The 281,293-nt window shown below is 46.7% G+C and overlaps 10 protein-coding genes across 22 annotated transcripts in view; 4 read left to right on the forward strand and 6 right to left on the reverse strand.

Annotated features, from left to right (window-relative positions):
* Positions 1–794: 794 nt before the first annotated feature.
* Positions 795–28,400, forward strand: LOC130150660 (ovostatin-like). 2 transcript variants are annotated; one of them, XM_056341811.1, is made up of 36 exons: positions 795–1,004; positions 1,515–1,698; positions 2,010–2,166; positions 3,667–3,719; positions 4,592–4,612; positions 5,664–5,832; positions 6,379–6,463; positions 7,260–7,371; positions 7,744–7,858; positions 8,073–8,182; positions 9,940–10,098; positions 10,450–10,677; positions 11,207–11,264; positions 11,768–11,913; positions 13,002–13,151; positions 13,715–13,885; positions 14,190–14,322; positions 14,910–15,006; positions 15,501–15,729; positions 17,005–17,128; positions 17,476–17,594; positions 18,042–18,093; positions 18,889–18,972; positions 19,857–20,033; positions 20,557–20,638; positions 21,204–21,360; positions 21,850–21,924; positions 22,959–23,124; positions 23,392–23,612; positions 24,210–24,425; positions 24,830–24,954; positions 25,303–25,393; positions 25,970–26,038; positions 26,953–27,058; positions 27,386–27,484; positions 28,186–28,400. In XM_056341811.1, the coding sequence occupies exons 1-35, from the start codon at positions 883–885 to the stop codon at positions 27,445–27,447; spliced, it is 4,425 nt and encodes a 1,474-aa protein (XP_056197786.1). In that variant the 5' UTR covers positions 795–882; the 3' UTR covers positions 27,448–27,484; positions 28,186–28,400. The 2 variants fall into 2 exon arrangements, with proteins under 2 accessions (XP_056197786.1, XP_056197785.1); XM_056341810.1 differs by having other exon boundaries at positions 27,386–28,400.
* Positions 28,401–38,916: 10,516 nt separating this feature from the next.
* Positions 38,917–78,865, forward strand: LOC130150658 (alpha-2-macroglobulin-like). Of its 3 annotated transcripts, none has more exons than XM_056341805.1 (36): positions 38,917–39,191; positions 44,306–44,489; positions 45,342–45,501; positions 46,045–46,097; positions 46,807–46,827; positions 49,675–49,843; positions 51,772–51,856; positions 52,568–52,691; positions 53,422–53,536; positions 53,661–53,770; positions 54,640–54,801; positions 55,078–55,305; positions 56,974–57,037; positions 58,271–58,413; positions 58,765–58,914; positions 59,129–59,299; positions 60,012–60,111; positions 61,530–61,656; positions 61,940–62,168; positions 63,242–63,368; positions 63,961–64,082; positions 66,676–66,727; positions 67,268–67,351; positions 67,480–67,656; positions 68,528–68,612; positions 69,121–69,277; positions 69,566–69,640; positions 70,651–70,816; positions 71,789–72,012; positions 72,587–72,805; positions 73,105–73,232; positions 73,598–73,688; positions 74,470–74,538; positions 74,932–75,034; positions 75,790–75,831; positions 77,589–78,865. In XM_056341805.1, exons 1-36 carry the CDS (start codon positions 38,932–38,934, stop codon positions 77,612–77,614), a joined length of 4,602 nt encoding a protein of 1,533 aa, XP_056197780.1. In that variant the 5' UTR covers positions 38,917–38,931; the 3' UTR covers positions 77,615–78,865. The 3 variants fall into 3 exon arrangements, with proteins under 3 accessions (XP_056197780.1, XP_056197781.1, XP_056197782.1); XM_056341806.1 differs by having other exon boundaries at positions 60,012–60,105; XM_056341807.1 differs by having other exon boundaries at positions 60,012–60,102.
* Positions 78,866–81,747: 2,882 nt separating this feature from the next.
* A2M (alpha-2-macroglobulin) lies at positions 81,748–112,589 on the reverse strand. Of its 2 annotated transcripts, none has more exons than XM_056341803.1 (36): positions 112,424–112,527; positions 110,560–110,743; positions 109,334–109,493; positions 108,404–108,456; positions 107,866–107,886; positions 107,342–107,510; positions 106,389–106,473; positions 105,420–105,543; positions 104,039–104,153; positions 103,690–103,799; positions 103,014–103,172; positions 101,457–101,684; positions 101,055–101,118; positions 100,413–100,555; positions 98,408–98,557; positions 97,580–97,750; positions 96,811–96,952; positions 95,124–95,232; positions 94,548–94,776; positions 94,151–94,277; positions 93,296–93,417; positions 91,885–91,936; positions 91,302–91,385; positions 90,738–90,914; positions 90,145–90,229; positions 88,866–89,022; positions 88,449–88,523; positions 87,995–88,160; positions 86,799–87,022; positions 86,006–86,224; positions 85,579–85,706; positions 85,127–85,217; positions 84,277–84,345; positions 83,781–83,883; positions 82,993–83,034; positions 81,748–81,983 (listed from the first exon to the last, which is right to left on the reverse strand). In XM_056341803.1, exons 1-36 carry the CDS (start codon positions 112,510–112,512, stop codon positions 81,970–81,972), a joined length of 4,440 nt encoding a protein of 1,479 aa, XP_056197778.1. In that variant the 5' UTR covers positions 112,513–112,527; the 3' UTR covers positions 81,748–81,969. The 2 variants fall into 2 exon arrangements, with proteins under 2 accessions (XP_056197778.1, XP_056197779.1); XM_056341804.1 differs by lacking the exon at positions 81,748–81,983 and adding an exon at positions 82,038–82,220 and having other exon boundaries at positions 112,424–112,589.
* A 6,353-nt stretch (positions 112,590–118,942) lies between these two features.
* LOC130150666 (killer cell lectin-like receptor subfamily G member 1) lies at positions 118,943–128,442 on the reverse strand. The gene is made up of 5 exons (XM_056341825.1): positions 128,264–128,442; positions 123,562–123,654; positions 122,639–122,790; positions 120,643–120,746; positions 118,943–119,635 (listed from the first exon to the last, which is right to left on the reverse strand). The coding sequence occupies exons 1-5, from the start codon at positions 128,379–128,381 to the stop codon at positions 119,524–119,526; spliced, it is 579 nt and encodes a 192-aa protein (XP_056197800.1). The 5' UTR covers positions 128,382–128,442; the 3' UTR covers positions 118,943–119,523.
* A 3,637-nt stretch (positions 128,443–132,079) lies between these two features.
* Positions 132,080–138,207, forward strand: M6PR (mannose-6-phosphate receptor, cation dependent). Of its 3 annotated transcripts, XM_056341823.1 has the most exons (8): positions 132,496–132,782; positions 133,195–133,316; positions 134,105–134,278; positions 134,483–134,655; positions 134,745–134,854; positions 135,061–135,191; positions 135,751–135,877; positions 136,463–138,207. In XM_056341823.1, exons 2-8 carry the CDS (start codon positions 133,225–133,227, stop codon positions 136,583–136,585), a joined length of 930 nt encoding a protein of 309 aa, XP_056197798.1. In that variant the 5' UTR covers positions 132,496–132,782; positions 133,195–133,224; the 3' UTR covers positions 136,586–138,207. The 3 variants fall into 3 exon arrangements, with proteins under 3 accessions (XP_056197797.1, XP_056197798.1, XP_056197799.1); XM_056341822.1 differs by lacking the exon at positions 133,195–133,316 and having other exon boundaries at positions 132,080–132,782; XM_056341824.1 differs by lacking the exon at positions 132,496–132,782 and having other exon boundaries at positions 133,183–133,316.
* Positions 138,208–138,561: 354 nt separating this feature from the next.
* PHC1 (polyhomeotic homolog 1) lies at positions 138,562–157,917 on the reverse strand. 3 transcript variants are annotated; one of them, XM_056341820.1, is made up of 16 exons: positions 157,689–157,916; positions 156,839–156,962; positions 153,687–153,843; positions 152,965–153,075; positions 151,542–151,619; positions 150,647–150,796; positions 149,517–149,672; positions 147,909–148,407; positions 146,853–147,604; positions 144,496–144,643; positions 144,179–144,387; positions 143,462–143,576; positions 142,774–142,882; positions 141,939–142,089; positions 141,087–141,318; positions 138,562–140,763 (listed from the first exon to the last, which is right to left on the reverse strand). In XM_056341820.1, exons 3-16 carry the CDS (start codon positions 153,798–153,800, stop codon positions 140,609–140,611), a joined length of 2,979 nt encoding a protein of 992 aa, XP_056197795.1. In that variant the 5' UTR covers positions 153,801–153,843; positions 156,839–156,962; positions 157,689–157,916; the 3' UTR covers positions 138,562–140,608. The 3 variants fall into 3 exon arrangements, with proteins under 3 accessions (XP_056197795.1, XP_056197794.1, XP_056197796.1); XM_056341819.1 differs by lacking the exon at positions 156,839–156,962; XM_056341821.1 differs by lacking the exons at positions 138,562–140,763; positions 141,087–141,318; positions 141,939–142,089; positions 156,839–156,962 and adding an exon at positions 142,186–142,313 and having other exon boundaries at positions 157,689–157,917.
* A 10,642-nt stretch (positions 157,918–168,559) lies between these two features.
* Positions 168,560–199,232, reverse strand: LOC130150662 (alpha-2-macroglobulin-like protein 1). The gene is given in 38 exon segments (XM_056341816.1): positions 168,560–169,183; positions 169,614–169,655; positions 170,831–170,933; positions 171,188–171,256; positions 171,485–171,575; positions 172,307–172,428; positions 173,688–173,903; positions 174,310–174,494; positions 176,790–176,943; positions 177,729–177,803; positions 179,213–179,369; positions 179,467–179,548; positions 180,798–180,974; positions 181,572–181,655; positions 181,963–182,014; positions 182,191–182,312; positions 182,453–182,579; positions 182,785–183,010; positions 183,099–183,219; positions 183,773–183,878; positions 185,443–185,616; positions 186,813–186,959; positions 187,503–187,648; positions 188,110–188,173; positions 189,074–189,307; positions 190,110–190,274; positions 191,011–191,120; positions 192,229–192,337; positions 193,585–193,699; positions 194,076–194,160; positions 194,745–194,904; positions 195,424–195,444; positions 195,756–195,808; positions 196,500–196,535; positions 196,538–196,640; positions 196,983–197,027; positions 198,270–198,453; positions 199,075–199,232. Coding segments are annotated over 38 exon segments (4,353 nt in total). The 5' UTR covers positions 199,143–199,232; the 3' UTR covers positions 168,560–169,160.
* A 1,913-nt stretch (positions 199,233–201,145) lies between these two features.
* On the forward strand, positions 201,146–228,898 carry LOC130150661 (alpha-2-macroglobulin-like protein 1). Of its 5 annotated transcripts, none has more exons than XM_056341812.1 (36): positions 201,149–201,403; positions 203,648–203,834; positions 204,184–204,346; positions 205,104–205,156; positions 205,448–205,468; positions 206,796–206,949; positions 207,381–207,465; positions 208,019–208,139; positions 208,968–209,085; positions 210,164–210,273; positions 210,634–210,804; positions 212,145–212,369; positions 212,500–212,563; positions 213,096–213,241; positions 213,397–213,546; positions 214,425–214,622; positions 215,313–215,400; positions 216,019–216,184; positions 218,024–218,252; positions 218,601–218,724; positions 218,905–219,026; positions 219,376–219,427; positions 219,813–219,896; positions 220,292–220,468; positions 220,794–220,875; positions 221,491–221,647; positions 222,586–222,660; positions 222,860–223,031; positions 223,464–223,678; positions 223,994–224,209; positions 224,581–224,696; positions 225,374–225,464; positions 225,752–225,820; positions 227,064–227,166; positions 227,858–227,899; positions 228,723–228,898. In XM_056341812.1, exons 1-35 carry the CDS (start codon positions 201,333–201,335, stop codon positions 227,896–227,898), a joined length of 4,416 nt encoding a protein of 1,471 aa, XP_056197787.1. In that variant the 5' UTR covers positions 201,149–201,332; the 3' UTR covers position 227,899; positions 228,723–228,898. The 5 variants fall into 5 exon arrangements, 4 of the variants coding, with proteins under 4 accessions (XP_056197790.1, XP_056197787.1, XP_056197788.1 ...); XM_056341813.1 differs by having other exon boundaries at positions 216,022–216,184; XR_008822320.1 differs by lacking the exons at positions 225,374–225,464; positions 227,858–227,899; positions 228,723–228,898 and having other exon boundaries at positions 201,148–201,403.
* Positions 228,899–230,559: 1,661 nt separating this feature from the next.
* Positions 230,560–254,714, reverse strand: LOC130150663 (alpha-2-macroglobulin-like protein 1). Its single transcript, XM_056341818.1, has 34 exons — positions 254,656–254,714; positions 253,706–253,889; positions 252,616–252,775; positions 252,039–252,091; positions 249,967–249,987; positions 249,295–249,454; positions 248,755–248,839; positions 247,338–247,449; positions 246,192–246,306; positions 245,665–245,774; positions 245,001–245,168; positions 243,763–243,868; positions 243,279–243,424; positions 242,840–242,989; positions 242,450–242,602; positions 241,387–241,471; positions 240,465–240,579; positions 239,542–239,767; positions 239,300–239,426; positions 238,595–238,716; positions 238,056–238,110; positions 237,392–237,475; positions 236,180–236,356; positions 235,964–236,045; positions 235,017–235,173; positions 234,702–234,776; positions 234,153–234,315; positions 232,952–233,166; positions 232,598–232,813; positions 232,361–232,485; positions 231,954–232,044; positions 231,143–231,211; positions 230,729–230,831; positions 230,560–230,600 (listed from the first exon to the last, which is right to left on the reverse strand). Exons 1-34 carry the CDS (start codon positions 254,712–254,714, stop codon positions 230,560–230,562), a joined length of 4,110 nt encoding a protein of 1,369 aa, XP_056197793.1.
* Positions 254,715–258,800: 4,086 nt separating this feature from the next.
* The window catches only part of LOC130150166 (alpha-2-macroglobulin-like protein 1), a 31,007-nt gene continuing 8,514 nt past the window's right edge, over positions 258,801–281,293 (reverse strand). Inside the window, 32 exon segments of the mRNA XM_056340819.1 lie at positions 258,801–259,716; positions 259,809–259,911; positions 260,117–260,188; positions 260,620–260,710; positions 261,095–261,219; positions 261,723–261,938; positions 262,108–262,325; positions 262,987–263,149; positions 266,517–266,591; positions 266,809–266,965; positions 267,317–267,398; positions 267,566–267,742; positions 268,116–268,199; positions 268,886–268,940; positions 269,422–269,543; positions 269,829–269,955; positions 270,069–270,294; positions 271,565–271,682; positions 272,140–272,287; positions 272,827–272,943; positions 273,316–273,465; positions 274,436–274,581; positions 275,310–275,373; positions 275,772–276,002; positions 276,378–276,545; positions 277,025–277,134; positions 277,514–277,628; positions 277,964–278,078; positions 278,890–278,974; positions 279,573–279,732; positions 280,284–280,301; positions 281,192–281,244. Coding sequence (XP_056196794.1) covers positions 259,676–259,716; positions 259,809–259,911; positions 260,117–260,188; positions 260,620–260,710; positions 261,095–261,219; positions 261,723–261,938; positions 262,108–262,325; positions 262,987–263,149; positions 266,517–266,591; positions 266,809–266,965; positions 267,317–267,398; positions 267,566–267,742; positions 268,116–268,199; positions 268,886–268,940; positions 269,422–269,543; positions 269,829–269,955; positions 270,069–270,294; positions 271,565–271,682; positions 272,140–272,287; positions 272,827–272,943; positions 273,316–273,465; positions 274,436–274,581; positions 275,310–275,373; positions 275,772–276,002; positions 276,378–276,545; positions 277,025–277,134; positions 277,514–277,628; positions 277,964–278,078; positions 278,890–278,974; positions 279,573–279,732; positions 280,284–280,301; positions 281,192–281,244 — 3,932 coding nt within the window. The 3' untranslated portion in view covers positions 258,801–259,675.

Raw genomic sequence — 281,293 nt, forward strand, 5'->3', positions numbered from 1 at the left:
AAAACAAATCAGAGTTATCAAACAACTGCTTCCCAGCATTGCTTTTCTTGTGGGGAGCAGAAAACAGAATGCTTTATTTTCTCTTGAGAGTACAAGAGAACAAAAGGAGGAGGTAATCCTTCATCTTAAACTAAGGTCTTTGGATGAAAACAGATTATTTTTTTTTCTTCCCTAAAAGAAAACAATTAGCTTCCACACAGGTGTGAAAACTAGAAACCTGGGGCACTAACAAATTTACATGGACCCATCAACAGGATAATTTCAAGCTGAAATGAATCAAACTTCAACAACACTAAAAAGTGCTCAATGGCTAAGGCAGAAATAATTAACACCTCTTTCTGTTTGTGGCCTCTATTATTCCCTTTCATCAATATTCAAAATATCTATGAAGTAAGGGAAAAAAGAGGCCAATACATTATTTTAAGGAAAATCAGATGTCAAAGTATTGAAAGTTAGTCTACTTCACCCAGACTAACTCAAACAGTAAATTCCAACAATAATAGGGAAAACCCTTAAAAGTTAATCTGGCTTGACAGGATTATTCTGGTTTAGGTAATTTTGTGCTTTTCTGTGTTGTGCCAAGCCTCAGTGTAAAACGCAAAGACCCTCACCTTGAAAGCAAGACCACTAAAGGCGTTCTGCACAGACATTCAGAGAACTGCAGTGAAGTGTCACAGTCTGCAGACAGCGGGTTGGTTTAGGTTGCAGTAGGGCTGGGGGAGGTTCTTGCAAGCAGTAGGACAGACTGGGATCTCCACCCCTTGCTGCAATTATAAAGGCACTAACATCTAAGGAAGAAGCCAGGGAGGAGTTGAAGGGCTGACTCCCTTTCCTCTGGAGCACTCTGTGAGGAATGTGGCAGAGCTGTTAAACTCGTAGGCAATGAGTTGTTTATGGGGAAGAGAGTTTATCTCTTTCTTCTGTCACCCAGTGAGAAAAATGTGGCTGAAGTTTCTTTTGACTATTCTTCTCCAGCATGTAACAGCTGCAAAGGAACCTGAGCTGTAAGAACTATCATATTATTACTAATAGTATTTGTGATAAGGCTTTAAAGACAGTGCTAATTAGTGCCACTAATTTTAACTTAACTATTAAATACTGCCATGACTTATCTTTTATATCAGAAGAGCTAAGTTAAACTGGAATGTGGAAGACAAGAGAAAGTTTCTCATTTAATATGAAGCAGAACTTCTGCCTATTGCAGAACTGTCATAGAAGTTGACGTGTGTTCAGAAAAGACTGTAGCAGCAGTAACATTTGTGTGCTTTGCTAAAAGCAGGGGGGTCCAGGACTCAGATAAAGGGCAAAAGGGCAAGAGCTGGGGGCACTGGCAGAGCTGTGTGGGGAACCCTGGGCTGGGAGCTGCAGAGCAGGAGTGAGGGGCACTGGCAGAGTGTCCTGTATTTGATCTAATCAGTGGGTACTGAAAAATAACACTTCGTACTTGTTTCATCCTGTTGAGGTTGTTTCTTCTTTATCTATGATGTGATCACTCTGATGTTTGGATCTCACAGGCAGTATGTCCTGATGGTGCCTGCTGTCCTCCAAACTGACTCTCCAGGTCAAGTTTGCCTGCAGTTCCTTAACCTTAACGAGACAATATCTGTCAGAGTCATCCTAGAATATGGTGCTGTTAACGCCACTATTTTTGAGAAAACCATGACAGCAAGCAATAGTCTACAGTGCTTCAACTTCACGGTAATTTTCTTTTTTTTATTTATGTCCCAACGGAAAAGAAGTGTAAGGAGGAACAAGAAAATCAGAGCAGAGAGCACTGGAGGGGAATAATTAATGGAAGCAATAAGACTTGTTGAAGGAAAAAAAGAAGTGGAGGAGAAATATATAGTAACAGACAAGGAGGTGTTTTTAATAGACGTAAGAAATAAGAAAGGTCCAAGAAAGTTGATGAGATGGGTGTCTCTTTGTAGGACCCCATGCCACAGGTACAGGTTCTGGAGCAAATGACTTCAAGACTGGCAACCTCCCCTTGTTTTTCTGTTTCCTTACAGATTCCTCCTCTCCATTCTGCCCCACTGGCTTTCATTTCTTTCTCTGCCAAGGGCACCACGGTCAGCCTAGCAGAGCGGCGGTCAGTGATGATCTGGAACACGGACAGCATCATCTTCGTGCAGACAGACAAACCCATCTACAAACCAGGACAGAGCGGTGAATATCTACTTAGTTTATAACATGTCCCTTAGGAAGCAATTTATTCGGATAGAATTTCTCTGCCAGGTACTTTTCAGATTAAGCTAGAGTCTAGGCAGCTTCTTCAGAGTTTCTGTTAAAACCATTGCAAGTATTTGCTGTGACGTTCAGAGTCATCTTCAGGATGGCAGGCAACAGTTATCCCATGGTCTCTATTATTTTCTTTGTCCCTTCCTCCTAGCTGACCGAAGAGGGGAGATTTTATTGCTGCTGTTTCATTCCTGGTGACAGGTTAAGGTAGTAATCTAATCACTTCTTTCCACTATTTAAGTGCCTGACATAAAACAATGCTCCCCCAGCCTTCTGCCTGTGGTGCTGGTCAGTGTCAAAGACAGTCTAAAGATAATGAGTGAAATATATTACTTTAAAATTAACTACAAGTTTTTAAAGACAAAATCATGCTATTTACCTACTGGATTCTGACAGTTTGGGACTTTATATTTTCATGTTGGTTTCTTTCCTGCACTTATGTTATTCCCCTATCTATACTTCTCATCTGGCCATCAAACAGAGCACCATGTATACAAAAAAACATTCATCTAGATCCACTCCTTAATTCATTGCTAGTCTTTAAGGCTTCTAGCACACAGCTAGAACACTAGGAAACACTGTGAGAATACTTCTTTCCACAGGTCAGCCAAATACAGCCATTAGACTGGATCAGCTACACTTTAATTAGGGATAAGTTTTATCTACGTAGATACATAGCATGAAGGAAAGCTTGCCAACCAGAATTTGGTGCCACCAAGGTGTCCACCAAACATGGCTTGATTTTGAGGCAGGGGAAGCAGTAGCCTAATTTCGGTGATGAAAACTTAATGCTTTTTAAGGACATTTTTGACACACGTTTTTATTTTCGCCTTGCACAGTAATTCATCATTCTCCTTTCAGGTTTTGGGTGTTTTGTTTTAGTTGTTTTTTTGTTGTTTGTTTTTTTTTAAAAAAAAAAAAGAAGTAAAGAAAGTAAGGGAAAAAATTGTACAAGATGAGAACAAAGTGGACTAAGAGGAATTACAGTGCATTAGGAAAACCTGACACTTCACCTAGTTCAAATAATATCTGGAACTTTCATATGTTCAAAGCAACAAACCCTGTTTTAGAGATGGGGAAATGAAGAGGAACAAATCTGCCTACATCATGCAGACGGCCGCTGAAAGAGTTATGGCTATCACCTGAGACTGCCTGACCTGCACAGTGGCTATTCGTTCGGTCATCCCCTTTCTCTGAGGTTAAGCAAACTTTCATGAAAGACTGTGAGAACTCGATGTTGGGGAAAAGTCCCCTTGGCAAAGTCTGTGTAGGATTATTTTACCTTCAAAGGTGTTTTATTATCTGCATCTTGTGCAAATTGAACTGTTTGGAGATCTAGTGAAACCGGGAGTAGTAATGAATGCAAAACATCAAGCTCAGCCAAATAAACTACAGTTAATGCTAACACCCTACTCCTTGTCTTTCCAGTAATGTTTCGTGTTGTTGCCCTGGATTTCAATTTTAAACCTGTTCAGGAGATGGTGAGTGACCAGTAACATTCCCCTGTATTTAAAATTGCTGGGAGACAACCTTTTCTCAAATTTTAAATAAACAGTTCTGTGGATAAAATGAGATATTAGAGAGACTAAATGCCAAAGAATTAGCATGATTTCCTAAGCAATGCTATAACCCACCCTTATGTTAGGGTCACAGGGAAGATTGCAAGTGTGTAGCAGGTTGGATTCCTGACTCCTGCTACAGCTGGGAAAGAGGCTCAAGAGCCCCTCGACTTTGTTGATGCAGACATTATTTTAGCTCTGACCAGAAAGTCCATGGTTTAGTCTCTTGCTATCACTATTCAGCAATTGTTGCTTGCAAAAATTGGTGTGTCACCCACCAGTACTTTGTTCATTTTAGAAATGGGGAAATGAAAATGAAAAGTTGCTACCACAATTGTTTATCTCATCAGAGGCACTCCTCACTGCCAGCAAGCTGCCTTCATGCTCAGAGTACATAAATCAAGAGATAGGTCTTTACTGGCCTCCTCTTATGTGGTTATAACCAGAATACAGCACTGTGTTACTGCAAGAGCTGGTGCTAATGAGCAGAGTGAGGATGTAAGATCAAAACCCAGATCACCGTTTCATGCGTCTCTAGAACTCAGCTGCTCTGGGATTGCACTAAATCCAGTATGATCAGAACCTGCCCCACCATTCTCATTTCATCTCTTTCCTTTATGTGGTCTTATTGAAGTAAAACTGCTATTAAACTGATCAAAATAAGAGATGAGGATCTCTGATTACTGGTATTATACTGATTATAGGTTATACATTTCTCACAGTCCTGGGGGAAAATAATCTGTGTTTGTTCAGCCATCTAATCTCTTCTCCTATTTTGTTTTTTCCTCTTTCAGTACCCCTTGATTGCAATTCAGGTAAGGATTTTTTCTCTTTGCACTGTATTATGTATCTAAAGATAAAACCTAGGGCACATGTGCTTACACTGGTTTGTATGTGTCCACACACAGCCAAATCTTGCCTGTGAGAGCACTTGCAAAAATTAACAGAAATTTCATAAAATCCCAGGATGTTGTTTGAACCTTACTCACATGGGAAGCGTACCTATATTCATTCCAGCAGTCAAAAGCTGTACCGTTCTTTTGCCTGCCTTTCACTCCCCTCCACCTCTTCCAGTTTGCCCAACTTATTTTGGAGTATATCTTTTCATAACTCAAGTGCTGCTCAGAACTATGAACAAGGGTAGGCTGTGGATACGATTACTAGCTATGTTAACACTTCCATGTCATTTTGTGGTGATTTTTAAAATAGCAATCGCAGTCCACATCTAGATATAATTCTTACAAGTTTTCATGTTACACCTTGAAGTCACTTGACTATTTTGTTTGCAGTGAAACCTACATATTTTGAGCTTTACATGTGTTTTTCTGCAGCCAGAAGACTTCAAAGTCTTTAAAGACTTCAAGTAAATGGTGTGAGCAAGTTTTCTTTAGTCTAACTAGCATACCATAGACTAAGAGGCAAATGACACCCCAGTGAATACAGAAGAAATACTTACTTACTTACTTACTTCTTCTGGTAGCTGAAAAAAACAGCTGGGGTTGCTAAAGGCCAAGATGCGCGTGGAACAAATGTGAAGGTTTTCTTTCTCTCCCCTCTTGACACAAAACTAGAGCAACATATACTAAAGAGCAGGGGAAAGCAGTATTGTGCAACTTCTCTTGATGACTGAGGCTAATACCTAGGCTGGCACAGGATGCCTAAATCAGATATCAGAAGATGAGAATCTAACAACGTTAATAATCAGAGTACAAAGGCATAATTTGTCTTAGTGCACATGCATTAAGCAACTTCTCCAACGAGTTAAAGAACTTGCCCTATTTTCTTCTTAATTTCTGGTTTTGTTTGCGCGTAGCAAAATATTTCCAAGGCAAACAAACTGTGAGTCTGTGTTCTTTTTTTCTTCAGGATCCACGGGGCAACAGGATCTTTCAGTGGCAAAATGTGACATCGGAGATGAACATTATCCAGATTGAATTCCCACTAACTGAAGAGCCTGTCCTGGGGAGCTACAAAATTATCATAACAAAGAAGTCAGGAGATAAAACGAATCACTCATTCCTTGTGGAGGAATATGGTAAATGCCACAGTATGTTTTTATTCAGAGTAGAAAACGTTATTAGAGATGAACTCCTATCAGTCAATTCTTTTGACCGCTAAAACTTCAAACACCTCCCTGGCAAATGCCACTTCAATTCGTTGTCATTAAGAAGGGAGAAGGGGGAAAGAAGAGCAGTAAAAAGACAAAGGGAAATTAACCATTTTTCACAGATTCAGCCAGAAAATAATCTACATTACAAATCAATACGTTGGCTGCAAATTTCACTGTGACAAACTAACCTTCATCCAGCCACATCCATGAGCTTTCTTGGCCAAAGCTCTGCAAGGCATCTAGACATGACAGGATTCACCTCAGTCCTGACTGCTCCTCAAGTCATTGTAGAAATACTTTAGTGAGCCTTCGCAGGTCAGGCCACTTCTTGACCATTTTGGCACCCCAGTTCGGGGGTCCCATTCCATCTGTGACTAACACTGATGATACAGCCTCATTTTCTCTCTTCTTAGGAGGGCCTGCAAGTTTGCAATATGCCAGTATCTTTTTTCTCTTCATTCTTTGTCCTAGTGTTGCCAAGATTTGATGTCACAGTCAGTGCACCAGAAAGACTGACAGTCTTGGATTCAGAGTTCACAGTGAAAGTCTGTGGAGTGTAAGTATCAGGTGCAGAGTGGTTAGGAAATATGCTGAAGAGAAAGAACTTCCCAAGGACCGGGGAATAAAACAAGGTTTAGAGAAGAGACCAAAATAAATAGGTCCTCAGAAGAGGCTGGTCAGAGTGGACTTGGTGGTTGGAGCTTTCATTTACTTGTGTATTAATTTCATTTTATTGTATGAATATTGTCTTCCAACTAGTGTTTAGTGGGTTGAATAAATCTTTTGAGAAATCCCCTGTTAAAGCAGGATGTGTTCACTCCCAATAACCTACTTCAGAGGGAGACCTTCATACAGCTGAGCAGCATCTTTAAATTCTAGCAGGCATCCTAGGGTTCCAGCTGTCTTTAACTCCTCCTCCAAGCTGAATCCTCAGCCTGACTTACTCACCAGGATCTTGTAATTTAGAATCCAGGTGAGATCCTGATCTCTTTGCAGATATAAGGAGTTTTGCTTTGATTTCAGTAAGTCTAGAATTCCAGCTTAAGCTGAAGAGTGGAGACAACAGTCATAATTTGGTAGGTAGCCATGTCTGTTCATCATGCTTATAGAGGTATTTATTTTTATGTTTAAGATATGGATTTGGTTCAGGGGTGAAATAGAACTCATTAAGATTTCACTTCCTGAGTGGTATTATCTTTCTGTAACAGCAGGAGAGTTAAGGAAAAAGCCTGTGAAATGATTCCATTCTCTGGCTTCCCAGCTCACTGCTTATCCTGGATCTATTCCTGCATATGTGATCTTAAGTCAATTATTCAAGCATCAGCTCACGGACTTGTTTCCTCTTCCCCTAGGTACACCTATGGCCAGCCTGTTGAAGGGAAAGTCCAGCTCAGTGTGTGCAGGGATTTTGATTTATACGGGAGGTGCAAGAAAAGCCCAGTTTGTCAATCATTTACCAAAGACGTATGATACATGATTATTATTCCTCTTTGTGCTTGTCTTCTCCTATGTTCTTGCTTCTCTGCCTTCATGACTCTGTCTTGGATGCTTCACTTCACTCTACTCATCTGTTTGCTTGGATCACTAGCTAGGGAATCAGGGCACCTCATTTCTCTTTTTGGTTTCCTACAGGCCTGAAGAAGAACTGGCATGTTCCTTCTTCGTGACTCAGTTTCCCATCTGAAAAGCTAGACAGTGATGTCTCCATCAGCCCTGTATAAATCACATTAAAAGCAGAGGAAAAAGACTTCACTCACTAAAGAAGGGTCCCATGTATTGCAAGCAGCCTTTGAAAGCTGTGATCCTTGGTAACTGGGTTTATTTTCTTCTTTCCAGCTGGAGTCAGAGGGCTGCCTCTCCCAGGTTTTCAGCTCCAACATCTTTGAGCTAAACCGCATTGGTTACGTGAGGAATCTTGACGTGAAAGCCATTGTCACAGAGAAAGGAACAGGTAATGCCTTCTAGACAGTCAGAAACAGCAACAGTGATGTGGTCAAAAAGGAGAGCAGGAGATAGTCAGCCTCTGCCTGCTGAGTACAGGGATGTCTTCCTGAAGAAGTTCCATTTTTATAAGCACAGTGATAGTCTCCAGGCAAATGCTAACTCTGATGAAGCTATTTGCAAGACAAAGTACATCTTCTCTTGACTCTGGACATTTCTTACAGGCCTGCAACTTACAGCTACTCAGTCTATTTCCATAACCCGGGTGATGAGCAATATACACTTTGAGAACATGGATCGCCACTACAAAAGAGGAATTCCTTACTTTGGACAGGTAAGCAAGGGCATAGAGATCTTGTATTGAAGATGACTGACAGGCAATCACATGACAATGGTAATGGGAACATTTAGGGTACTGTTTGGAGTGGGGGGGCGTTCTCCCCAATCTTCTTTCTCTACATACAGTGCCCTATTGGTAATTCTGAATATTGAAGACTATTAGTTATATTCTGAGTTTGATTCTACTAGAAATACTTCGAAACAAAACAATACATTAACTAGCATTTTTCTAACTTTTATTTTAAGCTTGATATAAATCACTGCCTCTCCCTTCAGAACTGACCATTGTATGCCAACCAGAGATGAATAAAAACACTGGGGGATGAGGGAAGAAACAGTGAAAGGCGTTTAAGAAAAAATCAAGTTTCTGTCTCAAAAAGCTTTTTCATTATTCTGTGTTTCATGACAAATCCCATATAAGTCTGTCAGTGGTATAAATGGTAGGGATGAATCTCTCTCTTTCCTTCACTTCAGCTTTTTTTCAATGATAGGACATCTTACCAGTAGCTGGAAGGAGAGAAGAGATTGTCTTTCTAGGATTTTTTTCCTCTCTGGAAGATGTCTGTATAACTTTCTCATGTTCCCCACTCCTGGTCCATTCTTCAGATTGCTGTGCACCTTAACAGCCCTTTCTGGAGGATGGGAGTGAACAGGCTCCCCGAGGTGATGTGCCACAGTGTAATTCCTCAAACACACACATTCACACACACGTTAGAGGTTAAACATGCTAAAAGACATATGGTAGGAAGCTGGGATGTCACGTCTCAGAGACAAAGCTGCTGACTGGCCTCAGGCTGCTTTTATGAAAAAAAAAAACAAAAACCCCAAACAAAAAAACCCCAAACAAAACCTCAAAAAAACCCAAGCAAAAAAACCCCACCCTTGAGGGTCATATCAGATGAACTATTGTCTGGAAGCCACTGATGCTTGTACTTTCTCAAAATGCAGCAGGTCCCAGTTCCTGTCCTGGTGTCATCACATGGCATTCATGGTCCTTTCCTGCGCTATGAAACATCTGTTGCTGGCCATATGTTGTCTGCCTTCAGTTTTGCTGCCTTCAGTTCCACTGAAGTTAACATCCATCTGAATACTTTTAGTTCTCTATTGTTATTTTTGTTTCAGAGGTCATTTTTCTCCATGCTGTTTCTGAACAGTAAGGATAGTCACTGTCTTAAGCTTGCACTTAATATATTATTACTTTTCCAATCTTTTTCTGAAAAAAAAACCAACCCAAGCCTCTAAATGAATGTCAGTTCTAGCAACCTAGAATTTACCTAATGGTGTCTGTTATTTTGTTGTTTGCTTAACACATAAACAGCAGAGTCAGTGGGGACAGAATCAGAAAAATGTTCAAAACAAAGATCTGGAGAGAAGGCTTTCAGACACTGAAAGTATCAGCAGCAAACTCTTGAGACTAAGAAAGGGGAAAATGGAAGAAAGGAAGTACATCTTTAAACTGGAAATGTGTACTCAGAAGGGTCTGACCGGGAAAGAGACGAGATGTAAGAAGTTCTTGCTCCACAAGAGGACTTTATCAATGATGTAGCAGATGCTGAGGAAGCTTCTGCTCCAAACCTCATAAGATAGCTGAGATAGCTCCCAGAAAGTGGAGAGACATTTCAGTTCTTAAGTATTGCTTTGAAGGGAGAAGAAAATGTAATTATGCTGTGTGGAGAGCAAAGGAGTGCAAAACTTTGGTATCTACATACAGAAAGATAAGATGCTGATCCTGTTTTGCATTCTTTTCTACAGATCAAGCTGGTAGGCAAAGACAACTCTCCTATTTCCAATGAGGTTGTTCATCTGTTTGTCAATAACAAGAACACAGACAACTTCACCACTGATGATAATGGCATTGCAGAGTTTAGTATTGATACGTCCAAAATGTTTGATCCTGAGATCAGTCTGAAAGTGAGTACAAAACTAGGCTGAATAGAGACATAAAGAGAGATGGCTGCTCTCAGACTGAACCCCAAAAAGATGGGATGAAATTTGAATTCTGGTAATATGTGCTTTATCTGGCTTATTTCATGTTCTAGACCTCTCAAAGATTACTATAGAAGTGAGGAACACCTGAGTTGTAGCAATGCAATGGCTTGCTGCAAGGCTGCAAGACCATTTTGCTGCTTTTTCCTCACCAGTTTGGCTTTAGATGAAATTCTTAAATGTATGCATTGCGTGAATTAATCATTCTGATGTCTGTATGTGATAATAATTTCTCTAGTGACATATTTGTTTTCCTTTTCTTCCCCATTCCCTCAGGCAACTTACAAAACCAGTGACCAGTGCCACTCTGAAGGTTGGATAGAGCCGTCCTACCCTGATGCATTTCTCTCCATCCAGCGCTTCTACTCTTGGACTAGCAGTTTTGTGAGGATTGAGCCTTTGTGGAAAGACCTGAGCTGTGGGCAGAAGAGGATGATCACTGTGCACTACGTTTTGAACACAGAAGGATACGAGAACATCAGTACCATGAGCTTCTACTATGTGGTGAGTGTGTGGTTTTTGCATGGCTTGCTGAAAAGGCTGGACTGGGCAGCTATCTGGCAGTCCATCCACAGCAATTACGGCAGTGAGTGCTCTTCCAGCTTTTGTATCAACAGCCAGCACAATGGCCAGCAACTCAAGGACAGAAGCAGCACTGAGATGGTTTGGGAAAATCTACTCACTCAGGAAAAATGACCTCCATTTCTGGCTACGTTACTCTGTTTCATAGCAAGGGACCACCTTCAAATGTCTCAGGCCAGGGTTCTTGTCTCTTCCTTCCAAGGAACTCTTTATGGTATTCTCTGCCTCTCTCTTTCCTTCCTTTTTCTTCTGTTTCCTGATCAGTGACAAGGGCCCCAGCCACAGCAGCAGCAGTGGCAGCATCCACCGTGCCCTAAAGTTGATATTTAAGCATTTGGAGCAATCTCACTGTACACAGCTTGATGGTCCTGTTGGTGTACATTGAACTTGATTGCCACTTTCTTCCTCCAGCCACTACCAACCCATAAATACATTGCTCTTCTCTGCACAGGGCATGGCAAAAGGCAAGATTGTCCTTACAGGGGAAATTAAAGTTAATATCCAAGCTGGTAAGTTAAGTTGCCAATCCATGTTTCTGCATTAAATTTATTTGTTTAAAAAAGAATGGAATGGTTGAACTGAGGACCAAGGCAAGACTTTCTGGATGTATACATCAGCTAATGGGAGGGCTGCATCTCGCCCCATTCATGCACGTGTAGTAGTGCTGCCACTAAGATCACTATAAATTCAGATTTAGTCCAGCAATTAGTTCATTTGGTATGGGTCAAGAAGTAGTGTCCTGTAAAGATCTTCCCAAAGGACAATGTAGGGAATGCAGAGTGTGTGGCTTAGGGGGCTCTCTGAATCTGGCCACATGTTCAAACCCACAATAAATCTGAATTCATCTGGATCTAAACCCAGGCCTATCTAGCAAATCCAGGATTTTTCAGTTTATCATCTAAGTGCAGATTGCTCCACTGACTGGTACAGCCATATACCAGCGGAGGACAGCTACTACTACAGCAGACCTTTGCACTTGTCTCTTTACGGGTCCATTTCTTTCTTTGAACAGAGCAAAACGGCACTTTCACCATCCCACTTGTGATCAACGAGAACATGGCTCCAGCCCTCCGGTTGCTGGTATATACCTTACACCCTGCCAAGGAGCTGGTGGCAGACAGTGTCCGATTTCCAGTTGAGAAGTGTTTCAAAAACAAGGTGAGAAGCACTAAGATACAGAAGTCTTTCCTGCTGTCAGATAAATACAAATTCTTTGTGCACACGTTCACATCAGATTTCCAGGATTTTTTCTTGTTTCCACCCACTTTACTCTCTTCCACAACATTACTCTCTTCACTTCTGCTCTTTCTTGATGGCCTTATACCTCTCCTCTACCACCACCTCCTGGCCTTATTATAAAAAAGTAAATCTTAAACACCAAAACCTACTTTTCAGGAAACCCACTCAACTCCCAGATAGTTCCTCCCTCTCTTGAACTATACTGGTGTCCTATTTAGTTTAGACCATCTGTTCTTGAGCATAGCGAGCACACTTTAGCCTTACCCCACTTCACTATTCAATCTAAATTTTTACACTTTTTTTGTGAAAAAGGCAATTTGAGTTTACCAGAACTAAATACAAATGGAAAAGAAAGGAAAAATAGCAATCTGGTGTTTAAGTTTTCCTTCCATGTTTTTTTCTACTGGTACATTTTGTCATTTTGAAATCAGATTTCACTGTTAAGATTTTTCTAATCTTCAGTTCCTAAAAGTTAAACCCCATAAAACTTTAGGAGAAAACAAAACAAGTGAGATTAAACAAAATGTTTCCAGTTACCTGAGAAGGTCCTCCACTCCTTTTTTTTATTTTCCCTCTTATCAAACAAAAATGTGAAATAGATTTTGCTCTGAATAGTTTCAAAACAGAATCGGTTTTCAATATTTGCTAAAGTGGGCTATGGACCTAGTAAAAATATGATTTGCTTACTGTAACACTCATTACACGTAGCCTGTGTCATAATAAGATCTGAGACGACAACAGCGGCAACAGAATCCACCTTTATTTTAAATCACTTGAGGTGGGGTCCATTTAAGCTGTCACAGGAGTTTCAGTGTGGTTGTACCTGAGCCCCCGTTACAGTGGAGGCCCGGTCAATAGAGGCAGTGGAGACCAGACATCTCTCTTCCAAGCAATCTGTGCTCTAACAGAAGAGCCTTCTGCTCTCCTCGCCCTCCATTCACACGCACCCCTAGAGCAATGCTGGGCATAGGGATGAGCCATACCAACATCGGTTTGATAAATTGCAGGTCTGGTTGCAATTCTCTGAAAAGCAGATGCGCTCAGCTTCCAACGTCAGTTTAGTCATCGAAGCTGCTGCCAACTCCTTCTGTGCCGTGAGGGCAGTGGACCAGAGCGTGCTGCTCCTGAAGTCTGAGACGGAGCTGTCTGCAGACACGGTGAGCTGCCCAAACAAACGCATTGTACCCTTCCACTGCTTCCTTCGCCTCCATTACAGTGTCTTTCCACTTAAGATTGTTAGACTGTGTTAGCCTTCTACCATTTTTTGCATGCGCTAGTCAAAAAGCATCTATAATAGGCAATACAAAGCTTTTGTTTATCAGCAGTTGGAAGTCCTCTTTTCATGTGGGATTTAGTTTAACCAGTGACTGGTCTCTGGCAGCACATCCCTCTGACGTATCAACCACTCCTCCCAGTCTTGTTTCATCAGCAAACTTGCTGAGGGTACCCTCTGCCTCATCATCCAGACCACTAATGAAAATGTTGAACAGGATTGGACCCAGTATTGACCCCTGAGGTACACCACCAGTTACTGGCCTTCAACTAGACTTTGTGCCACCGACCACCACTCTCTGGGTCCAGCTGTTCAGCCAGGTTTCAATCCAGGAAACAGCTCATTGTGTCAAACAGGCCAACATGTCAGCTCTGGCAATCTGCAGCACATGATGATGTGATCAGAACTGATCTTTCCACACACACAGGTTTTGTGTTTCTTCCCCAGATATACAGCCTGCATCCCCTCCAAGACTTTCAAGGCTACATCTTTGATGGGCTCAATCTAGAAGATGACCCCCAAGACCCCTGTGTCTCATCTGACAACATCTTTCACAAAGGCTTGTATTACACACCTGTAATGCCTGGATTAGGCCCAGATGTATATCAGTTCCTCAGGGTAAATGTCCTGTACATTACTTAAATCTGTTGAAGTGAGTTTTTACTTATGTAGCTTTAGTTATTTCTGCAAATGACACTGTTAGTAAAACTTATACATTGACAAACCCTCCTCATGGACATTTATTGTCTCAATTGACGTGCCGGCTGTGATTTTTCCAGCATGCACAAAGCTCCCACAAGTCTCTGCAGAGATGTCTCTGAGCATCTCTGTGGTGGAAAGGCGATAATGGGAAAGAAGGAGGAATGGAATAAACCCCAGCTACAGTATGGTTATGGCTAAAACTGAAATGTGTGTTTTACAGGATATGGGCATGAAATTTTTTACTAATTCCAAGGTTCATCAGCCAGTTGTGTGTACTAGTGAGACTGCAAGACCTTCCCCATATTTCTTGAATGCAGGATTCATGGCTTCCACACACCATGTCAAATCATCAGGTAATAAAGGGGACAGGAAAGAGATTTTAATATTTTCCTTAAATGAAGTGGTATTCATGTGACATGGACAGTACTGATGAATCACATTGGTACTGATATTGAATATTGGTCTGGCACAGACTGAGACGGCTTAGGATAATGGCCAATGCCCAAAAAAGCTTTTCAGGTCTATGTTTCTGATTCATGTCTAGCTTCATGCCAGGCAATCAGTAGAGTGTCAGACAAAACTGACGCTGTTGACACTGATTCCTTTCTGACCAGAGCTTGTTTGAAGAGTGCAACAGTGTGGACAGCAAACAGATCTGAAAGCCAAGTGACCTGAGTTCTTGCCCTAGGTCTCATGCTCATAAACAAGGAACCAAAGCACTTCAAGTAATGTTTTCTTTCTCTGTGATACCAGGTTATACCTAACTCAGAGATACATTGGTGATACTAGTTAATGTTTGTGTGGCATTACCAACAGTATCAGAAATAAATGGGTAAACACTGATCTTCCTTCATACGCCCATGCATATTAAGACATGTTCTTTCTGGGAGTCTTCATTATTTGCATCAGTTCTGACTAAATTGCCATTATCTCTTATCAGCCGAAATTGCTAGAGAGGAACGTGGGAAGAGACTCATCCTTGAGACTATTCGGGAATTCTTCCCTGAAACTTGGATTTGGGATATAGTTCTAATTAAGTGAGTACTGCTTCTTCCATCTCTTTGCCTTACTTTTAAGAGTTACTCAATATGTCCCCTGATGTCTTGCAAGGCGGCAATTCCTTGTCACCTCTTCTTACCTTTTGGCCTGCAAAGACTTAGCTTTTTCAGTCGTCACCTGGCCACCTACCCTCCTCTTCCCCATGATAAAATTACTCTGTCTATTCTCACAACATGTGTACCACGAAACATATTCCTTTCCTAAGAAGAGGGGCACCTTTATTTAAAATATGGGTCCATGTAACAAAAATTCTGAGTTTTCCTTCCAAACTCAGGAAAATTATGGGCAGAAGAACTTACAGATAGGTTTTTCCTCAGCAGATTTGGGTAATAAATTCTGTGGGGACTTGGATATTGAATTTCTGCGGACAGAATAAGGGTAGTGCTGATTTTCAAGACCCATTGCCTGGACTGAGAAGCAAGGTATATGAAACTCATCCTTTCTAAACTCATCCTTATTCCATTCTCATCAGCTCTACTGGAAAAGCCAGCATCTCATACACCATCCCTGACACCATCACCGAATGGAAGGCCAGCGCCTTCTGTGTGGAAGAGTTGGTGGGATTTGGTCTGTCTGTGCCTGCCACCCTGACAGCCTTCCAGCCTTTCTTTGTGGACTTGACCTTGCCGTACTCTATCATCCAAGGGGAAGATTTCCTGCTTAGAACGAATGTCTTCAACTACCTTGACCGCTGCATTAAGGTGTGTACTTCTGACTCCATTCTTAGACCTTACCCCATCTTCAAAGAAGCTGCAGCAAAATGACTGGTGTAGATGACTGGATCTGTCCCTGCTCTTGAATGGTGTACACTGGTCATTCTACCTGATGACAGACTATCCTGACTGGATTTGTCCTCCTAAATCACTACAAAGCAGAGGGAGCTCTGTGTGAGCTGTGACTAGGATGGGTATGTAAGCAACTGTCTCAAGATCCATAGAGGAAGTAAGCAAATGCTTTGCCGAGTATCATTCACTATCCACAGCCATGTGAGCCACTGACAGTTTTATTGAGGTCTTTTCTTTCAGGATATATTTGCAAATGTGAAGAAGTGAAGGGCTTGTGCTTACCAGACAGAAGGAAGTGGGAAAAGCAAGAAGTGGAGAGCAGACAAGCCCTTCTCAGGGGCCAAAGTTCCCAAAACAGGGAGCACAGAAGTCCAGTACTTGCACCACAGAGTATCTGTCCAGCTAGAGGCTCTATTGCTCCCAGGCACTGGGGGACTGTACTCTCAATATTAAGCACTTTCCAGGCAAGATGGCTCCAAACCACAGGTGCACTGCACCTCTGCATGGAGGGAGCTTACACACAGATTAAAGGATACCTGAAGAAAAATATAACGGGGATCTTCTGTCTGGCTTCTTATTTATGTTGTATTTTGGAATTCTGGAAAAAAAAAGAGGCAAAGGTAGTCTAGATTTCCTCTGCTTGATTTGAATGCTAAATGTTAGCTCTCCAATCTCACAAGGAGTTCATCATCAAAGGAGGAAAAATCAAGACACAATTTAGGAGGTTTTTTTTCCCCAAGCTCTGTTAAGTTTGACCTAACAAAACAAAAAGGCCTAGGATTGTAAACATCCTAGAAAAACAATATCTCAGTTATTGAGGCTTTCATCTCTTAACCGTGTTTTCCAAGTGTTGATACAACAATAGAAGAACAAACATTAATAACTGGTTTCCTTTGCAAGTTAGTTCAAACCCATTAGCACCAGGACAACTGAATATAAATATCCTGATCGGGAATCAGAGGTATGCACAGGATATTTAATGTCTCAATGGAAAATGTCACGAGAAGCAAAAGGGAATACTGTTAAGGTTACATCTGATGGATGATTCATCTAACACCATCATCGCAGGCTTTAAATCTGCTCTACGCTGTTAACACCAGATGCAGACACTATCTCACCCCCCTCTAACAATAAAGCACTATTTGCCTATGGTACAAAATCATCCCATCACACTCCTCTTTCTGTTCTCAGATTAATGTTTCGCTGTCAGATTCCCTTGATTATCAGGCCAAAATCATCTCCCCAGAGGATGATGGATGTATATGTGCCAAGCAAAGAAAGACCTATGTCTGGAATATTTTCCCCAAAGAAATTGGTAAGTGCCTTTGAATCCACCTGATTTTCTGTCCTGAGATTGATACTAATCAATTTATACCTCACTTGAAAAAACCTAATCCTCTTAAAATGTGGAGAACCTGGCCTACCACTGGTCTTTCTAGCTGTCTGGACTAAAGAGCTCCTTCAGAACTGCAGTGTGTTTATCATTCCTGTTTTCAGAGATCATTTCTCTTCCCATTTGTCTCACATGCAGTGACTGACGATTCATTATGTTGCACTACTTGATATCTGTAGATATTCATTATCAGATAAGTTTTCTTACTTTAGCCATCATTCTGCAAGATAAAGGTCTATATTTTTTCTCCTTTTCTGCTACTATTTAAGGTAGTGTAGTATTCAGGATTACTGCAGAGACCAAGGATGATGAAGCTTGTGGAGACAAAGCACCTAGGAACATCAGTATTGACTACAGGGACACCCAGATCAGAACGCTGCTGGTTGAGGTACTGCTGACGGCTCTTACTCTTTGCCCTGTACTTCCCATGAGGAAAGGAAAATGTAGCAAAAGTACCAAAAGCAAGTAAAAGTTTTTCAGGTTCCCTAAAGAACTCCTGGTTTGGCTCTACCTTCATCTGGCTGGGACAGGGTCTGGCTATTCAATCTAAGAACAAGTCCACTCCCATCTGATGTCCTCTTCTATGAGGATCAGTGGGTGTTGGTAAGTGCATGTCTCCCTCATTCAGAGGAGAAACTGGAAGTGGGGGACTCCATCTGATGGGAGCTCCCTTTTAGTAGCAGCCACATCAAGTACGAACCTGTAAACTTGCTTCAGTCCAATTGTCTTATGATGCAGGAGGACTGAGCAGGGGCTGCGTCTTCTGTCACTGCATTTCTTCTGCGTGCTTTGTTCTCATCCACTGCCTGTGTCTCTTCTTCCCATTGCCATGCAGCCTGAAGGCATCAGAAGGGAAAAGACCCAAAACTCCCTAATCTGTACAAAAGGTAAGGGTCTTACGTACTGCTGTCCTGAGAGGAACTGTAAGGAAGGCTGGAGGTCGCACTCTCCCACAGCACTCACTGATGCTGTCCCTCCCCTTTTCCCCAGAGCTGCCCAAATGGCAGCTAATGTGAGTGTTACAGTTCAGTTCCCCGCTACAAAATTCCTGTGTGAGCAGGTGCCCGTCACTTAGACAGTGCCTGCGCTGCACTCAGCAGTGCTGAGATGTTGAAAGAAGGCTGCTGTGAAACTATCAAAGTGAGATGCCCTTTTCATGAAAATCTGTCCTGCATTTCACCACTCATGTTGACTGCTGTCCTCTGTTCCAAGGCTAACTGTAGCTTGCAGCTTTCCACTTCCAATGGGAATAGGAGAGGGAATGTAACATTCTCTTCCACACTATCTTGGTGCTGACAGTAGTTTCCAAGGTTTCCTGAAGCTCTGCCTAAAAAAGGCACAAAAGCAGCCCTGACCCTCACCAACCAGCTGTCCCCACTATTATGCTGAAGAAATCCTCAAGGTTCACAGACACTACAGCCTGTGAGCACCACCAGCCTTACCCTGTTCAACTCATTTCTGTTGATCAATGACAGTTACTGCACCAATTGGTCTGTTTTTCTCCACTTTGGTTTTGCTGTGCCTCCTTCTGCCTTGAGGTTCTTCATGACAGCTGTGAGTTTCTGCCTATTGCTGTCTCTTGTGCGTAATTTTGCACTGTGCAGTTCCTACCAGGAGCATTTCACTGCTATGATGAACGTTCCCATACAAATGACCACAACACACAATATTTTTCTCCACAGATGCCGTGGTTATTCAAGATGTTGCTCTAGATCTACCTACAAATGTGGTGAAAGGATCAGCCAGAGCTTCCTTTTCTGTTGTTGGTAAATATATAATTAATAAAATATAAAAAGAAAGAAAATGTAAAAATATAAAATGAAAGCTTTTTTAGGATCCAAAATGTGAGTTTCCACTCCTTGTGTGGGAAACTTTTGAGCAAAGAGACTGATTCTTATCTTGTCCAGCAATGCTCTTTGCTGTGTCAGAGGAATGAAGTTTAAATATTGGTTGCATTCTTCACTTTTCTGTTTAAATTTATTGCATTTGAATGTTTTGCTCTGAAGTAGCACAGTTCTGAGTTATGACCTCAGCCAGACTCATGCCAGTATGACTTTTTTCTACTCGCCCACCTGCAAATCAGAGATGCTAGTGAAATCTTTTCCTGAAAGGGACCTGAACTTGGTTATGTGACTCACTAGTCACAAAATCTTTGCTTTGTAATGTTGGTGATTTCAGCTCATTCTAGAAATCCCTTGCTGGGTTTGTGTCATCTTTCCTAAAAATAACAATTTAGAGGTGGTCTGTGATATATCTGCATAACCAGTGCCCCTTTTCAGCATTAGTTGTCAATTCTGCAATATATGGTTCACTGTAGCATCTCTGGGCTGTTCTGCTTCCCTCCTCTGGAAACAGAAGTTTCCTGGAACAACTTTTTTTAATTTCTAATAAGAAGTATCTGCTTGAAAGTGGCACTGAAATAGGTAGTGTTTCTGGTGTGGGTGATTTAGGCTAAGGAAAGGTGAACAAGGGTTTTTTTGACTGCGAAGCAGAACAGAACAAATCACTCGGTACTGAGAGCTTTGTGTTTGTTGGAAAGGCTTGCAACCCTAGCTAGACTTTCCACGACTCTGACTACGGAACAAAAACTACTGCTTAATTCAGTGCCTATGAGTTGTGCTAATCCCCCCTGGCACCTCCTCTTCCCCAGGTGACATCATGGGCACTGCCATGCAGAACGTGCACCAGCTCCTGCAGATGCCGTTTGGCTGTGGGGAGCAGAACATGGTCCTGTTTGCACCCAACATCTACGTCCTGGACTACCTGAACAAGACAGGGCAGCTGAGTGAGGAGGTCAAATCCAAGGCCATCGGATACTTAGTGAGCGGTGAGAGCCTTGCGCTTCCCTTACAATGTATGCTGAAATTCCCATTGAGGCCCAGTGAGCAGAAGCAGCAGAGTGGCTATCCGAGCAGTATGGCACAGCTGCTGTAGCACAGCTCAGCGACCCAAGAGTCTGCCCTGATCAAGACATTTATTACCTTTCTTTTATCTTCTGTTTTTCCTTATCCTATTTTGCTGAGACTCAACTGTCATGCTTCCTTTGAGATTCCGCCTTTCAGACCCTTTCTTCTTTTCCACCCAGGCACAGTGTGTATCCTAATCCTGTTAGTTTAGTCGGAGCACAGAGCTGAGACAGCTCTGCCTGTTCTGTTTCTGTCTGTTCCATGTTTCTGCTGGACAAGATGTTCCATCCTTCCATCTAAGCTCCTTCAGGGATCCCCTGCTGCTTGGTAGATATACATTGCCTTTCCACTCTTTCCCATGGTGGTTTCAGATAAATCTGCCAGCAAACAGAACAGAATTTTGTTTTTAAATTAGGGAACACTTCCTCTTCCATGTTTTTTCAGGCTACCAGAAGCAGCTGTCATACAAACATCCCGACGGGTCCTACAGCATCTTTGGCACCAGAGATAAAGAAGGGAACACCTGGTGAGTACTGGGAGCAGAAGTGGCTCAGAGATTAAATTGCACTGAATTCACATGATGCACTTTTACTAGCTAAATCAGATGTACAGAGCTGTCTAAGATCGGGGCTCTGTAAGCACTAAGAAAAATGGCTCTCTGCCCCGTGCCAGGCAGGGTGCGCAGAGAGGCTGCGATCCCTACAGACCCAACTAACTTTTTGATTCACACTCCTGCTGTCTCCCATGGAACCCAATGCACCGCACTGCTCTGTAGAATCACAGAATCAATTAGGTTGGAAAAGAGTTCTAAGAGCATTGAGTCCAACTGCAAACCCAACACTGCTAAGTCCACCACTAAACCGTGTCCCTAAGTACCACATAACCAGGATTAACCACAGAGTGTGTTGGACACCCTTCCTATGTCCCATCTAGCTACTGTTCCTTTAACTAACCTCTCCTAGAGGAGCACACCAAGAGAAAGCAAGCCATCAGCATGTTGGCTGTAACTCTTCATGTTTATGCATAGCATGAATGGGAGGGCTGAGTTTTTCTGTTCCTACTTCCAATGCTTCTTCATCTCTCCCTTGCAGGCTCACTGCCTTTGTGTACAAATCATTTGCACAAGCTAGTCACTTCATCTATGTTGATGACAATGTCCAGGCTCAAACCCTGATGTGGCTGGCAAGCAAACAGAAGCCAGATGGCTGTTTCCAAAGCGTTGGAACACTCTTCAACAACGCCTTGAAGGTGGTAGAGAATTACTTCTTGGTCAAATTTACAGTCTTTTCATTAAGAATATGCTCTCCCACTACTGTCAAAAGCTATACTTTACTCCAAACGCCTGACCTCTGCCAAGGGCTAGCTCTCCACACCTTACAATGACTATTTTCAGCTCAGCTAGCTTCCCCACACTGTACCTTACACCTTACAAGCACCTGGGATAGGGTTACAGAACTGTAAGCTTGAGGGAAGGGGTTTTTTTGTGGGTTTTTTGTTTGTTTGTTTTGTTTTGTTTTGGTGTTTTGTGGGGTTTTTTGTTTGTTTGTTTGTTTTTTGAGATGGTAGCAATGGGTTTCTCTTGATTTAAGAGCCATTTAAGAGCTCTGTGTATGCTTTCCTTCCTCTTGGCCTGCTTCCAGAACTGACTGCACTCCCAGCTGGGATATGGCAGTTCGTTTTTAAAGACTTCTCACTCATGGCATTCGCTAATTATTCCTCTCTCTGTGTCCTTTTCAGGGAGGAGTAGATGATGAGCTGTCGCTTTCTGCCTACATCACCATTGCCATGCTAGAAGCTGGGCACTCCAGCTCGGTAAGGAGACCTTCAGTTGCTGGTATTCAGCTGGAATTGGTTTGCAGTTGTTGGCTTGGCTCCAGCATCTGCTACAAACTGTAGTAAAGAGAAAAAGGAGAGAGTACTCCCAAGGAACGTGACCCCGCTCTGTATCTGCACTAGTTGCTGTGGTAGAGAAGTTCCCCATCTCTATATCTTTTAAGCCATCACTGTTCAAGCAGAAATTGTACAGGTCTCAGTGAGGTTAGGTCTTCTATTTGAGATACCCAAGACCTTTAGCGACATCTCTTAGTTTCTGATAAAGAAACTTGAAAAGTAGTAACCCACACGCTATAGTTTAGCCTCAGACATGGTTCAGTCAAGAAAGTAAGTTATTGCAGGTAAATCCATAAAGTCTACAAGGGGGACTAAAAGCTGTGTTGGAAAAATGAAGGTCCATCACAGTGAAAAGCTGTTCTATCCTTTTTAAAAAGTGGCTAGTACAAAGAAGACCACAGAGGAGATGTTAAACTTCAATATATGAGTTTCTCTGCCTCCAATTTGTCATATCTTTTCTGAGGGCCTTCCTGGTTAGTGCATTGGCAAGGGCAAGAGTCAATCTGTAAACATTTTTTATTTGTTGTAAACCTAGTACAACTTCACAGAATTAAATTAAAATTACACCAGAGTCACTGAGGAGAGACTGCTAGGTTGGATTTGTTTAAAACAACAGACTCCCGTCTATAAAAGTGCAGAGTGAATTATTGTCATGGAGGTAAGCAGGAATTAGCTGTGAAAGAAACGGTCTTCTCTTTATAGACTGACATCTTCAAAAACACACTGAAAAGCCACTTGATTTGTCTGATGTTTTCTCTGAAATCTCTCCTTAAATAATCCTGTATTGTCTCTCCTGAAATCACTATACAAACTGAGGTCCCATTCTCATTGCTGTGATAGTGACGGGAGGAAGAACAGGTTTAAAGAAAATAAATATTTGTCCAGGTGAAGACTACTGTCCAGAAGTAAACCCATATGTTTTGTTTTGCTTTGGTTTGTTGTGTTTTTTTTTAAAGTACCCTGTAGTCCGAAATGCCTTTTTTTGCCTGGAGACTGCATCTGAGAAGAATATCAGTGATGTTTACACTCAGGCACTCATGGCCTACGCTTTCTGCTTAACTGGCAAGGCAGAAAAATGTGATTCATTCCTCAGAGAGTTACAGAAATCAGCAAAAGAAGTTGGTGAGTTTCAACCATTTGCGGAATTTGGGAAGTGGGTAGAGGGAACAGATCTTACTGATGGTTCATGGTCTAGCCTTAACAATACTGAGAGTATAGGTACACGCACCGACCTCTGCAAATAATACATGGAGTTAATTTACAGCACACCTGTTGCTCCATAGAGATTACTTGTGAGAAAGAGGCCAGGACACAGCACACCTCCGAGGCAGCATGCAGCAGTGACACCCATAACCCATTTTGGTTGCTCCTCACCCTCTGTTTATTCAGATGGCTCGCAGCACTGGGAGCAGGAGGAGAGGTCTCCATCAGAAAAATCTCCCTCCTTCCTTGACCATGCCCCATCAGCTGAAGTCGAGATCACCAGTTACGCGCTGTTGGCACTGCTCTACAAACCCAGCCAGAATCAAGAAGATCTCACAAAGGCCTCAGGGATTGTGCAGTGGATCATCAGGCAGCAGAATCCCTACGGAGGTTTTTCTTCCACCCAGGTGCCAAAACTCCCTTCCACTCCCCAGCCAGTCCTAGGACATGGGGCACTGCTTCAGGGTGCCAGCAGGGCTTTGACTACCTAGTCTTATTTCTCTTTTGTACCTCATGTCTGAAACACACAGAGACCAAGCATTTCTCTTAAAGAGACCAAAATACCCCTTTTTCTTTTTTTTCCCTCTTCACTATGAAAAAGTTAAAGCCATACAAGATTAATCTGACTAGCAACAAATACAGATACTTGTGTTGGGGATGAGCATAGAAAACACCAAGTTCCAGCTGTTACATGACCAAGAAGTGTTTTGTAGTAGTTCTCCAGAAAATACATGCTTCACCACCATGAAAAACTCTAGAAGTATGCTCTAGTGCTCAGATTTTATGTCCTGAGACCTTTATATGAGTACAGAGATTTCTTCCACCCTAAAACATACATGTCAGAATGGAACGGCTCCGTATATACGGGAACCCTGGAATTATGCGCAAATTCAGGGTTTCTTTAGCCAGGATGAAATAACTATGTTTCATACTGGAACCATAACTTTGACCTCCTTTGCACGGACCACACTGTGTAGCTAATTGCTTTTTATTATTTTCTTCAGGACACAGTCATTGCTCTTCAAGCCCTTGCTGCTTATGGTGAGGCTACCTACAATTCTGTTACACAAAATGTAGTCAAGATCACTTCCAAAAAGGCTTTTGAGAAGACATTTATTGTCAACAATGCAAACAGGCTCCTGCTGCAACAGATTCCCCTTCCTGAGGTCCCTGGGAAATACAGCCTAACAGTGAATGGCAGTGGATGTGTACTTACGCAAGTAAGCGTCTGCTCTCCTCTTCATTGTGTCTCACATTCTGCACACAACACAGTGATCTTTTTGATGATTGTCTAGCAGACTTCTCTTTATTTTCCCTAATTATTTTATTTCCCTAAACTATTTAAACTTTTCCCTCCATCCCACATTGTGACTCACAGCATGGGGAAAAAAAGAGTCCTTTCTGATCAGGAGCTGGTTTGCCTCAGGGAGGTAACTCTGGGTACAAGCACCTTCACTGTTAAAGAGCATTAGTCTTTTGTGTCTGTCATTGATGTAAGCAAGGATCTTCCTCACAAAACCAAGAGCAACGTTGTCAGGAAACTTGACTAAGTCTGATACTTGTTGTCTGGAATGCAAGGAAAACTCTTGTCATGCCTGAACAAAAGGGTTTTTTCCTCTTCCAGACAGCACTGAGATACAACATTCACCTTCCAGAGGGGACCTTTGGATTTTCACTCTCTGTACAGACATCAAATGCTTCCTGCCCACTGGATCAACCAGCGAAATTTAATATTGTCCTCATAAGCAGGTAATGTGCCATCAACAAACCAGTTGCACAGTTGACAAGGCACGCAGAGAAGGTTACCCTGTGTATTCAGTTCTGCTTACGAAGTCAAGAACCATGAGCTGATCAATGTGTTGATGATACCAGCCTGTGAAACACAGTATCCCAAAAGACCTTGTAGCGGTAACTGATGGTGGTAGCACATACTTGGCCCCTTCATACCAGGGGCCTCCCCAGTGTCTTCATTTGAGCCAGTCAGCAAGTGCATGTGCCTCATGCCAGCCTCCCTGTGCTGTATGAGACCAGGAGCAGAGAGCTGAGGTTTGCTTCCCCAGGCACGGTCCCCACTGACGAGGGCTTCTGTTGTTTCAGTTACACAGGGAAGCGTAGCAGCTCCAACATGGTCATTATCGATGTGAAGATGCTGTCTGGCTTTGTTCCTGTTAAGTCTTCCCTGGACAAGGTAAACTTATAGGAGCAAGACTAAATGAGTCATCCCAGGGACAGAGGAGAAGACTGGTCATGATGAAAGCAAAGGCCTCGTTAAGGATCATTTGTTGACCCACAAGCCCTGCGAGGTGTTTGCATGGCTGCACTGTCTTCATTACCAGGTAGAGGGAATGTCCTGCAGCGAGCTGTGAGCACACAGACATTCGCACCTTTAAAACTAGGAAGGGTTCCAGCTAGAACCTGACCAGCTGGCAGGTACAACTGGGAGCTGGCAGTGCCTAGGTAGGGAAAGTGTAGGAAATCTGCCAGACTGATTCTGAAAACTCTACACTAGAGTCAGGCAGTATTCCCTAAATGAACTGCAGTGCCTCCCATGCACTTGGGAAGTGCTCGTACCCCCCACTAAGCAGCAGGTTTTGCTCAGTCTACTCATCTGTTCAGCAACGTATCAACTAAAAATCAGCTGCCAGCCCTTGATACCTGGCTAGGACCAGAATGAATCCCATAAACACGCAATGGTAGGATCTGGGGTAGCACTTGTTTTTTCATTGTTTATAAATACATTTATCTCCATTTCATTGTTTTAAAGCTCATTGCCAGTCATACAGTGATGCAAGTAGAAAACAAGAAAAGCCATGTCCTTCTTTATCTGGAAAATGTAAGTTCTGATCACTGTGCATCTAATTTTCACAAAGGATGCAAACAGCATGTAATAGATGCATCTACAGCATGGATGCGCTCTGTGAAGTGCATTTATCATGTTCCTTCCTCAACAGTTTTCCCCTGTAATCACTAAGCTACTTAGTCCTCAAACTGCATGTAACATCCCAACCTCCCAAACGGCTTCACAATGATGCCCGCCCCATTAGCACCTAGAAATAAATTAAACAACAAAAGCACATAGAAATTAATCAAAAATCTTTCTCTTTTCAGTCAATATCAGATAAACACCACAAAAGATGTTCCTTTGTGTGTTATGTCCCCTTGGTAGTTTTCTCGTAAACTTCAGTTCTTCCAACAGGACATGAAACACTGCCCTAAACTCCTCTGGAAAGATTTCCATTCCTTCTCTTACACTAGTTCGTTCCCAAATGTAACCGGTAATCTAATCCCTGGCTCAGCATTTACATAGTAAAAGTAACTTTGCTTGGGGCCCTGCAGAACTAACAACAGAAGCCAATATGCCCATGATGCACATTGATTCCCAGTTTCTTGGTGGCACATAATGTTCCTGTCTGAAATGGGAGGGGCTGGGATACCAGATTTTATCGTCCTGACCATTGGTAGACCCTTGAGAATTAAGCCCAGTTTTTTGGGACATTTTTCCCCTCTCTGGTAATAGGATGTGTAATAACTACAGAATCAGGTAATATAAGCAGGATAGGAAACCTACAACTTTTCAGTTTCAATTTGGACTCTCCAAACATATTTCAGATAATGGATGTCCCACATCTGTATGTGTGGCATCAATGAGATTTGGAACATACAGTCTATCAGTTACCACCCTGGTCTGCTCCAGATGTTGTTTTACAAATAAAAAGATTTATGTGATCCCTGTCCATCCATTCCCAGATCTCGCAGAAGAAAAGGAAAGAAATCTCTTTCACAGCTGAGCAGGACTTTGTAGTGACCCATCCCAAGCCAGCTCCTGTGCAGATCTATGATTACTATGAAACAGGTTGGTCTTTGATTTTGACTAGTATGAAGTTTGGGGGATGGGCTGAGACAGCAGAAACACTGCATGCGTTGTGGAAGACCCAGAACCAGCCCTCCTGGAACTCGCAGGATCTGGATCTACTGTCAAGACTCATTTCACTTTAGTGAGCTGGGTCTCATGCCCAAGGTACAAGTGGGCATGACTAGAAAGTTACAAAAATGCAGGTGCCAAAACTAAGGACATTTCAAGGATCTCCAGCTTAAGCATGTGTAGGGTACACCCACCTCCAGGGAAAGGCAATGAAGGTGGTGTCCAGGCTAAAGGGACATTTCTTTCCTTCTTCTCCAGAAGAGTATGCTGTCACCCAGTATACGTCACCGTGCAAAGAGGCTGTTGCAGAAATGGACTAATAAGGAAAGTAAAAGCCAGGAAAAAAAAACCAGGCAGGTAAGAAGGTGAAGTATAAAACAACGTGAGCAGAGAAGTTGTCGGGGTGAGTACAGCAATAACTATCCTCGCAGAAACAGATTCCTCAGACTCCACCAGGCTTCTCAGGGAGCAGCCAGACAGGGGCCAGGTCCTGTCCCATGACACATGTTTAGTGGACTCAAGGGGAGACCACATTGCTGTTCACGGGAAGAGCTCAGCCTCTAGGGGGGAAAGCCAAATTGCAGAATAATGGAGAGACTGGGGAATACTTTCAGGTTTTCCTCAAAAGCATTGGCACTTAGCAAGGAATAATCTACCTACAGCAGTCCTTGAAAGCCTCCCCCCTGAAGCCTAGGCCTCATGGGCACAGACAAGGTGTTTCACGTGGAGTTACAGAAACCCTTTCCTGGACAGTTAAAACATTACTTGAGGAGAATACTTGAGGTGACATGAATCATGGAGGCGGTGTGTTGACTAGTCAGAGGTACAATCCTGTCTTGCTGTAGGTCTGCATCCTGCTCAGCACGGCGGTTATGCTGGTTATTACTTGCTGAGCAATGCCCAAGTGGTACAGGCACACCCTGCTGCCAGACCTGGGCCCAGCCTCTGTTTTGCACAGAAGGGGACGACTACCCTGTATCCTGAAGCCGTATGTTATATCTTGCAGCTGTTGGTTTGTTCCCATTGAGGTTATTTTGTTCTGGATTTTTCCCCTGCAGGATCAACATCAATGTTGAGCAAGAGGTCAAGCATCCTATTTTCTTCTGTCATTAAGTCCTGGAAAGGGCCATTTCACCTTACTAATCACAGTGGGAGTTTGCGACGTCGTTTGAGCTAGTGTCTGATTCTCTGCTTCCTTTCACAGCACACATCTTTAGATCTGTATCATAATAATGTATAACTTTCCATAAATAAACCTCCCTTTTACATTGGGCGCTGGCTTTTTTTCAGTGTCATGGAACAGACATTTCAATGACAATTCACATGTTATGGTTGCTGGCTGGGGAAGGATGAAGGGAGAAACATATCTGTCTTGCTGGCAGCGCACAGCCTCCTCTCCCAGCTACAGCTGATAACCACTGGTAACTGCTGCAATACACAACGTGTTCAGTCCCTCCCACCTCTGGAGTTTAGGACACATTTCCCATGGCTGCCGAACAGCCCCTCACCTTTCCCCAGCCCTGCCAGGGTGCTGCCTCTGCCCCTGTGGCATAAAAGTAGGGGTTTATGTATGGACATGATGGAGTGACTATGCACCATGCTTAGTAGAGGAGAGGGTGAAGAAAGGGGCAGGTTTCAGTCCAGGCCTGGTGAGTGTCTGGTCCCACGTCCTGGATAACCCCCTGCCAGGCCCTCCAGTCCACAAGACTGGCCAGAGTTTGTCCAAAAGAGATGACGAGCCTGGATCATGATGCCCTGTCCTAGCCAGCAGGAACAAGCCTCTCCATTTTCCTGCACCTTTTGTCATCCCCCACTTTGTAACACTTGGAGTCACGGTGGTTTCAGCAAACACAAATGCTCTTGGGCTGCAGCATGCCAGAGTTGGTGGAAGGGTGGGAGGAGCATGATCCAAGCACTAGCGGAGCACTGGCAAAGGGGACAAAGAGACAGGCAGGGATGGCTGGGGAGGAGGGAACAGAGCAGCATCAGGAGGGCTCCACAAAGAAATATGGATGATGTTTCTCTTACCCAGGAGTAACAACAGCACCAACAGCCCTCGCCCACCCCAGCCAGGGAGAGCGATGGGGCAGGAGCTGGGCTGGGTGGGTGTGAGCCTGCAGGTGGTGGGATCCAGCCCCACACCCACTCATTTGCAATGTATGAGGAGCTGACCATCAGCCACGAAGGAGTGGGGAGAAAAGGATGGATCATTATGGAGTGGGGAGGAAAAGGACCTGCCATGCAAAGGTGTGAACAGGAATGTAAGCGAAGGTGCAAACTGTTCAAGTGCTGAGGACTAGTATGTGTTTTGAAAGGATCCATTTCACTGGGCAATTTGCTAAAGTTGTGTGCAGACATGCATATTTTTATTGAAAAATATTAATCATCATGTCAACACAGAATATCCTTACTCCCAAATAATTTATTTTTTTTTCACAAAAGGTACTAAATAATTTGAGTCACTGGGATTTGTGCTTCTGAATTACTCTGGCCTGACTCCTCACCAAAGCAGATGTCTGAGTCTCTACAGGCAGCAGGGTACCCAAATAGTCACAGTATCCATCAGCCATGTGTGAGTTTTAGAATTGCACAGAGCTGGCCATCTAGGATGTGCATGATATTGATGTTATAAAAAGCCATTTCATTAAGTTTCACAGACAAGGAATTTGTGGGGCATGAAATTGCTTTGGGTAGAGTGCAGATTTCCATGCCAAGTTCCAAAATCAAAACTTCACTGGCAGTAGGAGGGAAGCAAGAACGGCTGTCAGTTTTGTTTTACTGACACACCCTGAACTGTAGCAAACAACTGATTCGATTTACATGAGCATTAGACAGGACTGAAGCAAGATAAATCAATAGTTACAGCGAAAAGGAGAAAAGGAGAGCAGGCTGAGTGGCTGTGGACACAGGATGTGCAACTTTCTGGGGGATTTGAAGCCAGTGAAGCCAAGGCTGCAGCATCCCACATGGAACTCATAAAAATCCCCCTCAGGTCTGGCCAAATGTTATTCTGTTCAGCCAAACATTGTTTTCTGGGAAGAGCCAACGTCCTGGGGAAAAAAAAATGTTGCATTTTTATCATTCTTTTGGAACCTTCTTTTCCTTTTAGGCCAAACCTGTACTATTAAAACATCAAGAACATATTTCCTACTGCAGACTCTTCTTCTGCATGCTGAAAATGTAATGTTTATTACCCAATTTTATCCTGTGACTGAAACAGCTAATTGCCAGTTGCAGTCAGATCTAACAAACATCCCATGCTAATACTCTTCCTGCAGATCGTTACATATACACCAAATTTTCCCTGGCTCCTGCTCTCACAGGGATTAGCAGTATTCATTAAATATTCCTTAAATTCCTTAAAAAGCATTCCAACACCTCCCAGATTTCTGGAACCTAAGTGTCTTGTTTCAGCTATACATTTTATGCCACACACCTGAAACTGAAGCCAGTATTTTAATTGTTGACTAAGCAAGACAGGGGCACCCACTAGACTGAATGTCATTTCTTCCTCTGTGATCCAATAATCCTGAGATATCATATCATTCAATCTCAGAGATTTAAAGAGTGTTCTAAGTATCATAAGGTTAGAACTGCTTTAATTTTGGCAAGATGTACAGGCTAAGCAAACTCTGTTTCCCCAAGTGCTCACTGTCCCCCAGGGTGCTCTGCACTGCCGTACTGCTGCCCCAAAGGCACAGGCACTGGGTTATTGTGCTCTGTTTTTTACATATCAGTTTAAAAAAGCTACCAGAGAATGGAGACAGATATAAGTATCAACTGAAACTGTTGTTCAGGTCCTGGGCCTGAATCAAGAACACTGTAAGAAATGGGAAATGCACAACATACACTAGGGTTGTATGCCCTTGTGCCGGCTCTGCAGCTTCTGGATCTCCTACGGGTCTGTGCATGAAGCTGTTAGAAGTACATTAAAATGCAAGTTCTTATGAATAAAAAAGTGATAACAAAGAGTATAATCATATGGGATTGTCTTTGACTATAATACTCTGTGAAGCTCACTTTGTGTGAAATCCTTCTGGGCAGAGTTTACTCGTGGCATTGGAATTTCTTTGCTGCTCATGTGGAGTTCACACTGAAAGATCTGGTAAAGGCTGATGTCATGGCCCAGTTACGAACAGGACTTATGATGATCACACTTGTTCTGGAAACTGAACATAAGCTTTTTTACTGTAAATTATGACTTTCATCCACAACGTGGTCAGCAGGATGCAAAATCTAGATAAGAACAAATGAATGTCCCCAGAAAGATGAGCCCCAGTGTGTAGCAGCCCCTCAACTGCTTAGCCAGCACTCTCACTAGACAAAGGAATCTTTGATCCAGGGAATTTGTTTGCTCCATCTTTTGGCTCAGCATCTCTGTGATCCCTGCAGTGTCACAGGTAGTAGTGTCAAGCTGTTAAACAAAGGCACAGCAAGACCTCAGCTGTATGATTTATTTTATTTTCCAGATCTTGTTACCTACTTGTTGATGTTCAGATCTTCTCCTCACCACCCTCTGTCTGTCAGATATGAAGCGTGAGTGATGACCAACCAATTCACTGATCAGAGGCAACCAGAAATGTGCCAAAGGAACCTTCGATCAAGAAATGATGATGTATCAAAATGCTCTGTGGAAACAACTCAACCTTGCTCTCGGATCATTTCTTTCTTGAGTTCATTTGCAACTTACCTGCTGGATGGCCAATTAGGGAGGTAGGGGCCTGTCTGCAGTCAAATAATGCCCACCATCTGATTCATCAGACTGGTGACACAGAACTATGAACACATCTCTGGCACCAATGGCTGTGAAATGCATAGCATCAAAGAAGGACTTCCTGAGGAACATCACTCATGTACATTTTAATTTTTTATTCAGGGTAACAATGAAAAGTTTTCTTGAAAAATTTTCAAGTAAAGAAGCAACATTATGTCAGCTAGTCCTGTAGGTCAACAGCAAGAGAAAGCTTCTTTCTGCTTGACCTCCGAAATTGTCACCTTTTGAGGGTCAAGAAAATCCTAGAAGCAAGACATTACATTGAGTACAGGACCTAAAAGCCTCCTTCAAGGAAACTTCTCTCTCTTCCCCTTTCTGATCCTCTTGCAAGCTCAGCACACTGATCTCCTGATGCCTTTTGATCCTGCCCTGGAGCCCCCTGCTCCCTCTTCCTGCCACACCAGCGTTCCTGCTGGGCAAACTGGGACCTCCCTTAAGAACATGAATTCAGCAGGGCTCCTGGACCCCATGTTGTCCATAGATTGCATATAGAACCTGACAGCTGGGGCATTTAAAAAAGCTTATTTGAGAGTGAAGGGAGGGTAAATATGAATGAAGCAGGCAGACGTGGAGGGAATAAAACTCACCATACTGTGTATTGACAGGGCTCTGTGTGCATGCTACTAAAGTGCTAACCTCGCACATTTTTTTCAGCCTCCCACTCTTTGGCTCAGTACCCACAGGGAGGTGAAGGCTGGGTTAGCACTGGAGGCAATTGCATAACTATGCCACATGTTTTCTACTTTGCTTTACTAGAAGTGACTGGCTCTAGGCCCCACTGGCTCCCCTTGCTGTCCCTCCTGTCCAGGTAAGGGGTGTCCACACTTACTCAGTGACTCGAGGTCTGCGCCATGGTAAATAAAGCTCATGTGGGAAGTCCTGAGCCCCGAGTGTGGGACGTGCAGCTGGGTCTCCCCTCATGTCCCCTGGTTGCTTAGGCGAGGTCTTGTCCTGTCCCCTTCCAACCACTTGTGTCCAGCGCAGGGTATCCCAAACCAGGAGGGAAGTGCACCGGTGTAATGCACCCAGGGCAGGCTCTGTAACTGCGTTACAGCATCATGGCTCATACCCCTTTCCCTGACCTGAAGGGCCACACACGACCAGCTCTGCCCTGCCTAACAGGGTGCAACAGAACAAAGCAGAGATGCAGGGGAAAAGGTTAAACATGAGAATATCTGATATCCTTGCCCTGTACTCCATTAGGACTTCTTGTCTTGCTTTCCTGCAGCAGTCTCCATCTCAAAACTCTGGACAAACACGTATCAGCTGAATCCCAGCTCCTCTCTGCTCTGGGGCGGGCACCAAATGACATCTGGCTTAGCTGTGGCACGGAGAGAGGCCTGGGCTTGCCCCACGTTACCCAGCAAGGCAGTAACTGAGCTAAGCAAAAAGCTCTTCCCTCCTGCTTCAGGTCAGCCAGCAGGCTCTGGGCAGGAGGCCCCTGTGGTGCACGACCAGGTGCCCCCCGGCACAGCTGGAGGAGCCCCCCCCCTTGCCCAGCCACCTCAGCAAGGGGGTCCTGCACTGCGCAAATACAGCGTGGTCTGTCCGGCAGGAGGTCCCAGCGCAGCCTTCTGCTCTCTTATTCTAGCGAAGCCATTCAGAGGGAGGCAGTGATCTGGGGTTTCGGTTTTTTGTAGCGAAACAAACATCAAGTCTAAATGGCAAAAATCTTTGAAACACCTACATCATGTAAGTACGACCTTTTTCTCTACTGGCACTCTTGCTCATGGCCTTGTGCCATGAAGTTTGGATGGTCTCTGGGAATGACTATCTCATGGCAACTCTGGGCACCAGTTCTGTTGTTGAATAACTCTTGGGAGATGCCTTTTTTCCTTCTGTCTGCTCAGTGTTTCTCTGTATGCAGCTTGGCCCATTGCCTCTGCTCCTGCCACTGAGCACCTCTGAGAAGAGCCTGACTTCAGCTTCATTCCACCTGTCTTGAACATCAACCTCGGGGCCAGCAGAGGGACCTTCATAAGATGCTTGTGCCTCATCTGAGGAGAGGGGAAGCCCTTGCAGTAACACCACAGCTAAAGAAAAACACAAAGTCTATATTCATTATGTATGTCTTCTAACGTGGTAAATTTTTATCTGAAAAAAAGGAGTCATATGACTCAAAAAAAGTATAGTTAATTGGCCAAGTGCTGTTTTCAGATACTTTTTTAAATATTTCGGCTTTTCCTCTCCCCTTCTTTGCAATAGTCTGAGTAATACAAATGTATAAATGAAAACAGCTTTTCATTCTTTACTACATCAGGGATTATCTTATATACACAAAATACCTGTAAATATGCAAACAGCTACTTTCTTGTCTATATATTTTAAAATTATTAGATATAATTCATTAATTACTTGTAATGGCTTTAATACTGGGATTTCAACAACTGATCCTACTCTGTCTACTGTGCACTGTAAGTATCAGACAGACACACCGCACATTTCTCATGCCAGAGGGTTAACAACATTGCTTGAAGCCTTTTTGGCAACATACAGTACAGGTTTCTTTTAAGGCAAGACAAAGTTTATACACAGAAGAGATGTTTCTTATAATATAGCTGGGAAAGTTGGATAAACCATACTTTGTAGAGAGCTTACCCTACAAATGGGCTAGTCTTACATCATACAAAATATAGTCAGAGGACTATTTATAAAACCCAGCTACTGATTGAGTTTTCAATTTAATCTACAAAGTGCGTTAAAATGAGAGTAATTAATCGATGCCTGTGCCATGCCTGAATTTACTCATTTGTTCATATGACACCACAGAAATATATTTGGCAGCCCAGCTGTCTGCACCTGGGAAAGGCAGCTAATCTGCCACCAGGCTCTTCTCTCAGGTTAAGATATTTAACAGGACATTAAAGTGGATAATCTTTATTAAGTCTGATATTTTCAGTTTAACTTGAAGTTTAGCTGATGAAGGATTACTATGGCATTGCATTTCATTGCATATCTTCCTGTATCTGCATGTTGCTACTTGTGTAGTGTTCATATTGTCTGAGGTTTTCTGATAGAGGAACTTCTTTTCACTATGGCCTGTGAAATATTTTGTCTCCCACACAAAAACAAGCCCTTTTTTATCTCTCTGGGTATTGCTGTTACTCCTATTAATTTATATAAGTAATTTTCCTTGTAAAGCTTTTTTGCCATTTGAAATAAATTGCTTTGGGTTTCTTTGCTTTAGATATATAGGCTGGAGGCTGGGGAAACTAGTATCATTATTTGGATTTCCTTTAAAATAAAAATACTGAAATCTTTTCTCATTTTTTTTCTCCTGAAGGATCTTTTTTTCAGCCTTTAGCTGAACAGCTAACACAATTTTGCCAGCCAGAGCTGTAAATGTAAGTCTCGGGTTTTACAGTGACTGTTTCCTCACCCATCCCCAGGCAAAGCTGATGTACGTACCAAAGAGAGACTTTGCTTTGCTAGAGTTCCTGGTTTCTACCAGGGATCTTAGGTGAAAGTGCATGGACCACCTTAGGCATGATACCAGTATCACCAAGAACTGTTTCCTCAGCTTTTTCTTTTAACGTATGTCTTATTGAAAGACAAACGTGAAGTTCGGTTTTTATCGTTTACTTTTGGCTTTGAGGGCTGAGCATTGTGCTACAGTCCTTGAGGAGGCAGACCAGGAACATAGCAGAGAAGCAGGTGCCTTTCTTGGGGTTATTTACATTTTGTGACTGTGGTTCCAAGCTTGCTTAAGACTGCTGGGACAGACAAGGATTCCTGCTCGTAGCAGTGCTGTGGTAGTACTAAGGGTATTTACACCCACCCACAGACACCTTTTCTTCCTGCAATTGCAGTGACTGGTAAGCCACCCTCTTATTAAGGGACAACGGATAGTCATCCAGAAAGCTGAATAATAGAAACTGGAAAGAAGTCAGAGGAAAATATACCATACATAATATATGGTAATAATATAGTATTAATTGGATTAAGATGATTAAAATTGCACAGCTCAATATCTTATTTTGTTTTCATCAAGAAGTATGTTTTCTATAGTGGTCATAAACTTGGAGGTGTAGGACATCATGTTTTTCTTTTGTCTTTGCTAGGCAATGCAGTTAAGACTGTATGACATAGGAAACTGCAGAATAAGGTTTGCTGTGACTGGAATTTATGTTTATGATGGCCTGTCTTAACTTATTAATTGCACCTTTTGTGTCAGTCAGTCCAACTCAAAATAATGCATTTTAAAGTGCTGGTGGAAAGGAACCTGTGAAGGAAATATTGTGGAGAATGAAATGCTCCAGAAAATTATAAAATAAAAGAGTCATAATGATATATTCAGGCAAAGTAGAAGCGCTCCTATGGCATCTGTTTCTTATTGACCTGGTGTCTTGCTCCATTTAAGTATGATAATACCTGGAAAGGAAATCCAATGCATCAGCACATGTAACTTACCAGTATATCACTGTAACCTTTCCGAGAATCATTTGGAATTAAGCTAATTTTCCCCAAGTGTTCTTTAGAACAAAATAAAATTTTAGAATAATGTTATAGTTTTAATTTAGCATTGGAAATAACTTTCAAAAACCCTCTATGGAACAACCAAAAGATGTGCTACCTTTAAAAGTGAGAGTGCACATATATAATCATTCATTTTCAAGCAGGATGAACCAAAATTAATTGCTGTCATTTAGTACAGAAATCCACTCTGCTTGGAGGGTTATAAAAAATCAGAATTAGGCATTTTGGCTATATGAACCATTTACTGTGATGTGGCCAAATTTAAATTCTTTGCGATCAACAGTTAGGTACAACAATTCACTTAGGTTTTGTATCAGCTCAATATGGAGACTAGTCACTGAAGATATTAGATACGTACAGATTGCCTCTTGATCTGCCAAGTGTGCAGTGACCTCAGACACGTGTGAAGTGTTATCATAAAGGTAACATCTTTCCTGTGGTTAAGATCATGACTGCCAGTTCCCTGGAACCATCGCCATCTATGGCAAGGATGTTGCATGCCTTTTTCAGCAGTGTTATCTTTGATTAGACCAGCTAGCCTTGTTGGAAAAAGTACCCAGTCTTTCAGACACACAATCTCTCTCTCCTTCAGTCTGAAAAAGCACCTAAGAGCTTTCAAGCTAAGTAGAAGTTCAGACCACTTGTTCTGATTATGGTGAGAGGGGAACCAGCTGAAGCACCAACTGCCGGAGCTAAAGGGTGGTTAGTGCTTGTGGAGCGAGTTGGACATCAGGGTGCCAGAGAGCTGGTTCCTGGGGTACTGAGAAGCAGGTATTTTATACCTTGTGGGTGGTAAATTAGTAGAATGAAGAAGACAATGGTGAATAGGACATCCATCAAATCACTGGTTTTGATGGTCCTGTAGATCTATGAATTTTTGGTTTACATGCTCATCCTTACGGTGTACTTTGCATGTGACCATTCAGATTTCTTTTTGGGTTCAGTTTACAGCAGCCTGAATGACAACAGGCAACTTGGGATGAGTCATGTATTCCAGCAAATGGCCAGGACACTATTGCTTTATTTACTAAAGGAGTTGAAGATGGGAGTGAGAGGACAGATGATAGGGGGCACTTCTGGAGAAAGATCTGTATGGTTTTTATTACTTGGTAGTTACACAACCACTTTTTCATCAGTGTTTCCATCCTTAACTGATAATCTGCTAAATCATTTGGTTTGAGTATGTGTTCATTCCTTCTCCATATGACATTTATGTAACACTTCCCCCCCCCAGAAGACACTGGCTGCCTCCCAACTGTTTTCCTAACTTTTGTGGTTTATAAAAGGTGTTAAATTTTATTCCACAAGAGACTGTGCCTGAGTTTTGAATACCATTCTTAATCTTCCTTTCATCCTCAGACATGTCTCCTAGTCCTTTGCACTACTCTTCCCTGCAGTTTTCTGGCTACAGTGCCAGAGTCAAGGCACGCTGTACAGCTGACAATCAGTCTTAACATCCACTCTTTTTCAAAGCTTAATCTACAGGCAAAGAGCAAATAGGGCTGCCTGTGCTGTTGTGATCTAACAAGCTCCCTTGCACAGAACAGAGAACCTCTGCCATGATGGTGGCTTCACACATTCAAGGTGGTTTGTGCTGAAGCATGTTCTCTGCTAGTTTATTCTTGCACAATAGAAATCTTCACAGGGATCATGAATCTCTAGGAAGAGCTTTACTGAATCCTTTCACTGCACAGGCACAGGAGGGCATGCTGGCAGCCCTATAGCTCCAGTTTTGTACTTTTCTGTGGGCTAGTGCAAACACCCCACTTAATTAGGATTCTCAGGGAGTGCATGTAGTTTGGACTGAGTATTTCTGTTCCATGACCTGCTGGAATTTAGTAAACGCTTTTTCTTACTTCAAATTCTGGTTAAGCTGCTACAGCCAGAGGTTTACAGAACACCAAGACAAGTGAGCATCACTATTTCTGAGTGACTTTGTTTACAAACATGACTCACAGCAGCACAGAGCTGAATCTGGCAAAGAGAAGGAGGAGCCACCTGGAACACCTGGAACATCTGCACTCCAGGTGACACTGACTGACAGAAGATGATCACCATGCCAGGGAAGCAAGGATGTCTCCCAATGGCATTGTGCAATATTTGCATACTCATGGTGGAAACGGAACTTATTTCCATGTCTAAACCAGTACCCCACCTTTTGGATTGTATTCCTGACAGATTGTCTAACACATAGTAGCTCTGTTAGCAACTGTGTCAGCAAACTACTGCAGTAGTATGTCAACAGAAATGTTTCTGTCAGGGGGTTTCCTCTTGCTCTTAAAATACCTATAAACCTGGCTTTCGGCTTCAACAGTACCCCACATCAGAGTGCTGTGATTGCACGCTGCCCACAGGGAATGTTACCCTGTGTTGAACATAGTTCATCTCCCCAATACGGTGGATCTCTGGTGGGTTAAAGAAAGCAGGGTATGAATTATTCAAAGATTTCTAATATAAGCACTATCCAATAAATGCCCTTCCCCCACTTGGAAAGTCTCTGGCCAAATACTGTCCCTCTGTTCCAGCTCCTCCTTATGCCTCTCCCTGTTTCCGGATGGGCCCTGGCCCCCAGCCCTTATCTCCTCCAGCCCCTGGGCTGTTTGCAGAGAGCAGTTATAAAGAGGCTGACGGAGCAGAGAGTGGAGGGGAATTACAAGGTGCAGGAAAACTGCAGCACCGGACCAGACTGGGTGTCTGCCTGACCCGTCACAACCTGCTCTGCACCATGAGGAAGGACAGTCTGCACAGCAAACCAAACATCTTCCTCCTTCTCCTCTTCCTCCTTCCTGGAAACACCTCTCCCACCACAGAACCGTAAGCTACACAGGCAGAGGGGGGAGGGTGGTCTTACTGCTCCTTTTTTCCTTCAGTTTTCTTCTTTCCTGTCAAACAGCTGTGAGTTTCTTCCATTCCTGCCCCATGTCCCACTACTAGCCAAGCCCTGAGCTTCCAGCACAGCTCTGCCAGTGCTCCCCACTCCCACCCTGCAACCCCCTGGGTGTGCAGCCCTGGGACCCCACCCCCCCAGTTCTGCCAGTGCCCACACTCCTGCCCTGCAGCTGCCTGCTAGTCCAGACCTGGATCCTTGCAGCACCTTTGCCTAAGTATATTCCTGCCTAGAAACCTTCAGGTGCCTGGAGTTTTGTGGGCATGATGCCAGAATCCATGTACTTACCTCTCCTGTAGTATCCTTGTTTTAATCACTGAGTTATTTCTCCCCGTTCTCCTGTTGCTTTCAAGCCAGTTTGCTCCCCTTTCTCCTGATTCTTTCAAGCCAGTTTGTTTCCCTTGGCAGCATGAGATGTACTTGTTCCCAAAGAGGATCTATGACCTAGATTCTCTTCCTCTGGCATGGAGCCTGGTGCTGGCACCCTCCCCTGGGGCATCTACCCCAGTGTTCTGCAGACCAGCAGCCTGGCTACAGTGCCCACTCTGCCGAGGGCCCCCAGGAGAGGAACAGCCTGGGATGGCACAGGAGGACTGGAGTCTGGCATCCCCACCCAGCCTCTCCTACCAGAGAGAGGTGCTCTGCAGCCTCTAGTCTGGACGGGAACAGCTTCTCTCTTCAGACCCTGGCTGCTGTCACATGCTGTGCCCCTTGCTGTGCTGGCAGAAGCGCAGTTCTCACCAACGTGGATCCCATAATGATGGCTACAGGGAGAGTTCATGCCCACAAGCACCGCAGTAGTGGTAGCAGCTGTAGCAGAAGGTGCAGCGTTACCGCTGGTGCTTGCTGTGTGGTCAGGGGTGAAGTGGTGACTGGCTCGGACTGAAGGACCTTTGACTCACACTGTTCCATCAACCCCTCATTCACCTGTCCTGTTTGGGTGCTTCTCGGGTAGATCTGCCAGCCAAGTTTGCTTTGAGGTCACGCAGAGCCCTCTGGTCTCCCTACAGTAATTTGATATAATTAAGTAATTAAGATTAAGTAATCTTAATTCACCTCTGCCCAAGATCAGGGAGAAAGGGAATGAATTCCATACTGCTCAGACCTCCTATGAGCAACATGCTGCTCTTTGTCCCTGACCTGAGCACCATCTGGGGAGGGGAGAATGAGGAAGGACTGAGGGGGTGAGGGAGAAAGGGGTGTAGTTGGGACCCCCAGGATGGAGATAGGAGGCCGGTGTGTGGGCAGTGGTGTCTCAGCAGTGAATTGCTAGGTAGTAGGAGGGTAGTAGTTTTGTTTTAAGTGCTGTAGGGTAGATGGGGTGCTGTGAACACAGAAGGGAAGCTGCCCTTGAACTGAAGACAAAATGAAGCTTCCAACCAAGACTTGCTTACTGTGCTCTGCACAAGTAGGGAAATCGCTTCTTCGAGCAGCAGCAGTTGCTGCTATTTCTGTTTCAGATGTGACTGGCTGCACAAGGGACGCAACTGAGGTTCAGATTACATATTAGAAAAAAAAAAAAGAACTTATTCACCAAGTTAGAGCAGCACTGGAACAAGTGACCCAGAGAGATGGTGGAAACTCCATCTGTGGAGTCCTTTGCAATAGTCCTGTTCCAGGAGAGAAGTTGGGCTTGAGATATCCAGTGGTCGCTTACAATTAAAAATTTTATGAGTCTGTAAAATACTGACAGCAAGATTATTTTTTTCTTGCTCTGGGTCTGTTCTGGAAGAATTCAACAGGAGGTTTTGTTCTCCTGTTCTGGTATGTGGTTGTGCATGCAAGCTGTTTTACAATGCAGTGTACATGCTTGGAATACACTGCATATGGTCAGAAATGCAAGGTCATGATGGCACTTGAATTGACAGGTGTGGATTTGGACCGATGGAGCTGATGAAATTCACTGCCTTCTTTGGTTGGGTGTTTGTTCTAGGAAGTAGCTGAGAGTCAATACAGACATCAGTCCATCTTAAGCTAGAGTATTACCTTCTCTATATACACAAACATCATTTTTGCCTCAGCCACTTTCTCTAGGGTCTCCTGCCACTCCTTGATTCCTGTTTCTGACAGAGTCACTGCCTCTGCTGTCAGAACAGTTCACTGCATGCAGGGAGGCTTCTGAGGTCTCTTGGGCAGCCCAAGTGCTTTTTGTCCTGGAATGGACTTTGTCACCCAAGTTGTTTAAAGCTCCCATAGTACTTTAAATCACCCAACTCTTTTCACCAACGCATCCCAAAACAGCTAAAGGGAGTTCTATGAACAACATATTTCACACCCTTGTTTCAAAGACAGGGAAGCTGGTGTAGGGGGAACTTCTGTGCATTGGCCAAAATTTCAGCAGAACAGTGAACAGGAAGAGGAATGAGGCCAAAATCCCCATGAACTAGGTCACGCTGTCCCTTCAGGAGGCTGGATGTTACAGTCAGATTGCCAGTGCCGCTGACAGGGGGCAGGGGAAGCAAAATCAGGGGAAGCAGGCACAGGGTGAAGCTGTGGTGAGAAGTCTATGGAAGAAGGGGAGCACTGGAGCAAGCAGATAGTCACAAGCTGTAAGTCACTGCCTGGGTGGCTGGAGCTCCCTCCTTTCACTGCTTCTGCAGCAGCACGTACTGACTGGAGTTGCTGGCTGGCTCCTCACCGTGCTTTATCCCGTTGCCTGGTGGTGAGGGAAATGGAATTACTGCCTGGGTCCCACTGCCTCCACAGTAGTTTTAGGAATTCCCGAAAGCTCAGAGCCCAGGCAATAATGTAGCTCTGGATGGTCCCAGCTATCTCTTTCCCCAGGGCTGGCACCACCTGGCAAGGTGCCCATTAGCCTTCCACAGTGGAGAGCCCATGGAAAAGCGGTATGAGCCATCCTGACCACAGGTTTCATCCTATGCATATACCCTTCAGACTGAATTACCACCAGAACCTTCCAGTGCTGCATCTGGATAGCTCGAATGTGCACAGGGAAAAAGGAGTACCAGGCCCGTAAAAGTGGTCTGGCATCAGACCAGAGGACTACATTGGCTCTGTAATCTCTCTGTCGTGGAAGCCAGTCATAGGTAATGAGGGACAGAGTAGAGGAGCAAGGCAAGTACTGTGGAAATTAATTTTCTGTCTGCTGTAGCTTTATGAAGCTTTTATCAGAGGTTCAAGGTCTTATTGTGGCAGGGATTACACCTGTGCTGATATGTTTTCTAGCCATTTCTGGGCAATGAAGTTACACAGGACATTTTTAGTATCCTGCATATCAGGTGTAGCTGATCTTCTTGCCCTCGTGAGCCTCATACCAAATTTTATGAAGGCGGTGCCACAGGGCAGATACCATACGTCGTGGAGAGTTACTAGCAGGTGAGGAGTGTCAGCTTCTTTTAGGAGCCTGCACTTGGCTGGACTCGAAGGTAAGGCTCTAACAACTGTTCAACTTAGTGGCACCTGCTGGCTCCTTTTGTCCCTCACCCGAGGGAGGACAGCCAGCTGTGGTCTGTCACTTGATGCAACCTGGAGCCACAGCCTGGCCATACCAGAATTGTACATTTGGATTGTACAGCACACAGGAGTATTAAGTTCCTCGGTAATTGTGTATGTCAGTGAAAAAAAAGGTTTCTGTTCCCTTCTATTTTTAAGCCAGCTGCTTAATATTTCACCTGGTGGTGCTTACTACTCCTGTTGTCACAAGTGATGAACAAACCATGCTTTCTTTTGTGCACGTAATGTCTTTATAGCTTTCTGTCATACCTTTTTCCACACTGAAAAGTCTTAATCTATGTAGTGTCTCCTCCTATGGAAATCATTCCAGATTCCAGATCATCGCTGCCATCTTTCACTGAATCTTTTCTGCTAAGTCCATTTTATAAATGTATGTCATGTGAGGTGTGGGAGTACCTTGCAGTTATACAATGGCAAAAAGATACATTCTGATGTGTCCCCTGTTCCTTTCTGAACGCTTCCCTACAGTCCATTTGTTACTTATCACTGAACGAGAATTTTTCAAGAGTGATCAACAGTGGTCATGTCTGAGTGGTAATAGCCTGCTTATCAATACAGCATATATACAGCATATATACAGCAGTATATATGCTGTTGGGGTAACTTTTTCCTTCCTCTATGGATTATTTTCCCTTTATGTGAAGTTCATTTGCCATTTTTGCTACACAGTCCCACCACACAGTCCCACCATATGACAAAAGTTTTCCACAAATATGTAAGTCAGTTTTAGGTTTTTTCTTACCCTGCACAATTATCAGAAAATTATACTTCCCAGATCATTTAGAAGTGTACTGAACAACAGGGGTCCCAATACAGGCTCTGGAAATTTTCCCTTGTTCCTACCCTTTGTGTCCTATCTTTTGACCAATTATTCCATGTCAGAATTAATAATTTGATTTATTAATAAAAAAAAATAAAATGATCCCTTTTATTGGACGGCAGCTTAGCTTAAGGATCTTTTGTGAGGGACCTTTGTCAAAAACTCATTGAAGGCCCAAGTACACTTGTGTTGCGATAAAACACTACTCTCTGAAATCCTTTGTGTGCTTATCTTAATAAGGTCCCAATCTGCAAGCACTCACATTTTTGCTCAGCATGAGAAGGATTTGGAAACCTGGATAGGCAAAGCCAGAAGCAGCCAGACAAGTGGGTGTTTTTTTTCAGCCCTAAACCTGCTGAATTTTCAACCTTTTTCAGCTAATTCCTTTGAGTCTCAATAGGAGATTGTGGAATATACAAAAATCAATTAACAGTCTGGAACCTTTCACACCCATCCTTACTCCCTGCTGTGAAACCGAACAAAACATCCTTTGTAAGGGACTCTCTATTAGCATAGAAATTGTTCCTTCCACTGTAAGCACTTTCCTGCTTTTAGGCTAATTAGTTAGGCAGTTTGATATGTATAAACCCAAAATAAAATGGATGCTTATCTGTATATGCACTGCAATCACCGGGACAGTAATGGATTAGGCATGCTGATTTGTTAACTTCCTTTCACTTAATACTGTTTCCTTAAAACTGTTTCACATTTCTGAACCTTCTGATTCTTGTTTTCCTCGCTTCCTAGGCAGTATATGGTGCTACTGCCCTTTCTGATACACACTGATTCTCCTGAGAAAGTCTGTGTTCAGCTGACCCACCTGAACGAGTCCGTGACGCTGAGTGCCACACTCGAGTATCAAGGGGAAAACAGGAGCCTGATTGATGATGTGGTGTCAGAGCAGGATGTGTTCACCTGCATCCCTTTCTCTGTGAGTATGTCATCCTTGGGGGATGATCCCTTGTGTTTATTGATGTGGCACAGTGGATCTAAACAGTCCAGAGATGAGAAATAAGACACGCTGCAACCAGAGACTTCTAAGCTAAGACAAACAAAACATGGATTTGGTGTGGAAAACTGACGGTGGTAGCCTTATGAGGAATAATTTTCCACCATTATCAAATTCTGTGCACCACATGATATTTCTGTACATGCAAGGTTTAAAGAACTCTCTTGGGATCCTTCATCCTGGAGCATTGACTTACAGAACATATCCCATGTTTCTTTGATCTGTGTAAGCCTTAGAGGAAAAATAGCCAAGTGGAATGAGAATTGTAGGAGCTGAGGAGTGGTTAAAGGCAGTGAGGTTCATGAGGTCATTTGTCTCCTGGCACTTATTCATGATTGTTTCCTGCAGAAGGCTGGTTGGCGAGTAATGTACGCACACCCCCTAAACAATGAATCTGGGTTGATTTCCATTTTGATAAATCACAGGATGGAACAAGATCAGATTCAATATTTCTCTAAGGAAAGCATATAAATGAAGGAAGGGATACGGCTTCCAGTACTGGAAGCAGCGAAAGAAGAAGCATGGAGGAAACTCAAGGAAATGGAGAAGATCTATCATTGCAATAATTCCCTGAAGGAAAAAGATGGTTTTCTTGAGACAGAGGAGACAAGCTGTCCAAGCTCATATCAGAAAATCATCTTTTTTTCTTGCTTCCAGCACTGAGTCTCTGGTGTCCCTTTAGGCAACTTTCAGACCTAGCTAATACTGAGTCCTTCAAAGGCTTAGTGCAATGGGATGAATCAGTAGAGGAGTTATTCTCTTCACTTTCTTTAGCTTCCGAAGTTCAATAGCAGCACATCAGTGGCATTTCTCACTGTGTCGGTGAAGGGGGCGACACTGCAGTTCAGGAGCCGCAAGTCGGTGCTGGTCAAGGATTCTGAGAGCTTGATCTTCGTCCAGACAGACAAACCCATCTACAAGCCTGGACAGACAGGTAAGGGGAATTGGGTTGGTGCTGACTTTGAGGGCAGAAAATCTTACGGGCTTCATTCCCCAGTGGCTCCATACTTTTATTTAAGTGGGGGAGTTAAAACATCCAGTAAATCTTATTTCTGTCAGCTGAGATCTAGGGCATGTGGTATCTTCATCATTCCTATTCTCCATCCTCCCGGCACCGCATCTCAGCCAGATGTAGGCACAGGCTCAGATTAATTCTACTCAACTAGAGGCACGAATCTGGGATGACTTCAAAGCATAGTCTCCCTTGGCTGCACCTGAACCAACAAAGCAGGACAGACACTCCCAAGGGACAATTCTGTTCAGCCAAGACCTGATTATCCTTCTAAATTTATCTGTCTCTCACCATCTGCAAGAGAAAGAGCCTGAAGTAATTGCTTCCATAACTTAGAGAGCTCAATTCAAAGCCTGTTGGTCCATGGAATGAATATGACTTATAAATTATTGAAACACTGACATTTCCTGTTAATGGCTACAAATTTAACAGTGGAATTTCCTTCTTTTCCATTACACTCTTCAGTTCTGTTTCGGATCGTCTCTCTGGACAAAGACTTCTACCCGCTGAATGAGAAGGTAGAGCCATAATTCCTTGTTGTTAACCAGGAGGCCTAATTCCCAGTTAACACCATTATTGTCAGCACCCAGAACCACTGAAGACAACTTTTGAAGCTTATGATCTTTTCCTACTCACAACTTCCTTGACCCATTCCATATGCTGTCCTGGGACACACTCCACCTGTCTCTGTTGACTGAGAAACATCTCCCCTTTTTCAAAGGGATATAGGTGTTTAAAACCAGATTTGCAAAGTAATGGATGTGGCCAAGCATGTAGGCAGGGATCTCATTACTGAAAAATTGGGTGGGACAAGTTTCCATTGAAAGTGACAGATGGGCAGTTGTTTCTGGCAGTGGGTGCAACCACATGCTTGGACGCAGAGAGGGCAGCATGACAAGGACTTGGTTTTAAGGAACTGCTCGGATGTGTAAGTCCACCTTCTAGCTTATTTGTTCATCAGTTCCTCATGCAGACAAATGCTTTGAAAACTCTTATCATCGCACTTTCATACCTCAGTAAGACAAGAAGTTGGGGGTCTAAAATATTATAGAAGAGATTCTTGTAACCATCAAGAACTAAGGAAACAGAGGAAGTACAGAAAAGGAAAAACCCAAAGGACTTCTTAGAAGGTTGTTCTTCTGCCCTTCAGTCCAAATTTGGAAATTACTTCCATTCATATGTGACTAATATTTCTAACGGTGATTTTCCTTTTTTCTTTTCCTACAGTTTCCATTTGTCTATGTTCAGGTGAGTGGATAACTGCATGTCTATTCTTTCAGCTGAATGTGCAGGCACAGAGCTAGTAGTCTCCAGCAGTGGTGTTTTCAGGCTGAGGTACAAGGGAAAAAACATGGGTGCATGACTTTTTTCCTTTGTGTAAAGGAAGGCTGAGTAGCTGGGCATCAAAGTAAGTTCTGACAATGGTTCTTTTATTGAGGAATGTGCTGCAGAAACAAAAATAGTTAATCAGTGCAAACCATGCTGTGAACAGATATGCTTACCTAGAGGTTGTATCAGAAGGGTTTATTCCTCTTCCCAAGCAGAACTAAGATTTTCTGTCTGCTAAGTGTGAAACCAGAGAACTGCATTAAACAAACTAGCAAAACTAAAGAACGAAAATTCTGTAAGCAGATGTCCCCTATCTTTTCTCATGGTTTGTTTTTTTTTTAAACGGTTGAACTTCAGTGACAGACAAAAGTTAACAGGATGGATGCTTCTGTCAGTAATTCAAGTACAATGAAAACGTTTCAGCAGAGAAAACAGAATTTTACAATTAATACCTGGGACATCTTTTAGTGGAAAATTTATGGGAAGAACCCAGCAATGGACCTTGAAGCCATGACAGCAGCCCAAACAATGCACAAATCTGATGTTGGTTTGTGTGATTATGGGTCCTGTGTAGTCAGTCCTACCATTGCTCCTTGCTGCTTGGGGTTGCTGCACCATCTCTCTCTAGAGCTGGGGATGTTGTCACAACAGGGGAGGCAGAAGGTAAGCCAGAAACAGTCTATGCTCCTCTTCTTTTCTACCCTCCTGTCAGAGTGCTGTCACTCTCTTTTGCCCTCAGCAAACTTCCAGAACAGAGCTGCAGAGCTGGCAGGCCACTGACAGTCTGGGATTATTTGGAGAAAGAAGAGTAAGAGAGCGTGTGGTGTGGGATAGCAGATGGAAGAGAGCATCTCAGAACTACCTTCTGCTGAGGTTCTCCCATGGGGTTGTAGAACAGGTCCCTTTCCTTTCAATGAGACGATACTTGATTGAGTGCAGGAGTTTCATCAGAGGAGCAAAAAATAAATCTTATCCACTGCCTCCAGAAATGCCATATGCCTTTGCCTAATAAGCTAAATAATTTCATGACATTTGTGTGTGTGTATGTGTGTGTCAGTACCATGAAAGGCTTCAATTTTAACCCACTGGGAAGGCCATCCTGTGTTTTCAGCTCCAGCCTGTGAGGCATGGTGTTGGTTCATGCTCTTTAAGCCCGCTCTTGTAGGCCTTGTCCTTCATCCCCACCATCACCTCTCCCTTCCTCACTGCTCCTTCTCAGTCCAGCACTGCCCTCAATTGGCTTTCACAGATGTCTACGAGCAGTCTTGTAGAGTGAGAAGCTCATCTGGCAGCAGATTCACTGTTTTCCTTAGGGTATATTTTTCAGCCAGATCACAACTGCCAGTGCAGTTTACCACCTGCTTGCACGAAATTTGGACTGGCCCAAAGGAAAGGGTGGCAGGAGTGAAGAAAGGTGACAGCTTAAAATCAACAGTGCTAAGGAAATAAATGTTCATCCATCCATACCCTTAATGTCACTAATCGATCATACTCAGGCACAAAGGAAGAAGTTAGTATGAGCCTATTATTTCTGAACTATTGTCCTGGCCTATTGTTTCTGTCATTTAAAAAAATACCTTTCTGAGGAAAAACAAACTCACTTTCAGGCCTTCCCTATAAATATATCACAGAAAGGACAAGTTCACAAGCCCAGATGTAAACATTTTCTTCAGTTCCTCTTCCAAAGAAGCCAGGTGATGTCCCTCACAACAGGCGATCAGCTTTTCAGCAGGGCAAACCATGATGAAGAGGATTTGGTGAGAGCTGTGGGATGTTTTACTGACTGTGCCCTCCTTCCCTGCGTATTTCTTGGAAAGAAGGCCCCCTCTTCTGCCCCGTGACTGGTGGCCTCCAACTGGGGGATGTCATTCACATCCCCTTTTCCCTGAGCCCTGAGCTAAAATCTCAGTGAAGTAAATGCACACAGCTGCATACCTTGAGTTGCATACCTATCTAGAGTAAATAGGCTTTTGGTGACAGCCAAGGTACAATGCAAAGAGCAGGCAGAAAATAGAAGACTGTGAACATTAACCATCCTGCTGAGGAGCCTGGAAAGGGTGCTGCAAACTACGCAGCACCACTGTGCTTGTTCAGTGACTTCTACAAGAAATTTGGGCCTAAGCTGATGAATTTAGAGCACAGCCTATTGACACTCAATTTATAATGAGCAATACTCATCTGTACTAGTGATGAGAATTCATCTTCAACACTGGGAGCAGGGAGAGGTCTCACCTGCATGCACATGTGGGATATACTTTGTTCCTGTCCCCACTCCCCCTCCCCACCACATGCTTTGGACTCTTACAGATGCGTTTTTCTCAGTCCCATAGACAGATCAGCTGTCTGGTTCCTCAGCACATTGCACACTGGTACTCAGACAGTCTCTATTCTGGGCATGGAAAAAAAAAAACTCTTAGTGGGCTGTATAGGAAGTGAAGGAGACTGAAACTTCCCTTCTTTCTCCATGTGCTCCTGCTATCTATCCTTGTCTTGTTATCTTACCAGTCTGTCTTTCCCAGCTTCCTGGCCCATCCTTTGTAAGCATGCAGGTAGAGCTGAGGGGGAGACAACACAGGACCTGCAGGGTTAAAAAGCTCTCTTGCATGCTAATCTTGAAGAATTACAGGTGAGTGCTCACAGGTCCTCACAGATAACTGAATAATTACAGCTAGGCATTTCTCAGCCAGGATGGGCTGGGAACTTCACTGCTCCATCCCTGGGAGCCTTCTGTACTGTCTTGTGACCTTGAGTTATCTTCAACTGCAGGATCCCCAGAGGAACCGTGTGTACCAGTGGCAAGGGGTGGAACTAGAGACTGGCCTTAAACAGCTCTCTTTCCCCCTCACCTCAGACCCCATCCAAGGCTCCTACAAAATAGTCGTGCAGAAAAGCTTCTCATCCCATGTGGAGCACTCCTTCAGTGTGGAGGAATACGGTAAGGAGAGGAGGTATGGGCTGCCAGGGGGGCTGACAGCAATGCCTTTCACTTTGACCTCTCAGTTTGGGATTTCCTGGGAACTGCATGGAGAAGGGAGGGACTGTATACATAGGCAATGGGGTTCAGAGGGGCTGATCCAGAAGGTGCTGAGTATCAGAGGTGGTTGCTCATTTTAGGGCATCTCTGCAACCTGCCTGAGTTTGTGTTTGCTCATAGTGGTCTTGGGAGTACAGGGTCTGACAGGCTTCATGGCATGGCATGTGGCACCAACCAGCTGGCACTGGTTTAGCCACTTTTCAGTCCAGCAGCTTGTTGCAAGTAACACTAGATATGGAGTAAGAGATGACAATATTTTGGTGACCCTGTTTTGCTTCTCTCATCATCTGCATCGGTTCTGTTTCTCCGTTTGTCCTCTCTCTTTTTCCTCTTCCTTGTTTCTGCGAAAGCTTAGAAAACGTGTTTGGTAGAATAGTTCTAGAATTTGAAGAACACTCCACAGATGTTACAAGCACATGCAAACAGACTGGTAGTAGAGACTGAGTAAAGAGAAATGTGTTGCCCAATGGAGCATTCTAACCCCCAGTTATGTAATAAAACCTCTCAGGTGTTTGTAGACATGTACACTGGCTAGGCTGTGTGCATTTGAGGAGGCTGCTTGGCTCGTGGTCCACGCTCCCAGGCTCCCTCCAGCTGTACATGGAGCCCAAATGACCCAGCGCATTGCTCAGAATGTGCTGTTCCTGGAACACACAGAGTGTGACCCAAAGATTGTCACTGAACTCCATGGGCCCTGGCTTATTTGGTTCAAAGTCAGGCGTGGTGGCTAGTATGAACATGGTAAATAATTTGAACACAAACCAGGTTATAGGCTTTGACCTGCTGTGACAGATGGGCTGTCCCTCCACCCACAAAGATCATTCTGAACACCCCCAAAATCAAAGGTGTATACCCATTTCTTAGCCTCACTCTAAACTTGTTTTTCTTCTATTTGTTCTTTAGTTTTATTCCCTTTAATCTCACCTGTTGCTAATTCTTATACAGCTTTTTGAGGAAATGTGCCCTGGAGTTGAAACATTGAGCTTTGCCTCCATCCTAAAGGCAAATTCATTCTAAACTGCATAACCTGAGGTTGCTTTCCAGTTCCTGGGTCTGGGTGTGCACCCTCCCTGGTCTTTATTTCCTTGTGCTGTGAAAAAAACCTCAGGTGCACCGCCTGGAAGCAGGCCATTACATGCTTCAGTCCAGCCCCAGGCTTGGGTAGTTGGGGGCTTAGGGTTGCCTGATGCAATATGGGAAGAGTGATGTAGCTTCATACTCAGGAGAAAAATATGCCTTTTACTTGCCACCTATATTGGGCTTTATTGCTACCTAATTCACTTGAAAATGTAGACCTGAAAATCTATGGCTAGATTCGCTAGAACTGTCTGGGCACGTAGGACCGTTTCACATGCTGCCTTTTAGTGAGCCTAACAGCACCTTGGGATCTCCAGAACAGTAAGAAACAGCCAAGAGAGTCAGTGATTTAAGCTGTTTCTATGTGGTAAATTACAAAGGTGGTGAATGTGCTGCTCCAAGTCTCAGTCGCAAATGATGCGTTGTGAAACATGAACACAACACACAGGACCAGCGTGTCCTTCTGAATGAGCATATGCAAGGAATGTAAACAGGTGTCTGGTGCCAATGGAATCACATGAGCATGTGCTGCCCATGAGGCAAGGTAAAGGTTACAATCCTCCTTAATTCTCTTTAAACCCAATTAGTGGTGAAGGCTGAGAAAAATTAGGGAAGGGGTAGCAGAGCTGTACTGAAGACGACAGAGAGGTGATGGTTCATATTAAGATGATCCTGGCTCTGTGTTTGGGTTGCTGCATAGCACACAGCTCTCCTTCACTCTTCTCATATCAAACTTTCTCTCTTCTATCTAGTGCTGCCCAAGTACGAGGTCCTGGTGAAGCTGCCCAAGATGATCACTATTAAGGACAAGGAGCTTTCAGTGTCCGTCTGTGGTCTGTGAGTAAATCTCCCTCGCTTATCCTTCACTACTCCTTTCTGCTGAGGACTGAAAGAAGAGCTGGGAAGGCGTTTCTTAGTGTTCCCAGACATCTAATACAGGCTTGTTCCACCCTATCAATCCTGAGCCTGCTACTTGGCCTGAAAATTCAAAGTGAAGGTTCTTCTCTACGCTCCTTAAAAAATGATGCCAAACTAGTCTGCAGCTCTCCTCCCAGTTTGTTGTACATTTTCTCTTCCTATCTTTATGTTTCTTCAGCTGGAGCTTCTCTGCCAATCCTGAACCCTCAAATGCTCAGATATGTCAAATCAGACATCATTTAAACAGGTGGTGCAAACCCAGTGCTCTCATTTTTAACTCATAAATTGCTCCTCCTGAGCCTCTGGTTGCCTTTCTACTTTTTCACTAAACCCTCAGTAGTTCATGATACAAGGATACTCCTGGCTGAAATAATTTTCTACAGACAATCTTTTTCTGCATTCCTGCGGAGATCTCCCACCTCGAACAGATAATAATGGATGATGGAAGAGTCTCACCCGGGAAATCATGGAAATGTAATCACTAGAACCATTAAAATATCAGATTAGTCAGTGATAAAGAAGAAATATTAGGAAATCATTCACAGAGGTCTATAAGGAGATATATCTAAGTGTGACTCGGACTGATTTTTCTCATCATCTGAAATACTGTTTAACGCTTTGTGACTGTAGGTACACCTATGGGAAGCCTGTTCCTGGTTTGGTGAATGTGCAAGTGTGCCGGAAATTTTCCCATTCTGCTTCAAATTGTTATGGAAAAGAAGCAGAAGCTGTGTGTGAAGAATTCACTAGGCAGGTGAGCCCTAAAATTAAAATACAGGGATATTTTTTATGGGTAATGGGCAATGTTGTCTAAGGGAGGCTAAATCTGCAACTGTTGGGAGATAGCAAGACATCAGAGAGGGCAATCTGTCCAAGGAAAAGCAGATGTTCTCAGAGGAAGGTATTTTTAAGAAGTGGGTCATTAAACTGGAAACAGAACTAATGAAGAAACCCCACAGCTGAAATCCTGACCCCGCTGAAACTAGTGACAAATTTCCAGTTAGCAGCTGTGAGGTCCCTGCTATTGGTACCCAAACTGAGAAAAGAATCTGTGAAAGGATTTTGTAACTGTGGGAGGGACTGGCAGGGAGCAAGGAGCAAAGAAGATGAGGAGAAAACAAGATGGCAGTATTGCTTATGGGTCAAACACAAGAGAAAGGAGAAAGGGCAACAAGGAAAAGAGTGAAGACAACAGAAGAAACAGGAAGAAAAACAGAACTAGGGTAGGAGGGAGTTAATGAGGAAACCAGTGTGTGCCTTGAAGAACTGGATGCCAAGTACCTCAAAGAACACAGAAAATGTGTGGATGAAACACTAGAAAACAGGCTGTAAACAAGGTCTGGTCTTGGAGACAACCCTAGAACATAAGGCTTGGTTTTCATGAACAGAAGTTAAGCATGTTGGGTTTGGGGTATCTATTCCTGTCCCACAAGGCACCACATTTGTTCACAGAATTCCAATTTTCTCTCCCACCCCCTGCTTAGGCAGATGCTCGTGGGTGTGTTTCTGCTGTAGTAAGGACCAAGATATTTCAGCTCCAGCGCAGGGGATATGAGATGAACATTGAGGTACAAGGCAAGATCACAGAAGATGGCACAGGTATGTATCACCTGGAGATAGCAAAGTGATGGCAGGCCACAACAGAAGGGCAAAGTTGAAGAGGGTGAAGTAACAGTCTAGAAATTCTGCTATTCATTAACAATCCCTCTTTACTTTCTCTCAGGAATAGAGATGACTGGAACAGGCCTCTGTGAAATCACATCCATCATGAGCAAAATCAGCTTTGACTTGCTGGACTCTCAGTACAGACCAGGAATCCCACTCTTTGGGAGGGTAAGGAACTTCTGAGACCCTGGACAATTAATGGCATAGCAAACTCACAGGTGCACGATCCCATCAGAGGCAATAGCTGTGTGTGCAGATGACATGGTCCACCTTCCTCTGCCTGTGCACAGACAGATGAATTACTAATAGTTGAGGCACTCTGACAGACCCTGAACCTCCTGGAAGTCAGCCTAGTATAGACTAGAAGGCCCATTGTCCTGACACATAAGAATACCATCACTGAGCAGCAAGCGTAGGCTATTCCGCAAGGGAATGTCATCCACGTGCAAAGGGTAACCACAACACAGGTGGGCGTAGTGACACCAACAAGGGCACAGTCCCACAGTACTCAACCAGACTGAGCAGAGCAGGGGAGGTGACAATAACAGATACCACCAACAGTTCAGTGACCACCAGACAATGTGAAGTGATGAGTCAGGGCTGAGCTCAACCAAGGAAGTCCAGTTAACCCGATGGAAGAGCAGGAGAAAGAGCTGGGTGGAGTGGACCTCCAATGCAGCTTTAGTCAAGGACTGGAGCAAGGCACAAACCTGAACTTAAAGTTCCTGAACCAAGAGGCAGATGATATGTGGTGGAGGTCCAAAACGAGGCTGGCCAGGGTAAATAAGTTCTACTGAGGAACTTAGGGCCCTGACAGATGATTTCCCTGGGCCGATCAGATTGTTTTGCTGAGTATTTTCTCAGTTGCTGCCTTAGACATCTCAGGACTCACCTCACAATTTCTACATTCATGTCTTTTTCTTCTCCATAAAGAAATATACTTCCTGGCAGGGAGGAAAAGAGGGAAGAGGCTTTAGCAGTTGGAAATTGTTTTCTGTTTCTAGTCTAAAACCTGAGGTTTGTTTTTGCTCTGTTAGGTGAAGCTGGTAGATGGCACTGATGTTCCAATTGCCAATGAAACCATCATGATTTCTGTGGATGGAGACAGTTACAAAGGGAATTACACCACAGATGAACAGGGACAATCCTGGTTTTCCATAGACACTACCACCTTCACACAAGCCTCCCTGGAAATCCGAGTAAGTGGCAGAGACAGGGCAGGGGAACTGGGGTAAGCCTCTGTCTTTCTGATCAGCAGGGGAAATATCTATCCATGGGTTATCAGTCTTTCTGCCAACTGGAAGATAAAGCAATTTCTTGGCAGGTCACCTCTCTTCTCTGTGTCTTCTGTGTGTGTTCTCTACCTTCTCCTAAGAATGTGAAATATAGAATACACTCAGAGTTTTTCTGTGGACTTTCATGTGACTTGTTACCTGGTTTTGGTCAGGTATGAACTTTTTATTCTTCTTTATCAGGCTGATCATAAACCTGAACTGAACTGTTATGACAGCGACTGGATCACACCTTCATATGAGCATGCCATGCGTAGAATAAATCGATTTTACTCCCCTAGTAAAAGCTTCCTCAAAATTGAGCCAAAGCCTGAGACATTAAGTTGTGGCTCACCCACGGAGATCCAGGTGCACTATATCTTCACACCAGAGGCCGTAGGAGAGCAGAAGAAAATTGTCATTTACTATTTGGTAAGAATTATTTGTGGTTACTTTGATCTACAGCCACAGAGAGCACTGTGGCACATACAGCTGCATGCCATGATGAGCAAGCACGGCAATGCCATATGGTCAGTCCTTAGTAGTAATGTTAGAGAGAGTTTGAAACAGAAATTGTGGCCTGCAGCAGTGGGATTTAAACACATTTCAGTAATGTTTCTCATGTTCTCTTCTGTGTACAGAGATGGGTAGTGTGTACATGTTTTATTAAGTACAGAAGAGAGACAGAATGTTGATGGAGAGAGCATTGTCTTAGATGCAGCCATCCAAGACTCTCATCATACTCCACTCTGAGTTTCCCCCATTCCAAATTCTGGTTTGTATATGGTCACAGCTCAGAAGCCAGCACTCAACAACAAAAAGATTAAAGATAAGGAGGAAAGCTGCTGTCTCCTACTCAGTTTTGTCCTTTGTTAGTCATCTGACCACTGAAACTAAAGCAACACCCCTAACCACAGTACCAGAAAAGCCCAATAAGCTTAGAGTTTAGGTTGTATATCAGGCAATGATGGGAAGTTTGGGATACCACACTAATTGGAACAGACTATAACATGCTGGTATTGAGAACCATGAATCGAATCATTTTGGGGGACAGAGAAGAGAGACTAATTCAGCTGTGACTGAACAACGATCTACCAGTTTCACTTGGCAGCACGGGAAGAATCAGATGAATATTCAAACAGAAATTCTTTCCCCCTAAATTTGTTTTTCTGGTTATCCTTTGATGATACTAGCAGAAGAGACAAGAGTAGCCTTAGAGGGCTAGAAGAAATCAGTGGAACAGACACTCCTGTTCTGATGGATTCTACAGAACCTCATGGGGACAGACTGAGATTACAAAAAAAAAGAGAATAGAAACCTGTGGTAGAGATGTCCATGTGCTTATTTTTAAGACTTCTAACAATGAACTGGAGCACAAGATTTCTGTTTATCCTGGTAGCCTGAGAAAGCTGATCTTAAATATATACATAAAGCAACCAAACAGTGAGGGAGCTTACATTTTTATAGCTGTGGATCCCAGACCTTGAAATTAAAATGGTGCTATGGAACAGATATCCTACATGGAATGTAACTGTATAAAAGGCATTTTTGACTGTGAAAAAGGAAAATTTTGTAGAAATGAGGAAAATAGAGGCAGCATTCAGGCTGTTGCTTACTGCCTCGCTTCAGGTACCTTATTCAAACTTTTATTATTTACAACCTGTGCTCTTCTATTCCAACCCTGTGAGTTACAAAACTAATCCTGATTAAATTTTTCTCCAGGCTGTTTCGCAACGCAACTGAGAGTGGAGCTGAGGAGAACTGTTGATCCTTAGTCTGTTCCAAATTGTTAGAAATGTGCATATAACCCCCAAATTTTTGTGTGCTCAGAGGAAAAGTGCATTTGAACCTGATCTATACATGGAGTATGTACAAAAGGGAAGCCAGGTCTGACCAATGAGGAAACATTGGATCTCCTAGGAGTAAATGTTTCTGTCTCTAAAGACCCAGTAAATTCCAATCTGGCACTTGCTTCTTGGTTTTGCTTACCATTGGCAGTGCTACTCATACTCACACTATACAGTTAACCCAGTGAATGTTCATTCTCCTTCCCTTCAACACAACTTGCAACAATTACAGGAAGGTTTCTCTGTCACACAGGTGATGGCCAAGGGAGACATCATGTTAGCAAACACCCACAATCTGACTGTGAATCCTGGAGAAGGTGAGAGGACTATGAATTTTTAGCATTTCTGATGACAATTTGGAGGCAGGGGGGACCATAGAGAAATTATTTCTATTCAAACATTTAATGTTTGAACGAAATGCATTTTACAAATTACATCTTTTTAAATGAAGTGGCATGGGTTAGTTTTGTTTCCTCTGAGTTCTGTCAGGTGCTATTTTTTTGGTGAAAAAAAATTAGGAAATCCAACAAAAATTATGCATAATGTTTTGGTCATTTCCTCCTCAAACCAACACTTTCTGCTGACCACTCTACCGTATTCAGACTGTGGATGCATACTCACTAGTGTTGTGAGACTCACATGTACAGTGAGCAGGAAGAAAAGCATGTCTCCTTTTCTTTCTCTCTCTCACTTGCTTTCATTTTTATAAAATATATTTATATTTATAAAATATAAGGGTATTGTTTCTCCCTTGCAAACATGCAAACACACACATACCTGTATTCTAACCAATACATTTAATTTTATTCATCTAAGTGTCCAAGGGTTACACATTCCTGAGACTTATTACACATAACTGACACTGGCTGTGATGCACCTTTAGAAGTCTTTCAACAATGAGACCAGGGAGGCTTTTTGGAAGTCTATGAGAAGGTACATGGGAGTAGAAGATCTTGGGTGCTGCGTGTTCATAGGGAGTTCTGCATTCTCAGTAGTAGCAGTGACTAAAATAACACCCTGGATAATATCAAGAGGTGTTCTACAGCTTTGTCCAGGTTGTGACATCAAGCTCAGGCCCACTGTGGTTGGAGCAATGTTTGGTGTTCCAGCTAAATGCTTCCTTAGCAGAAACGTTGCAGTTATTCTTTGAGCCACTCTGCAACCCACACTGCTGCCACCCTCTACAACAGTCCCTTATTTCTGCATTTTTTCCCTCACCTTTTTTTTTTTGTGTGCAGTGCACAAGGTCATGGAGCTTGAGGTAAAAAGAAGTTGGTAACATCAATAAATTATGCCAGATGTTAACTGGGGAGAATCTAGAGGCTACGTTGAAGCCCACCAAACTCACCTCACTTGGCTATTACACGATCATGGTTTGAATGCAGGTGTCTTCAGCAACAACCATAGACTTCAGCCATGTATCTGTCTGTATTCCTGCCCCTGTAACTAAAAAATATTCAACATGAGTGAATTTGACTTTTTTGTCTGGGGAAGGTAAATGCATATCCTGGAACTTCTTGTATGTTGCTCAGCTTTTTTTTCTCTGTTAGCTTACGGAACATTCCAGTTGACCTTCCCTGTTGAGGCAGCAATTGCTCCCCTGGCACGGATGCTTGTGTATACCATTTCACCCAGTGGGGAAGTCATCGCCAGTTCAGCAGATTTCCAGACTGAAAGCTGCCTCCCCAATAAAGTGAGTCACAGTTTATGAAATCCATGTTTGTCTTGTGGCCAGCAGTTCAGTTATGTATTCCAGAATGGAGGCAGAATTCACAACAGGTTCATGAAATGGTCTGACCAGATGCTGACTGAGGGTTAGTGATGGAAACTCCAGAACAAGTTACAAAGCCACAGCTGTAAAAAGTGGAACAAGACAGAATGAAATTCACTGGTGATTATTAATTACATTGGCCAAGGCTGAATATGTATTAGGAGAACTGCAAGGCAATAGCAGAGCTCGGTTCACAAGGCTAGGTGTTTCAGTATAATAGCATGTAACATCATCAGGAAAAGTGACTGCTTTAATTTCCTTTTGGAATTGCAGGTCAAATTGAGTTTTGTACCCAAGGAAGGTCTTCCTGCCTCTAACACACGCCTGCAACTCCATGCCTCACCAAGGTCCCTGTGTGCCCTTCGTGCTGTGGATAAGAGTGTTCTCCTTATGAAGCCTGAAGATGAGCTCTCTCCCAGTTCTGTAAGTCTTGGCTGTTTCTGGTAATGAGCAAGTACAAGAAGCAACCAAGTACCTATTAACACCACTATAGACATGGAGCCGTATATTTTTATAGTTGCATTCACTACACCTGTTTTTTAGAAGCTGGCTTATATCAATGGACTGCTAGGTAGTGCCTGTGTCCCTGTAAGTGCTGACCTGCCACCTCTTTCCCTGGTTAATCGCATTTCCCCAGGTGTACGATCTTCTCCCACTGAAGGAAATCCGAGGTTATAGCTTCAAGGACCACTACTTGGAGGAAGACAACGTAAACCCTTGTGTGTCGCTTGACAATCTATTATTAAATGGATTTGTCTACATACCTATTTCTCCTGACGGTGAAGGTGATGCCTATGACATTCTGAAAGTAAGCACCAGCCTCTCATTTTTCTTTGTTATTCCTTTTTGGAATTCAGTCTCCTCTTTCCTCACCTGTTCTGAAGGGCTTTTTAATGAACTTTGCTGTAAGCTTGCTAACTTTTGTGCACAAAATAACCAGGCCCAGGCTCTGCATCTATGTAACCCATCATTGGTACCTAAGCGCTCCTCTGAACCATTAAAACTTTGAAAGCTCTCCTCATTGCTAATAGAGATAGCTGCAAATGAGGTCGGGTAAGGAAACAGTCCTGAGAAATGACCTAGTGACCTGTGGTGCCACAATATTAGAAATTCTTCCTCAGTCAGGCATGTTCTATCTGGTGTAGACAGGTCTTTAATAAAGTGCCAGTACTTTGGTAACCCACCTATGCCCATCTAAAGAGTCCTGCACAAGACCTTTTGGGTACCCTCAATCCAATGCTTTTCACACATGCTATTGCCACCCAGGCAGCTGTCCCCAGGGTAGATATGTGGCCTCAGCTTTCCATCCATCTGATCATGCCAGGACTTAGCCTTAGGATGTGTAACATGATAAAGCCTCAACATCTGGGTTGAACGAGTCTCTCTGGCATTTATATACAAGCCTTTGTTATTCTGATGGATACCAGACTTAAGTGCATCTATTCCTGACATAGTAAAAATAGTTCATTTTCAAAAATGTGTTTGCATATCTTTTGTTCTTCTTTCTCTTTGTTTACTAGGAATTGGGCTTAAAAGTCTTCACTAGCAGCAAGATCCATAAGCCTGAAATCTGCCAGCATTACCCAGGACACATGATGGAAAGGAGTTACAGTGGTTCTAGTACCTTCTTCATTTTACCTCCCACACAGCTACCTAAAATTTACCAATCTGCTTCATTCCTGCCCTCTACTTCTTTTAACATTAATTACACCAGGCAGATCATACTCTGTTCAGATATGCTGCCCTAATTCAGGATCACTCCCTTCTGGACTTAGTCCTGAAATATGAAACTGATCCACCTCTGCCCGCTCATCCCCAGCTGGACAGATGTGCCTGGCTGGAACTGTGAGCTCAGTGACTCCGGTGCCAGCCCCTACTGCAGCCATCCTGTAGGCACTGTAACAGTCCGCCAGCACAAAGTACTGGTTTTTTTCCATCAGATCTGAGTCCAGCTATGGAAACCTAAAAAAGGAGTCTCTACTTCTAGGTAGTCACATTGTAGCGATAACTAGAGGAACAACTAGGGAAAAAGTGGGCCAAGACAAATGAGAAGGTGGTACAATTCTGTGGGTAGAAGTTTTACCACTGAGGGCTGAGAAATTTGGTTCTGTTCCCAGCTTTCCCACTCACATAACTGTGAGAGGCTGGATAGGTCATTTCACTTCTCTGCAATTTCAGTGACTGTGAAGATAAAATAATTATATTTTTTTAAAAATTCTGAATAGTTCTGAGATTAGAAAGGCTAGATAGCACACCCTCACCTGTATCACTTCCAGACACTGACTTTCTGGTGCAGTATCCCAACTCCTATTAAAAAATTGATTTGTGAACTGGCGATAGGTTTTGATCTGGTGATAGCTTCTAGCCTTCTATTCATAACAGATAAGATCTTTGGTTTGAAATCCATGGTTTGTCTTCAGAGCATGTCCTGAGACAGCTGGCTGCTTTGAGAAGATGTAAAGTCTTCTAAGGCTGATGGAAAGCCTTTCGTAAGGCACAACACCATGCAACCCTCTGAGAAAGTATCTCCCTGTTTTGGAACAGTTTATTTGCCAATGGCCAGAGTTGTAATGATCCATATTCATCTCAAAAAATTCTTAGATAGAGGAGGGGAGGGCCAAGTGTGGCTACTGTTTCAGGTCATGTATAAACACAATCAATTCCTCAACCAAATTTAATAAACTATGTGCAACTGTAACATCTGAAGGCAGTAAATTCCACATTTGACTCTATTGCAACAGAAATGTACCCTCAATATGGCTCTTTTGGCACTGCTGCATTTGCTGGCAGTGGGGGAAGAATGCCCAACCCCGTCCGATCTCTGTAAGAAGAGCAGCAACATTAGGAAAAATGAAATGTCGAGATGACAACAGAGAAAAACATTTGTTTCCAGTGACCAAGGTTTCAATGCTGTTCTTTCAAGTTCAAAACTTTTTTAGCTAAGAATAACCACTACCTGGAAGGAAAGTATCCTCCTGATTTAGGATGGAGTCTGAAATATCTTTTTCTTTCTTCCTGTCCTTGAACAAATTTTCTAGTCACTGCATGGAATCTGCTTGAAGATGTGGACTATGAAATAACGGACCACATTGTTGCTGGCAATCCTGTGGAGACGGTCCGGAAGTACTTCCCTGAGACATGGATCTGGGACATAGTTTCAGTGAAGTAAGTGTTTATATGAATATAGAGTGTGGCCCCTGGGGCAAAACCTTGGAAGATATTTAAGCCTCAATGGAAGTATCGGTATTTCAGTGGCAGGTATTTCAGGTAGACAGAAGGATTTTTCAAGTTCACTAAGTATAGGATGCTTTGGGGGAACATGCAAAAGCCAGTGCCTATATCCCAGCTGGTCAGGAATTTGCTGTCAGCAGGTGTTGTTCAGCAGGCTGAGAAAAACATAGGTGATGACCAGAATATAACTGAAATCTTTTTCTTCGTCCCTCACTAGCTCTGAGGGAAATGCTGATCTAGATGTGACCATCCCTGACACCATCACCGAGTGGAAAGCCAATGCATTCTGCACTTCGGCAGACACAGGCTTTGGCTTGTCCCCAACAGTGTCCCTCAGAGCCTTCCAGCCCTTCTTTGTAGAGCTCACCATGCCCTACTCTGTAGTGCGTGGTGAGTCCTTCACACTGAAAGCCACCGTATTCAACTACCTGTCCGCCTGCATCAGGGTAAGAGACATTCACAATTTTGCTTAGTCTGACAGCTTAGGGAAGACTGCAATGGGCCACTTATAAATGGTTTCCCAAGCCATATAACTGATCTCTGACTATAATTCCATATAGGTGTATATATGTAGAAATTATTGTGTATTTAATGAAGAGGGAATATGGTTTTCTGACCAAGTTTTGAAAACTGCATTTGATTCAGAACCTAAAGCTCTGCTGCTGAGGCCCCCAGCCTTGTCATCACAGATTTATGTCATTGTCCTATAGAAATATAAAACTTGGGTTATCCACAGGCCACAGCATCATTGCATACTCACATGGAAACTCCAGGTTCAGCAGGGTGGATAGTTGCATTCAGCCTTTAGTCTCATCTCATCTAAATATCTCACAAAGTACCATGCCAGATTCGCTGGAATACCCAGACTTCCTGTGATTTGTTGCATCTCCCCCTAAGACACTGAGCAGAGCTCTACAGCTTCACTATTCTTATCTGCATTGCTTTACCAACAAAAAAAAAGACAAGAGAGAATCACCTTTGCTCAGTTTTTTATAAATACAGATTTTTATTCTAAAAGGAATGAAGCTGGAACAAGGCACTGATCCAGCCATTCCAACACACTCTCATTTATTTCCCTGTCTTTCCTGTTTTATTTGCTATTTTCAGGTTCTTTATTCCACTCTCCCTTGTTCCCTCATTAGCTTTCTCACTACTAGTGTTTTACCCCTTCACCTGACTAATCATGAGGGAGGTCTTCAATTCATGGCAAAGTTTGTAGTCACTGCTTTGTCTTTACTCACACAACTGGTCCATGCTGTTTTCCCAGAATCTATTTCCTTTCCAAAGATACACATACTGTTCTCTACACCTATCTCCCCAATCTCTTACAATTGAACACACCTCAGTCTTTTCCCATTTTATTGCCCAGTTTTTGCTCTTTTTGCTCTGCAATATCCATAAGGTCCTCAGTCCCACAGTCCCACCAGCTCCACTACCCAATCCCATGTACTGCACTGTATCCAGTAACCCCAGCTTCTCTGCAGTTCCCACCTTCACAACACCTCTGTACAACCGGCAGGTCACCGTGTCTCTGGCTGAATCTACTCATTTCCTGGCCACACCAGTAGAGAAGCAGGAAGAATCCTACTGTGTCTGCATGAATGGAAGGAAAACCGTGGCTTGGGCAGTAACACCAAGATCTCTAGGTAAGAGGCCAGACAAGGGAATACTGGGATCAGGTATCCGCAGATGATATTAGATCTTTGGTGTGAGGAGCTAGGTGACTCCAAACCTGTCTGGAAGGATCTTGTCTATGCCAGAAGTGAGAAGTCCAGCCCTGAGGTTGAGATGCTACACTGGGATGCAGTTTCCAGGTCCTAAACAAAATGTTATGGGCCATTGTATTCTTAACATTTGGACAGAAATCACAAATTCCCTCAATGCATGCCAAGCATCAGACATTCTTGTTGTGGAGCTGTGAATGTCTTAGCTTAATGTGGGTATCTGAAATATTTTAATCAAAGCTTGCTTTCTCTGAAGCCTCCCAGAACAAGACTGATTTACAAGACCTACCCCTTCACTACTCTTCTTGCTGATAGACTAACACCTGCTAGGGTGGCCAGCACAAAGGAGATGGCTTGGAAGGCTGCAGCTGGATCAAGATAAAACATTGTCCCAAGTTTAGTTCTCCTTTTGCAAAAGCTTCTCTGTAATGCACCAGAGAGTGCCCATCACAAACAGAAACCCACATTTCCCTGGTGCTGCTTGGCAGGGCTGGCTGACCCCTGTTCCCTCCAGGGCAGGTGGAGTTATCGGTGAGCACTGAGGCGCTGCAGAACCAGCAGCCCTGCGGGAACGCTGTGGTGGAGACCCCTGAGAAAGGGCGGAAGGACACAGTCATCAGACAGCTGCTGGTGGAGGTATGTGGGCTACTGAGTTTAGTGGCACAGAAAGTAGTAATAATTCCATGCTACGCAGCAACGGTTGCAGTATGACAAAGGTTTTCTGTTTTAGCCAAGATAGCAGTTTGCATGAGTCTTATTCTGCACATTTTCATAAAGAAGCATTGATAAATCTCACACGGGCCAATAGAGCCATCATTTGTAATGCTGCCAATTCAGAGTAAAAGCAGGGTGTTACATTACATAGTGGGACAGAAATAATAAGGCAGGCAATAATGACAGGTTTGTCCCAGACACATCATCTGGGAGATAAATGAAAATTCCTTCATTTTACCTATAATAAATCACAGGGATAGGCTGTAAATGGAAGACTTGCCAGAAACCTTATGCATCCCCTCCAGCACATGGGTAGTGCTCTGGAATATGAAACAGTCACCACAATCTACAAATATTTCCAAACAAAACTACCATCATTGTTTTGAATTTTTTTTATTACACTTCTAAGATTGTTCAAACAGTATGAACTAACTTCTTATTTTTGCATTCTTTTGTAGTTTTTTTCTTAAGCAGTGTTTTGCAATGATAAAACCACAGCTTTTCCCATGACAAATCGCCAGTCATAAAATTAATCCACAGCATAAGACTCCTTGTGATATTAATAGCAAACAAAGCACACAGCAAAACTAGCTTGTTGTATAGTGAAATCTGTATAATAGTACGTGTCATAATACTGTCAATCCTATGAACAGGATTGGAAGGAATAAGGACAGGAAGGAATAACCGTATTTTACAAAATTAAGTCAGGAGTAATGAATAACGTTGCAAATCCTCCCTACATTGCAGACATTCCAATTTTCAATAAGGCAGAGCTACAATTCATGTAATATGTAGCTTCAGAAAATGTTTTGCCAACCTGACTGCAATGATGGAGCAACAATCCTATCTCTTAGGCCTCTTTTTTTTTATTATTATTGTTTCACTTACTTAAAATTAATTAAAATGTATAGCACATGTTGTGTATCAGGGGATGAATAACTTTAATATTTCAGGAAAATTTCCTAATTTCCTATATGTCTGCAGGAAAAAGAGTGTTTATTTTGTTCTTTGAAGATACTGGAAGCTCAGAACTGTAAAGTCTTTTCTCCCAGGTGGCAGGGGAGTGAAAATAACTGAGTGAGCACTAAAATTACTTCTGTCGGGGTGTCTGAGAGATTACTGGTCTTATCCTGTTGTTGTAATGAGGTAATTAATCTACAGCAAGCCCTGACTGGATAGAGTGGGAGATTAGCATTCAAGGCTGAACAATTAATTAGCAGGGGGGGGATACAGTGTAACTTGCTTGGGGTGGATCTGCATTGTTCCAGGCACATGGATGTCAATATCCCTTGCAGCAGGCGGTGCATCCCGGAGAGAGAGAAGGGACCAGTGCCCCGGGGGCATCCCCTCACCCCTCGGGAAACCAAGCCTTGCTGAGAGCTAGTTAAGCAACGGGATGATTTTTCAGCCAGGAATTTCTCATCTGGAAAGGAAAAATCTTTCAAATAGTTACAATTTGTATGTTTTAATTTCCTGTTGAACTGTTCAAAATCAAATAAAACAATGGATTTCTCATTTAGTTGCATTTCAGAATAACATGCTGAAATGAACGAGAAGATGCCTTTTCAAACAGAAGCATTTAGCTCTGTCATGGTTTATCCTCAAAGCTTTTTTCCTTTTTCTTTTTTTTTTTTCCCTACTCTTTTAATCTTCCTCCGTCTTTCCATAGTGAAGAATGAGAGACAATATATTTTAACTGTGTGGGAAAGTGAAGTTTACATTGTTTACACGCTGAAAAAAAAAAATCAGCTGGCAAAAGCTGGGAGTCAGTAATGAAGCAAAGGGAACCCTCCTATACGGAAGTTAAAAAGTTGATGCAGAGATATCACTGAAAAAAAACCCGCTCTGACAATATATAGTGTCTAGTATTTATGCAGAATGTTTTCAACCAACTCAACAGAAAATAGGGCTTCTTTTCTGACTTCAAAAATTAGGCTTGAAGTTTTTGAAACAGAAGAATACAATCACCAGTCGACTGTGGCAGGTATTGAAATTTTGGGTGTTGTAACATGTCACTTGTTGGGTGCATTGGAGTTCTCTAGTTGCCACCTGTCAAAGCTCTTACATACATATCCTACTGGTGTCCCAGGCGCTCAGCTGTCATCACAGTTCAAATAATCCTGCTAGACTGGGCCAGGGTGGGCAGCATCTTGGAAGACAGAGCCCTGCGGCTCTATTAGCACTGTCGGTAACATCATCTTGTGTGTTATCTGCATCACAACCTGTAAAGCTGCAGAGCCTTTCTTGGTAGTAAGAAAGAAAATAACATGTATTACATTTCATACTTGTAATTAGCCAGAATGTTACAGTCCTCAATTACTCTCAGTTTAGCACATGGAAAAAAACTTTGTAAGCAATTTCTAAAGACTTTTCAGTATAATGAGGTTACTACCACAGGACAACTTATATGTATTCAATTTTCTTAGTCTCTTTTAGTTTCCCTCTTGACATTTCTTCCTTTTTTGTTGTTGTTGTGTCTCATTTTTTGCTTTTTTTCCTTGCCTTCTTCCCCAAGCCGGAAGGGATTGAGATGGAAACTACCTACAACTCTGTGCTCTGTGCACCTGGTAAGGGCCTTTTGCTTTCTAACACTTCCTTTGCTGAGGTAGAGACAAAAGGCCAAGGGAGAAGACAAGGTTTGTGAATGCTCCGCTCTGAAAAGAAACGTGTAGGGATCTGATAAAACTGGACAAACTAGATGTATGTCCAACTGATAGTTAAATCAATTCCTCCTAAAGGAGAAGAGCTGAGGCTGTAATACTTCTTGCAATTACAGGGGCAGAAGCATATCTCTTAGGAACTGAGGCTGATCAGGTCCCTGAGGGAAAGAATATCTGGGATTTAATGGAGTTGTCTCTAATATCTTTCGTTCAATGGGTGTAAAGTCATAAACTGGACTCTGCAGTAAGCCAGGTCCACCCACCAAAGCAGAGAAGCCCAGAAAAATAGGCTGGAAATCGTATTTGTCAGTCAAGGCCAGCTGATGAATGCATATGTTGAAGTCGGGAAACCCCTGTGTTAGGGATGGTGTCTCACCCTCCTAGCTGCTACCCATGCATGTAGATATATATGGAATTGTAACCAAAATGATCTGATTTTTATCCTAGAAAAGTCAGTATCAGAGCCAGTCTCCCTGGTTCTCCCAGAGACTGTGGTTGATGGCTCAGCCAGAGCATATTTCTCAGTACTAGGTAAGTGGAGCATTCTTAAAGTGTCACATGCTATTTTGAAACACTTCCGTGTTTCTTCAGGCTGTGCTCAGTCTGCTGGCAAGCCCTGAACTGTACTAATTCACACTGGAAATTTTCCCATTACCCAGGTGACATCATGGGCACTGCCATGCAGAACCTGCACCAGCTCCTGCAGATGCCGTTTGGCTGTGGGGAGCAGAACATGGTCCTGTTTGCACCCAACATCTACGTCCTGGACTACCTGAACAAGACAGGGCAGCTGAGTGAGGAGGTCAAATCCAAGGCCATCGGATACTTAGTGAGCGGTGAGCTGGGACATGGCTTTTGCTTCTCTGTTCATTCCTTCCCTTGGCAACTGGATAAGGATGCTACTGGCCACTGGCATGTATGATCTGGGAGAGGCTGTCCTAGTGCATTCTCTGGAAAGGAACATGATACTGTGGTAGGTCAGGTGTATATAATGCAGTATCTATATGCAGGGTGAAAGAGAACAGCATCCAAACAGGAACTTAGAAAAAGTCCAGGACTGGCAATAACTCAGGAGTTTTCCCTATAAGAAAAAGGGATATATGAAATCCATAAATCAGACTGTAACTATTAATCATGACAGCTGCTTATGTAGATCTGAGATCCTCCTTAGGATTAAGATTTAGAAAGTGTCACTTGCCTTTGTCTAGGCCAGAATTTTAACACACTAGTTAGGACATGTTGCAAACAGAACACTTGTACATATGGACACAGTGGGTATCTGCTGACTAACGGACTGGGTTTACTCTGTTATTTCACAGAAAAATTGCACTTCCCCCAGTGGAAGTTACCCTCTTTTCTAAATCCCTATCTACTGTGGGATCACTTTTGTAATTCAGCTCCCTGGGAACTGTTCTCCCATTTCTCTCAAGTCTGGGATACTTTTACCTCTCCTCATCAAGTCTAGGGCAGAGAGCAGCAATGACCACAGATAACCAGTTTCCAGGTGTTTTAGGAAAGAGGAAGAGCACAAGAATGGAGGTACTCAATGCTGTGAGTTTGCCTGAACTTCCACTGAAACACTGAGCAGTGTAGCTCCCACTTGTGCCATTGTAGGGGGGACCCTGCACCCCGTGTCTGCTACATTTCCTTTGCATGGCTCCTTGAAAAGTAGTGACAGCTAAAATATTCTTCCACTCTCCATTTCAGGGTATCAAAGGCAATTGAAGTACAAACACTGGGATGGTTCTTATAGCACCTTTGGGCCCCGTTATGGGCAAGTTGGAAATACCTGGTAAGATTTCAGTAACACTGGCTTCTCATTTCTGCTTGTCATGGTCTTCCTTTCCTCAGTGTTCTCTAGTTCTTGGTCATTGTGGAGGTTGAAATGGAGGTGAAGATGAAATTATAATCATGACATTATAGAATAATCATGTGGGATGATGGAGCAGGATGCTAAGGGAGATGCCATTTAGGTCCGCAACACTGCACTGATAGCTACTTACCTCCCCTGACACCCTTCTTCAGCAAAAGTGAGGGTGACTTGCACAGTGCTAGTTCTTGTTAGCAGAAGAAGCTGATGAATCCCGAGTGCCATTGCCCACCTCCTTGTAGCCCTCAGGGCTATGAATGGCAGGCTCCATTTAGCATTGTCCCTGTGTCACTGAGTCACTAAGCTAGATCACAGTTTCCAACCAGCCCACTGTGATCAAGTCCAGAACAGCGATGTCCGCATGAACCCAATGACCTCTCATGGATACAAGGCCTGCTCAGGATGTTTCAGTTCCCTCTGTCACTTTCAGGCTCACGGCCTTTGTCCTCAAGTCCTTTGCCCAGGCCCGGCCTCACATCTTCATAGATGAGAAGCACATCCAGGATGCTTTGGTCTGGCTCACCCAAAAGCAGAAAGAGAACGGCTGTTTCCGCAGTTCTGGGACACTCCTGAACAATGCCATGAAGGTAACATGTTTGCCTGGTTGGCTCCATTTGGGCTTTGTCGGGCTGGAACTCAACCATAAGTAACTCTGGAACCAGCACGGATATTTCAGACCTTGGGGTTGGGGAGGAAGGGGGAGTTATATATACGAGCTATCACAGAAGCAGGGAGAAGCAAACAGCATCTTCTGAAGCACTTACCATGAGAAGGAAGCTAGAAAGAATTTGTCCCTGCAGGACATAGATATGTAGCACAGGGAGAATCCAGTAGTGCTGTGTGGGATCAATGTCTACTTTTGTGATTCCCTGCAGGGTGGAGTGAATGATGAAATCACGCTGACAGCCTACATCATTATTGCATTGCTGGAGATTCCTCTGCCTGTAACTGTATGTGTCTGCACCCCAACCCAAGCCATAGATGGTACTAACTTGACCTAATAGTGCCAGGTCCCTTTACATTTAGAAAGAACAAATCCTGTCTGAATATCCTATCCATTCAAACCTAGACTGGAATAACACTTTTCCTCCATTTTTCTCCCCTGTCCAATCCTGTCTCCCATATACACATTTCACTTAATATTTTTCTGAGTTCTTTCATGGAGAATCATGCCTTTGCTTCTACAAAAGAGTACATCTTGAATCAACAATGAGTTAAGTAATAGTTGAATCTCTGAAATGAGCCAGATAGGTTTTTCTACACCCACAAAAATCTCCTTTTGTTTGTTGGAATAGTACATTCCTATTGAACCACTTCTATGGTCTTATTGAGTTGGCACAAGAGCACGGGTCTCTGAAAAAAGGTGGCACACTCAGGGATTTGTTCTCATTTTCTCTGCCTCTTCTACATTGTTTTATGCAAAATCCCCATCCTTAATGCTTGGGGGATAAGGTATAGGTATAGGGAATATCATAAATGGTAGTCTGTGAAAAGCCTGAGGCCACTTTAAAGCAATGTAGGTTTGGTCATTCTGACCCCTAAGACTGTGATCCCCTCCCTGTGAGACAAGCTTGTGGCACAGGTAGAACTGGGGTGTGAATTGCAGCAGAAGGACTGCTGAGCCAGGATGGTTGCCAAACTGCTGTAAACCCTCTGCTCCAAATGTGGTAGGCACTATTTTCTGTTGGAAGTTTTTACCTGTACAGTAAGAACCAGCAAAAGGAATTATTTTTTCAGTAGTGTGACATGGATGACATTAACTCTACCGGGAGAGTATGGATGCCCATTCTTTCCATGAGGTATTGGACCTGAAGGGAAAGAGATACAAAATGGTACAATCTTTTCCAGACAGGGGAGTCGCAATGTCAAAGGTCCATAGCCACCATCCAATTCCTGTTCTTCTAAGATGAACCACAATATGCGCTCTGTCTCCTCCAGCTCAGTCTGTCTCTCCTTCCAGCACTCAGTGGTGCGTAATGCTCTCTTCTGCCTGGAAACAGCAGCAGATGAGAAAGAAAACCACGTGTACACCAAGGCTCTGATGGCATATGCCTTCTCCCTGGCAGGCAAGGAGGACAAGCGGAAGGCATTGCTTGGCTCACTTGAAAAGGAAGCTGTGAAAAAGGGTGAGTGCTCCAGGCGGGACATCTCTTTCACTGGCATAAGATCTTCCCTTGAGAAAAAAATGCCTTTGGCTGGTGGGGCAATGGCTGTAGGAACTGGCTTGTGTGGGTAGGGAAAGGTGGAGGGAGAGGAAAGACTTGTGCAAAGGGGTTGCATTTTTGAGAGCTCCCTCTCAGTGCCCAGTCCTACTTCTGTGCTCCAAGGGAGTTCATCAGGAAGCACCAGGCACCATCCCCACCAGTGCTGCACTAAAGGATAGCTCTGCTAGCATCTCTCCTCAGTCAGCTCCTCTTGCCGCACCACGCACTGCTTAGCAAAGGCTTAGCCATGTTTATGGCCACTCCTTCCTCCAGTGCATGTGCTCAACAGAGAACAAAGCTGACCGTGCACGGCACAAGACATGATAGATCAGAGATGAGCTGGTTGTGTTGAGAGAGAAAACAAACATGCACCTCATTTTGGAGGCCTTAGCATAAGTACTAAGTCTTGCAGGAAATCACGTAATGACTCGGAAGCGCCCTGCCAGAGTCAGGCGGGACAGTGGGTTTGCCCGAGCATTGGGTAGCAGGGTTGTGAAGGAAGAATGGCCAGCACCTTTTGCCTTCTCTGCCTGCAGGTTGACTGTCAAGCCCTGGTCACATTCTTTGGGTCATTTTGCCTCACAGAGCTTGTCACTGCCCAATGCCGGCAGCTTGACTCAACAAGGGAAGCAGTGCCAGCCTGGTGCTCTGCTGGTGCTCAAGCCCATGAATGTCTGTGTGAATCTGGAGTCTAGGACAAAGCGGTCTCAGCGGTCTCAGACTAGTCGCAGCAAGCAGAGAGCTGTCTAACACTTCCCATTTCATCCCACATGACAGATGCGTCCTGGAGGCTCCGTCCTCCCAGCTGGCCTGGCAGCAGACTAAGGACTCCCTTGCAATAATTACTACTAACTGCTTGTTGTCTTGTCTCCATGCTCCCTGCCTCCTGGAAAGATGGGTCTGTTCATTGGCAGCGGCCTGGGAAAGAGCCAGAGGTTGATCTCCCGTACTATCGCCACCGAGCTCCCTCTGCCGAAGTGGAGATGACAGCCTACGTGCTGCTTGCTCACCTCACCACGCAGCCAGCACCTTCCCAGGAGGAGCTGTCATTCGCATCTCTCATTGCAAAGTGGATCAGCGGTCAACAGAACCCCAACGGAGGCTTCTCCTCCACCCAGGTGAGCCGCTTCCCTCCTGCGACCTCACACATCAACGTCAGAAGACGAGAAGTGCCGGAGACCCAGGTGGGAGCACAGTAAGGTTTGCCAGGGCAGGGGCTGTAGCCCTGCGGTATTTACCATGGTTGCCACGTCCCCAAGAGGCTAGAGGCCAGTATCTCAGGTAACGCTTCTGGAAATGACGGATGCTTTGATTAATGACCTGGTTTTCCTGACACAGTGGGGCAGGACAGTAGGGACACAAGGGACGTGTGTCTGTGCCACTGGAGAGGGCTCCCACTGCAGTGCGTCGGTGCCCGTGAAGTTGCTGCTTCACCCTGTGGCAAGGGAGTGAAGGCTCCGCAGTGCTCCGTGCCAGGGAGCTGGGGGAACATGCAGCTGCTGTGCAGAGGACACAGGAAGGGAACGGGAATGCCCCAAAGCTGCTCTTCTCCTCTGTCCTTTCTACTTAAAACTGGAGAAAGTGAAGAATGGAGGGGAGGGTGCCTGATGACAGCAAAGGGCAGGCTGTGGGAGGACAGGCTGTGGAAAGGCTGACTGCATCCCCCTGGGAGCTGGGACCCGTCTCTTTCAGGACACAGTGGTGGCTCTCCAAGCCTTGTCCCTGTACGGAGCCGTCACCTATGCCAAGAGCGGAGCGGCCTCCAAAGTGACCCTGCGATCTGGAGGGGACTTTCAACAGGACTTCCAAGTGGATCCCACAAACCGGCTGCTGCTCCAGCGTGTGCCCCTGCCCCAGGTGCCAGGGGAGTACAGCACCGAGGTGTCTGGCGAAGGATGCGTCTACCTGCAGGTGAGGGGGATGGGGGCAGGTGCCATCCTAGGAGGGGAGCGCCTCACCAGGCAGCAGCCAGGGAGAGGGCAGAGGGGCAAGAGAGAGGGGAGAAGTGGGAGGGAATGCTCTGGGAGAGGGAAGAGGGCAAGGAGAGTAGAGATGGAGAAATCGTGGGAGGGAAAGAGGGAAGGATCTGCACCGTGGAGGTGTTGTGAGAAAGGGTGAAGTGGGGAGCCTGGATGGGGAGAGGACGGTCTCTCTCACACGGTGAGCATGCAGGCACACACGCTCACACAGAGCCGCTGGCTTTCCTCTAGACAAGCCTGAGGTACAATGTGCAGCCCACGCAGGAGGATGCACCCTTCACGCTTCATGTGTACACAACCCCAGAGACATGTGCGGACTCCAAAGCTCACAAGGTCTTTGACATAGGCATAAATGTCAGGTGAGTCTGTGTTTGGGTCTGAGCCTTCCTGAGACGCCATGGCAGCTGAGTTCTGGTGAGCTGGTTTGGAAGGCCTGGAGAAGCAGTGCAACCCTTTGAAAAGTGGGCAGGGAGCAGCTGGGCTGGGAGGAGAGACTGTGGAGGAAGGACATGTCCTGCAGTGGTGGAGCTGTGTGGGCAGCCAGGGGCTGGGCAAGGGAGAGGCTGCGTAGGTGACTAGGAGACCCCGGCATAGCTGGAGAAGAAGGTGCTGGACCGCTAGGACGTGGTGGGTGCCGAGTGTTACAGAAAAGTTGGAAATGCCCCCAGCAGTGCCCCCCACTTTGGCTTGAGGTGCACTGAATCTTTGTTGCTTGGTTCCTCAGTTACACCGGGGAGCGCAATGGCTCCAACATGGTGATTGTTGATGTGAAGATGCTGTCAGGATTCATCCCTGTGAAGTCTTCCGTGAGGAAGGTAGGATGCTGTTTGTCAAACAAGCTACATCCAGCTGCTTATATTCAAGACACCTTCCAAGTGTCTATAGCAAACCAGAGGGCTTCAGGGTTGGAATGAGCTTGATCTCGCCACTGTCATCTGCCTATTTGCCTTGTACAGTGCTCTCTTTTCAGACCTGCCTTAAGGCCAGCACAAGGGGAGACAATATGATGAATCTAGGAAAAATAGATTAAGTAACTTTTTCTTTGGACTGATGGTGCGCCCTTTTATCACTGTGTTCCAGTAGCTCCCTAGAAGCACTGTTTGCATAGGACATTCAAAAGTAGTGCTGTTTTATTTTTCCCTCTGCTGATCTGACAACACCTTATAGCATTGTAACTGTTTAGGTCTTGGGTCACTATTTGACATGCTACACAGGTGCATGGTTGGGAAAATAAGGGCAATCATACGACACTGCAGAACTAGCAAGTCAGAAGGCATGGATTTTCATAGAATTGTTTCATCACTGCTTGAAGCAGTGCTCAGTCCCTGCTGAGTTAGGCTGTACTTTGTCAGCCAGGATGGTGAAGGGAAGGTCTGGGGACTGTGAAATCTAGCAGCACACCAAAGAGGCAGTTCCATGCTGCTCACTTAGTTCCCTGAGTACCCTGAGCAGCACACCAAAGAGAGAGTTCCATGCTGCTCACTTAGTTCCCTGAGTACCCTGGTGTCTCATCCACAGTACATCCCATCTGTAGGGCTGTGCAAGGGGCACAGGGACACCAAACTCAATGGTAAAATCTTGGTCTTCTTTCTCCAGCTGGAAAGCCACCGCATTATTGAACGCACAGAGCTGAGTACCAACCATGTCCTTGTATATCTGGAAAAGGTGAGTTTCCACCTAGGGTGAGGACGGGTCAGAAATACAGGCTTTGGGACATACGGTGACATGGGGGAAAAGACCGGGGACTCAAAACTACCACAGCTCTGCAAAGAATAGGACTGAATCTCATACTGACTCTTGCTGACCTTTCAGACTTACTGGTACTTTCCTCCCAGCCCTCAGCAGGCTTTCCTCCGACCCCACAGACAGATCATGCCCCGACCCCCCCACCAGCCAGAGCCTCCCCCAGCGTGGGGAAAGGCCCCAGGGTTCCCCCTTGCCCCTCAGCCAGGCCTGCAGCCCCCGCGCCCCCCAGGCCCAGCACGGGGGCAGGGGAGAGCGAGGGAGCCCGGGGCAGTGCGGGGCTGCCCCTCAGCCTCCACCGCTTCCCTTCCCCAGCTGGGCAGCGAGACCCTCAGCTTCTCCTTCGCGGTGGAGCGGGACATCCCCGTGCAGGGCCTGAAGCCAGCTCAGGTGAAGGTCTATGACTACTATGAGACAGGTGAGTGTGGGGCTGGGGGTGCCCGTGGGACCGAGGGTGGGCAGTGGGCTGCGTGAAGGGGCACGGGAGCTGTGGGGACCCGCAGCTGTCCCTGGCCCGGGCCATCTCCCGTCCCCCCCATGCGAACATGGAGATGGTGAGCAGGTCTGGGTGGTGGTGACTCTGCGGGGATCCCTGCGTGGCTGCTCCTCACAGCAGAGCTGCTGTGCAGCCGTCCATCCTCCCCGGGGAGAGGGTGGAGGAAGCCAAACCCCCAGCCCTCCCACCGTGGTGCCTCCAAGGCCGGCCCTGCCTCCACAGAGAGGAGCCATCCCATGGGGCAGAGCTGCAGGTGCCGGGGGTCCCGTGTTCAGGTCTGGCCCCAGAGCACAGCCGTGCCCTTGCTCCCAGCCAGTCCTGCTGCTCCTTGTGCCTCTGCTGTCCTGGATGCTGCTCCAGGGTGGCGGTGACCCAGTTGTCCCCACCCCACCCCAGGGTGTGCTGGGAGAAGGTGCCTGAGCAGCCCTTGGGCACGCTGGAGTGGAGACCTGATGGGGCTGCCAGCGCCGGGTGGCTCTGCCTTGCTGGGTGGCCTCTGGCCGTGGCAGTGGCTGGGGCTCCCTCCCACCCAGCTGGGATCTCTGGGGGCAAAGCTGGGGGTGGTGGCGGCAGCCTGCCGTGTGGCCTGGGAGGAGCATCTCTCTGGCACCCATCCCTCTACCAGGGCATCAAGGGGCTCTGACAGCCCGCTCTCTCCCTTCCATTCTGTTTTCCAGACGAATTTGCCACACAGGAGTACAGCGCTCCCTGCGCCACAGGTAGGGTGCTGAAAGTGCTTCCCTTTGCAGTTCTCTACACCTTTTTCATTGTATTTCTGTTCTTCCAGCCAGTGCTTCTGTCTTTCTGCTCAAGTTTGCATGAGTTTGGCACAACTCACAAGCACAGATTTTGTATACAAAACTGAGAGCACAAAAGGCACAATGTTGTTGTACCATTCAAAATCTACCATCCCTGAATTCTCACAGTGGTTTCCATAGTCCAGTTCTCCTGACCTGAATGAAATTTGTGTCCCGATTGTTCTGTTGCTGCCCCCTGGACTTTTTCTTTGATTTCAAGTTTCTTATATAATGCTTATTGTCTCAGATTTCAGGTAAACTCTGGTCCTTCCTGAGAGCTCCAGATAGTGTAGCTGTGGGATCATGCTGAGGGGACTTGGTTCTTTCAAAGCACCCAGGACATTCCTCCCCCAAAACACTCCATCTGAAGCAACAGAGCAAATTAAGACCATGAAAAGATAACCCATAAAGAAGCATGTCATGGTCTGACCTACCATGAGGCAGGTATTCCTCATGACACTAGGCAGCCAGCCCTCAGTCTTGGTTTGGAGTCTGAGCTGGAAGGACAGAGAGGTTATGATCTTTGGGGGATTCTCTGCAGTACAAGACCACATGTGCTTGGCTTTGTGTTTGGAGCACAGGTAATGTAGGAGCTTCTGTGGAAGGCCCTGACCAAGGATACTTCTTTTGTCCTGTGTGGAGTCTTCCAATATGAAGATTAGCATAAGTGACTTCCCATCAGCTGCCCTGTTTCAGGTGTTTGGAATATGGAGGCTTCTGGGAAGCACTGAGACCCTAGGAACTGTTTTTTCACAAGGCATGACTGTGGCATCTGAGAGCAGAGAAAAAGTGATTTGGACTTGGGAAAAGCAAAAGCTTTATCTCTTCCTGGTATTAAACAGTGAGATTTATGTCCTTTTGTTTTCTTATCTGATGTCTTGGAAAAGAGCCTGAACTCCCACACTTTCACTCCATACTCTTTGCTAACCTGGACTGTGTCCGTAGGTACAGGCTGTGTTCTGCTGATTCTGGGCCTACAGCCTCCCTTCCTGGAAAAACATGAGTTGTAAGACAGACACTGAGTGGATGGTAAAGCATTTCCAAAGTGTATATTGGTGTGGTCTGGTTATCCAGTCTGAGGCTAGTGGGGAGACTTTAGATTTTAGGCTATTCTTCCCCATGTCTGTTAAAAGGCAGAGTTTTTCTCTTCCTTGGAAAGGATGGTGGGAAGTTGCTAGTTAAGAGGTCCATCCACTGGTCTAGGTGTCCAAAGGTGGTCTGCACTGACTTAAAAGGATGATAGCAGTTGCAAAGCAGAAAGCTTCCATCCTTGCCCTGAATAGTACTGGTGCAGCAGATCCCTTCTACTCTCTGCAGAGAAATAAATACACTTTAAGAGCATCTCATTGCTGCAGTAAACATTCTTGTTGCCTGTTTGCACTGTGCTCCTGTGTCCATCCCAGCTGTGACAAATCCCACTCTGCTTATCTCTTCCAGTGGGTCAGAAAGAGTCTCAGCCCTCTCTCAATCTCACATAGCTTTGAAGGTGACATGAGTGTTGAGTGCTATGGATGACCCTCAGCTCTGGTCAAACAGCAGCTCACTCTCCTGTACTCTGCTTCACACACAACTTGGCTTCCCAAACTCACATTTTGCTCACTCTGTCTCTCAGCCTGAAAGAGGGAACTGGCATATCTCTCTTAACTCCTCTACCTTCTCATCTTCTTCCATTCTTGCAGAGGAAGTAGACCAGGACAATGCATGAAGAACACTCCCAGTTGCTGGAACTTCCCTGCCTAGCTACCATCACCACCATCTATGGACTGACAGATAAATAGTGCCTGCAAGGAATAGGAAATGAACTTTACAAATAAATTAACTGTACTCACGAATGGGTTTTGAACAGTTTATTCCCAATTCTGTTTTTTCCTGCTCAGCCTCCAGTCACAGCTTTAATCTCCCTGGATTCTTATGTCGAAGAACATCTCATCCAGACATGCCTTTGTGCAGGAATAAGGACGAAAAGTGAGGAATATTTTTTTAAAAAAGAAGACAGAATGATTTAAGTTGGGGTCAGCCTTTCTAATGTAGCCCTCTCAGTGTTATGTACTCTGGACTTGTGATCTGAGACCCTATCTAATCAACAAAGGACAGGTACTTCTTGAGAACAATTTCTCTCCCCTGGCTTAGAAACCATAACCTTGATTGAACTGGTCCCTGCAGGTGCCTGTCCATGTCTCCCACTGGTAAGCAGCCTAGATTGTTAGCTAATGTTACATGAAATTCAGCCTCTGTGATGTGCCCCTTAGACTTCCCTTCCAGGACTGTTTCTTGTTTGTAGAAGAGTGGAAGGAGATAGACGGTATGTCCTCTTCTAAGATTAGAGTGTGCATGGAGGGGTAGGAGGGATGTGTGCATGCATTATGCCTTCAGCTGCTAATTTATAATGGCCGGTTCTCCAGCTGAAGCTTGAGCCTTCTTATGGAAACTTCCATATCTTGTGCCTGCTGCTTCTGGACATTCCCAAGGAGAAGCTCATGACATTTGCCAGTAACTTAACTACCTAAGTCTAGTTTAAATGGCAAATGTATTTAAATCATAGACTTGCTTTGATCAAACTCTCTATAATCCTCTTACATATCTCTAGGAATGTTCTTTTCTTGGTTTTGTCCCATTAATTTCTGGTTTAAACTTTTGAATGACAGAAAGATCTCATGTGACTTTATTCTCATGAAATGCTTATTGTTAGGCATCATGGCTTATTGTTTATCCAAAGTATGCACAGCTATTTGTTCCATCCAGTTTTTTTAGTGTGCCTATCCCAACAGCATTACTGAGAACAAATAAAGTTCATCATCTTTTTTGCTAGATATTAATATTGTGACACCTTGTCTCCTGTGGTGTTTGGCATTTACTCACTCAAGACCTTCTTGACACTTCATATTCAGAGAAGTCTATGGAATGAACTGTCTTCAGTGAAAGCTGAGCAAAATTTCTAATAAACCATGAATACTAATTGCATTTTGTCTTGATTTAGAAATAGTAAAACCGCCTAATTTCCTGCTATAAGGGAATTACTTTTCCAAGGTCTCAAAGCAACATAGTTTTTAGTTGCTGAATTAAACTGTTTTGACTTTAGACCATTGTGATTTGCCTTTGAAGCATAACATGCATGCTCCTTGGGGATGGAAATTCAATATTCAGACATTCCTGTACTTCTTTAAGGTAGCCTTGTTGAAGTTTCTTATGTGGTATGCCCTGGAGGACCTGCAAGTACGTGATTGACGATTCACAGCCTAGTCAAGTAGAGAGATGTAGAAGCCAGCCAGGGAGCCCCAAAAGACAAGTGTTATGGCTGCCCATGGGCAACAGTTAGATGATGTCTAATTTATAAGGCAGCAGCAAAACATTAACTGTTTCCATGGTCGAAAGCCATTATCGAAATTTTGTGAATTGAACATACTCCAGTGATTTTACAGACTTCTGAATTATCATGATGATCACTTTGTTGCATTTGAGGCAGAAGAGATCCAACACCATAACCATGTACATAACATGTAGAGTACTCACCAGAAAGTAAATGAAAATGAAGGAGCTGTTAGCACCCACCTACAGCCCACTGTAAAGGAGGGTCTGTATTTGCAGACCTGGGTCTGTATGTACAAGTTTGCAGACCTGGCACTTTTGAACTGGTTGCCCCTAACTAACAGTGGGACCGTGTCTCTCTGGCACAGTCAGTCTCTCATGACCCCATAGCAGGGGAACAGCTATGAAAGGGGCCAGAGTAAACTGCTTTCCTCACACAGTGAGGAATTGTAGCTCATGAAGGGGAAAGAGGGTCTTGAGACACCTACATGGACAACGATGATGCAAAGAGCTTCAGTGTCACTGAAACAAATAAAAGTTCTTTGCTGCAGCAGTGAATTATTCTTTTGACAACCTGGGTCTGTGTACATGAAAGGAGCTGTGTGAGGGACTCCTATAGGTGTGTTTGCTTATGCTTACATTGGCAGGATCAAAGGCACCTCTGCACACAGAACCATGTAAATAAAATACGCAGGGTGCCATATGACCTACTGAGCTAAGGCTGATTGCCTCTCCATCCCTGGGAGAGATCTAGACTAGAGACAATATGATCATTTGGAAAACTGACATGTGAAAAGTTTAACCCAAACTACCCGATGGGAATCCAGGGCATCCCCTCTGAATTCTGCTGAAACACTGTAAGCCTAGTTGTGAAGGAGAAAAAAATCCAAACCACTTTAAAACATTACTAATAGAAAAACCCAAAAGAGACCTACAGGCCTCCACTGAGAGGGAGAGGATAAAGTTCTCATGAAAAACGCGAGTGGTTTGGCTCATAAGGTGGTTCTTGGTTGAAATTCTATGATTGTCCTGAGTGCCGTCACATGGCACATACAGGACAACCCAGTGGTGTTCAGGGTCAGTCAGCATGGGTTTATGAAAGGCAGGTCCTGCTTCGTTAACCTGATCTCCTTCTATGACAAGGTGACCTGCTTAGTGGACAAGGGAAAGGCTGTGAGTGTTGTTTACCTAGACTTTAGAAAGGCCTTTGACACTATCTCCCACAGCATTCTCCTGGAGAAACTGGCTGCTCATGGCTCAGATGGATGTACTGTTCGCTGGTTAAAAAACTGGCCGATGGCCAGGCCCAAAGAGTTGGGGTGGATGGAGTTACATCCAGTTGGTGACCGGTCACCAGTGGTGTTCCCCAGGGCTCAGTACTGGGGCCAGTTCTGTCTAACATCTTTATTAATGATCTGGACAAGGGGATCGAGTGCACCCGCAGGAAATTTCCAGACAATGCCAAGTTGGAGGGGGGAGTTCTGATCTGCTTGAGGGTAGGAAGGCTCTGCAGAGAGATCTGGACAGACTGGATCAATGGGCCAAGGCCAATTGTATGAGGTTCAACAAGGAGAAATGCCAGGTCCTGCACTTGGGTCACAACAACCCCATGAAACACTACAGGCTTGGGGAAGAGTGACTGGAAAGCTGCCTGGGGGAAAAGGACCTGGCGGTGTTGGTTAACAGCCAGCTGAACATGAGCCGGCAGTGTGCCCAGGTGGCCAAGAAGGCCAATAGTGTCCTGGCCTGTATCTGAGACAGTGTGGCCAGCAGGACCAGGGAGGTGATCTTCTCCCTGTACTCAGCACTGGTGAGGCCACACCTTGAATACCGTGTTCAGTTTTGGGCCCCTCACTACAAGAAAGACCTTGAGGTGCTGGAGCGTGTCCAGAGAAGGGCGACGAAGCTGGTGAAGGGTCTAGAGCACAAGTCTTATGAGAAGCGCTGAGGGAACTGGGGTTGTTTAGCCTGGAGAGAAGGAGGCTCAGGGGGGACCTTATTGCTCTCTACAATACCCAAAAGGAGGTTGTAGGCAGGTGAGTGTTGGTCTCTCCTCCCAAGTAACAAGCAATAGGACAAGAGGAAATGGCTTCAAGTTGTACCAGGGGAGGTTTAGATTGGGTGTTATGAAAAATTTCTTCATCAAAAGGGTTGCCAAGCACTGGAACAGGCTGCCTAGTGAGGTGGTGGAATCACCATCTTTGGAGATGTTTAAAGACATGTAGATGCAGTGCTTAGGGATATGGCTTAGTGGTAGACTCGGCAGTGCTAAGTGGATGGTTGGACTCTATGATCTTGAAGGTCTTTTCCAACCTAAACAATTCTACCATTCTATGAATGACACTGTTAAGTTCCCAGTCCCTCTCTGATTTCACTTCAACTGTTTAGAAACAAGCAATATCTTCACCAACAGAATGGGAAAGTTCACAGGTCTTCCCTTCACTTCTATCTGGCTTGCCATGAAAGATCAGATTGGACAGGCTCACACTGTCCTTCCAGCTCATGGCAGTGAGTTCACAGTGAGATCAAAGGCAATGTGCGATCAGAGGTTTATGTTCAAGGATTATCTTGCAGAAAACACTCGCTTTTAGAGGCAGGGAGCCAAGCTTCCAGCGTGTAATGGATCAGGTAGGATTTCCTCTCCTCCTGGAGACAAACCTCCTCACTGCCAAAAGCTGTCTGCTTTCTGGTATTCCTGAGGAGCTGCCAAACACCACCTTGCCATGGATGGCTCTGGATTTAAATCTCAGGCCATCACGGAGTCTGAGCTGTGGATGGAGGGAGACACAAGACACAGTACCAAAAATAAGGCCAGAGTCATCTGATGAGAATCAAGACTTAATTTATTTATAGTTTTACTTTCTTTTTGCTGTTGAGGTGTCCTTCTCTAACATTTCAGTAGCCCCCCCTCAACAAGAAGATCTTCTAGGGGCAGAGACACGCGAGCTGATCCAGCAAGGCCCAGACAAGATGTGCTCTTCAGACATTTCCCTGTTCAGCCTTGGCTGGAGGTGGGAAAAAGACAGAGAGAGGCAAGTGTCCTGGTGAAGCAGTGTCCAGAGCCCTGGACATCTTCTCTGTGTTCTGGTGGTTATGTGAGTTAAAGCCCTGTTAAAACTTGGGAAACTGCTTCACCTAAAAATACCCAGTTGCAGGCACATAACAGAATGGGAATGGCTGGACATGTTCAAGATATCCATGCTACAAAGAGGGGAAGGGAGGCAGATTCATACTGGAGATACATGAGCTACCCTAGTACACATTCTCTCTCAGCACCTGGACTTCCCAAAGAAAGGCAAAAAGCAGCCCAGGGCAGAATTTGAAAGGTCCCCACCTAAGACGTGAGTAACATCAAAACTTCACCAAGATGCATGTAGCCTTCTGTGGCTGCAGCATTGCAAATGTGGCCCTGAAAAGGGCAGAGACACGAAAGGCTGAGTGTGGTATTCAGTCCCAAGGGGATTTCAGTGTTGTTTGTACAATGTGACACACGGACAGAGGTAAAGACAAGTGTCTCTGTGTGAGTGAAGGCAGTGACGCTGGGATTGCCCTTCTCAGTGAACCAAAACGAAAGCTGCGTCCGATCGGACACAGGACATCAGGTGGCCTTGCCCTTCCCCGCTGCACCGAGGCGTGCCTACAGACTGCAACGGACCATGGAGATGAAAGCTGAGAAGATACACAGGCTGAGGAGACCCAAGGTCTGCAATGACTCTCATTGGAGACAACCTGCAATAGCCCATGCTGCAACATCTCAGTTATTCCTGTGCACCCTACCTGTGGCGCAGGGAGCGCTGTACTCCTGTGTGGCAAATTCGTCTGGAAAACAGAATGGAAGGGAGAGAGCGGGCTGTCAGAGCCCCTTGATGCCCTGGTAGAGGGATGGGTGCCAGAGAGATGCTCCTCCCAGGCCACACGGCAGGCTGCCGCCACCACCCCCAGCTTTGCCCCCAGAGATCCCAGCTGGGTGGGAGGGAGCCCCAGCCACTGCCACGGCCAGAGGCCACACAGCAAGGCAGAGCCACCCGGCGCTGGCAGCCCCATCAGGTCTCCACTCCAGCGTGCCCAAGGGCTGCTCAGGCACCTTCTCCCAGCACACCCTGGGGTGGGGTGGGGACAACTGGGTCACCGCCACCCTGGAGCAGCATCCAGGACAGCAGAGGCACAAGGAGCAGCAGGACTGGCTGGGAGCAAGGGCACGGCTGTGCTCTGGGGCCAGACCTGAACACGGGACCCCCCGGCACCTGCAGCTCTGCCCCATGGGATGGCTCCTCTCTGTGGCGAGGCAGGGCCGGCCTCGGAGGCACCACGGTGGGAGGGCTGGGGGTTTGGCTTCCCCGGGGAGGATGGACGGCTGCACAGCAGCTCTGCTGTGAGGAGCAGCCACGCAGGGATCCCCGCAGAGTCACCACCACCCAGACCTGCTCACCATCTCCATGTTCGCATGGGGGGGACGGGAGATGGCCCGGGCCAGGGACAGCTGCGGGTCCCCACAGCTCCCGTGCCCCTTCACGCAGCCCACTGCCCACCCTCGGTCCCACGGGCACCCCCAGCCCCACACTCACCTGTCTCATAGTAGTCATAGACCTTCACCTGAGCTGGCTTCAGGCCCTGCACGGGGATGTCCCGCTCCACCGTGAAGGAGAAGCTGAGGGTCTCGCTGCCCAGCTGGGGAAGGGAAGCGGTGGAGGCTGAGGGGCAGCCCCGCACTGCCCCGGGCTCCCTCGCTCTCCCCTGCCCCCGTGCTGGGCCTGGGGGGCGCGGGGGCTGCAGGCCTGGCTGAGGGGCAAGGGGGAACCCTGGGGCCTTTCCCCACGCTGGGGGAGGCTCTGGCTGGTGGGGGGGTCGGGGCATGATCTGTCTGTGGGGTCGGAGGAAAGCCTGCTGAGGGCTGGGAGGAAAGTACCAGTAAGTCTGAAAGGTCAGCAAGAGTCAGTATGAGATTCAGTCCTATTCTTTGCAGAGCTGTGGTAGTTTTGAGTCCCCGGTCTTTTCCCCCATGTCACCGTATGTCCCAAAGCCTGTATTTCTGACCCGTCCTCACCCTAGGTGGAAACTCACCTTTTCCAGATATACAAGGACATGGTTGGTACTCAGCTCTGTGCGTTCAATAATGCGGTGGCTTTCCAGCTGGAGAAAGAAGACCAAGATTTTACCATTGAGTTTGGTGTCCCTGTGCCCCTTGCACAGCCCTACAGATGGGATGTACTGTGGATGAGACACCAGGGTACTCAGGGAACTAAGTGAGCAGCATGGAACTCTCTCTTTGGTGTGCTGCTCAGGGTACTCAGGGAACTAAGTGAGCAGCATGGAACTGCCTCTTTGGTGTGCTGCTAGATATCACAGTCCCCAGACCTTCCCTTCACCATCCTGGCTGACAAAGTACAGCCTAACTCAGCAGGGACTGAGCACTGCTTCAAGCAGTGATGAAACAATTCTATGAAAATCCATGCCTTCTGACTTGCTAGTTCTGCAGTGTCGTATGATTGCCCTTATTTTCCCAACCATGCACCTGTGTAGCATGTCAAATAGTGACCCAAGACCTAAACAGTTACAATGCTATAAAGTGTTGTCAGATCAGCAGAGGGAAAAATAAAACAGCACTACTTTTGAATGTCCTATGCAAACAGTGCTTCTAGGGAGCTACTGGAACACAGTGATAAAAGGGCGCACCATCAGTCCAAAGAAAAAGTTACTTAATCTATTTTTCCTAGATTCATCATATTGTCTCCCCTTGTGCTGGCCTTAAGGCAGGTCTGAAAAGAGAACACTGTACAAGGCAAATAGGCAGATGACAGTGGCGAGATCAAGCTCATTCCAACCCTGAAGCCCTCTGGTTTGCTATAGACACTTGGAAGGTGTCTTGAATATAAGCAGCTGGATGTAGCTTGTTTGACAAACAGCATCCTACCTTCCTCACGGAAGACTTCACAGGGATGAATCCTGACAGCATCTTCACATCAACAATCACCATGTTGGAGCCATTGCGCTCCCCGGTGTAACTGAGGAACCAAGCAACAAAGATTCAGTGCACCTCAAGCCAAAGTGGGGGGCACTGCTGGGGGCATTTCCAACTTTTCTGTAACACTCGGCACCCACCACGTCCTAGCGGTCCAGCACCTTCTTCTCCAGCTATGCCGGGGTCTCCTAGTCACCTACGCAGCCTCTCCCTTGCCCAGCCCCTGGCTGCCCACACAGCTCCACCACTGCAGGACATGTCCTTCCTCCACAGTCTCTCCTCCCAGCCCAGCTGCTCCCTGCCCACTTTTCAAAGGGTTGCACTGCTTCTCCAGGCCTTCCAAACCAGCTCACCAGAACTCAGCTGCCATGGCGTCTCAGGAAGGCTCAGACCCACAGACTCACCTGACATTTATGCCTATGTCAAAGACCTTGTGAGCTTTGGAGTCCGCACATGTCTCTGGGGTTGTGTACACATGAAGCGTGAAGGGTGCATCCTCCTGCGTGGGCTGCACATTGTACCTCAGGCTTGTCTAGAGGAAAGCCAGCGGCTCTGTGTGAGCGTGTGTGCCTGCATGCTCACCGTGTGAGAGAGACCGTCCTCTCCCCATCCAGGCTCCCCACTTCACCCTTTCTCACAACACCTCCACGGTGCAGATCCTTCCCTCTTTCCCTCCCACGATTTCTCCATCTCTACTCTCCTTGCCCTCTTCCCTCTCCCAGAGCATTCCCTCCCACTTCTCCCCTCTCTCTTGCCCCTCTGCCCTCTCCCTGGCTGCTGCCTGGTGAGGCGCTCCCCTCCTAGGATGGCACCTGCCCCCATCCCCCTCACCTGCAGGTAGACGCATCCTTCGCCAGACACCTCGGTGCTGTACTCCCCTGGCACCTGGGGCAGGGGCACACGCTGGAGCAGCAGCCGGTTTGTGGGATCCACTTGGAAGTCCTGTTGAAAGTCCCCTCCAGATCGCAGGGTCACTTTGGAGGCCGCTCCGCTCTTGGCATAGGTGACGGCTCCGTACAGGGACAAGGCTTGGAGAGCCACCACTGTGTCCTGAAAGAGACGGGTCCCAGCTCCCAGGGGGATGCAGTCAGCCTTTCCACAGCCTGTCCTCCCACAGCCTGCCCTTTGCTGTCATCAGGCACCCTCCCCTCCATTCTTCACTTTCTCCAGTTTTAAGTAGAAAGGACAGAGGAGAAGAGCAGCTTTGGGGCATTCCCGTTCCCTTCCTGTGTCCTCTGCACAGCAGCTGCATGTTCCCCCAGCTCCCTGGCACGGAGCACTGCGGAGCCTTCACTCCCTTGCCACAGGGTGAAGCAGCAGCTTCACGGGCACCGACGCACTGCAGTGGGAGCCCTCTCCAGTGGCACAGACACACGTCCCTTGTGTCCCTACTGTCCTGCCCCACTGTGTCAGGAAAACCAGGTCATTAATCAAAGCATCCGTCATTTCCAGAAGCGTTACCTGAGATACTGGCCTCTAGCCTCTTGGGGACGTGGCAACCATGGTAAATACCGCAGGGCAACAGCCCCTGCCCTGGCAAACCTTACTGTGCTCCCACCTGGGTCTCCGGCACTTCTCGTCTTCTGACGTTGATGTGTGAGGTCGCAGGAGGGAAGCGGCTCACCTGGGTGGAGGAGAAGCCTCCGTTGGGGTTCTGTTGACCGCTGATCCACTTTGCAATGAGAGATGCGAATGACAGCTCCTCCTGGGAAGGTGCTGGCTGCGTGGTGAGGTGAGCAAGCAGCACGTAGGCTGTCATCTCCACTTCGGCAGAGGGAGCTCGGTGGCGATAGTATGGGAGATCAACCTCTGGCTCTTTCCCAGGCCGCTGCCAATGAACAGACCCATCTTTCCAGGAGGCAGGGAGCGTGGAGACAAGACAACAAGCAGTTAGTAGTAATTATTGCAAGGGAGTCCTTAGTCTGCTGCCAGGCCAGCTGGGAGGACGGAGCCTCCAGGACGCATCTGTCATGTGGGATGAAATGGGAAGTGTTAGACAGCTCTCTGCTTGCTGCGACTAGTCTGAGACCGCTGAGACCGCTTTGTCCTAGACTCCAGATTCACACAGACATTCATGGGCTTGAGCACCAGCAGAGCACCAGGCTGGCACTGCTTCCCTTGTTGAGTCAAGCTGCCGGCATTGGGCAGTGACAAGCTCTGTGAGGCAAAATGACCCAAAGAATGTGACCAGGGCTTGACAGTCAACCTGCAGGCAGAGAAGGCAAAAGGTGCTGGCCATTCTTCCTTCACAACCCTGCTACCCAATGCTCGGGCAAACCCACTGTCCGGCCTGACTCTGGCAGGGCGCTTCCGAGTCATTACGTGATTTCCTGCAAGACTTAGAACTTATGCTAAGGCCTCCAAAATGAGGTGCATGTTTGTTTTCTCTCTCAACACAACCAGCTCATCCCTGATCTATCATGTCTTGTGCTGTGCACGGTCAGCTTTGTTCTCTGTTGAGCACATGCACTGGAGGAAGGAGTGGCCATAAACATGGCTAAGCCTTTGCTAAGCAGTGCGTGGTGCGGCAAGAGGAGCTGACTGAGGAGAGATGCTAGCAGAGCTATCCTTTAGTGCAGCACTGGTGGGGATGGTGCCTGGTGCTTCCTGATGAACTCCCTTGGAGCACAGAAGTAGGACTGGGCACTGAGAGGGAGCTCTCAAAAATGCAACCCCTTTGCACAAGTCTTTCCTCTCCCTCCACCTTTCCCTACCTACACAAGCCAGTTCCTACAGCCATTGCCCCACCAGCCAAAGGCATTTTTTTCTCAAGGGAAGATCTTATGCCAGTGAAAGAGATGTCCCGCCTGGAGCACTCACCCTTTTTCACAGCTTCCTTTTCAAGTGAGCCAAGCAATGCCTTCCGCTTGTCCTCCTTGCCTGCCAGGGAGAAGGCATATGCCATCAGAGCCTTGGTGTACACGTGGTTTTCTTTCTCATCTGCTGCTGTTTCCAGGCAGAAGAGAGCATTACGCACCACTGAGTGCTGGGGAGAGATAACCTCTGATTAGAAGTCTGGGGAGAAATTAGGGTTTTGCCTTACTAATGGCACATCATTCCCATGAACTCTGAGGAGGCGTCTGCCAGAATGAGGTCTAGGAACATGTAGGGTACAATGTGTTCCAGAAATGCCAAAATTGACAGCTCATGATTCTTTTAACACAGGGCTCAACAACCCAGTCCTTTTTGCAATTTGGAGCAAATTCTAGGCTGTACTGTGTCGTCATAGACTGACACAACATAACTGACTGAAGAATAGGGTGCAGCCACGTACAGTTATAGGCAGAGGGATCTCCAGCAATGCGATAGTAATGTAGGCCGTCAGTGACACCTCGTTGTCCACGCCTCCCTGCAGGGAAACACAAAGGTAGATGGTGACCCCACCTAGCTTCTTACCTTCAGTCTTTTCTCCCACTCCAGTGGGAATACTTTATCCTGCATTGTAGACTCTTAGCTTGCCTCTTCCCCCTTGCAGCTGATGTGGAGGTATCAATACCACTTCCAAAGTGCAGGTTAGACTTTGTTCTCCTTCCTATCGTGGCAATCATACCGAATGCCGTCTGACTCCCTAGTGCTTGCCATTGACGTGGGAATTTCCCGTCTGCCTGTATGCTCTAGAAGCTCAGCTGGACCCATCTGACTTATGGTTGAGTTCTAGCCTCACAAAAAACCAACCAGGTGGACACGTTACCTTCATGGCATTGTTCAGGAGTGTCCCAGAACTGTGGAAACAGCCATTCTCCTTCTGTTTGTAAGACAGCCAGACCAAAGCATCCTGGATGTGCTTCTCATCTATGAAGATGTGAGGCCGGGCCTGGGCAAAGGACTTGAGGACAAAGGCCGTGAGCCTGAAAGGAAGAAAGAGCAATGTGGAAGCCTGAGCAGGCCTTGTGTTCATCTCAGGTGACAGGGCCCATGTGGACATCATTTTTCTGGAGAAAGGCAAGAAGGCCTGGGGAACTGTGGGCCAATTAGTCAGATCACATACATTTTATATCTTCACCTCAAAAAATCATTCAAAAACCTGCTTCCTACCTTGATCTCTTGTCCCTCTCTTGGACCACAAACTCTGTGATCCCTCTGTGTTGAGGCTACAGTTTGAAGGACAGTGATTGTTGAACTATATCTGAAAAAAATCTCTTGGGAAAAAGTAGAGAATTGCATGCCAGTTAGCTCAACACTTGAGTAACAATAGTACTCAAAATGACAATGTAGAATAATTAAATCCCTGTTAGCTCATGGATCTACTGACAGGACTCTTGCACTAGAAATCCATGCCTCATGGGTTTCCCAGAACTCCTCAGAGTTTAAAAGTAAAGAAGAACATGTCAAAAGAGTTTTTGCTAGAGTTGTTACAAACAATTATGGAGAAGCCAACATACCATCAGGAGCCAAGTACTGTTTCAGAAACTAAAAGCAAACCAAAGGTGATTAAATCATCCATTCTTATCCTTACCTAAAGTTGAAAATGTATGACAATGATATGCTGAAACAAAACTTTTCAGTAAGACGCATAGGCAACACATACAGTCCTCCAGGCTGCCTTTGCTTAGTAACACACAAACATTCTTGGAATAAAACATACAGTACTGCTGTTGGATTATCATCCTTTCCACTTATCTAGAAACACCTTTCCCAGCAGCCTTCTCAGCAGATGCTAGTCTAGAAGAGCTGCCACTGCAACTCTTCAGCCCTTCTCAGTCAGGATGTGAAATCCCTGCTATGCTTTTTCCCTGATTTATCTCCATTTCCTTCTTTTCTGCCATGGTCCTCATGCCTGCTGGTGGGAGGATGTGCTTCAGCTACATAACTGGCTGATGCAACCTATTTCATCAAATAGAAGGCAGTGCAGGGACCACTGGAAAGACTGCTGGTCTGCAACAGCATTACTGTCATGCAGCATTTATTATAAATGTGCAGGTGAGAAAGAAAAGCATATAGGGGAGGCATAGGCAACATTGAAATCTCACCAGGTGTTCCCCTGCTGTCCATAACGTGGTCCAAAGGTACTGTAAGAGCCATCTGGGTGCTTGTAGTTCAGCTGCCTCTGATAACCTGCATATGGAGAGTTAAAGCAAAATTCAGATGCCAAAGAAAGTCTGCTGAGGGAAGGGGAAACAGAAAAACAGCTGTATCAGTGAAGGCAAAAGAGAGAAGAGTAGGTCAGTCCTATCCTAGCTAATAAGAAGTACCGTTACATCCCCACCTCCACGCACTGCTTGCACTGCATGAGGACAAGCAACACCTGCTGTTCTTCAGAAAGAAGGCAGGACATGTTGATGACAACAGACAAGTCACTGTAGCAGGTCATCTGACAGCTCTGCACTGCATTGCAACCCAAGACGGAGCAGAGAAAAGTGGGTGCAATGATCAGGTACTCTAATGCTTAAGTAACAGAAAACTATAAAGGAAAAAGCAGTGAAGGGCCTTCTCAGGCACACAGCAGAGACATCTGTGTATGACAGAAGCTCTCTTTCCATGTCTGGCCAACATTTGACGGAACCATCCCAGGTAGGATCTGGAAAAAAGCCAAAGCAGAAGCAAAAGCCATGTCCCAGCTCACCGCTCACTAAGTATCCGATGGCCTTGGATTTGACCTCCTCACTCAGCTGCCCTGTCTTGTTCAGGTAGTCCAGGACGTAGATGTTGGGTGCAAACAGGACCATGTTCTGCTCCCCACAGCCAAACGGCATCTGCAGGAGCTGGTGCAGGTTCTGCATGGCAGTGCCCATGATGTCACCTGGGAAGCAGGAAATAGCAGAGGGATATTAATAATACTCAGAGCTGGCTATCAGAATCAGAGGGAGATACTGAATGAGAGAAGCAGAAGATGGCAGAGAAACACAAAAAAAATCTGGATCTATAAAGATCCTTGAATGAAACAGAACATCAAAGAAAATGGAAAAAGGTAAATGAGAGAAAATTTAGGAAACTAGAAGAGAACTCTGAATAAAAGGACATGCAGAAACGGGAAAAGGAAGAGCACAACTGGAAGGGAAGATGCTCAAGACAGAAGAGATGAGACAGGAGTGAGGTGTGCTGGAAACCAGAAGAAAAAGCTGTGAGGTAGGAGGCCAACACAGAGATAAAAACAGCATATGGTTCTTCTGCCAGGCTGCTCACTCACCCAGCACTGAGAAATATGCTCTGCCTGAGTCTTGTACCACATTTGAGGGTAGCAACAGGGAAAACTTCTCTTTCACAGGCGCTCCTGAGAGAGAAACAAGTCTTAAACAGCTTCAGTGCAGTCCCAAGGGGAGGGAGCCACAGTGAAACAACAGGAACGCTTCCTATTAGAAATGCCCTGACTTCAGTCACTTCGTTTTTCCCTGGCTATAAGGCAATCCCTGCATGAAACCAGCCCCAGCCACTGTTAGGCACTGGAGATTGCATGTCTACTTTTCCTGGGTGCACTAGAAAACAGGAGACAGCACTTGTAACTCCAGTGTTAGCATACAAGAAAGCAGGGATGCAGTCATGCTAAATCTGTCCTAACTCATACCCTGATGCTTAGCCAGGATGGTCCATTCTCTAGGGCTTTCTTCTCTCTTACATCTCAGGCTCCCAACTGATGGGGCATGTTTTGATTACCTAAAAAAACCAGCCTATCTGGAATATGATAAAGGCAGCACTATCTTCCTCCTCCAGGCACATCCCACCCATCAAACCACACAGGAGCAAATGGAAAGGGTGGAGAGAGCGGGCTTTACCTTTCACACAAAGCACAGAGTTCTGAACTGTTTCCTTCTCAACTCCTTCAGGCTTGGGTGGGATGAAGGAAAACAAGAGAGGTGACAAGTTAGTGAGACAGGAAATACAGACAGAGCAATCCTTAACAAGGGCAAAGGGATATGTGAAAAGTGAATGAACTGAAGAAGGAGAGGCAGTCATTAACAATCCCTGAAATAGAGAGCTCTGAAATAATAATTTAAGCAAATAAAAGAATATGATCCTAAGTGACGGGTGTTGTATGTGGAGGAAGAGCAGGAAGAGGAGAACACTGCAGGACTATCACATGGATGACCTGCAACTATTGTACACAGCGAGAGATAGTTAACATCCTTGTAACAAAAGGTACTGCAGCATTACAGCAAGTGCTTTTGTTAACAAAAGCTCACAGTAGCTCTGGAAGGCTGTCCTGAGGAGACGCCTGCAGTGCTATTTATCATAAAGCTGTGGATGTTTGTGGGGGGCAGAAATAGACATTATTCTAACAGTTTGCTAATATTATGTTAATAATAGAAAGGGAAGATGTACACTGTCATATCTGGTGACACTACTGATACCATAGAAAATAGTAGGCAAACATTAAGGGGTTTTATGATACAGAGAAAAGCTAAGAACATACAATCTACCTGCCAGATTACCACACCCAGTACAATAAATTAGCATTTTCCTGTAAAGGATGTGCAATGCTGCCCTATATAATTTCCTTCTGTACCACATCACATCAGTGACTCTTCTTGCCACAGGCAATGGATAAGCTGTAAAATTCTAACACGTTTTCATGGACTGTTATAATAACTGGAGTTTTGAGGGGACTTCTCTACAGGCATCAAACTCCCACAGGTGCTTGTGAATGCCTGACCTTCATCCTGGTGCCACGCTACGGTAGCATACCAGAACTGCACAACGCTCAGCGTAAGAGGCTGGCCACAGCTTGGCCACTCAACTGCTGAGAGGCGGCATGTGCTGACTGGCAAACTTACTAGGGGTGTCTCAAAAGGAGGAAAGAGGGTGTAAAGAGAGTGTATTGGAATAGGAGGTGACAGGTAGGAGATAAAGGGAAGGATGGACTGGAGTAGGAGTCCTGCTCCAGTAGGGGATAGGGAAAGTCTAGCATACTGGGAGAAACACTGCACGCCATTATTAACCTGTAGTCTTTATGCAGCTGTGCCAAAGTATAACAATGATGTAAGACCATCATAATGCCACACTGCATAATGATCCCATAGAATCATAGAGCAGCCCAAGTTACAAGGGACCTTGAAAGATCATCTGGTCCAGCCTTTCATGGGAAAGGGAGCCTAGACGACTTTTTCTAGCATCCTGTCCAATTCCATCACAGCATAGGCTCTAGCCCTAGGAAAGGTCAGTTCTCCCTTCCCACAGCCCACATACCTCCACCAGCAGCTGTCTGATGACCGTGTCCTTCCGCCCTTTCTCAGGGGTCTCCACAATGACATTCCCGCAGGGCTGCTGGTTCTGCAGCGCCTCAGTGCTCACCGATAACTCCACCTGCCCTGGAGGGAACAAGGGACACAGGAGTCAGCCAGCCCTGCCAGGCAACAACAGGCAACAGGAGTCACTGCCACGCTTCCAGGAGTTCCAACCTGCAGGCTCACAATGGGGATTTTCTATCACACCTGGGCCCTGCTTCTTTCACACAAGACCATAGCTATCTATATCAGAAGCTATCCTGGAGCAGACGAGCTGCACTGCCATGGAAAGGTGACTCTATTTTGATGACTCTTTTACATAACCTGGAACACCACAGTGGTGGACTCACCAGCCCCACTGCTGTTCAGCACACTGCTACCCTGCATGCACGCCACAGCTGCTACCACAGCACCCTGTTGTTAGCATGTGCTAACAGTTTTCACAAAGTGAAAACAAAGTATGAAGATCTCATGGGGCAATCGTCTAATCTCTGGGAGGAATGGAGCTGACAGAGCAGCCCTGCTGGCCAGCAATGTCTCTGGCTTCAGAAGATGCTGTCTAAGGGCTGTAAGGCTTGGTGGTACTGTGTGTGGTGCCAGACACAGTCTTGGTCACTATGAGTCCACCAGCCTTTGCCTCCAAAATAACCCCACATGAGACAGACACTCAGCTGCAGTGCTTCCCAGGAAACTATGTTGCTTTAACACCCATTTATGTTGGGTGCAAACAGGACCATGTTCTTCATTCATTCACACAAGAATGGGAGGAACAGCACAGAGAAACTCTCCCTGCAGTTTTCAGGGGAGAGACCTTTACCTAGAGATTTGGGAGTCACCAGCCAAGCCACAGTTTTCCTCCCATTCTCACAAAGACAATGAGACTCTTCCTCCTTTTCCACTGGAGTAGCCAGGAAATGGGTTGTCTGAGCCAGAGTCACACTGACCTGCCAGTTATAGAGAGAGGCGCAATGAGGAAAGCGTGATTGTAAGAGCTGGGGAGCTAGGAAGCCATAGCAATGGCTATTTCTTCAGTAGCAAAGGAGAAGGGAGCTGGAGTTGTAGGTTTTGCATTTGGACTATATAGGAAGAACAACATAAGAATTTCAGGGTTGAAGGATCTAAGGCTACTCAGAGATAAGATACGAAGGCTAGGTGAAGGCAAAAGGTGTACAAGAAGGTACACAAGTACAGAGAAGGATTTAAAATTTCCTTACCCTGATGCAGGCGGACAGGTAGTTGAATACCGTGGCTTTCAGTGTGAAGGACTCACCACGCACTACAGAGTAGGGCATGGTGAGCTCTACAAAGAAGGGCTGGAAGGCTCTGAGGGACACTGTTGGGGACAAGCCAAAGCCTGTCTCTGCCGAAGTGCAGAATGCATTGGCTTTCCACTCGGTGATGGTGTCAGGGATGGTCACATCTAGATCAGCATTTCCCTCAGAGCTGGTGAAGCACAGAGAGTAAGGACAGGAGGAGGATTTTTATGGCATTTTAGTGACTATCTGTACCCCTTTTGACCCACTGAACAGCACTGCCTGTGTGAATGTTGAGGCACAGTATGTCTGTTACTGAAGGACCACCCCACACCTTCTTCCAGACCCACAACCATTCCTTGGACACACCTAATCACGGCTGAAGGTAATTCCATCTCACAGGATGGCCAAGTAATCTCTGCAAACAGTGAAGGACTTTTTGGCATTGAAAAGTCTTGACAAACATGCGGGGATTCATGTTTTCACCTTATAAACCAGTTTTACTAAAAAAGAAACAACTGGCCCTAAGGTGCTCACCTTGTAGATACTAAACTCCAAATCCAAGTTTCTGGGAAATACTTTCGGACTGTCTCCGTCACTTCTTCACGAGTGCTTGACCTGGCATAAAATCTATCTGACTCAATGCCTGAATGTGATGAGACGGAAAAGAAATGAACTACTGATAATTCCAAACAAGCAAGATCTACATCAGCATCATGCTTCAGACCGAGAAAGCAGCAACCTATGTGGCAATCAGAAGCTGTGCTGGCAGCAGATGTTTGCTGTGGCTGTAGTGAGCCCTGGTACCAACATCAGTGAAGCTTCAGGGTCAGGGCTTATTAGCCAGAGGGGCTAGCCTTCCATTATTTCCATCCCATCAGGACAGCTAGCAATGGAGTATCCCTCTGTTGCACTGTTTTTTGTAGGGTCACTGTGTCGAAAACCACCTCCCTGCCAAAGTTATAGCCTCCTCAAGAACTAGGCTGAAGATGCTCAAACTAAAAAAACGTAGTTGGAATTTGGGAAGGTTAAAAAAAGACTTTTTGACTAAAACAAAATTTTCGTGTTGAAAAACTATTTCCAATAACATATTCTGAGTTTGGGATTAAATTTGGTAAAAAATAAGCCTTCAGCTGAATTTGGTTTTGAACAACTGGAAAACAAAGATGGGGTGAGTGGGACTTGTTTTGCTTGGCTTTTACAAACAGAAAGAGAAATACACCCAAACCCATAAAGAAGAAAAGTTATTATCTGAATTCTAGTTTTTATCATCTTTACTTTGGCTTAATTAATTTCTGTGTTTGGGTAACAATTGTGTAGCTAGCAAGTATCCATACTACCTGCACAACAGGCACCTCCAGAGTCTGAGAAGGAGTCTCAGGGCATGAGTGAAAGCTGCTATCAGAGCTGTATCACATAGCTGACAGGTGACTTGCTTATATTTACCTGTCACGGTATGTCAGCTTTCTTACTGCTGCTTATTTCAGTTTAAAATAATTTTTAAAAAATTTATCCTGCATCTTAGAAGTTCATGTAAGAAGTTGAAACGGTCTTCAAACTGGACATGTACAAAAGCACAGGTTCTCGTGCCAAGGAAAAACTCTGAATCAGTTACCCAGCTACACTAACACAGATTTTCTAGGATATTCCCCTTAACGTGAGACTCTGGAGGATGATACGACCAGTTCTGTTGCCCGAACAGCTACAGCGTAAGAGTTAAGATAGCCCTTAGAAATAGGGTGGGTCCATTTCAGACTGCAATGCATCTTACCATTCTAAGCCCCTAAAGTCTACCAACTTGCCACTGAAAATTTTGTCATCTGGTTTTAATCATACATAAAAACGGGTGAGTCAATGGGGACAAACTGAAAACTATATTGGAGACCCCTTAAGTGATAGCTGGGAGAACAAGTCTACTGTAAAAGCCTAGCGAACAGAGAATTTAGCAGCAGAATAATATCCTGCTCTGCCAGAGTCTTTGAAAACCACCCGGTTCTGCTGACTTCTAATACAGAGTTATCAAAGCTTGTCTGTAGACCTTCACAGTGCAGCAAAAGAGATAAGCCCTACACTCATGCAGAAGCTGAAATCTGTGAACCCACCAATTCAGTACTACTTCCAAGGGTTCAGTTCAAAACCCAAGCTCTTGTTGAAGTATTCAGACCAAAATACAGACAGGATATCTGTTCAGAACAGAGGTGACAACAAAACTCAGTTCCTTTACCGCTTGTCCTCATTTCATACATAGGTGGTCCAGACATGGCTGAAGGTGATGCAAGGCCAGCTGCTGCAGGTATGTAATTCTCAGTGCTGCAATACCAAGGTTTCCTCACCTTGGTATTTGTGAAAAACTTTAAACCCATTTCCTATGGGAGAGAAACCCAACATGGTTTTTTGTAACTGATTCCTATTAAGGTTTACACAGCAGACCTGACATTAGTATTATGCTGCCTTGAAAGGAGAAGCTGTTACTGTCTGTGGGCTGGACCTTGAGATGATCCCCCTCAGCCTTGGGTCTGGGTGCCTGAATGGCTCAGAGACACCAAAGGGTAGACCCGCTCTGTTTCTAGGGTACTGGTTCCAGTCCAATTCCAGCCCAGGGATCAGGATGAGCCAGAGAGTAAATAATAGAGTTTTCTCTCTGGAAGGAAACATCTGTGGCTACGATGCAGCTCAAGGACATATTGATTTATTTGAGGTCACTGTAATGGCACAGGATTATTTACCTCCCACAAGAACCTCATTCCAAATCAACCTCAAAGCTTTTCCTTTAAGAAGAAAACTTCGAGATTGATTCCTTTTCCACCAAGTATAGAGCAAAGCTGGCAAGACAGGTGAAGCTTATGACTCACCGAACTTGCCTCTGGATAGAAATTAGTGTTGGATTATTCCAATTCATAAACCCTTCCCTCGCTGCGTTGCATCATGCCACAAAAGGCTTAAGTATTCTCAGTCCTCCCTCTCCACTCCCTAACCATGCAAGAGGGCTGTACCTTTAGGATGCTATAAGTGTCCTCTTCATTTGTCTCCACTACGGGAGAATAGGTGATCCCATTCAGAACTATGTTCTTCAAGGGGATGCAATTCTCCAGGGGCTCCTCCAAGAGCATGTCTGGACCATGGTGATAGTTACGCAGTTCCTTCACTGGCAGCAAGTTATACACCTAGGCAGAAAGAGCCAGGGTATTTGGCATTTTCAGTGTCCACTGTCACAAAACACAACTGAGGGATTTGGATGCAAGCACCAGAACAGTCACATCACTGCACATACATCCATATTGCTGTGGTCCTCCTTGTGGTGGGAGCAATGGGAATTTGGGAGTCAGAGATACTTCCTCTTTTGTTACTGACAGCATGTTACTCTGGTTATTATGGCCTAAATATATAAAAAATGACACTGGCCAGCCCATCTGCAGTACTTTTTGTCCGTACGCAGGGATTGTTGTTTGCAGCTTGGCATGAAAGGAATAAAAACCTGGAAGTGTCAACTTCCAGATGTTACTCCAAGAAAGTTAATCCATGGCTGGAGAGAATAACTGAAAAATTATGATCAAGCACACAACAGTGTTTGGCTCTGGCCAAGAGAAGCAGTTCCCTTGAAAGAGTTTCCTAATTGCCATCCCTACAGTTGCACAAAACCCATAAGAAACAGCTGCTGCCCAGTTCTCATCTTTTTGCCCATTGGAGGAAGACGAGGAACAGTGCAGGGCAGCTTTCCTGTGTCAGCACTGACAAGAAGGTCTGTTCACTGTTTCCACCCCAGCACTGGGCTGCACTTGCTTTGACCAGCCTCTGACTTGCTCCACAGACTAAGCACTTACAGAGCTGGGTGACAGGTCAGCTTCTGGCTTCATGAGAAGAACACTCTTGTCCACAGCACGGACAGCGCAGAGGGAGTTTGGAGAGGCTCTGAACAGCAAGTGAGCATCAGAGGAAGGCAGGCCTTCAGAAGGAGAGAAGCTTAAATCCACCTGTAGCCACAGGAAAAGCTATGTCACAAGTGCCCTACCCTTGCAGGACTTTTCCCTCCAGTTGAGTGCATTGGTTCTAACCTTACACATAGATACACACACACCCTCCCCCCATGCCCTCTGTGCTGCTGCACAGCGGGGTTGCCTTCCTGCAATGCCAGGAGTCAGCACTAACCGTTCTTGGCAACTTCAAGCATCACAATTGTTCATAAATTTTTAAGGCAGTTTTGAGTTTCATGGCCACCGTGAATGTGATGAGATAATCCTACATTGTGGCTAGATCTTTTCAGGCAGCTGGGCATGGTCTTGAACGAGGCCCAGCCTCTGTACTGCACCCAGATATTGTATGTGGAGAAAAAACAGGGTTGCAAGGACCTTGCTTAGCAGATTTTTTTGGTAACATGAGAAGCAGTGATGCCCTGGAGCAATACTGCAGTATCTACTGGCTGGTAATGATTCTGAAGAACCAGCCTGTTGGCTGAGACCTGCCAGACTTGTGTGACTTCTCCAAAACTTAACTCACAACTCTAATGATCCTGTACCAACCTCTGCCCTGGAAGCTCTTGCTAGCAGAAGTTGTTGTCATAACCATCCCACATGATTTTGTCATACTATGGCTGACCTGCATAAATCTTCCCTTTCCTCACAGTGCAAACCCTCCCCTAACATGCAACGATCAAAGCATCCTCAGAGTAAACATGTTGCCTGACAAAGCAGCATCAGCTGCCAGTCTCCCTCATGTCCCAACAAGACCAAAGCATGCCTTCTGCTGACATCCTCCACCTCTCCCGCGGTGGACTCGTGATCTTCAGACTGCAAAAACAATATTCTTCAGGAAATGGCAGAACAAGGGCTGTAGCAAACTTGCTACTACGAAACTGCCTAGCATAGATATAGCCCAAAGTCTGTCCTATTCTGTCTGACAGCAGCTTTGGATGCGGGATGCTTTCAGAAAGGAAAGCATATCTAAGCATGTAAATCACTTGGTAGTTGGCTTGCACCCAGACCTTAATGTATGTTAACGACCTTTAACATATGAACAAAATTCAGGTGACCAAGCTCCTACAGGGACATCAGTCTCAAGAACTCATTTAGCTGGGGTTTTAGCAGGGCAAAGGACTGTCTTTAGCAGCGTCCTGTCTACTATTCTGAAGTCCCAACAGGAATTTTTGAGGTTGTTCTCTTCTTAGGCATGCATCAGTCTGCTCTTCTGCATAAGGAATAAGTGAGGTTATAAGAGAACAACAGTCCCCATGATCACAGAAAGAAGGCTTTATTGTTCTGCACTCTTTCAGTTTCACAACTGCTATTGAAGCACCACTGTGCATTTCTCAGCAAGTTCAAAGCAAGGTTTATCTCCATTTGTATACAGTGGAAATGAAAATGACAGGATGAGCGGGAGCTGAAAGATCTCACAAGTATTAGCTTTGTCCACTGGATTGTGGCTGTGAGTGTTTTATTTTTGCTCTTTTATCCCGCAAGCAGCTACCTCATTGCTGCAACATGTTTTTGTGAAAAGGAGTGAAATACATGTGTTGCAGTATGACAAAATACATGTAGCCCCATTTTTTCTTGCCCAGGACCATCTGTGAGATCAGTGGCTGTGACTAGTTGCTAAGAGGGGTTTTACCGGTGTAGACCCTGCTAGCACCTTTTTTCCAACAGCTGATCTCCTCCAAGCTCACACAAACCAGTAGGCAGTGAAGCTACCTAGAACAATTGACAGATGGCTTGTCCAGTGTTAGTTCAGTGTAAGTAATTCTAAAGAAATTAGCTTAGCCAGGATAAATCTAAATAAGTGAGCTTGACCACAACTGCAGTCCAATGGCTGCTCCCTCAAGAAACGCACACTTACCTTATTGCTGAAACACTTTTCTACATTGAACTTGGTTGAATCAGCAATCACCTCCCTGCTAGGGGCAGTGGTGTAGACAAGCACTTGGGCCACTGGAGCAATATCAGCTTGCACAGGCAGCTGTAGCAAGAAGACCCCACTGGCTAGCAAACAAAACAAAAGCAAAAAATTAAGTACAGGAAGCCTGCTCTGGAGCAGCCAAAATTCTAGTTTTGACTTCATTCTAAACTTCGCCCTAGGCATGATGAAACTCCAGGCCTCCAAGTACGATTGATTGGTGCTCACAGAGATGCATAAGTCTTACTGTCTGGCTGAAAAGGCCTGTTTCAAGTCCTGTTTTCCAGTGCCTGAGCATGCTGAATTTTGGTTCAGCTTCTAAAAACAGACCATCAGGCTGTGTCTTCTAGGAACACTGGAGTCCCAGAAATGCAGTGTCAGAAGAAAAGACAGCTGGCACAGGGGATTAGAGCAAATCTGTGCAAAGCCTAAATGAAGGCAGAGAAAAGAAAGCTCAAAATCTTCCCATATCTTAGGGAACATGTAGATGTGGATCCCTCCATTTATATGGAAGCAGCCTGTATGTCTGCCACAGTTGCCTAGCCTCCCAGGATAGCGACAATTTGGCAGGGGAGAGGAACTCACCACTTTCCTGGTCCAAATCCAGAATGTGGGTGCCTGATTGCTTAATGATTCCCTTGGCCGTCACCTGAACAGAAGGAGAAACTCAGCTGTGACTGAGGTTATGCATGAGCCAAACCTTGAAGAAGGGGAACCTGAGAGGAGAGCAGCTGAGCTGTGTCTGCTGCTCCACCCTGCTCAGCTGCTTTCTGTCTCCCTGTGGCAGAATCCCAGGGCTCGCCCAGGGGGCAATGGGACATCTTAACTCTTCTGCTCCTAACCCAGACCTTCCTTTTTGTGGAAAAAGAGCATATGAAAGATGATGGGGAAAGCGTTTAAAGCCTGCTGACAGAAACCACAGTTCCCATCTCCAGCCCCCGTACAATTACCAGTGACAACCTCATTGCATGGCAGGTGCAAGCTTACCAGGTAGTAAAAGACAAATTTCTTCTGCTCTCCTATGGCCTCTGGAGTAAGGATATAGTGTACCCGGACCTCTGTGGAGGAGCCACAGCTTAGTGTCTCAGACTTGGGCTCAATTTTGAGGAAGCTCTTACTAGGAGAGTAAAAGCGCTTCAGCTGGAGATAGCCTTCTTCATAACGTGGAACAACCCAGGAACGATCATAGCAGTAGGGGTGTGTTTTATGAGTTGCCTGGAAAAGAGGAAAATACACACATAGATCCTTAAATGCAGATGGCTGAACTGGAGCCAAAATTCATGGCCTCATATTAAAGGTACGGTATTTTTTACATTAAAGCAACAAGGTAGTCTACAAAAAAAAAACCAAAACCCATGAGTTCGGAAGATGCAAGACAGGGTGGTATCCTTAGCAAATTATTGGGAATAAACTCACTCCCAGAGAAGTCGTGGTTTGTCTCAGAGAAGTCGAATCACAGAATGAATTACAGAATGGTTTGGGTTGGAAGGGACCTTAAAGATCAATAGTTCCAAGAGCTCACACCTTCCACTAGACCAGGTTGCTCAAAGCCTTGAACACTTCCAGGGATGGGGGTACACACAACTTCGCTGGGCAACCTGTGCCAGTGTCTCAGCACCCTCACAGTAAAGAATGTCTTCCTAACACCTAATCTACATCTACCCTCTTTCAATTTAATACCATTCCCCTTTTTTCTGTCACTACATGCCATGTCAGTTGTTTGTTTACTATTAGTGTCACCTCAAGGGCTCTTTAACCCTAATACTTTGTCCTTTCTTATATCCTGTTAGTTTAAAGAGAAAAGTCGATTTTCATTTTTCTTCTCATTATTGGCACTGGAGAAGGGATAGTGCTGTTCAGTTCATAGATTACCAGTGCCAAGATCAAGCTAAGGGTGCTATAGAAAATGAGGATACATCTCCACCTGAGAATTCAAAACCTAAACTGAATAGAAGTTTAGGAGCTGAAAGAGTCCAGGTCTTCTTAAAAATGAGAGCAAGGGGAGGTATTTCACACTTAGAAGAGTGCTACTTCAGCATTTCATGTGCCTCACATGCTGTGCTCTTATTTCCTTATCTTTCTCACTATACTTGGGAATGATAAATTAAACCCTGAGAGATGCAGATTGCCTTAACTGACCATAATGGATATTGAGATGAGACAGTCGGGAAATCATTTCATTGAAAAGACAGCGAAGCACTAGCAGCACTCCACTATGGGAGTTAGACCCACCCTTGAAACAGATTTGTCTAGGTAAGGCTGGTGATCCTTTGGAGCAGTATGGACTATCATGATCTTTTGATGCTCTTTCTAACCCTATATTGTTATTTCCAAGCAGAAATCAACTATTTACAAGCTAAGTGCACTTCTGACATGGTAACCCGGTTTGTTGTATGACTATTCCCACCACGCTGGTGTCAAGGTTGGCACAACCAACCAGGAACAAGAAGATAAGTGGTTTAGCATGTATAGTAGAAACTTCAGAGGTACTCCCCTTCCAGCCCTGTGGGTCACTTCGTTACCTCCTCTGCCCGCAGGACTCACCCTAATTCCAACAGAATCAAAGTACAGCATGGAAGTGTTCAGGGCGAACTGTGCCCTGCCCTCTTCATTTGTTGTGTAGTTGACTTCCTGGTGTCCTTGTAAAGAAATCCTCACGATTTCATTGGCAATTGGAGCACCAGACCCATCCACTAGTTTCACCTGGAGGAGCAAAAAGAGTACAGTATAGAGGGAGAGGAATACCTGTCAGCTGAACAGACCAGTAGACCACCAGGCTAAGGATGTTGGTCTCACATCAGGCAAGAAGCCTCCACTGTACTTCACATGTACAGCACCTGTCTCTTTCAGAGAGCTGCAGACTTTCTGAATCATTTTTTGGCCCTTTCTTATCTCCGCCTCTGGGTCAGAGGAGTGGACTTGGAGACTGATATGCACTCAGACCCCTTAGATCTCCTATTAAACAGGCAACTGGAAAAGCAGAATTGTACTTGACTGGAGAAACAGAAGCCCAAGGGCAGAGGGGTAAGCAGAATGAGGGCTGTGATCTCAGCTGCTGTTCCCCAGTTCAAGAGCCTGCAGAGGAGAGGGGCACCACAGGGATTAGGAGCACTGACATCCAGCATCTTTGCAGAGGTGGGGCACGTATCCATCCAGGATACATAGCTCAGGCGCATGTTTACTTGGCTCTCATGGCATTCCATTCTCATGGTTTCCCTACCTGCCCAAAGAAGGGGAGTCCAGGTTTGTAGTGGGAGTCTGAATGCTCAAAGGTGATTTTGGTAATCGTGGTTGTGATCTCAGAGAAGCTTGATCCAGTCAACTCCACTCCTGCAGGAAGAAGCATGAAGAATTAGTTTGCCACTGCCTGACCAGAATTACTTTTATTCAAGGCCAATCCTCCTTTGCTGGACAAGCAATTTTGTTGATTCTCCTGGCCTCCACGTAGGAAAACATTAGGATTCCACAAAAGCAAGAGTCTGCTTTTCTCCCTCATTCCTACTTGGCAGACCCCTCTGCTGGTCTTTCCCAGGCCTATTACATGGCTCTTTGATCCAGATGATGTATACCTGTCTCCTCTTCTTTAATCTTAGCCTCCACACGGAGCTTGTTCTCATATCCACTTCTCTTAAGCTGGAATAATTTGGTCTTTATCATTTCAGAAATGCAGCCATAGTTGTCTGTCTGTTGAAGGAAAACAAACAAGACCATTACAGTCTCATTTATATAATGTTTATCCAACTTAATGAATCCATCACTGTGCATTGCTCTGAACTGGAAGAGAAGGCCATAACCTCACAGATCATTCCCTCTCATGTTTCTATCAAAACTGGAAAAGCACGTAAGTAACTTGGCAAGGAGCATTTTGGAGTACTTGCAGCAACATCAGAACAAAGAGTTTGCAACCTAGAAGATTTTTTGTGTATGTGTGTGTGAAGTTTAAAATTGCAAGCACTTGATACAGAAGCGTGGAGAATTATTCAAGTGTTTACCACACAGGAAATGTTCACCAGGCATCAGGCACATTTAGCTGCTGACTTAAAATGCACAAGCTGTATGAGTGACACATAAAGCAAAGCCTGTGTATGTGTAGAAAGAAGATGAGAGCTGGAAAAGTATTTCCAAGGCTTGTCACCTCTCTTCAGCATCTTCATGTACAAGGCAGGTCTCCACAGAAAAAGGAGTAGATGCCTGGAACAAGGTTAGCACCACAGAGTTCATATTTTCTTTTAACTTAGGTAACAAAAGCAGTAGCAGAGGCAATTGTGGGGATCATACTGTGGCAGACCCCAAAGACCATAAGAATGTCTTCTGCTTGCTTTCTTGTCCTGGCATATTTCCACAATTGCTGTTACCCCAGCTTCTGTCAGTTAAGCTAGTGCTGTTGAACTGCCAGTGCTCCAAACACCATTCAGTTTCACTCTTGCAGACTTGCCAGTCTAAAGAGTGAAAAAAGTTGTAATTTTCTTCTGCTTGTCTTCAGTGCTGCTTCTAAACCCATATTCCTTTCCTTCTTGTTCAAACTGCATCACCCCTCCCCTGGTTTCTGCTCCTTTCCTGCTTCTAACACCAACTTCTGATGGCACACACTCTAGTGTAAGCCAACCCCAACTCTGCTCTCATCGCTCATGCCTTTTCTATCTCCCTTCTCTCTTATACTCTCTACACTCCACCTGACCTTTTTTTTGTTTCTTCCGCCTCTTCCTTCTCCATCAGCTTCTTGCCTTTACACACATCTTTCTTACTGCACAGACATTCCCCCCTTTTTTCCCTTTCACATTTCATCTCGCACCCAATCTTCCCTCCTTCAGACTTCCTTAAAATACATGGAGTCTCTGCCCTCTTCACTCTGTGCTTGTACATACTCAGAGGAACCCTGCACCTACAAGGCATGCTCAGTAAACCACACTTTCTCCTATCACTCTACCCACATGAGAAATCATGACTCACTTTTCCAGAGAACTCATCACACACTGCTCTCGCTTCTTCTCCATAGCAGGCAGTGGATGCGTGTTCAAACTTCCTGCAGACACGGAAGCTCACAAGACCAGGAACAGGCTTTCCAAATGTGTATCTACCAGCAGGATTGAAAGAAAAATAGAGCCATTAGAAATGTAAGAAGAATGGGAAAAAATTACTAGCTTAGCCCCTGTCAAGCCAGGACTCTTCCCTAGAACTGCCTCCAGGATACAACAGGGTCATCACAGGAAATAAAATGTAGAAAGAAATTCAGTAACATTTTAGGATCAAGCTGGGCAACGGAGGCAGGAGCACTAAATCTTACAGTCCTGATTGCAACCTTGGGAATAACATATAAGTCTTCGCAATTCATTTACCCTAATGTTGATTTCGTTGAGAGTACCCCTCATCTTGGAGAACATGCTGCAAATATCTACCCCACCGCCCAATTCTGGTAGAACTGGCTTGTGTCTGTATGTGCACTGAGTCTTTTGGCTTGTTCTTCAGCCAAAGCCATGGATTTTCCTGCAGGATATATGGAACATTGCTATGCAGAATTGCATGAGGTGCCCCAAGGGAAAGAGGGCAGCTCCATCATTTATGGTTTCCTTTCAGTGATGACAAGTAGAAACCACAGTTAAAACATCACTCCCAGGTAAACTAAACTGAAGAGCTCTTCCCTAGCACTCTGGCTGGTCTGAAATCCTCTATGACTCAAAAAATATGCAAAAAGACCCCTCCCAAAATCCAGAGGAATATCTTTCTACATGTTACGTACAAAGTGTCCCAAGCAATAATTGTTGCCTTTTGTCTAATGGTAGATGTAGTCTCTTTGGTACTGGGACCCCAAAACGATTAAGAAATATAATGAAGTATCATATCCCAATCTCCCAACTGGACTTTCAGCAGCAGTTGAAGAAAAACCTGAAACCAAGAAGGACTTTAAAGAACGACACTCACAGACCACAAACTGTCACCTTCAGCTTCTCATCAAGAATGGTGATCACCTTGGGCATTTTCACTGTTACTTCAAACTTTGGCAGCACTGCAGCAGAACCAAAGGAAAACAGTCCATGATGTGGTGGGGGGTAACATAAGAACGAGACATGAAGGCTGTTCAAAGGCTATTCTTACAAATGGCCTGAAACCCATTCGCACCTGAATGGTCAGATTTTAGAGGCTTCTGTCACCTGTACATCCCACTGTCATCAGCAAAAACCACAGGCACTCAACCAGCCACTGTGCCAGCTAAGAAGACAGCATTATTCCACCAGCTATTAAAATACAGCAACTTCTTAGATAACACATGCCTTATCAGTCCCACAGCAGTAGGACACAGTAAAATGAGAGTTAAGTCAACAGAATTCTTCCACAAACATACAGAGCTGGGACTGCAGCCTGGTCTCTGCATTTCCAAAGCACGTAGATCTTGCCAATTTGAAAAATCGGAAGACCCCATAGCTTCCCTGGTGACTTAGCACAGGGTGACATCACATCCAAACCCGGCTGCAGGAGGGGAAGTGGATGGTGACTTGGGACAACTAGGAGGGATTCAGGGCACAGAGCATGGTAAGAGACTTGTAACTGAAAGAGATCAAAGGACTTCCAGACTCATCTTCCAGGACTCATCTCTGCTGCATGAGCCAGATCACGTCAGACCGTATAAAAACAGCTGCAGCTGCCTTGCTGGGGTGGGAAGCTACGTTGGTTGCAACCATTTTCTAGCCAAGCAGATGGAACTGGCATAGTGGGGAGAGCACCAGAGAGAGGTTAAGACACAAAGGTGTGCTTGGGAGGGAAAGGACACAGTGACATTTTTCCAGCCATCCTGGTCAGATCTACCTTGTGTTCAGTTAAGCTTTTATACCCCACAGGACTAGCTGTTGGGAACTTGAAACTGCAGCAACAGTTACCATACTCCTCCACAGAGAAAGGATGCCGAATTGTCTTCCCAGAGGCCTTCTGCACCACTACTGTGTAGGTCCCTTGCATAGGTTCAGAGGTGAGGTTGAAGAACAGCTGGATTAATCCCATCTTTAATTCTGCCTTTGTCCACTGGTAGAGACGGTTTTTCTTTGGGTCCTACAGGTAATGTGATCACAAGGATTGTGAGAACAGGAAGAGTCTGCAACAAGAACTAAAAAACATTAGCAAAAGCAATGAGAGGACGCCCACCCCAGTGTCTCAGGGGGCTGCAGGGCAGGAGTGGGGGGCTCTGGCAGAGTTGTGTATGTGTGGAGCCCAGGGCTAGACAATAGAAGGAGCTGTAACATGTACATGGTTACCACCATATGAGTTAAAGCTCTGTATATTTGAATTAACGTGATAGACCCACTTAATACACAAAATAGACAAGAATCATGTTGATGCAACCAGTAGTTATTCTGCCAGGTTGAGGTGCAATAGGTGTGAACATGAACCGAATGTTTGTACATACCTCAATATATACCAGCGGAAACTAGAAAAAGAAAAAAAGGAAAAGCATATTTAGACAGAGTGCGAGCAACGCAGTCAAATGACCAGCGCTATGTCCACATTTCAGGGAACAAGCTGATCACCCAATGGAGTAAGGAAAAAATTCCTGGTATGGAGCAACAGAGCCTTTTGAGGTACATCAAGGTGGGGGAGGCAATTCTTTGTATCAGCAGAAAAGTCAGGTGAAATTACTAACTCTGGATGATCTGCAATACTAGTAACAGTAGGTGTACACCGTGATAATGGCAGATTTGCCCACTGCTGAGGTGTTTACACCAGCGCTGTTCGTTTGCAGTTTGTCAAACTTTACAAGAGTGCAGAGGACAGCATTATGCAGAAATTTAAGAACAGAGCCTGTTAACAAGATCTGAGGTAACCCAGGAATTGCACAATTATCTCGGTGTACCAAGAGCTCTCCCCAAAAGACACTTCTTCCCTCTCTTTACCCACATAAATGACTTAAGACCAAACAACTAGTGAAAAGGAAGCATCACACTTACCATCTCATTCAAGGGACGGAAGTTGTTATCTAGAGAAACGATTCTGAACAGGACTGATGGAGAAAGGCAGACAGTGAGGTTCCACAGCATAGTCACCAACCAAAAAACATCAGTTGAAAAAACAAATGGTACAACAGAGAACAGACCTGTTCTCTTGTAAAGAAATTCCATTCACCAGAAAGCTAAGTCATGCTAGAAGCTTACCCATGTAAGAAATTACATGAGTAAGAGGATGTTAAGAGCAAATCCATGGCAGTGCAAACACCTTACTGATCATGGGCATCAGAATCTTGTTTATCAGGACCAAATTTAAATTTAAGTTGCCTTTGCCTACTTTGCAAGGATACATTTTCACATTGGAATTCACAGGGGTCTTTTAATTTTGTTACAACTAGACTGACTTCTTAGGAAAGATGAATGCAAGCGGATTATCTCAGCACTTGGCTGCAAGTTTGTGCTGGCTCTGGATGGATAGCGAATTCAGTGCCTCTTTTAGGACACTCATTTCTGTCAAGGCCAAATTTAGATCAATGACCCAGAAGAAATAAATGGCTTATATAGTTCTCTCTGTCTTCATTGAGCAAAATCAGCTGCTGCTTTCAAAACTATTTCATGACCTAGTCTGAATTTTGGCCCTGTTCTCTGCAGGACAAATATCTAGTCTTTCTCCAATTTTAATGCAGACCCTGCATGAACTACAACAACAACAGAGCCCCCAGGGACAGAGGGCGTGTGTGCAGGTGGCCCAAATATGCGCATGTATCTTAAAGTTCCCCAGATTGCTCCTACATGGAGCATTAAAAACGTAAGCCTCAGCCATGAGGTTGCAGTTCTGACCCCCGCTGAAAGCAGTCAGCCTCTGTCCAGCATAGTCCAACAGTTTCAGTATGAATTTTTGCTTCAAATACGTCTCCACCCCTTCCCTGGTACCTGTCTGTCCGGGCTTGTAGATGGGTTTGTCTGTCTGGACGAAGACCAAGCTCTCAGAATCCTTGACCAGCACCGACTTGCGGCTCCTGAACTGCAGTGTCGCCCCCTTCACCGTCACAGTGATAAATGTGACCGGTGACTGCCTGTTTGATTTTGGAAGCTGGAGAGTAAGAAGGCAACCCTGTTACAGACCACCTTTAACAGCTTCCTGAACTGAACTGGCCTTTATGAAATACATCTAATGTAATCCTGATGGACCCAACACAAAGGTGAGGGGAACTATAACCAGGAACAGAGGCTGATCCTTACTTGCCCCATATTCTTACTCATTCCTAGTGCTATGCAGTGATTACGCAAGTGTCATGCAGCAGAGGAGCTCCCAGCTCTGCCACCCAATTTTAAGAAATTCTTACTGCCCTAGCCAAAGCCGTTCTGTCCTTTTCCTTTTGACATTCACAGGGGCAATGGAATAATCCCCCTTCTCTTTCAGATAATGTCCCTAGTCCTTGCAAACCAGACATGCCAGATCTCTATACATCTCTCTCCAAGTGATAAAATTCAGTCTTCAGCCTATATGTGACAAACCCAGACACAGATGCCAACCTGTTCAGTGTCCTGAAGACCACCAGTTCCTTGGCCTTCAGACCAAAGACATAATCTATGCTCTGAGACAGATGACCAAGTTTCGTCGTTCCCTATGACTTGTTACACTGACTGAGGCTGTCAATTACATTAATTATTAATTTCATGCTTCACTCTCTTTTTCAGGCACAGGCAATCACAGCTTTGTGATTCTTACATTCTTACATTAATTCAGTGTATTATATGCATAAGGCAAGAAGTATCTGAGGTCCAAAAGCTCTACCCCAATTTGAAAGCACTCAAGTGACAATTTGTGGCTGTTGAAGGATGAAATGGAGAACCATTTGAAGAAGCTGTGCACCAAACAGCCATCAAGAGTGTCAATACTAAACCCACTTCTTTTTCCTGGCCTTTCCTTCTTCTGTCCTAGAGAGAGGCTGGCTTTCCAGGATTCAGCATTTCCCATTCAGCCAGCATGCTAAAGGAGATCTCAGCAGTGAGAGGCTGTTGAGGATGGACATGCACATACCTTTGGCCAAGAGGGAAGTGAATACCTACACAGCGTTACTCTGGTCATTACTACTCATTGCCCTTGCAGTTTACCCTTGGCACAAGGGACCATCCCCCAAGGATGACATACTCACAGAGAAAGGGATGCAGGTGAACACATCCTGCTCTGACACCACATCGTCAATCAAGCTCCTGTTTTCCCCTTGATACTCGAGTGTGGCACTCAGCCTCACGGACTCATTCAGGTGGGTCAGCTGAACACAGACTTTCTCAGGAGAATCAGTGTGTATCAGAAAGGGCAGTAGCACCATATACTGCCTAGGAACAGGGGAGAAGGACAGGTCAGAGGAGCAGGAAGAAGTAACAGGAGCTGTACAGAACGAACAAAGAAACCAATCCGATGACTACAGCCTTCACTGTACAGGGAAAGAGGTGCATTTCCTAGAAGTGTAACAAGTTTTCCAGCATGTCTGTAACAGCAGAGGAAAGCAGAGAAGCCAGTCTCAAAAGTAAAACACCACAGGAAATCCTCAATGCAAACGCCTGGAAGGGATAAGTTTTTCCATGTCCTGGTACTTCCTGCTGGGACCCCGAATAACGCCAGTGGGGAAAAGTCGATTGTCACCTTTGCTAGACACTGTTAGCAGGACTCAGGAGCCACACAAGTGCCGGTACCTGGTGCATAAATGCCATCACTGCAAACCACCTGTAGCACTACCCTCATTCCTCGCAGAGACCCGAAACTGCCACGGCGTGGTGCCAGATCTTCAGCAAAAACAGTCGAGCACATTTCAGGTTTTCAGGGAAGCAAGGCCCTGTGTCTCAGCCCAAGTAGGAGGTCCCTGCTCAGCCCTATGCAGTCCCCCTCCCAGCGGAGCAACTTGCCGGTGGTGTCCTAGTGCCCGGCGCTGCATCTGGCTATCAAACCTGATCCACCTAATGGCAACCAACAGTGCTGCCTTTTGGGTGAGCAAGGACTGGCCTCTGAACGGCATCCCCAGAGCACCAAGCAGCTGGGAGAAGAGCCCTCAAAATCTCAGCAATAAGGTAGGGCATTACCTTTGGCAGTAGGGGAGGCTCTAACACCTTTACGTCCATCAGCTGGTCTGCAGGGAGAAAGATCTGGCCCCTCAAATCCCAACCCTGCTATCTGCTTACCCTGCATTTGATGAAAGCCCTGCAGCACAGCCTTGCTTTGCTGGGGAGGAAAAGATATTGCCAATAAGACACTGCCAAAAACCCAAAGGAGAAAGTCTCTGAGATGTCAGGACCCCTCATGTGCTGCTCCTGCCATACATGTACACACATGCACACAACACACGCTCCCTTCACATACAAACAGGGCAAAAGGGGATGAAGGGATGCAGGACAATATACTCTCACAGATCTTAACAGTCACTGTTTTACAGTGCCATATAGCCCTGGGTGATGAGGGAATTTTCATTTCATTGGCCGAGCTGAAAAATGTGAATTAAAAAATAAAAACATTTCTGGTCATGCCAGATCTGTTATTTGTTCCTTTTCTTCTCATTATAAATCAAAAAGTACACTCACATCTCCTGGGTAGCCTAGGAATAGGGTAGCCAGCCCAAAATGAAATCTTTCATTGTCTTTTAGAAAAAGTCTGTCGCTTAAGAACAAAATTGAATATGTAAACAGTTATAAAAAGTTGCCTTTCAAAAGAACCAATTTTATGCAGAAAACTTTGTTGAATCCTGTGAATTCACTGAAGCAGCAAAAGGTATTCTTATAGATGTTTCCCTCTTTTTTCCTTTTTTTTTTCTTTTTTTTTTCCCCTGAAGTTTTACTGGTATCTCAGTTTCACAGACTGCTTGGGGTCCCCCTGAAGCACTGAGGTTTCTGTTTGTAGAAGACACTTTACCCCACCCCAGTGTCTTTATCCCTGTGTAAAAAAGTAGGCAGAAGTCACAAATCAACAGACACAGGAATGCAACCCAGGCCTCCTGCATGCCCCGAGACCCCCCCTGCATAGCTTACGGCTCTGTGGTGGGTGAGGTGTCTCCAGGGAGGAAGAAGAGGAGAAGGAGGAAGATGCTTGGTTTGATGAGCAGCCCATCCTTCCCCATGGTGATGGTGAGTCAAGCAGACACCCAGCCTGGTCCGATGCGGTGCTGCTTGTGCTTTCCCTCTGCTCTCCGAGTCAGCCAACCCCTTTATACTCCCCTCTGCAAACAGCCGGGGGGCTGGAGGAGATAAGGGCTGGGGGCCAGGCCCCATCCAACAACAGGGAGAGGCGTAAGGAGGAGCTGGAACTAGCCGCTCTGCAGCTCTGAGTCTGGGCAGAGGGCCAGGTGCTGGGGGGGAGAGGGAGGGGAGGGTGCCCAGCAGGCTGGAGTTGTCTCTCTTTTGGGGCAGGGCGGCAAGCAATGGTGGAGGAAAGTGGTAGCTAAAGAAAAGGGCTAACAGCAGAGGATAAGGGGAACGCCTCCATTTCTGGCAGGGCTCCCTGTGTGGAGCTGGACACCGCACTGGTCATGGAGGCTGCTGGAGCGGCAGGAGCACTTTGAATTGTTTCAAACCAGGAGCAGGAGATTGACCTGGAGGTTAGGAAACAAGAGTAGGTGCGCCTAACGCCCACTTACAGGCAGGATCTGAAAGCAGGGAATGCAAACTCCAAGAATTCCAAAAAACATCCCCCTCCACCCACCCTGCTCCCTTGTGCTCTCCATTCCTGGTCCCACGAGGACTAAATGCCAGGAAAAGGGGCCAGAGAGTGCCTCGACAATCAAGCCATCTATGATAATCTGGCCTTCACCCTGACAGAAACAGGGACAGTGACATGATGGGAAGCTGCCAAAAGTTCAACCTGTTAACAGCATGTAACACATTAACCAGTTCCCCAGAGCAGCAGCTACCTTCACACAGCAGAAGAGACGTGGCCTGGGTCTCGCCTTGCTTGTACCGGTTCATGTTCCAGAAGTTATTGGCACATCTAGATCACATTACTGCTATTTGATGGAGTCCTTCCGGCTTTCATTATGTGAAAATCCACGTAATGCACTGTGATAGGCAATGTTATATCACAGAGGGAAATTTCTTTTTGACCATTGTCTTTACTGTCTTTACCTTGGTCTGCAGCAAGAGAATCAATAGCTCTGGTAATTATTACCCTTGCATGGCAGTAGAATATCTGTTTTACTTATAGCACTAATGCAAGCTCTGAAGAATGGAGAACTGTGTTAGAGGATGTAAAGCATAATTTTCAGATTAAAAAGGGTGCAGGATAAAATTATTACCTGTCTGTCCTCCTCTGCTACTATCTTCATAAGTTTGGTAAGCTCAGGAGCTTTGGCATTAAGAAATCCAAGTGCAGTGTGATAACAAACCTGCATTACAGACCTCCTTCTGCCCTGCATGGGAAAGGAGAGGATAACGGTGCATGTCCAGTTTCCTTGGGGACTGCACAAAAGACAGCCCGGGCTTGTGCTCTGCTTTCTCCATCTGATGCCTAAAGGTTGCTCTGCCTGCCCAAAAGAAATGTAACCCAGGAAGACCTGCCTCACCCACAGAGACAGGATTTGTACATAGGGTGGTCAAAGCCTTTTTGAAGATGACACTTTACATTGATTTGAACAGGTCAGGAGCCAGACTGATTGGACACAAACCTTACAGGAATGAGATGCTGAACTGCACACAACAGAAGCTAGGGCTACCCTTTCTGGCAAATAGCCAGACGGCTCACACTGCTCACCAAGGCAGCTCCCGGTCATTAGGACCTTGGTCAAAAATGTGCTGTGTAGCTAAAATCTGAAGAGAAATGTTTTCAGTCGATTGAGAGGGGCAAGATTTTAAAGGTTTGAGAAGCCCAGTAGGTACCAATTAACATGCACAGATACCAAACTGACTTAATATCTGCCCTCAAGCTGCTTGGCCTCCATCACGTTCCCAACAGCAACCTGGGCCCCAGCAGCCTAATTTCAGGCATCTCTGCATGGGCCGTGTGATTCAGCTTGTAAGTGGTGGCACAGACAAGGCAGTGGCAATGAGTTTTTCCTCTCTCTCCTGCCATTTCTACCTGCTATGGGTAAAACCAAGAAGACCAACAGGTTTCTAGAACTTTTGCGCTAGATTTTAAGTGGTTAAATCTAAGTTCCACAAGAAAACTCCAGTAAATGTTGCCCTATCCATGAGTATAGTGTGTTTTAGTATTCTCTTTCCTGGATTCCTCTCAGTGAATTTGAAGTTCCGTCATTTGGCATAGCTCAAAGGGACAGGTGCCCCAGTTGTGAAAAAAAAAACCAAAACATTAAATACACTGTATCTGAACCAAGAATCCTGCTGCATTCATTGATAGCATCACAGAAGTGCTGGTTGGAAGGGAGGTCTGGAAGTTATCTAGTCCATCCTTTCACTTTAAAGCAGGACTGCTGCCAAGACTGTCATCCATGACCATGTCAAGTCAAATCTTAAAAACTTCCAAGCATGGAGGATCTACCATTTCTCCAGTGATTTGTTCCAGTGTTGCATTAATCTCTGGTGAAGACAACTCTCCTCGTATCCTACCTGAGCTCCCCAAGCTGCAGTTGCAGCCATTGCCCCATGTTATATATTCTGCCCCTACCAAGAAAGGTGATGTTCCAACATCCTTGTAGCTGCCTTTCAAGTATTTGTAGGCAGCTATTTAATTACTCCAACCTCCTCCTGGTCAGGCTACAGAAGGCCAGCTCCCTCTGTCACTCCCTGTGTGTCATGTACTCCGTATTCTGACCAGTTTGGTAGTCCTCCATTAGATTGTCTCAAATTTCTCCGTGTTCTTCTTGAACTCAGAAGGGGGTCAGCAGGCCAGGGACAGTCCAAGTGCAGCCTGAGAAATGCCATGGAGAATGAGGATTGTAACTTACTTCAACCTGCTAGCCATGCTCCTCCAGTATTCATTCATCGCTGCTTCCAGAGTACATCCAAAAAGAATTCACTTCTAAGAAAACTAGTATATATCAGTGACCTATATCAACATGCTCTAGACAAATTAAAAACTCTGCCAAAGATATTTATTCAACTTCTTTTAATGGAAATGAATATATTTGCCTCAAAGTCCTTTAGCATTGTAAAAACTTGAACCCAGAAAGACACCATGTGCATCGTTGAACATAACATATGCAGCTGACAATTCTGTCCCTTTAAATAATGGTCAACTTTTGAGGCAACCTAATGTATTTATTTATTTTACATTTCCTGAGCAACTCTTTGGGAAGAGATTGAGAGGTTATGTTTAAAAAGCTAAAAATTAAAATAGACTTGTATGCACTGCACTGTAAAATCCTGGGGGAGGCAAAGCTGTTACACTATTAACAAGGTAAACTAGGCAAGCTCAGAGACATGCTCACCTCATCTACACACATTGTGACAGCATGAGAAGCTGTTTCTTCACTGAGGTTCTCTGATAAAGTAACTGCTAGGTTTCCTTCTGTAGGTGCCACCACTATTTTGACAAAGCAGGCAAAGTCTCCGGTATTACTTCATAGGGCAACTTTCTAGGAGTCGGGGACAGCATCTTCTTTTGATAGTTGAATGGACTCTGGTACAGACAAAATGACTGTTGTGGTTTAACCGCAGCTGGCAATTAAGTACCACACAGCCGCTTGCTCACTCCCCTGTCCCCAGGGGGATGGGGAGATGTGGGAAAAAGGTAAAACTCATGGGTTGAGATAAGAACAATTTGATAATTAACATATAATGATAACAAAAGAATAATAATTGAAATGAAAAGGAGAGAGAGGGAGAGAGCAGTAAGACCCAAAAAGTAAAAAAAAAACCCAAATGATGCACCACAGTTGCTCACCACCTGCTGACCAATGCCCAGCCAGTCCCTGAGGAGCAGCGATCAGCAGGTCCTGGTCAACCCCCCAGTTTATATACCGAATGTGACATTCTATGGTATGGAATATCCCTTTGGCTAGTTCAGGGCAGCCATCCTGGCTGTGTGACCTCCCAATTTCTTGTGCCACTCCAGCCCTCTCACTGACAGGGCCTGAGAAACTGAAAAGTCCTTGACTGAGTATAAACATTACTTAACAACAGCCAAAAACATTGCGTGCTATCAACATTGTTCTCACACTAAATCCAAGACCAGCATTGTAGCAGCTACTGAGAAAATTAACTCTGTCCCAGCCAAAACCAGGACAATGACTCACCCAAAGTAACCCAATCTGAGATGAAAACTCAAAGTTTTTAGCTCCTAGGGCACTGTTTAAAATACTGTGGGTTTCTCACAGTTCCAGGTCTGACTGTGGCAGGCATGGTTGTTGAAAAGCAGACCTACCCTTGCTAGGAACGCTCCCATCTTAAGCACCTCAGCTCAGTGAACTCTATATGAGGCTCAGCAGACACCCACTCAGCTGAGTATTCTGAGGTCTGTGTTTTTGTCTTCATCTGCCCTGAGACCTTCATGTGTTACATCCTCTATGAATGTCAAGCCTCACATACCAGGGATATGCAACTGATGGCATGCTGTAAATGGCAGTGTGAGGAGTCTGCTGTTGCGCTGTAACTGGATTGCTCAAAACTGCATTAAGTTGCTTCTTTCAATCGGTGATGCAAGGACAATTTTGATTATTTGAAAAGACGTTAGCTGGGGGGAAACAGCAATTTTCTTTTTGGAAACAAGATCTTGTTTCTGTTTTCTCTGTGATGTCACAGTTTTCTGTAGTGCTTATTTACATGTGGCACAGCAGCATCAATCTCAGTAACAATCGCTTCCAACTTATTTGTATTCCTTCTCGTGAACCCCTGATCTAGCATTTTCAGATGAAACCTCCAGTGCCGGGTCAATTAGTTTCTCCCTAGCCCTTCCCTGCCATGCACAATGCTGCCTAGTTCTTTACTTGCATTATCTCTTAGTTTCTGTCTGTCCTCCACACTTTCTTTCTCAGCCTCATCTCCCCAGACCTGCCCTTCCTACCCACTCACCTCCTTCCACCCAAAGTGCCTTCCTTGTCCTTACCTTTAGCAGATCTCTCACAGAATCACAGAGTAGTAGTTGAGTTTGGAAGGGACATCTCAAGATCATCTGGTTTGACCCCCGTGCTCAAGCACGGCCATACAACCGGTTGCCCAGGACCATATCCAGACAGCTTTTGAGAATCTCCAATGATGGACACCCCCACAGCCTCTCTGGGCAACTTGCACTTGTGCTCAGTCACTCTCACAGTAAAGAAGTGGTTTGTGCCCATTGCCTCTGTCCTGTCACTGGGCACCACTGAACAGAGCCTGGCCCTGTCCTATTTGTACCCTCCCTTCAGGTGCATTATATACATTAATAAACATTATATATACATTAATAAGACCTCCCCTCAGACTTCTCTAGAATAAATCATCCCGGATGTCTCAGTCTCTTCTCATAGGAGAGGTGCTCCAGTCCCTTCATCATCTTTGTGGCCCTTCACTGGACTCTCCAGTACGTCCACGTCTCTTTTGCACTGAGGAGCCCAGCGCTGGATACAGTGGTCCAGTTGTGGCCTCCCTGGTGTTGAGTGGAGGGGAAGGATCACCACCCTCAACCTGCTGGCACTTCTCTTTCTAATGCAGCTCAGATACCATTTGCCTCCTTTGCACCAAGGGCACATTTCTGGCTCACGTTCAACTTGATGACCACCAGAAACCCCAGGTCCTTTTCTGCAAGGCTTCTTTCCAGCTGGGTCACCCCCAGCACGTACTGGTGCATGGGGCTGTTCCTTCCAAGCTGCAGGACTTTGACCTTCTCCTTGCTGAACTTCACGAAGTTCCTGTCAGTCCATTTCTTCATCCTGTCTCTCCCAGAACAAACACACAACTCAGAGTATCTACCACTCACCGAACCTGCTGCTTGCCAAGGCTCATGGCTCAGGGTTTGGGAAATCCCCACAGAAACACTCCTGTGCACTGTGTCATATATGCCTAGCGAGGCAGATGTTCAAAGCAGGCCACAGCTGTTGTGTGTGCTTCAGAGACCACTTATATAGGCTCATACGCTGGGGATATACAGTCAAACCCTTAGATCATAATGGCAGATATTTTGCATCAGGACTGCCCGATCATTAGGCAGTCCTGTCAGAGTTACTGCTCTGACTGCATCAGACTATAAACTGCAATTCCAGGCCAAAGATAAACTGATAATAGTAAAATGGAATAAATATATAAGGATAAATGGGAAATTAATAACATTTCTCTTCCTTTATTGGAACAAAATCTCTGGGTGGAAAAAAAGCTTTCCATTTGTGTGGAAATGCAACCTACTGTCCCACCCTTAATGTTCATTGTGGTTTTATGCTTTTCACACCCTTTGGCTGTCCTCTGCTCTATTTGAACTGAAAGCTCCTTGTAGTAATTATTTGTCCACTGCTTTCTCTCACTGCAGTATGAAACTGCAGAGGTGGAGAAGGAAGTATGGTCTTACAACACACAATTAACTGTACTCCTTTGACTCCAGAAACCCAGCCTCTTGACTGCTTTGGTTGAAGCTGGCCTATAGAACATGGTGTGCAGCTGGTTCCTTCCAACACAAAGAAGTAATGACATGGGTACACACTTGCTGTCCAGTGCAGTACTGGAGCTTTATTTTCACTGCTGGATTTACAGAAGCTGTTATCTAATTTCACTCTCTTCGCTCCCCCTAACATCACTGGGACGCAAAAGGAAAGGCTGCCAGTGGAAGAAGTCTGTTTATATGTTTCTGACAGTGAAAAGCAGGCTTCATCATCCCAGCCCTGCTGGCACCAGACAATGGAGATGCAGGGAATGGAAATGAATCTGATGCTCAGGAATGGAGGAAAATGGCTGGCTCAGAGATCTGAAGACCCGGCATCTGTTGTGACACAATTTTTGTTTGCCCTTATAGGACAAATAAGGCAAAGACTAGGCCAGGGAATATGTCCCAGCTCTCATCTGGTCACAAACAGCAGTAATCCAACACATGTGGACTGAGAACGGACCTACTACTACGGATAACTCACCCTTATGGGCAACAAACCTGTCCCTGCAAAACACCTTTGTGAGGGTGTGGAAAGGGCAAGTCCTTGGTCTTGTGTAGAGCTTTGGTTTTCAGGAAAATGATCCACTTGTACTACTGATGAGATGGTTATGAGATGAAAATGTATATGGATTTATCTAAGAGATTTCTCACAGATCCATGAAGTAGAAAATTCACAGCTGGAGGCTTGAAAGTGATTGTTCATCAGGACAGCACAGTGTTGCACGGGGCTGTTAGAGAGGACCCTGCAAGAGACGCAGAACGAAAGTGAGACTGAGAGAAAATGCTGAGATTGTCTCCTGGAGACAAGAAAGAAAAAACATCTGATTTTGAAGGGTGGAGCCCAGAGGAAGTGAAAAAACCCAGCCTCCAAAGGGCAGCTGTTAGAAAACAAAACATCCACCAAATAACTCATCTACCTGGAGATTACACATCTGAGGAATTTTACCATTGTGGAACCCAAACCAGAACCAAACAGACATGATGCCCTGCAGTGGCAGTGGTATCCACCAGCATGAGAAAGGCAGTGCTGAGAGTTTCATGGAAAGATGATCTCCTTCAAGGAGTTTGTAGTAACAGAAAAGTGGATTAAAGATTGGAACTAAGCCAAGTGTTTGGAGTACTGACCTACTGACAGTGAGATCTCGGGTGAGTTTCCTTGCTGGAGAAGTGTCACAGACTAACTCATTGTCTTAACTGCCATAAAAAGGAAAGGGTGAGGCAAAGTTACTAGACCAGATCATAATGTTTTCCCTCATGCAGAAAACTGAGTTTTGTCCAAGTAAACACTGCCAAAATTAAGGTTCTGACTGGGGTTGGCACCGGTGAAGCAGCAAAGGGCTAGGTCCTCGCACCCAGTGACACCAGCACTTGGCAGAATGGGTGCAAGGTGGCTAAAGCCAGTAAAGCCAAGATGGACTGTATGCTTTTCTGAATGAGCAACTCTGTGGACAGCACAGGTAAATAATCCTTGGTCTGAGCAGCTGGAGGAAGCAGAGAGTGAGATACAAACATTAACCCTACTTTTCACAGGTACATGCCTTTACAAGGTGCGGGGCAGGGAAAAGTAGACCCTTTTGAGTTTAGTGCCATATAGATGACGATAAGAAGAAAATCCATGCAGGAAGAACGCTCCTGAGATCTGGTGCAGGAACTCCGGGTGCTGGAACACCAAGCAAGCTGAATTATTCTGTTTTTAAATTAATTTAAATTAAATTAAAAAATTCTGTTTTTAAAACAGAAGGAAGCTCACTTGGTGCCATTGAGTACAGAGCCATCTTCCCAAATCCATCCAGAGCCTGTGCTGTTCCTCAGTCCAACCCAGAAACATCTTGTTTGAATACTCTTGAACAGGTCCTAGAAATGGTGATGAATTGAAAAGTCATTAATGGAAGTCTGCCTGAAAATGGAAGTAAGGATAAGTAAAGAGAACAGAGAGCAATATACATCCCTTTGCTAGACTATTCCTTAAGTGACTGACAACACTGCTTCTCCACCTTTTCTAATCAGGAAGATCAGCTTTAAAGATCATGCCTAGAATAAAAGATGTGTACACTGGCAAGGAAGCAAGCGTGCTTTCAAGGGTCCTGGGCAGGTTCTTCAAAGGACATTTCTCAGGGCAATATATGTGAACCAACTGCACCCAAGGCTCCTGGAGTTTCTTACACAGAGCTTTATGTAGGAATATTAATGTTCTACCATACAGCTAGGTAGCAAGCTAATACAAAGTATTAAGAATTAAAGGTGAAATCAGGTTGGGGCAGGAAGAGCAGGTGCTGGCAGATCTGTGTAAAAGAGCCCAGGACCAAAGCTCATTAAATTTTATACAGACTTTCCTCCTACATGTTTTCAATGTTCATTTCCTTTCATCTAACCTTTAACTTGTTTACTGTTAGAAACTCAGCCCTGAAGTAAATCCTCCCTCCCACCCACCCCCACCCCCCAAAAAAAAAAAAGAAAAAAAGACAGACGAGATGAACGTTAGTCCACATTTGCAATGAAACCTAACAACAGCAACCTCTCAGTGGTATGGCTGGCCTCCATCCTTATCTCCTGCTGCCATAAACAAAGCTTCAGCACAGGTATCTTCACGCAGAAGCTTTAACAAAGCTGCCTTGGTAAAGTGGTGGGAATAGGAGCAGCTTGAGGAATGTTTGAGTGCTGCTGGTGGTTTGGAGTTGACTATGTTTCCCTGGCACAGGGAGGATGAACAGTCACAGCCTTTGCAGCATAGGGCCTGGATAGCTAGAAAAGTCTTGCTTACGTGGGGAAGTCTGAGCGGGGATAATAGGTAACGGTCTAGTAGCAGAGACAGTAGTAAAAAAGCAGCTGGACCAGGGAGGTTTTCTTCACGCAGAGAAATGGGTAATCTTGGGAAGATGGATATTTCCCAAGGAATCAGGATTTGCCTAAGCAAGCATGAGAGCAAGAACAGTTCCAACTGAGCAGAGACCTGGTTTTGTAAGCCCCCACAGAACATACAATGCAACTTCTGTCCAGGCACTGGAAGCTGTCCACGTTCATTGGACCTGAGCTAATAAGACCTGGCTTGCACAAAACCAGATCGACTACTTCTGCTCTACTTAGGCAGATGTGCCTCAGCTCCCTAGTGATCAGCTCTACCCATTTCTTTAGTGGTCATACATGTCCCTGCTCCTGATGAGCACCTGCTGCAAAATGAGCAGTGGAACAGATAGTTTCTGATTTCACCAGCACAACCGGGGTTTTTTGGCCAAGAGAGGAAGTAAGCATTGAAAACAGACCGAGGAAGAAATATCCATGCAATAACACAGGGAATGGCAAGGGTCACTGAGCCGGAGGAGCTGGAGCGGTGCAGGGAGCAGAGGTATCGCTTTTGCATAGGAAGCATGTCTGGAGAGTGGGTACTTGCTGGCTTGTACAGCGACTGCACAGTGCACAGTCTTTTCCTGTAATCATTCATATCTGCTTTATTGGGTATAGGAGGGGAGGTGGAGAGTGGGAGTGGAGAAGGCTGTCTCCTAACATCCTTCATAGGATGATTCTGCTTAGCTGACAGTGACCCTCACCTCTCCCCTCCCTTTGTTTCTTTGCCTGCTGGGAACTTCTAAGGTGTATACTGAAACTGGAAATGCACAGTAACGTTGCAGGCATAAATCCTTCCTCTTCTTTAAAGCCAAAATATTGCCAGTGACAGCACTGCTTGGGTGTCAGTCACTGAGGTATCTGCAAGGAAATGGAAGATGCTCAAAGAATAAGAAAGTCGTTACCATTTCCAAGGCATCGTTGACCACCAGGAGATGAGCTCCCTGTGCCCGGCAGGATTCCCGGCTGGAATGCCAGTCCTTCCTCTCCCTGGAGAAGGAGTAGCAGCTCCCTCTGTAGGCCACCCACTGCTCAGGGCAGCGTGGATGGGAGTGACCTGTAAAGGAAACAAAATACCAGCTTTTCCCTACCATTAACCAACAGGAAGACACTTGTCAACAAGGACCTGATGAAAAGCAACTCTTCTGGGTAGTTGCAATGCAGAAAACACAAGTCAGAATAAACATCTAAAAATAACAATGCATGAACACTGAACTTCAGAGCCTCTGTGCAATTTCCAAATCTTCATACAAGAGTCACATGCACTCTGACGCTGGGGCTGCCCCTCACCCACCCACTCCATTTCCTCTGAACTACTCAGATACCTGAGAACTAAAATTGTCTGTCTGAAAGCAGACAAGGCTCTGGGTGTGCAAAAAATAAAGGGAAAAAGTACATCATCCTGCGGGTGCAGCGTGATTGTGTCACACATCAGTTGAATGGATTATAACAGCGAACAGTACGTTTTCTCATGTGGTCTAGCACTTTCTGCATGCATGCAAAAGTGTTATAGATTTTGCAGATTTGTTCTACTGTTTACCACTATAATTGCAGCAGACAAGTGTACAAAAACCTTTTAATATGTATCACTGTTCTTTGCCACAGGATCTGAAATAGGCTGCCTGGGGTTTGCACAAGGAATATATTCTTCACAATATTCTTCACAATATTCTGGAAAGGCAGTGGGTACTTAATGCTGGTGGAAACCTAGAATAGCTTTTGGTTTAGCCCCATATAATGGCATTCAGGATCTGAGCTCCTGTACTTAGACGAGTATCCAGTCCTTTGCTGTTGGCTGCTCATCCTCAGCACCCCTTTGTGCACTTACTCATCTTCCAAATCAAAGCAATCGCTAGGGAGATGCTCAATATCCCAAAGGCTATAGCCAAGCCTGGCACAACTGCTGGCCACAGACAGGGAGCTGTAAAAGAGAAAAGAAACCATAGTGAACAGGAGCCACCTGAAAACTGACAGTGCTTTTACATAGTTTGTTTGTGTCCTGGGCATTTCCACAGGGAACTGAAGTATTTCGAGCATCTCTGTCTGGGCATATTCCGTACATTGCTGCCATCGCTGTCCCTGCCCAGCCTCCCCAGAGCCTCACCATGTCCCTACCCACCAGCCCAGGGCCCTGTTTCAGCTGGGCTTGGGGCCATCAGTCCCTGTCTCAGCTTCCCAGGTGTACCTGTCTCCAGGTCAGCCATATCTCTGCCCCTGCCTGGCCACAGAGCCAGCTCATCCAGCCTCTGCAGTGGCTGACCCCAGGAGGGGACTCACCCACCTCAAGTCAGCCGGAGCTCCCCCAGGCACCATGTGGCACCTTGTACTGGCAGGAGCCTCCCAGCAAACCTGCACCTGCCTCAGCACTGAAGTGCAGGGCAAAAAAGCTGAGCTGCATCGCCACAGCCACGAGCTTCCAGCTTAAATGCAAAAAGGAACCCAAGGCCTTTCCCCCAGCTCTCTCAGCAACCACTAGCGATATGTTTCTCAGCAATCTGTTCACAAACTTAAACACATGGTTATTTTACATCTTCCCGGGACACTCCCAAGTCAGTCCTCCATTCTCATCTGCCTCTACCATAGTGGGGTGGCAGGATGGGAAGGCCAGCCTTGAATCTCTGCTGCAGTGAACACAAGTGCACTGAAATTCAACAGACGTTAAAACCAACAACAACAACAAAAGGCACTGTGGTATAATAATTTCAAAATGGGAAACTACAGGGAAATGAGGAAATTTGTCAGAGACAATTTAAAAGGGATGGCTAAAAGAATAAAATATTGGTAAGCGGTAAGGGAGAATTTTTTTAACATTTCTTGGTGGAGGCTGAAAACAAACGTACATCATGTATCAAGATTATTGTGGGAAGGGCAAAGAAAGTCAGTGCTAAAACAGAAGGGAAAGGGACTTCACTTAAAAGCAAGAATGCATCCTTTAAGCATTGGAAGCTTTGTCCAAATACAGAAAGCAGATCAGATCAATAAATTAATAAAAATTAATCTATTTTGATCTTAGACCAGTTTGCAGGCTCACCAGTCTTAACACTGGTTTCTGGTTTATAGCAACATATTTAGACCTGCGGTTTTGCCTAAAAGAAGTTTCTAAGGTAACAAGCGAGAGGCATGAGAGTTTCATTGTAAGCATTATTCTTCTCAAAGAAAGACCTTCCCTAAGGTAAAGGTTTTGCTGTGTTTCCTGAAGCTTGCAGGATCTTCCAGCTGCCCCACTTGTAGTTAAAAAATAGCAACATTTTATTATTTAAGTATTTAATCGTAATTAAAGAACAAAACTCCATCTCTTTTCAGCTACAAAATACAGAAAGACTTTTCAGGTACAATCTACTCAGCCTTGTGCTAGAGGACGATGGGAGAACTGAAGGACTTGAACAGGGTAGTTGGTTTCTCTGCCTGCTCTCTGTTCCTCTTGCAAGTCAGCCTTGTACCCCCGGTGACCTGCATTTTGCCATCAAATTAAGCCTCAAGGGAACGGAGTCAGCCCAAGATTAAGGGGTAGGGTGGAGCTTCTTCTCTGCAAATTACAACTGAAAACTAAGTAAAAGATGGTAACTATCTGTTGAAACATAATTCTGTGTTCTGAGACCACATGTCTGAGGATTTGCTCTTGTTTTCCTTCCTTTATTGCCTCTCAAAGAAGCCATCTCCTGCATTTTCCAGATCACTGTTCCTGATTTTAGGGAAAATTACTTTCAGGACAAGGTGGCTGGAATGACAGTCAGTGAAACGGTTAATACTTAAATGTCAGCACTGGGCACCGGAACTGGTGCCTCCTGGCAATGAACAGAGCAGCTCACCCTCTATTGTTTCAAACCAACGGCAGAAAAAAAGGAACTGACTCAACTCGGCATCAAAACAAAATCTCAGGGCACTTCCACAACCAGAGCAGTGGGAGAGTTCACTTAAGTTCTTAAAAATGAAAAATTATGCCATTAGATAATCTTGGGAGGAAAAAGAAAGTAAGGAAGTCATAATGAAGTGTTCGAGGTGAATTTAAGTCTCACTTGAACTGCAGTGATCAGTGGAATCCAGGGAAAGTGGAATAAAAAATTCTGTAAATTAAGATTTTAACCCTTGCAAAAAGGAGTCGCTGCAGTTCCCCCTTTTTAAAACAGGTTCAAGGGTTTGTGCTTGATCCTTAGCTCCTGGACCACATCTGAAACTCTGAGCTTCCCAGGTGTACCTGTCTCCAGGTCAGCCATATCTCTGCCCCTGCCTGGCCACAGAGCCAGCTCATCCAGCCTCTGCAGTGGCTGACCCCAGGAGGGGACTCACCCACCTCAAGTCAGCCGGAGCTCCCCCAGGCACCATGTGGCACCTTGTACTGGCAGGAGCCTCCCAGCAAACCTGCACCTGCCTCAGCAGAGGATAGGATGTAGAAGAGGACGGGATGGGAGAAGTACCTGAGATGAGTTTGAAACAGAGGAGAAACATCTGAATGAAGCGTCAATAAATATGTCCATGAGTTATCTGAGAAACTGTGCCAAGAATCTCCCCAAGGGAAGGGAGAAGTGAAGCAATGGACATATAACATAAATATCCGATGTTATAACTTTCTAGTATACAAAACACCCCTTTAGGTCTCTCAGTGCTCTGGAGAAATGCCTGTGATACACTGCATTCATCTGCAAGAAACATGACCCAGTATTCCTATGTTTGGGAGTTCAGATTCAGTTCAAAAACTGAAAGTTGTTAACATTTTATAATTCACGTCTTCTAGGGCAATCTGAAGAATGTCATTGTGCTGTCCCAATTAACTCCCCTCAGCTCCTGCCTACGTCAGTATGGGAGCAGCATGACCACCTACAGCCAGAGAGGAGGATTTGAAAAATGAGGATCCTGTCCTTGGCTATGGCACAGACCTGATTATCACTGTTACTGCAAGCGCGCCACACAGGTTAACGCTGTCTTAACTGACTGCTGGACTGACATTTTGGTAGTGTGGCATATCTAAGGCTCTCTGGAAACCAAACAGAAGAAAGCCAGGGCAACTTTTCGGTTTTGAGGAGTCCATGAGAGCCAAAACCAGTTGGTTTGACCAGAGGATGGATCTATACACCTGTGATATACCTGTGATACTGCATCGCAGGGATGACTTAGTAGCAAGCATGTGCATTTGAAAACAGAGATGAATACCTGAAAGCACATCTCTCAAAAGTGATAGAGCCAGGGACAGAGCTGGAAATAAAGATCTCCTAAAGAAAGTACTTAAATTGCACTTAGGGACTCCTTGTACTGCAGAAGAGAACTGGGAAATAATCAAGTAATAAGCACAGAAAGTGTGTTCAAAGATCAGCTTCCTTATTTTAGGCCCTCTGACTTTAGCTCAAAAAGTTGAGGGTACATAAAGGAATTTAGAGGGGAGGAATATTAAAGAGAAAACTGCAAACATCTCAAGAGGGCATTAGGTAATCTCCACCCGCAACAGGGCAGGAGTGAACACAAATAACTGGGAATGAGGGGATGTTCCTGTGTTTTCTGATGCAACAGAAAACATCATTTCTGATGAAAACACACGCAAAAGGAAGACTGCCATCCAAGAAGATGGGAGTGTGATTACCAGATAGGATCTTGAGGATTTCTGTGCTGGCTGTGTTTCCATAATGCAGCAAGTGAGCAGGCAGCAGTAATAACCACAGATATGTGCAATTCAGGGCATAGAAATCTCGTATCCCACAGCGAGAGCCCCTGTTGTTGTAACAGCTTGGGGAAAAAGCTACAGTCAACCATTAGTGTTGCAGCCAATGCAACACAACTTGCCTAAAGCACACGAGCATCTAGACGAAAAGCTATCAGCTCACGGGAAGCAGACGTGTACAAAGAATGATCGCCAATGCAAAAGCTCAGTCCTCTAAGGCGGTATTTCTCAACTAGGCAGCCAGAGAAGTTTTTCGGTGTGAGATTTGCAAGGCCTGAAAAGGGGGAATGGAGTGGAAATACGGAAAGAGGAAAAATTAAGGAAAGTGCTAAGAAAATCAGTCTGATTGTAAAATGCCCTGGAAAATTGTCTCAAGGCAAGAGCTGAAAATTTTCTCACTGGGAGGTATGTAAAATTAGAATGGAGAAAACACGGGAAAAAATGTATCACAAAAGAATCCTGCAGAGCCCCACGGGAGAGAGACTGGATGATTTCATATGCCTCTTCTGTCTCTGATCTCTGATTAGCATACGCCTCTAATTTATCTGTACTCACATCTCGCCTACCCTTCAAAGAATATTGCTGACAGTCGCTTATTGCTGACAAGCAGACAACTTTAAAACTGCAGCCCTCTTTTGGAGTAAAGGATGCCTGGGTTGAATGCCCAGTAGACACCAAAAGGGCTCTGATGGAGAGAGGGAGGGGAACAATGCTGGATCTCTGACCATCAGCTTTTATCACATTAAAATACGATAATTTCAGAACCAAAGCAACAGCACCGTGAGCTGGCACTCACAATCAGTGGCCAGCTCAGAGTTTTTCTTAGATCTTTCGCTCAAAATAAAATCTTTTGTTGACCTACCTCATCCAGCTTTCTTACCTCTCTTTTCTTTTGCAGCTTTGGCCCTCGTCAGAGAAGTCTGAGAGAATTTAACAGAAGTATAAATTATTTCTTCGCTCTCTTCGGCTGCAGAAGTTTCTGATCTGCTTCCCTCCATGCCAAAGCAAAGAGTGCGTATGACAAGATGTTTCGATCAAGCTGTTGAGCAACAGGGCTCAATGACTCTGAAACAGGAAACCTGAGGCTACATTGAGAAGACAAAAATGGTGAAGTTGCAACCTCTATCTCCAGCTGCTCAGAGTAACCAAATTCACGACAGAATGGAGAGCAGTAGAAGTGCAACAACTTCCATTTCCTAACCTAACAGTCATTAGTGGAAAAGGTGATTAGTTAAAGAGTTCATGGGTATTCTAATTGTTACCAATGCAAGAGGCTATGATTACACACAGTAATTGTGAGAATGTGTGCCACTCTGAAGAGACAGAAGTGGGTGGATAGCGAGAACACAAGGTGAAAAGGTGAATAGCAAGAATACAAGGTGAAAAGTGGGATAAGCGATGGCTACGGCAAACTGGCAGCCCAACTGCTGTCAAAAGGGAAGGAGAGGTGGACAAGCACAGGTTTGAGAAGGAAACCCTGTGATCTTCGGACACTTGTACCAGGAACTCTGCCCACATCCAACACCCAGTGTGAATGTGCTTGTGACAGGCAGGCACTGAGAGCTGGCATCCCTCAAGACCCTCTGAGTCAACATCTCAATAGCATCAGTACAAGAGAGGCATGGACATACTGCAGACAGCCTAGCAACAGGCCACAAAGATGATAACAGGACTGGAGCATTTCTCCTATGAGGAAAGGCTGAGAGAGCTGGGACTGTTTGGCCTGGATAAGAGACATCTTGGGGACGATCTTATTAATGTATATAAATACCTGAAGGGAGGATACAAGAAGAGCCAGGCTCTGTTTTCAGTGGTGCCCGGTGACAGGACCAGAGGCAATGGGCACAAACTGAAAGACAGGATGTTCAGAGGGAACACTTTTTAACTGTGAAAGTGACTGAACACTGGCACAGGTTGGCCAGAGTTTGTGGTATCTCCCTCCATGGAGAGTCATCTGGACACGGTCCTGGGCAACTGGCTGTAGATGGCCCAGCTTGAGCATGGGGTTGGACTGGATGACCTTGAGAGGTCCCTTCCAAACGCAGTCATTCTGTGACTCTGTGGTCAGCAATAACAGGAAAGGATAGTTTTCTTCTGAAGTAGTGAAGACTGACCATTGGGGACAATAGTTCAGGTTATGGCAGGGGAGATTTAATTGGGTATTAGGAAAAATTTCTTCACCAAAAGGGTTGCCAAGCATTGGAACAGGCTGCTCAGGGAAGTGGCTGAGCCACCATCCCTGGAGGTATCTAAAAGATGTCTAGATATGGAATGTAGGGACATGGTTTAGTGGTAGACTTGGCAGTGCTAGGTTAATGGTTGGACTCAGTGATCTCAATGGCATTTTCCAACCTAAATGATTCTACAATTCTATAGTGGAGACTACTAATGCTTCCAGCATCCTGAGAAACCTCTTAGCTGCATGGCTGGCTGATCTCTGTTTCAAGCCAGATTCTGATCCCTTCCACTTCATGCTCAGATTGGGGATGTGTCCTGGTTTCAGGTGGGATAGTTGATTTTCTTCTTAGTAGCTGGTGCAGCGCTCTGTTTTGGATTTGGTGTGAGGTTGATAGGACGCTGATGTTTTTAGTTGTTGCTGGGGAATGTTTATATTAAATCAAGGACTTTTCGGTTTCTTGGGCCCTGCCAGCGAGAGAGCTGGAAGGGCACAGGAAACTGGGAGGGGACACAGCCAGGACAGGTGACCCAAGCTAGCCAAAGAGGTATTCCATACCACATGATGTCATGCTGAGTATATAAACTGGGGGAAGAAGAACGAAGGTGGGGGACATTTTGCATTATGGCATTTGTCTTCGTGAGTAACCATTACATGTGACGGAGCCCGGCTTTCCTGGGGATGGCTGAACACCTGCCTGCCCATGGGAAGCAGTGAATGAATTCCTTGCTTTGCTTTGTTTGCGTGCTCAGATTTTGCTTTACCTAAGCAAAGCTGTTCTTATCTCAACCCTTGAAGTTTACGTTCCTTTCCAGTTCTCTCCCCATCCATCTGGGTGAGCAGGAGTGAGCAAGTGACTGTGTGGTACCTGGTTGCTGACTGGGGTTAAACCACGACAGGATGTTTGCCAGGCCTGGGGTGTACATCTTCACCACTGGTACAGTTCATTTACAAGAACTGTTCGGGCATCCTCAGCAAAGTAGTTTGCCATGGTTTCCAGTTCTAGGACAGAGATGATTGCTCCCCGTCCTGGTGATATGCTGTAAATTTGAGAATGATTGCCTGGGAGGATGGTTAGTTTCATAGAGTGTTGTGGCCAATGTGTTCCAATGCACGTGTCTGAGAAGGCATGGACTGGTTATTTTTGCAAATTCCTTCATCACACACTTGCCCCTAAGGGTGGTGTATTGCACCCACAAGATTCCTTCCAATCCTGGGTAGGGCCTGTAGATAGCAAGACAGGGAGTCTGTACTTGAAAGGAAGGAGAAGGCAGAAGACAGCAGAGCAACACAAGAGAAGGAAAGTCTCTCCTGAATGTTTTGGATGGATATTGGAGAAGTCTAAAGAGAGCTGTCAGGCTCAGAGAGGGAGAATTTGCTATAGTCATGAGGGGAGTTTAGTTGGGAATGTAATCTGTGTGGCTGGAAAGAAACCAATGAGGTTCAGACACAGCTTAAGTGCCCAGACCAAGGGGAAAAGGCTGTGGCCAAAGGCACTGCAGGCTGCAGCCAAAGGCACTGCAGGCTGCCTGCAAGGCCAGAGTGATCACAAAGACGGCATTATTTGAGAACAAGTGGAGCAGTGAAGGCTGGCAGGGAAGAATTAAAAGCTCTGTTTTGATGTGTTTTGCCATTTTCTCTCAAATATCAGCAATAAGTTCAGTTCTCAGTTGGAACAGGAAACAGAAAGGAAGCGATTGCACCGTAGGAGGTATGCAGGGAACACACGGTTAACAGCTAAGTGTGAACATAAACAAATGTGAGTTCTGCAGCTGAGATGCTTGTGCTATACTTGCAGTGGAATCAGCAGTAGGACACAAATAACAGCAGGACTAAATCAATCAGTTTTCCAGGAGCCGACAATGCTCCTTCCCAGTTCTTCACTAGTGAAGCAGCACACCATAGGGAAGCCTCTCAAACTCCTCTCAAACAAGTGGCTTCTCCAGCATGTCGGCAAGTTTGCCAAGACCAGCATTTCTTTCTTAACTAAAGATGCAAGTGCCTCAGATCTCCGGCAAAGAATGTCCGTCCCTTCCAGTAACAGAGCCCTGGAAAGCAGACTCTCTTACCATCATGGTGGGGGCATGACTTAAGAAATAGGCCAGTCTCAAATCATTTATACCTTTATTAATCATAACCAAGACGCTCACGTTCACCAACCTAGTGCATAATCAGCTGGACTAGTGAATAATCAGAATTCCTCTGAGCGGCAAAACTTGCAGGAGGTGGAAGAGACACTTCCATTCCGAAGTGTAACAAAACAGCCGCGTCAGGCAGGGCCAAACCAGACGGACCAAGGCCCCAGAGCAGCGTTATGAACAGCGGGCTCCCTGGCCCGTGTAACCGTAAGTCACTCTGGAGGTACACGGGGGGCGCGGCAAAGCCCAGTGACAGCGGTGGCCTGCTGCCACCTTCAGCCGCGGGGCGAGGGGAAGGCCAGGCGAGCCTGGGGGGGTCTTCCACCTTTACTGAGGCGGTCACCCGCCTGCAGGTGACCCGACCCTGTGTGAGGGGCAGCGGTTCGGCCTCCAGGTGGAAAAGTCACGCAGCGCGTGCACGAAGCGCCTTTCGGCCCGGCCCGGCGGCGGCGGCGGCGCCTCAGGCGGGCGGGCGGGCGGAGGAGAGGCGGGGCGGGGGGTGGGGCGCGCTTCTCCGCCATTGGGCGAGCGGCTCCCGCCTCGAGCCGCGCTCCGGGCTCTCGGCCGGGGGGGGGATCAGGCGGCGGGCGCTACGGGACGCCTGTCTGCTGGCCCTCATCGTTCTATTGGAGAAGAGAGGGGAGGCGGGACCTTCACGCCTTTGCTCACCTGCCATTGGGTGAAGAAGAGGCAGGAGGCGGGCTCCGGAGCCGCTCCCTTTATAGGCTGGGGCGGGCTTTAGCAGCCGCCTCTTTGGATCGCCGCTCTTCATTCGCTGAGGAATCGCTAGTGGGCGGGGAAATCCCGGTGGCTCCCGGTCTCCCATTGGCAGAGGGCGCCAGTTCCGCCTCGCTCTTCCTGCTTCCGGTTCACGGGGCGGGCGAGGGGTGCCGGCCGGTGCCGCAGAGGAGGCCGGTGCCGTCCGGTGCTGTCCGCGCCTGCGGTCCCCGGGCCGCCCCGCCACCGCCGGGCACGCAGCATGTGATGCCCGTGAGCCCCGGATCGCTCTTCCATAGAAGCGGACGAACCTGTGCCCGTGCCCGTGCGCGGTGGGGGGAGGCCGGGCGGGGCGGTGGCGGCAGCAGGTGGGTGCGGCGGCGGCGAAGTGGGGGTGACGGGGGAGGTGGCGCTCCGGCGAGAAGCGGAGAGCGGGTGGCGGGGACGCGGCGTGGGACCGAGGCCCCCGGGGCCGCCGCGGGTGGGAAACCGGGCCCCGTCCCCGCGCTGGGCAGCGGCTCAGGCAGCGGCAGCCTTCCGCCGGGGCGGCGACCGGCCGAGGGGACGGTGAACAGAGTGGCCGCATCGCCTTTCGCTTCAGCGTGTCTGCGAGCGAAGGGTTTGGCAGGGAGCTGCCCGGAGCAGCTGTGGCTAGCGCTAGGGGCAGGGTTCTGCTTTTGGTCTTGTGAGAGACGAATCACGAGTTCTTGTGTCACAGGCTTCCTCGTTTCAGCGTTTTCTAACCTTGTCGTATTTGTATCTGACCTCCGTGGCCATCAGAGAGCTGGCTTGGCACTTGAAGCTGTCACGATGGACCCCGGGCGGGGGGGCGGTAATCGGTTCAGCAACACAGGCTGTTCCTCTAGCAGGCTCTGCCTAGCTGCAGCCAGGCAGACACTTAGGTAGTTGTGGGTCTGTTGGTTGCCGTCCACCAGCATCTAGAGCTTTACTGAAATCTGCAACGGGAGAAGCAGAGGGGAATCTGTTGTGCCACTGTGGTTGGCTGGTGCAGTCATTGAATGTTTCATATGTGCTTTCAGCATGAACCTGAAAGCCAAATCTTCTGGATTTTGTTACTACCTTCGTTACTGCCTCTTCGGCTGGATAGGACGTGTCAGTTTCCTCCTTCCCCTGTGGAAACAGAAGAAAACTGTTCTGTGAAGTTGCAGTTTAGCATTATTAAACACTTTAAGGTTCTCAGCGAAAGTAGTACCAGAAAAATAACATAATTATGATTATTAAGGCACTCGAAAAAACACTGCCTGACTAATCACAGTGGCTATTCCCTACAAGCTTTTCACACAAGAGCTGCAAAGAGGATTGATTAGTGGCCTGGTAAATAATTTTCTGCTGGCTGGCTTCTCAGTGCAATGCAATAACAAACAGTGGCTTGTAATTAAAACTTACTCCAGCATTCAGCCTGCTGGGCTCTGCTCTGATTGAATCGATGCTAATTAATGTGCTCAGCAGCAAAACTTTTAGTGGTCCTGAGGCAAAATTCAGAAAAGAATCCCAGATCATCCCAACGAATTGGCTTTGACTGTGCAAGAGATTCAGATTTAGTGACCTTGGGAACTGTGTTTTTGACTTCTTTTTCTAGTCAGGACTGAGGAAGTGGCCAATCATTGACTTGGTGACCCTGGAGTTAGTTTGCAGTTAACCCTCTGTGTTCTCTGTGGTGTGTGCCCAGGATGTCATCACCTTGCTGTACCTCTGCTGTGCTGATAGTCTTTGTGGCCTTTGCTGTCAGCGTGGGGGCTGAACAGTTGAAAGAGAGGAGCTGTGATGTGATTGGTGATGAAAGCAGTGAGTCGCAAACAGAAAAAGCCCTGCTGAAGAAGCTGGAGCCCCTGAGCCAAATGAGGTACTGTACAACACCTTGCAGGCCTTGGGGCCGCACAGCGCTACCCATGTGCCAAGGGGAGGGGAAGATCTGGGGCCAGACTGCAGAATGGGCTCCCCTGTTAGTAGGGGCTGTGACTGGCTTCCAGGTCTCAAGTGTCTGCTGCTCTGAGTCTTGTTCTCTGTAATCCTATGGGCTGTCTGTTCTGTCCTCTCCCTGCTGCAGGTTTAACGTGACTGTGGAGAAAGGGAAAACGGAAAACTATGTCTACAGTTTCAGGGTATGCAGGGAGGTCAACAGCACCTTGCACGATTTTGGTGGCTTGGTACAAACAGATAGACAGAATGGAAAGACCACAGTGATAGGAAGAATCAATGAAACCCAGGTCTTCAATGGAAGTAAGATTCCACTCAATGCTTTCTTGCTCAGCATCTGCCTTTTGCCTCCTGATCTGGATTTGCAGCCTGTATTGTTTCTCTCTTGGTAGGTGACTGGATCATGCTGATTTATAAAGGAGGTGATTCATATGGCAGGCACTGCAGTGGTGAAAAGAGAAGAGCTGTGATAATGATTTCTTGCAAGCGGGGTGTTACAGCGGTGAGTGACACGAGGTGGGAGAGGAGCAAAAGGCTGCCAGACAAACAGCTGTTTATAAGCAGAAGGGCTTTGAGGAGGCAGTAGGGGTTTCTCCTGTCCTTCAGTGTCTGTTGCCTAGCCGCACCAACAGTGATAAAACCATCTTCTGGTGAAGTTCAGCATTCCCGGGCATATTTTCACATGACTTAACTTTTCCCAAATTGCAGAGTTCATTCAGCATTATTTCAGAAGAGCGGGAAAAAGAACAGGACTGTTTCTACCTCTTTGAGATGGACAGCAGTGTGGCTTGTCCAGCGGAGGATTCCCACCTCAGTGTTGGCTCCATTCTACTGATCACGTGAGTCATTGAAAGAGCTGTTGGTGTCTGGGCCATAATCTCCAGTGTTACTTACTTAGAAACATAGCAAATGCTATACTAGAGTAAATAATTGTAGTATACCTATCCACAGCCGCTGTTAGATGTTACTATGTCTCTGAGCTTTTTGGACAAAAGCTCTTGCTCAAGGCATGATGCTGCAGAGCTGCTCTGTTCTCTGTAGACATCCTCCTTCATAGTTTACAGGCAAGTGCACTGAAGCATGGAAAACCTACAGTTTTAGGAAGTCACAACAGCTCTTTGCCAGAGCTGGGAATTCAGACCGGGAGTCTTGACTCATTTTCTGTGCTTGTGCTTAGAGGCATTGCTTCCTGTAATGCTGCTGAAAAGATTTATATTTATTTATATTAGCAGATCAATACTTTTTTGATTTTTGAAAAAGGGGATGTTTTCTGGTCTGGTCTCTGTTTATAGCTGTGTTCTTGAGTGATGCTCCGATATCAATTTAAGGCAGCTAGCTGCCTTGGGAGAGTTTGTCTGTAGGATTTCCTCAGCTTTGATTTTTAATTCTGCCCTCCAGGTTTGCTTCACTGATTGCAGTCTACATCATTGGTGGGTTCCTCTACCAGCGCCTTGTAGTGGGAGCAAAGGGCATGGAACAGTTTCCTCACTTTGCCTTCTGGCAAGATCTGGGCAATTTGGTGGCGGTGAGTGAAAATCCCTATATATCCCCAGCCTGGCCCATATGTCAGGACACATGAAAATGCCATCTGCCTTGTCTTCATGGATTAGGTCTCTTGGGTAGACTTACCACCAGGGTAGTGTATCCTGAGGCAGAAGAAGAGGTTATCAGTTTTATTTCTCGAGTACTCTTTTTGAATCCTTGCTGACACTGATTTCCTACTGATATCCTGCAACAGTTACATAACAGACTAGAACACGTGCTCGTTAGTAGTTAACACTTCCCATAGGAATGTTAAGCTGGGAACTCCAATATGTTTGACTCCCTGAAACCCCTCCTTGGTCATTGTAGCCAGTGCAATCTATCCTCCGTGCTTGTCTCAGCCTGATGTTGCTGCGTATTGTTGATCAGTATGTCCAGAGCTTTCAAGAGAGAGCAGTATGTTTTTATGTGTGCTTCTCATGCCAAGACAAGTTTTGGGGACCTGTCCCAGATAGCACAGGGATAGGCATAATCCCTGAGCAAAAGAGAAATCACAGAAGCTGCTTTGCTTTGGGTGCCAAGTCAGTTGCATACAGTCTGATTCCAGTGCGATGTCCTGTGCTTGCAGGATGGCTGTGACTTTGTCTGCCGATCTAAGCCTCGAAATGCACCAGCTGCATACCGTGGTGTGGGTGATGACCAGCTGGGTGAGGAGTCAGAAGAACGGGATGACCACTTGCTACCAATGTGATAGGCTTTCAACACTGAGTTCTTTTCTCCCCATCTCCCCAGTGCTTGTTTAGCTGGGTGCCTCCCAGACAGTTCTTCTCTCACTTCTGATTTTCTTTACACTATTTGCTTTTGCTGTCTCTGGTGCGTCAAGTCCCATGGATGCCTCTGGGTGTAAACAGCACTGGTCCCTGATGGCATGTCTTATGAATATAATGCTGGTTTAGGTTTTTTTAAATGCAGCAGAGGTGGGGGGGCAAAAATGCTGAGAGTGGAGTAGAAGACAGCAAGAAAGCAATTCAGCACTGAGCAGGTGGGAGACTAATCACTGAAAGGGGAAAAGGGCTATGGGTGGGTATGGAAAGGGGAAGGAAAAAGAGGCCATGGGTTAAAACAGCTGGGACTGTAGGAGAAATCTTTCGTGCTTTTACTTTTTTTTTTTTTTTTTTTTCTCCTGCTAGGGTTTACAGGATCTGTAAGACACTGGAATTATTTTCCTTTGACTGCATTTTCAGCTTTTCTAGCTTTTGCACTCTTACGCACTGTTTCTGCCAGCACAACCTGCAGAGTGCTCTACACCAGGCTCCATGGGGCTGGAAGAGGCATTAGCACCTCTGCAGTCTTTTCCTAATGGCAGTATGTTGAAGAGTACACACCAGTTTCCTTCAACAAATGTAAAGGGATGCATGCCATCCTCTCAAGACTGGAGAGGGGTGATGCTAAAAAACTATAGGAGTTAAATACAGTCTTGCGACTTTTCAGTTCAGTCAAAATATTGTCTCTGTCTTCTCAATCACTGAGAAGCAAAAGGAAATGATGTGCTGCTAAGTAAAGGGAACATTTGCTGAAACTGAAACTGGCATCAAGGCAAAATGAGATGGGCAGCTGCCACTTGAGTTCTGTTACAAACCTCCCAAGGTGACTGCCCACATGGCTCAGTCACTGTCAGCATTGTGATTTTATGCTCTCCCCGTTGGCAGAGGGTTTTTCCGTGAAGCTACCAGAACTTATTTTTATAAAAAAGGAAGCCAAGGATTAAAAACTGCATAAGGGATTCTTGCCCTTAGATGGTCAGTTTTCATAAATATTAAGCATGGTGCAGACTAGTCTTAAGACACTTGCCCTGTGCAGATGGTATTTACATACTGCTACTGGCTGGGAGTGACAGACCTTCTCATGGGGCCCTGTCAAAAGCAGGTACAGCTGAGTTGTAAGACTTAATGGGAATGTTCAGGAACTTGGCACCTTGAGTAGTAATTGCTTTTTGAGGGGCTTATACTCTAAGGAATCCCATTCAGCCCTGTTGTAGACTGACAAGAGAAGTGTCCTCAGTCTTGAGGGCAGACTGTAAGCAAGCCACTACTGTTAGCAGCAGCATAAAGACAAGGTTTGTGTATTTTTAATACTGCCAAAGCAGTCTGAACAGTAACATTGAGGGAAAAGGGGTGGCCCTGCTTTGTTGCTGGGTTTAGAGTCAGCAAATAATTCCTGCTTTCTTTGACTTTTTGTTATGGTCTCAATCCTATAACATGGGAAAAAATAGGAAGTCACTAAGTCTGTTGTTACTGTTTTTCATGGTGGTGTTTAAGGTAATTTTTTTTTGTACAAAACAACTTTCAAAAATAAAATGACCAAAAAACCTGGTGAAGTGTTGTGCTGATGTAACAGGAGCTTTTTTTTGTGCCAGAGCATCTTTCTTACCCAAAGATGAAGGGTCCTTAGTGTATGGTGCCTTATGCCTGAATTACTTCTGCCAGGAATGGATCTCTGTGTCAGTATGTGGGTTTTTTTGCTGCCACCTTGTATCACTCCACTTCCCTTAGGGCTTCAAAAATGAAGCTTTATTAGCTCAGGTAGCTACCGATAGGAAAAAATTCCTATACTCTATTTTTCTGCAACAATAAAAATCAAAATTAACTTTTTGATGAAGCTTGTACTTCTCAAACACTAGACTAATATTCAGCTTGGGGAAGGGAGGTTAAAAACCAGACTTGCAAAGCCTGAACAAGCATTTTTTTATTAAGAACATTGAACATGAAATGAAGAGTTGAAGCCTTCCTTTTTGACTGAAATAAAATCTGATCCTCAGAAGTACCTTGTAACCCAGGCAAGCTAGCTGCCTACCTACCCTGCCAAGGGTCAAAATAAACAGTTTTATCACACCCAGCCTGCTAAGGATACAATGGTTTAAGGGCAGTCCTCCTCTGCTGATTGCTGTTAAGAGAACCTCCCCCTTCCCTGCCCCCAGATTAAGACAAAATTGTGTTATCAGGGTACAAGCAGTGGCAGCTTCCTTCAGGCCTATTTTCATTCAAGCAGCATTCTCTCACAGGAACAAGGATGTCATTAAAGTGAGATTGAACAGTACAGTTAAGACTAGGAAGCTGCTGCCACATTTTATCCATCTTATAAGCACTTTCACTCCTCTTTTCCTAACAGGGGTCAATAAAGAGCCTATTCCAAAGATTTCTAATGTTTTCCTGTCTATGCTATTAGGCCTCTTCTCGTGCTACTACAGCTTTCCTGCAACAGTAGGAGCTTTCCACACAGAACAGTCTTATGTTTCACCCAAATATTCACATGAACCTTCTGAAAACAGAAAAGCTGAGACACGTAGTTTATAAAATCATCTTGCTTTCAGGTGTTTGGCTCTAGGGGCACTTACCTCTTCATGCTTTGTCTAAGTTCATCAGTTTTTTTGCTTGTTTGTTTCTTTGAAGCACAGGTGCTCCTGGAAGAGAACTCTGCCCAGGTTTTCACCTTTGGCAGTCTGGTTACCAAATTTCAGAATACAGTGTTTGGTCCTTAAAAAAAACCCAAAACCTGGAGGGAGTGAAAGGGAGGGACAGAGCCTATCACAATTCTACCCCTTAGAAAGGAGAAGTAGCATTAAAGGAGTAGTATCCAGTTGTTGGAGGGTGTGGTTTCATTTGTTTGGTTTTTTTTTTTTTTTAACTGAGGAAAGGAAATATCTGTTTTACAACATCAATTAAAAAAAAAAAAAAAAGAGCCTGAGGCAGGCAATACAGTCCTGCCAGCTTAAACTTTTGTTTCTTAAGCTCTCCTGAGGATAATGAAGACAGACACAAAAATAATACAAACTGATAAGAGAACACAAAAAAAACCCCAAACCCAAAACCCCAGACCTTTTTATGATGAGCCTTGGCGCTTCTGGAGACTGCTTTGGATCTGTAAATTATGCCCTAGCACAATGGGGAGGCAAACCTAGTGCTGCAGGGGTCCCTAAATGTAAGACAAACACCCCTCCCCCCTTCAGTTTTCCCATCACCTTGTCATAAGCATTCAGGATAAATCCTCCTCTGACTGGTTCAGAGAGGAGCATCTGGAGTGAATAGCTGCCACAACACTTGGTCTTCACTCTGCATCTCTACAGGAGATAGTAAAGCTAAGGCAGCTCCTATTGCCATGGGCCTTCAAGTTTGGTATGCATGCTGGAATGGCTATTAAACCCAGTTCATGAGCAGCCTAGGTATTTTAATATTATTTTTTTAAGAGTGGAACAGCAGCAGCCCCTTCTGCACAAATTCTTGTTTGTCCACCTCTGTTCACTTGGAATTTACTAGTTCCCATTCCTAAATACCCCAAGCACAGCTGTTCCCAATGTCCATGTGGGGCTGGCTCTTCCTATGCCTCAAGTGCTGGCACAGTGATATTCAAAACTAAGATCTAGCAGACCTGCTGTAGCAAAAAGGGGTGAGGGCAGTTCCCTTTCAGGAGTCTGCTAAGACAGAAAGAGGTCCCCGTCACATCTTTATGTGGTACACAGGACAGGCATATTCAAAACCAGGAAGAAGGAAGGTGTTTCAAGGCCCCAGGTGGGAGTTTTCCTCCCCCTTGTAGCACCATTAAGAGACCAAGACATGGGCTTGTGCATGGCAGTTTCAATCAGTTAAATTCCTTCTCATTCTTCTTGAATGCAAGACCACAGGGGACTGTCCCATTCTTCCCTACCCCAGCAGGATGCTCCAAAGCTGGCAGCTGCCCTGGGGTCAAAGCAAAAGTGAGACCTCTGGCTTCAGAGCTGTTAGGTCTCCTTGAGGACATTGATCTTGGCACAGATCTTGAGAGCTGGTCCCAGCTTGATGTTCATGGCACTCATGAGATGTTCCTCCTTCAGAAGCAACAGGGCCTGGCCATCAATTTCCTGTGACCGAAACTCCTCGGCAATCTCCTGGCACCCTGTGAAACCAAAAAGCACCAGCGCTGAGAAACAGACGTGCCCTGGGCACTGCCCTCATTTCCCACTCTTTGGGCCTCTGGCAGGTACAGAAAGCCAGCCAGGAATCCAACCAACCCCCTTCCCCGCTCTAATCCACAATCTGCCTGAGGACACAGGCTACTTGGGAAGTACAAGTCACCCATCTACTCCAATTCAGAAACATGTACAGAAGTACAATAAAAGCACTGGGCACCACTGACACCACTTTCTTTCCAGAAAGAGAGCCAACAAATTGCCCCATGCTGCTGGATCACAGGAGTGCAGGAGAGGATCTTAACTGCACCTTGCAGTGATGAGATGAACTCGTACACTTCCTCCACACTCCAACGACTGGGATTGCTGGACAGGAAGACTGGGTTGATACCATGTAGATCTGGGGTAGGTGGTGCCATACTAGAGTTTGCCAGGTCCCTCTCTCCATGACTGGCCCTTACTGACAGGGGTCCTGGAGATGTAGGGGACAAAGCTTCATCATAGCTGGAGTTATCAGAGCCTCGACTTGAGTCTTCCTGGCCCTACAAGCCCATAGAAAAGAAAGAAAAAAGGTGTTTTGTGAGAGACTCACAATTACTAGGGTACAAAACAATACATTAGGAACAGCAGAAGATATCCCAACAGTCTGGGATAACAATCCCAACAATTCTCATACTATTGGTCCAGGAGCTCCAGGACACAGGAGCTCCCTCATGCCAGAAAGGACAGACTTCACTCTCGCCTCCCTTCCTCTCCCTTCTCCCATCCTCCCCAGTCCATTCCTCTTCTTCACATCAGTGCTGAAGCTCATTCAGTTCTTCCATAATCTCAATCAAATCATTCAAGTGGAAGAATACTAATCTAATGGGAAAAGTGGATTGTTTTCTACCAAGGCCGTCAGCTGATCTCACTCACTGAAACCTCTGAGACACAGGCGGGAGCGAACACAGAGTGAACAGAACAAGTACAAATATGAATCCACTTTCTGCAGTTGATAAAACAGAACAGCTCACTCACTGTGCCTTGTGCACAAACTGTCAGTCAGTGTGCACTTGTCCCATCCTGTATGACTACATCCACTGTGAGGAAGTGGTACATCCAGCAGTGACAACTTTCACACTGACACCTGCCTTGCCGGAGGCAGAGTGCGCTGTGTCCTTACCCTGTGGCGCTTGCCCTGGATCTTTGTTCGAGCAATTTCAGAGCTGCTGCGCCGTGGTCCCCGTCGACGCACACGAACATAGTTAGCTTCCTGGAATTCCTTCATCTTCTTTCTCTGCAGCCGAAACTGATGGCTGCAGCTGACATTGTACCTCAAATAAGTAGAAGCAGAGCAGCAGTTAGGAAACAGCAACTACCTAAACCTACTGCTTCTCCTCGCTCTAGATTGGGATAAAACTCCTCTTTACCATCAAGTTCCGTTCCTCCTCCTCCTAAGACTTCCCCTTGGAAGGAACCAGTCCAGACTTCTGACACAAGCATTATTTGGACACCAGAGTCTTGATCTAACATCTGAAGGGTCAATTAAGTCATTCCCCTAAGGGAAAAAAGACCCATAACAAGCACTCTGCTATCAATAGGAGGCAGCAATGACTAGTCTAACTTCTCCCCAGATTTCTTCCCAGTGCTCCCTTGTGTCTTCATCTAGTACGGATGCAGCATGCAGCAGACAGCTGCCAGTATGCATTCGCTTAGTCAGTCAAATGTACATTTGACTGAAGAGAGGTTCTTTGGAGACCCAGAACTTCCCTCTTCCCACTTTATTTTCTAGCAAGTCAGAAACCCTGTTTACACTCAACACCACATCAACCTCTCCAGACCTAGAAGCATCCACAAGTCATATGTGTCTTTGTCACACACACACAATGAGTCATTGAGGATGTCTGTGGCCAGTGCATCCCATGGAAGGAAGATCAGATATACTGAAGTGTCATACACTACCCAGAGAAGGGGCACATGCCCAATTCTAGAGAATGTATAGACAGAAATTCTTTTACCTTTTAGCACAGGTCATGGAACAAAACCTCTTGGAGCCACGAAACTGGGTTGCTGGGGCATACTTCCCACAGTATTCACACTTCAGCAAGTTTGCCTTCTTATCAAGCTCTAGTGAGATACAGAGACACACACCAGTAGACGATCTGAACTGAAGCAGATCCCACACAATGATTCCCCATTCCACTATTGTTCTGAGCACACAGATTCCAAGCTCTACTCTCTACTGAATCCGCTAAGCAGTTAGCTTGGGGAAGAAGCTGGGGAAAGAGGCAGAAGCTCCACTAATTAGGACGCTAGGATACTGAACAGAGCAACTTATTTCTCCTTGTCAGTACTGTTTTGCTGAACAAGTGAAAAATAGCATATCCCTTATATCCTACAAGGTTGTGGGGGAAATCTCCACCATCACTGCGCACTGTTGTGTACACACATCCTTCACAGCGTTCAGAGTCATTAGAGACAAACACAGTTCAGATTCTTCTGCTTACTACTGACACAGGGTATGTTAGATCATATGAACAACAAAGTATTGTCTTCTGGCACTTAAAATCCTAGGTCCATTGCCTGAGTCTCTTAAGGAGTTAGCAGGAAGAGATACAAGTCCATAATGTATAAAGTTAGTAACACAGTATCAAAGAACAGAAACTTTCAGTAACACTAGCTAGGCCTCCTCCTGCTGAAACTCACCCATAGAAGCACTGTCCTCTCCCGGGGAATTGCTGGACAGGTTTTCACTCTGGCCTGAAGCAGCCTCTCCCTGCAGCGGTTTCTCAGATTCTTTCAGCAGCTGAGAACAACCCACCTGGACAGGAAGAGAAAGAACTGGGCCCATCAGTAAAGGATTCTCTGTGTCCAATGCACTCTGCAAGGTATACGCCACTCACACCTTATTACAACTCAGAAGAATCCCTCTGCTTACTACGGGAGAAGAGATGCTGAATGAAGTTATTACTCCTTCCTGACTCACAGACTTGGTGGTTCATTCAAAAATCACAAAGTACTATCTGCCTTGAATATCCTGCAATTCCATGTTAACTGCATTTCCCCTTATTTGCTTTAACTTCACTTGCTATCTGTTCAAAATGCATCTTGCCCTTGCTAAAAATCAGAGTGAAGAACCTTCTTACAATTCCTGCATAAATTATTGCTCTGGGGACTACTGGAGAAAACAGTTCCCATCACACTTGTTTTATTCCTTCCAACCCATTCTCGTTAATGCCACCACTTAATGCCTTGCTTCATGCATGACACCCCCCTCCTTTCCCTTCCTCTTCACTGTCTCTGTCTCAGGCTAAACATGCAGAGTTGGAATATGGGGAAAGAAACTCCCGTTCAAAGATGGAAGTCCACTATCTTCCCCAAGAGAGTGCTACACCTCCTTCTCCCACAGCAGCGAATCCCTACCGGAAAGGGCTCTGCTCCTTCCTGGATGACAAAGCCTTCAATGATGTGCGTGAGGATCTGGGGCTTGACGATGGCTTGTGGGGGTTTGGAGTCTCCCACCTGACGTGACACCATTGCCAGGTTTGGGGTGGGAGCAGAGGTGGGGGTGACTGATGCTCCTTCACTTGAGGTGGTATTTGGGGTTGCAATGGCAGCAGTATCAGATTTATCTGAAAAGTTAACAGCACAAGAGTCAGTTATCTTTGCTTGTCTACTTCAAATGGAATACAGGATCAGATCATTAGCACACAAAAGCAGAGTTCTCCTTTGTACCTCACCTCCAAGGCTGCTCTTCTCCTCCATGTTTTTGGGGCTGTCTGTCACAGGAGAGGACCTGGCTGGCAGGAGTGCAGTGACACCGGGCACCTCCTCCTTCTCCTCCTCTGACTCTGCCTTGCGTTTTACTGCTAAGGCCTGAGACTTGCTCTGTGTGAATAAAGAAAAACATATAAGCAGAGAGAGAAGCTCCAAAGCAAAGAACAAGACAGAACGAAGGCAAAAGGAAGATGCATCCTGCTCCATCATACTTCTTTTCCAGCCTGGTTCCTTTTCCTGGGGTTATCTTTAGCTCCCTCACAGTACTTACCTCTACTGAGGAACATTTTTGCCTTGCAGGGAGCAAAACTTGACTTCTACAATACAACTATGACTAGGATCTGGTGTCCCAATTCATGTTGACACATTGACATAATACCAAGACACCGTATAAACCTTAAGGGTTATTCCAAGAAGAAAGAAATGGAATGGCAGTCACCCAGCAAGCTTTTCCAAACAAGCTTTTGGCTAAATCAGATCAGTTTCAATGAAGGAGAGTCAAAAGAGTAGGGGACACATGTTGGATGAGAGAAGACTTGTGTGTCCCCCAGCCTAAAAGTCAGGCAAATCCTGTGACACCTTCCTGAAGAAGCGGCCAGTTTAGAAACAGTCTCAGCAACTGTCTGAGGATACCTGAGCTGGCAAAGTACTGTTGTCCCAAGGAGTTAGACAAGCCCTAGCTGAACAATTCACAGCAGCATGGGTGAGGCCTGTGGAAAGTGAGCCATCTTTGTTTCCCCCTGCATAGCCTGTTGCTAGGGGACCCTCTGAGGCCTAGAGCCAGCGGCTGGTACCACATACCAAGGGGTCTCTGACCCAGAGGTATCCACACCTAGTGAGGAGAGGGGAGGTCAGTCTTCATGGCCCAGTCAGCCCTCGTCTCCTGAGAGAGACAGCAAAGAGGCCGGTTATTGTTTGTGTTGGGTTTGTGTGGCAAGGCTTTGGTAGCAGGGGGCTGCAGGAGTAAATTCTGTGAGAAGACACCAGAAGCTTCCCCCCACATCCAACAGAGCCAGTTCCAGCCAGCTCCAAGATAGACTTGCCGCTAGCCAAAGCTGAGCTCATCAGCAACAGTGGCAGCACCTCTAAGATAACATATAAGAAAGGGTAAAAAATACTGTGCAACAGCAGCTGGGAGAGAGAAGTGAGAACATGTGAGAGCAACAGCCCTGCAGACACCCAGGCCAGTGCAGAAGGAGGGGTCGGAGGTGCTCCAGATGCCAGAGCAGAGGTTCCCAGCAGCCCGTGGTGAAGCCCACAGTGCGGCAGGCTGTGCCCCTGCAGCCCATGGTGGTTAGCAATGGAGCAGATCCCCACCTGCAGCCCCTGGAGGACCCCACACCAGAACAGGTGGATATCCAAAGGAGGCTGTGACCTTGTAGGAAGCCCACACTGGATCAGGCTCCTGGCAGACCCTGTGGAAAGAGGAGCCCAAGGTTGGGGCAGGCTTGCTGGCAGGATTAGTGACCCTGTGGGGACCCACGCTGGAGCAATCTGTTCCTGAAGGACTCCACCCATGCAAGGGACCCATGCTGGAGCAGTATGTGAAGAACTGCAGCCCATGGGAAGGACAAATATTGAAGAAGTTTGTGAATGACTATTTCCATGGGAGGGATGCCACGCTACAGCAAGGGAAAAGCGTGAGGAGAAGGAGCGGCAGAAAGGAAATGTTATCAGCTGACCACAAGCCCAATTCCCCATCGTCCTGCAACACTCTCCCACTCAGGGAGAGGGAGTAGAAGAGTCAGGAGTGAAGCTGAGCCCATGAAGAAGCAAGGGAGGTGATTTTTAGATTTGTTCCTATTTCTTATTATCCTACTGTGATTGATAATAAATCAGTTTCCCTAATTTAGTTTTGTTCTGCCCGTGATGGTAAATGGGAAGTGATCTATCTCCCTGTCCTTATGTCTATCCATAAGCTCTTCAGTGTATTTTTCTCCCCTTGTCCTGTTAGGAAGGGGGAGAAATAGAGCAGCTTGGTGGTCACCTGGCAGTGGCTACAGTCAACCCACCACATTGTTAAATGCAGTATTTAGTATATGATGTGGACACCTACCCCATCTGGGGCAGGGTCTGAGTCTCACCTATTTATTGCATGCAAACATTTGAATGATAATGTGGAAGAGAAATGCTTGTAGTCGGTAACCCCAAGGGTTGGATTGGAATTAAGTGTTTTAGAGAGGAAAAAGGTCTCCACATCCCTCTACCCAAACCCCTTACCCATCCCATCCCACTGACCTGGGCCTGGACTGTGACTGGTGTCCTAGGAATGAACAAAGAGAATCCATATGCTATTCTCCTTCTCAATGGTATCACTTACTGGCAACTGGACAGACTGCATGTAGAGTGCTGCTGGCATCTGAGCCACAACTGGAGAGGAGACTGGGCTCTTCACCATGTGGGCTGTGCCTTGAACTTGTGCCAAATTCACCCCTGTGGTGAGAGGATGAGCTTCCTGTGAGGATGCCGGAGCTGAAGATGATGACGGGGAAGCAGCATGGGCTTGGGAAACAGGCTGGACCACGGCTGGCATTCCCCGAGATGTCGGCACTGCTGCAGCAATCTGAGCCAAACCCAGTGCTTGGGCTTGGCCTGAGCCCTGCTGCCGAGTACCCACCACCTGCACCGGGATGTGTGGTGGAGGCTGCTGCGTTGCTGACATTTTGGCAGGCCCAAGCTGAGGTGGTTTGATGGGGGTGACCAGAGATTTCGACTGAATTGGAACAGGTGACTTGGTGACTGGCTGGCAAGGACTGTCCTGCTGGAGCTGCACAGGTTGTGGCTGGGACTGCAACATGGGTTGCACCACAAGGGTCTGAGCCTGCTGCTGGTTTTGAGGTGGACCCTGCTGCTGTGGAGGCTGAGCTTGTTGCTGCTGTTGGGTCAGAGATGGCGCTTGCTGCTGTTGGGCCAGCTGAAGATGGGTGGCTGTGTGGAGGAGCTGGGACTGGCGATGCTGGAACTGCTGCTGGTGATGAATGGCGATCTGCTGCTGGATCACCACCTGCTTCTGCAGGTGGATCTGCTGCTGCTGCTGGATCAGCGAGTGCGGCTGGATCTGTGTATATGTGGCTATACAAACACAGCGGGGAAAAAAAGGAGAGCGCAAAAGTTAGCAACAGTGCAGCTGCGAACAACAAAAAGAAGGCTGGCAGTCACTGCACTGGTTTGAGTTGTTAAGCTCCAAAATGACCGCCAGCTTACTGGCAGAGGACATGAGGGACTAAATCAACTTCTGTTGCCAACAGAGAGATAATCCCTAGAGACAAGCCTCCCAGAGCCCAGAGGCCAGGAGGCCTGTTGGAAGACCTCTCAGCAAATGGCACTCTTGCAAAAGCCCAGTGGGCTCAAAGAGAAGGAACAGGTCTGCACTCACCTGAGCTGATCAATGTCTGGCTGGGTGCTGGCGTAGCGGTCCTGGTCAGGTTCATGCCCACTGTTTGCTGCCCACCGCTGTCCGTTTCACCCTTCTTTGTGGCTGCATTCTCTGTCTCCGTCTGGCTTCCCTGGCTGATGGTCACAGCCTGAGCAGCTGCTACCGGTAACGGCTGAACCACCCCCGTGCCTTTCCTTTGGCAACTGCCAGCAGCACCTGCCGAGGAGGTCTGGCTCAACGCGGCTGAGGTCTGGCTCCCACCACTTGCCACCACACCCCCGGTGACACCATTGCTGCCTGCTGCCCCCTGGCTCAAGTTGAGGGACTGGCCTGCGCTGGCGGAGGAGGCCTGAGCCACCGCCAAGGACTGGCCCGTGCTGGTGGCCTGCGGTAAGCCCGAAGCCTGGGAGCTTCCTGGCAGAGCTGCCTTCTGAGCAGAGCCTTGGAGCTGGGTGTTAGCGGCTGAGGTCTGCTGGCTCCTCACAGCCAGGTTCTGCACCTAGAAACACATACGCAAAACAGAATCCCTTTGCTTCATGTATGCTACTTGCTGGAATTTTGGCAGAGAACTCATAAGCAACATGCTTTACTGGGACGCAGGCTAAGCAGATGCTTCAAGTCTCATGTGGGGAGCTGGCTAACACTGCAGGGCAACGCTCAGGTGCAGCCCTCCCCAGGAAACACCGCCTGAACTCCTTCCTACCCCACCTCTGATGGAAGTTAAAAATCTCGTGGCACTTTCTGGACAGCACATGAGGACACCACCATTCTCCGAGGCATGGGACAGCCTTCAGACCTGCCTGCCATGCCTTTGCACAGCAGTCCAGCATGGCTCTAAAAGCACTGAGATGCCCCTTTAAAGATCAGTCACTCCTTTTCAATTTTTGTGCCACCCGTCTCCTCCCCCCCTGTGCAGGGCTTTCCACTCAGCAGGCCCACAGATATACTTGTGGCCTGCAGCCCCTTCTGATTTCACCAGTTCCTCTGCACTTTGGTGCTGCCATCCTCTGTATTTACTCCTCCTCCAAATCCAGTGTTATCTTCAACTTTGATCAAGGCTGACTTTCCTACAAAGAAAGTGCCCCAGACAAAAATATGAAGTAGCTGGAAATCCCAAGAACGACTGGGATAGGAAAAGGAAAACAAGAAGCCATGGCAGCTCCCTGACCCGGAGAATTACTTGTAGATGAATGCAGGAGCTAAGACCTTGTGGCCTGTTCAGTCTATGGCATCTTTACAACAAACCAACTGGGTGAAGGAATACTACTGCTGGCAAAGACTCTTCATTGCAGAGTGACTGAAAATTGGACACAGAACCCAACAATTCTTTTTACACAAGGACAATTGAGAAACTGTGAAGATGTGATTGATCCAGCCTGTGGCTCACCCCAGAAGTTTTAAGCAGAAACGAATCCCATCTCTGGAGGTAAAAAGCAAACATGAAAAAAAAGTGGCAAGAGAGAACAGAATCTCCTGCCTACACACGGACACAGTTGGGGATAAAATAAGAGCTAATCTGCTATACAGGGACGGCTGGAGACAAAGACCAGAGTGTGGGGCGAGAGTGAGCAGGGGAAGGGGAGGACTCTGGGGAGGGGTGCCACTGACCTGGTCTGTGTCTGCATGGACCCCAGGAGACTGAGTGGGTGGTACCTCCTGCTGGACAGCGGCCACAGCCCCGTTGGGCATCAGGATGAGCTGGGAGGCAAGAGGCACATTGCGGCCCAAGGTCCGGTTTACCTGCAACAGGTTCCCCAGCTGTGGCTGTTGAGGGAGGATCAGGTGATGTGGAATGAAAGGAACGGAGGGGAAGAGAGAAAGAAAGATAGCGAACCACAAGAAAACAGATTACAAAGCAACACTGGGCCGCAATGTCACACATTGCAAAACCCCCAACCCTCCCTGCACTGCAACACTCAACATACCCCTCAGGAGCAGGAAACTCGGAACAGTTTCCTTATGGAAACAAGCACTCTTCATCAAACATGTGCCTGGGCCAACTATCACAGACTGCCCAAGGCTGGCTAAAAGCCTGGGGTATCACTGAATTTTCAGATGTATATCTGGGAGTGGTTGAGAAACAGCGATAAAAGACATACATCCAAGACCAGGGTTACTTAAAAATAAAGGGATTACAATCTGTATCTAAAGTCAACTGAGACACAAAATATTTTTCAAGTAGGTAACCAAGCCCCAGACTGACAATATAGTCAAGACTAATGTTTTCTATTTAGCAGCACTTCAAAGCAATTAAAAGGATGACATATTTGTTCATGTTGACTTATGTTTCTAGACTTACTTGAATTCTGATTTACATCCCTAAGCTCAGCAGTGGTAGAAGAAAGTAATTTACCATATATCTGTTCCAGCATTGAACCAGAAGAGTAGTTTTATTTCTGTGAGCTATATTCAAGTCTAGGACATATTTTTCATATATACACTCTAGTGAGAAGTGCCATGGGATCTTTAACATCTATGCAGAGCAGAGACAAACACAGTTCCTAACAATCTCACATAAGCCACATAATACAAAGCTCATCTACCCTCAAAAAGCTTAGCACAGAGCCAAACTCGTAGGTTCAAGGACAGGAGCCTCCCCATCTGAATTTAAAATACAGTGCATCATCCTTAAAGCTAGAGTTAGACCAAATGTGTTGGTAATCCCAAGCAGTGAAACACTGGAACGGCTAGGCAGTGGGGTTCATGCTCAGGACACATTTTGCGTACACATCTCTTACCCGGAGATACATCTGGGCCTGTGACTGGTTTAGAGGCGGTGAGGTGGTATTCCCAAGCAGCACAGACTGCGTTAGGGTTGTGGCACTGGGGGAACTCACGCTCTGTGACCGACTGATCAGCTGAGCAGCTGATGTGGTGGCTAGGTTGATCTTAAAAAGAGAGAAAAGCCCAAAGTCACATATGAAGAGATGGAGGAAAGGAAATAAGTACACATCCACTTCCTGGGATCCAGCCAGAACAGACATTTTACAGTTTTTTTCCTGTACCCCACAGGGAACGAAGAAGAAAAAAAGTTCTTGTCTTAGAGGCTAAGCAATGTAAACTAGCCAAAGCCCTGGATGCTAACGTCATTTGTATGCTGAGCTTGAATATCACCGTTAGCATGCAACTGCAATAAAAGATCCAAAAGAAACACGTCATTTTCTCAAGTAAAGGAAAAAAGCCCACAAAGTAATCTCTACCCTACCAACTCCTCTCTGAACAAATCCCAGTTCCTGAATACTACAAAACTGACTTCCTCTCGTTCAACCAAATACTACTCTGCCCAAGAAGAAAAAAGCATTCCCTTTCAGGCTGCTCACGACTCCTTCTTAGAAGTCCTGATGCTTTTCTAGTCCGTGACAACATAGCCCCAAAGCGTCAGCAAAGAGAGATCAGTGTCTACCTTTCCAGCTAAGAGGCCTCTCCCTCTCAGAAACCTCCTCTGGTCTCCTCAACCCCCACCAATAATGATAGCACCCCAAATCCTCAAAGTTGTCTGCATCTTGTGGGTTCCCAGCATTCTTAGAAGCTGTGTTTCCCTGGCTGACTGCCTTCCTAAAAGACAAAGAGGAAAAAGAAGAACGGGAAGAGGTGGGAAGGAGGCTTTGACGTGTGAGGGAGCAGTTAACTTACAGAGGCCTGAGTGGTGGTGGTCTGTTGCGGGGTGCTGGTGTTGGGGGAGCTGGCTTGTCTACTGGCTGCAATCGTAGCCTGCAAGAGAGATTGACAGAGAAATGAGTTACTTGGAACAAACTTTTCAATCCAGCCCAAATATTTAGCTTTGTCACAGCACCTAGTCCTATCACCATCTTCTCCCATTCCCAAGAACAGGGGCACGATCTAGCCACTACAGATCTCTGCCATGCCCTACAAATCAGTTGCAGCAACTCAGCAAGGCATCTCCTCTTCCCCAAGCAGTTCAGTCCTGTACGCTACCTGAGGCAGTGGACAACAGACCCTTACCGTGCATGACCCCCAGTCCTTCCACACGTGGGTACACACCCCACTGTTGCCCCAGCTTGACATGCTACACACGGCAACCCTCATGCTGCAATCCACCGTTAACACCCAGACGTTCCCCACAGTATTAGCAATTTGCTGGGCTATTTCAGCAGTTTAGCATCAATGCAATGACACTAAAAAAAAATATCCAAGTAACAAATTTCAGATTACAGTACATACAGTTCATGGAGCAATGTAAATATTGTTAGATTAATTTTTTTCCCCCTTCTATGATCCCACAGGAATTCCATTCTATGACTTCAGTTAGTTTTATAACTAAGATGTGTGTGAAACTGGTGAGAGGATTCCATTCCCTCTATGCTGTAAAACTGCAGGTAGGGATTTTGAGAACTTAATCCTGAACTAACAGCCAAGGAAATACTCCAACAGCTAGCGATGGAGATATTGTTACACAGAAAGAACTGTATTCACATGGCGCATAATCCATCTTCAACTGGTGATAAAGTCTGGTAGGTGAGCAAAGTTGCTAAAGAAAACAAAAAATCACTCAATTATGCATCATAAAATATCTCAATTTGTATAAACATATCTCAGCTGAAGAAACACTCTACTGGCTGGACAAGGTTTATCCCAGATCCCTCTTGCTAGTAACTGGTAAAGAAAGCATGTGCTACTAAGTTTCAAGACAGAACATTCAGAGGATACCTCCTGAAAGTTCACACACAGAAGACCATGTTTATTCTCTGAGAAGTAACAATTCAGGGTTCACTTTAGTAGTTTTTAAACACTACTCCATCCACTGCTGATTTAACCACCCATCTTTTATTTAAAGAAGGTGCAAGCACTAAAGTGCAAGTTTCCTGATGGGGATGCCAAATTCTATCTTCCCCTGCTCTGTATCTGAAAACCAGATATATCCTTCCATCAGGCTTCCAGTTTACTAGCTGTATTAGCTTTAAACGTGTTTAGGGACTCATTGTCTCACTACAGATCAGGATGACCTCAGTGCACAAGCCACTTTATAAAGAGAGAATCTCTGGATCTTCCCTAGAGAGCAATCCAATTTGTCTCCTTCTGCCCCTTGGCAACTCACCTGCTGGACAGCAGCCAGGCTGTGAAGCTGTGCACTGTTAAGCTGCTGCTGCAGCATAAACTGATGAAAGTACTGGGCTGCATTGGGCTGTCTCTGGAGCGCCTGCAGGGCCTAGAGAAAGAGGAAAACCAACAGTCAAAAATAGCGTGCCCTTGAAATGCGATTAGAGAAAGCAATGAAGGAATAAATAACAGCCATGAGACCATCCCTAGACCCCATGAAAAAAGCAAAGTCACTAGATTAGCACATCAAAATATGTAGTACAGCTACAAAGTTGGTAACACACTAAATCACATGTGTATTCCACGACAGCAGGAAGCACACTTGCCAGACTTTAATAAACTCCAGGAATTTGGGGATTTGTGCTCAAGCAGGTAGACAAGTGTTCCAGTATAGTATGTATATGGAGGATATATATTTTATAGAGGAACTGGGATGATAAACTGAATGACTTGCTCTAGAACAGCAGGCTAAAATCAATCTGTTGGATCATGATATGGATTAATTCTAAGAGGCTGGACACTGCACACTTACAAAACACGAAGCACAGTATCGAGCTACAGGAACTAAACATCAGGCCTAGCACAAGAATTTCTGAATCTGAATAACTGACACTCCTTCAACCATGGTCCCACCTTGACACGACAACTCAAAAGAAATGCAAAAGGGCCCACCAACTTCTACTGATGCACATGCCATCCCAGAAGATAACCATGTCTCACCTGCACTGCCTGTCGCTCATAGAGAGACATCTGCGATATCTGAGGACGGGTGCTTCCTCCAGAACTGGAGCTCCCACTGGTGGAGCTGGAGTTCTGCTCACTTTCGGTCTCCATGGTGACAGGATCCCAGGAGCTCAGGCTGAGACAGACTCCAGATCTACATCGAGAGAAGTGGGAACTAAGTCAGGCTAGAGAAAGAACCAAACTGTACTTCACAGCATTACACAGCTTTTTTTACTGGAATATCCCAGTACCAGGCTCCACACACAGCTTTGCAACATCACAGGGGGCCAGGGATGCCAGGGTTCTGAAATCACCCAGAAATTACACTCATGGTTCAAATCTTTTATTACCAGTCAGAAATGTAATGCACACATTCTCATGTTTTTATTGCCATGCTACAGTTGGAATCTACAGCATCCTGAACTCCTTTAGAAGGCAGCAGAGTGAAGGAGCAGCTGCAGCTCATTCAATCATTTGGTTACAAACCTGATCACCTCTCCTTCAAGGGAGGCTAGTGAACTGAGGCAAATCGCGCTGTGCTTCCAGCCTCCCACTGCACTTTGGCAACTTCTGATCCTCTCCTCCTCCAGTCCCACAAGAGGTATAATTATCCCACAACTCTGCTGCCCTAGTGCAGATATACCAGCTTGGCCCTTCTCCCAGTTTAGCCCCCAGCCCTAGACCATTTCTTTCTTTCTCTGATCACGTGGACTTTCCAGCTACTTCTCATTCCCCACAGACCGTAACTTGGAACATTAAGAGTGGAAACTGGTATCTGTGCTGGCAAGTTGCTTTCAGGAGGACCAGAGTCAGAAGCAGAGTGAATGAAGGGTTCACTGGCAACACTTGTGAGGGGAAAGCTGCTAAAGAGGTTACACAGAGCTAGAGAGATCTTCCAGCAGCAGAAGGATGAGTTGCAGTGAATCACAGAACTGAAAAAGGACTGAAGAAGGCTTTCATCAGCCAAGAGGAGGAGAAGCGAGACTGAAGAGAGTGCTTAGCAGAAGAGTAACACATTGGGATGATCAGGGAGTTTCCTGCAACAAGAAACACAAGCTACACAGGGAGTAACGGTAGGAGGGGTTAGAGTCAGAAAAGGGAAAGCGCAAAAGTGATTATTCAACAGAATTCCACTGAAAAAATTTTGACTTTTTAGAAGGCTATCATTCTACGGAAGATAAAAAAAAAAAAGCTTCTGATAGCCTGTTTGTTTTCCAAAACACCAGCTGGCTCCCCTACAATATATCCAAGAGACCTCTAAATTAGCTTCCAGGATCCCACAGCATCAGCACAGTCCCTGTGGCAAGACCTTTTCAAATCCAGGCATTTCGAGCTTCACAGCCTTCACCAAACGCAACTTTTTCCAGATGCACAAACAAACAGACCAGTGCAGCAGAAAAGGAGCTGCAACAATAGTCTTGACCAGACAACTTTTTCAATTGTGGAAAGGTGTTAAGGGCAGCAGACAAATTCAAAGCGGGGCAACAGCATTAGCACTGCAGAGGATGGCTGGCTAAATCAGGGAATTGCTGCTCCAAACCTGTGCCTCAAAATCTGGAAAAATCTACAATTGACAAACAGATAGCTGCTGCTCCATGCATCTTTACCTCTGACCTCAAGTCCTGCCCAAGTATCTCCCTGCTAATCCAACGCTGGCTTCCCACACTGCTTCAGCAGTGGCAGTCAGGAATTGTGCCCTGCCATCATCTTCTCCTCAACTGAGACAGTCCCCCTCCTCCTAACCGGCCACTGCAGCTAGAAATGGTTGGTCAATAAGCCTATCTAGACTATAAAAGCTCTGGAGAAGACAATTGCCTTAAAGATCTTCTCCAGGGGGCAGCACCATAAAAAGTAAATTAAGCCTGAAAATAAATGAATAGAGAAGGGAGAGAATACAGACTTTTAGAAAGAAAGAAACTGTGGCAGATAAATTAAGTACTTTGAACAGGGTTAAAATGCAAATCAGAGTGAAACTACACACATTACACCAAGTCACCAAGTTATCTAGTAGCTCAGCTACCATTAGGAGACAATTTCTGTTCCCTTAGCCACCCTCAACCTCCCTGCGCAGGTTACTTGCAGCCTTTACGTTTCTGGTGCTCACTAGATCAACTCATTCACTGTCCAGAAAAGCTGTCCTAAACATCAGTTCCTGCCAGATCAGTGAGTTGAATTAGCTCACTTGTGACGCCGCAAGTGCCAGCGAGAGAAAAAAAGGCAACTAATGTTTAGCTTGGCTGTAGCACACATCCTTACCCTGCACAGCTGCACCAGAAGGAGAAACCTGGCTTCTGACTTGGTGCTCTGCTCCACCAACTGTGTTCCCTCAGTAAACGGCACCATTGATTCTTAAGATTTCCAGCATTTTTGAGAGCTCCACATCGATCTAGATCATCTTAAAACCAGGCCCTAGCACAAACAGAATCCTACTGAGATGCCTCTGGGATGAGAAGCATAAAAAATTTTTGGTCTCTGTGTAGGCAGAAGGCCTTTTGGGGGTGTGGATAGAGAAGCAGTCTCCCTTTGCAGAAGGACGGTAAGAATTTTAAGTCGCTCACAGCAAGCAGGGTTATCCAGCAAAACCATTTCCAAACACAAAAGTGAAAAGGCACAGTATTTCCCCAGGCAAGTTCATCTAAGGATGCGGCTCCATGTTAGTGTAATCCAATCCAAACACAGGCTATTCCCACACAAAATAGCACGGATTACACCCTCTCCTCTCCTGCAAGCACATCTTCCAGCACCCTCCTCTTGCAAAAACCTAGCGATCACTGTGCTATCAGATCGCTTGACTCAGCTAGCGGCTCCACGAGACGGATAACCTACTAAAAATTATTAAACGTGGGTTTTCCAAATAGACTGAGTTAACCAGCTCACCTTGCAAAGGTAAGGAGTAGTTCCCAAGAAAACAAACAAGACCAACGAAATTACTGGAAATTAACCTTTAGAGCTGAACCCCTAAAAGCCAGTCAGCGAAGGATACAAAGGCCTATTAACGCCATGGCAGGAATGACAGCACTGCAGAGAGGACGGGAAGGAGAAGGGAGAAAACGAGCTCCCGGAGCAGCACAAGCATCAGCACGCGGGCCAGGCCGGAGCCTCAGCACACAGCAGGAGCACCACAGGTGGCTCGTCCACAAGTTCCTGACCTTCCCCGAGCACAAGAGCTGCAGAGCCAGGCCAGGCATCCACTCCGGTCACGGAGCACCGGGCAGGAGCCAGCGAAGTTTTACTCCTTCGCCCCATCCATTCCTGCCGGCACGTGACGGCAGCCTGCGGAACGTTATCGAACCTTACAACCGAGTTTCTCGAGGGTGAAGCGCCACACGTAAGATTCGCACAGGTTTGCCCACAGCTTGTGGGGAGGAAAATGAGCAGCCAGGGCTGCGGCACACCCCCTGCCCCGTTACTATAGCTCCCCACAGCCCGGTTTCCCAGCCACGCCAGCAGAGGCGTGAAGCTGCCGGGACACCCGAACTCTGCCACGGGATGCTCCGGGACCAGCAGCAGGCGCGACCCCCCGGCCCGCCCCCCCCACCCCGCCGTGCTCGCCCTTCCCCGCCGAGCGCCTGGCCCGGCCGGCGGGGCCGCAGCCGCCCGGGGCGGGCGGTGGTGCAGCGCGGCGGCAGCCCCCCCAGGCCGCCGGCAACTCCGGCAGCAAAGTTAAGGCGGCTGCGAGCATGCAGGCGCCCGACCCGCCCGCAACACGTACGTACCGGGCGGGCAGCCCCGCCGCGGCGGGAGGCGGGGACCCGCCGCAGGATGCCCCGGGGGAGCTGGGGAAAGGCGCGTGTCTGACGCCCGGCCACCGGCGGGGGGAGCGGCGGCTGCCCGGGAGGCGCGAGCGGGGCTGCGGCGGGGGAGTTGTTCCCGGCCGCTGCTCCCGGGGCCGGGCCGGGCAGACAATGGCTGCTCCGCCGCCGCTGTCAACTTCCAGCCCGCCCCGGCCCCGGGGAACTCTCCCCGCCGCGGCCGCCCGCGCCCCGGGCCCGGCCTCACCTGCAGCCGCCGCAGCAGCGGCACGGCACGGCGCTGCCCCGCTCCACTCCGCTCGGCTCCCGCACCGGCGACGGCGCCCCCCGCCCCGCCGGGAGCCCCCGCGCCCGCCCGAGGGACCCGCGCTGCCGGCGTTACCGGAGCCCCTCGGGCCGCCGCCGCCGCCGCCTGACACGCCCCCCGCGCGCGGGCAGCCAGGCCGGGCCCCGGCCGGGCGGGGCGGGGCGGGGCGGGGCGTGGCGGTGCCGGGGGCCCCGTTGTTGGGGAGGGCGGGGCCGGGGGCGTTACCTGGCGGAGGCTCCCGGCGGGCCCGGCCGCGGCCTGGCGGGGCAGCCCCGGGGGGGGGCCGGGCGTGGGGCGGCGGAGGCGGGGCCACACGCTTGCGCCGCGCCCCGGCCGGGTCCCCCTCCCCCGTTGTGATTTTTTTATTTTTCTTTTTTTTTTTTTTTTTTTTTTTTTAAATCTTGGCCCCTGGGGCTCCCCGCCGCTCCGTCACTTCCTCCCTCGAGGCGCTTCCGGGCACGTGACCCCCTTCCCCGGGCGCCGCTTGCCGTTGCCCTGGTGACGGCGGCCGGGGCCTGGCGGGAACGGCGGGGCCTCGCCTGGGGACGGGGCTGTCGGGGCCCGGCCCGCTCACCCACCCGGCCCCGCCGGGGAGGGGGGCTCGGTCGCGGGCTCCTGCGGGGGAAGGGGACCGAGGCTCCCGGATGAGCTCCGCAGCCCGGCCGCGCAGCAGGCGCAGAGCGCGGCTCGCCGTTCAGCGCCCATGTCCTCCGTGCTGGGACACCCTTTGCGATCGGTGCTTCTGGCGACGGGTTAACCTTGCTAGACATGAGTGGGCTTGCGTAGGTTGTGAAATGCCTGTCTTGGTACCTGGAACAAGCTTTGATGAACAAACGGGACCCAGCGGTAGGAACGGTGTCTGAGGGGGCGCTGGCCAGGTCACATAGAGCACATGGGGAGGTGCACAGTGGAAACCCCCACAAACAGGGTGAAGACACCACGGTGCCAGAGCTTGCTGGCAACTTTTAGAAGAGAAGCTGCGCGGTGCAGGCACTGGGGCCTCGCTTCCCTTGATTACTCTCAAAGCACATCAGTTCTGTCAGTTGCCTGGCTTAGGGTAAGAGCAGTCGATTAAGATAAACTTGGTCATTTTTAACAATGACGTTGTAGTAGTCAGCATGACCATTTCTAAGAAAACAAGAAATGCCCTGTCGGTTCGGAGCAGTGGTTCATCTTCATGAGAGCTGGTGAGTTTCCTTTAAGGATGGCAGCTCATGCACCAGGGATAGGTGGGAAGAAGTGAAAGACAGGCAGAAACAAATCGTGCTCCATCTGTATGTACGTGGTGCAGAAGCTCAAGCACCGCTGAGGCTATGAGCATCATAAATGCTCCTGCAAATGACATATTTGAGCTTTGTGTTGCAAGAACATTGCATCTGGCTTAGTAATGGAAGTGCTGAACTGTCAATTCACTGGAGATCCTGTCCCCAGTCACGGAGCAATATTTGCTGCTGCCTGAAAAGCAGCAAAACAAGCTGTACAGGAAGGCGTTTGGGCTGTTACCGAACACACCTTTTCTAAATGCTTTCTTTTTTAGTTCAGATGGAAAACCAATTGGCTGATTCTCTTTTTTTTTTAAAAAAAAAAAAAAAAAAAAAAAAGGCGCTATAGGAGATATTTAAGGCTAGTCAAAATAAAAGGTCAGATAGTGATCAAAGGAACAATGACAAGGCGGGGAACCCAGCCAGCATAATCCCTGTGAATCAACCACTCTTAAAAACCCCAAAGACTGAATGAACGACTAAGCCATTTGCCCCTGTTGCAAAATCTAGTGAAGTCGATTCAAGGGAGGAAGCTCTCCGGAATTATGCAAACGAAGGGGAACTACTGTAATGAAGAGGCTTTAGGATTTACTGAGGATGCTTGGGGGGGCAGGATGTTGGAATCGATAAAGCAAATTTAAGGATTTAAAAGACTATGCTGGTATCTTTGAGGTAAAACTCACAGGCAGGGAATTTAAGTGATCAAGGTAGATCAGAGATGAACAAGTGTAGGAAAACAGAGAAGAGAGGGATAAAATAAGCTGATGAAATGCAATCAGTATTTGTTTGTCTGGATGAATTTGACACCTGATTGCCACAGCCTGTACTATATTTGTAATAAATTATTTATTTCCTGTGTGGTTGTGCTCTCTATTGTGTGCATGCATGTGTGTGATCCAATAACAAACTTGGGTCTGTCAGCCAGCAAGTAGGATGAAAGCTTTGGGGGGCCAGAAGCACAAGGGACCCACGAAGGTGAGTTTCTCTGAGCCACTGGTCCATAGGAACAGGATCAGGCTACAGACACTGCCCTGACACTGCCTGTGTTTATATGTGTGTCTTTGAAGTACTGTCTCCTGTCAGCGTTTACCTGTGTGTGCACGTCTGCTGTGAACTTGCACATCACACTGCTACTGGTGGGATGTGAAACAGAAGCTCCCACTCATCTCCATTGGCCCAGGAAGGAAGGAAGCCTCTGGATCTTTCAGTCCACCAGACTGAGCTGCCCTTAATACTTTTCAGAGAGAGCAGGTGCACCTGGCCAGTATCTGCAGTCCATTCCTCTTGCTCTACTCCCACATCCGAGCATGGTAGCGGGGATGGTGGAGGATATATCACAACTTACTCCCTTTGCTGTGGACTGGTTTTCCATTACTTTGTCCATGAGCTTTTTGAACCTGCTGATATTATTGACTCCCATAACTCCTGTAGCAGTAGGTTCTTAAACTGCAAAGTACATTTTTTATTTGTTGTAAATTGATTACCAACTAGCTTTATCACATTCCGTTCACTTTATCCACCACCTTCATTATTTTTGTAAATCTCAATCCCTCATCTGCCCACCAAGTTCTGCTCATTCTGCTCACCAGATGGTGGAATCCCGGGCCTTTTAGTGTCTCCTGATGAAGCACTTGTTCCACCCCATAATGATTATCACTGAGGCTCACGCTACAATTTGTGAGACTGGCTCATGGGGTCTGGCTGGAATCCTGTCAAGTGCTATGCCAAAATATAAGCCAGGATTTATTTCATAGTTAGCATCGCTTACTCGCATTTTAGATGCAGATCTTCCCAGCTCTGGGTTTCTAAGCAAGAAGCCTATTTTCATCCCAATGACATTTTTTTCCATTCAAACCGATTTTAGCAAAGGAGTTTTGCTGCAGAAAAGGCATCTTGCAGACCAAGCCACGGAGCGATGGTGACACTCAGTGGCCCTGCAGGAAAAGTGCACCTTCCGAGCTCACATTTTTTCGGATTTAGTAGGAAGACAGTGGTAGCAAATGAATCTCACACACAGGTGAGTAAACAGCACTGCTTAGCATAAGGATGAGTCTGCGTATTGTGCCGAACAGATTCATATAATACAAGCGTATAAATGGACATCTAGCCTATCTGCATTTGCCTTCTTTCCCTTTCCCATATTTATTTACTCACTTCACTCTGGAAGTGAGACCATCGCTTTCAGGTACCGCAGCAGGAAAACCCTTTCCTTGTGGTGGGGAAGACTCGAGTTTTCATACACACTTTCAGGGAACATGGCAGCTTGTAATGTGTTCAGCTCCAGCCACCAAGAGCCAGCCCTCAGATCTATACCTTGGAGGTGCAAGGGGAGCCACAAATCTGATTCAGACTGACCTCCAAGCCTAGGATGTCTTCCTGCTCAGAGAAGAGGTTGACATTATTGCCGGTTTACTGTCTACCTTGCAGTTACTGCAATGTACTTCTTGCAGGCTGCCCAGATCTCTGCTTTTGCTGTCCACACCTTCCCACACATAGGCACCAGGCCATCCACAGCCTCACTACACCACTGGATCTCTTCAACAACCTCCAGCTAGCCCTGGCCAGTCTGGCCAACCACCATCTACAGAAGGAAGAAGCCAGGTGGGAGATGATCATAGCAGACCCAGGGTCTGATTGCCATTCTGTCCTGCCTCCGGCCCAAACCTCATTGGGTTGGAAATGTTGGAAACATTTGCCTCATTGGGAAAGACTGGTTTCCAAATCCTCCTCTGACCTCTCCAGCCCCGCATTTCAGACAAGTCTTTATATACCACCACCTCTCCCATATCCTTGCCCTACACATTATTTCCTGCAAGACTGATCCTAGTGTGAATATGCACTTCCTCGACATTACAAGGCCTCAAGTTTGCAAGCTGAAAATGTAGAGAGGTTGCAGCCACATGTCTCCTCATCTTTGTTTTCCATCCTCAAAAAAACAAGTCAATGTCTGCCAAACCACCTTTCTGCTCCCTGCAGGGAGTGGGAAGTTGGAACACATAAAGGGAAGATCAGAATGCATTGCCTGTGAGGGGCCAGCAGCAGGGGTCAGTTACCTGCAGTACCCTGAAGGCACCCTTCTCCTCACCACCACCTTTAAGATGTGAACTGCATATGAAAGGAAAACAGGTCAACAAACAAAAGCCGATACATATCAGTCTATTTCCAAATGTTACTGGGCCTGGCCATCACTACATTGCTTATCAACATTAAGAGGGAGTGTGGGAATAAGCCCACTGCCTGGCAAACCATACAACACAAGAAGTCACAAGTTTTAGACTTTTCTTAGGAAAGAAGCCTCTTTGAATATCAAAGGTAAGCCACATTCCAGCACCTCTACCCCTAAATTGAAACAAACTACATTAGCAAATGAAATCCAAGCATACTTTAAAAATTACTCATCTATTGAATGTCTTGGATTTAACCGTGGGTTGATACATACACCTTGATGCAGCTAGGTGAGCTTGGTAGAAAAATAACCTGCTGGATAACATTAAAAATTAGCAAGCCATCGCTGTGAGCCTACAGGTATGCATACCTTGCCTAGAGGCAGTACAGATCATGAGATGGATCCATGGCTCTGACATGGCTCTCAGTAGTAGCTATTTTAAAAGTCTGTTTTTGTCCTGCACCTACAAGACAAAAATCTAAGTCATTGTTTGCTTCAAAAAGGACAAATAAAACTCAGAATCAACCTTAGACTCTGTATATTGTAAACAGTCCGCAGTAACAAGCCTTACAACTCCAAATTACAGCTCTGCAATTTTGTATTTCTTTCCTGTTCTGGGAGCAAAAAGATAAACAAGGAAAGCAGATTCACAATCCATTGCTCTGTCTCCAGACTGGAGCATATTAGTTGAGCATACATGAATGTGCATGAGCCAGGAAAGAAAGCATGTGTCCAAGCTTCCAGGACAGTTTGCAACTGAGTGACAACAGACAACTCATTTGTGCCGTGTTCTAACTTCCCTCTGGATGAGGGCTCCTTTCAGTTTTCTGTAAGACCATTGCAGAGGCTCTGTGACAGCATAGGAAGCTGATCTCTTCTGAGCACACTGGAATGACCACAAAGGCCCCACATAAACCGCACACATCAAACCTTTTATGATTTATCAATGCTTCAGCGAATCCCTACCTGTTCACTGTACAAACTATCTTCTTCATGTACAGATTTTAAGTATGCTTTTTGTCTTCTATAGTAGCACCCTAAAAAGGTCAGAATCCATTTGGGGCCACCTTGTGTGCTTGCAGTCCTCCCTCTTTTCAAGAAGCCTACTTCCCACTCCTTTCAAGAGCTTTTCTTTGCAGAAAAATCCCCTGCTATCTGAGATACTACTTGCCAGATTGCCTGTTAGCTGCCTTCTGTGCTACAGTCTTCAGGACCTTCTGTTTTGCAGGCTGAAGCTGCAAAACTTCACAGGAAATTTCCCAGTTGCCTCCGGGCCATCTAAGGCAACCGAGACCCACAGAGCAGCTGTGGTGAGGCGAGGGGAGGAAGTCTCCTGGCCACCTGGCATCTACTCATACCCCACCTTTGCTTACACATAGCAAAGGTTCCTTTCTTGCACTGAAAGATGTTTCCTATGGAGGTCACCAAGGCCAGGGAGCACTTTTCTACAGCCAACAGAACCAAGCAAGCATCGGATTGCCCACCCAGCACAGACTAGTGACTTAACTACATTCCCTGATGTTTACTCCAAGAGGCAAAGACCTCACTGATTTCTACAGTACTCTCCTACCTTAAGGAAGCTTGCTGCAGAGCAGCTCTTTCTCAAGCTTATGCTTTGCCAGCTTCCTCGGCCCCTCTCATATGCAGCTGAACAGCACCAATCTGATTTGAAACCACAGCCAGGAAGCATCTGCTTGCATTCACATTTCGCACACTTGATTTGCTTACTTACTTAACCCATGCAGGTACAAGGTGGCAAGGCTTCCTATCACCAGAGGAGAGGAATCCTGGTGGGCCTGTTTCTATTTAGATCTAATTTCATGGCCATCTGATGTTATAAACTGTAAAATAGACCCTCGACACATGTCCATTTAGATGCAGGAGAGCCTGGCTCATGGGCACAGTGAGCGCACTGGGTTACAGCCTTCAGTTTTTATTTATAACCTTCCTATTGGAAGTTCAACCAAATTACAGGACCTTGCTCCCAAAGCTCCTTCAGTCCAGCCCCAATTACCCAGGGGAAGAAACTGGGAGACTGTGGGGCTCATTTTGCTCCCTTGCCCTTTCCTGTCCATTGGCAGAGCAGCAGTGAACAGTACCTATCGACTCCCACAATGTCTTAGGAAGGGACAAAGCTTGGGCAACATTTCCTGGGGGCCCCTTCCAGTTTCTATATATTTTTGCTCGCTTGAACTCAGCCCTGTCCTTTTTTTATATCAGTTGTCCACAGAATTACTTGGTTCCTTGGGTTTTCTACCTCCCCTAAATGCTCGTTAGGCATTGCTGTGAGACTTTTATTTTCCTTTTTTCCTGTCCCTACCGGACAGCCCCAAGAAGAATCATAAGCCAGGTAGGAAGGGCTGGCGCTGCCCACTTTATGGACAGATCATCCTGAATGGTCAGAGAAAAAATAGATTTACTGTCCTCTTGCAAGTTGTGATCAGGCAAAGGGCTGCTACACAGGGATCCCCCAAACAACCCTGGTCACATGATTTTCTTCACTTTATATTCCCTTTCCCCCTTTTTTCTTTCCTAACTACTTCCTTTTTAGAAGCATCATCACCTCCCAAATACACAGCCTACCTTGTTCACATATTTCTCCATTGGTTCTGGGCTTGTTGTCTTCATAGCCTTACTTCCTATCTATGGCATGACTGCCCTCATAACTTCTCCCTTGGTAATCAGCTCCATAAAACTAGTACCCATTTTTTCTTATCTAGTATCCTACCTTTTATGCGTGCTACCTTGCAAATGGCACTGCATATCTTGATGAGCCCTCTGCATACACTCTACTCTCCTGTTGCATATGTTGCATCCTGAAATCCCTCAGATTATCTTTTTTTAGTAGTGCCACAGGTAAGGATTAGCTATCTGTGTTAATGTCTTCACAGGATGGAGTCTAAACAAGCACAGTGATTGAGGCTGTTGAATGACCCATCCAGAAGGCCTGGATATGGGTAGTTGAAAGGGGAAAACTGATCTGTTTTATGGGAAGTGGTCATGTAAGTCAAGAGTCCAAGACAGGGAGATGATGATCTTCAAAGAAAACAGGAAGGGTCTGTTACAGTTACTCTGCATTTTTTCGGAAAAGAAGAGAAGGGAAAGGAAAGTGATACCACAGATCACACCCACAGAGACAGTAATTTCTGATTGTTTACAGAAAAAGATTAACATTGAGCTCACCTAGGCACATGATATAAAATCGTAGACTCATAGAATCACAGAATGGTTTGGGTTGGAAAGGACCTGAAAGATCACCTAGTTCCACTCCCCCGCCATGGGCAGGGACACCTTCCACTAGACCAGGTTGCTCAAAGCCCCATCCAACCTGGCCTTGAACACTTCCAGGGATGGGGCATCCACAGCTTCTCGGGGCAACCTGTTCCAGTGCCTCACCACTCTTATAGTGAATAAAAGATGATAGTGAAGAAGGTGTAGTTAGGACTGAACTTTCATTTCAGTGTGAGATGCCTGGGTACACAAACAAAGCAAACAAAAAAAGGAGACCATTACAACTGAGAGAGTGTTGTGGTTTAACCCCAGCTAGCAACCAGCAAGCAAGCACAACACAGCCACTCACTCACTCCCCCCACAGTAGGATGGGGAAGAGAATTGGAAAGTGAGAAAATTTGGGGGTTGAGATAAAGACAGTTTAATGGGTAAAGCAAAAGCCATGCATGCAAGCAAAGCAAAGCAAGGAATTCACTACTTCCCATGGGCAGGCAGGTGTTCAGCCAACCCCAGGAAAGTCTGGCTACATCATGCATAACAGTTATTGGGAAGACAAATGCCATGCTGCCAGATGTCCCCCCTTTCCTTCTTCTTCCCCCAGTTCACATACTCAGTATGATGCTCTATGCTGTGGAATATCCCTTTGGCTAGTTCAGGGCAGCTGTCCTGGCTGTGTCCCCTCCTAATTTCTTGTGCCCCTCCAGCCCTCTCGCTGGCAGGGCCTGAGAAGCTGAAAAGTCCTTGACTCAGTATAAACATTCCCTAGCAACAACTAAAACCATCAATGTGCTATCAGCATTGTTCTCACACCAAATCCAAACCACAGCACTGCACCAGCTACTAAGAAGAAAATTAACTCTATCTCAGCTGAAACCAGGACAGAGGGAAAGATGACAATGAACAGGACACCAAGTGCAGAAATGTACTCTATGCATGAAACATTTCTTTGCCTGAAAGGCAAAAAGAGAAATACAGAATAATAAATGAAGTAAGAGAAGAGAAAAGCAGAACAGAAAACCAAAGGAAGAGTAAGCAGGGGTCTTGCACAGGTGGGAAAGAGGCATGTACAATGGACAGGAGGTCAACTAGGGAAAGACAGATTTGCCAGCCATTAAAGTGAAGACAGCAGTGGACAGAATGCTTTGGTAGGAAGAGGATTTTGGAAAAGTCAGAGACCCTTTTGGGAACAAAAGTGTTTGGAACAAGCAGCTCTGGCAGCAGTTTAGGCAGGCCATGTGGGCAGTGAGGCTGGGACTTGGGGTTACTGTGCAGGCGGTAGAGGAGCAGGGCAGTGTGAAGGGGAAGCAGAGAACCAGGAGTAATTGCCCCTTGGATGCATGTAAGGAACGCTACTGGGCAGAGGAGAGAATGTCCCAGGAACGGGGTGGGCTGGAGGTTCATGAGAGTGTTAGCGGGTCTCAGAGAGGAGACACCCTCAGAGAAAGAGGATCTTGGTGCAGTCAGTGGAGGGAGGGAGAAAATGGTGTATGTAAAAATGGGAAGGAAGGGATTAGGGGAAGTGAGGGTGCAGGGTGGTGGTGATGGTACAGACACTAAGACCAGGCAGAAGTCTTAGGGCAGCTTGGTAACCAGGGCTGTGACAGGAAACTGGCCACACTGGCAGGTGGTCAGTGAAGCAGAGTCTTGCCTTGCCCCTGGGTTCTTCAACACCTAGCGCTCCATCCCAAAGTCCCTACTCACCCAAAAGGGGCCTGAGCCCACCTGACCCAAGTCCGCAGCCTCCCCCTCTCCTCCTCTTTCCTCATTTCCTCTCTCTGCTGCAGGATCCCCACTTCCAAAAGGGAGGGAGAGAGGGAGAGGAGTGACTGGAGGAGGTTTGTTCCTAGGCCAGAGCTGGTTAGTTTTAGCCAGGTAAGGGAAATTTCCACTGTGGGGTGCCTTTTTATTTTTTTTTTGTTGGTTTATATGGCGCTCTTCAGAGCCTGAAAGCATTATCAAGGTGTGTCCTCTTCTTTCGCAGCCTGAGATGCTGCCATCACCCTCTTTCACAGCCAGGGTACCTAAGGAGTTTTCATCCTTTTTGGATGCCATAGATGTTTTCCTGGTAAATCAGGAGTTGGTGTCTGCAGAGGGAATTCACCCACAGTGTGATTTTCAGGCACCAGCAGTAAAGGCAGCAGGCAAGCCCCCTACGAGGCAGAAGAGGTGAATTTTCAGGTACAGGCAACCACATACAGAATCACAATGTATTTTTTCTGCTGCCTCCATCTGAGTCCAGGTCCACACCTGGAGCAACCCTGCAGGTGGGATGAGGATTGAAAGGTCTCTGCCTGCCTCTGGCGCTCCTCCTAGCTAGGCTGTGTCAGCCCCAAGGGCTCTTCTGCAACTCCTGGTCTCTTTCAGACCTGTAGACCCTTTTTTCATCTTCCACGCTCTTACCTTCTGGGCACCATTTGTTGCTCACAGTCTGTGTCTTGAGGGAAGAGTGTCCTTTTCTATCCCACCTCCAGAGCACACTCACAGTTCAGGACCTATGATGCCATTCCCCAGTCCTGGCACTAAGAGATGGTGGCATGCAGCAGTCATTTACGTGTGTTAGTCTACCCTATATCCATAGCATATACACATGATCTTAATCTGCTAGATTTCTGAGGTCATCTTAGCTAGCTGCTTGATCTGTTTCTGCAAGATAGGTATGTAGAGGAAGCTGTAAGGACATCAATATGCATTTGCCATGTCATCAGGAAGGTGAAACTGCCATAACCTCAGGAAGATCATCCACAGTTTACTACACAGTAGCATCTGTTAATACCTTCTGTTTACATTAAACTTCTACAGCAGCTTTAGTTTTGCATGTCCTGCATGCACACAGAGCCCATTGCTGCCTCATATTACTATTTCTTTCTATGAAAGGTAACTGAATCACTGAAAGGAGCTTACAAATGTTTGCTTCCAAAAAAAGGAAGCACAGACCATAAAAAAACAGCTTCACAGGCACAAGCAAATCTAACCCTTCCTTTGTATGGCTTGAAAGACTTTTTGCTTTAAAAGTAGTAGGCATTGAAAGAAAATCCTGGAGCACTTGATCTAATGGAACTGGGATCTGAAAGTCAAATCTGAAGGATCATGCCCTTTTTCAGCTTCTAAAATACATAGTAATGGAAACAAACAAGAGGCCACACAACATGGAGTGAATTTGGAGGGGACGTTATTTCAGTCTCACAGCCTCCCTTCATAAGACACTGTTATACAGTCCTTTTCTGTCTGAAAGAGCTGGTAAAGTAATTCTTCCATAGACTCCTCTTGCCTGTTCCTCAGCTTCAGCTGTGATAGAAAGATGATTCACAGGCCCATGTAGTGAACCAGATCATGGTTAAAAATGCCTCTTTTTTACTGGAGTTTTTCTGCAGACAAACTGTTGTGTTAACTCAATTGAGAAGGTAGCCCAGGGGTGGGACTCAGGGAGGAGAGGAAGACTTAAGCCACTATGCTTACCAAAAGCAAACTATGTAACCATGACCTAAGTCATGTTTCTCTCTTTTTCAGGCATTAAAATCTGTGCAGACTTCATCAACTGTCAAGTCACTGTCTTCTTTCTAGGTTCCACATACTTTATTTCTCTTAATCCCAAACTATTGTGTATCAAGCCGGGTTTCACACAGAAACTTAGGGCATAAATCAAAGGCAACAGGGTGCATCCAACCCAGCAGGGAAGAGGAGAGCCAGAGCAATGAAGTTTTCCTCATGGAAGCAGAAAACTAAGATTATTGGTTGCAGAGCCAGGGCATTCTACTAGGAACCCTTCTTCAAGACATCTGTGGAAAGGAAGAGTAAGAAAAGGCAAAGTGCCTGATGAATTTTTAGGAAGCTATCTAAGAGCCAAGAGATCTTAAGGAATGTGTTGTGCAACATCTTTTTGTCATTGACATAGGCATTTCCAGTTGCTTTCAGATTTGGAATGAAGTGAGGACTGCACATGTGAGGAGTGTATGGAAATGGAATAAAAATAGATCCTTTTAACCCTCCACGATATGCTCAGGCCTTGGTCTGCTTTGAGATTGTACCTGGACTAGAAACTGTGCCCACAACTTGTACAGTAGATCTCAAGTCAACCTGCAGTCCAAGAAGGCTATACAGCACATGATGGAATTAAATACAAAGCAGAGGTGGGCTGCTTTGCTTGCTAACCACCAGTCCTCTGCTCTGTTTCAGACATTCCCACCTTGGAAGCCTGTTAACACTAACCTGAACTGCAAGGGAAAACATATTCTCTTGCTGTGCGGTCATCTGTAAAAACAAAAGGGAAAGGATGGTGAGCTACAGAACTGCCTGGTAGGGTAATGCCAAGCTTCTTTCTCTTTAACACAACCATCCCACTACCTTAACTTTTTACTCTTCAGACTGTGCATGCAGGAACAGAAAAACGTCTACAGTCTGCCTCCCCAACATGTCTCCCATACAGCTGTAAAAAAAGACTCTGTTATGCATTGTGATACCTTCTAATGCAAGGGCGTTTTTGAAAATAGAGAACCTTTCAGTAGTGTGTCCTGATAGCATTGCTTTTTTACTGATGATTGGTATTTTCATGTCAGACAACAATTTTTAAATTGTATGTACTGAGGACAAAATTTCTTGTACAGGATGGAATAGCAAAGAGAGAGCATATTAGGTGAAAATATTTAGCTCTGTGAAGGCTGGGTTAAGAAGCCTCCTCCTCTTCTTGACATGGTGTAGAAGGGGGAACAAGAATGGAATTCAGTATACAACATGCGGGCCTGTGGTGCTGCTTTCTAAATCTCCAGTGGCAGTTTTTCCATTTTGTTCTTAAAATCTTTTTTAAAAACAATTCTTAATGTTCCATCTGCTATTTTGGCTCATACTGAGCACGGAATAAGCAGAGAGACTCAGAATGACTCCAAGATCTCTCTTCTGCGTGCTGATAGTTCATTTAGAGCTTTACAGTGTAAGAAATTATTTTCCTACTGTTCTCTGAGACATGGCAGCACCCAATGGATGGTAAGATTATTACACTGTACATGAAAAGCATAGAACTGAATTCTGCCTTCTGGTGGATCAGGGTGGCAGTATGTAACACTGATTTTCAGTAAATGCCTAAGTATTTTCAAGAGAGCTAAGGAGCTGGAGAAGACACGCTAAATTGGCAGAGAAGTTTCCTTTCCACAGAGACATGGCTTGAAGCTAGAGGAAGTCAAAAAACTCAGTCATTTTGAACACATACACACAACATAGTCATAGTGCCAGGCAGTCTCATTTCAAGAACAGAAAAGCAAGTGATTCTGCTACTTGGATGTAGAAGTTTTGTTCAGAGGAAACCCAAGCTTGGAGTTGCAGGAGGAAATGCACTGGAATTAGGGAGATAAGGGAGTAAGGGGCACAGTCAGAATTGTGTCTGAGTAGGGGGTTATGGTAGTTACTCTTTGCCTAGGTCAGTGAATTCTCACCTGGCTTGTAGTAGTCATAGACATGCACAGTTGCTGCTTTCAGGTTCTGCACTTCAACATCTTGTTCCACTGAGATGTTAAACTTCAGAGAAGTTGCACCCAGCTAGAGAGAAGAATAGAAGTGAGCAGAAACACACCGGTCATCTCAAAGTCACCTACATACCAACTTTATTCCCTCTGCATCATAGATTTCTTTCTCTGTCTTTCCAGGTTCTTCCACTCTCTTCCTCTTTTGCCACAATGTTAGCCTGCTTGACACCAGCCTAGAGGTTTGTATTTCTGATCTCTGAAAGTCCCAACACAAAGTGCTGCAGCTGCTAATACTTGAATGGGAAGTTCCCTGTGGTCTTCTCTTACCTCTTCCAAATAGATTGTGGTTTTGTCTGGTTTTATCTCTGTCTTTTTCACCAGGGGTATCTCCTCCAGCTGTATAGGAAGACAGGAGATGAGCTTGGTTAGCATCAGCTCATTGGCCTTCCCTGTGATAGGGGAAACAGCCCGCTATAGCTGCACTTGCTTAGTTTAGTTAGCTTGTAGCAGGGTAAGCAGCTACCATTCTCCAGCAGTTCTTAGATGTTTGGATATTTCTGGCTGAGCTACATCTGGAAAATAGATTTTCATACCTTCAGGGAAGGCCAGAAGAGAAAGTCTTACCGCTTTCACAGAGCTCTTCACAGCAGTGAACCCTGACAGATTCTCCACCTCCACCAGGGCCATGTTACTGGTCTCACGGTCTCCTACATAACTGAAAAAAGGCAGGAGAGGAGCACGTTAGGTGTGGAAGGCATCACAGCATTTCTAGGAGATATAATGAACACTTTCAAACTCTGGCCTTCTCTACAATGATGTGATGGGGCAATGGGACAAAAAATCGCCTCCATCTACTTTCTCAATATGGAGACAGATCGTGCAGCAAATGTGTTATGGTTAATGTGCTATGGCTTCATGCTGCCCTCTCCAATGGGTGAAAGTGATCTTTGACATTACAGGTTGAGAACAGCAATGTTGGCATCGTTCTCTTTCAGGACAGTAGAGTATGGAGAATATGGACGAAGACACTCATCCTAGACAGATGTGGGCAAGTGAAATATGGATAGGGACTGGAGTTTCTGCTGTCTGGTTCCTGTAGAGGTTCACACTGCAGGAGAATGCACCTCTGGGGTTGTTCAGCCCAGGCTGCCAAGTGTTCCCCAAGGTGGGAGCTCTGGCTCTTGGGAACACTGCCATCTCAGTTGTGCTCTGTGAGCTGCTCCATGCTGACTGAGATAGTGGCTGTGGCTCTGCAAGCCACTGCCAGTGCATTCCCATGCTTCTCCAGGCCTTAATTCTCAGTTCACAATCTTTTTGAGATCTATGGAGAAGAAAAGTCTTCCCCTGTGTCTTTGTCTCCACAGACAGATTTTTATGGGGTCGTGGTCATACTACTGGGTCTCCCTCTTCTTTCCACTGAAGAAAAAGCCTCAAGGGATCTCATACCTGATGGACACATGGATGTCAAGCTGTTTCCTGACACCATCACATTCTCTTGGTACTGTTTCCACATCCACGACAAACACCTCTTCTCTTTTTGGTGGTGGGATGTTATAGTACAAAGTGGTCTGGTGGGGGAAAAAAAGTCTCTGTGAAGTGCCCTGGAGCTTCCCTGTATGAGCTAAAGGACTATCTGTGCCTCCAGGTTTTAATGAATTGGTAACCAGTGGCTAACACAGTTGGCCTCAGCTGTGCTTGCTGTTCAGACATGCTGTTTAGCACATAGCATCAGATACATCTGCCAAATGCAACCCTTAGCATGGAGGCTCAGCTTTCTGTGATCCAAGGCCTCATTCAGTACAACATTGTCTCAGCCTTACAGAAAAATAATATTGTGAAGGTGTGAGAAAGTACATTAGCTAAAACCCTGCCCACAAGGAGGAAGGACTGTAACTGTTTACAGTTGACATGATAGTAATTAATTAGTAGTTCTAGGTCTCAAGAGGAAAAATACTGACAAAACAAGTCTAAAACCCTTAAGAAAGAAAGAAAGAGCAAAGAATCAGAAGAGGACAACTCAGCAAGAGGGATGATCACACTCCTCCAAAGAGCATCATGGGCCGATCTTCCTCCACCTGCCTGGTGACTGATTGAACGGCAGCAGGTACTGCATCAGATATCTTATACTTACTGACCATATTCAAGTGTAGCCAAGCAGCATGAGTCCTAGTTACCTCCTACATACATTAACAATAAAATAATTGTGTTCTCTTGTCTATACATGGCTTACAGGTTCTCTGTGAACATCATAAGAGATGGATGGACAGAAATGACCCAGCGAGGGAGGTTTTCACAGGGAGTGACTTGCACCCTTTGCTGCATGAATGGCCCATAAGCAGACCACTATCAAAGCTGCCAGAAAAATAAGATGTATTTTCCTAATGGACCAGTTATGTTGGGATAAGAAGACGTTGGTCCTACAGCACTCCTCATCTCTGCACGTGATAACAACCCAAAGAATATTACGTCAGGGAATATACAGTGCTCAGCTCCTGAAGCAATGACATCAGCAGCATATGTTCGATACAGAAGCAGGTGTTGCGCAGTATCTCATCATTCTTGACTTCATATCTACTGATCTCTTAACAATGACGAGGCTCTGTAGTATGGAACAGCAAAGCTGAGATATATTGGAGAAGATGCCATAGATCATTGCAATAAAACTATGTCAACAGAGTATACCTGAGCTCTTTCAAGCTTGACCAAATTCTGCCTAGAAAGCCAAACCCTACCCAGAATTTGAGGCTATAGTGCCTGCTTAAGAGCCAAACCTCACTTGGATAGTCAGTGGCAAAAGCTGAGAGCTCTATTCCTTCTCTATACTCACCTGTACATAAACACAGCCACTGCCAGTCGCCTGCACTGTGTACATCCCTGGGACTGCAAGGAGAGATGCCTGGTGCAGGACCAGCTTGTTGTTCCTGTGCACATGGAATTCCAATGGAGAAGCCTCCTTGCTTTTCACTGTCACCTTTACGTCTCTGATCTCCTGAGGAATCAGGGCTGCATACTGAGCAAGGGCCTGCAGGCTAACAACTGTGTCCTGAAGGCAAAGAGAGAGTCACATTGCTGTGGAGCCATGCAGTGCAAGATCCAGCACACTAGGTCAGGCACTGCAGAGAGAACCATGCTCCTCATGGCCCTGATTCACACTCCAACACAATCAAGGTCTATGCCACTAAGTGCACAGGTAAGGTCAGTGCTACAGGCAGCAGGATGACTTCTGTAACTGGAAAAGGTGGCTTCTGAGCCCTGATTAGCAGTCCTAGGCCCTGGGTTATCCCAACTACACCACAGAAGTTTCCCCATGGCATTCCTCTTCCCAAGCAGTGCTCATACATGTCTGTCTGCAAGGGGTGGATCTAGAGTGACATGCACATGAGAGATGTGCACATCACTCCAGGCACAATATCTCTCTCCTTTCCTCATGACTTTCCCCGACTTGTTACCTGTGTGGAAGCAAATCCACCAAAGGCATTTCTTTGCCCACTGAGCCAGTGCACAAGCTTGCTCACTGAGGCTTCACTGAGTGCCAAGTCTGACTGGGAGACGTGAGCCAGGAGGATGTAGGCTACTGTCTCAATCACAGAGGAAGAAGATTGTTCACTACTGGAATACGATGTCAGGAGCTCTGCTGATGTGGGGAGAAAAATATGGAAGAGAAGAACAGTAGATTCTTATGAATATCAGCTTCTCCTGCCCTGGTACCCTTCAAGGACTGGCAGTTTCCTGTACACCAACAAAAATGCTATGCCTTTCTGGGGCACCTCAGAGACAGAAGGCAATCTCTCCTGTTATTTTTGTACTCTGAAGAGCCAGGTATCTGTGATAGGCTCCACTTCTTCCTTTGAAAGCACAGAGAGATCCAGGCCCCAAATCCTCAACCAGTTCCTCTAGCAAACAGTTCCCCTAGAAACTGATTGACTCTGAACAGAGGCTTTTTGTTTAAAGTACAGTCCTAGTCTTATCCAGCTTTATATATTCAAAGCTATATCCCCAAGCTACAGCATTTTTCCTGTTTCTGCTTTTACTTAGGACAGTCTAACAGGGCTCTCTGTGCTGAAAACCTCTAGGACTCATTCCTTGTCAGTTGTATCTATTGTACAAGAACTGGTCACTCTTTGAGGGAGAATGGCTGGCAGGCTACCGGGGGAGCAAGACTACCCAACTTATTTTGTTGGCATCCTCACTGTGCAGTGCATAAGCTAGGGCAATTTAAGCCGGAGCTGGGATCCCGCCTGTGGTCCAAGCTCATGAGCACTGAATGCACCTGATTGAATGTTTTGCTGTAGTGATGGTAGGGGACTAACCATAATTCAGCTAAGACTTTAGCTTAATTATGCCAGCGCAGACATCTTCTGCAAGGGTACAAATATGAAAACCTGAAATGCTTTTACATACAAAGTCAGTTTTCAGAACAAACCTTCACTTTTGAAATATGAAGTGCAAATTCACTTGTTTGCTTAAAACCAGCATAAAGACCTTAGAATGTAGGTCAGGGACTCTATTAGGTATTACTTCATTATGTTTATCACAATGGAAGGTTTTTGCATGAGGGGTTTGTGATTTGTTATTTCCAAGGTGGCATAAGCAGAACAATTTTTTCATGAAGTGATAGAAAGTGTCTTGGAGATGCAGCTACAGATGACCTTCAAATTAACCCTGATTCTTTAAAAAGCACCAAACTCCTGTTTGAGATCCAACTGTAATCCTGTTAGTGAGGCTAACAGAATCCCAGCCACCAGGCCATGGAAGGTGTCTCTAGCCAGCAGCAGATAGTTATCTGGGGCAGAGATTCTCCAGCAGGCAAACTGGCTGCAGCTGGTGGCTGCAGTGACATCCGCAGATTCAGCAGGCAGAACACCAACATGTGAGACAATACCTTTCCTTCAAAACTCCATTGCTCTTGCCAAGTCATTCCTAATTATTATCAGTGGAAGCAAGAGCCAAAGAAAACTATCACTTGACCCATAGGCAGTTTGTAGTGCTCCATGCATAGGGTCTTAAGGGGACATTTTCTGAAGTGCTTGGTAACTCAGAAGCATCAGACTGACTGGACATCAGTGAGGATGTGCTCCAGTCACATGTTCCATATGTACTATCTCAGAGGCAGCTCTGAACAAATATTGCACTCGGTGTGTGCAATTCTGCTGCTTCCCTTTTGCTCACTACCCACCCTGTGAAGCCAGCTGGGCACCTTGAGTGGCTATGCAGTGAACTGAACTCTGCATTGGTAGCTGATCAGGCTGAAAAATCCTCTCCCCCTTTTTTCTTCTGTTATTTTGCAGTCCCCAATGTAGTTTACCATACTGCCAGATGAACTATTGTGGGGAGTAACTTACTTAAGACAAGTCCTGTAATATTTTTACCAGCTGTTTAACTCAGGTTTATAGGCTCAAGTGTTTTGAAACCCTGACCTGGCATTCTCATTCAGGATAGAAGTCCAGTTATTTCCAAGTTAAAGAGACAAAAGGAAGAACCAAGCTCAGCAGTGCAGCAATAAAGATGCATCCACCCAAGGGCCCTGAGCTGAGTAGAGCAGCAATGGGGAAGCAGTCAAAAGGTTTGAATTCTGCAAGTAAATGCCCTGTCCAGCAACTGAGTAGACATGGTGAAGCAAATTTCCTCTGCAAGATTCTTTTGTATGATGTATGAATTGCTGAAGAACGATGGGAGCACCACAGCTGAAGTGAGTGCTCTGACCACAGAAATTAAGCATGGATCAGTTCTTCTGCTTTTGGTTAGAAATTGTTTCCTGGGTCTGAGAAAACTAGAAACTTTCATAGCTTCAGTTGATTTTTTTGATGCAAAAACCAATCTGAGAATAGTTAAATTGCCAAAACTACAATTAAATCCTACAAATTAAATAAGGCCTTAAACACAGTCATTATCTCTAGAACCCAAAATCTTCTAAACAGCAACAACCTACCAGTTTCCTTCTCTAGCATATCCAGGAGCTGCTCTCTCATCTCCATGTCCTTGTTCAGTGTGAAGACATAAGCCATCAAGGCCTTGACATAAAGGCTTGTCTTATCAAGCGTTACATTTTTGAGGCAATGCAAGGCATTATCCAGCATGGTGTCCTAGAAAGGAATCCAAACCCAGTGAATTTCCTCTGACCAAACAAAAAGTTTTTGTGAAAATCTATACCCAACCCTCAAGCATCCCAGTTACATCCTTGATGTATTTCAGTGCTAGCATCTCTCTCAGGGCTGTAGAATATTAAGTAGAGTGGACACAGCATCACTCGCTGTGGGTTGAAAACAAAGACATGACTAGGCATCTCACTGGGATAGGGCATTGCTAATAAATACACTGAAGAATCCAGCTGTAGGAAGTGTCTGGTAACACACTGGCTCAGAACTGTCAGACCTGCATGCTGTGGGTCTCGGCTCCCAAGGAGATAGGGCATTGTTTTTAGAACTGTACCAGTAAGGCTGGAATATCAGCCCATCGTGGCTAGAACAGTTTACACTTGGCTTGAAGGTCACTGCTTTTGTTTCAGGTCTGAAGGAGGGGGGTACTGCATACCTGAAAGGGGGTCTTTTTTTTTCCTCCTTTAGCTATACTGGTGAGTTTAATAAAAACTATTGCCTTTCCCTGCAAGCCCTGAGCCATTTCCAGAGACAGTTGTTTCCCCTGAGATCAGCTGAGAATGGCAGATGCACTGCTTTGCTATAAATCAGGCCATTTATATAAAAACTCCTTACCAAGTTAAACTTTTCCTGTTGAGCTTATTGTGGACAATGGCGGAACGTGACAGAATCTTTCACCAACTCAAGCTGGGTATCCCTGAAACCACAGACCTGGGGAGGAATGACTCCCTTGGCATGCTCCCAAGCCCTGCAAGAGTTCTGGTGTGACTTACATTCTTTTCCAGCTGGAGCTCCACCAGCGCAGCGGTGATATAGGCTGTGAATGAGACGGTATCATCCACACCACCCTGCAAGTCGCACAGACAGACATCAGAAAGGGACAAACCCAACCATTGCTTGCCCGTCTTTGTATGGCCACTGAAACTGCCTATGGATGCTATATCTAAGACAGTATACGGTACCATGTCTCTGGGTGTTCTTGAACATGTGGGGGCTGAAGGAAAGCACTCCAGGCTCACTTACTGAATATCATGAAACTCTAGTGTTGAAGGCAGCCTCAGAGCCATATTGTACATACATCCTAGGTGTGCCTTCTCATAGAAGGGCATGAAGCAAACTGTTAAGCCATTTGTTTTATTAAATATGTTGCAACTGGACACTTGAACAAAGTTTTCGTGATGTAGGTTTTGCATACATAGAAGCAATACACTTTCGCTTACAATTCAGCTGACTCTGAGAAGCTACAAGTTAACATGGGTAAACAGGCTCGCAAGAGCCTCTTTTCCCATCAGAGGAAATTCATTCTTGGGAAGTTCTGCTTGCATCCTCAGATGTGAGATAAGATTACATCTAAAATAAGGGGGGAAATTTGGGCTGAGACGCTGAGAAGCATCATTGACACTGAGCAGCAGAAACTTTGAATGTAAGGTGTGGAGAAGCAAAATCTATTCCAAAAAGTTCTATTCCAATAGAAAGCCCAAGCTGAGAAAATAGTGAAAGTCAAAAATGAACAGTCTACACATACACTCTGGTTTTATTTTGTACTGCATCCAAATTTTAAGAAAAAAAAGGCTAACCCTTTGCTTCAGTAAAATAGCAGCCTGTTTTCCTTCATAAAACTGCCTTGTATTTAATATGGGCAACTTTGCAATCTGACCTGTCTGGATTATTCTTACCTTTACAAAGACAAGGAACCCAAGTATTGCCATACTGCATGCACACCGTTCGTACCTGAGCATGAGGGCATGTTCACCATGTTTAGTGCATTTCCAGCTACACTGCAGGGATCGTTTTGGGGATGCTGGGCTCCAGGAGCAGTCATATTTTTGTGGAACTGACGGGACAACTGTGTCTTCAGATAATCCCATATTAGAGCACATAGGCAGGCCTATCTAGAGAGTATTGTGCATTGTAAGGCACCAGAAGAGGGAGAATCCAACCAGGGTATTCTAGACAAACACTAAAAAATAAAAATACTTCTCCCTGTGCCTCGAAGTGCCTTGGCCCGACTAGCCCTGGTGCCTTTTGGCTACAGTAAAAATAAAGGAAGCCTAGCAGAGATTAAAACCTCACATAGAGGAAATGCCTGCTGTTTTAGGCCATGCTTTTTCATTCTGCTCTGGGAAGCCGCCTTGCCTGTGCTAGGCTATGGGGACATTGCTTTGTGCTACTGTGTACAGTGGAAGAGCCTGGGGAAGCAACCCTGTGCCCCACATTGGGTTCTTCCCGCTCCCACTGCCATGCCCGGCAGCCATACCTTCAAGTCATTGTTGAAGAGCTTCCCAACGCTCTGGAAGCAGCCACTGGGCAGCTGGTGCTTCTGCAGCCAGTGCAGAGCGCTGCGCACATCATCCTCATTGATGTAAATGTGAGAGCTAGCTTGTCCAAAGGACCTGGCTACAAAAGCTGTCAGCCTGTGAGCAGAGCACAAAGGAATCCCATGTCACAGCCAGTAGCTGAACCAGCAAGGACAATAGCTCTGGGATGACTGTAGCAATTCTGGTCACTCACCATGTGTTGCCCTCATCGTCAGCTTTCCCAAAGGCACTGTAGGAGCCATCATCATGTTTGAAGAGCAGCTGACGCTGGTAACCTACGAAGACAGGTGCCAGGACGTGACTCTCAGTTTGAGGGCCTGCAGCATCTCACACTGTATCCTTGCTGTGGGAAGAAGGCTTCACAGCAAGAGACTTCACCAGATCCTACAGGGAGAGACACTGAGGCAAACCTACCACCCCACCATTCCCCGTGCATCCCACAGCATCACCATGACAAGAAGCAGTTGCACAGCATCATTGAAGCGCACCATGCAGCTGCTCTACATTACTAAAGCCGTTACATGCAAGTACTGTGGGTATCTGCCCTGCTGGTTTGCAGAACGGTGACATGCTCGGCCACCTCACGTCTCCCTGTGCCCCAGGGAACCGTCACGGGCACCTTGCTGTGAAGAAAACAAGCTGCAGGAATGAGGAGGAAGGCTTTTCCTAGAGGAGACCAATATGAAACCCTGTATGTTTTTCAGCACTTCTGCTTGCCTCTGGAACTCAAGAAAGCACTAATGGCATGTACAGAGTGACAAGGCCATGCCTTTAAGCTCTGAGGGCAGAACACTGTCCGCATCTGTTTGCTCTTCCTCCACCCTCCACATGGCCTCATTCTTTACCCTCCACCTTGCCTCTCTGCTACTGCTGTTCTCTTGGGTAGGTCCCTTGCTCCCAAATATCTGTCCTAATTTGCAGAACAAGAGAGAGAGGCGGAAGGAGAGGGAGTAAAATCCTATCCATGGAAGGCTGCTGAGTTTGCAGCGTAGCATGATAAGGAGACTGGCAGGCTGAAATGCGAGGCGCATTGCAAAATGAGACTCAGGCACTGGCACTGTATTAAATTCAGATTACACTGGACAGAGCTGACATGCCCCCACAATATGTGTCCTAAAACATGGGGAAACAGCAAGCTACCAAACTCCTATCTATCCCCAAAGGCCACTCCTTATTCTAGCTAATAGCAGCTGATGCCCTGTTTCCACAAGGGAGTTCCGTCTGCCTCGGACTGATAAGGGAACAAAACACAGGCATCACATAATGACGGAAATAATTAATTACCAACTCCCTTCTCAGAAAAGCAGCCTTAGTACCTCAGTAACAGGCAGAGACAGAAGTCTTGCTTCTTCAGAAACATGCTCTTCCTTCCATGAGACATTTCCCTCATTTTCTGTGATACTTTCCTTTGTCACAGCTCCGGCAGTGCTCCCACTCCCGCCCTGCTTCCCACCAGACCAGTGCCCACACTTCTGGTTCATAGCACTTTCATTTTGCAGCAGGAGGAAAAAGAACAGTGTTTACCTGTTCTCAGGAATTTCAGTGCTGTATCTTTAATTTCTGGGTCCAGTTGTTTAGTCTTATTCAGGTACTGGAGTATGAAGATGTTTGGTGCAAACTGAACCATGTTCTGTTCACCACAGCCAAAGGGCATCATTAGCAGCTGGTCTAGGTTTTGAAGTGCTGGGCCCATGATGTCCCCTTAAGTTTGAGGTGGAGGGGCAGGAGGAAAAAAAAAGCACAGACATTCAGCAGTATGAAACAAAGGGACTGCTGCCTTATTTAAGCTCTACTGAGATCCTGAAAAATAGCCAGCCCCTCACTGAATGGAGATGATTAAGATTTCTGCTGACCCCTCCTAGGTTAAGCCAGCACAGAAAGGGTTGCACAGTCATGGTTCTGGGAGGAGGGAGGGAATGCAAAGCTTGAGGGGGTCTCAAGAAAGGTGAAGAGGGCTGTCATTCCTGAGTGGGTATCAAGGAGAGAAAAGAATTACAGAGGCAAACTAGGTGGGAGTCTGCAGGGATGGTTTTGGTTTGCTTAGGTGGATGGCGGTGACAGACTTCACAAGAGATACCCCATCTTGCGCTTTCTTGTCCAGCCGCTTGGGGATCACCCAGGATCATTCCTTATGAGTACTGAAGTATTGAAAAAGATTACTTGATCCACATTTCTGAGGCCAGCATCACATGTCTTACAGTTTATCTCATGAGGAACTAGGTTGATGCATCATTAAGGCCAAAGCACTGGGCAAGCTCTTCCCACTGGAGACCCAAGAGCAGGGAAAGACTTTCTCACCAATCACAGAGAAAGTGGCTCGGCCAGATCCCTCCAGCACTTCTGCAGGCAAAGTCAGGGAGAACTCTTCAGAGACAGTGTTATCTGTGAAGGCAGAACCCAGAAATTTATCCCATGGAAGAAGTAGAACACACAAGTGTAACACCCCAAGGAGACCCAGGTGAGGCTCAGTGTGACATCGAGTCACAGCAGCTGAGGCTTGCAAACAAAAGCCTCAATGAGGAAACTGCCAGGTAGAAGACAGATGTGACCAAACTACTTGGTTGTTCTCCCAGGTGCCACCAGCGCTTGCTCTCTAACAATTTTCCCCCACATCTGGGCATTTGCAGTAGCCCTGTCCCTTCCCTCCTGCTCTCATGATCAATAGCAGTCAGGGATTTTTGTCCCATACCTGCAGCACAGAGAAAGGCGTTTTGGGTCTTCTCTTCTAGGACACCTCCTGGCTGCAGATGGAGAAAGAGTAGTTCAGATAGGGAAGGTAGGAAAGGAAGTCACCATACCTCAGCAAGCCTGTCTGCTTCCAAGAAGAAGGGGTTAAACTTCCTCTTAGCATCTTGCTAACTGCCTCAGGGGATAACCCACTGTCCCCAGGTGTTCTCCACCCTGAGGTGTGACTAACCTTCACAAGCAAAGGTTTTATCACTGTGTCTCTCTCTCCTTGCGAAGGTGTCACAGCAATCCTGTTACTACACAGATGGTGTGAATCTTCTGCCACGCTGCTCACGGTGACATTCACTTTGCCTGAAGGGAGCACAGGACCACATTGCTGAACACTTGCAGCAGGCAGCTGGATGTGTGAGCATCCAGAGCAGACATGCAGAGGCAGGCAAATTCCACCCGTCCCTCTGCTAGCTGCCACACATCCCTCTGCTCAGCCTCACCCAGTCTGGTGGCTGTCACATTCCACACGAAGGTTTTTGCTTCATTGGCACAGAGGCAGCTGGTGAACTGGCAGCCTGGGCAGGCATCCACCTTCAGTTCTGGGGTCTCTGTGAGGGTGGTGTGTATCTGAGGTGGTGGGGTGTACAAGCACACATTAGCATACAGTTAGTAACAAGCAGTGCACAAAGGAGCAAATATCACGGATCACGAGTGCGAGGCTGTGCTTTGTGGCTCAGATGTCATTATCTAGGGCTCCTGAGAAGCTCATAGCTTGCATTTGGGCTCAAGTTTCCGCTCTGACAGAGGCTGTGTAATTGGGGGGAATTCTTACCTGGATGGAGTCCTTGAGGTAGTTGAAGACAGTGGCTTTTAGGCTGAAAGTCTCTCCTTGGATCACAGAGTACGGCAGTGACAGATCCACAAAAAAGGGCTGGAAGACCCTAAGAGTGGTCAGAGGTGACAACCCAAAGCCAGTATCAGCAACACAGAAGGTGTTGGCGTTCCATTCTGTGATGGTGTCAGGTACAGCAACTTGGAGAGACACTTGCCCGTTGTCCCTACAGCAGGAAGAGAGAACTTGCTTAGAAGCAGTCAGAAGTTTCCAGAGGGGCTCTCAGGGGAAGGCAGGTAGAGGCTGTTACCAACCCAACAGAGACCAAATCCCAAAGCCAGGTCTCTGGGGAAAGTGTCCGTGGTTTTGGCTTCTTCTTGTCATCAGAGCGAGATACAGAACCACCATGGCCACGATAGCCATCATGGCTGACTCCTTGGAAAGCAAGTGATACATCAGAAAACAACATATGTAGCTCCAGGTGAAATTAGTTCTTCAGAGGCAATCTATTCCAAACCTTAAATGCTTCATGACACAGAACGAGATCGTACAGACTTGGCATTTCAGTGAGAATCTGACACACGCTGTGTATTTTGGGGGAACACAGCTTTAAGGAGACAGAGTTGGATAGAGTTTAGCCTGAGGCTCAATCTGACAGATCCAGCAAGTTTGGTCTGGATCCAGGGGGAGACAGCATGCTCAAATGGAGTCGCACTCTTTTTAAATGATCTGTGAAAGTGCTTGCGGAGAGCATACTACATTATCTGTGAAAAGCGCGGAACACGGGGACAGCCAATAAAGCACAGACATTTGAGCTTTTAACTGTGATTTATAAATCAGGTCCGCTGAACTGAACACAAGCCTTGCTCCTCTCATACACCAACAAGAAACACGAAAGGATGGAAGTCGGCTGTCCCAGCTGCAGGCTGGCCAGAACTGTGAGACGAAAGCCCCTTCAGTCAAGGAGAGGGACATGTCCATTCCTTACCAGCAACATTGTCTGTTCCAGAGTACATCTTTTTCTCAAAGCCTGGTAGCATACAGGAAACTGGTTTCTTGATTCTAGTATTGGTTAATATTTTCATGCGCAATTTCTGGGAAAACATTGAAGAGTGCAAATAATGATAAATAAAAGGGAACCAAGGATGTTGAAAATGTCTGAGAGCAGGTACCGTAACGGGGGAGTGGTGTGGTAGCTGGATCACTTTAAGATGCTGCTTGTTTGCACACATATGCATAAACTTACAGGCTCAGACTCTGGGCAGTGCACAAAGACTGGAAACCAGCTTCTGAGGAACGCTGAGGCCAATTATTGCTTCTCATAGAAGTAAATTTCAACTAGATCTGTCCTTCATGTGCCCGACCCTAACAATGACCCAGAGTCAAATGCCATATATTCCATGAAAAAACTTAAGAGAAAAAGTTCTAAACTTTAGGTCTGCATGATTTTGAATGGAAAGATCTGACTGGCTGTTCACAATCAACTGCACTTACACAAGTTAGTACCAGTCTTGGCTTAGAAAACTGATGGGGAACTTGGTCACAACTTAGTATGGATTCTGTTTTTGTCTGAACAAGACTCAAACTCTCAAGGGCTGTGCTTCACAAGGCAGAAACATTGGACTGAATGCACCCTCATGTGCATGGACTGAGAGGAAGACATCATCACACCAAAAAAACGCATGCAATCCTGTGAGCAATCCTTGCTTTGGTTTAGTGGTCTGCAAGTCACTGAGAAGTCTTCTACTTTCTCAAAGAGCCAAAAGCCTTCATGGAGATCATAGGCCGTCACCCTTTCTGAGGAGGCTGTACATGCCCATGGATTTAGTCATATGTTACAGGACAGTCATCCGTTACAAGATCACTATTAATCAAGGTATAGTGGGATCTCCTTTAACTAGCATCCAATGTAATCTAGGAGTAAGCATCTAGAAGACAGCCCAGTACTGTGCCTTTGGGGGGAAGCAGGGTCTGTATTTGTACGGTAGAGTTCTGTCAGCCTGAGAAGCCCGTGCAACTCACAATCCATTTTGGGTTGCTTTCAGTGTGTTGTTACTTTCTTCTGCTATTTTGAGGTCCTTTTACCTGCATGTATTTATTTAAACATTCTGTCAGAAGCAGCACTTCTTGGGTTCCAGTTAGCAGATGTGTTATTAATCTTTTTCTGGCTATTGGGCTTGTTAGCAGATTAGCTTATTTTGTCATTTGTCTTGACAGTTAGCTATGAAACCAAATTGTGAAGGACTTCCTTTTACTAAAAATTCTTTGAGAAGAAGTAAGAAGAGACTCAATGAAACACAGAGTAAACAACTTTACAAATACAATAATAGCCAAGCAACAATCGGTCAAAATATGGAGAGCTGCTTGGGGTCTTGCTGGGATATCCTTGCCGCTCCCCCTTGGTAGATATGGTAGCCTAAACTAGGTTTGTTCATTTTCACACTGTCTTTTTCTGATCAGGTGGTTTGCACTATGCTTGCTTATAAGTTTAATCTTTCCCCATAGTCCCCAAATGAGTGTGACTACACTGAAGAGCAAGGTACATAGGACTTCTAGCAATGAACATTGGGGCAGCTGAAGTTTGCTAAGACTAAACTCTTGCGGGCATTCTGGAAACTGCTGGCTCAGGAAAAGTTTAGTGGAAGTGTAGACACTCACCTTAAACAGATTAAAGACATCAGCGTCACTTTGATACCATGGTGCTCCCATCCGAGTCTTTTTGTGGAGACTGGGCTGCTGGGGCAGACAAGGGTATGCCTCAAAGTCTTCCAAGTGATAAGGGAACCCTCGTCCTCCAACTGTAAAGCTGTCATCAAAGAGCTCCTTATACAGCTGCAATGGAAGAAGAGAGGTCTTCATAAGGAACTGGCCAACCAGCATGTGTATGGGTCAAATATTTAGGCTGTAGCCCTCTATAATTCTTTGTAAAGCTTTGCAGTCAAGGAAGTTGGCGCTGCCCAGTTTATACTAAAGAACGTGAATCCCAAGGAGTGAATGCAGGCGAGTAGCTTTTAGTCTGCAAGACGTTCACTTGTGACAGTTCAAGCCTTTTAACTCTAGGATGCAAGATTAGGATAAAAATGCATGATTCAGTCTGAGCAACGCATTGGCACATCTGACTCACACATTTAATGATGACCACTTTATGTATCTGTTAGTAGATGATGCAAGTGCTCTGTGCTAGAACAGGATTCCTGTAAAACGGAACACCAAATCACACTGTGGGTCCCTACCTACTGGTGCAGGAATTCCCCCTGATTTGGTGAGGCTTCTTTGTAACAAACAGTCTGGCCTGCTATAACTTCACTTACAACTTTGCATGAGGATATACATGTGTATTATCTCTGGTATACATTGTCGAATTCTGTTAGGATTTTCAATTCTTGCAGTATTTTTGTTCTAAGTCTTAAATTCATTCCCCTGAAATACCCAGCTGCTTTAGGGTAAGTTCCTTCAACTCTTCTAGATTCTCAGAATGCACCTGGATGCCAACAAAATCCTGACCACTTTTTACCGGCCACTGTCTGCACCGTGTGCTGGACCCTATCGACTTCTGAAGAACTGCTCGGGTGCTCAGCCTGATCTGTCATACGGTTATAAATCAGCAATGTTTGGGGCAGAGGAGTAGGAGGACCCTAGTGGGGAAAACTTCCATTGCAAAGGTTTAGCCTCACTGCCTGGTGGAAGATGGAAATGCGGAGAGACAGGTGGATGTGAGGAAAGCTGCTAAGCACTTTCCCTGCAAGTGGAAAGCACCAGCATCTCTTTGAAGCTGTTCTCCCTGCCTATCCCTGAAGCACCATGCAGCATCCACCACTCTCCAGGCAGAGACCCACAGTGCAGAGCTGATGCACGAGGAACATGACCACCACATAACTGCTCAGAAGAGGCTGAGGAGGGGGAACGCCAGGGCAGCCACCGAACACTGCAGCCATGTCCTGGCACGGACTATGGGCTTCCTCCTACCAGCGCATGGAGACAGAAAGCAGGCAGACACTACGGGGGTGGTCACGGCAGGCTGCACTCACTGTTTTTGCTGTCAGGGTATCATTTTTCTTCAGGAGGACACTCTTGTCAACAGCTTGGACAGAGCACAAGGACCCTGGAGCAGCCTTGAGGTTCAGACTGACTTTTGATCCCGGGACTTCCTCCTTGTGTGAGAAGTCCAGCGCTACCTGCAAAAGCAGACAGGGTCAGGGGCTTAGTGGTAGAGAGTGGGACCCTGTGACTCTTAGGTGTCTAGGCAGCAGAGGAAAAGACAGATAATAAAGTAGGGAAAGGGGCTGAGATGCCAGCAGACCCTTCTAGAAATCCCTTGGGCAGGTTACATGGGCTGCAGTGTGTACAGCCCAGCCAGAATTCCCCTACCACTACACATCCACTTAGGGAGCTAAGCAGGTAGGCTTCTCTTCTTGTTAGGGAGAACATCAGGGACAGTGTGTTCCCGAGTCAGTCACAGGGAACGGGGGGAGAAAACGCAGTTCGGGGGGGGGGGGGGGTCTGGTTTACTCCTTGGGAAAGGCTTGCCAGTGCTGGGGAGGGTGGGACTAGGAAGTCAGGGAGGAAGGTTATTAATGTTTCCCAGCCAAAAATACTGGGCATCTGGTTTGGATGTGTATCCAGCTTACACCACTTGGCTGAGGATAAAACAGGACCAGGAACCACAGCAGGCCAGAGCACATCAATGATGCTGTCACACTTCTTGTGTTTCTACTCACCTGGTGTCTAAAGCACTCTTCCACTTGAAATTCTTCCACATCAGCCACCACCTCCCCATCCAAGAAGACTGCATACACTAGAAGCTTGATGTCAGGCAGGAAGTCATTGCCAATAGTCAGAGTCAATGAGAAGGAGCCCTACAGATCTGCACGAGATAGCAGCAAAGGAGAGAGGGAAAATATTCCATTAAATCAGCTCAATGGGGTAGGACACACAGTAAGAATCAAAAGAGGGAATTTAATAACTTCTACCTGCAAATAAGAACATCTTACACAGTCACCATCACAGATTACCAATAAACCCAGGTTTAGATAAACAGGCAAGCTACACAAATTCTATATCTTCTCCAAAGGTACAAGCTAGCAGCAAAGTCATAAGGTTGGATAATAGACCAATTAGACAAGGCAAGAGAAGGACAATCACCTAGAAGGGCACTGAACTGATATGAGAGGAGATAGTGTTGGTCTGATGAGGTGGACCACCACTAAGAACTCAGTTCAATAGCTCCCGCCTGTGGATAACAATAAAACCTGCAGAGATTGACACTGGAGAGTGGTCACAGTTTTCTGGGGTGTGTTATGAGACACTTCATGCATTTCTACTCACTCTCATGCTGGATAATTGGCACACGCTTCTCTCCACTGGAAAGGATCTTGCCTTTTGATATCACCTGAAGAGCAAAGAGAAGAGCCAGTCAAGGGCCTGAATTCTGACAGTATGAGGAGAGTGCAAGAAGAACAAGAGAAGCAAGAAGGACGTCGGACAGTTGTTGTCACAGAAGCTTCTCTGGCAGAACATGACCCAAGAGCTCTGTAGCAGAGATGGTGATAGTATAGGTGGAAGTGGACTTTCAAGTCGAACCACCTAACCAAGAGGTGTTGGTTAGGCAATGAGAATGACCGCTTGCAAAGCTGGAGGTACATCTGAAGCTAAGAACAGCTGCTCTTAAGCCCCGTTGATCTCTGATGTTCACATTACTAGGGTAGGGTACTGTTTGATCGTACGAATGAGCCCAGCTGAGTAACCAAGACACTCGTAACCTCTCAGCTAGGCTGTAGTCACACTCTTGCTTCGGCCTCGCTTGAAAGTGGACTTCATCAAAACATGATTATATACCTCTGGAGCACACTGAGGGCTTGTGCAATTTCAAGCATTTTCCTTAAATATACAGGCCAGAGGAGGTCAGCTGCCCCAGAGATTGCCTCTTAGTTCACAGACAGATTGCCCCAGGTGGAAATCTAGGACATACCTGCTGGGCAGAAACCAGGCTAGCCCTGCACTGCCACCCATGTGAGCACAGAGAAATGTAGGGTGAATGGCAGGTATCTATCACATGAGCTTAGGTCAAGGCACCCCTGACAAAGCAAAGCAAAACAAAGCAGCTGGGGGCTAGAAGCAGGTCCAGGAACTGGAGAACAGGAGGAGGTTTGGGCAGAACAGAACTCACAAACTGACTGACTGGCCTTGGAGTAGCTTACCTTCTCCCATGAGTATACATGTGCTGTGTGAAAAGGGTAAAATGCCAGTAAGCATAATCTTGCCCTGAGATTCAGCTGTCTTCTGTGCTCACCAAGTAATAGAAATCAATGTGGCCTGCTTCAGAGCTGACTTTATTCCAGTCAAGGATATAATCCACTTGCACTTCCTGCTCTTGATCACAGGGCATCACATCATCCCTGGCTTTGATCTCAAGGAAACTGTTGCTCTCAGAGTAGAAAGGTTTCAGCCAGTGGAAGCTATCCTCAACTCCTGCATGACTTTCAGAAGAATCTTGCTCATTGTCATTTCCAAGGTTGTAGGTAGCCTTCAGAGCACAAAAACGTGAGTTGGAAAACATCAGGTAATGCAAGGGATCTTACGTACCAAGTCCTGCCCAACCAAAATTAGGGAACATCACCCTAAACAGACTGGGGTCTTGGGGAAAAGCATCTGGAACAGTAGTTCCGTTCTCTGAGAAATGGATGGCAATAGGAGATCGCACTGCTTGGGCACGGATCCCACATCAGCTGCAGGAATGTAGGTAGTGGGCAGGTGGGTGTACTGCCAGGCTGGTAACAACGAGCTCCAAGTGTAGGATCAGAAATTGTGAGAAGCCGCCAAGTGCTTCAAGTGTGGTATTGAAAGGGAGGTCAAGACCAGCTATCTGCCAGGCTGAGCCTGGACAAGCTATGTGCTGCTGCAGGGCAAGGGTAGCCGCTAGAAGTGGAGTTAAACAGAGACAGGTGTCAACTGCCAGTTCTGTTGAGCCACCTCTAACATATCCCAGAGTGGAGAAAGGGGGGACTTCCTACGAGGAGGTATTCAGATTAACAGATGTTTTTAGTGGAGTCAAAGAAGGTGAGGGGGGATACAAAAGATTAGGATCATGCTCTAGCTCAGGACAGCAGACCACCCTTGGTGACCTTTTGGCTGAACTGTTGCAGCACAGACTCCAACTTCCCTGAGGAGATGGCACTGGAGAGTAATTAAAGATGCTTGTACAGATATAACCAAGTGAGATCAGGAGCCAGAGGACTGAACTCCGAAACCTCACATTTGTTCCACTTTTTTTTTCTTTCCTCAGTCTACCTTCACTTTATCCTCCTTTTTCTGTGGCTGATGCTCACCTTCAGAGAAACCAGCGTGTTGTTCCAGCTGGTGGTATCCAGTGAGAAGTGAGCTTCTCCATTCTCATCTGTGATTAATGACAGGCGTGTCTCCTCATCATTGATGTCAACTACTAGGTAGACTGTTTCATTTCTGAGGGGAGACTTGCCACTGTGGCAGAACAACTGCAGAGAAGGCGAGGAAGTTAATACCCTGTTGTGCCACACTCCAAGGCACTGCCAGTGCTTGGTGTTTCTATCACTGGGCTTCCTCAGCCCTTCTAGCTTTCAGACACATTGGAAGGATCCAAATAGAAGTGTGATAAATGCACAAAACCAACAATGTGCATCTGTTTAGGACTAGAAATACATGGTAGCGCAGCCAAATAAGACACCTATATTGGAAGAAAAAGGCGCTTTCCTCGGATTCTGAGCTTTTTCTTGGACAATGCTGCAGGATCCTTGACGATCAGAAACAGCCTAATCTCCAGAAATTTGAGTGTTTCTAGCCCCAGTGGGACAGCTGTCCTAGCATCGCTCGGGGGACTTGAGACAGGAGTGACTGCCAGTGAACTGATACACAAGGCTTTAGTGATTTCTGCCAAGCTACCATGTGCATTTGTCCAAAGGGAATGTTATTTCCCTGATGACACCACCCCCATCCCATATGCCTTTTATTGCACAGACTATATTCAGCAGCTACTCCTGGGGAAGTCTCCAGAGACTGCAGCTGGCCAGAATTCCTGTCCAGGAATACACTAGGTTAGGGTGGGGAGAAGAAATTGCTTCTACAGGAGGCTTCACCCATAGCTGCTGGGTAACGGCAGAGCGGCACCTACTTCCCTCAGGATTGTTGCTTTCTGCCTACAGAAGATTCTATCTATGATGTATTCTCAGCAGAGAAGGGATCCATGGGTGTTACCTTCCCTGTGTATGGCAGTCCACATTTGTAGAATGCATGGAGGTTGATAAACTTTATAGACTTAATTCTCGTCACAGTAAGAATTTCAGCTGTATTCATAACCTTTGCTCCTGGGTGGAGAGATGAGAAATCCGTTAAACCCTAGCAGTGCTTTTAGGGAAACAGAAGACAAGAAGATGCTTCAACACTACCTACAATACCTACAACCTCTAGATTTAGGGGACAAAATATTTATTTTTTTTTAGGATATTGTAGAGGAATTAGAGGACAGTATGAAAAATTTATTTGTAAAAAGGTTGTGATGATTGTTAAAAACACAAGGTATGAAATATTAAGAAAAAAAAAGGGGGAACTGTAGAGGAATGAAGCTGTGTTAATTAACTTTGATAATGTACAGCTGTGGGTCAGATGGAGGAGGAGCAATGTGGTTTGACCTCTGGAGGAAGGAGATACAGCACAGACAGTAGAATCTGACCAACGGTAAAGCCTTGTTGCAGCCGGATAGTTTGTTTGTGCTGCAACAGGATATGACTCCCTCAACCTTTCTAGGCCCTCTGCTTCATGACATGATGCATCATACCTTATAAGTAAACATTTCTCTCCACTGAAGAGACAGAGAAATTAGATGACTGTATAGTTATAGACAGCTACACTGTAGGTGTCTAAAAGTGGCCTGAAAGACGCCATCCAGACAGTTCAAACAACAGACACCTCTATTTGCTAGAGCTAGGTGCATATTAACACTGATACTGAAACCTACCTCCTTATAGCCAATATTGTGTCAGACTAAAAGGAAGCAGAATATCATTCCTCACAGCTGGAATGTGCATAAGCAGCCCTGCCTCAGGCTTAGGAAAAGAGAAGGCAGGAGACTGCGGGTAGGGACTACCTGTCAGGATGGTGTACTACAATTAGCAAGGACTGCAAGGGCTTGTTGCAGACTTTTCCATGGCTAGCCAGGGCTTTGCAACTGGCTGAGAAACAACTTGGTGTCCAGGCAATCACGAAAAAGTTATATGTGTGCTAGTGGAGATGAGGGGTGGAGAGGATTAAGAAAATTTGGTAATAATAGATGGAAGAGGTACTAGAATAGACACTGCCATTGTGGCAGAAGACTTGGGAACCCTCAAGGTACTTTTTCACAAGGAATTTGACTGCCACAGAAAGGCCAAAGAAGTTGCCTCCAGGGAGGAGAACACTTCACATGTTTTGCAGTACCTGTTCCATCTTCCACTACTTCTCCTATCGCAATTATGTAGCTGTCAGTCTCACTTAATTCCAGAGTCTCTGTCTTTATGGTAAAAGTAGTGCAGCCATCCATGTTTGTCTGCAGAGAGAGAGATGTGAACAGAGAGAAAGATAAACTGTTCCATAGATGCTGGGCAATCCTAAAGAAGTATTTCCAAATATCTGTGGAACAGATGGAATCTCAAAAAGCTGTAACTGCAGAAACCCATCATAGATTCCTTAGCCAGAGAAGAAAATCAACATGCTTGGATTAAACTGTCTCTGAAAAAGTGGCAGAAAAAAAAAAAGTGTTTCAGGTAAATCACATAAGGGTTAATTATGTCACAGACAAACCCAGGAGACTGGATTAAGCCCCAGGTAACCTCCTCCCTGAGACTATATGGTCGTGACGAATAAAGCCTGCCAGTGTGGCTTCTCAGTCATGGCCATCTCTGTGATGAGGCCGTGTTAAACAAGGGCATCCAGCCAGTTACAGACTGCAAGAGCTTTCCCGAGCATTAAGGCAGAGACAGGGTACAGCCAGCCTGCCAGAGAGGGGAGGTGGACCAAGTGTTTCTAGTTGTGCCTGTTAAGTTCTCCACAGAACCTTGCAGGGTCTCTTACATGCCATGTGAGAGGGAGCTGGCGTTCAGCTGGTGTTTTGCACTGCTAAGACAGTGCAGCATTCCAGCTGGAGACACTTTGCTACTGGGTGCGTTTTAAAAGATGGAGAGATCCAGCTGGATTTTTATATTCTGGCTTGTTGCTGACTGGTCTGACATTTAGGAATATTTTCTTGTGACTTTCAGGCTGAAAGAGCTGCCTCTGAAAGCCATGGAAAAAAACAAGTGTGGAACTTAACCACAAATGTATAATGAATGCAAATGTGCAGAAAGTGTAACCAGCATTGGACATGATCTCAGACAGGACACTAGCAAGCTTAAGGCGATCCGTTAACTGCATGGATACAGCAAGAAACAGGGCATTAAGCCACAGACAATTTGATACTCTGATAGCCTGTTTATTGGTGGGAGTTGTCACAGGACTGACTAGACCAGTGATCTGATACAATAGGATACAGATCCTTGGGAAAGGATCTGTAATTAAATTACTTACACCGAGCTTACACCTTCTCCTGAAACCTTGAGTCAGATATGGGCAGCTAGAGCAGTAATTCAAGCCATAGAGTCACAGGAAGAGGAATCAATAGTCTGATGAGGTCTAGCAAGTGGGAAGACAGCAGACTAAACAGGTGAGTGTACATCAGAGGTGCATCAAGGCAGGTTAAGGGGACAGACATGCATTTTCAGCAGGCTATACTTTCTACTCTTCTATTTGTTCACCTACCCGGTTGTTTTGTTTCCTTATCTCCATATAATTTGTTAAATTGCCTTCCAAGATCTGGGATAATGCGATAAAAGTAATACTTGTTTTCCCTTGAATGGGCTTCCCATAGGTATACCTGTGTCAAAAGGGGAGAAACATTCACCTGAAGACTGGCCACTTCAACAGAGATACAGATCCAGGCCACCCCCACCCTCACTGCAGGGAAGTGGAGCCTGCAAGAGCTTTGTACCTTGTTTGCTCAGGAACTCCAGCTTGTCTCTTAAGCTCAGTTTGCATCTCTCTCCGCCCACTACACCCAGCATCCTAAGCATCCTTCAGCCTCACAATAAATGACCAAGTGCGAGAAGAAGCCCATTCCAGAGAGTGATCTGTCTCCCCCAGCCACAGGGCAGTGCACGAACATCATACTGGAAGGTCGCTTCTCAGCTGTGGACCATCTGAAGGTGATTGTGGAGTTGAAGGCCAAAGATCACAACAGTATAATTACTCACTTGCCACAGACCTTCAGCTGAAACTCCTTATCTGCTGTAGCAATAAATGGAGGGTGCTCAATCTTTATTTCAAATTTTTTCAACACTGCGTAGAAGAGAGAAAGATAAGGATGGAGGGAAAAAACACTGAGTATGGAGTCCAGATGGGGGTAAAGACAGTAACGACCCCAGTTATTCATCACCATGCTGCAATGGGGATTACTCCCTTCAGCCACACCTCCCTCTATTTGCTGCTACAATTGCACGTAGGACTGTTCTCTACTTCAGCTCAGTCAAGCATAAACATTTTAAGTGACACAGGGTTTTGTCCTTACCCACGTCACCGCAACTGAATGGGACTAAGACGTGATGCTGCTTCCTCCTACAGCGGCAGACTGGAGCGAATAGTAAACCTAGCTTAGAAGAGGGCGGCAATGCGCAGCAGAAAGTGCTTGTCACAGGTCCCAGTCACAACTAGAATGAGTTGTCAGACCGCAGCCTCTCCTTTGTACCCTGTGCAGCTGCAGAACCTCCAGCCCAGCATGAGATGTGCACAAAGACCCACCAATCCCTGTCCCCAGACTGCTGTTGTCCCAGGGCAAAAAGTCTGATGAACGCGGCTCCATTGCCCTGCTCTCTTCTCCAGCTACCCACACTGATTTTCTCCCACCTCTGTTGTCCAAGTCTCACCGTATTCTTCAACGCTGAAGGTTTTCTGAGCCATGTATGGTTGCACTGAGATGGCGTACTCCTCAAGGGGTGCTTCAGAGGCCAGGGGGAAGGACAGATCCACAATGCCATGTCTTGGCTTTACATTCAGCCACTCAGCAATACCGTTATATTCAGGATCCTATTTGAGGAAGGACATGTAGAGCCACCAAGTCACAGTGGGAACATGGGTACCTGGCAGGTCCAGACATACTCAGGCACAAGAAGGCACTACGAGGATGAGTAGTAGTAGAGAGGATGCCAGATCACCAGCACATATTCCTTCTCCTCCCTCCAGTATTGTTTTACTGAACTTTGGAATTGCAAAGGTTGCCAAGAACAGTAAAGCTACTGGGAAGTGGTAACATCATGGGAAGGAGATGCAGCTGTGCCGCATCTGCTGAGCACTTAGCCTTGTGCTCTGTGCAGACAAGGTGTTGGGCAAAGCTTCATTACTGTCCTGCCTCTGTCTCAGCTATGTGCATCACAGAGGTGCTGGTTTGAATGAAAAACCCAGGCTGACCAGGTAGAAAAGACTTCAGCTGAACCTGAGCCAGAACCAGAAGCTTATGAGGTTACATCTGTGGCACAACTCTGTCCAGGAATGAAAAGGCACAGTAGGAGACAGACATCTCCCTTTGGTCAGTTCTTTGTCACTTACCTGCAGCCATATCTGGGAATACTGTAAAAACAAGAGGAAAAAAAAGCTCAGTTTTGTACAGAGCAAAACAGCATTCATGTGAACCAGTATTAATAATGCTGCCTGATGTGAGCCCCTGACCAAAAATTTCTGCCCCACCCAGACCGCATGTTAGGTCTCCTCCTCCTTCTGTACTAGCTTACACTGCAATCAGTGGATGAGTGGGTTTTCCTCTCAAAGATCATTTGTTCTTATGGTTTAACAGGCATGAAGGGAGATGAGGCTCTTTCATGAGCTTCAGTGTATCTCATGCTGAGGCTCCTACTTCCAGGAATGCCCAGGGTGATACTCACCTCATTTTCCATGACCTTAAGGTCCTCATTGAGGTTCACAATTCGAAATTTCACTGGAGATACAAAGAAAAGGATAGTAAAGCGGTCTGCCTACAACATGTCCTTGCACAAATCTACTTCTCCTTTTCTGTGCTCCAATATTCATGTCTCTTTGTTTACCTCAAAGGTATTCAGGTCTCTCCCCAAACAGCCCTCCCCAATATCTCCCACCCCAGAGGATTTTGTCTGGGAGGTTTATATGCAGCTGTGGGCTTTGGAAACTTGCTGCCTCTACCTGGGAAGATTACAATGGTCTGCTAAACAGTGGGGTTGGTCTGTCTGCAGTTTGTTCATGTTGTGAAGACTGTGGAGTACCTCTGTATTTCTACAGCTTGGAATGTCGCTCCAGGCTTTACTCAAATATTAACAACAGTCTCCGAAAAACAAAAAGAGATTGTCCCATGTCCCGGAGAGTCTTGGCTTTCCTTTTAGGTCTCACTAGAGATACTTAACCAAAACAAGACCCAGGAGCAGCAGGCTGGACATTTGGTGCAGCACAACTCAGAGATGTCACATCTTGACTCACACTGTTCCTGGATGACAGACATCTAAACACAGATGTTCCTGGAAACATCTCATAACAGATCTGCTTTCTTCCATCTCCAACAAGCTTAACTTTTTGCACTTGGTGAAATCTTCCCCCCAGATGTGGCTCCTACCTTGACCCTTCCCTCCCCATTCCTTTATGCCACCTTCTTGCCTTACCTGTTTCTCCAGGTTTGTATAAGCCCTTGTCTGTACCAGAATTACATTCTTCTGGGGCATGACCAGAACCTTCTTGCGACCCTCAAAGAGCACATTGTCCCCACTGTGGATCAGGACATGCAAAAAAACCACCTCCTCTGGCTGTCAGGTTAAAAAAAACCAAAACAAACAAAAACCTGTCTGAAACTACAGGTAGCTCAAAGGAGAAACAGAGGCATCTCCTACCAAAACCTCTGACTTTCCACTTCTCCCTTCCCCTCCTTTGACTTAGCTGTCTCCCTAGTTATAGTCTTCTTTGTGCTCCCCAGTTTCCTCCTTCTCTTTTCTTTGCCTCTCTTCTTGTCATGTTTGCCACTTTCCACATTTTTCTCCCCTTCACTATCTTTCCCATCCTGCATCTCCAACATTAACATGGCTCAGACACAAGAAAGGCTGAATCCCTCTAGTTTGTAAGAGGATAGGCAGCCAAGAGAGGTGTCTTACGTGTGATGTAGAATCATCTCTTTCCCTGGGAATGAACTCTGGCACCTATGTTGATTGATAAAAGAAAATGGAAAACAAATTCATCAGAGACTTTACATCTTAACCCAGATACAAGACATCATCTCACTGTTAAAAAAATCCCTGAACTTCAGAGTCCAAATTCCACCATATGACTGTCTCTAACCAGCTTGTCATTATAGGGAAAAGTAGCCACTGCCTGACTTTTGTACATGAACCTAAGAGCGAACCAACCGACACGTCATTCTCCCACTTCACATAAATGTGAGATTTTTAGGAAACCAAGAAAAAACATAGGGAAGTGAGATCTGGAGCTGACCAAGACTGTAATGGGAGATGAGTTACCAGGCAAACCCAGGACATCTCAGTATCAGAAGGACCAAGATCACCAGCGGAAAGGCTCTTTTTGCCAACAGCAGATTTCCCTGGCTTTCCAAAGCCAGGACTTGTTCTCTCCTGAGGGCCGGCACCAAACAGTTAATAACTGTCTTTTTGATGCAGGAACCAGAAGTGACTTGTGTTGTGCTGAATCTGCAGGACAATGACAACCAGGGCCTAGGCACAGTGACTTTGTATGGTGCTGAGGAAGACAGAGGCAGTTTGTATACCCTCAGCACCAGACACATCTCCATGGGTCTCCAGAAATGTAACTGAAGGTCCTGTAGTCATGCCCCAGCCTCAATGTGTCTAATTAAGCTAACTAGAGCAGCAAAGTTGCAGTGACAGGAATTCAAGCCGCCCAAGAAGTGTCCAGACTGCCTAGGTGAAATTCAATTCATTGTGGGTCCAGTGCCATCACCATCCAACACAGCTAAATTAAAGCAAGCTCAATGCAATCAAAGTATGCAGGCTGCAGCTACACTTTGCTATATAGATGCAGCTTTAGAACAGCATAGTCCTCTTGGAGCAGAGGGAAAGCCTTCTGAGGAAACGAGGATGAAAAGAATATATTCCCAAGGCATTGACTTGCACTCTCATATACAAGCATTTTTAGGGACTAAACACTGATTAAACTGAAAGTCAATGTTTCCTAACAGGCCTCAAGTAGGATGAAATGAGCTGTTATGGATCAAAAGAACAGGGTTTTATCCACACAGGAAAGATTCCCCACTTTGCTAGGCTCCAGGACACCGCTGGTTTTTGCCTGGCACTGTTTTTTTGCAACCCACAGCAAGGCAAAGGACACTGCACCCAGAAAAGTACCGGACTCCTGTCTGAAGTGAAGGTGAAAGTATCTGCTGTCAAATCAGCAGCCACAGCTACACTCACCTGGAAGGTGATGCACTGAAAAGTGCCTGGCCTCTCCACATCGTGTTCCACCAGTGTGTGATTCTGAGTTGTCATCTGCAAGGTGACAGCCAGGTGGACATCCTCAGTTAGGGAGCTGAGGTGAATGCAGAGCTTCTCCTTTTGGGAATGGGGAATGACAGCAGGGAACACCACAATATAGTGACTAGAAGAGAGCAGGTGTTTGAAAACAATTCAGAGGCTGAGGTGGGCAAGCCAGAATCCATCTCTGCTGCTTTCATGAAGAGGCAGACCAAGGGTCAGAAGTGTCTGCAGTGGAGGAGCTATAGTGCAGCTCCCTTTCCATACCAAAACGCAGCAACATGCCCAGTGTGGAACTAGAGAGCTCCTGATACCTGTCACCACCTCGCCACCAGCCAGGACACAAGTGCCATTGTGCAATACTCCAACTGCAAGTACACAGAGCAAGGCTGTGTAAGGAATGAAGCAAAAGACTCAGTGGCTGAAGCGTAAGGCTTCAGTCCTCCCACCAGATTTCACACCCATCAGCACAGGATGAACAGAGGCAAATCCTGTGGCTTCTGCAGCTTTGTGGTGCATGCAGTGCAGTGCCTGGACAAGGAGATACCAGGGTCTTCACCTGCAGTGGTGCTGGACACCCAGTGCTACAACAGGACTCAGCAGGAGCTGCTTCTGCTCAGCCTCCTTAAGAACAAGGCCCCCCCACTGTTCAGCTCTGTGATGCTAAACAGTGCAGCACCAGCACCAGCCTTCAACGACAGTCCTTTCCATCAAGCCCCCCAAAAGCAAAAGGAGATAAGCTCACGGTTCCAGGCTTGCTGCAGCTGCAACTGGGAATAGGGTCAGGGCTAAGAGGAGCACTGGTGCTCCCATTGCTTGGGCTGGGACAGGCAGCTCACAAGATCCACACAGGAGTACAGAATTGCCTGTAACGATGGGCTGGAGCAATCCTAAATACCCTCGTCAGATGCTCCTAAGTCCAAAGCAGGGGGGAGTCAATACATGGAGGTAATATCTCTTCCAGGCTAATGACATCAGCTAATATTTACTTGCTTCCACCAACAGCAGAGTAAAGGCCACACAGCACAGTTGTCCACCCACATCTACATTGAGATGGTATTCCAAGCCATGGGGTGCCAGAGCACTGTGGGGGGGAGACATGGTGTGGGTGACCTCTAACTGAGGCTAAAGGGGACTTGAGAGAAAAACTCATCTCAGCTGTGGCTGGTTTGGGTCCTGACTGTAGCATCCAATGACAGCCAAAGCTGCACACCAGCTACTGTCCTCAGCTTGTAAAAGCAACTTCAGTACTCTCTCTGTGCATAGAATCAAAGAATCATTTAGGTTGGAAAAGACCTTTGAGATCATAAAGTCCAACTGTTAACTTGGGAGTGTCAAGTCCACCACTAAACCATGTCACCAAGCACCGCATCTATGCTTTTTTTTGTACCTCTAGGGATGGCGATTCCACCACCTCCCTGGGCAGCCTGTTCCAGCACTTGACCACCCTTTCAGTGAAGACATCTTTCCTAATATCCAGTCTAAACCTCCCCTGGCCCAGCTTGAGGCTCTTTCCTCTTGTCCTGTCACTTGTTAGGAGACATTAGTGATTAATTAGCATCATTAGTGATCTTCCCCTCATCCAGTATTTAATCAGAGCTTGGAGTAAAAACCTCTCAATTTACCTCCATTCCCAGTATCACTACCTTTGTCCACCCAACCATCCAGCTATGTCTGGTCCTCCTGGATATAGAACCTTCTCCAGAGCTGCTCCTGCCACCTACTGCCAGCTCCCCTGGTAGTTCCACTGTAAGGCCTTTACAAATAAAGCAACACATATTTTAGCAAATCTCTACTTTGCACACCCACCCCAAGCCAGGTGTTTGGTCTTCTGCCAGCTTTCTCCAGCCATAAGGTAGGTCTACACTGACACCATCACCCATGTCCTCCAGACTCTCCTCAGGCCCTGAAACCTTTTCCTTCCTTTTCCAGGGTGGCAGCAGTGAAGTGAACAGGGCTTGGGCTTATCTGCCCTGTAGTTATGGCCTCTTTTGAAGGTGGATGTCCTCACCCTGCCCTGGCCCCAGCTGTGTTTTTGCAGAGCATAACCAAAGGTACATAATATAGAATGAATTTGCCATCCACCCACTCTTTGCTCCCAGCTGAAGCAATCCCCTGGATTTACTTTGGCACAGTCCCTGCATGTGTGCTTAGCATCCACTCTCTTAGTGCACAGTCTGATGTAAGAGGAACACACTAGCCTTCAACCTGGCGCTGATATTGCAGATAATCTGCAAGTTTAAAGCACTGTATGTCACTGATCTGGGAGCAGATTTGATTCTCTGAAATCAAAAGGGGTTTGAGTTCAAGTTTAAACTAGCGGGACAAAAAATAATCTGAGTTCTGTCTGATTGCAGAAACACTCCCCGTGGCTCTGCATGTCTGAATGGTCATCAGTTTGGCTGCCCCTGAAGTTAAATGGGGTAAAACAGCTGTGTGTGAAGCTCTGGGCTAGTCTGGTTGGAGGCTGCAGGGCAGGAGTGACATTTCAGTAAGTAAATAGTATGTAAAAAGTTCTCCAGAAGAACCCTGAGGTGAAATCCACTCACATCGCAAAGAATGAATTTGTCCCAGGATGTTTCTAAATAAATCCTGATAAAAACACCTTTATAAAAATTGGGCCCTTGTACCAAATACAGTAAGTGAGCACTCCTGCTGCCATCAGCTGTGCTGCATAAGGCAGAGCAAGACACCTCATGGAGAAATCAAATCAACAAGCCTTACAAAGCCTCCAAGCAAGTACGTTCAGTGTGTAAGCAATAAACATTGTCTCCACCCCTTCCACCCGCCCACATCCCAGCCCTAGCCATGCTCAGCATGATTTCCACCTTCTTGGTTTGGAAGCCAAGAGAGAGAACGGTCACCCTGTCAGGGCAGGAGCTGCATAGTCCTTCAGCTCTGGATGAGGGGCAGAGGGAAGAAGGAAGACAGCAGAAGCAGGGGTGAAGCAGGGACAGAAGAGAAGCTAAGCTCTCCGTGGAGGGATTCAGCCTGCAATCAGCTATGTGGAACATCGCTTTCCTGTGGGGCAGCATCCTTCTCCTGCCTAGCACAGCTGGAACACCTGCAACGCTGTAAGAACCTCAGCTACTTTACATACATGCTCTGGTCTGTGGGGAATCCTGGGGGGTGGCGGTGTATGAGAAACAGGACAGGAGTCCTAAGACCAGGAATGTTTTTCCAGAACGGTGTAATTTCTCATATTCCTAAGGTTTCATCTGGTTCCCATGCACCCTCCTGACCACGCTACCCCTACTACTTGGCTCTCCCTTTAGTGCCTTTGATGTAGACCATGTGTTTCTGCAAGGACACAGGCAGAGCAACTCTGCAAGCTTTCTGCATGTGATTAATTGTGACCTGCCAACATCTCACATCTCCTGCTGTGCGGCAGAATAAATTCCCTTTTGGGCTGTGCTTTTGTCCCTAGAGTGAGAGGTCACCACTGAAATCTTCAGCGGACAAAGCTGGGTGCCTTTACAAACCCAGCAAACATGAGCCCAAGGTATCTAATAGGGATGGTCTTTGTGAAGTGGTGTGTTTGCTCTGGCTTGGCTGGCTGCCTGCTCCCTCCATGCATTTCTCAGACCACTGGCACGGACAATTCCCAGCGCCACTTCTCTTCATATACTTTATCACGAATGCAGCTCTTGTTCCAGCAGGTACTGCTGTGATATACTGGCTTGTGAACATGCTCTTGCTTTTTGAAGGCCTTTGCTTTTGTAGCCATGGCATAAGTGCAAGCAGAAACATGGCTGCGCTCGAACAGTAGTTGTTACAGTGGGAAGTATGTCGCTAGGCTGTAGCTGGGTTTCCTCCTGCCATGTGTAGTGTGGCATGCACAAGTCTAGTTTAAAACTCTTTTCCAGCAGGGATACAGCCCCTTCCTCTAGGACATGTTCCATAGGCTGTCACAACTCCCGCTCAAATGATGCTTTTCTGCTACCGGCTTCACACTGTTATTTTCATAACAAAGCTTTGCTTTGTGGAAATTCTGCTTGCTTCAATAGGCTGCCTGCTGTCTGGCCTATATACCAATATTTTTGTAGATTCATGAGAAAGTAATGCAGCTTGGCTCTTGGGATTCTTGAATGATAGCCTCAGAAATGCTGTCTTGTACTTTTATAGCTCAGAAGGCAAGGGTAAAGGATGAATTGTCAAAGGGGTGTAAGGCAATTTCTAGAGTAAAGGATCACTAGGAGGAAGGTAGGTACAGGAGCTTCAAGCAGTGAGTCTTTAGTGCTCAACCCATTCTTTGGCCCTGTGGCAGGGGCAGGTGCCATGAGTCAGCTTAAGCAGGAAAATGTCATTAGCACCTGTCACCAGATCCCCTTACATTAGCAGCAGACAAGCTAGTCAAGGCAGCTTGGCAGCACTTTTGTGAAACCACTCAAGGCTCCTGGCCAGCAGGACCTTGACTCCCTCTTGCCAGCGTGCTGAGCTCCAGCAAAGACCTGCCAGCAGGTCATGTCCCTGCCTCCTGCTGTTCTGATCTTTCCAGGCCCTGCCCTCCTCCTTCTGCTGCTGCCAAATATGCTGCTGGCTGAACCTGCCCAGAAGCAGTAAGCAGGAGTCAGCGATAAGGGTTTTCAGACCTGCTGGCATGTTGGCTTTTCTGTGTCCTAGTTGCTGCAGTGCAGTGTAAGATGAAAAAGAACGAAACAATAGGAATAGCTGCTTGCTGTTATCCATGGGTGCAGCTATGAGAGTAGCCACAGAAGTGTGAGATTTGGCATAAGACAGCACGGAGGACAGGAGTGTTGTGAGCTGAAGAGAAGGTGCTCATGAGACTGTGTCCGGGACACGATGCTGGGACTCTGGGTCCCATAGACATTGCATTTGTTCTGAGCCCAGAGGCAGCTGGTAGGACAGAAAGACACCAAGCAAACTGATGGTGACAGGTAGTGTGGTTCAAGGCTGAAGTCTCAGGACAGAAAGACACCAAGCAAACTGATGGTGACAGGTAGTGTGGTTCAAGGCTGAAGTCTCAGGAAACCTGCAATGTAGCCAAGCTCTGCTGCTGGTCCCATGCTGGGTGTCATGGGGAGGTCTCTTCACCTTATTTTGACTTCCAGTTTTGGAAGCAGTGACTGTATAATTTTACATGTGCATGCAGTGTGTAGTGCAGAGTCAGTGTTAAGGGCTGCACTAGCTATAGATGAGAAGAACGTTGTGATCTTGCCCCACTGACAACATGAAAGTGAAGAGACCAGAAGTCTTATTAGGAAGTACCGAAATCCTACAGTCAAAACCTGTCCTCTTAGAAAATCCATTTTACCTGACTTTTTTTTTTTTTTTTCCTTTTCTTTCTTTTTTAATAGAAATTATGCTGTGGCGATACCATCTCAGCTCTACTACCCCTTCTCAGAGACAGTGTGCCTTCAGCTCAGCAGAAAGCAAGCAGTCCCAATCCATGTGACAGTAACCTTGCAAAGTAGAGCTGGGAATGAGACTCTGATCACTCAGTCCATCTCTCAGCTCACCTTCTTTCATTGCACAAGCTTCCAGGTGAGGAAAAAAAAAGGGTTTTTTCAGTATTTTTTTTTGAGTAGGGTGGATAGTGCGTGAGTTCTGCTCTTGCTGGGGAGAAGGACAAAGAATTGTGTCTTCCCATGGGGACGTCTTATTAGGGCACTGAATCTTCTGCTTCAGCCTGTATAGATCTGCCAGTGCCCTTCCTGCTGTGTAGCCCCACTGACATTTTACTCTTCTAGAAAACATTCTTAAAACTACTGTGAGGTCTTTCAGGGCAAGAAGAACTGGAGCAATATAAAAACAGTACCATAATCATTATTCCAGAAGCCTGGGATCCATGAATGTGAACCATCCTGAATGATGGTTGCAACTATATCTGCAGGTCCCTCCTCCTGCTGGAAAACCCAGTGAAGTGGCTTTTATTGTTATCACGGTCCTGGAACCCAACTCAGAGTTTCAGAAGAAACAGAAAGTCCTAATCAAGCATACAGACAAGAAGACTTTTATCCAGACAGACAAGCCAGTGTACAAACCTGGACAGATCGGTATGGACAGAATGCCATGTCTTGTGAGAGAAAGAGCAGTTCTCAGGCCACAAAATATGGGGTAGCCTCTGGTACTTGGAGCAGGGCCTTCTCTGCAAGGGAGATGGGTCACAGGCTTCATCTCCCTTCTAGGCTTTGAGGGATTTAGGGATACCTCTCTCCTATGTAGGCATGGCACATGCTTTCTCCAGTACTAGCAGTACTCAGACAGCATGCCAGTGTGAACACAGCTTATGTGTTTTAGCTGATGTGTGAGAAAAGGTTCAGATACCACTGTATTGTATTCGTGATTGCTCCAGCCAAAGCCATAATAGTTGGTCAGTGCCCTAAATCCCTCCGTCTCCCCCAGACTTCCTCAGATGAGGATCATGGTCCCGCAGACCCCATCACTGCCCTAGCACAGCTCAGATCACCAGCTGTTTGCCCTGTGCTTCTCCACCGTTTCTGCTAGCATGACCTTCACTGCAAGCAAGACTGAGTGCCCCGCTGCAGGTCCAATGTCCAGAAAAATGCTGTTTCTCACCAGCACATCCAGCCTTCCCAGAAACTCCACACCGCCTCTCCTACCACTTGTTTTCTAGCAGGAGGCCAGCTCATAGCAAGGCTTTGACCGTAGGCCCAGGGGCGGATGGCTTTGGCTGCTGCCCTCACCCTCTCAGTGAAGCATGTGGGCACATCTTTCTTAGCCACCCATTTTTATTATTATTAACAAACTTGATTTCATTTCAGCCAGTCCTGTTTTTCTTTTGCTCTACAGTCAAGTTGCGAATCGTAACCTTGGATCAGGCCTTTATTGCCAGCAATGAAACGGTGAGTCAAGAGAGAAGAAACCTTAAAAAGCTGAAAATGCTATGGGCTGCCTCCATGCCGTCTGGATCAGTGCTTGGCCCAGCTGGGTGATCCATCTGCAGACAGCCAGTCTCAGCATTGCTGGTGGTGCTTAAAAATAGCGTTGGGCTGCTTGTGGTGTTGGGTACGGGCAGTCCCTGGGAAATGCTTAGGGAAGACTCATGGATGGTTGGGGGAATAAAAAATTCCAGGGAAGTGGATGATAACGTCCCTGCAATCATCCCACCAGTAACTGTCACTTCCTCCCCACAGCACGGCCTGGTGGAACTGAAGGTAAAGCACCTTCTTTATTGAAAGTGGTGACCTCCACTCATCTTGGGGAAGACACAGGTTTGGAGATTATGGTGGGGAAATATGGATGCAGAAAGCCAGTTACCTCAGAATGAACGGGAACCGTCCTTCACTTCTTGCCCTTTCTTCCTTTGCTACCCACACAAGTTTGGCAGTGCAATGTCATAATACCGATCATACAGGGCCAGTAAAAAACTTCCTAGACTTCTAGTCCCTCTAGCCTGTGAAATGGAGATTTCTGAAAATCCTGAATTTTCTTTAAAGAGACTTTTATATTTAACGTGCAGAAAACAATAATTTGACCAGATAGTGTTGTGGCTACACAGCTAGAGAAACTTCCTAAAGCAGCTTTCAGGATATTTTTCTCAGAATTTGTTAGGTTAGATTCAATATTGGAGGTAAAATATGGACTGCAATCACCTGAGCTGAGGAAAGATGCCTGAAAGTGGTGCGGAGTCTGTAATAACCCACATAGAGGTCACAGTTCCAACTAGTAAGTGGCAGTACTGCATGCCATACCTACCAAGCAATTGATTGATAAACATACAGTTTCTGAGACACCTATACAATGCTTTATGCCAGTTTATACAAACGTAACACCCTGATCCAGTTTCACTCTTCCAAACAACACTTCCCACTCATTCCATATGTTTATAAAGCACCCATCAACTGATCGCTGAATCCTTGCTGGCTGGGCAGTGTGACCGTAGCCAGACTTGTGCACCTTGCCCTCCCAAGAACCAGCAGTGTGAGAACACTGTCAGTCAGTTCATGACTGACAGTCAACAAAGCCTCTAAATGCCCTTACACCCCAGGTCTTTACATCCTCCTTTCTCTCTGGGCCTCGTGGTCCCCTGCATGAAGTCCTGGACTCATTTCCCCAGACTTTCCTGGGGATTCAAGATATCAGGCTCCCCCATAATCACTCCCAGGTAGCTCATGCCTTAGGCAGCATGTGCTGTCAGCATTGACCCTCTCCACTGTGACCTGGGGGCTATGCCAGCTCAGATCACCCCAGGGGTCTCTATGAGGGACCATCTCTATCCCTTAGTGAGGCAGGCAGGCAATAAACCAGATGGTGGTGCCACCAGAGAGCAATAATATGCTAGATTGGCTTTGTCAATGACACAGGGAGAAAAGCCCTGTCCTCTTCACGCTCAGACTTACCTAAGCCCTGTAGCTGTGTCAAGACCAGGGCTCTCAGGACAAAAGGATGATTGCTCAGACCATGCTGTGGTAGCTTGGGCAGCCTGCAAAAGAGTTTCTTTTTGCACTGGCAAATAACTACTCTCTACTACTGCCTCTGCAGGACCCCAGAGGGAACCGAATTGCACAGTGGCTGAACGTTACACCTGTGGGAGGCATTGTGGATCTGTCCTTCCCTCTGGCTGCAGAAGCACCAGTTGGAGAGTACGTCATCAAAATGCCTGACCGCACACATGCCTTCAGGGTAGAGGAGTATGGTAAGAGTCTCAGGGAGCTGAAGGCAGCAGAGAAAGGTGTATTGCCTCCAGCCCCCCTCTCTCACACAGAGTTGAACGGGCCATGCAGCTGTGAACAGCTGTGCTAGTTGTGCTAGCACCTGAGATGTCCAGCTGCCTGCCAGTAGGCGTAATCGCTGACTTTCACTCAGGCCCACTGGCTTTCTCCTCCCCCATGTCCTGAGGCTGGACAGAGGCACTGTCCCACAACTGTGCCCTGGGGAGGAGACTAAGGCTGTCTATTCCCACCACAGTCTCCTGGCTGGGCTCTGGTGCATTACTGCAAGGCCCTGTGCTGGTGATCAGGGAATGAAAGGAGGGATTTCTTTTCTGTGAAAAAACATTTGGGGAGGATTGGAACAAATGAACTCTCTCTGTTCTCAATGAATTATATTCCTTTTGCTTTCACACAGTGCTGCCCAAGTTCAGTGTCTCCATCCAGATGCCTCAGGTGGTCACTATCTTGGAGGACAACTTCCGTCTCCACGTCTGTGGCATGTGAGCTGACTTATCATGGTGGAAGGTGCATTCTTACTGGTTTGGAAACTGCACTGCTGTCTGTAACTGAACTCAAACTGGTCTCTGCCAACCCTACCCTCACCCCAAATTCTGGTACTCTGGTATCCTTTGCTAAGGAATTCTCCTGGACTCTCACCTTTCTCGATATTCTCTTGCCCTACTTCTTTCTCTGTTTGGAAATGTGGTAGTGAAGCCCCTCAGTGGGGCATGTGCCCTACAGTACGGTACCTCTGCTGCATTGATTAGTGCCAGTGTGGAAGGAATAATGACTCAACTTGTGGTCACCACAATGACCCCTAGCACTGCCTGGTGGGACTAGCGTTGATTCGGACAGAACTGACCCACCACAGCCTTCTGTCTCAATCTGATGAAGTAATTTTAACTTCCTGGTCTCTGCTGAGCTCATGAACAGTGAAGATACTGCAGGCTGCTAGATTGCATAGCTGCAAACCACAGGCTAAAGCTGATATTATTCACACATCAGCCAGTGTTTCTCTATGTGTATGTAAGTCATCTCTGTCGTATTTGCCAGGTACACCTATGGGAAACCAGTCCAAGGTAGTGTGAAGGCTGTGGTGTGCCGTAAACATCTCCACTATAGTCGGAAGTCTTCCAAAGCCAAGCGCAGTATTTGTAAGGATTACACTGGCGAGGTAAGCACATGGGACACCCATTCCTCTTGCAAAAAACAGGAACAGGGGCAAAGAGAGGGAAGAATACTGAAGGAAGAAGTGGGACAGGCATCAGTTATTGAAGCAGCATACTCTTTGCTTGGGGTTGAATGACTGATATGTCCTTAAATCCCCAGTGTAGCAGTCTTAGCCCCTGTCACTGATTTCTCTGACTGCACTTAGATGCACTCAAAGGCAGAAGGATCTGTAGGCAAGTTAGCTATTGCAGATTTGCCTACAAAACAGATATTGCAACATGGCAATAAAAGATACAAACACTGTCCACATTAATTCACTTCCACTGGATGCTTTTTAGCACCGCCTTTTAGTCTGATGTAAACACTTATGTATTGTTTCCCAGAAACAGCTGTTTTGGAGATACAGAAATTGCCTCTAGCATCTAAGCAAGCAATTGTAGTTCAGCACAGACTTTACTTTTTCATCTCTAGGGTTGAATAAATGTATCTCTATTTGTTTATATATTTTTAATATATATATATTTAAGCACATATCTTAAAGGTAAATTCTTACCTAGCAGAAGAAATCATGTTGTTAGGGAGAAATGTCAATTCATGTTTGCTGCTGGCGCATGGGTGAATGTGTAAAGATGAGACACATGTGAAACAGCATCTCCTATTAGGGACTGCTTCACAGAAAGTTAGTACATTTCATGCCAGTATGAGAGTTGCTCCTTTAACTCAAGTGTCTTAGTCACATACTTTTAGACTTCAGGGCCTTGGGTTTGATCTGCACTGCAGAAGAGATTAGTGGGTTCATGATTGGTTAACAGATACAATTTCACATCCCCAGACAAACGAGGATGGCTGCTTTGCCACTGAGGTGAATATTAAGAATTACCACCAGAAGCGTGGTGACAGCTATGATTTCAACCTGGAAGCTGTGGCTTTTCTGAAAGAAAGTGGAACAGGTAGCAAAAACTGATTCTACACTTCATGGAAAATCTTTTATTTTACACATGCTTGTCTTTGGGGTTTTGAGTTTTCATCTGCAAGAATCCTTGTGGATCCTTGTGTCTTCCCATCAAATCACTGGAGCTTTCTGCACTGGCTCCCATGGGGTCAAATGTTCAGAGGGTTGTGTCTTCCCTGGGAGCACAATGACAGCATGGATGTTCTCGCGTACCATATAGGACATGTGAGTTCTCCCAGTTGCAGGACGAGCTTCACTGGTATGCTTGCTCCTCCACAAGCTGTTGCAGCCAGTCAAGTTTGACAGTCACCTTGATTTGGCAAAGATGGGCAACAGCTGTTTTTTCTCATCTTCTAGACACAGTAGAAATGTGCACAGAGGTGAGCCAGGTTCTTCTGTTCTTAAACCATACTTTAGGAAAGTCCATTGGAATGAGGAGACACTCAGAGCAACCAGTGATAACCAAGGTACTGACTGTGTACTGTCAATAGCTCCTCATCAGATTTATCACCACATCCCAGATAGGGAGATGAGGCTACTTGTCCAGGGCTACTGTTGAATATCCCATCCTGTAAGGCTTCCTCTCTTACAGAATTTTACAAACCCTTCCTTACAAGAAAAAGGTTTGCAGCCCTTTGCTGAAAGCAGTGACACACATTCACTTAGTAAAAAACCGCAGTGATTTCAGACGGGCGCATGACAAGACAGCAGACTGTAAACTAATGTGGTGAAGGCAAGGAAGAATGTTGCCTTCTAGTGACTCTGCTGTGAGAATGACAGGAGAATGGAAGTGGACAATTATGAGTAGGACTATCTTAAAGTCGGAAAGAGCATTTGATAACTGTCAGAGACCTCCTGGTAGACTGCTGTCATTCTAGCAGGTCAGAATGTAGGAAGCACTATTGCCATGTGTGTGTTGTGTTAAATGACTCCTGAAATTACATGGAGAACCTGCAATCCCCTATGAATGACAGTCAATGGACTATCAATGAGTTGATGGACCTCAGTGCAGCCAATCTTGCCGCCTTTGCTCAGATGCACGATACTCACCTATGTGCACCTCCTGTCTTTCCTAGGGGTGGAGTTCAACACCACTGAAAACTGCAAGGTCACTTTTGATATCACAACTCTCCAGTTCTGGGGGACAAGCTACTACTATCAGCAAGGAGCTCCCTACTATGGCAATGTAAGTAAACAGGGCAGAAACATGGAAAGCCCAGCAGCTGGGCCTAAGGGAGTGGTGGGCACAGAAGTACTGAGGGGTCCCCTTGCTATGAGCTGCCCAAGGCTGCTAGCACAGTCCTCTGTCCCAGTCTCTCCTTTGACATCTTTACCAAGAGGTAATCCAAAAGTGTGACCATAGGTTAGGCACATGGCTTTGCCAGATGAGATGGCTACTGCATCAGTTGGGGGTGGGGTGGGGTTGGAGGAGTTAGAGTTTACGCTGAGAGTCCCTTTGCAGGAAGGGGAGCTGGGATTCCTACCAGAAGGTAGATTTTCGATCCTGAGGCCTCTAATTCTCTGACTGTTCTCTGCACCGTTACAGCTGGAACTCAAAAGTGCCAATGGGACACACCTGAAGAACAAGGAGGTGATTCTTACAGTGTCCTATGGCAGCAGGAAGCAGACCAAGAGCTACTTCACGGATGATGCTGGGATGGCCTCTTTCACTTTAGAGACATCAGCATGGGACAACAGCAGCAAAGTTCTACTACAGGTTAAGCCAAATAATGACATTGGATTTGGCTAGAGCCAAGCAATACATCCCTTAGACCTATAGTTTATGTCATTGTCTCAGTATAGCCAGGGAGATGGAGGCACGGACCAGTGAAATGACAGATTTGGGCAAAAGGAACAACCTATAGCACAGTCAGCATTCTGGCCGCTAGTACCATGCAGAGTCCCTGAGCAGTCAGGAGACATGGTGAGAGCTGGGGCAACGGACAGAGGCCCCATGAGCTTGTGACTGAGGTCTGCCTACATAGCACCTCTGTCTGAGGTGGAAATGGCTTTGTGGGGCTGGAGAGGGACAGAGAGTGAAGGAAGAACTCCCACATGGTATGGAACAAGAAGACAGGAAAGAAGCTAGGGAAGAAGCATCTGAAAATACATGTGGAGAAGAAAACAACAGTGACAAAACAAAAGTGACCAGTTTGCATTATGTTTCCTCATAGCATAAGAGTTAGGAGAAACCTGTGATCGAAAAGGCAGAAAACTTAGGATAGAAAGAAGGAAGGCTAGTAAGGAAGCAGTTGCTGCAAGGCAGTCTGGAACAGAGAAGGTAACCAGGATGTAAGAAGCTAAATAAGGACACCACCAACAGGGAATTGGCAGAGAAAAGTTTGTATTGCTTTCCCATGAGGCTCTCTTTTCTGGTTGTAGTGGTAAGTTCTAATACATGTCCTATCTAAATTTCAAAGTCAAGGCACTTTGAGGCAAACCCTGTCTCTTTGTCAGAGTGCATAGAGTATCTTAGATGATGGACCTTGCTGGAAGTCCACAAGAGGGTAATATCATAGTCTGCGTGCAGATAGGTCACAGGTCAAAGATGAGCAAGGCCATTGTGATCTTCAGTTGTCCCCTGCCACCTCTATCCTATGAATGAGGGAAAGTGCTAAAAGAAATACAGTGTGCAGGTAGAACAACACTGCACAGTGAAATACATTGTCGGGGCAGATCCACACTGATACTTTCCCCCATGTACCAGACAGAATCAAAGCGTTCAGTAGTGTGATCCAGCGACTAATAAGCCACTGTACACAGTCTAACAGTCCGGCTTGCTTGCAGGGTAGCAGCAGCATTGCAGAAGTTCGGGCTCCAGCCCAAGCCCTAGTACTATACAGCTTCCTGCCTCCTGTTTAGGTGCTAGTTATCCCAGAGTGCTGGAGTGGGCAATGCCAGGCTCCACAGAAAGGTGCTGGCTGAGCTTGGCTTAACTGGAAATAGACACCTTACCCTGGGAGAGTTCAGAGCCCACTGTCCGGTTGAGTCTTGGTTTTGGTGGGGGGAGAGCTGTAAGAAATCTTCAGACACTGAGCCACCTTTTCTGTGCCACAGGCAAAGACCCAGCCGGAGGACTTAAGAGGTCAAAATGTGAGGGTGTCTTACGGCACTGCATCCCTCGTACTGAGGGCCTTCTACTCTTCCAGCCACAGCTCTGTGAGGATCCAGCCAGGCCAGGCAACATTGCCCTGTGGGGACATGCAGCAGGTCACTGTGCACTATCGCATCCTAGCCACCGAGCTGGGGGATGGGGCTGCCAGAGCAGACTTCTACCACCTGGTGAGTGCAGGGCAGCGCAGGCAACAAGGTCAGCTTTGCCACGGGTCCGTGTCAGCACAGGGCTCTTTGATGGCCCAGAGACATGGAGCAGAGACACTATCAACCCTTTGCTCTGTTCACTACCCTTTAGGTTTTGGCCAGAGGATCCCTTGTGCATCATGGCCAGACAACAGTACTTCTTGACCCACCATTAGGTAAGAGCATCTAAATACCAGGAACAGATTAAGGACCCAACAGGAAAGCCCTTCCAGCCTAAATGGGGAAGGAGAAAAAAAAGAGATCTGAGACCAAGAGGAAACAACAGAGCTGGCACCAAAAAACAGGAAATGGCACATACGCTCCCTCTCGTCTGTCTTTTAATTTCCCTAATTTAATTTTTTTTCTGGTCAAATTATGAAATTGTCAGACTTTATCTGCCAAGCAGGAATTACCAGAGACATCCAAGAAAACTCACAGAATCCTTTTGCTGGACTCAGGTGGAAAGTAATTTCTCTTCCAATTGCTCACTGTTGCCAGGATCACTCGTGATGTAAGGTCATCGCTACAAAATGGCACTAACCTACATCCTGGTCTAGCTGTGGCCTCCCCAGAAGCAAGATAGAGTAATTTTTATCCAAGTAACTGTACAGAAGTATTATAGAGGATGAATGTGTTGTTGCTGTAAACCTTGGAGACAGACATCCTTGCCTCTTCCTACACCTTTTCTATTTGTCCTTCTTCCTTCAGGTCAATATCGTGGGACTTTCAATGTCGCTCTGCCCATTGACCTCATTTCACCCATGGCTACCCTCTTTGTTTACACTGCCTTCCCTGAGGGACGAGTGGCAGCTGACACCTTCAGTCTCAAAATCTCCAAGTGCTTCAGGAACCATGTAAGTAGTGCACAAAATGTAAGCGGACAGGTAGGCTGGAGGGTAGCTCATTAACTGCAGATTGGCCATAGATATCCAGCAGAATCCAGAAGCCACAGTCTCCCCTTTCCTTCCTCTGTCAATGTCTTCAGTCCTTTTTTCTTCTGTTGTTTCAGGTGAAGCTTGGCTTCTCAGACACAGTGGCTCTCCCAGGATCAGCTGTCCGACTCCACCTGCAAGCTGCACCAGGTTCCCTATGTAGCGTCCGTGCTGTAGACCAGAGCATCCTTCTCCTGAGGCCAGAGGCTGAGCTATCCAGGGACAGTGTGAGTCACTTTAGTGCTGAGCCTTGCTAATATTGGAGCGATGCCTTTTGAGTATTGGGTTGCGGTCACCAGTTAATAAGGCACAGCGGGTATACAAGCAAGTACTTGAATGGGGACAGGATATGGCTTACAAGAAAAAAAATGAAAATGGCTGACATCAAACACCTGCCAAATTATCCAGTCTCTATGGAGGAATCTAATAGAATAACCCACTGGCATCCCTGAGTATACCCCCAAAGTCACATCTTTGCTAAACTTAGAGTGCTTTGCCACAGTGGCAACCAGATGGCAAGAGAATTCCATCTCCCAAACCAATTAATGACAATACACTGAGAAAAAGAGTTATGTTAAAAAAAAAAAAAAAAGACCCAATGTGTGATAGGCTCCGTGTCTTTGTTCCAGCTCACATTAACCAGACAGTCCTTCCATTCACAGACTGGACTGTAAGTGGTGCCTTGGCAGTGGAAGGGTCCCATTTCTCCTCTAGACCTGAGATGCATTGTGTCTAAGGACCCTTGAATTGCCTCTTAGCATTGTCTTGGTGGATCCAGGATGTGCCTTCAGTCAGACAAGAAGCTATCTAATGACTTACTGGGAAGGTGTTCCCACTGTATGCATTGAGCTCACAGGTACAAACTATGAGCTAGAAGTGGCCACAGCTATGCAGCCATACCCCGGAGGGATTCATGTTCCTCTGTGGTGCTGTGAATGTAAAATTTGTGGACGCTTTCCATGTAGCTCAAGAAGCTTTGGGGCTGGGCTTTCGTGGCAGGCAGGATCTGAGCTCTGCGTCTGCAGTCACAGAAAATCTCTGGATAGAAATGACGAACTTTCTGCCTCTCACACTGACCTGTGCTGGTGTTGTTCTCTGTCTACAGGTGCACAACATGTTCAGCTATTCTCAGGAGCACTCCAGCACCCTCACAGACCCTTACAGTGACTACTGTACTACCTACCAGAGCCCAAAAGTCACCAGTTCCCCTCAGAGCACCCTTCCACCAGGAACAATGTCACCACTTATGTACAACAGATACTCTTATGCGGTGTCCCAACCAGATATTTATGAACTTCTGAAGGTAAATCTAATTTCCAGAAAACCTGAAATGTCAGAGGTGGGCCCTTTTGTACCCCAGGTCCACACTGGATAGCTTCACAGATTGTCTTTCCTGTAAACACTGGCAACTTCAGGTTCTGAATCCATCAGGCTTCTGAACTAAGAGGTCTCTGGCCCTCCATGCTCCCAGCTTGGTAAATTCCCATTGATTGGGCAGATCCCTAGAAGTCAGCTCCCCATTTATGCCAAGCTTGAGACCCTCAGACTTTCTATGAGTTGGAAGGAAAGGGGAGCATCAACCTGAGTCACAGAAAGTTGGAGGTTGAAAAAGCAAAGCACTTGAGAGAGAAGGGGGACTGGGGAAAGGAGGGAAAGAATAGTAGAAAGAAATAGCAGGTGAAAGAGGAGAACAAGTCTTTTAGGGTGGGCAGCAAACTGTGATGTCAAAACGATGACTTTGTGGGCATGCACATGTGAGTGGTCACCCCCGCAATGCTGCCTGGAGAGAGCTTCCTTTGGTGTGAGGATCCATTAGCAGGATTTGGGAGCAGGGCAGATCTGCATTCTCTCCCTGTATAAATTTGCAGGTCAGGCTGTGGTGCAACAGAACAGGGTGGCTGATACGCTGGGAGGCAAGGGCAGAGACAGACCCTCAGACACACCACCGCCTCCACTGAAATCTACCTTCTTTTCTTCCCCTTCTTTCCTCCAGAATTCAGGTCTAACATTTTTAACCAACCTTCAAATCAAGTCCCCAATTGAGTGCCGCACCCAGACCACTTTCTACTACGACTACATGTGTACATCTCGATTTATCCTGTTTCTTTGGAAATTACGGGTAACATACAGGTTGCACAAGGGCAGCTGAACGTGCAGTGTGCTGAGGAACTGGGGATGGCTTCCAGAGATGAGTGGGAGGTTGCACAGGAGATGTACACCACAGGAAAAGGGGAAGGGTCCTGAAATACATGTGTGTCCAGTACACTGGAGGGGCAGAGGGGTGGCTGCATAGGAAGAACCTGCTTGGAAGCTTCTGCTGGCAGGCAGGAAGATAACATGGTCAAGGGGGGAAAGGAAGCAGCTGTCCCAGGAGGGAACATCTGTTTGTAAGACTAGGAAAGGTCTTGCTGGAAACCAGAGAACGAGGCAAGACTGGCACTGGGCAGAATCTAGGTCCTTCTTCAGGGGCTGAGGGCAAAAGTGTGAGCAGGTAGAGCTCCTCAAGGGGGAGCACACGTAATGAAGTCCAGATGGTCTCCTGGGCTGTCTTATGGAAGACAAGTAGGTTGAGAGCATCTTGGAGAGGACAAGGAGGATTGGTGTGGAAGTGGGAGGGATGGAGAGCTGAACTTTTCCTAGCTAAACTCTACCCCGATTTCACAGTTGCTCTGCTTTTGAATGAATGTTTGTATTCCTAGTAGCTTACAGCGAGCTGGCAGACTTGGATAACTTGGACAACTTAGACCCAGAACCAGATGGTGCTGTTGTGCGTGCTGAGTCAGAGCACGTTGAGTTGGGTAGCGAGGCACGGGCAGTCCGTACCTGGTTTCCAGAGACATTCATCTGGACTCTGGTTCCCATCAAGTGAGTAATTATGGGCTGTGGCCCCATATGGATCCAGACCTCCTACGCAGAGAGGGAATAGGCAGGAACAGAGCCAGGGCATTAATGGCTTCTGCGCCAACAAAGAAAAGAGAGGTGTGAAGAAGTGTATAAGGACAACAGAGGTTTGGTTCAGTTCCTGGCTCTGCTTGAGATTTTCCAAATGATCCTGGGGAACATAAAATCACAGACTCTATAGGATGGAAAAGACCTCCAAAGGTCTGTAGCTCAACATCCTGCACAAGTCAGCTCCAGTTAGATCAGGTTGTAGTCAAGTTCTCTGTACCTCCAAGGACGGAAATTCCACAGATTATCTGGGCACCTGTTCCAGTGTTTGACCATCTTCATGGTACTTTTTTTTTATCCCAAGTCAGAATTTCTCATGCTCCAACTTGCATCTGTTACCTTTCATCCTATCAATATGCACCTCAGAAGAGACTGGTTTCATTGTCTCTACACCCTCCCAATAGTTAGTTTTAGAAAGCTGAAAGATCTCTTCCTATCTTTTCCCTCTCGTGTGAGAATCCTAGTTCTTTCAGCCATCCCTTGTATATCAAATGCCCCAGCCCTCTGACCATCTTGGTAGCCCTCCAATGGATGCATTCAAGTATGTCAGTGTCTTTCTTATACTGAAAAGCAAAAATGGGACACAGTACTCCAGATGTGGTCCCAATTCAGGGGGCAAAAAAACTTTTCTCAACCCAGTGACTGCAGTTGCCTTAATACAGTCCAGAAGTCGATGGCCTTCATTGCTGTAAGGGCACATAAGATGTCTCATGCTCAGTTTTTTATCTACTAGGAACCCCACCTCTTTTTCTGCCAAAGTTGCTTACTAGCCAGTCGCTGCCTAGCCTGTACTGTTGCATGGTATTATTCCATCCCAGATACAGAATTCACCCATGTCAAGCCCATTTTTTCAGCTTGTCATGGCTCCTCTCAATAGCAGCCTTTCCCTCCGGCATATCAGGAACCCCTCCCCAGTAGGATATAGTCTGCTAATACATGGCAAGATTCATCTGCTAATCTTGCTGAAGATGTCCCCTCTCTTATTATCCAGGTTGTTAATAAAGCCATTAAGCAGAATTAATATCATTAAGTATCAGTGGCTGAGGGATGCCACAGGTAAACAGACACCAGTTGGACCTTGTGTCACCAACAATCATCCTTTGCCTGCAATGGTCCAGCAAATTTTCTGTTCACCTTATCATCTATTTGTCCAGTCCACACTAATGTGGCTACAAGGATACTATGGAAGACTGTGTCAAAGGCCTCGCTAAAGTCAGGTTATGCAGTATCTACTGTTCTCCCCTTATTCATACATCTCAGCTTTCTTAATTCTCCCATGTGTCAATGTTCTTAATCCGTAAAATAGGATCTCTGCCTCGCCATCTCATATGGCTGGATTAGGCCCATTTCAGGGCAGGTACCATATTCCATTTTGTGTATGCAGATCTGTAAGTGACACTTTTAACGATGACTGCCAAGCTGTGGTTGGGATTTTGGGTGATAGTGTGGTGAAGTGTCACGTGGTACTCCCTGGCACAGGCTGGGTGTATAATATGGACCTCTGGGAGCCCTGTGTGCCCACACAAAACAAGAATTTGAGGTGGAGCACTGTCTAGAAGCAAATTTTTGTTTGTATTTGCCTTTCTGTCCTTCCTTGCCTACCTATTTGCTATCTTTCCCATACCTCTGTGTTACTTCCTTGAAATACTCACACCTTCACATGCACTTCCAGTTCATAGTACTTCTCCATTTGTCTTCGCAAGAGAAATCTTTACAGGGATAGGGGCAACCCCTTCCACCCTGTTTTCTCCTCAGTGATTCAGGGGCTGCTGAGCTAGCTGTCACAGTACCCGACAGTATCACAGACTGGAGAGCCATGACCTTCTGCACTTCAGAGAGCCATGGGTTGGGAATCTCAGACACCACAAGCCTGCAGAGCTTCAAGCCCTTCTTTGTGGAGCCTACCTTGCCCTACTCTGTCTTCAGGGGAGAGTCATTTCCCCTGAAAGTCAAAGTCTTCAGCTACCTGAAGCAGTGCATGGTGGTGAGTGGCTCCCTCCAGGATGTTTTTTGGGCAGGGGGATGTGTGGTAACGGTACTTCACTGATAGAGACCCGGACAAGGGGTTGCCTCCTCAGGCACTGGGCAAAAGACTTCAGGAAGCTCCTCACAAACCCCATGCAGAGCCATCTCTGTCAAGCTTAACCCCCAACCCCTGATAAGTTCAGCCCTGCAGGACTGCAATGTCCGTGGGCTGTTGGTGTCCCATAGATATTGCGACAGGGCTATCACCATACTCAAACTGGGCTTGACTGATATTTGGATTAAGGAGCTAAAAGGGAAAACACAGCAGCAACTCTGTAACCCAAACTCTCTTTTGTTTCACCTCTAGCTCCAGCTTAGCCTAATGGACTCCAGGGATTATGAATTTGTGCATGCAAATGTCAGGTTCACTACGTGTCTGTGTCCCGATTCAGCAAAAACATTTTTCTGGGACGTGAAGGCTACAAAATTAGGTAAGAGGACAAGGGAGGGGCAGGAGTGGGAGGCACTGGCAGAGCTGCTTGAGGAAACCAGGGTTGGACTGGAAGGGAGAGTGGCCTATTATGTGAAGCATGAGTGAGCAGCCTTAGGCTGAGCAAATTAAAACATAGGTATGGATGTGCCAAACAGCCTCTCGATGTTTTGTTCTTTAGGGAAGGTGAATTTCACTGTCACTGCTGAGGCGATGGATCAGGAAGATGTTTGCACTGAGAGTACAGCTGTTGTGCCAGAGTCTGGAGGGAAGGACACAGTGGTTAAACACCTGCTGGTGAAGGTCAGAGTATGCTTCAGGGTCCTGGGAAGGTTGGAAACAGCTCAGGGTCGAAACAGCCCAGTGGGTGTCTCTGGCAAGGGAGAACCAGCAGGGCCGACAGGCGTGTTTCCCGGGGAGGTTGGTCAAGGAGTGATTCTAAGAGTAGGCTGCACTGGGGGCATGTAGTAGCTCAGAAACCTGCTTCCCAGTGAAAATTCTCTGTCAGCACACATATCCCCGCCCTCTCTGTGCGGTGCTTTGCATGGCCCATGAGGATGCAAAAGGTGGTTGCAGGAAGGTGGGGTGCTGCGCAACTGCTGTCTCGTTTTACTGCTCTCCCTTCCGAGCTGACCAGCCTTTTCCCCACCAGGCAGAGGGGCTGCTGGAGGAAAAGACCCACACCTCAGTCCTGTGCCCTAAAGGTAGGTGCAGGTACCCCAGAGACAGGGACTGTCTTACCACTGGGACTGTACATGCACACAGGGCAAGGAGACCAAGCAGAAGCAGTGTGGTGTGTGAACAACTCTAGGACTATCTGGAGGTGAGGGGCATGTCAGGGATTTTGGAGCTTTTATGGGAAGGCAAAGCCATTCAGCTCTACCCAGTACTACCAGTTCCTGGCAGCACCAAACCACTGCCTCACTCATCAGTGAGTGGCCTGATCTCCGGGTCAGGCTCTCTTTTGAATGCTGATTTCACCAACTGATGAGGTGATCCCAGCCTGATTTACACCATCTCCTGGGAATGCCTGTGGCTCTGCCATCTCCCTCCTGCCTGTTGTTGTTCTGATGCTTCTGCCATTTGCAGGAACTTCCACTTCAGAGACAATCACTTTCGCTATGCCAGAGAATGTGGTCCTTGGGTCGGAGAGAGCCCACATCTCTTTCTTAGGTGAGATTTAAGGGGCTCTTGGAAAGTAAGATTTTTTTCCCTGCAGGAGTCTTTCCTTCTGATGCCACCATGTCTGCTTTAGCAAACGGAGTAACAAAAGGGAATGTGTACAGGGAAGTGTGCTACTGGGCCTTTACATCTTCCAGAGAAACATCCCATCTCTCTTACACAAGTGACACTGGGCCAGGTGGATGTATAATTTCACCCAACCAGGGGAAAGATGGGCAAGTACCATATCACTGTTCCTACAGGGCTCTGCAGATATTAGTCACCCTAGTGTGAGCAGAGGTGAACTGAGGCCAGTCTTAGCAGGTTATCTGGAGAATCAGTGAGACCAGAAATTTTTTGCATGCAAGAATACGTAAAGCTTCCAAAGCTGTTGTTCTGTACTACAGGTGACATTCTGGGGACAGCACTGGACAATATAGATGAGCTCCTCCAGATGTCCAGTGGCTGTGGTGAGCAGAACATGGTTCATTTTGCCCCCAATGTCTTTATCACACGATACCTTGAAGAAACAGGACAACTGACTCCAGAAATCAAACAGAAGGCAATTGGTTATCTGGAAAGCGGTGAGTGGATTTCTGCTCATGTTAGATTTTCAAGCTGGTGATGTCCACTACAGTAGTTGTACAGTGGTGATCTCATCAGAGGCTTGGTGCTGAACAGGATTTGTGCAGCATCACTTGCCTGACACCATGGGAATTACAGCAGTGTACATCAGGCTGCTGTGTCTCAGCTGAACAAGAACTACACAGCACCCCTCTGAAAGCCCTTTGCTAAACTCCTTAGAGGCAATGTTCTCTGTAATGACCAGCAGGAGTGGCAGGGCAGGTTGACACCTTGAGAACAGGACAGACACAGAGCATTTTCACTACCCCCAGCCTCTTCCCACAGGATATCAGCGTCAGCTCCTGTACAAGCACGCAGATGGCTCATACAGTGCCTTTGGGGAAGGAAGTGAGCCAGGGAACACATGGTAAGCAGCGATGTCCAGACACAGTTGAGGAACAACAGCTTGACCTGGTCAGGCACAAGCTGGCTTGGATTTTGGTCTGGGGAAACTGAGGGAGGCTGGAGGTGTGGTGTTTTGAACAGAAACTGCTCCTGAGACTTTCTGGAAGAGAACCATGCCAATAAGCTGACTTGAGGTACCCCTGTTTGATTGTTTGTGCTTGGGAACCCCAAGTGAGACTGACTCTGAAAACTTAGCTGCAAAGACACCTTCTTCCCAGGTTTTCCAGAGTGCTTTGTGCCCAAACAGGATTGGGAAAGGAGCTGAGTGAGCTCACTAAATATCAGCCCTCTTGGCTTTAAATTGCTCAGGTGCACTGTGTTGGAATTGACAGAGATCTGGGGGAAGCAAAGAACCGTCAGTGAATTTTTTCTCTCTTGATGCAAATAGATCTGAGCTTGAGCTTCAAGACCATCCTCACGTGCATGGCTTCCAATTCTCCATGTATACCGAGGCTCTGGCCTACTGGTATTTCCCCAGGGATGACATAATGGAAGACACAGAGATTTCTGTGCCCTACTGGAGATGGGCATCTGTGACTGGTTCAATTAAATTTTCTTCTCCCTTCCTTGGCTCTAGGCTTACTGCCCTTGTCCTCAAGACCTTCAGCCAAGCCCAGGACTTCATCCACATAGATGAGCAGAATTTAAAGGATGCTGCCAGTGCTCTGATTAACAGTCAGACTCCATCTGGCTGCTTCAAGAGTGTGGGGAAGCTCTTCAACAATGGGCTGATGGTATGACATGTGCTGGCTGTTCATTAGGTACCTCATTTACCCCACTACATAATGCTCCTTCATATTCCGGGTGCCAAGAACAAATCCTACTGCAGGAGGAAGGCTCTGATGTGCTCAGGGTCACCCTTGGGTGACACTCAGGTTTGTGCTTAGTCATGGTGGCACTTTTTCAAGTTATGAATGATGGAGGTTTGCATTTGATTAGTAAGCTCATGGGAACTGTGCCCTGCCCTAGCACCCTCTCAAAAGCTAACACATGCTTAAAAAAAACCAAAAAACCAACAACTCTGTGCTATTGTCTTGATAAATTGAGCTGCCGTTTCTTCCTTCAGTCTGGGTTTCCCCCTGTACAGAGAAAGTCAGAAATGGAGTGAATGGAGATTGATGGCAGCCACTCATGGGAGATTCACCTTGCCAGGGATGTGCCCTGTACACTCAGAAGCACAGCACTTGTGCATGTATGGACACGCAGAGAATACTAGCAAAGTGGAGCCAGCAGCAGTTTGGTAGACAGGACAGATAATCCTCTAAGAGAATGGTACCTTTCACTTCCCCTTGCAAAAGATTCCTTTTCTTTTGCTCCTCCATACCCTTGCCACTGTCCTGGCCCTCCATTGAGATGCCAGCTTGCAGAGGGGTTGTGGGAACAGCACTTTCCCCGGCACTGAAATCTGCTGCTGAAAATCTTTTGCAGGGTAGGGGAAAGGGGGATGTGTTCAGCAGAGGGAGGGAATCAGCTGCCCAGAGGGGCTTGGGGCGCCATGGCTGAGAAGGATCCGCAAGAGTAGATACCAGTCCTGGCGCTTCCTTAGCAGAAAGAATAGGACCAGCAGTTTTGCCTGCGCTGGCTTCTGCTCAGGGAGCAGAAGGCACTGGAAAACTTCTCCCTCTCCTTTCTCACAGCAGCCCTCCTCTTCTCTGTTTTGTGGTGGCTACAGGGTGCAGTGGAGGAAGGACTGGGGCTGAGCTCTGCAATCATCACAGCTCTCATACACTCCGGGATGCCACGCTCCGTGAGTATCGGCAGCAGGGATGGGCTGTGTGCGCAGCCCCTCAGCAGGCAGTGCACTGGTGCTCTGCCTTTCTCCATATGTTACCAGTTTGCTCCCATGTATCCTGTCCCTGTTTCCACCCCACTCTGCACACACCAAGGCTGCATTCCCCACCCTATCCACCCTGCCAGCAACCGGTGTGCTTTTAATTGTATCCTAGGACCCAGTTGTGTGGAAAGCTCTGAAATGTATAAAGGACCTGGTCAATGCTGATACTGACAGTTCCAACCTCTATGGTCTGGCACTAGCTGCAAACGCCTTTGCAGTAGCAGGTGACAAGGCCCTCGTGCAGAAAATCCTCAAAAGATTGGATAAGGCAGCCACAGTATCAGGTACCAAAAACTGTGGGGCAGAATTGTGTGGACAACTCAGGGCTGCACAACCAAAGGAATGCAGGGAGGGAGAGGGGGGCACTGGCAGCGCTCTGTGGGGACCCCAAGGCTTGGATAGCCTCTGCTCGCCGAGCTGTCATGGGCTATATCTATACTGTGAGACCGACATTCTCTGTGGATGATCTCATAGTCCTGGCTCACCCAGTCATCCAAACCAGGGCAGCTTCACGGATATTGTAGAGCTCCTTCCCAACTTGCAAGGCTAGGCTTTTACTGGGAATAGCAAGGTGTGGGGGGCAAATAGGGAGATATGCACCTATATCTTGACCCAATGTACATGTTCACTCAGTATCTAGGCGCAGGGGCTGAGTGGGGCTCCAAGGTCATTAGTTACAGCTACACGCTCCAGAATTGTTCCCACTCCATCTCTAGATGACCAAATATTCTGGAGTCAACGGTCCAAACAGGAAGAAGACTCCCTGTACTGGTATCGAGCTCCATCTGTTGATGTGGAATTGACATCTAGTATCCTCATGGCTCACCTTTCAAAATCAAGTTTGTCTTCAGATGACATCAGAAAGGCATCCCAGATTGTGTCTTGGCTCATCAAGCAGCAAAACCCTTACGGAGGCTTTGCTTCGACCCAGGTAATCCCCTTGAGCCATCATCAGCAAAGAACCTGCCATCAGCTATCATTTGTGAAAGTAATGGGCTCTAACACAGCCCATAGTTTTTTTAAAAAAGAAAAAAAAATAAAAAAGGAAAAAAGAAAGAAAAAAAGATGTAGGGATTTACAGCTCCTGGAAGTTGGGATCAGGTGAATATTTGTATTCCTCTGAGCTAATCCCATGCCAAAAGCTCAACCCTTATTGAGCTGTAGCTGCAGTATGAGGGAGGCTAAGGACTGGGCATGCACAGGACACAGGTATCCTGTTTTGCCCAATGTGTGTCTCTTCCCTCAGGACACGGTGGTTGCTCTGGAAGCCTTAGCCCTCTATGCAACCAAGACCTTCAGCAAGGATGGCCCTGATCTTCAGGCTTCTCTCTCCTCTGAGGATTTCAACCAAAACATCCGAGTAGACAACACCAATCGCCTCCTGCTGCAAACAGTGCAGCTGCCAGCCATTCCCCGAGATTACACCGTGCGTGTGCAGGGCCATGGGTGCCTCTTCCTGCAGGTAAGGGCAGCCAGGGAGGAAAGGTCTGTCTGGGGAAAAGCCTTGAAAGCCAGGGGAACCTCTCACCTTGCTATTAAGCCAACACTGAAAACAGACTGCTGCAGTGACTTGGTAGGAGTAGCTGGGATCCACAGGAAGGGAATAGCAATTCCCCAAATTAAATCTGGATTATCTCCATCCCATCAGAGCTGCATCTCTGCTCCAAGAAGTCCAGTGAACACCACCAGGAACAGTGCACCAGCAGAACCTCCACTTCTGCCACATAGTTTTCTCTTACACCAAACAGCAGCCAACACTAGACAAGAAAACTCTCCAGAAAAAAAAAATAAAAATGAAATTCTCTGTCAACTAGTTTCTTTCTGTTCTGGCAGGCCATTCTGCGGTACAACCTCCCTCCCCCAAGAAGCGATGTCGCCTTTGCTGTATCTGTGCAGACAGAGTGCACCGCACCCAGCGCCACCCAGTTCCCTGTCACCATTCATGCTCGGTAGGAGACACTCAGCTGCCCCTTGCCTCCCCTCTGCTCAGAGGCTTCTGGCACCACACAAGTCTCTTGATGGCCAGGATTCCCCTTCACTCATGGGGTCCAAAGTGCTAAGATGTCCCCATTCATTTAACTGTGCTCTCCTCAGCTGGGTGAAATGTACAATACCCCAAAGAGATGGCTCAGGCTCTAGTCCTATCTTGTTATCATGCCAGTCACCCAAACTTCTCCCAAGGTCTGTGGGTCTCACCCCCTTCTAGGATTAGGCCTCAAAACACTAGTGATGTGAAGGTTCTGTGGGACTGACTGCTGACACTTCCTAAGTCTTCCCTCCTCTGCTCCTGGTTGACTGTCACACCAGCCTCCTCTGCTATACCCCTACCTGACTTGGGACAGAACTGCCAAGAGAGCAGACAGAGGATGTGATATTCCTTGCCATGCTTAGAGAAGGTAACTCCAGAAGCCTTCCAAGGAATTTATTCTCCCTGGCTCATCACAATTAAAAGAGAGATCAGGGGAAGCACAAAGATTTATTACAGTACAGGAACAGGTATGCTTACAGGGAAAACAGTGGAAGGAAAGGCAGATTCCTCCACCTGAGTACCAAAGCTGGGCTGGAGTATCTGCAAATCATGGCTCAGAAAGTAACATTAGTGCTGTCCCCTGGGTTCCTGCTGCAGCTACACAGGGAACCGTGTGTCCACCAACATGGTCCTGATCCAAGTGGAGCTGCTGTCTGGATACAGCCCCGTGGCAGGTTCACTGGAAGAGGTGAGACCATGAGTTTGTGTCCAGCTGGGATGGGAATAGTGATGGATGTCCACCATGCAGGGCTGTATGCAGAACTGTGATCATTCCTGTGGGCAGAGAAACACAGTTCTTTTCTTGCTGAGAAATCTTTATACCCAAAGTCTCTTCTAGACCGCACCTTGCCTTCCCCTACCCCAAGGGCTTTTGGCTATGCAAACATTTCGCCCATGCTCTCACAAGGACAAATATCCCTGAATGTTTCTGCTTTCTGTTAGAGTCTTCCTGACATTTTTTCGCCTTATTTTCAGCTAAAGAAAATGCCTTTAGTGAAGAAAGTTGAAAGTGAAGCTGACCGAGTCATTCTCTACCTGGAGGAAGTGAGTACAATTTAGGCTATTTAGTCATTAAAAGGACTACGGACAGGCAGATAGCTTTTAGCTTACTCTGGCATCTTGGTTCCATTAGTATTTTAAGTATCCAGAGCTGCTGTTCCTGCATACCAGCCACATTTGCTGACCTGGAGAAGCGTTGTGTCAGCCTGCAGTAGTTCAGCTGTAGAGCCTGTATACAGGGCCCCTTAATGTGAGTAAAATGAGGCTGACTGATGTTAAGCCTACAGCTGCTGGCACTGCTCAGAGAGTGTTGAAAGTCCATGTACAGTGTCTGATCAGGACTGGGGAGTAGTAGTAGGATCCATCTAGTAAATTCAAGCAAGCCTGAATTCTTAGAAAGTCCTTAAGCAGCCTGAATGTAGTAGGGAGCATCTAAGAGTTCTCATAGAGTTTGCCAAGATCACTCAAAATTAAACCAGGTGGTTGCGTGAGCATCAGTGCTCACTCCACAGCCTCATTAACCAACAGATTAACAACCACTCCGGCCTTTCGCTAGCTACATGTATACCTAAACAGCACCAGAAACAAGACCTGACAAGAATTTTAAAACTGCAGAATTTCCATGGAGCACTTTACACGTCTGTGATTCTTCATCCCCAGTTGCCAATAAGCTGAGCTAAGCTTGCCTCACAGTAAGCAGGTTCGTGTCATGTGGATGCATTAGACTTGCAGAGATGCTGCTTTCGTTACATCTACAGCACAGAGCAGAAAGGCAGCACAGAAAAAAATTTCAGCTCAGGCTGCCAGGTAGCACAAAGTGGAACTAAATCAACAGCAGGTCGTGCAACTGCTACCATTGAGCAGATGTTCATCCACACCTTGCATTTGTCTGCTTAATGATGAGGGTTGTATGAGCCTGGAGAATAAAAGCTGACGTAATGGGACTGCGTATAAGAAAGCCACTGAGGCAAGATTCATGAAGGCACTCAGAGCAGAGCTAGACGGGAACGTGGGATCAGTTGGGAATACTAGTGCTACATTTAGATATCTGATGCACATTGACTCTGTAGGTTTGATGTCTCTCATAAGCTGAGTAAAATTCAGTGACCAGAAATGGATGATGACCACCACAGAATGTGAATTAAAAGGTATTTCTGAGATGTACTGGAAAGCAGAACAGACCTGTTATGGTGATGAGGTCTCTATGGAGCCTGAGTGAGAGCAGGAGGAAGGGATTGTCTTACAGGACTTCAGTTCTGGCTTTAATCCTTGCATCTCTTGGTCTTAGCTGACTAGACAACCTCACACCTACACTTTGCTGGTGCAGCAGGACATGCAAGTGAAGGATCGTAAGCCAGCTAATATCAAGGTCTACGATTACTACATGCCAGGTGAGTTCAGATGCTGTACTGCAGAAACCACCCAAATGTACCACTGGAAATAAATTTTCTGAACTTGTCAAGTCTAAGACCACACCATCCCTGACATGTTTATCTAACTGTCCCTTAGAAGTTCTCTAGTGATAGACCTACCATCCTGGGTTTCAAAATGGTAGATCCTTCTTTCTCTGGTCCCAAACTTGCAAGCTTGAAGTAGGCATGCAGATCCACTTAGGGTTTAACTCTCCCAGCCAAGAGGGGAGCAAGGAGCTCGGAGCTGTGCTTTTGTACACACATTTTGTGGGAGGCAGAAAAGGCAGAGGGACCATAGTGAGGGAATGGCTTAGAAGAATGACACTAAAACCAGCTTGTCCTCTATTCTCTGGGGTCTCTAGTGGGAGGAAAAGCCAGAAAGGTGTCAGGGATTGCTATAGCTTTAGAAAGTGAGCAATCCATAATTGTAATGGAGCTGTTTGGGACTTACAGCTTCAAAAGATGGCAGGCCCCATGACTTGGGTGAATCTGGACTAGCTGCACACAGAGGGTTTGACGCAGAACAGTGATTTCGTGTGTCTTAGCAGAGGGGAGTCATGGCTTGTAAGCTGAGGGAATGCCTGTCCTAGAAACAGAGGCACAATGTTGGATTGCTTTAGTGAGTTTTTGGCAAGTGTATCTTACCAACACTTTTTTTCTTGTCTTCCAGAAGAAACTACCGTGATGAGCTACAGTGCTCCATGCGAGTGAGGTGAGGGCCCAACACCTCTTTTGTCATCACAGGCATGGTCCTGAAGAATATGGAGAGGGTGGAAGATGCAGGCAAGGGCCCTTGGTCAAGAAACTTGCCAGACTGCAGGTTCAGGTTAGGAAGTAATTAGCAATGCTAAGTAACAGTGAGTTCTCATAGGCCACTAGTTAAATTGAGGGAAAGGGATAACTGAAGCGGAAAGTTTGAGGTGCCTAGCTCATGACAGTCAGAGGTATGTTACAGAAAATGAGGGCTGCCTGTCCTGAGTCCTACCACCAGTCCTGGCACTTTGCATCAAATACACTTTCCTCAAGTCAACTAGCACTTTCCCTGCAGTTCCACAGCCCTCCAGCCCCGTACACACAACATGCCATGTTCACCTTTACTGCAGGCCTGACTGCGTTTCAGTACCAAGCGCCATTCCCAGCCTCAGCCTGGCTTCTGATCCATACTAGGGAACGGGCACCTACCCGTCCTCTTCCCAGGCTGGGCAAAGGCAAATCTTGAGGCTGACCAGTGCCTGCTCCTGTTCCAAACTTTGCTTGCATCTGGATGCTTCCTTGCCCACAGCCACAAGATGAAGAAAACACCTGCTTCACAAATCGCCTGTGGGAGGCACACAGCCCTGCCCTGGGATGCCTGCCACAAGCCCCACACTCTTAGTGGAGATTCTGCCATAGGCTTTGTATGGGTAGAGTCAGCAAGAGCCCCATCCTTGATGGCCTGGCAGTCCCAGGAGGTGCAAAATCCACCCTGATTCCCAGTGGTTAGTTTTAATACTTCAGGAACATGGGGATTTTTTTGTCCTTTGGTGTCTTCGCAGGAACAGGGACAGATCCATCTTCTGCAGTCTCTGTCCTTCAGTCCTTTGTCAACCCCGCCAACAGACACGTGGAGATGAGAAGCAAAGAGAAAATACTTGAAATTCCCTGCTGAGCAGTTAGTTTCTGAAAGGCTCAGACTGTGCCTGGCATCTTATTAAAAGTCAGGAGACTAGAACTGTCTGATTGAGTCATTTTTCAGGTTTACTGTTTTTCTCCCAAACCAGGAAATTTGCATTTGAGAGCACCTGGAAGAAATAACTTCTTCACCTCTGCTCTGTGTGTGTGTGTACATGTACATGTGCAAAATTCTGCCCCTCCAGTAGCAGGCTGGCACAGGAGGAGATAGAGCATGCAGCAAGGTAGAGCTGGTACCTGTGGGAGCTGGTACCATCACACAAGCTGGAGCTGAAGGCAAGGGAGGGCTGGGATATGTTCAACAGTTCTTTCGGCCAACAGTTACATTTAGAGACCTTTATCAAGAGCAATTGGTAAGGCTGTACTGGTGAGGGGACGTGAGGGGCTGGAGTCTCAATGCGCTGCGTTACTATCTGGAGATGGCTTCAAAGAAGAGCTGATGGCACAGGAGCTTGCAGGAAGGGCACAGGAGGTACAGCTGTCACAGCATGTCCAGTTGCATCTTGTCCTCCAAAGCTGCCTGAATCATACTGCAGGAAGTATTAGGAGAAATCATGGAAAGCATGAGGAGAGAGCAATAGAGGAGCTAGAATATACATTAGCAATGGCAGAAATGGTATCTTCATGGGCTAAGCCTATAGCTCAACAACTGGCACAGTGGCAGCAAGGTCAGGAGTCATGCTTACTTTAATTCTTCTTCCTAGGTGTGTACCAGATATGTTACACCCACCCACACCATCCCAACCCAGGCCCTCACAGTGCAGGCACAATTGCTGGACTGTTGTGATCCCTCAGTCCATCTGTTGGGGTGCAGGACCACATGCGGTCAACTTTAATGTGGGCTGTGTCCCAGCTGGGGACATCCTTCCATTCAGTGCCCAACCTGAAATATTGGGCAAAGGCAGAAGCCATGGTGTGACAGTTCCTCTCCTTTCCTTTATCACATATTTGGGAGCTCCTCTACCCCTTTCTGAGGAACGATGTGTGATTGTGGGAACAGAAGGTAAGACAAACAAGGAGGACATGACCCAGCCCATCTACGGCTATCATCAGACCATGGAAGGTGCCTTGTCTCGGCTAGTAGTGGGGGTGGCTCTCCAGGCAGGTGCCTAGGCAGTACTCTTTCTGTGGGATGGTCTCAGGATGCATCATGTACCATGTCAAGATTGTGTTTTATCCTTCCAGAAGGGACTTCTCCACACCTGTCACAGCTTCAGGCTACCACTAACAAGCCATACCCCTTCTGGCAGCTGGGTATGTCACCCCACAAGACAAAATGTTATAACTTTCCGGTTTCAACTTGATCCTTCAGCTCCCTGAATCCCCTTCTTACCCTGCAATGAATATAGGGGGAGGGTGGAGGGAATGGAGCCACGGCTGTGCCTGAGGGCCCTTGTTAGCTGCTATAGCTCTGCATTCTCACTCCACACTATGCTCAGCCCTTCCTTTCTCACTCTGATTTTGAAAGACGCTGTCTCTATGTCTGCCTTCCACCAGAGCCTTCCAGCTGCCTCCCTGGCTGCAAAAAAAGCCCCCATCCTAGCTCCACACGCGTAACCACAGGCAACTAGCTGTATACATGCTCCCCACTGATTACCGTTCTCCTTCCTGTCTTTGATTGCTTCCATTCCCTCTCTCCCACCCAAGACCCATAATCTCCTGGTGCTACTGTTTGTGTCACACAGGGGCTTGCTGCCTACCTCAGCTACAGACAGCACTGTAGTCAGCCAGGGCTCGCTCCTCTGCAAAAAGAAATGAGGAAGCTGATTACACACACATGCATGCACACAGGGTGCACAACGACTTTTCCAAGCCAGAAAACTCGGAACCCAGCTCCCAACCCCAGAGTAGGAGGGAATCTGCAACCCACCTGGCTGGTAGTAATCGTAGACTTTGATGCTGGCTGGTTTCAGGTTCTTCATCTGAATTACTTGTTCCAGTTGCAGAATGAAAGTCTGAGATTCATCACTGAGCTTGGGGGGGTGGAAAGAAATTAGCAAGGAGGGGAAGAAAGAAGTCATCGCATCTTCATCTTCCCTAGCTTGAATGTTTTCCTGCACTAAATCTCTAATCCACTAGAGGTTCTGGATTTTAGAAATGGAGTATGTGTGAGGAATAGCAAATGCTGACCAATGACAATGGAATTGGGCAAACTTTCTCTTCTCACAGTTTTTCTGCCAGTGCTCTTTTCCCCATGCCAATCCCAGGCTTGGGCTTCTCACACCATTTCTTGTCCTCTGGCCTCTTGCTCTCACTGTGCCAAATCACGTTTGTTCTCACTTACCTTCTCCAGATAAATGTAGACCACATCAGCTTTCACTTCTATTTTCTTAATGATGGTTCTGCGCTCCAGCTGGGATAGGAAACAATAACACAAGGAAATCTGTGAGCACTTTCCTTAGGGCTTCTCGACCTGAGGGACCCACTGTTGTTTTGAAGGGATGGTGTGGAGCTGGTCTGTGTGTGGAACTGTGTCTTTCTCACGCATAAGAGTTTTAGTGGTTATATCTTTGGTAGTCCCTCCTGGACGTGCCTTGTGAGCATCTCTGGGATGCTGTCTCTGTCATTTAGAGGAATCTCCCACTAGAGACAAAAGACCTTGTGGACAGCACATAGGACTGATGTGGTGTTGTTCAGCAAACAGGTGCAGGCACCAGTAAAGATTCTTGCTACCTCATCTCACTGACTGCTAGACTGCTCTGAAAGACCTGCTGGAGGGTGTACAAACAATTCATCTTTTAGTTTTATGGCTCCATTGGAAAAAAATAACCTTTTTGGCTAGAACTAGAGTCTGAGAAACCTCGCCTTGAAATTTCTGGCAAAAAAATCCTGGTGTTTGGCACATGCAGCAGCACATTTTGTTCCTGGCTGAAGACAGATTAGCATCAGCAGGAGAAACTGAACCACCTCTGATCTCCTGTAGCCAACCCTTGTGAGGCCTGCATGGAAATGAAGAGGTTTTGGTTCAATTACAACAGAAAAGGGCCCCTGCTAATTTAGTTGCCTCATGGCCTGAAATGAACAGCACCCAGCAGGAACAAGCAGATGGGACCTATTCACTGCAGCCGCTTATTTTTTTATTCCAAAGTCCTTACCAACATCCTGGACCTGGGAGCCAGGACAAATCCAGACAGCAGGGAGACCTCCAGGATCACCATGTTGGAAGTGACTCTGCTCCCAATGTAGCTGGAGAAGAAACAGTCGAAGGATCTGACTCTGTGGGAATAGTGCCCTCCCAGCTCCCATTCCCTCCACCACCATACCCTGTGTGCAGGACCCTGAGCCAGGTAGCCCAGCTGGGACTGGAGACATGGCAGCCGCTGCTCCCTTTCACAGGAGGTAGCCAGCACCTTCCTTTCCCACCCCTTTCACCCACCAAATTCACTCTCTGTCCTGTCCGCCCCAAGCGCCGGGCTCCTCCATTGCAGCCCTGAGGCTGTCCCAGCTGCTGTTCCCAAGCACAGTGGGTCTTGCTGGAGAAGAAAACAACCCTTGGGGTCACCTGGCAAGGACACGGACGGTGAGGACGCGCGCGTTGGCCTGGCTGCAGTTGGTCAGCTCCGTGTTGACACGCAGAGTGAAGGTGACAGCAGCCCACGGGGGAGGCTCGTGGTACCTCAGCACTGTCTGCAGGGCAAGGGCCAGGGGGTGAGAAGACAGACCAGGCACGATCTCACACAGCGAGATGAGGCAGCGTTCTCTACCTCTCCTCTCTCCCACGCTCATCCCAGCACTTCACCTGAGCCAAGACACAGCCGCTGCCGTGGACTTGCACTAGGAACTGCCCTGGGACCTCTGTCAGTGCTGCCTGCTGCACCAGCAGCCCCTTCTGGCGGTTGACTTGGAAAGTCTTCCCGAAGCCCCTCTGGGACTTCACCCTCACAAGTGCCTGGCCTGATGCACTGAACGTCCTTGCTGCATATTTTGCTAAGGCTTGCAAGGCAACAACCGTGTCCTGGAGAGGGAGACACAGTCACACTTCTGAAAGCATCAGCTCTAGTGAAGCTGACTTGGAGCAGGAAGACCTCAAGAGGACTCGCCCTGCCAACCTCGGGTGCAAAAGAATATCAGTCCACAGGGAGTTACTTGTTACCTGGGTGGAGGCAAAGCCCCCATAGGCATTTTGCTGCCGGGTCAGCCATGCCACAATACCAGCTGCAGTTGCCATGTCACTTGCATGTACCCGTGGCTTGGAGAGGTATGCCAGGAGCACGTAGGCTGTCAACTCTATGTCCACTGCCTGAGAACCAGGCCAGAAGCCCATGGAAGCTGGAGAGCTTGGCTTAGGGGTCCAGTGGATTTGTCCTCCTGCAGAAAGAAAAGGAGCATGCAGGCTATCTGAAGAGGACATTGGGGGTTCACAGTAAATAAAGCCCAGTGTGCTTTCAGGGCTCCTTCAGCTCATTCCCTGCTCAGGCCAGGATTGCTTTCTTCAGTGTATGCCCCAGGACTTTATCTGGTCTTCGCTCACAGATTCCTACCTCCTCTCTCAAAAGGATCTTGAAATCCTCCAGGCTGAGGAAACTCTTTCTGGTAAGTCACTGTCATGGTTTAACCCTAGCTGGTAACTAAGTACCACGGAGCTGCTCTCTCTCTCCCGCCTCACACAGAGGGATGGGGAGGAGAATCAGAAAGGAATGTAAAACTCAAGGATCAAGATAAGAACAATTTACTAATTGAAATAAAATAAGACCAAAAGAACAATAGTAATGATAACAATAACAGTTATAATGAAAAGGAGGAAGAATGGGAGAGGAATGCAATCCAAAGGGAAGGGAGACAAGGAAACCAGTGATGCACAATGCAATTGCTCACCACCTGCTGACCGATGCCCAGCCAGCCTCTGCACAATGATCAGCAGCCCCAGCCACCGCCCTCCTCCCTTTATATACCAAGCATGATGTCCCATGGTATGGAATACCCCTTTGGCCAGTTCGGGTCAGGTGTCCTGGCCATGTCCCCTCCCGGCTTCCCGTGCCCCTCCAGCCCTCCTGCCAGCAAGGCCTGAGAAACCAAAAAGTCCCCGGCCGCACTGTTCCCACACCAAATCCAAAACACAGCACTGCCCTAGCTACCAAAAAGAAAATTAACTCTATCCCAGGCAAAACCAGGACAGTCACCCTCACAGCTTGTGAAATAACTTATTATATTTTCAGTCACACAGTGCAGTTACTGCACAGATACAAGGAATATGTACAAATACGTAAGTCATCTTTAACCATGCTAACTGGGCATACATTACTCCAGATCCCAGCAGGTGAATGGGAACCATTACCCCAACCAGCAGTCAGCACCTGATTTGATGGCCTGTTCCTCCAGCTTGTACAGCAGCTCCTGGGTTATCTTATAGTCCCCAGCCAGGGCGAAGGCATAGGCCAGCACGGCTTCTGTGTAGGTGTTGGTGATGTTGTGAACTGCTTGCTGCAGGCAGCGAAGCGTAGTCTGCATCAGCTTGCCCTGCGATGGGAGAAGAGACCCATGCCAAACCCTGAGAGGGGCAAAACAGGGGGCAGGGAAGCTCATTCCAGGGAGCTGGACTATGTCTTCCTGATGCAGCTCCAGAGAAGCCCATAAATCACACACTCTCTTGAGAAAACAGGCAGTGCAGCCCCGGTGCGCACTGAGTGCCATATTCACCAAACACTACCGCATCATGCCGGTTTTACAGCACTGTCTCTTTTGAGGAATGACTTCACAGGCTGGCCAAACATTGGGTCCCTCCCAGCAGCTCCCTACTTGTTCCTGGCCTGGAGAATGCCAGAATTACAAACTGATGTATCCCCATAGCAGTGACCAGGCGTGGAAGCATACAGGAGAGCAGGAGGGAGTGGGAGCATGCTCACCTTCAGTGGCTGACCCAGCTCCAGCAGTGCTGCAGCAACGTATGCCCCCAGGGAGATCTCATCATCCACGCTGCCCTGTGAAGGAATGCACCTTTCACCCTCTAAGTGGTATCTGGATGGTGCAGGCAGTGACTCCCCAGAAGGAAAAGCATTACTTTCCCCATGCTCCCCACTCCATACCCTGCTCTCTTTAAGGCTGCTTGCATGGTTGCAGGAGTGGCTTTCCAGGATCCTCTGGGATCCCACAATCTTTTGCTGTCACAACATCTGTCCAGCCATTCCCCAGCTGTGCTACCTGGCTTGGTCCTCATTTACCTTTAGGGGGGAGTGAAAGATGCTCCCTTTGGTGGCAAAGCAGCCACTGGGCAGCTGGTTTTGCTCTAGCCAGCGTAGGGCATCCTGGACATTCTTGTCATCTACGTAGATGTATTTTCTAGCTTGGCCAAAACTCTTGACTACAAAAGCTGTCAGCCTAGGAAGAGGATGAGTTGTGAGGAAAATAGAAGCACAAAAAAGGCAAAAGAAGGTCAAAGTCCTCCTGGTGCTTGTCCCTAAAGTTTACGCTGACATAGTGGGGTCCAAAAAAAGTGTCATTTTCATACAGAAAAGGAAGCTAAAAGTGGAAAAGGTCCACAGGACCCAAGTGGCTCCTCTCCCTCAGGCCTGGCTCCACAAAGGCACTATTCATGTACTACTGCTTTACTCAGTAGTTTCACAGGTTAAAAACCTCTTACCCTCTCTACTTTTACCCATTGGACTTCACCTCCCCCAAATACCTAGAGACAATCTTGAACTACCCATTTTCTTCCTCCCTTCCTTTCCCCATTTCTCCCAGCCCAGACACCACTGGGTCAAGCTGGACCAATGCAGCTTTCTCCCAAGGAAGGGCCTCCCTGGGGAGACTGTTTTTTTATTGCTCTTCCCTGATCCACCTCCAGTCAGTATGTACTCCTCTTGGCTGCTGGGACACACCAGCAGTAGCTGGTGTTGTCTGTGGGGCGACAGCAGGGCTATAGAGACAAAAAGGGATCTCCTGCCCCCCGGGAGCACATCTTTGATGTTCCACTTTCCCAGAAAATCTGCTCCCCTGCCTCACTGTTTTTTCAAGTGCCTCAAGTCCCTCAATCTGTCCTCCTGCCAAAGAGACCCTGAGGTCTCCATCCAAAAGAAGGAAGACACCTGCTATCAGCTTTCCCAGGCACATTAGCTACTCTGGCCCAGACAGGAAAAAATCAAGAGCCAGGGGTATTTGCAGTGCTTACCAGGTGTTCCCTTCTCCATCCTGCTGCCCAAAGACACTGTAGGACCCATCTCGGTGCCTATAAAGAAGCTGCATCTGGTACCCTGGGGAGGTGGGAACAGTAATTCATACAACACAGTAACACAAAGGGTGCAACATCAACTGAGTGACCAGAAGGGCAAGAGCTATTGGTAGGTAGGACACAGGGGAAGGCAGAGGAGCAAGGTGTTGTACTTGCCATTGCGCAGGAACCCTGTCGCCCTCTCCTTGATCTCAGGGGACAGCTGCTTCGTCTTCTCCAGGTACTGCAGCACATAGACAATGGGGGCAAACAGCACCATGTTCTGCTCCCCACAGCCGTGGGGCACCGGCACCAGACGGTCCAGGTTCTGCAGTGCCGTCCCCATGAGGTCACCTACACAAGGGTGTAAGAAAGGGAGCGTGATCTCAGGTGCTTCTCAGCCAGGCAGTGTTTTCTCAGCACAAGAGAAAAACACTGGAGAGAGGAGGAAAGAGGAGTAAACAAGAGTGCAATGTGGACAGTGGTGGCTTTTGTCTCTTCTCAGTCTGGCATGATGATGCAGGCTGACCACACTATGGAGTCCCTGAGGAACTTTCCTTATCAGCTTTTGCAGTCTGAAGGACTCCAACCACAACAAGTACTATTTGTAAAAGGCTATGAGCAGAGCTGCAGTTGCTCAGTGTTGTGTCATACAGACAGACAAATATAAAACCACTTAGGGAAAGGTTGAGATGTTTCTGCTCTTTAGGCCTGTTCTACCTGACCATATGTCAGGCATCAAAATGTCAGTAAGCCAGCAGAGGTGCTAGTCAGACGGTGTGAAGGTGTCTGTATGTCCTCCAGCCAGAAAAGCCTTGTATTTGGTTTCCTCCTTTGGGGCTCTGTCGCATGATATCCATGGCTGCTTACGCCAGGCCTGGCTTCATACCAGTTCTGGCATGGGGACAAATGAGCCGAGTGTGAAGAAGTGTACTGAATGGTAAGTATGTCTGGTCCTAGGAGCCTCTCCAAAGTGTTCTTTTGCAACTTAGTAATGCTGAGAAGGATTTCTTCTCTCCAGGAGCTTCTGTTGTTGAAGTGAAACTTAAGAGGGAGTCAAGAGTGTTATGAGTTTTCCTGATTGTGTATACAAAGAACTAGCCAAGGTCCCAAAGTCCCAGTAAAAATAAGGGGCCACAGTCTCTGCTCCAACATCCTAGCTAGAAAAATAAGGATTATTTTCCTCTGCAGAATTTTTTCCACATGAAAGCCTAAGTGCTAATCCAAAAATCTGAAAGCCTGGTGTTGGCAAACCTTGCAGAGAATAGAAACACAGCATCCGCTCTTTTGAGCGGTTTCACATCAAACAGATCCCCTGACACCATCACCAAGTTAAGCCTCACTCATCTGTATACAGCAGGTAGCAAGCCCACAGCAGAAATCACTTACCTGAGACAGAAATGGAAGCCCTGGCAGATCCCTTCACTACATTGTCAGGTAGGCGAAGGGACACAGCTTCTTCAGCAATGTTTCCTGATAATGACAGGATAAAGGTGTAGCATGAAAAATCAGGCCAAATGCACCTAACCAGAGGGACAAGTGTAGCACAGGTAAATGGAACGCTGCCTACATCCTGCTCTCACAGACTGCTCACCACAGTCCGTCCCAGTCATCACACCAAGCTCCATTGCCTGGAAACTTTCCAGATGGTAAGACATGAGAGCTGCTGGCCAGGCTGAGGGCTCACCAAGCTTCACAACTCAATTTGTTACACTTCACAAGAGTCACCGTTGGTCATCGCTCGGGAGGGGGACATCCTGGAGAGTGCTGGAGCAGCCCTCACTGGTGACTACCAAGCCCCAAGAACACCTGAGAGCTGCCATGTGGGAAGGAGACTACAGAGTAGGATTTTGCCACCTACACTTAGTGGCAAATTCATTAGGACAGCACATGTGGAAGTAATATTTCTTGCTCTTTCCTGTCTAATAGGAAACGAAATTTCCTACGTGAAAAATCACTGGAAAACATGCTTTCATCAGACCTCCCACAGTTTAGCTCTACTCTCAGGTCCAGTTATTTCAGGTTGCAGAACCCGTTCAGGCTGTCCACATACCTCCTCTCGGGCACAAAAGGGAGATGTAAGACTTCTCCACCAACACACCTTCTGGCTGCCAGGGCAGGAACATGAACATGGGACAGGAGAGACAAGAATATACACAAAATTCCCAAACAGCAGCAAAATTTCAGAGCAAGTTCAGGTCTGACTTCAGTGGTTAGTCCCCAGGGCTGTCAGGGACTCCATCCTCATTACCTTTGGCAGTCTTCACTGAAGCTGCCTGCTTCACTGCTCAAAAGAGCAAGAGCAAGCCTGAGGAACAGGGCTTTCTGGTCAGTAGGTATGTACCAAAGCTCATGTGCAATGGGTGATGGAGCAGGGAAAGGTACAGGGAGAAACATAGACATGGTGTATGAATGCAGCTCAAGAAAGAGTACCACAAGAAGGGAATAGGCTGAGCTAGGTCCTGGGGGAACAAAGCAAACTGAGCCACAGCATTGGTATGCTAATACTGGCCCGAAAATGAGGAGAGAAAACCATTTAGCCCCAGGAGCAAGGATACTTGGGGAGAGAAGCGAGCCTGCTCTCGTACTGACCCGGACCAACAATTGTTTGACCACTGTATGCCTCCGCCTCACAGTAGATGGCAAGGTTTTCCTGCTCCCACACCGTGATGTAGTGTCCAGTACCTCTATCCTCACTGTGATATTCACAGTCCCTAGGAATAAATTGAATAGAGCTTGGTTTGTATACCTGTGGCCAAATGGAGTCAACTTGCTTTAACTGACAGTGATATGAGATGCTTCAGGTGGCTGGTCTTCATAACCTCACTGGTTTGGCCGGTAAAGATGAGCCAGCCAGTACTGATGGCTTCTTCAGATACTCTAAGCATGAGGGAACTAGGTAATGCCTCACCAACCATGACTTCATTGCACTACATACGACTGTAATAGAATAAGTTCCAGCAGCCCTTCGGACCACGGTGTACCCTTCCCATTGCATATGAAGCACAGCAGCAGCCATACAAGGTTCCCACACACGCATCCATGCAGCCCTTTCCACCCCAGCTGGTCCCACAGCCCTTTCAAGAGTTTTCCACGCCACCCATTCAGTTTCTGCCCTCCCTGATGACCCTAAGAAGAGAGAAAGAAAGCAGACACGATGGATCGCATGCTTGAACCACTAAGAACAGACTCCGAGATCCATAAGAGGCAAAGCTCTGCCAGCTTCCCTGGACATCCTATTCCCTCTTGTTTCAGTTTTAGGGTTCCCCATCACTGCTTTCATTTTTGCTGCCATACCTAGCTGGACCACTGTCACATTCCACGTGAAAGTCTTGGACTCCTCTACACAAAGACAATCCCTGTCCCTGCAGGTCCGGCATGGCTCCACCTGGAAGTCTGGGGATTTAGCCAGGGCCACATGGATCTGAGGGTATGACAGATGCAGGCAAATGGTGACATGGGTTGGCACAACATATTCTAAAATGAGAGGGTATGGTAGGTCTGTCCCATACAGCGCTACCTGTGGCACAGGCACACACCTGTACACACTGCTGCAGGTAGTTGAAGACAGTAGCTTTCAGCAGGAAGGTCTCTCCTCGGATGACAGAATAAGGCAGTGTCACATCCACAAAGAAGGGCTGCACTGTTCGGAGGCTCGTGGCTGGAGCAAGGCCAAATCCCCTCCCAGCCAAGCAGAACGTCTTGACTTTCCATTCTGCAGCAGCAGCAGGCACTGTGACCAAGACGCTCCTGCTGCCGTTGGAGCTAAGAGGAAGAGAGCATTTGCATGAAGAAATTTATCCAAGTCTGCTCCAATGGGGAGGGCTCATGGCTCTGGGTGAGGGATGTTACGCAGGTCCTCATGCTCAGATTAACTTCTGCTACATTACCAATGACTTCTGCTCCAGTGGCTCACAGCAAGGCAGCTTTCAGCAATTTGCTCCTTAAAGCCATAAACCATGCTTAAATGCCATCAGTAATGGCTTTATACCCTTCTCCTGAGCAAGACACTGCTCAAGCATTCCAGTTCTGTACATTCAATCAAGAGCATGATGTCAGTCAACAAACAGCATGATGTTCTGGAAAGCAGCAGCATTGTAGCCTCCCGAGTGCTGATTCATCAGACTTAATCTAAGCACTGTGGCAACAAGGGCTACAAATTTGGTGCGTCCACCAAATTGAGAAGTTAGGAGAGTGTACCCCAACGTGTGAAAAGAGGGTACTTGGTGGTATGGTCTTGAAGGGTATCGTTTTTCTCTAAACCTGTGTAGACCAGTTCTGCACCTCAAGGTCTGCTAGTTTTTCAGATTGACGCACTACAAATTCAGGGAAAAGCCAGAAAATTCACATGCAGACCTCTCTTTACACCTATGGCTGGACTTCTGCAGAAATGCAAGTCAGCCAAGACTTAATAACAAAGGAATCATCTTTCTGTCCATTTGTAAAGTCTGGCATCGCTTACCCAACAGAGAACAGATTCCAGATCCAAGTTTCAGGGAAATAGTGGTGAAGTCTTCCATGGGTGGTAAATTGGGTTTGTTCCTTAGTGATTCTTTGGTCTTCTGTAGGAGGCCCCCCTGAAAGAAAGAATGAGTCCCACCAGAGTAGGAGAGATGAACCCTGCCAATGACAGACAGCCTAGCACCGGTGCAGGAGGCAAAGCACCCAGCAAGAGAGACACGGGAAGAGTCTAGCAGAGGAAAACACAAGGAAGTGGGCTGATTTGGTAGGAGAGGGAAAACAGGAAGGGAAAAAAGTGGTAAGAGGAGAACCAGCTTGCAGTGAGCTGGTTGCAAGTTTTCCAAGATTTGATTAGACAAAGCACCTTGCTGACCTGACCCAGAGTTGGTGTTAAAGAGACTAGGGACCCTCAAAGAGCCATTTTAATCAACACTTCCATAATTCTGTGAATAACAATCCTTTTTGCTTGTCTGCAGAAAATTCACAGCCCTCTGCAAGTGATGGTTTAAATACCAGCAGGCATCTGTGCCAGCTCGGTGTGATCATCTAGTGCAAACCGAGACACAGAGGAAGGCAGCCACTGTCCTTGCAGCCACAGGTGGGGGACAGAACCCGGGTCTCAGCACAGCTTGTGGGGTGGTCAACTAGGAAAAATCCTGGCCCACACTTGGGTTTGTCTGTGCCAGGAAAGGGAACGCCATCTTTTAATGTCAGTGAACATCCAGGTAGTGACAGTCTTCAGAGCCCTTTTCATAGGGACTGGGTCATTCCTGCCAAGGCTGGTGGACCGGGCAGCTAGGCTGTGGCAGCAGCACCTGTTACTCCTCAGAGAGCCAATATCCACCACCAGCAAACCCCAGAGATCAGCGGGCTCTTCCATCTGAGTGACCTCATGCCCCCAGTAGGCAGGAGGTGCAGCTCACCTACGGTTGGCTTCCTATCCGCCCGATGAAAGCATTGAGATGGCTTCTTGATTACAAGGTTTGAGAAGATTTTCAGCCCCATGTTCTGTTAGGAAAAAAGGAAGTCAGAGAAGGCAGAAAAGCATCTGCGAGTGGGGAAGAGTGGCCACTGCTCCCCAAAATCACTCTGACAGGACCAGGACAGCCTGGTGCCTGGGCAGCCCAGAGCAGCAGTGGCCCAAGCAGACACAGTGGCACAGCATGGCACAGCCTCCCCAGTCCCTTCTCTCTCAGGAGGTCACTAATCCACCTTCTGGGGGACACTGGGGTGTCTTTCTTCTCTCAGCACATTACCAGTGGCTCAGACAGAAGAGAGGTGCCAGTGTCCTGCCCTGTCCTCTCAAGCACACTGGAAGGAATAGCTGGATGTAGCCTGCCCTCTGAAGCCATACAGAGGTGTGACGGGGGGCGCAGACCCCTGTCAGCCCACGAGGCTGTGACATGGGCCTGTCCACAAACAAAAGAGACTTGTTCCCCTGTGCTGTGAAAGACCATCCTAGGAGGTCTCTACTGCTAAATAAAAGAGGACAGGGTCTGATCCCTGAGTCCAAGGCCAAATGGCACTGCCTGTCTTGTGTCAAGGCTGCTTAAAGCTAGTTCTTTCTAGAGGAGATCTGCCTTAAAGACACCAAGAGGTCTTCCTGAGAACAGCCGAAAACAGTACCAGAGGGCAGGCTAACAACTAAGCCATGTCAACGGTCTGTGTTCTAATGCTTGGGGATCCCTCCCTGTCTCTCTCTTCTCTAATACTGTAGACAAGCAGTACACAGGGCAGGACCTCATTCCCAAGCCCCGAAGGCTGGGTTTTGCTGGTCCAGGACCTCCTCGTCTTGCTTTATGTGTCTGTTTTGGGGAATACAGGTGTTCATACTCGTAGTGGAATTGTACATCTCTTGAGACAGCCCAACGAGGTCAGGACAGGCAGCTGGGGCTCTCTGGAGAACGCAAGGGCCTTCTCAGAGTGCTTGGGGTGACAGATTTATCAGATGCTCTTAATTTCAACATCTCTGGGAAAAGTGATTACCCAGAAGAGGTTAAAGATGTCAGGCTGAAAGGAGTGCTGTGGCTTCCCTCGTAGCAGAGATGACGTGGACTGCGGCTGAACACAGTGATCTGAATACTCTTCTACTTGGGCAGGGTATCCATGTCGGTAGGCAGCAGGGAACAAATCATAGACCTAGGGAAACTCAGAGGCAGGGAAGAATTGGGCAAGGAGCAGATACCTCCAGATGCTTCCCCCCACCCTCCCCTAGCATACATATCTGTTCCCGTCCATCTCCATAGGCAGCCCCTGCTTTCTCCTCCACACAAAGACCTCCCCATCCATTAGCCTCCAGCTCCTCTTGTCATGGCCCCTGCCCCCCCCAGCTCATCCATCACTCCTAGGTTTTTGCCTGGTTGCACAGAAACTCACCGTTTGGCTTGTCAGCTCGCTCTCTGGTCTCATGAAGAACATGTTTCCATCCACCGCCTGTACTGCACACAGGGAGCCAGGGGCTGCCTGCAGCTGGAGCTGCACTGTTGACCCTGGGTGGGCTTCTTTAGCTGGGAATCCTACCTTGACCTTGAGCAACAGGAAAGGAAATATGAAAAAGAGAGAAAAAAGGGTGAAGACGCTGGCAGACAGGCGGCACAGACAGAAAGAGAGAGACCAGCTGGAGTCTTCCCTGCTCAACCACTGCTATGAACAGAAATCACTGCTGAAGCTTCCCTGGTCCCTGGGCACTGTGCTGCAGACACCCCCTTCCTCTCTTCTTCCTGGTTCTCTCTTTGAAGGATCTGAGGGTGTCCTTCCTTCAGGCCTGCTAACTCCTGTTTGTCAGCTCTCCCCCAACCGCAGGACTGGGTCTCACCTGGTTTACAAAGCACAAGGCAACATCAAAATGGATGCTGTCAGCCGTTATCCCTCCACTGGGGAAGATGGCATACACCACTAAGGAAGGTGATGGGGTGAAGTCAGCAGTGAAAGTCAAAGGGATGGAGAAGGAGCCCTGCAACTCTGAGGAAGGAAAGGCAGAGTGTTTTCTTCACAGCAGCACCAAGATCTTCTGCCCTCCTTCTTGTTTCTGCTTCGTAATCCCACAGTGTCAAATTATTTCCTGCTGCTGGTCTGTCTGCCCTCTCCCTCCATTCTCTGACCCCATGTGCTCCATCTTCCCACAGGTCCTCCCAGTCTCTCTTCCCATCGTTTCCTTCATTCTGTCTTCTTGGCCTCCTACAGCTGACAATTTCTTCCTCAGCCTCCCCGTATCCTATTCACTGACTGCCCAGGACCTATAGATTCAGGGAATTTGGAAGAAACTCTGGCAACTCTCACTGTCCGACCCAGAAACCCACGGGGCACAATTGTTTCCCATTGTCCGACTGCTGCAGACTTACTGTTCAGCTTCCCAACCTGGACATTCCTCTGGCCCCTGACAACAATTCCAGCCTTCCCAGTGACCTGTGGGAGAAGGGACAGGGGATAAGCAGACTGCTGTTTGCCACCAGAGTGTAGCCGCACTCACCCATGTGCATCTTGCTCTACTAAGCCTCAGACATAAACTGTGGGTCCAATCCAACCCCACACCTTGGGTCCAACGGATTTGCAGACATCACAGTGTGGGAGGAGGAGCTTTCACATGTGAGATTCTGGTCTGGTCCGTCCAGTTAGGACAATGGATGGGTAGTGGGTTGACTGGAGATAAGTGAGAGACAGTTAAGGTATTTCCCCTCTAGTAGGCAGGTCTCCAGACTAGACCAAAATCTGTTTCCACTGGGCAGCTGTTTTATAACCAGAGTGAAAAAGTGATCCCCCATCCAGTTTTAAGAGTCTGACAGCAGACTCTGGACAAGACACTTCCCGCTGCAGCCTTGGCAGAGATTAAGGGGGTGATGGGCTGCAAAGGCAGAAGGTTCCTCCCATCCATGGAGGTGACTGGGTGACCAGAGCCCAAATACCAAGATCCCACTGGGGCCAGGCTGAGGTCTACTGGGTGTAGTGTTTACCCAGTTCTCAAAGAACAAGTTTTTTTCCATCAGCTCTCCATGAATGATCTAACCCTCAACATTTCCCTGGGGTCTGGTCCCATCAGTGCAGCCTTTCTCCCCGGGTTCTTTACTACCTTTACTCACATAATACGCAAAACTTATACGGTTGGTGCTTTCTCTCAGGTCATCCCGACTGAGCATGAAGGTCACCTGGATGTCCTGCTTCATCCCACAAGGCAGTGTTTCTTCTGGTGGGTGTATGTCCAGGAAGCTTTTGGTTGTGGCATGGAAGGGCTGCAGGTGATGGTAAGCGTTTGTGTAACTGAAGTCAGTTTTTCGAGGTGTGTGTGTGAGATCCTCCAGCGTGAACCTTCCCTGAGAAAGGACCAGAGACACACAGAAATCAAGAGTTTCATGCTTCAGTGCTTTGTGAGGATGTCATCAGCTTGGTTTGGGAAAGACTGTTGCTTGGTGCCTTCCTGCTGGCTCTGCACAGGCAGAGCAGGGGGTGGGGGGGTGGGGTCGGTGGGGCTGCAGGGCAGGGGCAGGGAGCGCTGGCAGAGCTCAAGGATTCTCACGTTCTTGTACGCAGAGGTGGGATTTACCTCCAAAGAGACTGATGAGCTGTTCCAGGCAGTAGTGTCCAGGCTGAAGGATGCTATTCCACTGCTGTCTGTGATGTAAGTTTTGATAAACCGATGCCTCATGAACTTTATCACAAGATAAACTTTTCTGTTTTTCATAACATTTCCATAGTGATCCTGAAGCTTAATCTGGTGACAACAGGGTGAGGCAGAAAAGCCAAAGTCAGATATTTCTTCCAGTGTCATACCCAAAACCTTCCTCCCTCTGGCAAACATAGTCTCCTGTGTCGGTGGCCTTAACTTCACTCTGTCCCCAAGAAGACAGGAGACCTATGAAACTCCCTCATCTCTAAAGCTAAGCTGAGAGTGAATAAAACCTGTCTGCCTCAAAAGGTGTGTGTGGCTAGACCATGAGGAGCTCATCTCCTAGCCAACAGCTAAGGCTTCCTCGCATCCCAGCATCTCTGGTAAGACATCACTCATCACTCTCAGCAGAAGCTGGAGATGTAAAAACATCAGGGAATCTGTAATGCAAAAACTGGAGCCACACTGTCAAGTAATGTAACACACTGAAGGTAAAGTACTCTGTCTAAGGAACAGAAAATGGTTTGGGTCAGCACAATTTACTAGACACTAAATTCTTTGGCAAATGATGGGGAGGGAAGAAGCAAGGGCTAAAAATCACCTTCCCCTTGTAGGGTACTCCAGGGATGTAATATGCATTTGGTGTCTCAAACGCTGCCCTTGCAGCTGTCCTGGAGATGAGGATTTGGCTGGAGGTGTTGATCTGCACCCCTGTTGGAATGCAAAGCACAAGGGAAGCAGGGTCATGTCAGAGGTGACCAGCACACCCTGTTTAATCTCACTTTGTCACTCCCAGCCCTTCTAAGCAGAGTATCTCAAACTTCCTTCTCGACAACAGCACCCTTCAAGGTTTGGAGGCTGTTCCTGTGGCAGCTCCTGCTTTAGTTAAGATATGTCCAAGCTTCTTTGTGGCCTCATGGAAGATGTTCCCAGCCCCACCGCATCAGCCTGCTGCTGTAGAGTAGCTTTCTGTGGGCACAGCGAGTTCTTCAGGCAGGATTGCTCTCTGTGTCCTGTGATGGTCCCAGCACCAGGTGGAGGAGAGGGGGAAGTGTGTCCACGCTGACCCTCACACCCCCAGAATGGTCCCTCTTGCCCTTGCACCTTCCCTGCTGTGCCCCTGGGTACCTGTGCCCATCTCCAGGAGAGAGGCTTCTGCATAGAGCTGGCTGTCCTCCTCGCTGGGAGCCAGGTTGAAGACTGACGTGCTTACAGAAGGGGTGAAGCACCCCTTGCTCGCTGTCTGCAATAGGAAGTGGTAGGTATTATTCAGAGCTGGGGAGAAGGGAAGGAGTAAGAAGTACAAGGTATTAGTCATCTGTCATAACTGCTGACTGCAACAAATCATAATGCAGGCTCATATATAGACAGATATGGTTCACATTTTAACTCCTGTATTTTCTATTTTATATGCATGAATATGTGTAATTCATATTGCAGAAATGTAAAATAAAACAGGCATCACAGTTTTATCAAAGCTACAATGCTGGCATCTTTCCAGCTTTAGTAGAAAACTGAAGACTGCACTAACTGGATCACAGAGCAAATATGTGAGTATTTTAATACATGTAGCTAGAAGAACTGCAGAATCAAATGAAAATTCAAAGCAACAAATCATTTCCAGAACTGGAAGATTATAACTACCATCACAATTCATAACGACAAATCATAAAGTATGAAAAGTTTTCAACCATATGCATACAAGGGAGGAGCCCAGCTATAAAATACTTTGTTAGGAATGGAAAGATGTCATAAGGAAAATATAAAAATATGCAATATATAAATGCACAACAAGAGAAAATAAAGTATAAAAGCCACTGTGTGATTTGGCTATGAAATTAACCATGTCTCCACCGTACTTCAATGTCCTTGTGCAGTTCAGGCATAGATTCACCTTAACATGGTGATTTTGCACCTGAGAAATCTCTATTAATTGTTTCTTACACTGCAACAATTTCTGGCAAGGTATAGTTCTTTACAGAAAAGAGCAGAACTCTAAATCTTTCTGTGAAATTTCTCTTTTCTTATATATATCTTTTTTTCTTAACAAGCTAAGCAACAAAGAAGAACTTCTGAGGGTAAAGGCTTCTCAGTTGGTCTGGGCAACAATAATTGCATTAATTGAACAAAAGCCATTACTTATTAGTCTAATATACATTATAGAGGTTGGCAAACATTCCCTTCATAGCAGTTCATCCTGTTGACTCAGCCCTCGATACTTAGTCCTGTGTGGTGCTCCTTCACTACCCGTGTATCTTCCAGGATTTTACTCACCAGGCCACTGTATTCCCTACAGACATCCTTGCTGGTGTTTCGGGGACGCCTCCTTGCCTTCTGGCACAAAGTCACCCGCATGGTCCCTTGCACTGCTTTCCCATAGCTGTACCTGCAGGGAACGCACCAGCGGAGCTGCCAAGCAGAGGCACTGTGCGTCTCACTGAGCACACTGCTCCACACAGGTGGCCTTCCTGATAGAGTCTTAATGCAGCTGATAAGCAGGCAAGCATAAATGAAAACACAGCACATCATGTACTTGAGTGCAACAGCACAGTCCTGCATCCAAGAAAGCTCAGACAGGAAAGGACCCACACTCGGAGGCTCTCCCACTTCGGGGAGCCCACTGCCCCAGAACTGCAGGCACACCTGAGCTGATGTGTCCACGCAGCATGGAGCAGCACCCAGTGGAGATAGTAGCTTAGGTGTAAAAGCAGCAGAAATCTGTGTTGCAGACAGCAAGTGCATGGTATAGCAGGAATAGAGCTACAGAGTGACCTCAGACTTGCCTCACTATGGGCTTATCTCATGATCCAGATTCTTGTCTCCACCATCAGACCTGCTCTGCTGTTTTTTGCAAGGTACAGCGAAGTGTGCCCTTGTCAGGGCAGAGAGTTCACCTGCCTGCCCCACTGCCTTTCCCTGCTTTGACTCCTCTCTGGCTTTCCCTTTGGAGCAATGATCCTGACAGTATCAGTAACAGGAAGACATCCATGGCCCAACCTGAGGATGCAGAGTGCTATATTGTTTTCTACTAGAGAATCATATGGTCTAATTTTAAATGTCCCAATTAATGAGAAATTATGTCAGACCAGCAGCAGAGACACCAAAAGTCTCCAGACAATCGAGCCCCAAATATAAATGAGCTCACCCCCTTTATTTGTCTACAAAGTGCTTTCCAGACCATTCTCCTCCCTCCTTTGGCTTATACTGTCTGAGGTCATGTCTTCCTTCACACCCTCATCTGCTCAGCTTTGCTAATGACTACATAAAATTAGAGAAACCCACCTGCTGCTTCTAAGAAGGTAGTAAGTTCAGCAGCATGTAAGCGAGAAGGAACAAAATAACCTTCTAAAGAAATACCAGTTCCTGCTCCTTTACCTCAGCAGGTCAGTCCCATATCAGATAGCTGCTTTTCCCCCCGTAAGGTCTTTCAAGGCTGGACACACACAGCTTCCAGAGCAGGATATCATATCATTTGCCTGGGACCAGTCTCCCTATAGCTGCATGGTCTCTCCCAAGTGCGGCTCGTACCTCTGCCCCACAGAAGAAACCATCAGTTTGACTCTTGCACTATTTGGGATTCTTCAGAAGGAACAACTGTGTTTGGCCCTTCTTGATGGATTCAAGAGATACATATGGAAGGAAAGACACAGTTTTGATGAGCTCTTTCCTTTCCACTGAACATCTTCCTTACCTGCCACACACACGCAGCGGGAAAGTTTTATCTGAAGCATAAATCCGAGCTGGTCCCTCGAAGAAAACGTCAAACTTTTTCAACACTGGAACAAAACCCACAGAGTTACTCCATGAAAGGCAACAGCCGACTTAGACATGGGAGCACTAAAACGAAGAGTGTGTTCATCTAATGCTGGAGTTCCATGAAGGAACATATTCATGAGTAAAAGCAAGGACTAATTAAAAATAGGGAAGCCAAAGAAATAACCCCCTTTTTTCCCCCCAACATATGAACAGTCCCGCAGAGGTCTTCAGTATATTCTTACTCTGTGCCAGCTTAGTTTTTAGCAGACACCTTCTCCAGGAATCTCCAGCACAATCTCCCTGGTGTCCATTTCTGATATTGCCTACTCTATAGAATTACATTTAATCCTGGGTTTCAGACAGTAAATCTCAGTTTACAATTTTTGGGTATATATTGTTCTATTATATATTGTTCTACAGACAGAAACAAGCTATGTTTTCCATCCCATTCTTTGTTCTCCATACTCCATCTTACCGTGTTCCTCCACCTTAAAGGTACTGGACACTTTTGGGTTCACCACACTGATGGTGTAAGTCCCCAGGGAGATTTTGGCAGCTAACTGGAAGGAGAGATCTGCAATGCCCTGTTTTGGTTTCACATCCAGCCACTGGCCAATGCGGTTTTGGTTTGGGTCCTGCAGTCCAAGGGAAGGAAAGAAGAGGCAGTCGTCAGCAACACCTGCTATTCTCTACCCAGAGCCCACTGGATTCAAAGCTGTTTCAGAGATGTCAGAGGCTTTCCCAGGTTCCTGCTGTTTTTTCCCCAGATGGTGCTGAAGTGGCCTGAGTGCTGGAACACCAACAGAGGCGAACCCAACCCACCCAGGGTTACTTTACTCTGTACTGCCACTGAAAAAGAAGGTATGAAAGGTCCTGACATTTAGGCTCTCCAGTCTGACATAAAGATGAACTGTAATTAGAGTTCAGCTAAAGGCTGGCTAGTGTTCCTGAATGTAGAAATGGCTGGAAGCTGAACCACTTGGATCATCAATGCTCGTTAACAAGAAGCGTGTGGAGAGAGTATGTGTGTGCATGTGTATACACAGACCCTAAGAAAAGTAACTTGACTCAGTAAGACAGCAGCCTAGGCATTTATCCATACTGAAGTACCTTTCCTCATAACACCTGAGGTGTCTGAAACACCCACCTGGACTTCCACCATGGAGTACTGCAAAGCAAACAGACAGCAATGTCAGAAACTGGCATGACATAGCCACTCGCATACAGACTTATCTCACCCACCTAGCCCGTGTGCTGTGACAACACTGCCAGCCCCAAACATTACAATACAAGGAGCCTGATCCTACCAAAACAAGGAGAATGTCTTTGAAACAATAAGGAAAAGCTGTAACATAAAAATCTGTGCTATTCTTCAAATTTGCCTTTTGATCCCTGAATTTTTAAGATGCACTTTGATAGATACTCTGCAACTGTGAAAGCTAGAATTTCTCATAAAAAAAAAAAAGGAGGAAAGTAGAAAGACTTACAAATACCATCATCCCAAGTTCTAAAATATTAAAAGGTATCACTTTTGTAATATAAATCCCAAGAATTAGCAAAACTGCATCACTTAAAGGAAGAATACACCCCACATTTTCCTGTAAAATCCCTGCCCTAGGAGGTAAGGCTCGGAGACGTGAATTACTGCTGACTGCAGCTGACAGTAACAAGGAGGGACAAAAAAATGACATGCTTCAGCCCTTCCAGGCCTATTAATTCTCCGTTTGTTCTTATATCACTGCAGCTATCAGCAAGGAGGCAGTAGTGGTGAAGGATGTGACTTGGGAGCACAAGGCAGGAGCAGGGGCTGGGGAGAGTAACTGGTCTGTAAACAGAAGGCCACATGTAATTCACATTATTCATCATCCTAAGCCTCCACGCAAGTTATCATAGGCAGCTCTGTTTACACTGAAACAAAATAAAGCATGCAGGTTTACTATTTTTATAACTTGAATCTAATGTCAATGCTAAACCAAAACAAGTTCGTGAATGGCACCTGTGTTATCTCTAACCCATCTAATTTATAAACAATATACTATAACTTTAATGCTGCAATGCACTCAAGCCTCATAATAGCTTTGGTTAAACATGACCTCTTTGGAATTTTCATCACAGCATTTTTCACAGTTATAATGCTAATTTACTTACACACACATAGATGCCAAAGATTTACGGTCAGATATCTTCATGAACCAATTGTAGGCATGGAAGCAAATTTATTGTTTATTATCTAACTCATATAAAAGACTTCTCTGTTGGGAGGAGAAAAGAGCGTGTGATCCTAGGCCATCACCAATAGCCCAAAAAAGAGGCAATTAAGTCAGCACAATGAAGCCAGAAGGATCTCTCCCTTTATTTCAGTCTAAAGGGATTTGATCCAACTCACATGTGCCCTGCAGTATTTATCTGTCATGGCATAAATTCCTGTTGGCTCTCCTTAAATTGCTTGAGGACAGAAGAATGTGAAATGGCTATAGTTGCTGGCTGCAGGTATAATTGCTTGCCACAGAAAGATGCTAGCCTTGCAATTTCCTGGCTAGCATATATGCAAGTCTCTGGCAGCTTCTCACTCCCTTGACATGGGGAGAATGAGTTACTGCCAGCAGCAAGTCAGTGTAATTTTTTTATACACTTTTCTCTCTTTCTCTTTTTTTATGATCACTTCGTGCATGTCCTTTCCCATATCAATTCATTTTTCTTAAAATTTTGCAGATGTGTCACAGCTGGCTTCAGACCCTACTGCCACCCTTAGGTGCAACACACTCTACAAAGCACGGAGCTTTCCAGAGCTGTGGGAGGGGAGCTTCAAGTCTGGCCGAGTCTGCACACAACTTGTCCGGTAATTGTGCCTGAGGCCAGCAGCCCACAGATGTCCCCAGAAGCCCTGCGTGGTTTTTTGGCAGGGGGCATAGGTGCACACAGCTCCTGGGCTGCCCTGTGCTAACTCAGCTCGCAGGGAACACTGGCACACTCCCCAGATACCATCAGCAGTGCCAACCCTCCCACCATCCAGCAGCCATCCTGCGAGAGTGACAGCATCGCCGCCGGCAAACGGGAGCTGCTGTTCCAGTTTAGTTTAGCAGAGGTTTGCTGTTGGCCGCCCTGGGTGCTGCAGATATTGGGAATGTCTCAGCTTCCATGGCGTGAGGCTGGCAGAGGAGGCAGAACTGATGGAGGGAGCCTGGAGACTTCCTCACCTCCACCTAAGAAGAGCTTTACCTTGCTGTTAACGGGAGCAAAATCTTCAGTCAACGTCACAATACGGAATTTCACTGAAGGGAGAAAATGGAGAAGAGCATATTATAGAGACGGAGCGCTTTCGGGAACGGACTTGCCCTGCACTTGTTGCAGCCTGAAATCACAGCTCCCCACACAGCCCTACCGGCAGCCCCACACCTGCCCTACAGCCCCCCCTTACTCACCACCTCTTCCCCCCAAACGTGTGGCAGTAACAGAGCACCCAGACTCACAATAGGGTCTCTCCCATGGGCTACACCCGGAGTTAACCTTGTGTTTCCTTGTCTGCAGTGTGGGCAGACCAGTCCTACCCCTGGAGGAGAAGACCATGGGCCAGCTCTGCTCCTGGAGTGTGTGAGACTGACCCTTCCAATCCCTTCCCGCCCTGAAAACATAGTTCATGGATGTATCACCCCAGAAGGCAGCAGGCAGCTTCCTCCTCTGTCCCCATGGAGGCCACATGGCACAAAGCAACCGGCATGCCACTCACAGGGAATTGGGAACAAAGTCCAGGAGGTCATGGCAGGGGAACTGTTGGGGTGCTCCATGCAGTGCTCACCTGTCTGTCCTGGGTTATAGATGGGTTTATCCATCTGGATGAAGGTGCCTGTGCCAGCCCTGCGGATCAGGACTTGCTTCTCTTCGTTTGCACTGTAGTGGCCGTTGGAGATATGCAAGCGGACAGTGCCCACCTCCTGGCTGCCTGGAGGTTGGGGTACCTAGGACACAAAAGAAGAGCCACCAGGTCAACAGGCAATAGGAGAGGACAAGATGGCATCAGAGCGGTGCTGCTCTCCTCGCTCCTGCTGCACTGAGAGGCCAGCCTCTTGTCTTACTCTGAAGGCCAGCACAGGGTGTCCCCTTAGTAGCTGAGGGCTGTGTCTATGGAAGCACAGGGGACAATGCCTTTGCACTTGGGACAAGCCTTGGACAAGAGGAGAAGGGAGCCTGTTTGGACACAGAAATTGTGTCTGCCCCTTCACAGAGCCACTGTAGAGCCTGCATGGAGTGAGGGGGAAAAGACTTAACCCAAGGAAATAAAAAGTCCATAATGACCAGAAAACTTCCCTGGAGTGTGTGGGACATGGAGGCACTCTTATTCATTAGTGCAAAGCAAGAAAATAAGGTTCATGAGTCTGGCAGGTCAGAAAGACTTGTGCTGAGCTTGTGTGTACACCCTCCCATGTTTTCCTAGTCCTCCAGCACATTTTCCAGCCCTTAAAGAGAAGCTTGGAGGGAAGCAGACAGTATGGGAGGCTGCAATGAAACGTCAGGCTCTTCCTGCATCATGATTCACAGACAACACCCTGTGACACTGCACCCTTCTCAGAAGAGAGAATGAGACTTAGAAGCCATTTGGGTGCTTCTAAGCACCTCCAACCTACTCAGTGCTTTGGTGTCTGGCCAGGCAGCCTTCCCTCACCGTGCCACCAGAGTGGATTGTGAGGCACCCAGCAGGAACACTATCGTGCAGACAGACAAAGGCAGGGATCAAAGACACCATGCTCCCACTAAACGCTCCCCCTGACTTTGCACCCACTCCTTCCCATGCCCTCTCTCCTATCATTCTCTTTCTCTGGTGAGAGGACTCATGAGCCAAAAGAGCATGCTGAGAGCTGCCAGTTAGAGCCGCCAAGCCTGATCCTGACCTGAAATTTGGAGCACTCGAAGATCCGGTTGTTCCTGACGACTTTGCGATAGAGGCTGAGGTTGCCGGATGGATGCACAAGAGTTAAGGCAACATGACTAGGCTTCTCCACCCCACGGAGGTCCAAGCACACCCTCTGGGAAGAGGGGTAAGTCAGTGCAGCTGGAACAACGATCAGGTACCTCCTGTAGTGGGGAAACAAGACATCACATCCTTAGAATAGTCTCACCCACTCTTGGCACTAATACTCTATTATGGTCTGAAGAAGCAGGAGAGTTTACCACCTCTCTGGGTGCTGGAGTGAGAAGGACAGATGAACAATGACAAATTAACAATGATGGTGTGAACCTCTCACAGGGGTGATGGGAAGTATATAGTTAATTTCAGATAAATACAAGAGAAATGCTTTCAGGTGACCTTAGGTCACATAGGCGTGTACATGGTTTTGGACGATGCTACAGTAGTGCAGAGAAACATATACAACATATCGCTGCCTCTGCAAAGGGAACCATTCTTCAGTGTTCATGGAAAACACAACAGTCCAGCCCCTCACAGAAAAGAATCCACCCATCTTGCTTTGAGATGACTCCTATACTACCTTGGCAGCAGACTGGTTCCTGCTCAATCATCCCCAGCCCTGCAGCCCTCTTCTTTCACTCTTCACTTTATCCTACATCTTTTCCTTCAGCCTGCCTCACACTGCAGTCCCTCACTATTATTATTCCTACCACCAGTCCTCATCTAGTTCTTCTATTGCAGCAATATCCATGAGAGAGGTTCCCACCTTCAGGAAGATCCTCTGTTCATAACAAGGCTTGTGACATGTTGCACACCCCCTCATGTCTATCCCTTCCAGGGATGACTTGCAGTGTCCCACGCTCTCTCCCTGCTATCCTGGCCCCACCCTCAGCATCACAACTATCCATCACCAGATTGTTAAATGGCACTTACGGTTGTGCCACTATCCCCAGGGTGTAGAGCAGGCAGCTCAGGAGGAAGGGAGTCCACATTTTCATGGGAGGCCTTCAGAGAGGTGGTTTCCTCTGGAGGGCTGGTCAGGAGAGGAGGTAGGGCGCAGCTTCTCTCCTTCCAAGGTCTCCAGGCCACAAGCTGTTGTTGCCGTTTCTCCCAGGAAGCAGAGAAGAAGCCCTGAAGTTTCTTTCCTTCTGCTTCATTCCTGTGTTTATAGTGCTGCAGGCACAGGGTTGTACCATTCAGGATGTTCCCCAGCCAATCGAAGTCTTTTTGGACTCTAGCCTCTCCGCTCTCCTACTCCCGTGTGGATGGACCAGCATCATTCAGACAAATTTGCTTTTTATTTTGCTGAGCGACAGCCTGTTTCCCGTTCACTGCGCTGACCCTGCTCCCTGTGCCAGCTGCAGCCCCAGTCCTATTGTTTTGCCTCCAACTGGATTGTCCCACGACCCCTTGGCACGTGCACTCAGCTGCAGCTCACGGTGAACTCCTGTGGTCATACTGTCCCCGAGTTTTCTGAGTCTGTAGTTCCCAAGGCAGGTCTCAGTCTTGAACGGGAGACCAGGCTCTGTACAAAATAAGTATATATGCATAGTGCTCTGCCCCTTTGCAGAGTGCCGCCTTACCCAGGAGGAAAGCACAGAGAGCAGGCAGAGCTGGAGTCGTCGCTTTATCTCTGTCCTACAGGTATTTCAGTTTAAAGAGGGAATCGAACAGCTCCAGTTCAGCCCAGCTATATCACGCAGTCCTCTGTGGTCCAGTCCAGGGCCAACCTCCACACACACTGACTGGTGGAAATGAGGGTTGAATATTGGTCAGGCAGGTCAAAACCTGCACGGCTCGAGTCCTACAGGGTTTTCTCTTGCTACCAAGAGGCTGTGGCTCTAGCCCGAGGTGATGGGAACACATGCTATCTAGTTTGGGAGCTTCTTTACACATGCTAATTTTATACCATGTTAGTCTACTGATTATACTGAACTTTTCCCTGAATATCTTACCATAAGTGAAAAAAACAATCTGGTTCTTGAAACTACTTACTCTTAAAATAAGGACGCTCTCCTGTTTTAGTGTAACAGCCATTTCATACCAAAATGCACACTGATTTATCCTCCAGTACCAAACCGAGCTCTTAAACACATAGGGCCTAGCAATGTTTTCCTTTTCTTTAGAGAAGACTGAGGCACTAACAAGGAAACTAGAGTTTGGGCCTTTTTTATTTTTAAAACCACACACACACATATATACATGGGCAGATACAAATACTCTTTTTTTCTGCCTCCCACCCCCCCAGCTTTGTTCAGCTCAGAGCTGCTGATGCCAGCGGCTGAGAAGAAGGTATGAGCGCACCTGGATAAACAAGTGAGCAGGAACCGGAGCAAGAACATGAATCACTCTCTGACACTAAGCTGCCCTTTGTTTCTTTCCATGGGTCTCAAAAAGTACAGGCAGTGCCTGCTGAACAATCCCAGCTGACATTTGTTTGTTGGCAGTAGGTCTGCAGCAGTTCCAGGGGACAGCCAGCTCCCTTGTAACAGCACAGGAGCTCACAATGGCAAAGGTGTTGACAGCCCCGGCTCCTACTGACTCCAGCTGCCATTTTGTGACAGCAGATGCATAAACACCCCTGAATTTCTGGACTTAACGCTGACTGGAAACATACACCCTGAGCCATCAAGCCAGTCCAACTCCCAGACAATGAAGCAGAATGAAATAAATGTTGGAGCAGCAAAAAACAAAGTCGCAGGTTTGGTGTACACGGTTCATCTGACTTAGCCCCATCTCCATCTCCCATTACCGGCACGGTGACCAGCTGCTGGTGGCCGGGAGGCACTCAGGAAGCAGGCACATCTTAACAGGGCTCTGCACCCACTGGAACGTGTGGCAGGGCACATGGTACCTGGCTGCTGTCTTGTGCTGAGATCCCTCCCCAGCGCACAGACCCACTCACCACTTGGGCCAGAGACGGGCAAGGGGCAACCAAGGAGCGAAGGCTGGATTTGTGTCCCTGGAGGCAGGCAGTCCCTGGTGCTCAAGCAGTGGAGCTGATCACAAGATAGCTGGAAGCAAGCACAGCGTCAAGACTCCGGGTGGAATCACCACAAACCCCCAGTTTCATGAAGAATAAACAGATGAGTGTGATGTTTGACACCACCTCCTCCAAGCAGAGAGGGAGAAATTTAGGCCACAGAGAAATCAATGTGTTTTGTACAAGAGTCTCTTTAAATTCTGGAAAGCAGCCACCTCCCTCCAAATGCTTTCTAATAGCCAGCCACCACAGCTGAAGTCCAAGAAAAAACATTTTGAACGACCCAGAAGAGATATTAAGAAAGCAGGGATATAAATTGCAATGGATATAGAGTCCAAAATATCACTATGTGCAAATTTTTACACAGAGTGTGTGTACACGTGCATACAAGTGAGGGGGTTTTGTGTGTGAACTCCTCCTGCAATAACAGCCTCATGCACGAGCTACTCCTCCTGGGGTCAGTAAGGAGTAGGTAGAATACATAGGGGTGTGTATGACCACTACAGCAGTTGCTTTCCCAGTAAACCCCTATTCCAGGGACATTTATCAGATCTGTTGCTTGCGCTTTGCTAAGCACTGCCAAACAGATGATAAGAGCATGATAGCATTGGCAGCGATAAGTGAGGTCCCTCCCTCCCTGCAAGAACTCAAGCTCTAGGCAATGGTGCTCTCTAGGTACCACTATCAGCTCTGCTTTTTGGTATCAGCAAGGACAGACATTGCCAGAAGTAAAGGCAAGAGGGAGAGGAGACATCTGCAAAGAAAGCTGCAGTATCTGCAAAGCTGGTTTTAAAAGGTTTCAAAAAAAGTAGTACTCTGGCAAAAATCCTGTTTCGGAGAGTTGGGCTCTGCATTGCTCACGGACTGCTGAGGAAATGGAATAAAGAGAAGGAAAAAGCACCTGTTTAAACAAAGGTGCAGGAGGAGGAAGAAAGTGACACCTGGAATAAAGCCAACCTCAGCGCAGCCACTTCTGGCACTGCACAGGGCACTGGTAACACCCAACTGCTGTGCTGGATTTATGCATTCACTCTGGTCCTGTTAACCTGCACACAAAGCACGGAACAGGCTCTCAGGAGCCTGCCTTGCTGGCAGGTCTCCTCGGTGTTTGCTCTTCACCAAAAGAACTTGCAATGCTTGTGTCTTTGCCTCACAGAGGGGAGTGCTGAGACTTCAGGGTTGCTCTGGAGCTTCAAAGTTGAGATTTAAACACATTTTCCAAATTGCTTCCCTTCAACCACCACAAATCCCAGCCTTGTTGCAGGGCCTGGTTTGTAGAACTCTCAGAGCTGTAGCCAAATCCAGACCCTCAGACCTCACCACCCTCCTAGACCACCTACTCCTAAGCCTGACTTTGTGCTTAGCCATCACACTCTCACAGCCAGCTCTAGCAAGGGCTGGGCAGACCTACCTGTCTATACAGGGACACAGCAGTGCCAAGCTTGAAGATTCCCAGATCACGAGCTGGAGTTCCTTAAATCATGAGGTTTGATATTAAAAAGCAGCAACAGATGTTTAATTTTCACATACACTTTGGTTGTTGAATTGTCCTTGCATCTCCTTGTCATGTAACAAAGAACCTGTTCACTCTACAGTAGCTCCTTAGGGGGGTGGGTTCAACCCTGGGGCACCATTCACGGCTGACAACTCATGTTTGAATTGTCTTGTGCAAGATCCAGCTTCATAGGAAGTGCAGAAATTAAAATTACTCCCCTCCCTCTTTCTATGCTAGGAGGACAGAAGCTAATCTGTGAGATACACAGCAGAGTAGGTTTACTTTACATCCATGTAAAGTGCAGAATCATCCAAGACTTTATTGCTCAGGTACATCTGTGTGCAGTAGGTGATGCTCAGTGGGATCAGTCTCATGCAGGGCTAGGAGTCCTCACCCCATACTGATGGCTGCACAATGCTGCTGGAGGGGAATCCAGTGCTGGAAGTAATGAACGCCAGGTACATGGTTCAGATACACTCTAAGAGCTTGCTTCTGCTCTCCTCCAAGGTAGTCCTCTATCACAGAGTCCAGACACAGACTGCAGTATCCAGCTTTGTGATTTTATTTTCATTCTTTTTACAAACAAGAAAATCCCTGGATTAAGACGATCAGAATCAATCAGACACCCCAAAGAATTCACCAGGAAATGGCTGTCAGGATGAGCAGCACTGTCTTGGGCTGGAGTTAGTCCTGAAATTCAACTTGAGATCTGTCCCAGTGCCCATATTCCAAGCCCACTGAGATATGACTTCCCAGGTGATGCATGCCCCATCATAGCAGAAACAATAATGCAGCAGCCCTGTTGTCCTAGGGCATCTCGCACTAGTGGCACCCCTGGGGGCTGAAACAGTGGACAGTAAGGGAGCAGACCTTGGAGAAATGAAAGCAGAAGAGCAAGTAACCCAGAGAACAAATAATATGACCCAAATTATGAACTCTGGGATGCTAAGTTAGGAAGCCCAGGCTCTCACTAAGGACTCTAAAGGAAAATGTTACTCTGGTTTGATCTCGTGCCTTGTTTTTTACCTCAGTCTCCCCAGAATGAGGGACTCTCCATAGCCAGAGTAAGCTGAAACTAGTACCATGAATTCTGCTTTAAAGTTCTTCTTGAACGGCACAAACCATCTATAAGCACGGCCACTCTGCCAGCAGACAGACCCATGCACTATACCAGCCCAGACAGCCCGGCAGAGAGTCCCAGAAAAGCCACACAACTAGTCCTTCACACCAGAGACACATGTTAATCACTTCATGTTCTCCCTACAGGACAATCCAGCAAAGACTACATTACGAAGTTCAGAAAACAGAGGGCAGAGATTAAAGTTCCTGGAGACCTAGGGAGTCCCAGATAGAGTCCTAGATGAAGGGCACAGAGACACACAGGGCTCCTATGGGACAGAGAGGTGGCTGGGTTGCAGAGGAAACATCACAATACGTCCAGGTCTGTACGGGAGCTGAGGAACATCACACCCAGCTCAGATGCAGAAGATGCTATAATCAGCCAGGGCCTGCTCCTCTGCAACAGGACAGGAGAGATCTAAGTTATCTTTGTACAAAGCCAAGTGCAAACACCCAGACAGCCCTGGCACCCCATGGTTCCACACTGACCTGGATGGTAGTAGTCATAGACCCTGATGTGGCCTGGCTTCAGGTTGGTCACCCCAATCTCCTGCTCCAGATGCAGGACATACGTCTCAGACTTATGGCTCAGCTGGGGAAGAGCGAATGACAGTTCACATGCAAGCTGTTCTTTTTACTCCTCACCTAAATTTGATCCTACTGATAGGCAATAACAACAAAGGCAGGACTTGAAAATGAATCCTGGATATCCTTCTCTGATAGCCCAGTCCTGGATTCTCCACACAACTGTGCCACTGCCCTCCACTCCTGCAGCTTCTCTAGTAGCACACACATACCTTGTCCAAGTAGATGACAACACCTCCTTGTGTTTTCTCAGTTCTTTTCACAGACTGCCAGTGCTGCTGCAGCTAGGACAGGAGAGCAGAGGAAGCAATTTAGCTGGGTCTTTTGAAAAGTAAGTGTGAGACAGCCCAACAAGGTTTATCCTGAGTGGGCAAGTTCTCATTTCACTCACTTCCAAGTTTAATTTGGGCTCTTAGCCCTTCAGGCTGATTTCCCTGCAGGGCCACTCAGCTCCTGCAAAACCCAAGGACAGGAACCCAGGACACTTAGTTGTCGAGGATGTGCCGAGCAAATTGGGCCAGAAGGATCACCATCCTCAAGGCACAAAGAGAGCACCAACAGTATGTGCTCATGCTTGTTGTGTGGCAGACGGGAAGGGATGGTGAAATTGCTCTACAGAGAGACAGACAACACCTCCCTATGCAACCTCCCCCTCTCCTTGGGCATGGGCGCTCCCAGTGACACCACATCACCATCCTGATTCCAGGCTTCTTACAGACATCCCAGATCCTGGAGCCAGGACAAATCCAGACAGCAGGGACACCTCCACGATCACCATGTTGGAAGTGGATCTCTTCCCAGTGTACCTGGGGGAGAAGATCAAAAAGAGAGTCTCTCCCAGTTTTCCCTTCCCTCCAGCACCACACCTTGTGTGCAGGACCCTGAGCCAGGCAGTCCAGCCAGGACCACGGCCAAGGCCATCACTGCTCCCTCACGTCGGCAGAAGATGGCTGCACTGCTCTGAGCATCCCCAGCCTGAGGTAACTACTTGCATTCCTCTCCCTAACAAGAACCAAAGCCCTCGGAAGCATTTCCCCATCCCCAGAGATGCTTTTATCTTTCCTTCTCCATCTTCTATCTGGACCGTCTGCTGAAACTACCTGATGCCTGCATTGCAGCCAAGAAGCACCCCTCAGCTCCCAGCCATGTCTGGCTTTCCTTCCCAAGTAGGGCAATGTCTTTAGACTCACCTGACGTTGACGTAGACAGTGACAGAGTGTGTGTCATCCTCAGTGCAATTGACTGGCTCCGTTTTCACTCGCAAGGCAAAGGATGTGGAGACCTGTGGGGAGGGCGTGTTGTACCTCAGAACCATCTGCAGGGAGAGACAAAAAGACAGAATAAGGCACTGATAATTAGTTCAATATCACCTGTCATACCTTTCTTTCACTGGCTACTCTAATCCTCAAGATAGGGACCCCAAACAGTAACTGGATAAACCATATGCAGTGAGTGCACTTATCCCAGTGCCCGAAACAAAGGTCAGTCAGATTGGAAACTGTCCGTGATCCTTCCAGCTGGGGCTCCTTCTCCTCACCCTTCCCCTTGAGACTGTGCAAGACAGGCACACAGCACTGGGACCAGGATACAACATTCCACCCTCCAGTACTCTGAGAGCTGTGGAAGCACCACTGTCCTCACATTTGGACACGTTCTGTCTCCCAGTGCCCTCCAGCACGCAGGTTTATTGCATTGGCAGCAGGCTGGGATTAAAGCACAGTCAATGCACATTTCCTTGCACAGAGCTGCAACGGAGAGTTTTGGTTTTGATAAGATAACGAGCACAGGGTTGCCACAGCAGGGTCTGTGGGAACCTACCCGGGTAAAGACACAACAGCTGCCATGGACCTGCACCGAGAACTTGCCCGGGACTTCTGTCAGTGCTGCTTCCTGCACCAACAGCCGGTTCTGGTAGGAGATTTGAAACTTCTTCCTAAAGCCTCTCTGGGATCTCACCCTCACTTCTGCCACCCCTTCCGTGCCGTACGTCAGCGCTGCATACTTAGCCAAGGCCTGCAAGGCAACTACTGTGTCCTGAAAAGCAAGAAACATTCACATTTGCATCTCTGAGACCCAAAGATGCTTGAAATCACTGTCCTGAGGACCTCTATATACAAGGGCTCCTCTCCTCAAAGTGTTTGTGCTTGTATATTGTGCAGAGGTTCTTTCTCAATCAAGATCCCCTTCCCTGGCCATGAGTTACCTGTGTTGAGGCAAACCCTCCATAGGCATTCTGCTGCCTGGTGAGCCAGGCCACAATGCCAGAGGCTGTGGCGAGATCAGACCCTGTGACATTTGGCTTGGAGAGCAGGGCCAGGAGGATGTAGGCGGTCAACTCCACATCTACAGACAATGGCTGTGACCAAGGGCTTGTGTTAGGTCTGGACTGGGATGAGGTCTGACTCCAGTGGATCTGTCCATCTGGGAAAGGAAGGGAGTAGATAACATTGAGGGATTTCAGGAAAAAAATCCTGAGGCCTAGGAGGCACAGTGCCTGCAAAGACTATGAGTAAATACCTCTTGGCTTGGTCATCACATCACTGAGTCAACTGCAATACCATGTATTTTGCAATATCCAACGCTCCACATTACACACTAAGGTGAAATACAAAAACTAACACACCAATAACCTGCATACACATTACCTCCCAGACATCCAGTTTCTCCATTGTCCTGCTTGCCAGGTCTACTGACCACCTACTACTAAAACTACTACTAGCTACCTACCCACTAGAGCCAGTCCTGGGGCTCAGGGACTAATATGAAGCAGGGCAGCTCGCCAGCTCGCCAGCTTGCTTCCCTCTCTGGCGCTTGGCAGTCCTGCATAAGAAATCCCACTTCTCTCAGAGCCCAGCCTCCACTCTGGGTACCAGAAAAGGGAGAAAGATTTGAAGGAAATCAGCACCTACACCACAGCATTGCCAGCACACACCTTGAGTTCATAGGCTGGCTGTCTAACAGCTCTCTTTGGTGAAGGACCTGGAGGGCAAGGCTGTGGTCCTTCCAGGTTGCATGTTAGCAAGGGCTCAGAAAGATCACTCATCCCTTCTCTGATGTTCACCTGGCACTGAGGCTCTCATACCTGCTCTGATTGCCTTTCGATCAAGCATATCAAGTAGCTCTTGTGTGCGTTGAGAGTCCTTAGCCAGGGCGAAGGTGTAGGCCAGCAGGGCCTGGGTGTAAGAGCTGGCAGCTTTGGGAAGGGCAGGTGCGATGCAGCCCAGAGCCTTGCGCACCACTGTGCTCTACAGAGAAGAGTAACACGGGTGTTGGTCACGGACATGCACACGTGAGGCAGGCAAACACTGAGACACAAGCAAGAAAGATGCATTAGCATATGCTGGCACAGAAAGGACCCCATACATTCACCCAGGTGTCTGTGCTCGAGCCTGCACTCTTCTCTTTGTGTCAGTGCAGTGCCAGTAAGCAGGGTCTCCAGCCCTTGGTGCGAGGTGCTTGAGAGGCTCCACGCACCCCGAGCTGGTCACGGGTTCCAGCAGTGCTCTCTCAACAAAATGAACACCCTTACTGCTGGAACATCACCACACATCTTACTTTCCAAGTCCAAGCACAGCAAGAGCAGAAACGCGCAATTGCAAATGCTTTCAGGCAGCCTGCCGACAAAGATTACTCTGTTCAATTCACCTCTACAGTGCCTTAACAAGGTCACTGGGATTTCCAGTTTCCCCTGGAACACCAGCACTGCTGTTGGCAGGAGGCAGCAAACCCAGTGGTCTCAGCAGCACTGTGTTCTAGCATTCAGCTATGCTATTCCAAACACGAGCCAGAGGCTCATCGTGGTTGCCTGTCCCATATGCACACCCCTACAGCACTCTGTGGGTTCCCCTCTTCCAGTGGCCTCTTGGTTAAGTACAGTAAGGATCACACAAGGGCAACATTTAAGATCGATTCTGACATGTGACATGCTCCTCACCTCCTTCCCTTCTAATAAAGAGAAAGGTAATGTCTGTATCATCTTTGTGCTCTCTAGACGGTGGAGTAGTATTGCTGGATGCAGCCACCAGTTCTCAGAAATGCCCATAGTACCTACTCATGGAGTACCCAAAGGTCCCAGGATCCAGTTGCTGCTTTCTTGGTTGCTGTCTCTTGCTAAAACCCAACAGAAGCCCTAAGCTAAGCATCCATCATCAGTAAGTCCTACTTTTCTGTTTGCTGCTCTTAAATGTAATAACTGCAAGCACCACAGTAACCTTTCTATTCTGTAATTGAATAGAGCTAAGTAGGGATTACAGCAAGTTCATGAATCCATTCAAAGGCTCCTTTATTATTCCTTTTCCTTCTTAAGTGTCTCACTCTCCCAGTTAAAATGGAAGTAATAGCAGTAGTGTTTGTACAACGCCCAAACTTAAAGTGAAAACACTTGTGCCACCAGTGAGGTGTTGACTGTTACCATACATCTTAATACCTTGTCTAGGAACAGTCTGACATGTATTACAACCCATTTGGCACCTCCGGTGTCTTCTGGTGAAGCTAACACAAGAACTGAGAGTGCCACTCTACTGGAAGTTTTTTTCACACTCACTGTGCTCATCCTGGTGTTGACAATAGCAGGCCTAAGTGCATACTGTACAGAAACATTGAGCTTCCATGGGAGCAGCTAAGAAACTGCTCCTCTACAACATGCATTTGTTTCTCCAGTCAACATAAACAATCTGTTTTGTTCCAAGAGATCAATTTCCAACACAGAGCGGGGGTAGAGGGCTGTTTGTCTAGATTTTTTGTGATGCAAACCATGCTTTAATATTCATTCATTCAGAACAGTGTAAAATATCTCCAACCTTCTCCCTGCCTTTTACTCCCTAATGACTTTCATGAGCCTTTTAGCAATGCTTCTAAGGGAAACTAGGATCTGTTCCAAATAATCTTGAGTGCACTAGCCCTTGCAGGACATCCTCAAATCCCTTCTCAGAATTTTGACCTCTAGTGAGCATGTATTCTTTGTAGAAGTATTTATAACCCACTCAAGGACACTTTTCCTGGGTGCTATGGCAAGCTCTGTGTTTCCCACTTCACCTACCCACAGACCTACTTACCAAATTCTTTCATTGGGGCCAGGATAACTCACTGAGACTTTTACATTTACCTATTCATCATCATGATCATTTTATCTAAAACCAATAGCTTATGCGTGTATGTGCAATTGAGTAATCTGGTTACATTGACATCAAGTTTCCTGCTACAGCAAAGCATCCCTCACTCCTTGGACAATCTTCTGAGCTAACAATACTGTTGCCATCTTCTCTGGAGCATGAGGAGTTCCATGGGGTCTCCTACCTTGTGGTAGCCTAGATTTTCTATCACCACTGTCAGAGCACTAAGCCACTCTACGTGGCTTCATTCTGGACAGAATGGCTTCCACTAGCTCATCACGCAAATTGCTCTGAGGTACTGTTCGTCTCCCTCTCAGGATTTTACTCATGGATTTGGAGCACAGTCTGGTCTCTTCTCAGTAACTCTTTGCTTTCCTTCCCAAGTGACAAAGCTGGTTCTTAAGACTTACGACAAACTAAATCTTCTACCAGGATGAAGGTCCTTGTCCTTTTGTTTCATTCTGCTGCAGAGCACAGCATGTGTCAGGTATTTGTCATTCAGTTTCATGAAAAGCCTTCTTCACCTAAGTCTACAAAACTCAGACAGTTCACAGAGTTACCAAATGACGGAAGAATTCAGATTCGGAGGGACCTCAGAAGGTCTCTAATCCAACCCCCTGTTCAAAGCAGGGTTAGCTATGAGATCAGACCAGGTTGCTCAGGGATTTTTCTAGTCAGGTCCTGAAAAATTCCAATGATGGAGACAACTAAACCTCTCTAGGCATCCTGTTCCAACACTTAATTGTCCTTATGGTGAAAAAAGGTGACCTGAAGGGCATCTGTTGCCAAAAAAAAGGTAAATTTCCATCTGTCTCCCTTTTTTGTCCCCAAGCCCACTGCTTTCAGTTGCAACAAAAAGCACTGCTCTTTTGCTTATTTCCAGAGAGCTTCGCTTCTCAAAGTCTATAATAATAGCATTTCTTCATCAAGTTGATTACATTTTTTTACTTTCCAGTACCAGAGAGTCTAGTAATTAGTCGTGATCTGTAGCACTTGTAAGGGTTCCCTCTTACTGTTATTACTTAGGTGTGCAATTCCAGCTGCCCTACAGCACTCCTTTCCCAGACCTCCAGTTTTTGTGAAGCTAAAACATACTAAAAACATCATTATGTCTGTTTACTTGACTGTGGGAGCAGCTATCCCCACCTCTCCTCATTAACAATTCACCATTAGCTCACAGCTGTGTAGTGGTAGCAAGGGAACAAGAGGATGAAGGCAGCAGGAATGAGCAGCCAAAGCCTGGGAAATGGGCGCAGTATCTAACCATGGACTCCAATGGCTCCCAGTAAGCTAACCTCACCTTCTCCCCTGCCAGTGATGTCCTCCTCCTGACATAGCTGAGGTTTTTCCCCGAGAAGTGGTAAGTTCCTCCTCCCACACTCTATTATTTTGTCCATGAGCCTCTCCATGGTGCCTTCTGTTGCCTGCCTCAGTGACACCACTAAGCTCTTCAGGATTCAGATCTTAAGGCAAGAGCATGGCAAAGAATCCCATTATTTACCTGTGGTGTCTCTCCTGCCTCCAAGTACGCAGCAGTAATGTAGGCAGCCAAGGGGACTTCCCCATCCACACCTCCCTACAAAAAGCATAAACATCCAAAAAGCTGGAAAAGATAATCCTGGAGAGTAAGAACAGGAATGAATAAAACTTGAAACTTTTCAGCAATGGTCCCACCTATCTGGCTTGCTCCCACACAAGAAAGCAGAACACCACAAAAAAAGTAACTTAATCAAGTACCAGTATACTTGGCAATAACTGCTTTGAGCTGCCCTTCAAGGTGCTTTGGCTCCTACCTTCATGGCTGTGTGGAAAAGTTGGCCCACATTTCTGAAGCAACCATTGGGAAGCTGGTGGAACTCCAGCCAGGTAAGAGCAGCTTGGATAGTCCTGTTGTCCAGGAAAATGTATGGCTTGGCTTGGACAAAGCATTTAACCACAAATGCAGTCAGCCTGGTTGGAAAGAGAACAGAAAAAGAGGCATGACTTTGGGAAGAGAGAAGCAGAAAGAGATGGAGTGAATGAGAGAGAGGGAAGAATGAGTGGAAAGAATCAATCTAAGCAGAAGTAGAGGAAAAAGAAAAAAAGTAGGAGTTTGAAACTGGTAGGTCTCTCCTCACCTGTTGTTGTGCTATTCCTAATTTGCTGGTCCAAGGACAGTTGCATACCCCTGAGGTGCCCTAGCCCACAAAGCATCTGGAACACTTTGGGTCCAATAGCACAGAAAGGATTCAATGCTGGAAGCAGAAAGCTGCCCACCTCCAGGCTGTCAGGCAGCAGGCAGACAGCGAGCCCAAGGCTTACCAAGTATTACCGTACTCATCCTTGGTACCAAATTCACTGTAGGAACCATCGGGGTGCTGGTACTGCAGCTGTATCTGGTACCCTGGGAAGCAGAATAGGACGTTAGTGCTCAGAATGATACCTGCAATAAAATCAGCGTGAAGGGAATGGGATGGTTGAGTGCTCGGGGTGGAAGGGGAGCTGGCACCTAGGACTGTTAGGCTGGACACAGGGGAAAGCAGAGGAGCAAGGTGGGTCTGTTGTACTTGCCATTGCGCAGGAACCCTGTCGCCCTCTCCTTGATCTCAGGGGACAGCTGCTTTGTCTTCTCCAGGTACTGCAGCACATAGACAATGGGGGCAAACAGCACCATGTTCTGCTCCCCACAGCCGTGGGGTATCTGCACCAGACGGTCCAGGTTCTGCAGTGCCGTCCCCATGAGGTCACCTGAAACAGAGCATAGGTGCCCTGACCACCTCCTGGGCAGGAAGCTTGGGGATTCATCTCCTCCCACCCATGACCTGTTCCCAGCAGCGCACCAGGCAAGATAGCCACAGCACAGTGGTTTGGGGGCACCTCTGTCCATACGGACTGTACACATCGCCATCCTGGCAGGGGAAACCCATAAATAGAAACTCTCCCTTGGTGAGTGTTTTAGATTATCAAGGATCAGGAAACGGAGCTACACATATGGGAGGAACAAGTCAGTGGAGCCTTGGAAACCTCAGAAAGGGTGGGGGGGGGTGTCTGGGTTTGGGCTTTCCTAGGGCTAAACTCAGAGATATGGGATTTGCAAAGATATTATAGCTTAATTCCTTACCGGTGACTGAGATGGTGGCTCTGACTGAACCTTCAACCACATTTAGAGGCAACATCAGGGACACAGACTCCTGCACTGGATTCTCTGATAGCAGTGGGGTAAGGTGTGTGGAGAGGACAAAAAGGAAAAAATTCTGATGATAACAGCCTTCAAAATCCCCAGAAACTGTTTCAAGACTGTTCTGTGCTAACATCCCATTTCCCTATCACAGAGATCATCTCAAAAACCCTGTCCCATTCCACCCTCAACTTCCTCCGTCTACCTCATGGTGACTGCACTATCCTAACAGCCTTCCTTCTAAAGAGGTTGAGGATTTTCTCCTGGAAAGCCTCTGTGATCAAAGCCACCTGCTTTTCTCTACATAAGTTACTCCATCCTGTTCCAGATTTCAGTTGCAGGCATGTCTTCTCAATGCACCTCATGCTCTCAAAATCTGCTAATGGCCCTGTCAGACACCATAAAATTCAAGACAGGAACAGCAATCCCAAGTCATGTCCTCCAGCCTCACCATGTTCAGCAGTCTGGTTTTATTACCACAGGTGAAAAACGGCCTCAAGCTGCCACATCAGTGTCAGGGATGTTGATGGTAAAAGACGGGACCCTCCCACACATCGTTACCCAGGGGAAGTTACCCAGGTGGCACCACCATTACAGTATGCTTCTGTAGCTTGGTGGTGACAGAAAATATTTAAACAAGTGGAAAGACCCATGGAAAGGTGGTTAGGCAGGAAGGTAGGGATGAACAGAGTGAAGGGAGAAAATCTTTCTACCTTTTTGGGGACACAGGATGGAGCTGTGAGCCTTTTCCACCAACACTCCCTCTGGCTGTTGGAGCACATAAAATAGCATTATATTGAGCACACAGGAGAGAAACAGGATTACAAGTGGATTAGAAATAGATACAGACAAAATCCTGGTTCAGGCTGGAGAGTCAGCTGGAGTCATATCATTATCACATAAAAATCTAAATTACTGTCAATCATTTTCATTTCAGATAAGAAAACAGCATGCATTTTTCGGAATATCATAACTTCTGGATGTCTGTGAAAGAGAAGCTGTAAGATTCAGCAGAGAGCTTAGGAGCAAGGACATAAAAGACTGTACGTATTTAAAGTTTTCTGTGGCATGAAGGATACCCCTCTACCTCCCCCATCCACCAGCCCTCACACTGGGCCCAGCGCAGGCCCTGAGATTGTAATTACAAACCTTGAGTAGCAAGGGGTAACTCCCAAAATTAACCCACACAAAATCTGGGTATTGCACAAAGCCCACTTTTAGGTCTAGGTAACAGAACAGCTTGTCTGACCCGGACTAGGAGGAGTTTGACAATCGTGTCTTTCTGTCCTTGTTTGGGGATAAATGGTAACTCTTTGCCACAGAGCTCTTCGGAGGCCACAGCCTCTGTGTGGAGGGTGATGTTCATGAGCCCTGAAAATAACACACATTATTAGGTGCATTAAACATCTGGGGGGGCACTTCCCGTCAATATAATAGAAGTCACCTGCTGACAAAAACTTGGATTGGAGCCCTACGAGGTTCTGTATCCCCTAGCACAGACTTGCAAGGAATCATGACCTTAGAATGAATGCAAATGAGTACCCTCTGGTTAACAGGGCAAACAACTTCTCACTCCATGTCTGCTCTTTACAAAACATCCCCATTTTGGTCCCATCCCTCCCCAGTTCCAGCACCCCGCTTCCCTGTTCATCTCACCCAGTTGTTCAGCTGTGACGCTCCACTGAAAGGTCTTTGCTTCACCAGCACATAAGCAGCTGCTGTAGACACAGCCTTTGCATGGCTTCAGCTGTAAGTGTGCAAACTCCTCCAGGGTCACCTGGATCTGAAGGGGCAGCAGGGATGGCAGGGGGTACAAGATAAACATCACAGGCCATAGATCTCAGCCATCTCCTACCCACCTTGCTTTTCTTGCAGAGCCTACCAAAGCTCACCTACCTTCATGCATCGCTGAAGGTAGTTGAAGACGGTGGCCTTCAAGATGAAGGTCTCACCCTGGATCACAGAAGATGGCAATGTAAGCTCCACAAGAAAAGGCTTGAAAACAAGCAGACTGGAGGGTGGAGCAAGTCCAAAGCCATTTCGTCCTGTGCAGAACATCCCTGCTTTCCATTCTGTGATGGTGTCAGGCACAGTGACAGTGACATTCTTGCTCCCACTGGTACTGAGGAGGAGTAGAGAGCAACAGAAGCATTTAACTGAATCTTGCTGTATGCAGCACCAGGTCACCTGGTGCGCACCCCATCCCCTAACCACAGTCTAACCCCTAACCTCTGCTGAATTTGCAGCCCTTGCAGGGTTGCAGGTAGGTCCTGTAGAAGTAGGGACCCCCACCTCAGATGCTTATATCAACAGAACATTTTTGACAATAAGTTACATGGCTGCCAGATGCCATGAATCACACTCAGTGCTTTTCTCAGACAGCGCTTGTCCTTTGCACATCTGAAAATGGTTTACACATATCAACAGTTTCATTTTTCTTGGCCGAGGGATGGAGAACCACATGCTAGAAGAGCAACAGGACTGGCTCAACATCAGTAGAACTTAGCAGAAGAGACAGACCCAGCCATCCACCTTCCTGTGGGACACTGACACCTTAAAGTCTGACATGGAGACAGGGCAGAGTCCTGCCTCGTGCTCACATCACAGCTCCTGAGAGCAGCAGGCTGTTCTGTGGCTGCTACCACAGCAGACATAAAAACAGCCCTAGCTAAAGCTAATGGTATTATTTGACTCCAATAACGGGAGACGTGCACTTTTGCCAGGCACATACAGGAAGGCAACACATACAACATAAAGATCTTTGGTTGCTCAGATCAGGCTGGTGGACAAATCACATAGGAGATTATCTGCTGCTAGGGGGTGAAGAGATGGATGTAGCTGGAGGGATAGCGGAGGTGGGAGAGGGCAGATGTGGGGGCATCTGGCCTGTGCAGACTCCAGTCTCCAGACAAGAAATTCTTAAAATCAGAGATGAAAAATCTCCAAAAGCTCCCTCAGCAGACCCTGTGTACTCACTGAGTCTCTCTCACAGGACACAACTCCCAGTCCTGTGAAGGACTTCCGCGGAGGTCAGGTTCCCCTGCGCACCCTGCGAGCACAGTTTGGGAAATGCCAGCCCACAGGGCTACCACAAGCAAAGTGGGAGCAGTAAGCCAAGCTGGTTTGCTGCACTGCACCTGCTTTCCTATCTTCCCATGCCAGCCGCCTCCCATGGATGGACAATACTTCTGTATGATCATCTAGTAGATGAACATGCATTTGATTCCAGTATCAGCTCCAATAAGAAACAGCCTGACAGGTATGAGCCCTATGACATATATATCCTTAGGTGTCTTCCTCAGCAGCTTATGATCTAAAATCGATTACACCCGCTGCCACTCCCAGTCACACTAAGCCACCCAGGCTAGACCCTCACTGCTCAGTTTACTCACCCCACAGAATACAAATCCCACATCCAGGTTTTGGGGAAATGCTTGTGTATTTTCTCTTCAGCTGAAGAAACAGGTGAAAACATAGTGGGCTGATAGGTAGATGTTGTCAGGTGCTCTGCTGGAAATAACAAAGACCCAGTCATCACAGAGTCCTCAGGCCCTGGTTTAGAGCAGAGGAGCTCCAGCCCAGCTCAGGCTGCAGCTCATCCAGTCAGTTCTTGGGAAGCATGGCACTGGAACAGAAGGTGCTATCCCAAGTTTTAAAATATTTTGCCTTACTTCAAATGACAGAGGTGCTTTGGGCCTTACTTGCATTTGTAGGCCCCATGGGAAGGGCAACCATTCCCTCACCTTAGAGATGAGACCTGGGATCCAGAGAGCCCACTAACATCTCGGAGCAAGAAGCTGTGAGCCCCAGGCAGTCTCACACTAGCACAACAGGTTTAGGGCCAGAAACAACTCTCTTCTCCATTTGCAATTACAGCAAGTACCCTCTTTGCTCAAACCCAGGACTGCTTTCACATGAAAAACCAAGCATCCCGTGTACAAAGAAGAAACAGCTGGCAAATGCTTACTGTTATATGCTCTGTGGGGCTGGGCAAACATCAACATGGGCCTGGAAATAAACATTCCTGTTTCCTGCAGCATAGTTGTTGATGGAGTGGTTGGACACACTCTAGGTTTCCTGATATTGGTGTTGGACATAATTTTCAACCCCATTTCCTGTAGGAAAAAGAAAGAACTGATGCACCAGAAGCTTGTCATGTCCTCTCTGCCCTGAGCTTTTTGTCCCCTCATGCAGTGGGGACTTGGCTATCCTCTTGCCTGGCAACGTATTCTCTTGCTTCATTTTAAGAGACAATTATTCAGATCCTCAGCAATGGGCAAACAAGGTCTTCTGAGCTAATTCATCTGGTCCGAGTCAGTCAAATTTATTCTATTTCAAACACATGGTCATTTAGGCACTATGCCTTCTCAGCCTGCAGAATGCAATTGCTCATGCTATGGAGATTAAACAAACTATTTGAAATCCAATTAAAGTAGCCAATAATCCCTGGCACCCTGTGTCACACAACCAAAGTGCAGTAACCACACAACAATTTCTTCTCGGTCAACATTTCTAGTCACGTTAGAAGGGCCTAAACTGGACCTGTTCCCTTGTATTGTGTGTAACAGCATCCCTAAGATAAAGGTAAGTCAGGTAAAGTCAGGGGTTCCCTCAGTTCATGAATTATCCCAACCCACCAAACCAACATTTTTACCCTGAATGCTGTAAACACATCAGGCTCATCAGAATTTGGGAGCCCGCATGAATGATCATCTTCAGACACTTGGCGAGAATACCTGGAGTCATAAACAGATGGGAACAGCCCATAGATCTGAGAAAGCAAGGGGAAAAAAAAAAATCAGCACAAATAAAACCTGGCATTCCCTTCCTGTCATACAGCCAAATCCAAGGCCTGTTTGAATTGCTGCTGGCTACCGTGCACGAACGCATGCCAGAAAGCCCAGGCTCATGTCACTCTTCCCTGGCTCTCCTCGGATAGAGCCAGCACACCCTGCTGAACTGAACACCAGACAGAAATACAGAAGCCGATTTACCCCTGGTGCACTGAGTGACGTTCAACCTCCTTCTTAATGCACATCCCCAGTGCTTTGAGCTCCTTGGGAGATAAGCTTTGCACAGATGCAGTGGCATCCCTGCCTCCCTCTTCATGTCAGCACCAGGGAAGGGAAGAAGGCTCACTCACCAAGGAGCTGCTGAGCTCTTTTCCTGGCTTCGGCACGGGGACGCTGGGATCCACAGCCCAGACGGCACACATGGACCCAGGAGCTGCCAGCAGGCGTACACCAACCTCTGACCCGGGAAGAGTCTCGGGCGTTGAAAAGCTCAGCTCCACCTGGATGGGCAGAATGCAGGCAACATCTGGGTGGCACTGCTGCTGCTGGCCACCCTACCGCTCCCTCAGCAGGGAAGGGACCTACGTGAAGAGAGTTTCCAAGGACTGGGCTTGGATGGAAACCAGAGGAATCTTCCCCAGGACACACACAGACACCCCGCCCCAGAAAGTATTTAAAAAATCATCACTTTTAGGTTCTAACAGGAAAGATGGCAGAGGGGGGACCATCAGTGTGCGCAGCTCACAGTACTGCCGACACTCCTGTGTCAGAACCCAGCACACCAGCCAGCTGTCACACACCTCACACTGCTGTCTTTCTGCTCCTTTTGGAGCCCCAGATAAAAAATAAGCCTAGTCCTTATCTCCGGGCTCTTTGTGCGGTTGATCTGAAGCACCTCCTGTTCGTGCTTGAATCTGACTGTCTGTGGCAGGTAAACAGCTGTAGAGCAGGGATAATGCCAGTCCTCAGAAGTTTACCTTTGGAGTGCACACCAAGAAAGCACATTCCCACGGATGTCACAAGGACCACAAGCACACAGCCCTTTCTGGATGGCCCATAAAATCCGTTTCTTCTATTGGCCACTTTCAGCTGTCTTCCCAACACCACATACTAACAAATCCATCTGCTAATGCAGCAGAGCAGCCTTGAGCTATCCTGGGAATTGCACTAATAACCTCTGCTGGGCTGTCATCCTACTGGGTTGCAGTTGCTATACAAGCCTATGGAGACGGACACAGCAATTCTCTGCCTTTCCCAAGCAGCGCAGCAGCCCCCACCACCTCAGCACACCCTCGCTCCACACACCACAGCACACTTCACCATTCACATACTGCCGTTCACGTAACAGCATCCCACACAGTATCAGCCGTGCACAGCTACACATGCTGCATATTCCTCAGCCTCTTCTGTCACTGCAGCAGACACACAGGCTGTCACACATTTAGCCACGGCCTCGGACACACATCTCACCTTATTTCTGAAACACATGGAGACGCTGAAGGTGGCAGAATCAGCGATGATTTTTCCATTAGGGAAGATAACATAAACAACAATTCTTGGAGCTGGGGCATAGATGGAGCTGAAGGTAAGAGGGATGGAGAAGAAGTCTTTCAGCACTACATGGAGAAGAGAGGGAGGAAGAGAAAGTAGATCCAGTAGTGAATATGGATTCTGATCAGCTTTTGCCATTCTGCATGTGCCTGTTTAATTCTTTTCCTCAAGTCTCTCAGAACCAAGGAGATTTCTGGAGACCACTGAAATAACCAGCATATCTCTGGATCTGGTACTCAAGACCAGCAAAAGACATTTTCTGTTTTTGTTCATTCCCTCAAGGAGATAAAACAGCTCTTTGGAGTTCAAGCTTAGCTCCGCAAAGAACAAGAGCCTCGGCTATTTTTCAAAGCCTCCCAACACCAACAAAGGTTTTTAAATAAAGAGCTGGAGAAATCAACAACAGTGAGTCAACACCCATCAAAATTATAAGTGGTGGCATCCCAACTGCTCAGGTTATTTGTAGACACGATTGCAAATTAAAATAGGAGAGTTTTGATAGAGGGTAAGGCTATAGTTTCATGCCACTTGCAGAGGGACCAAAAGGAGACTTTGAAAATGAAGACAACAGAGGATGAGCCTATGGGCTGGGAAATACTGAGTATTGTTCTCTCAGTACAAAGCAGGAGGTAAAAGGAAACATGAAAGCTGGAAAGGAACATTGCTCTGATGCAACAGAAAAGTGGTGAGCCAGCTCTGAATTGCAAAGAGGCTTATGCCAGATATCCAAATAAGAAGGGATGCCAGAGACCACTGAGTGCTTGCTGGACATGAAACAGGGGAGTGCACTTACATTTTGGCAGCCCAACCCAAACAGTCTTCTGACCTGCATGGACTAGCCCTCTTTTCCCTGTGACCTAGGGAAGAATACAGAAAGGAAAGGGAATGCCATTCACATAGTCTTTGAGATCACTGCGCAGATCAAAGTAACCCTGAAAATGGAGATTAAATGGGGTCAGGCAGGGGGAGTAACACGAGTTTCACTCACTCTCAGGCAGCCAGCAGAGCTCAGGGGATCAAGAGGCTTGGGGGAGGACAGGCAAAGCCAATACCTGCCCTGCATCCGTGCGGAGCCCAGAAGAAAGGTTCTGCCTTTCTTGCTATTACTGCAGCTCCAGGATCCAGCCCCATGATAGCTGGATAAGCTACCTGTCCTGGGATGAGCCAAATCTATTCTATATCAGGCTTGAATCTGCAGGAGATGCTGGTCTTGTGCCCTGAGCTATCACCCACTAGCACTTCCCTAGAAACTCACAAAGTAGGAGAAAATGACACGCTTGGGCCCATGTTCCAGGTCCTCCTGATAAATTCTGAAGTCCACCTGGACAGCTTGCTTTTTCCCGCAGGGCATTGTTTCTGCCACACGGACAATAGAGAGAAAACTCCTGCTGGTGCTGTAGAATGGACGTATGAAATGAGAGGCTTGCTTGTAACTCAAATCAGCTGTCCTAGTCTCTATATCCAAATCTTGATGCAGGACACTTGCCTGGTGAGACAAAAAAAAAACAAAACAAAAAAACCACCAAACAAAACAAAACACAGAAACCAGTTAATTTCTGTAGTTTAATTTCTCTGGTTAAGCGAGTCAGCTGCAAATCACCATAGCCGCAGCTTGGTAAGAAGCTCAGATAAGGTCTGAACAACACCATAGCACAGGTCTCTGTATGGAGAGCTCATGAGAAAAACAACCAGGATTTGGGGAATAAGCTCTCAGAGGGAGCTGAGATTCAGAACATGCTGAGGTGCTTTGCGTTTGAATTACTGTCCTTCAGGAAGAAACTAGGGAGATGTCTGTGGGGCAGTAAATAGCTCTGAAACGCATGCATACCCCGGCCAACACAACAGACCCTTCCTCACTTACCTCCAGGGAGGCTGAGGTGCTGTTCCAAGCAGTCGTGTTCAGGCTAAATGAAGCTGTCCCAGCGTCCCCAGTGGTGTACTTCTGCTTAAATTGCTGCTCACCACACCTTACTACAAGGAGGACTGTTTTGTGCTTCAGTGCCTTGCCTTGGTAGTCAATGACTTTAATCTAAGAACATGGTGGTGAGCGAGAGAAATGCAGAAGAGTAATCAACAGACAGAATCTCCTGCTTCTCCAAGTCTGGAGCAGCATTTCCAAAGACAGCAAGGTCACCCTTTCAGTCACTAACAATATTATCAACACTGCTACTGGTCATCTCCTATTGTCACTTGCACTACCACGTTCATTTACCCCCACGCTCTCTACCCCTTCACTGCTGGCAGCCTCCCAGCTGCTGAAATTCCAGATGTTTGCATTTGCGCCCCGCATATGGATGCCCATAACTGCTGCTACTCAAGGCTTATTTGGCTAATGGCAGTCTTGGGTGCTATTCTCACTTTTGACAATTCAAGAGTTTCATCTCTGGGAGTCAGTCATGCCCTCCCCAGCCCTTGGCTGGAGGTGAGGTTGGAAAAGACGCTAGGTAACAGTTGCTGTGAAGGCATTGCTCACACTCTCCCCTCCAAAGGACCGTAACTGGGAATTACCTTCCCCCTGTACATCTCTCCAGCGTGGTAGTAAGAATTCACATCATCAAACAAAGCCATCCCGCCAGTCTTGGAGATGAGTACTTTGTGGGAAGCACTGGCGTGTGTCTCTGAATGAAAGCAGCAAGACAGAAACATAAGGGAGGGAGCAAGGAAGCCAAGCACCCCTCAGCCATTTCCCTGCAGAGTGACCCACCGGTAACACTGATGCACATGTTCAGCTGCACACACACTTCATTCCAAGGAGATGATCTGCCCAGGGCTCTGGGCATCTAGAGTTCCTCCCACTTACTTCTAGCCCTCAGAGAAGCCCCTAAGCTTTACCACCCTAGACTGCAGGCACTCAGAGTGTGTGTGTCCGTGAGGTTAGACGCCAGGACCCAATGGGCTCAGAAAGCTCAGAATGCTAGCCTGAATGTCTCTAGTGTTCTTGGCAAAATTAGTGTCTTCACATGCCTTTTCCCAGCCACCAGAGATGTTTCCAGTTACCTGTGCCATCCTCCCTCAGCAAGGCATCTGCAACTATGCTGTCCTGATAGTACCGAAAGTCTCGACTGAAGGACGAAAGATTCACATTTGTGAAGAAGCAACCAGTCTCATCTGTCTGAAAGTACAGAGAAAGGAAACAAGGTCTGAGCAAGGCACTTAAGTTAGAGGTTACCCAAATGGTGCAGAAAGAGCAGCCCAAAATCCCTGCTCTCAGGGAGCTTGCCTTTTGACATAGCGGTCCATGTTGTGGAGCGGGCACATGATGCACACGCAGCCATAGTCACCAGGCACAGCTACTAAGAAGCAGCACCAGTAGACCACTGGCCAAGCAGCCAGATCCACAGAGTAACATCATCATTATTTCAGCTAAAGCCTCCAGCAGCGTTCCCTTACTGCAGGGCTGAGCACAAATGTCCCCGAATAGGGCTCAGCTCCTGCTGAGCATCTTACCTGCTTATTGAATTCCTGACAGAGATCAGGTTTGGAAGCACTGGGCAGGAACAGAGCTACCTTCTGACAGAGGCTCACATGGACCATCCCCTGGACACCTTTCCCATAGGTGTATCTGTTTGGGGGACCAGGGAAAGGAAAAGACAGTCACACACAGCAAAAGAGCACAGGGCTTGCTTCGCGTAACTCCAGAGGCCACTTACTCATGGATATTCACAACGCAGCACAACAAGAGTGGCAGCCATACAGCAGGCCCAGGAGCCCCGACCCAGTAACAGGGTCAGACTGGGGCACTGCAGCAATGGAGATCAAGGGCTCTGTGATACAATTAGTGCCAAACTAATCTATTCTGGGAAACCACAGTGTTGTAGGTGCTGACTGAGCACACAGCTCTGCACTTTATCCATAACCCCAGGATATGCTGAAGGCATGCATTATCTTATAAGCAGAAGCATGGGCCATTAATAAAACACCTTTACAGGAGGCTGTTAACCCTAGTGTCGTCCTTGGACTGTACCTGAGGCAATTCCTTTTTGCCTCTCTAGTTTCTGCTACAGCATTATCGGTAAAAGTTTCCCTTCATTTCCCATGAGTTTGTGCTGCAGGGAGATGAACACCAAACAGCTGCCAAGTTCTGCCCCACAAATAGCTTCTTGTCAAAAGATAAGTTGTTCCCCCAGGTTTTGCATGTAGACTTGTGGAGTGTTCTTAGAAAGGGGGCATTAGAGTACCAGAAGGACAGATATAGGAATGTTTTGTGTTGCATCGGGGTGCAAACAGCTGCCATGGAAGATTCTGGACTCCTATAACTGAAGGAGTAACTGAAAACTGTAAATTTCCCCTGAGCTCCTCATGGTTACCTAGCCATCTTGTACTCATCTGGCCAGAAATTAACACAGGGCCATCCCTCAAAGCAGAATCCTCACCTGCCACATACCCGGAGTGGGAAGGTTTTATCTAGCACATAAATCTGATTTGGTGCCTCAAAGTTCACTTCAAATTTTGGCAGCACTGAAAGGAAAAAACAGAGAACTATAGGAAATGCCAGGGACAACCTTCCAGAGAATCAACATGAAGATAAACTATAGTGAAATAAGAGCCAGGAAATTGAGAGGGAAGGTGGTGAGAAGGGGAAAGGGAAGCTTTTCCTTCTTTAACACATTTGTGTGTATACCCTGGCTGATTGCTCCTTTTAGAACGAAGACCCAAACATGCCCATGATCCTGCACTTCTGACAGCTACTTGCACTGAGAGAAGGCTAGCCTCCCAACATGGTTAATTTGGGGATGGAAAGAGAAGTGGGATGGCACTGGACATCATACTCCCTGGAAAAGCCCATCCTAAATGACCTTGTTTTGTCTGACACTGAGATCTGCAGGAATCAGTTGTGGCAAAGGTCTGAGGCCATGCACAACATTCCTCCCACACACTGACCCAAGGTCCCACCATGGTCCCTCTCTCCTGAGCCTCAGCTCACTCTTTTCTGTGACAGATGCTATTTCTTTTCTCATTGCTCCTTGGGTGGTTATAATGGAATAAACACACAGCTTCCTGGCTCAAGAGTGCAAGTCCCTTCTGCAGCTCAGACACGTCTCCCACAAGCTCATACCATACTCCTCAACGGAGAAGGTGCCATACGCTTTTGCATTGGTTATATTGATGACGTATGTCCCCAGCAGAGGCTCATCGCTCAACTTGAAAGACAGATCTACAATGCCATCTTGGGGGCCCACATTCAGCCACTGCTCTATCCGGTTGTTCTTCGGGTCCTACACCCACAAGGAAGGAAGAAACAGTTGTTCAGCAGCTCAGTGATCCACACCCCATAGGAACCGAGCTTCGGGATTTCACTGCTGCAGACTACCTGCTTCTATAGCTAAGGAATGAGGTTTGGTATATGCTGGTCAAGAATTCTGAAGACAATGTAATGCTCAGATTCTGCTCCCAGCATCTGAGTCTCCTTCTAACACTTATCTAAATTCCAATCTCAAGGAAAGATCCTTCACAGTTCTAAATTCTGTTGTAAAGCTCTAAGCTGACGTGTCTATACTCTCTCTATATATACATTATATATATATAATACAATATAATCTATACTGCAAGTCTAAAACAACTCAAATTTCTACTGAAGTAACTGGAAGCATAAACTCAAGTAAGTACATAAATGAGAAACTGTAAGGAGTATGTTAGTTTAAGAAACCTTGAAGTTTTACAAATTCCACTCAGAGGTCTGTAAAATCTACCAGGAACTGCATATGAATAGCCCAGTGAAATGGCTGCCACCAACATCTCTGCAACCCTAGATTTCAGCATCACTCACCTGAAGAAACAGGGAAATCTGGGGGAAGAAAAGGCAAAAACCATTAGAAGACACGAACACATGCCAGCAGCACACACAAGGTACTTTGGATGCACACGCCCTCTCTGAAGGATGTGCAACTCGGGATTTTGAAATTCAGAGCACTGACAACAATATAAAGTAAAACAAATGTCATCAAAAAGAAGAAATATTAGGTGAGTCCTTTACAGTAAGGTCTGGCGCAAGGGAAAGGAAAAGAGCTGGAGGTCACCCAGCACTTGCTACTGACCTCCTGGCAGAGTCCTTCATCAGGAAAACTCACTGTCCAAGCAAACCTAGGCTCTGGCTCAGCTGCAGTTTTAAGGGTGTCACAGAGGTATAGGATCACATAGTTTGGAAGGAACCTCTGGAGGTCACCTAGTCCAACACCCCGCTGAAGCATGGCTTAGAGCAGATTGCTCATAGCCTTCTCCAGTTGAGTTTTTAACATCTCCAAGGATGAAAATGCCTTCTCTGGGCACCTGTTTCAACATCTGATTACCATCACAATGAAAAAGTTTGTCCTAATACCTAATCAGAATTTCCCATGTTCCAACTCGCAGGAGCCAGATGTAGAACACCCCTCCCTACCACACATCTGGATTGCAAACTATTCACTCCCTACATGACACCACCACATCAGCAATCGGTACGTCCCATACTTGTTCTTGCGTGAGCATTTTACCCAAATGACCAAGAGACATGTACGCCACCTTCCTGAGTTACCAGCCTTTACTTGAGTTACTGTTCTCCTCTGGACACCCATCAAGCCCGGTCCAGGGACAAATGTGGAAAAGTTGGAGCTTCGGCAGATGAGCAGGGCAGAAAGAAAGCAGGATCCACGCATGGAACAAGGCAGCTTTTCCACAGCCCCCCCAGGGCTGGCTTACCGAATCGTTGAGTGCAGCGAATTCCTCATCCAGAGTCACGATGCGAAATTTCACTGAAGGTGAGGAAATCAGGGAACACATTTATCAGATCTCAGTTCTTCC

This window comes from Falco biarmicus, chromosome 5 (assembly GCF_023638135.1).
Source record: "Falco biarmicus isolate bFalBia1 chromosome 5, bFalBia1.pri, whole genome shotgun sequence".
NCBI lineage: Eukaryota > Metazoa > Chordata > Aves > Falconiformes > Falconidae > Falco > Falco biarmicus.

Excerpts from the sequence above, each read along its gene's own strand:
- A2M (XM_056341804.1), bottom strand. The coding sequence starts at position 112,512 with ATGGGGAAGGATGGGCTGCTCATCAAACCAAGCATCTTCCTCCTTCTC. Across the intron at positions 103,173-103,689 it reads GACTCCCCTTCTTTGGGCAG|GTGAAACTAGTGGATGGGTC; the intron begins GTAGGGAAACCA and ends TTGCTCCTCCAG. Across the intron at positions 101,685-103,013 it reads TTGATTCTGTTGGAATTAGG|GCAACTCATAAAACACACCC; the intron begins GTGAGTCCTGCG and ends CCTCTTTTCCAG.
- LOC130150663 (XM_056341818.1), bottom strand. The coding sequence starts at position 254,714 with ATGTGGACTCCCTTCCTCCTGAGCTGCCTGCTCTACACCCTGGGGATA. Across the intron at positions 247,450-248,754 it reads CCGCTGCGTGTGTGTGGCAG|GTACAGCTATGGGAAAGCAG; the intron begins GTAAGGAAGATG and ends CGTTCCCTGCAG. Across the intron at positions 245,775-246,191 it reads TCTCCTGGAGATGGGCACAG|GGGTGCAGATCAACACCTCC; the intron begins GTACCCAGGGGC and ends GCATTCCAACAG.
- LOC130150661 (XM_056341812.1), top strand. The coding sequence starts at position 201,333 with ATGTGGAACATCGCTTTCCTGTGGGGCAGCATCCTTCTCCTGCCTAGC. Across the intron at positions 204,347-205,103 it reads GTACAAACCTGGACAGATCG|TCAAGTTGCGAATCGTAACC; the intron begins GTATGGACAGAA and ends TTTGCTCTACAG. Across the intron at positions 208,140-208,967 it reads GTAAGGATTACACTGGCGAG|ACAAACGAGGATGGCTGCTT; the intron begins GTAAGCACATGG and ends TCACATCCCCAG.
- LOC130150666 (XM_056341825.1), bottom strand. The coding sequence starts at position 128,381 with ATGGAGGGAAGCAGATCAGAAACTTCTGCAGCCGAAGAGAGCGAAGAA. Across the intron at positions 123,655-128,263 it reads AGCTGCAAAAGAAAAGAGAG|CTCCCTGTCTGTGGCCAGCA; the intron begins GTAAGAAAGCTG and ends TCTCTTTTACAG. Across the intron at positions 122,791-123,561 it reads TGCTTTGATTTGGAAGATGA|GTCACTCCCATCCACGCTGC; the intron begins GTAAGTGCACAA and ends TTTCCTTTACAG.
- LOC130150660 (XM_056341810.1), top strand. The coding sequence starts at position 883 with ATGAGTTGTTTATGGGGAAGAGAGTTTATCTCTTTCTTCTGTCACCCA. Across the intron at positions 17,129-17,475 it reads TATTTTCCCCAAAGAAATTG|GTAGTGTAGTATTCAGGATT; the intron begins GTAAGTGCCTTT and ends CTACTATTTAAG. Across the intron at positions 24,955-25,302 it reads AATATTGTCCTCATAAGCAG|TTACACAGGGAAGCGTAGCA; the intron begins GTAATGTGCCAT and ends CTGTTGTTTCAG.
- PHC1 (XM_056341819.1), bottom strand. The coding sequence starts at position 153,800 with ATGGAGACCGAAAGTGAGCAGAACTCCAGCTCCACCAGTGGGAGCTCC. Across the intron at positions 142,883-143,461 it reads AGAGGACAGTGCTTCTATGG|AGCTTGATAAGAAGGCAAAC; the intron begins GTGAGTTTCAGC and ends GTATCTCACTAG. Across the intron at positions 140,764-141,086 it reads GTTCATCTCATCACTGCAAG|GGTGCCAGGAGATTGCCGAG; the intron begins GTGCAGTTAAGA and ends TTGGTTTCACAG.
- M6PR (XM_056341822.1), top strand. The coding sequence starts at position 132,682 with ATGCCCGTGAGCCCCGGATCGCTCTTCCATAGAAGCGGACGAACCTGT. Across the intron at positions 132,783-134,104 it reads CGGGGCGGTGGCGGCAGCAG|GATGTCATCACCTTGCTGTA; the intron begins GTGGGTGCGGCG and ends GTGTGTGCCCAG. Across the intron at positions 134,656-134,744 it reads AACCCAGGTCTTCAATGGAA|GTGACTGGATCATGCTGATT; the intron begins GTAAGATTCCAC and ends CTCTCTTGGTAG.
- LOC130150658 (XM_056341805.1), top strand. The coding sequence starts at position 38,932 with ATGGGCCCTGGCCCCCAGCCCTTATCTCCTCCAGCCCCTGGGCTGTTT. Across the intron at positions 55,306-56,973 it reads AAATTGTCATTTACTATTTG|GTGATGGCCAAGGGAGACAT; the intron begins GTAAGAATTATT and ends TCTGTCACACAG. Across the intron at positions 75,035-75,789 it reads CTATGACTACTATGAGACAG|ACGAATTTGCCACACAGGAG; the intron begins GTGAGTGTGGGG and ends TCTGTTTTCCAG.